The sequence below is a fragment of the Haliotis asinina genome, chromosome 11 (assembly GCF_037392515.1).
Source record: "Haliotis asinina isolate JCU_RB_2024 chromosome 11, JCU_Hal_asi_v2, whole genome shotgun sequence".
NCBI lineage: Eukaryota > Metazoa > Mollusca > Gastropoda > Lepetellida > Haliotidae > Haliotis > Haliotis asinina.
In genome coordinates this window covers 48,395,514-48,683,871 of record NC_090290.1, presented here as the reverse complement: position 1 = coordinate 48,683,871, position 288,358 = coordinate 48,395,514, and the positions used below count along the sequence as shown (strand labels likewise).

At 39.4% G+C, this 288,358-nt stretch overlaps 7 protein-coding genes across 14 annotated transcripts; 4 read left to right on the top strand and 3 right to left on the bottom strand.

Moving 5' to 3' along the window:
- The first annotated feature begins 15,939 nt into the window (after positions 1 to 15,939).
- LOC137255494 (octapeptide-repeat protein T2-like) lies at positions 15,940 to 16,374 on the top strand. The gene has a single exon (XM_067792930.1). The coding sequence runs from the start codon at positions 15,940 to 15,942 to the stop codon at positions 16,372 to 16,374; it is 435 nt and encodes a 144-aa protein (XP_067649031.1).
- A 15,561-nt stretch (positions 16,375 to 31,935) lies between these two features.
- On the top strand, positions 31,936 to 36,255 carry LOC137255493 (uncharacterized). The gene is made up of 4 exons (XM_067792928.1): positions 31,936 to 31,990; positions 34,135 to 34,569; positions 35,420 to 35,800; positions 35,882 to 36,255. Exons 1-4 carry the CDS (start codon positions 31,936 to 31,938, stop codon positions 36,253 to 36,255), a joined length of 1,245 nt encoding a protein of 414 aa, XP_067649029.1.
- An 18,375-nt stretch (positions 36,256 to 54,630) lies between these two features.
- On the top strand, positions 54,631 to 67,983 carry LOC137256120 (lanC-like protein 2). Of its 5 annotated transcripts, none has more exons than XR_010954546.1 (10): positions 54,631 to 54,809; positions 56,883 to 56,991; positions 58,912 to 59,128; positions 61,111 to 61,255; positions 61,535 to 61,675; positions 62,308 to 62,493; positions 63,580 to 63,756; positions 64,072 to 64,144; positions 65,277 to 65,669; positions 66,713 to 67,983. XR_010954546.1 is itself a non-coding variant. In XM_067793825.1 (10 exons), the coding sequence occupies exons 1-9, from the start codon at positions 54,738 to 54,740 to the stop codon at positions 65,351 to 65,353; spliced, it is 1,197 nt and encodes a 398-aa protein (XP_067649926.1). In that variant the 5' UTR covers positions 54,631 to 54,737; the 3' UTR covers positions 65,354 to 65,393; positions 66,713 to 67,983. The 5 variants fall into 5 exon arrangements, 3 of the variants coding, with proteins under 3 accessions (XP_067649926.1, XP_067649927.1, XP_067649928.1); XR_010954545.1 differs by having other exon boundaries at positions 65,277 to 65,802; XM_067793825.1 differs by having other exon boundaries at positions 65,277 to 65,393.
- A 1,063-nt stretch (positions 67,984 to 69,046) lies between these two features.
- Positions 69,047 to 72,282, bottom strand: LOC137256119 (uncharacterized). The gene is made up of 2 exons (XM_067793823.1): positions 72,141 to 72,282; positions 69,047 to 70,526 (listed from the first exon to the last, which is right to left on the bottom strand). The coding sequence occupies exons 1-2, from the start codon at positions 72,216 to 72,218 to the stop codon at positions 69,300 to 69,302; spliced, it is 1,305 nt and encodes a 434-aa protein (XP_067649924.1). The 5' UTR covers positions 72,219 to 72,282; the 3' UTR covers positions 69,047 to 69,299.
- Positions 72,283 to 77,162: 4,880 nt separating this feature from the next.
- Positions 77,163 to 188,743, top strand: LOC137256114 (formin-like protein). Of its 4 annotated transcripts, none has more exons than XM_067793817.1 (31): positions 77,163 to 77,213; positions 100,308 to 100,473; positions 113,227 to 113,310; positions 143,223 to 143,309; positions 144,607 to 144,663; positions 150,713 to 150,733; positions 159,305 to 159,384; positions 160,762 to 160,845; positions 161,484 to 161,682; positions 162,251 to 162,327; positions 162,748 to 162,841; positions 163,186 to 163,263; positions 164,137 to 164,247; positions 164,894 to 165,043; positions 165,322 to 165,370; positions 166,365 to 166,417; positions 166,995 to 167,133; positions 168,134 to 168,435; positions 169,141 to 169,291; positions 170,087 to 170,144; positions 170,953 to 171,022; positions 171,536 to 171,613; positions 172,759 to 172,845; positions 173,131 to 173,199; positions 173,709 to 173,789; positions 174,277 to 174,406; positions 174,939 to 175,111; positions 175,568 to 175,669; positions 175,916 to 176,020; positions 177,988 to 178,093; positions 178,891 to 188,743. In XM_067793817.1, exons 1-31 carry the CDS (start codon positions 77,167 to 77,169, stop codon positions 178,995 to 178,997), a joined length of 3,195 nt encoding a protein of 1,064 aa, XP_067649918.1. In that variant the 5' UTR covers positions 77,163 to 77,166; the 3' UTR covers positions 178,998 to 188,743. The 4 variants fall into 4 exon arrangements, with proteins under 4 accessions (XP_067649918.1, XP_067649916.1, XP_067649917.1 ...); XM_067793815.1 differs by lacking the exon at positions 77,163 to 77,213 and adding an exon at positions 93,312 to 93,579; XM_067793816.1 differs by lacking the exon at positions 77,163 to 77,213 and adding an exon at positions 97,669 to 97,855.
- A 1,261-nt stretch (positions 188,744 to 190,004) lies between these two features.
- LOC137256118 (4-trimethylaminobutyraldehyde dehydrogenase-like) lies at positions 190,005 to 204,224 on the bottom strand. The gene is made up of 10 exons (XM_067793822.1): positions 204,192 to 204,224; positions 203,149 to 203,327; positions 202,590 to 202,735; positions 201,830 to 201,959; positions 200,170 to 200,414; positions 198,659 to 198,766; positions 197,522 to 197,641; positions 195,767 to 195,955; positions 194,913 to 195,142; positions 190,005 to 194,103 (listed from the first exon to the last, which is right to left on the bottom strand). The coding sequence occupies exons 1-10, from the start codon at positions 204,200 to 204,202 to the stop codon at positions 193,896 to 193,898; spliced, it is 1,566 nt and encodes a 521-aa protein (XP_067649923.1). The 5' UTR covers positions 204,203 to 204,224; the 3' UTR covers positions 190,005 to 193,895.
- A 4,590-nt stretch (positions 204,225 to 208,814) lies between these two features.
- Positions 208,815 to 263,687, bottom strand: LOC137255877 (sodium- and chloride-dependent glycine transporter 1-like). The gene is made up of 14 exons (XM_067793455.1): positions 263,508 to 263,687; positions 231,381 to 231,497; positions 223,196 to 223,327; positions 221,944 to 222,223; positions 220,868 to 221,000; positions 218,994 to 219,128; positions 215,214 to 215,317; positions 214,442 to 214,566; positions 214,055 to 214,167; positions 213,766 to 213,894; positions 213,059 to 213,158; positions 211,871 to 211,971; positions 210,699 to 210,869; positions 208,815 to 209,819 (listed from the first exon to the last, which is right to left on the bottom strand). Exons 1-14 carry the CDS (start codon positions 263,593 to 263,595, stop codon positions 209,736 to 209,738), a joined length of 1,812 nt encoding a protein of 603 aa, XP_067649556.1. The 5' UTR covers positions 263,596 to 263,687; the 3' UTR covers positions 208,815 to 209,735.
- Positions 263,688 to 288,358: the final 24,671 nt, after the last annotated feature.

The following is a 288,358-nucleotide window of genomic DNA, read 5'->3' as shown; positions in this document are numbered from 1 at the left end:
TATCGAAATACGTAGTTTTTTATCAAACTGTGGTGTGTTATGTATATTGTTTCTTATCTACATTCTCTTTAAAAGTAGCATTGGTTAAGAACGTTCTTATTTTACAATATTAAAACTGTACAATATGTTTAAAATATTCATTCGATATATTCTGTACTCGCCTAGGTATTTATGTTTGTCATGAATCACAAATCCAGTTTCCGCAATGAACATGAAACCATGCACGTGAACACATCTTTATGTTTTGAATTATGCAAATTTCGTGTACCAGTCTACTCTTTCTGAAATTACTAAACAAAAGGTTTAAATTGACTGTATAGTTAATGACTATCAGTCTTCAAAGTATTTCAAAAGCTTTTGGGGGGAGCACACGAATGTTATTGTTGCAATCATGTAATGATGTAGATTAAAGAGAAATTGATGTAGACATTATATTCTATAGGTAAGGTTAATGTACTTACTGGCAAACAAGGATAAGTTGAGCACCGAGCGGACAGTTGACCCGTATTAGCCTGTATGAGTGCCGCCCAGGTCGTCCACGATCACACGTAAATCGATGGGTTTGTTCATTGCCGTACAACGCCTGGCTCTCGTAACCGCGGTCTCTTCGCCTGTCCAATGTATCCGTGTTTGCCAGTACCTGTTATGGGTTTGACCCCAGATCCTATTCGGACATCAGATTTCACATAACTACCGTTTGTTTCAAGGAACATTCTGGTGCCCAATAGTGTGTCCGCCAAATATGACTGCTTGGCCGGAACACATGTAGGACTATGCTTGGCTGTCACAGCTGTTGATAGTCGTAATAGTTGACACAGTTGGGGATGGTTCGACCGGAAATTTGTTTTTTTTCCTGCAATGATTATTGGTTCCTTAATATTAACTGACAACCACGTGACCATTCGGAAAGATACGAACCGGAAGTACACAGGCTTCGCGAAGTGCCGTGACCTGCTTACGGGCCCTGTACGGAAGAGATCTGACGCCATGGCAAGTTACAAACTATCAATTTGCGTTACAGTAGTGAAGAGGAATAGAATACGCCACTTCCTAAGCCGGGTGTTATTTGATGCCACCTTCGAAACAATTAGATCTCTGAGCTCTTTTGTCACAACAAACATCCATCTTTTGAAAAGTTTTTTTTAAAATATTTACCTATTTATTCCTTAAAACTTATGTAAACACCGCACTACGATGTTGTTACTGGTGTTATTTTCAACGTGTTAACACAAAAACCTGGACAATGTTGTACATCCATTTTCAACAATGGTCATTATCTGCATTTTTCAGATGCTGTTACTTTGTTTAAACGAACTGGGCACAAACCATATGATAGTCATCATATCCTGTCTGTCGTGATCACATTGGTTGCTGAACTAGATTACTTAGTTAGATTACATTGGTTTTAACCTCAGTTTATATGAAAATGAATTTTCTGAATTGTTCTTATGCTTGAATATGTGTATTTTCTATTCTTGAGACGTATACGTTTTAACCTAACGCTTAATTAAAAGTTTACGTCTACAGTTTTAATCACTGAACTGCATTCGTAAACACATCACAACCAACACATTACGACATGGACTAAACCATTGTCTTGGATAATAGAGTATTTTTCTACTATTTTTGTATGTAGTTCGTTTTTCATTCATGACCTGCACATGCCGAAAGAGCATAGTATTGTTGTTATAGTTATATGAACTATATTAAATGAATGGGGAAACAGAATTCCCTTTAGAAGACTTAACTTTGATGTATGTTTTGTAGAGTCAATTGTCAACACAGATGTTACTCTGTGATAATGCTTCACACATATGTCTCCGTGGTCATAACAGACACCTAGCATGCGGGGAATAAGCATACGTTTTGGAAAGTTGTTTACAAACACATTAAAACATTCACAGAAGGACATGCATTGTATTTGTATACTTATCCTTCAAGTTATGTGATATATCTTTAAATTTGTTTACAATGTACCTCACGTTGTTCAGTCTTTCAAGCGTTCTTTCACCAGAATGGTTAGTGAAACTTTAGACATCCTTTGGCTCTGTCTGGGTACTTTTTAAGACATAGTGATAATGTAGATAGAAGGAACTGTGATATTACAACTGTGGAAAAGAGGTTGCGGTGTGCTTTGAAGATGAAGACACCTGTGACTTCATGGATTCTCCAGGATGTTCTACTTTCAGTTGTTCATTCAAAAGACATTATGTGTAAGCTCTTTCTTTTTCTGGCTGGTGTTCGATCCACAAAGCGATCGTAATATTACGACTACCGTACGTCTAAGCTTACGATAGACTTACGACCGTATGGCTACGAACGTGTGGAGTGTGGAATATATGCATATGTTTCACATCCATGTAGATTAACACTACAAAAGTATCATTGTTCCTCAACGTATTGTTATAATTGCAATTCATGTCTGTGTGATGGTAATCTGTACCCTGAATTAGGCCAGTCGTACTATTGTACTATGTGATCCTCATGCCCAAACTCAACCAGCAGGAGAATGGAAAGCTGACATAATATTCTAAAGAACTTAGTTAAGCACCCCTGACTATCTCACGATTGAATGAGCCCGATCTTAATCCTTTGGAGCATATCTGGGACAGGATTGGTCGTTGTGTGAAACAAGGGGGGTCCTGCACATAATCTGGCCCAATTTTTATTTCTTAAGCTGCAGGAAATGGCATAGACTGGCCTTTCAGAGGATCAGGAGTCTGACAGGGGGTGTGAGGAGGAAAGTGCTGGCTGTCATACTGTCACGTGAAGATTACAATCGGTAATGACCTAGAATCGCGCAAAACACACAAAATATACCATACGGTGCCATATTTGCACCGATATGGTTTTGTATAAAAATCATTGCTCCCCTATATACCACGTGACTATCTCAGGGTGATCAGTACACTTAAAACGTCCAACATCATACAATCAACATGGAGTCCAAAAAATGTGTCCTTTCATGAGTCAAAAGATCATTTGAGTACAAAAAACAGAAGTTTCCTGTACGTGTTGAAAACCTATTATTGCAAAAATAAAATACAAGGGTTGCTTAATTAAGTTCTTTGTATATTCAAAACTGGAAATTGACTTCCCGCAGACAACTGAAAAAATACCCTTTCATTGCCTAAAATACATGTTGCAATTTCATGTTGGTCTGTTTTTGCCTTTTTTGTAAGAACATCAGCAAAACGCAACTTATCGTATGAGACAATTGACGGGGGTGGGATCAGGTGGTCAGGTTCGCTGAAGATCGGTGTTCATGATATCAACCGTTGGGTAGTAGCAGGGATTATTTAGCTGAAATATGTGCTGAGTTAGGCATTAAAAACCAAACCAATATATTACTATCGAACGTTTGTAAGGAGGTATGATAGTTTACGGAAGACAACTTATCACATGATGATGCGACGTTTCAATATAAATGCTTGTACTGTTGCCAGGCAACAGTGAAAGGTTTGTCTCCAGGTTCAACTTCATTCGGTCAGTGAATTCGATCGAACCCATGAAGATCCGGGGTACAAGTGATCTTCAATAACCCATGCGTGTCGTAAAAGGCGACAAACGGAACTTTTGGTCAGGCTCGCTGGTTTGGTTGCCACACATTAACGTATGCCAGTTGCCAAGATAGATGCTCATACTGTTGATCTCTAGACTGACTTGGTAACACATGTCAACGTATCGCTGTTGCGAAGATGGATGTACATACTGTTGATCACTAGAGTCGACTATTTACAGACCGCTGCCATGTAGCTGGAATATTGCTGAAAGTGGCATAAAACTAAACCCTTTAACTCACGCAAGAGTTCGATAAAGGTATCGGTATCTTGAAACCTGTGGTCGGTAACCGTGGTTACACGATACCATAGCATACACGGGTACGGGAAGTGGTGAATCGAAGTGGTTAAAGCGGTTGTTCGTCACGCCGAACACCCGGGTTTCGATTCTTTTCACGGGCACAATGTGTGAAGCCAGTTTCAGGTTCCCCTGTCGGGATCTTGCTGGAATATTTCAAAAAGAGGCTTAAAACTAAACCCACTCACTCACGCTCACAAATTAGGATAGGAGTGAGTGCTTGTGGTTTTACGCTCCTTTTAGCAATATTCCAGGAATATCGCGGCAGTGGACCACCGGACGAACGATTTACCCACTAGGCTACCCCACTGCCCCAATTAGGACAGGAATCAAGCATCGGATGAACTCTTAGGAAAAAACCAATGAGCTTTGTATGTCACCATATGTTCAGACAGAGTGGGCGGTCGGCCTTACAGCGTTACTGTGTTAGTATTTGTAGCTGTTGGTATACATTTGTTGTACACAAACATCTTACATCTGTGGTGGTCCGTTCATCGTGTACAGCGTATTGTCTTTTTAATGCTCGTAATAAATCATACCATTGATATATCTGTATTAAGCGTTTTTATTATATAGTTATATATTTATTTATTATATATAGTTTTGGATAATTCATTAACCCTTTTAGGCCGCTCCAGCTTCGGTAACCTGGGAAACAGTACACAGTGTCATTTAGTTCCATCAAATATGAATCCAGATCCTTTCTGGAATGTACAAATTGGAGCATGTTAAAGATATTTCATCTGCGGCAAGACCAACTCATGGAAAGGAAACTCTAAGAGACGCTGTTACGTTCTCCCGAGTGAAAGTACTCGTTATAGCACCCCTACTTACGTGATAGTAATGTCGTTTTGTTATTTTTCAGTCATAATTCAGAACTACACATGCTTACAGCAATAGGCGACAATGCAAGATGGGGCCTTATGCAGAAAAAGCATTTTGCCTTAGTCACCTTAATGATTGAAGAAATGGTATAAACGGTTTGATTCATAGTTCATAGCGAATTCCGATATTTTATCTTACTTGGAGACACAGATGCTCTTCCGCTTCACATTACAATCACTCATACTACACGCTTCCCATGTGAAGATGGGAGAATGGATGTTTGTAAATTTAGCACTAAAAAACGACTCCACGAAAGTAGAATGTTCAGTAAATTTTATTTTGAGAATGTTATTTCAAATTCCCAAAATATACCTGATTTAAGTCATGTGAGTTGATCCATACAACGCATTGTATTGCCACTGGTAGAACGTACAAACTGAAAACCTGAATAGATCTTCAGCAACACATGCTTGTTGTAAGAGGTGACTAACAGAATCAGGTGATCAGGCTCTCGGACTTGATTGACACATGTCATCGTATGCCAACGACTTTTAGACGACTTAGAACGACTTTTTTGTCAAAAGTGACCACGGCGGGAGGACTTTTTGTAATTTTTGACTGAGAACAAAATGATAAGGGAGGAACACATTTTTATTTTTTCTATCAGAAATACAGCTTGGAAAGTTTAGCACGTGTTAATGAGTTGTAGATTCAGTCACACTCGTTCTAACAGACACCCATTCTCACAGTGGACAAATGGCTGACCGCGACGGTCAAAATATTTTTTTTTATATGGTTATAAAAAAGTGTTACGCGCACAAATAAAAGTGATGTACCGATGCACGAGAAACATTTCCATTGTTTTATGTGGCCTTAATTGTCGTATTAACGTACATGACGAAATGGCGTATCGCATAATGTCATGAATAAAACCAACAGGTTGAGCGAATAAGGTTTTTGTCACCACATCACCAGCAGTAACACTTTTTACTGTAAAAAGTTCCATACATGGGCACAATGTCTGAGTGAGTGAGTGAGTTACAAGTTACAGTCACATCGGCAATATGTCAGCCATATCGTAACTAAAACAATTTAAACATTCACCATAAATACATGTAAATCATAAAAAACAGTCAACGAAAGAAAGTAGAACCAACTAGAATATCAATACTTTAGAAGTAAAACTGGAATCTATCTCTAAAATTGGAATTCAAATTCACGAATGGGCCATAGATCGCCAACACCTGAAGGCAGATCACCATACTAGGGGTCGTGGGGACATACAGAACAATGCCTGCATGGTCCCTGGCTAAATGAGAAGTGATATTATTAAGATGATCATTTATTGTTCGTGATTTAAAATAGTTACCTTGTGACAAAATATAAGACATGCTCGACTGGGATTCTTTCTTCACAGGGGATGTAAAACGGAGGATCCTCACCTTTCAATGGGTATGTCTTATTGAATATATCTTGTGTGGCCAATACGACATCTTCGTATGAGTACCTGATCAAAATCTGGACTGACAATTCAAGTAGGTGTAAGCAATGAGTTTTTATTGCATGTAATTTATTGGTACCTACTTGGGTGTCCAACCTCTTTTGCGTCAGATCACGGATGTAAGATCTAATTGTAATCAGAGTATGGAATAAGAAGTTGTGTCACAGATTTGTTGAGTGCTGTCTTAGCAACAAAATCGGTCATTATGTTCCATAAGTGCCATCGTGGCTGGGTAACCAACAAAAGGTGATATTGCATTGGCCACTAGCAAGATGCGTATACTACTGAATAATTTCTATTAAAAGTGGACGTTTACAAGAAAGATTTGTAATGGTCAGAAGGCATGAAAAAGAATCAGTAAGAAAAGATCTGTCTGATTTTCTGCCGAGATACTGCAGGAATATTGCTAAAACCGATGTACTCACTCACTCACTCCAGCCATCCATAAATGTTGGGATATGTTAATGTATCACAGAAGAGTAACCGTTTTTAAAACTTACATTCCTTAATAAGAATGAAGATTTTTATGGATATCAACTTCTTTATGAGAGAACACAACGTTTCGGAGTTAATGCATACTCCTTCATCAGGTGCTTAATGTATTAACTTCGTTACGAGAGTGTGTTTCCTGTTATTTGTATTATTATTGATTAAGTGATAGTTTAGAGTTTTTAGTGATAGTTATTACTGGTTACATTTGGTATTATAGGTAATAGCGTTTTAGCGGCGCGCCTTTACGGTTGCACTTTAGAGTCGGTGTGTTTTGACTGTTGCCGATTCGATACTTCACTGGAATACTCAAGAATCCGTGACCGTGTATATACCCGGCTGGTTGTTGTGTTGACGGCACACACACACGGACTTACACACGGAGTTAAACCGGAGTTGTGTCATTATTCGGCCTATCCACACTTTGTCTGCCTCTTCGCCAACTTTCAACCTGCTTTCAACACCGCTTGCTGCGTAACATTTAGTATAACTGTTTCACTGAAACCCAAACTTTGGTGAGCTGATATATTTGTGGCCCATTACTTTAGATTTGACTAGTTTTCATTGTACTAGAAACCTCTACTGTAAATCTTTGAATCTTTGTATCTTGCTCTTATTTGCTCTATACATTTTATTGAATACTTTAGACTTGTCTGTGTTATATTTTGCTGGTTCTGAGGGGATGTCTTGTAACTTTGTCACGGTAAATTATCAACCGTAACAACTGAAATCGAATTATGGTACACACAGGAAGCCTCGTCCACATAAGGAATGACTTTTAGAACCGTTCTAATCAGCTGTATTGTGTGCCTCATACATTTTGAAAGGATATTTGTCGCAGTTAACAGAGCTGCTAATCACTAGGGAATCATCTTTTCCCTTAATGCTTATCAAGGAAGATACCTTTGTATGCAAGCTAACAAATCAATGTGTAATTTTCTGTTCTGGTGAAACAAAGTAAATATGTATTTCAAGGGACTCTCTGGGATTTCCTATCTGCAATCCTGTGGCTGTGGGAAAAGAGGCAAAGGCACATTGTTCTGTCTGTTTAAATTGGCGCGCAGTTGAAAACCAGTAACAAATGCCATCACAATGCAGTAACTGACAGACATTGTGTTAGAAAATGAATGTCATGAGCAAATGATAAATATCCAAGATACATATAGAATGTATTGTGCTGTATTGTGCAGTACATACTTGGGGAATCTTGCTAGCTGCTGCACAAACATGATTTAATTCGACGTGTTTTCAATGAAAACACATATTAGTCACTCTTCTTTACCATACAAATGATAACGTTCTCGGCAGGAAAAAGCCAGGGGATACTTTTCGGCATCAGTTTGGGTCATATAAGGAAACCGATGCAAATTAGAGGGATCATATCCAAAATTTAAGAACTACTTTCACAATATAAACAAGAGGCGATCGCGTCCAGACTGACAGCAGTGGTTACGGTACTCTTTTAATCCTAGAAATTCATGTCGGGTTATGACAGTTGCGGTGGATTACGACTCGGGGATTGAAATGCACAGGCTTACGAAGATACCAACATCTGTCCTCCGAGCGACTGTCAGTGTTAACTATCAGAGCATGCCACGCGAACATAAAAGTGTATTTGTTGGTCAAACTATTAATTGAAGGTATATGAAGTTCCGAAAGATTTATCAAGAACAATGCATGTTTTAACATGAAAACGTACTGAGTACCATATGACCTAACGCAGCCAGTTAAGTCATCACAAATCTGTGCCACCGAACTTGTCAAGTGACGTATTACGACATACATATTTATGACGTCATAGATATATTTACCTCTTTCCATGTCTAGTTTCATGATTTGTGGCAACTGACAGCACAATTTGTGAAAATTCAAATTATAACGTATGAATGACATTGTATGCCATTGGTATATAACTTATCACACTCATGTGTTTCGGGGTTAATATCCTACCTTAGAAAAAAACACTACAGGCCAAGGCTCGTAGAATACAAAGTTTATTTCTCATGCAGGATAGTCACAACTCCCGCATGATTACCAATACATACTTTGTCATCTGTCAAGACACATCTATCTTAATGGCCACGATGAGGTGTTTGATTGTATACTACATTGTAGATAAAAAGTAAGAGAGCGTGAAATATGGAAGTTAGTACCAAGGAGTAGAGCACGTTTTCAAGACCCATAAAGATCCAGGTTAAAATTGGTCTTCGGAAACACATGCTTGTCGTAAGAAGCGACTAACGGGATCAGTTGCCCACGCTCGCTGATTTGGATAACACACGTCATCACATCCCATTTGTGTAGATCGATGCTGGTGGAATCAATAACTGGTTTGCCTGGTCCAGACATGTTACAGATTGTTTGATACAGATACTCGCTCTGGTTTTTCGGTTTTTTGTTTGTTTGTTTGTTTGTTTTTGTATACTGGTCCTGTCTGGATTATCCCATCGTACTTATGTCCAGATTTATAATTCCTCTACATAGGGAAAGATAACTCGGTGCATACCGAGAAACTGAAAACTGTCACGCCCCAATCTCGATAGATAATTATTTCTACTTGAACTGTTCCAGGTGCAGCAATCGACACATAAGAATAACACCAGCGTTTGCTGATAAGTATATAACAAAGTGTAATATATTTAATATCTGATAAAATGCTGTATTGATTATCATCTTACGATAATCAATGTAGATATATTTTCATATAGGACGACTTTCATCACCCACGCTTGGTTCATCAATAGATGTATTGTTACGATCAGTACAAAAGGCACTGTCTTCAACACAACTGTATTTATGTCAGGTATTCTTGCCCAAATTATTTAGCAATTTAGGTAAATCGATTTTGTTTAATCAATATTATTTCCTCGTCCTATATTTCGCACAATAGCAGTAGGTGGTGAACACACCATTCAAGAGGATGTCTTGGGAGTGATATGGTACTGGAATGCAATATAATTATTTATTTCTAGATCATACCAATGTTATTGTTTTTATGACGCCATACACATACAGAAAATGACAAAGCAATAATGACATGTTGTACCGAAAGTAGGCTGTGTCATATGTAACACAGATATTTAACAGGGTAGGTTACTGGACAAAGATATGTACCTTTGCCAATACTTAACTGTACCCGGAAATATAAATGATCTAGCTATTATCTTATAATACCAGTGAACACGTCAATTTAATTTTGGACTCACCAAAGTCCAGAAATTCTCCGCATTGTGGTCGCTCTCTCACAAGGGATTTGGTAAAAATAATCACGCAGCTGTTATGTATATGTGCTAAGGATGAAAAAATGAAAACATTTTCTTTCGAAAACTCAAATTTTAAACTCGCTCGTGAATGGTTAATTTCGTCCAGAATAAATGTTTTGGAGGTTGTAAATGAATGGAAAATGTTAATAAGTATCATGACACAAATTTCAGCCCGTTGTGACTTGACTCCGCTAACTGACAGCGATTTTAAAAAATATCGTCTATGGGTGAAAAACATGTTGGCCCATGGACGAAAATACTTACTTTCCCTGAAAATACATGTTTTTCATGCTTCGCAGTTTTTGAATAAATGAAAATATATTTATTAGTGTCGCGACACGACAGTAAGCTTATTTTGACTTAATTCTGCTAAGTTAGAGTGCTTTTTTTAAAAATCTCGCCCATGGGAGAAAAACATTTCGTCTCTGGGTGAGAAAATTTACTTTTACACAAAATGCATCTTTCCCATGTTTTGGAGGTTGTAAATGGATGAAAGTATGTTCATAACTATCATGACATAACTTTCAACTCATTTTTGACTTAATTCCTTTAATTTAGAGCGATTTAACAAAATCTCACCCATGGATGAAAAACATTTTGGCCCATGGGGGAGAATATTTCCTTTTACTCCAAATACATCTGTTCCAATGTCTTGGAGGATGTAAATGAATGAAAGTACATTTGTGAGTATCATGACAGAAATGGCAACTCATTTTGACTCAATTCCGCTAACTGAGAGCGATTTAAAAACCTCTCGCCCATGGGCGAAAAACAATTTTGGCCCATGGGGAAGGATATTTACCTTCACTCAGAATAATTGTTTTCCATGTTGTGCAGGTGGTAATTGAATGTAAGTACATTTATTAGTGTCATAACACGAAATCCAACCCATTTTGACTTAATTCTGCTAATTTAGACCGATTTTTAAAAGTCTCTCCCTTAGGCGAAAAACATTTAGCCCATGAGCGAGAATATTTCCTTCCACTCCAAAATACATCTGTGTTTTGGAGGTTGTAAATGAATGAGGATATATTTTTCATAAGTATCATGGCACAAAAATCAACTCATTTTGACGTAATTCTGCCAATTTTTAACAAGTACAAGAATCTGGACTTCCGCTCAAAATTCATAGTTTTTCTATATTGTCTTGGAGGTTATAAATGAATAAAAGTGTGTTTATAAGTATCATGACTAAAAAAATGAAGTCATTCCGATCTTAATTCGACTAATCGAAAATATGTTCATTTGCTTGTTTTCTTTATTTTGCAAACATATGGTTTTAAAATAGATGAAATTATAATGACAAATAATTTCAGTTTAATTTAGTGAGTTTAGTTTTATGTCGCACTCGGCAATATTGCAGCAATATGGCGGCGGTTTGTAGACAATCGAGTTTGGACTAGACAATCCAGTGATCAAAAGCATGAGCATAGATCTGCACAACTGGGAACCGATGACATGTGTCAACCAAGTCAGCGAGCCTGACTACCCGATCCCGTTAGTCACCACTTACGACAATCATAGTCGCCTTTTATGGCAAGCATGGGTTGCTGAAGCCCTGTTCTACTCCAGATCTTCACGGGTCCTGAACGCAGAGCTTTACTTCCAGCAACATATACAGAACACTAAGAGTCCTGAGTCTTGCAATTCTTTTGAATTTACGTATTATATAAATTTAACAAAATTCAAGCTATATCTATGAAGTTAAAGTTATTTGTGAAAGCCCCAATCAAGAGTGACCGAACTCCAGTGACTAAGCTAACACATTAATAAACAGTGCTGTGAGATCCTCAAACTGTATTGAAATATGTCTTGTCAATCTCACTGGCATTCGCCAATAATTTTAGTGCTAAAATCACCGTACGTGTTTTTGCTATGTGTAAATGTCTTATCCTCTACAGACAGACCCCTGAACGTTGTACGATCTTGGAAGGAAATAATTTGGTAATTCGTTTGGGATTCGAAGTGAAGACAAAAGATCCCTGACACGTCTTACACAGGGCGTGGCCATTCAGGCTCCAGCAGATGACGTAAATAATGTGCGAAAAATAATTCAAAATTAATTCAGACATTGTTGAAAAGGATTATGACGTCTTCATCACCATGTGATAGTGACATTAAGGTATGTATTCCTCTACAGTTGTCATAGATCAAGGCCTGTTTGACAACAGTAAACGTATCTACATGTCGGTATTATAGTACACTATGTTGAACCTTCAACCGTTGTCACAAACTGACGTATAAGGATCGATACCGAAATGTCTCTATAGTAGTATACACTTTAGATCCCCTACCATTGTCCAAATTTTGCTTTAAAATGCTATAAGAATCTATACTCAAACTTCGGTATCACAGTACACAGAATTGATTGTTTGACAGTTTCTTACAAGGGTACGTTCTCGCACGGAATACTCTCTTGACAAGGGTACACAGGTTTCGTATGAAAACATCGTTATAGCTATATATTGTATAGATCCTTCATCCTCTGTCACAGACATGCATAATATGTATTATACAGCAATTCTCAGTCATAAATTGTGTCTAATGTATCATCCGTCGACTTCGTGGAAAATGGGCATCAAATGAATTATACATGTCCACATAATGGCGAGTATGTGGGCGAATCGATTTATGATATAGCGGATTATAGTGGCAGTTCGGTTATCCATTCGGCAAATTCCCTTATAATATCTGTATATCAACTACACGTAAAAGTGCTGTCATTGAATCCGCTATAACCTTCATTCATAATCACATAACGCCAAGCCTGAGTTACACAAGGTATCAACATCAAATGGCAAATGCCTAATTATCGTATGTGAAAAAAATCATCACTTGGCTGTTATTTGGCAAAGTGATATTACTATACTTGCGGTGCAAACTGTCAACAAATGCAATCAGGGACAGCATAAGCTACACACAAGTCCCAATCGGAGTATGAACAAGTCAAGATAAACAGTCATTTACACAAATCGTGTGATCGAAGATCACATATATCAGTAATGTCGTGCGGGTGATTTTCACTTTGAAAAGCAAATGTCGAGTTTGTGTCAGCTGTGATTGGAGTGCGTGAGTTAATATTTAACGTCACATCGGCAATATCTCAGCCATTTCGTGACATTTTGAAGAGTAAACCTGTCAACGATTAACAGCAAAAAATATGGAATAAATAGTTTTCTTAATCGGAATGTAATATATCTGAAGTATTCAGGAAATGTATACGATTGACAAGTAGATGGATAATGTCGCTTGATTTGTTCATCCTAAATGAGGAATGTAGCAGGGATGATTTAATAGCGATACCGTATTTAGAAGAAACATTTAGTTCCATCAATAATGTTGTTAGAAGGTTGGGAATCATGTCAATTCTGTGTTGAAAGATTTTACAAAGACGTATTGAAACTGTCATTGAAAAAGTCGCATACTGAAATACTATCTAATTCAGGCTACAGCTTTAGGTACGCTTTTGAGAAAACACAGCTGACTGGTTCCTAGTTTTGAATCAAATGTGATTCAAGACAGAAACCATACATATTTCTTCTTGTTCCCAATGTATCTTGCAGTCAAATGTTGTACAGTGTTTCGGTTGCTCGGTTCACAACGCCCAGACAATGGGGAAGTTATATGCTAGTCGAGGTTGAAAAGGCTGCATATACCCATTGCACCAATATATTGGACGTTCCTTTATGATCGTTTGCTGTTTGACTGGTTTTATTTGGTAATTGCTTTGTTCCTTAATTGTGACGTCATCTAGCGTTTCATCTAGTGTTTCCTTTGCCAACTCATCTATCAATACAAAATTAAATGGCAGATTACATGCCCTTTGCGTCATACTGGCATACTCTCTGCAATAGTCTAAAGTACTAATCATGATGAATCTAAACAGTTACTAAAACCGGTGAAATTGTCTTTAAATCCTTTGATGGAAAGTCTTAGAGCAATTCATTATCATTAGTTGGCTTAGTGAAAGATAGTTACCTTCATATGCTATACACTGCGCCATTGTTACCATGCTTGTACATAACTGTTCACTTCGCTGTGGTGTTCATGTTTACATGAAGTAATGCAGTATAAACCTTTGGATGTTCCACTTACCTTTCGCTCTCTGAAATGATACTAAATAGAAGAAATTATCCGCTAATCTGACAATTGACGTTACCGTCGATAAACAGTGAAATGACAGAACGTCAAAGTGAATAGAATCTCCGTCAGCAACGTATTTGGTGCTCTGCTTTTGTTTTGACACAACCTGTCGCCGATTTAAAGATCAGAAGCATTCAGCTATGAATATCAGAGTACAAATGTTCTTTCAGTACTACAATACAGATCAGAACCAGTTGTTAATTGGACTGAGTTTGTAGTTGGATATTTATCAGCTGTGCCTTGATGACTTTGAAAATTACAGATAATGTTGTTTAAATGTGCTTCCTTACAATATCATAAAGCATGCTTTCCAATATTATGTGCTTGCCATATGATGAATGTGTTAAAGGAAATAGTTTCTGGCATGGCTGCTCTTTGGTTTCTTTGGAGCTGAGCGTGAGGAGTCGGGAAAGGGGTGATGGAACTGTTTCAAATCCGGCGATTGATGCTGTGATACTGTAATACTGTGATACTGTGATACTGTGATACTGTGATACTGTGATACTGTAATACTGTGATACTGTGATACTGTGATACTGTGATACTGTGATACTGTGATACTGTAATACTGTGATACTGTGATACTGTGATACTGTGATACTGTGATACTGTGATACTGTAATACTGTGATACTGTGATACTGTGATACTGTGATACTGTGATACTGTAATACTGTGATACTGTGATACTGTAATACTGTGATACTGTGATACTGTGATACTGTGATACTGTAATACTGTGATACTGTGATACTGTGATACTGTAATACTGTGATACTGTGATACTGTGATACTGTGATACTGTGATACTGTAATACTGTGATACTGTAATACTGTGATACTGTGATACTGTGATACTGTGATACTGTGATACTGTAATACTGTGATACTGTAATACTGTGATACTGTGATACTGTAATACTGTGATACTGTGATACTGTGATACTGTAATACTGTGATACTGTGATACTGTGATACTGTGATACTGTGATACTGTGATACTGTGATACTGTAATACTGTGATACTGTGATACTGTGATACTGTGATACTGTGATGCTGTGATACTGTGATGCTGTGATACTGTGATACTGTGATACTGTAATACTGTGATACTGTGATACTGTGATACTGTGATACTGTGATACTGTGCGATTACGTCGTCGATGAATCTCAGTCGATCTCACCATCCTATCGATAAACCCACCTCTTATAAGTAAGGATCATCAGTATGTAGGTTGCAGACGATTTGTTCTACAGCTCTTCATTCTTATGTGTATAACCGATAGTTCCCACTGGACACTTCTGTATAGTTCCCGACTCAGTATGCGCTGTGGTAACTTAACATCAGCCAAAATATAACGGCATCCTCTTGCACCAGTCATTTACAGTGACCCCTCTTCTGGCTGATATATTGTAGCGAGTGTTAGTCAAGAACACCCCATGTGCATGACAAAAGATACATCATTGCTTGTGCCAAAAGATCTACAATTATGAAACAAAAAGACCATCAAAATCCTAATCTTGGACAGAGAAATGTACCTCCGTCAAAACCAGAATACGTAAGAGTACCCAGCAGTCTAAATAATCGACGGAGCTGTTATCCGATAACACGCATGAAACAAAAAAACCCAGCAAAACAAACCCTAACCCGACCACGCTCCACAGTTTGTCATCCGAAGATAGACTATAGACTGGCACACCCAACACAGGGTATGTTGAATCTAGTCACTTGAGCCGTGAATATTGATGAGTTTGGCCGAAACTGATATCATTAGCATTGATTTGTGCTGGAAGTCCATTTTTGTGATTAGGAGAAAACACCCTTCGCCTAGTGACGGAGTATACCTTTATACTACTGACATGGCAGGCAGGCAGGCAGGCAGGCAGGCAGGCAGGCAGGCAGGCAGGCAGGCAGGCAGGCAGGCAGGCAGGCAGGCAGGCAGGCAGGCAGCCATGAGGCAGGCAGCCAGGCAGACAGACAGACAGACAGACAGACAGACAGACAGACAGACAGACAGACAGACAGACAGGTGGGAGGGTGGTCGGGCAGGCAGGCAGCAGGGAGACAGACAGACACAGACAGACAGGCAGGCAGGCAGGCAGGCAGGCAGGCAGGCAGGCAGGCAGGCAGGCAGGCAGGCAGGCAGGTGGGAGGGTGGTCGGGCAGGCAGGCAGCAGGGAGACAGACAGACACAGACAGGCAGGCAGGCAGGCAGGCAGGTGGGAGGGTGGTCGGGCAGGCAGGCAGCAGGGAGACAGACAGACACAGACACACAGGCAGGCAGGCAGCCATGAGGCAGGCAGCCAGGCAGGCAGGCAGACAGACAGACAGACAGACAGACACATGACACAGACAGAGCCATGAGGCAGGCAGCCAGGCAGGCAGCAGGGAGACAGACAGACACAGGGAGACAGACACAGACAGACACAGACACACAGGCAAGCAGGCTATCATGTAGAATGTGGGTTTTCAGTTTGCATGTAATGTATCACAGGCAATGCATCTATAATTCATCAACCTGAGTCCCTCTGAAACAAATTTGCATAATAAATATAATCAGCTAAACTTCTAATGACATTCAAATCCACTGGTGCCAAAAGTACATACCCATGAAGATCCGAGTAAGAGTCGAACGTCAGTAGCCTATGTATGTCGTAACGTGGTCTGCACCACACAGCTGGAATAGTGATGGGTGCGGCGTAAAACTAAATTCACTCACTAGAGACACTGAAATAGCCCATTCACTTGTTATAGTCATATTCGTAAAGCAGATTTCAAGCATCGTATCAGTAAGCTCACCTGTTATTAAATGTTTAGTTAAATTGTTTTTTTATAGGTTTATACAGAATGCGGCTTACAACGAAGCTCACTCATTCTCCCAGTCAAGCATATTACGTCCTGCATGTCAACGTTATTTCATCTCCACGAGTGTCGAGACACTATGTCTAAAGTATGAGGCAGTCGTAACGCTGTGACGTTATGCGAAACTGACTTGCGCACTGCCGGCGATATATTGACCCAGTCTTGCGCTGGGAACTAGGTACAAGCAGACTGCTGTCGAGGTAGAGCTTATATCACTTTACATATTTCATAAAGGAAGGATAGTCTTATTGACTGTACGTGGATAAGATGGAGATATTTTCTGTCGTGATTGTCTTTCTTCTGCGAGTGGACGTGTTTCATGTGGGTGAGTCGGAAATGTTATTTTCAGTGTTGGTAAATTTAATAGATGTAATTTTACGTTCAGAACCTGATTTCACACCGCTTTTTCTAGAGAGAGATGTTTATACGTACAGTAAGCGAGCCCACAGGCCCCATGCTACATTACGTTTGTTCTCATAGGTGATAAGGATCGCCACATTGATAAATGAGAGCACGGTAGACAGGCTTACATCTTTTCTTAAGTGCTTAAAAGAAAATTTGGATTGGCAATTTAAAATAAAACTGTAATTAGAGGTCAGCCAAAAAACTATTATTTTCTGAGTAATATTCCCTGATATATCCCAACATTACTGGGAAATAAGACATTTAAGAAAGTCATTAACGACAAAGAATATTTTAATGAATTTATGTATATATTCAGATGTACGGGGTTTGCTAATATGTACAATGTCACTGATGTAATGATAAAAAGGTTACCAAACCATGAGGTTTTGTTAGACAATAAAGTCGGAATATTGCCGAGTGCCACGTTAAATAACACGCAAATTATAAGAGTAATATTTTTTCACCAGTATAAAAGACTGATGATATTATATAAAAAGCATGAAAATGGTGTAAACACGGTGGTCATTTTCAAACATGGTGCATCAGTGTTGAAAACGATGGAATTCCGAACTCTGACTTGTACCACAGATTAAGGTGAATATTTCTTTGCCTCCTCATGTATTTGTGACCAGCGCCTCTTCTGGGTCAGGATAACTTCATCTGAAACTGATTCAGAAATACGACTTCGATTTTTTTTTTATTTGGAAAGGACTGTTTTGTGGAAAATTCATCATGTTCTGTTAGGATTATCAAAATCCCAGTTTTGTCTGATATATTCTGTCATTAAACATTTCTATTCAGACCACAGCAGTGACAGCATCGCGTCTTTAATACGTTACACGAATAAGTGCGGACTGTTGCTTTCAGAAAAGGTTGGTAACGAACGGTTTCAATCAGCAGTGGAATTCTTAACAAGGGAAATGTAATAGCCCCCAGTTTAGTTCATCAGAGCAGATGTCACAATTTATAAAATAAAATATTTTAATGATTTGAATGACTGAAAAGGGACGTAAAGACATAGAGTATACTAAACGACCTTTCGTGTAATGCCATTTTTATTAAACGAGTTAATGATTTGATACTAAATCTTTAACGAGTTTAATGAAAATGATATTTCACGGAAGCGAGTGTAGTATTCTGTTTATTACTCGCCAACATAAATTGACAGAGACTGCGGCGAAATTCCCTACAGTGTGAGGACACTCAGCTTTCAAATCAAGCAAGGTCTAGTAAAATCGCGACATCAACATTAGCATTGTGACGTCACAACTTTGAACCATTTTGACGTCATACGTCAAGTGGTATTGTGTACTAGTGTAATATTGAAGTAAAAATATTACACTGCAGTATCTTCAACGGGCGAGTAATAAATACCCGTACAAAGCGACTGTGCATTTGGCCATTGGGCAAAGGGATTCAGAGGAACCAGGTGCACGCTGAGGGACCAAAGCTTATTATGCATTTCGTTATAGTTTTATGTGTGTCATTAAAAAAGCCACCAAATTCTTAACATGGATCGGTCTGCCGGGAAAGTATAAAAAAATAAAAAAGACACAATTATCTGAATAATATTCTTGATTATCATTTGTTGTAATTCTTATTACCATTTTTCGTGTTCTTTGGTGTTGTGCCAGCGACAGTTTACATGACGAGACGATACGTGTAGGTTCTAATCGGCGGCGTTGGTAAAAAAAGTGTCTTTGTTGGTTCCGCAATGAAATTAGAAGGGTCGGTCGGGCGATGAGAATTAGAAAAATTATACAATTGTTGCCCTAGGTAAAATAGAACAACATATTGATGCTGGTGAGATATAAATCCACCAAAATAAGAGGGAATATCAAAAAGTGAGCCTCATCAGGACAATGATATAACTGATATAAGAATTTTTGTGTGACATATTATCTGTCAGCCTCAAGCAAATTGTTTTGCTGTGTACCAACCACCAGTATAAGTAAACTTAATCTGAGTCTAACAAAACCCAGTTCGCATTAGGTAACCTTTGAGCGACCTATGACCGCCCAATCAAATGCGAGAAGGCCGAAGGGATTTAACCACTCAGACAACGGCTACTGTATGGGGTTTGGCGGGACTTCACTAGTCATCAACACTGATCGTATAATAAACAAAAATCCGCATAAAACACAGGTATTTCGCCTGGAGTGATCGTCAGTTACAGAGACACATGTTCTAGAAGGACGTGTCATTAACGACAGAAAACATGAAGGCTTGTTTCATATTATTCCTGATTTGATCCAAGGCTCGTTTGCAATAGGTCCAATTTCACAGTTTGGTTCAGAAGTAGCATAAACGAGATTTTCTTTCCTTGACCACCATTAGCAGTGTTACAGTATTACATGTTACAGCGAGTCATTGTCGACATAAGGTGGCTGAGGAAGACCTGTCTTCAAATTTAAGGCAAGACTCAACGTGCCCTGTTGGTTTAGAAGTGGCACAAACAGCCTTCTCATTTATTAGCCCACGTGGGATATTTTGCGGCACGACTGTGATATCTGGCAGGGGAGCGAGACTGAATGTTAAAAATAATGTGGTCCATTGTCCTCTAGAAAGTTGATGGGAGGTGTTGAGAAGCGTATAGCGTCGTCGCGCTGCCGTGCGTCGGCCAGCACTTCATCGATGACCACACGGGAGGTTCTGCAATGTGAAGTGATTCCTCCTTCCACCAAATCCAGAGCGTAGAACATAATACGACTTATCTTTCTGTAGAGTATAGTATTAGAGTATAGTATTAGTATAATATAGTATTAGTATTCCTGTAGAGTATAGTACTAGCAGCGCGAGTATAACGTCAGCATACACTTGTTAGATGTGAGGTCTTTCACACTGCGAAGACTGCCGTACATATGGATATAAAAGACACCAATGTAGGTAATACAAAGGCGTGACACATTTATCGAGTGCTACATTCTTGGACTTGATCATTTTGTGACAACTTTCCTTCTTTCTGTCTTTCTTTGCTGTCCTTTTTGAGTAGGCCAGTCATTATTTCATGATCGGAACGTTTTCAACGGTGTAAAAGCAAGCAGTGAACAATACGATTGGCTTGGCCAATCAATCTGTTGACTTTCTTGGGACGGGACAATAAAAACAAGATACAAAAGTATATATAGTATGTTATTGTTATCTGGCAAGCTCAAGTATTTATTTAATTATTTATTTAAAATGGAACACATGCAAAGACCTAAAAGACCCACTGTTCCATCCGACGTCAATACACAGGCAACAATTTCATTCGATGTCGATAAACAGGTTGATGTCAATAAACAGACACTGTTCAACCTGCCATAGATAAACACATTTACGGCCATTGTTCTATCTTATGTCTATAAACATGTTTATGACAACTGTTCCATCCGACGTCAATAAACACGTTGACGTCCACTGTTCCATCCGACGTCGATAAACACGTTGACGTTTACTGGGTGGGCGTAAGTCCAAGATACAAAGGATGTCAGAGTTGTTGCTTAGAATGGGTTTGGTTTGTTTTTGTTTGTGTTTTAACCCTGCACTCAGCAACATGCACGTTTTATGGCCGTGGCCTCCAAATAATCAATTGTGATCAACGTCATGAGCATGGGTCTGCGGATTGGGACATGATAACGAGCATCACCGTTAGAAAAGAAAAACATTTTACCGGTTTTTACCGGTTCAGACATAAAATCGATACGCATTGCTATACTTTGATCGAAATCCGGTTTTTCGACATGCTGTCGGAACATTTCGTAACACTCGGAAATCTTCGGATATTTCCGTTTTTCACATCTGAAATCAAGTTAGGTTCGGTTTGAAGTTGTGTTCCTAATTTTTGTTGATTGTTTCGCAATGTTTTAGATTTGAATGTTATAAATAGTGATTCATTAATGTCCAGTGATGTCTGGTTATGTCCTGACCAGGTCAAGTTGCCGTCTAAAATCTCCTAAAGTCTTTTATTTTTATCATTCTTGCAATATATTGCAATACGTATCGCAATATATGCTTCCGAATCGCAATTTATCGCAATATGAAAATGTTCTGCAATAATCACCCCTACTGTCAGTCGACATACAGGCTGCTGAAGACCAGTTCTAACCCGGATCTTTATGGGTAGCTTAGAAATGATGCCGCAAATGAACCATAACATCTGTCATAGTCGTTCCAGTCTTCTGATACCAGAGTGACGTCCATGTTCAACGACCCACAAATCGAGCTTCAAAGCCTCCGACCCAACGTAACTAATCCTTTCACAGACGTTACGCTCATAATAACCTTTCCACAAGATAATTATAGTCAAAGGACTCAAAACATAGTCTCCGGTGTGTGAGCACACGAGGTGATGGAAAGTTTCACTATTGATTGAAATCGACTTAAAGTGCTCATGTTTATCACGTACATTACATTTCTGCAAGTTTACAATCGAGTTTGATGTTAATAGGGTTGAGCAGGAAAAAGGCACAATGACTGAGAAAACCTGAATAAAAAAAATAAGATAAATGAATTTTGTTGTTGTTGTTGTTGTTGTTGTTGTTCTTCTTCTTCTTCTTCTTCTTCTTCTTCTTCTTCTTCTTCTTCTTCTTCTTCTTCTTCTTCTTCTTCTTCTTCTTCAGTACGATTTAAGAGTAACCTTTCCTCTAAACCATAATGAATAAAGCCCTTTCCTTTCCATGGCATATGAACTGACGGATTGTGTCACATTCCATACAGCATTGCAAATTATATAGAGGTATTTGTAGAGCGCTAGTTCCGCATCACTGAGGGACATGCTCAAAGCGCGTATCGCATATATGCATATATACAGGACATACAACAGTAGGTACAGTTAGTGGTAGCGTTGGAAGAGATACGTTTTAGCCCAGATTAAAACACAGATAGCGTAGGTGCACTCTTGAGGTTAAATGGGAGAGAGTTCCATAATGAGGGAGCTGCATGTGAGAAGGATCGAGCCCAAAAGATTTCAATTTATATTTTGGTACAGTCAAGAGCAGTTGGTCAGCTGATCGGAGATCAACTTTACGATCATGTACATGTTGTATACAATGGTATATGGGGTTACATCCGATATATGTTCTACATAGTCACGATATCCATGATATCCTGCTATACACATTGTTATATCTGATATAATTACCATAAACTGCATGTCTTAACATCATAGCATTAACATAAGATGTTTCATGTTGTACATAACATCATGTATGACATATCATGGAGCAATATTCTCTCTCTCTCACTCACTCACTCACTCAATCTTCATGTACATAAGCAATTCCAGTACATATATTACGGTGTTTTCTAGGGTGTCTGTCCTGTGATTGAGCGTTCCTTCGACGAAAAACAAATTCAGTTTCCAATATTGGCACAACGTTTATTCAGGTTCCTGAGTACGTTTTGTTTTACGCCACTTTTAGCAGAGGTCTCACCACAAGTGAGTTTGTTCAAAACTGCCTCTTTTACACAGCAGAAAATGGGTACCTGTTTGGATAATCTCATGTGACTATAACCTTCCAGCGCCTAGCAGGCAGCTTGGGTTATCCTGGGTAATAATCAGGTTCTGTTACGAGCTGCGAGCAATTACTTGGTGTTTGGAGACTGTGCGCCATAGAAGATAACTTATCACTATTTTCACGGCGGGGGAAACAAGAAATGGGTTTATTGTACTTATACGGAGAATCGAACCCGGGTACTCGATGGGAAGCACGACCGCTCCAGGTTGGATGAATGGAATATGGTGAACAGGGTGTCCCCATTTCCCTATACGTTCATCTACCCACTCCTCCACTGACTCTCATATATCAATCTATATAACAGCCAGTTATGTGATCACACCCGGTTTCAATGTCACAAAGGGCTTATCCATAATTAAACCAATAGAAGCCAGTCAAGCAATGTTAGTTTGCAGTTCGTTTTAGATATCCTTTTGGAATATAGATTCCAATGGATACACGTCTTAAATTTCGCCATCCCTCAGATGAAAAGACAAATTTATCCTACAGCGAGTACATGCAGTTAACTTACAGCAACATTCCCAGGAGGTTCATGCGACGTCTCATCACTACCATGGACATGAGACGTGCAGCTGCTGCTGATGCCAATGGAGTTCACACCCGTTATCGACGTTAACGGTTGTTTCCCTTTTAAAGACAAAACCTTCATGCGTTATGTGGTTTCATGTCATGCGTTATGTGCTTTCCACATTGATTTATTGCATTTTCGTGTCATGTGGGGAATAAACACACTAAGTGCTTTCTTATCGTGAGTTATCGTTCTCTCTTCTGAAAGTACAGTTAGTAGAAAAAATGCCATGTTTCCACTGATTGTCAATACCGACATTTCACACTAGTCCCGTTTCTTTTTGGGGTGAGTATAGTTACCATAGTTACAAAACTCACACAGACTCCGAGGACAGGAGTTGTGCCCAGAAAGCGAAAAGTCGGTGTTCGATCCCAAAGCAGCGTTAAGATGGTCCTGGTTATTACCTTGTCTGGCGCCCAGGAAGACCGATAGCTTTGTGATTAAATCTTTCGCTTGTAACGTCACGATCCCCTACTATGAAGAAAGAACATTTCTGCTGTCCCCTTCCATTGTATTGCTGGTGCTGAAGGCTGAAGTTAAAACTGAACTCACTCACTCACCCCGTGGCAATAGTAAACGAGTACTTTGTGTTAAGTTCTTGTGACGTAGCGGGACTGAAAGAATCACTTTGAGCTCTCTACTGCTATAATCAGTGGATCTTCAAACAAAGCCGGTCTGAAATGTTTACTCAGAGGCCAAAGTTATTTTGAAATAGTTCCTGATTGATAACCTGGTGAATGAATGAACGAATGAACGAATGAATGAATGCTTGATTTGGTTCAATGGATGCATGAATGCATGAATGAATGAATGAGTGAACTGATGAATGAATGGTTGCTGGTTTGGTTGAATGAATGAATGGTTGATTTGGTTCAATGGATGCATGAATCCACGTATGAATGAATGATGAATGGATAGATGAATGAATGAGAGAAGGATAGTTTTGGCTGGTTGGTTTGGTTGAAGGAAGGAAGGAATGATCCAGAGAACGGATGAGTTACGTTTGTCAAGGTAACACATAAGCAGCTGTTGTTCGGATAGAATTTGCATATATCAGGTGTTCTTGTGGATTGTTGATCATTACATTGATCTCTCAATGTAAATTTTTGTGTTTGTTGTGTCTATGTCACAACAAAGTATTCCTTTTAGTATAAAAACAAAAATGTTTTGATTCTCTCCTATCGATCTTCGATAAATTGCTGCTGGTTAGAATGTAAATATCGTTGTGCATGTCTCTGCTTCTTCTTGTAGATCTGTATGTTTATGTTCGGTATTGCTAATGTGGAAATATATTTCATGGAATCTGCACAGTATTGATGGAACCCACGCATCATGACGTGAAAGAACCTTCTCGAACACTTAGTTTATCTGAGAACACAGGAGAAAATGGGTTCCCGGTGGGATCAGTCATTTTGTATAATAAACATTCTACCATGACTCAAGAAAATACTGGATCCTGATTGGTTGTTCAAAAAATTCAGATGACATAAATTCTGGATTGACGCTTATCTGATTTAGGGCCGTTTCACCGCGCATGAACGAGTCTTATTGTGAGAAATACATCCGTTTGACCACAATGATGGCGGATCATAACAAGAACTCCATAGATTTTGATATTACGCGTTCGGTTGCAATTGAAATTTAGTCGCCATCAATTCAGTACAGCATGTCCCTGATTTTCAAACCAGGTTTATCTACTAAATATTTCTATCATAAATGTCTTGGTGTCTTTTTAATGAGCAACAACATCGGGTGATAAGTTTGTTTTGCCCGGTAGTTTGTTATGGTTTACACATTAAAAGCAGCATGAGCAGAGAGGTGATCCTGGTACAATCTGGCTTTTAAGGGTCATCACCAGCTCAGGGCCCCTGTCCCCTCTACACGCAGCCCAGACAGCGATTGGGACTTCTTCCAGGAAACGCTGCCTAGTCGAACCCACCAACAAGTTTCTGGACTCTGCACCACAGCAGCAGCATCCGAGCAGTATTATCATCAGGACCCGGACACTCTTCTGATCTGCACCAAGAGACCAGGAGGTACCAAACCAAGGCCACATAGAACAATAGCGAGTCTGACGACAGTGTACTTGCAATCGAAGCATTTCAAAGGCGAGGTCCGCACATTTAGCATGTTTTTTCCCGAATCTTGCAAATCACGTTGTTGTTGTTGTGATAGGGACTCCAATGATATAAATAGATCCATTGGCTTTCGCAAATACGACAACATCAGGCATGTTGGTTGGAATCTTCTGATGCGTCCTGGACAGGTTCTGGCCGGAGACAGAAGTAGAAACAGCGAGCCATGCCATCGTGTCTTTTCAGGTATGCTGTTTGTGACAAAAAAGAACATCTGCTGACACCGTGTTGGACAGATGTAAGCAACAGTTCATATTGATATTTTGCTTCAGAATCACACTTTTTAATTGGCGATTGTGACGTCACTGGTCCTGAGCAGCAATTGGGATACGATGACATGCAAAAATCGAGCCTGCAAGCCTTACCACACGATCGCCTTAGTCGCCCTTTACAACAAGCATTGGTTGCTGAAGACCAATTCTAACCGGGATCTAGTCCATGTTCATCATCCGCTAGGAGAGATACCCGACGCATTCAGACGCATTATCTCTTGGGGGGTTATATACATATTTAAGGTGCTCTTTATAATACGACATCTTGCTAATGCTAGAAGTCCTATGGACAGGAAGTACTGACGAGTCATTCAGAAGCGTAGGACATTTCGACTGCTGAATTCAGCTCAGGTTTTCAATATTGTATAAGCCATTTTACCGGGGTATGTTGTTTTGGTCGTTGTTAAGACTGTATCGTTTATTTCCCCAAGCCTCGAAATGAATATGAGATTCACATAAGGTACACATATCAATACATGGAGGGGTTGCTAGATGCTAATGACGTTGGTTGATTAGTTCGTTGGCTGGTTGGTCGGTCGGTGGGTCGGTCGGCTGGTTGGTTGGCTGGCTGGTTGAAGCCGCATTTAGCAATATTCCTGCTGTGAGGCGGCAGGTAGAAAATAAATTTACATAAAATCGAATCTGCATCACACAACCCAGTGATCAACATCATGACCAATTCGAACCCGGATCTTCACGGGAATCATAACATCAATGTTGCCGTTAAGGTCATCGTATACTGCATCAAAGATAATAGTTGTTTGTCGATTTACTAGTAAGGTGGTTCGGCTAGTCGGTACTGTGTGTTCGTTCCATTTGAGTAATTTATCTAACTGCCAAGCGGATATCAATATACGAGCGGGCACTTGAAACACTTGGCTACCCCAGTGTGACTCTTCTCATTGGGAAGGTGATGTGGCTGAATAACGGAATGAACCTCTTCTCGAGGTTGATTTCTTTGCGCGGAGGTTTAGAAGCTGGAAAGAACAATATTGACAACTGATAACAATTTAACTTTTATTGCGTAAATGCTTGGCAACGGTACAAGAATAAATATAAATATAAATAAATATAATTATGTATACATGTGACAATGGTAGATAAAAGCGAAAAAGAACCAAAAGTCAAAGTATAATTGTAAACTTAGATATTACATGAATGTACATAGCAAGATCTTTAAGATTTCGAGTTTCTTTAGAGGAGAACATTTTGTTGACTTTCCACGGAGATATTCAATTCGGGTAAGAAGGTAAATATGTTTGTCTACACAGTAATATAGCATGATGATCGCATTTCAACAGATAATTCATCTCCCACTGTATACGAGTTACATAAAGTGCACAGACGATATTCTCTAGGAACATTTGTCAAACGGCCAACTTCTATTGGGAGGTGACGATTGCTTGTACTGAATTTTAAAATCGAGAAATAAATATGTTTTGGCAGAAAGAGATATCTCTCAAATTCTATATTGTTTTTCGAGTACGATAAAAAGATTTTGAGCTCTGTACCATGCAGGTATGCCGTTTCTGTAACAATTGCAGAAAAACGTTGTACAGAGAAATGGATTATGAAATATTTCAGTCAAACCACAGTCATTTAGTGTCTTTCTTACAAATTCAATCCTGAGAAATACATTGATTACAGAACTAGCTTGCAGCATGATAGAATATATGTTATAAGATAGTTTGGCCTGGTGGGTGTTTGTAACCATTTTGTGCCCAAAACATATAAGTCTTTTGTATAATTTGATATACTTCGGGTATTGAGCAAATTCTCCGTATATCATGTAATCTGGAGTTGAATTTCGAAGACCTGCAGCAGGCTTCACAAATTTTATATGTATTCTTTCAATAAAACTGATGTTTTCCAACACCAAAAGTTCACATCCATATAATAAAATTGCTTCTGTCATTACACCGAAAGCTGAAAGAGTGCAGTCAAGTAGTAATTTTATATTACGTGATTTTTTCAGAAGAGAAAACATTGCCTTTGCGCGCAGCATCAAGGAGCACATTAGAGATATCAGTAACAATGTTACTCACAAATTGTTTGTCGACAATTTCACTTGACATATTTTGGAGCCGATCAAGTATGATGTCAAGCTTCTCCACATCAAAAACGATTAGGTTGATTTGCGTCCTGGATATCTATCCCACACCATGACACACGCTCTTCCGAATTTGTCGACCTGTCGAATGCATTTCAGGGCAAAACGTTCATTTCTCCAACGGTAAACAAGCTGTCTTCCATCTCGCCAGAGAAGAAGAAATTGTGATTCATCACTGAACCAGACTTGCCTCCAGTTTCTAAGGTTCCAGGTCCGAACCATACACACCACCTCAAGCGATTACGCCTTTGGAAGTCTATGAAAACATGGGCGACAACTATTTTTTTAAGTCTAATCCCCACTTCACGCCATCGATTCTTGACAGATGGCCGGAAGGTCTTCTCAAGCCAGAGATGCACTGTGCAGTCTCCACGACTGTGGCAAGACGATGACACAAATGAGCAACCCATACATATCGGTCCTGGGCTTGGGTGGTAACTCTTGCACGTCCACTTCTAGGGTGATCTTGGGTCTGCAGGGAACGATGACAAAGGCAATATATTGTGCTCTTCTGAACATCAGATGAAACCTCTTCCCAGCTTCTAGGTGGCCTGTTTCGACTGATGAGGTACACATGTTGCTCTATGATTCCCTCTTTTCCAGGTAAACACCCGGAATCGGGTGATCAGGCTCACTGTGTTTGACACATGTCATCGCATCTCAGCTGATTAGATCGTTGCTCATGCTGTTGATACTGGATCGTCTGGTCCACCGCCATTTTGCTTGAATATGAGTGAGGCTTTAAACAACAAACAGCACCTACAAAAATCGCTGTGGGTGAATACGCTCTTCGAAAAACCGAAAGTTGCCAGGAATCGACTGCCATTTTCGTGCTGTGCAGTTAAATACACACTTTTATCCAAGCGATGAAATCATGATGTACGCAGGCCTTTAGGATGTAAATTAATATCTGTAGCAATAAGAACTCATACTAGGCACCGAAATCCTCTCCTGGCATTATGGCATTTATGTACGCAGTACCAAATTCGATAATAATGTCTTGATCTAAATGTCAAATGGTGCGACCATCAGACTCGAAAGCTGCTGATATTTTCACTTAAAAAGACATTAGTAATTAATACAACGATTATCTGATACAGCTTATCAGTGTACTGCCTTTGTGGGTTACAAAAAAATAACAGTGTGAAACTAGTTTTTGATAGTTTGACATTGTCTGTATTGATCAACTGACTTTCGGTATTTCAAAACATCTATTGCTTGCATTTCGAAAAGAAAACAATGAGTCAATGATAAGTAAACACTATTGTTATTTCATGTTTTTGTGTGCTCATGCTTATTCCTACTTACTAATCAATGTAGTTATACCCTACTTTAGCGGACAGATGGTGTGATGATAACGGATTAGAGTAATGGTCAGCTAGTTGGCCGGCTATAGTCTGTTTTCAGTGAGTAGTTCTCCAGGGACTGCCTAGTTTAGGTCAAGTACCTTTTTATTGTAGTGGGACAACTTACTCTTCAAGTGGAGCACCTAAGTTAAACATAGGTGTCCAGCAACTCTGAATAATGTAAGCAACGCCCACATTGGCTATCCCAATACTGTCCACCACAGCTGTGAAGGTGTATATACGCCTACGCCAATCTCACAAATTATTAAAATAGAAATTCAAAAATAAATTTACTTAATCATAACTGTTTACGGGCTGTGTTAGACACAATATAAGCTCTGCCTCCAAACATTTGTCCACAATCGATATATTTCTGTTTGAAACAGATGGGAGATATTGATGTATAGGGATGAATAGGGTCATCGTGTTATGATATGATCACGACATTGATTAACTGTATTTAGATTTTATATGAAATACATACAAATAAACTACATCTGCCACTGTTCCATCTTAATTCCATTCCAGTTGGGTAGATCCATACTCATGCTGTTGATCACCGGATTATCTGGCCGCCACCACTTCGCTGGAATATTGCTAAGTGCGGCGGCGTTAAACAATAAACAAAAAACCCAACACCGGTACTGTCTTACTATTTTACACCGGATCGTCACGGGATTTGAATTTTAAGGGTTGAGTTCGATTTTGTACCGACGTACTGATATACTGAACGTAACTTATTTTTAGAATTCCTTGGAAAACCAGTTCTCCTGGGACTGCCTACTTTAGGTCAAGTACCTTTTTACTGTAGTGGGACAACTTACTCTTCAGGTGGAGTACCTGTATTTTTCGATAATCGTAGAAGTTCCTTGTTCTGTCCAAATGTTCTGTAACACTAGTGTTTATTTGGACGTGTTCGTCCGATCTGAATTGTTCGGGGGACATTTCAGAAGTAGGCAATCGACGGTCATTTCTCCCTGTTTACTCCCAACTCTGTTTACTCAACTGTGTCGAGAGCTAAGTTATTTACCTCCGGCGAAGAGAGATCTAAATGTCTGTCGATGCATCTTTTGTCGCATGTCTCCGATAAATTAGAAGTTGCTGGACAAATCGCTTGTCCCGATTTGCTGATAATCGATCTTTGTTGATGTTAACTGAGATATTTAATGGGTGTTTTTAGGTACTGTTAGCTGCTGAAGATTTCACTATGAACGACGACATATATTATTTTTTCATTCTTATATCATTACATCTTATCCTGATCTCGGGATAAGAGTTTCATAAAGCATAAAGCACTGATACCATTTTCCCCACCAATCAGAGATACTCAGGAATCATCTCTAATTATGATCAGAATGATCGATCACTAGAATGTCTGGTCCAGATTCGATTATTTGCACACCGCCGCCATATAGCTGGAATGTTGATACGTGCGGCGTTAAACAACAAACAACCAGCCTGAAGACGAGGCTTTTGAAAGAAACAGAAATAAAAATGAAATTGTTGAAAGATTTAACAACAAATTGAATTGAGTACTGTTATTTAATTGAAAATAGAATGCCAGAGAAACTATATAACTGGAATGTTGCACGATCAAGCATAATTGGCCATTGCAGTCCAGAAATGTTCATTGTAATCCAAAATAATTAACATGGTTATCCGACTCCGAAATTCCAAAAGTGCCAGGATGATTGTCTCTACTTTTCTTCTGTGATGCACAATTTAAGAAGAATGCTAACCCAGTCTCCACCTTAATTATAATCCTTGTATTTTATGACATCAGGTGTAGTTTCCTTAATCTATCAAACTATTGACAATATATGGAATGAAAACGATAAAATATAACACATTTTCCGAAGAAACCGACCTTAGACCTACCCATACACCGATATTTGTAAAACAATTTAGCCATCCATAGTGTTAAAATGAAATGAATGTGTAATAATAACGACTTTTCGGGGAATCGTAAGATCACGATTGGCTGAAAGTGTTGTGTGAGCGCTTCTATAGCTGTCAAAATCATCTTAAATAATAAATGCTCCTGACAACCTAAGTATTGAATATCAGACCCTCAATAACATATGGTACTCATATAATCATTAGGGACACACACAATGAGAAAACTGAATTGCAAATTAACTCAAAATCTAGAGTAATTTATAAAATGTCAATGAAGCTTTATCCGCTGAGGCGTGCAGGTGTACCAACCTGCAGACAATGCTAGTAATTATTCAGGGTATTCCTTACCAAATATCATGTTGACATTTAGACTGTTCCCTATTTAGAGTTTGTAGGCGATCGTTCTCGTTTGGAGACAATTGTACCCTAACGTTTTCTGAATTATTTCGACATCTTGTTGTCATTCGCATGTAGCTTTATTTTTCTATGACTAGAATTGTTAATGCGTTAGTTTTCTTACACTGATTATAACAAGGAAATAGGCGTAAAATGGGTTGTAGAGAAACCCAGAATTAGAATGTTGTATTGGGTGTCTTGAGAATGAATGACAATGACCACATACACTAATGATATTTCTCCGAAATACTCGGGCGGTAGGGTAGCCTAGTGGTAAAAGCGTTCTGTTGCGGGTGAGTGAGTTGGGTGGGGAGGTTGCAAGGGTATGCCCCCCCCCCCCCCCCCCCTTCTATTTTCACCAGAAATGAACTACATCGGTGGAGAGCCTCTTGTTGGACAAGCTTATAACCCTTGGAACCGTGAGCTTTACCAAGATGTTGAATGTCAGCAACACCTATCGCTATAGCAACTGGCAACTCTGCCAAGTTAAGCAGGTGTCCAGCAACTCTGAATAATGTAACCAGTGCCCACATTGGCCTTCAGGCTATCCCAATACTGACCATCACAGCTTTGAAGGTGTAGATACGCTTACGCCAATCTCGCAAATGATTAAAATAGATATTCAAAAATATATTTACTTAATCATAACTGTTTGCGGGCAGTGTTAGACACAATATAAGCTCTGCCTCCAAACATTTCCCCACAATCAATATATTTCTGTTTGAAGCAGATGGGAGATATTGATGTATAGGGATGAATAGGGAAAAAGTTCCAAAGGTATGTGCGAATGTCCACTTTCGCGATTTCGTAAGCTGTGTTCTCATTGGTCAGTCTCAAAGGTTACCTGACGCGACCTCCCATAAGGTTTTGTTAGACTCAGTGGTGGAGTGTAACGAAAAGTACACATTGAGGATAAGTTTACTTAGACTGAATTCTAGTATCTCATAAAATTGGCGGATTTCGGAATTCAGGAATATATGCCAAGTAACTTGCGATTAATGTTTATAATATAGACTGTGAGAGAGGTATGTTCACTGTCTTACCATCGTTGACAAGGCAGGACAAAGCTTGTTTACAGAGTACAGTAACAGACCAACCCCAGTTCCGCACAAAAAAGTCAAACACTTGAATCCTGACAATCCCGGGAATCACAATTGGCCTTCAGCAAACCATGCTTGTCGTAAGGGGCGACTAACGGGATCAGGTGGTCACGCTAGCAAACTTGGTTGACACATGTCATCACAGGGGCTTGTATCGCTTTGAAACGGCGTTCGAAAGACATATAGATGTATTGACCCTACCCTAGTACTATATAAAAGGAAAGGGATGTAACGAGGAAACCACCCCCTCCTCGATCAAAGTTACATGTTACCGCGTAAAATATTTTTAAGGCCCATCGAGGCCAACGGATCGAAAGCCAGGTGATTTCCCTACAAAATGAGCTATAAATGGTCACAATCGGATCATTCTTTCAAAAGTTATACGCTACGAATCATCGAAAACAGCTACCTCCGCAATTTCACGCCAAAATCATGGATCACCCAATACGGCGAAAACTCACCTTTTAAATTCGTTTATTAATTCCAGCCACGTTGGCAGCACCAGCGCTGGGCTGGATTCGATCGGCCGCGGTATTCCGAGGGTCGGAAAACTTATTACAGCATCTACATGTCATTTTTTCGACAGTAAGCAAGCATTTTCACCAAAATAGCCGGCAATCCTACTCACATGTCGGCCATAAGCGACCTTGACATTCAAGTGAACTGAGCAGATCCGCACAAACAGACTCGGGCCATCCGATTGGCCATTTCCACTGTATATTTTGTTTCCAACCAGTCGGATGGCCCGAGTCTGTTTGTGCGGATCTGCTCAGTTCACTTGAATGTCAAGGTCGCTTATGGCCGACATGTGAGTAGGATTGCCGGCTATTTTGGTGAAAATGCTTGCTTACTGTCGAAAAAATGACATGTAGATGCTGTAATAAGTTTTCCGACCCTCGGAATACCGCGGCCGATCGAATCCAGCCCAGCGCTGGTGCTGCCAACGTGGCTGGAATTAATAAACGAATTTAAAAGGTGAGTTTTCGCCGTATTGGGTGATCCATGATTTTGGCGTGAAATTGCGGAGGTAGCTGTTTTCGATGATTCGTAGCGTATAACTTTTGAAAGAATGATCCGATTGTGACCATTTATAGCTCATTTTGTAGGGAAATCACCTGGCTTTCGATCCGTTGGCCTCGATGGGCCTTAAAAATATTTTACGCGGTAACATGTAACTTTGATCGAGGAGGGGGTGGTTTCCTCGTTACATCCCTTTCCTTTTATATAGTACTAGGGTAGGGTCAATACATCTATATGTCTTTCGAACGCCGTTTCAAAGCGATACAAGCCCCTGTGCATGTCATCGCATTCCTGTCCATACTCATGCTGTTGATCACCGGATTATCTGACAGCCACCATTTAGCTGGAATATTGCTGAGTGCGGCGGCGTTTAACAATAAACAAAAACCCAACACCGTTTTAGATACATTTCATACTAATTAAAACAACAGTTGACATTGCAGATGCAAGTGTGACAGTGCACACACCAAACCTGCAGAGTTACCTGCCCTTGGGACCACTAGGTGTCACTGTGCAGGAGCGAACTTCTGTCCGGTTCAGCCTTACCGCCTCCAACGATGCCCACATTGCTCTGTATACCCCGGTCAATGGGAATGTTCCCATGGATATATACGAAATTGTGATTGGTGGTTGGTCCAACACCAGGTCCGTTGTAAGGACACGTCAACAGGGGCCACCTAAAGTTTCGGAATCCCACGTTCCCCTAGACCCCTCTTCCGCCAAACATTTTTGGATCAGCTGGTCACAAGGAGTCATAAAGGTCGGAAGTGGACCCGAGGTTGGCATCAGCACCTTCATGGAGCTTGCAGACACCAGTTACAACGTGACGGCTATTGCTGTGATGACAGCATGGGGATCTACAGGAGATTGGCTGTTTGGTAGGTGACTGCAATATCAAGTGTACAGGTAGCCTGGGTGAGTGACACTCTACAGGAGACCGGGTGTTTGTTAGGTGACTGCAATATCAAGTGTACAGGTAGCCTGGGTGAGTGACACTCTACAGGAGACCGGGTGTTTGTTAGGTGACTGCAATATCAAGCGTACAGGTAGCCTGGGTGAGTGACAGTCTACAGGAGACTGGCTGTTTGGTAGGTGACTATAAATTAAGTGTACAGGTAGCCTGGGTGAGTGACACTCTACAGGAGACTGGGTGTTTGGTAGGTGACTATAATATCAAGTGTACAGATAGCCTGGGTGAGTGACACTCTACTGGAGACTGGGTGTTTGGTAGGTTACTATAATATCAAGTGTACAGGTAGCCTGGGTGAGTGACACTCTACAGGAGACTGGGTGTTTGGTAGGTGACTGTAATATCAAGTATACAGGTAGCCTGGGAAGGTGACACTCTACAGGAGACTACGTATATGGTAGGTGACTGTAATGTCAAGTATTTGAAGCTAAGCTGGGTGGATTTAGGTGAGGTGTTGTTTTCAGAAGGCTGTGGTTCGGTGTTATCAGAGAGATGAAGGAAGCATGTTGCAAGGACAATGAGGGTATCATGGAGTAGGTGAGGGGGTGGATGATGGTGTTGGGCGTGTGAGATGTTGTTATGATTGTGGCGTAGATGTTATGAACGTTAAATATAAACAGCGAGTGGGAGTTTTCACCATCAGGGAACCCAACCGTCCCATTTATACGATGTGATAGCTTCTTGAGTCACTTTGAAAGGGGTTTGCGTTCGTGATGCCTAAATGTTATATTAACGTTGTTCTGTTTATCATTTTACAGAGGAGGAAAGTATCAGCTCTAGTCTGTTGCCTTCGTCAACTATTCTGATGATGGGCACCTCGCTCGATACCAGTTACTTGGAGGACACAATGTCAAGTGACTGCATAATATGTACGTCTTCGATGACAATCTATTCATCGACTGAAACAATTTTTTATTCAGCTTTTCAAATATCGTCTACGTTAATCCAAACATTTACTGACACTGATACACACTCCACGTTCCTCGTAGTTACCTCCCTTTCGTCATCATCGTTTAGAGTACCCTCCCTTGTTTCAACCACGAGTGAAATTACTTCCACTATGTCGTCAACGGCGAAAGAACATATCAACATTTCCTCGTCACTTCCCGAAGCAACGTTCCTTGGGTCAACAGACATGAGTGAAATTACCTCCCTTGTTTCACCGATAGTAGTTATCTCCCCTACGCCTTCGCTACATCAAGTCTCAACACACACGACAGATATTAACGCCCATTTTTCAGTAACAATTGGAGCGACTCATACTCAGTTGGAGACCACATCCTCTGCGACCACGTCGTCTATGACCACATCCACCAACGGCAGTAACCTCTGTAGGTGTCACTGCAGATCACCGCTGAATCCTACATCCGGGGAATTCGAGGAAGTTGTGAACGCCATCGCAAAAACACTGTCTGTTCCCAAGCATAACTTATCCTCCGCCATAAGGAAGCGCAAGTCAATCCCGGATGAACGGCCCTCGTCTGTGGGCATCGGGTCTGGTGTAGTCTTCCTAGTTGTGCTTCCATTTGCGCTTGTGGTTTTGTCAGACGTTCAAACTTTGTTGTGTTTCTTAATTAACCGGACGAAGAGTTAACATGTGTTGTTTGTATATAAGTTTTCAAATTTTGTTATCGTTTGTTATTAAATGGTGACTTCTACAGAAAAATACGTTATTACTGTTTTTATGAAAGCGGTTTACTTTAGTAATGCTGCAAGTAATAGTAATATCTATAAATGTACTTATCTGTAAGTGTGCTGTCACTTAAAGGTCACATGCAACCAAAAAATCAAACATAATTAAAACACATTTATCACATATTCATGACATATAATATACACTGCTGCTTTTAAAAAAACAAATAAACACAATTATAAGCGTACAATCGCGATTCAAAAGTGCAATATTTTGTACTTGGGCTTACTTCCCCCGAAACGAAGCCCTCGGGAGACCGAACCCAGTCATAGCGGGTGGATATGCACTCAAGTGAAACGACGGCTTCCGATTGGCTGTTTCATTTGCTGATATGCTAGGTTTCATTGTGTGTACAGAAAGATGATCTGTGTGATGGGCATTTTAGAAGTATAGCCAGTCACCAGAAAGTAAAATTCTTTATGGATAACAACTTCTTTTAGTGTACTTGATCCGTCGTTTCAGTATGGATTCATATACTGTTGTCAAACAAAATCATATACACTAAAAGAAGTTGTTATCCATGAAGAATGTATATAGAGATGTTGGGTTTGGAAAATACATATTCTCTGAATTTGCGCTCGGTCCAATAAAAAACTCATGTCAGTAGAGATAGTAAACTACTGCGCGACTGGAATCTGTCATTCGTCCAAGTACAAAGCAGGACTTGAAACTGACAAGAGTTTGCACAAGTTTCCGTCAGATCCAGTCATCCGAAAAAAATGGATGTAGTTTGTTTGCAACCCACAGACATAAAAACATGTCATGTGTATCACACGTGCCTAATTACATAATGTGGCGGACACGTACGGGACTCGGGTGCACGAGTCATAAATCAGCTTATTTTCTTTATGTCGTATAGTCTGATAGGTGTTAAGTTCAAATCGCACGTGGTCAATGATTGAAGCTGTGTATTGCATGTTGTCTTTAGCAGACAGGCAGGCAGACATATAGGTGTGAATAAACCAGCCACTGAGCTTTCTCTGTGACAGAGACTGCTCACCACAATCAACATGGTTTTTTTTACGTAACGAGTAGATTATTTACTTGTTTGTGTACACAACCAAGATTAGACTACTGCTCACGACCTCAGTATGCATACTGTTTCAAGCTCCGCGAATCTATTCACTGCGCATGCGTTATGGACGCAGCGCAGCACAGCTGTTGAAACCAGTTTTCCCCCCAGCGCTGGGGGGAATTTAGTGAAACGTTTGAACTCCGATTTCGCGGGCTTTTTTTTCATCGCGTTTTTTTTCAACTTTATAGATTGAATTGGCATTTTTTATGATTTGTTTCGGTAATTGCATACCAAAAGGTACCAGAATCTGCAAAGTTGCGTTTTACGTTGCATGTGACCTTTAAGGAGGAACACAGTAAGGCAGGGTGAGAGTATTGACAGTGTCACCTTTGTTTATTCTAAGCGATTAATGGTAAGGACTTCTGTTGCGAGAGTGTATTTTCTGTTAATTGTATTATTAATTAAGTAATAATTGTTATTGGGTCACAACATTTATTGTTTTCAAAGATAATTATTATAGGTCACTTTTCGTATCATAAATGTTCACTTTAATATTTTGGCAGCCGGCTTTCAGGAAATGCTTTAGAGTTACCTCCTCTTGAGTTTATGTTTTGATTCGCTCTCCTACCCAGAGTTCCAACCAGCATAGTATCTCTGCCACAGGGCAGAAAGATGTGACGATTCGTAACATCTTACACAGTTCAGTCAATATAGTGTACAAACTTCATAACTGTTTTATTTTTGATCACTTTACACATCTAATTGAACATCTTTATTAAAATGCTTGCTTCAGATTCACTGAGAAATTATCCTAAAACGTGTAACACTATTTCGATTTGCGATCCTTTGTTTTCATTGGTTGTACGGCTCAACGTGCTGTCATCGAAGCCTAATGGATAGCAAAACATGCAGCCTGTTTGAAATGTAAATATGTATTACTGACGTAGTAGCAGAAAAATATTTACGTAACAGTGTAAAACATTAAGAAAACCTCATCGAATCGCTTGCCTTATGCCAATCTCAGCATACTAAAGAACGTACGCAATAGTTTACAATCAAGAGAAACGTCCGGTCACGTGATATACAAATTAACTTGTGGCAGTGGTGTTGTGTCATCGCTGCGCTGGAATGTGGTTTTGAATATTTTTGCATACTTCCGGGAGACTACTAGAAGATTCCACGTTGATGGCGATGGTCGTAAGTGCTCGACTACTAGAAGATTCCGCGTTGATGGCGATGGTCATAAGTGCTTGAACCTTCGGGAAATATTGACTGTGTATATATAAAGGCTAATTGCCGTGTTGTCGACATGGACACACGCATTTACTGGAGTACACTTATGGCTGCCTCCGTCAAAGCTTGACCTACATACCCGCTGCCTGACCATTCCCTGTGTTACGTACGCATTCTGCATAACTGTTTCTCACCCTCACATCAAGACTTCGAAGAGTTGACATTATAGTCGTGACTCATTACTTTAGAGTTGACTCAGTTGTATTGTACATGAAACCCCTTTTGTCAGTCTTTTGCATCTTGCCTATATTTTTGCTGAATAAAAAATATTGAAAATCTTAGACTTGCCAGTGTTATATTTTGCTGTTTCTGTGGGATTTCTTTCACCTTTTTTAACGCCCAATTTTTATCCGTAACACTTCAGCGTACATAATTATCAATTAATGAAAAAAAACATAGTGTGATTAACGCCTTGATTGTGTATGTTGATTATTTGCACAATACTCCTAAAAGTGTTGTAAAACCATACTCAGTCAGTCAGTCTTATAAGCAGTAGTAAAGTATGTTGTCCAACTGAAACTATTAAATCAGACTTATGAAATACCGGTTACTTACATATCTGAAGTTCACACAGCTGTATAGGTTTTAATAGGTAAATCTCAGCCTCTGCATTTTTTAAATTTTTTATTTATTTATTTATTTTTTTTTTTTTGGGGGGGGGGGAGAAGGAGGGGGTAATTTTTTTCTAGTATAGCATAATCTTGGTATATAACAGAGTCAGGAGCGAAGGACAACGTTTATGTTATCGATACAGACCCACCATGAGGGCTTTCCAGCGAGAGAAAGCCTCCTGCCGGGGGAGTCACTCAAGAGAATGTCTTTAGCCTCGCCCGCTGTCAATTCTGTGTACAGGATATTTCTTTCAACCGCAAAACCGGAGGAACAGGTGTTTATCCTTCAAATAATATTCTTCTTTTTGTGATACAGAATGATCTCTTTTACAGCGATTCAACTCCAAGACAATGAAATTCATCTTTCCCAGTTAGTTGGCCATGGTGGTCATGTTGTAACAGCTGTGGCCTTAGGACCAACTGCATGCACCCCAACTTTGGCCATAAAATTTTCAACTCATAAAATGAAGACTTTGATATTTTCTGTTAGAATCTGACAAAACTTTAACATTAACATCAACAAATATTGGATGTTACAAAACAATCTATACCAGGGTCTTATGAAGAAAGAAAGCCCATGGGTTGTAAGGCACCACTTGGAAAATAACTAAAATGAAGCGTGTTAACTTGACTATGAGGTATATGAATCTTGATGACTGTATACACAGTACATACAGTCTACACTTACCCCATGTTGCATGCTGCAATTAGAAAATAAAGGCATTCTGCTTTCATCATTTTTGCGGTCCTTTATCTGTAGTGTTCGGCTTTAAATGACATTTACCGGTCTTAAATCAACAGATAAAGGACCACAAAAATCCGTTTGAAATCCGGACACTTTCGCGCGCAAGAGCACAGAGTTGTGATGGGGCGTTTTTCCATGAATCGATATGGAATCGTCCAACTCAAGAACAGGATGTGCAAAGATTTAGACAAAACATTTGCAAAGTACAAGAACTTTATTTTGGATTCTCAAACAACTTGTTTGTGTCTCTTACATATGGATACAATGCTGTCAGTTACATAGTGTAGAACCCCTAAACAATTTTATGCAATTATATGCAACCGAAAAATCACCTCACCCCTAGAGTACATTACTATAGACTCGCCCATGACCTACAAGTAGGACGACTGTAAAGTGTTGTCTCTTCAAACTTTCAAAATTACTCACGGAAGTAATTATTAATCACCACGCTGCTGCTGTCAATTTGGAATAGACCAGACATGCCAGTTTTAATTTTGGACACTTTACAGTAGATGTCGATGGTGCAACAACTGACGATGCAGCGGGGACCAAAGACATCAGGTTACGGATAGGCCGAGTGTTTGCATTGCCGGTGTGAAGGATGGCTGAGTAATGGCGTTTCTGTGCTGCCGATGAATCGGTGTTGTAGGATGATAAACTTTGATGGTTTTTGTGACCTGTTATTTTGACAGTTTCTCTAGCCTCAACACCTGCATGTGATAAGAGTGTTACAGTGGTGGACCGAACACAATGGTTTGTGTACTGCTTACTAAGACCACATTTAACAGCGATTTGCTTCATAATTGTTTTTAGCATGTTATGGCCCAAAGGTTTTGTGGTATACCGAACATCGTCACTTTCAGAGACTCGTTTGTGTGGTTGTTGGAAAAAAGCCTGATTTGGGGGATTCAGTTTGGAAACAAATTTTCTAAATGACAGAACTGGATACAGAGGGGTACCGGTGGCATAGATGCGGGGGTTAGCATATTTATAGTCCCCGATACCGCCAGGGTGGTGTTTAGTGGCCTCGCTGTGAGTCATTGTAATACACTTGCAGCCAACATCGTCAACTTCAACTGCGAAAGAATTGACAGATAGCTCCCTTTGATTCTCACACCCCCTGCGCCCAAATCCCAATGTGAGGTCAAACCAAAGTTTGCTTTGAAGATCAACAGGATTATCAACGTTTTGCTGATTACGTATCTTTTCCAAACCCCCCTCCGAAATAGCATGGTGACGTTTGGCATTGTCGAGGCCTAACTGCTATATTTTTCGAAGCATTGCATTAAAGACGGTATTGGCACAGTGGAACTCTCTGTCTTGTAGAATGTTCACGTTCAAGCTGAACGGTGGCTGACGAAGATGTCTGTGAATCGCTGCCCGGATTCCGACATGTGAAGACTTTGAGTAAAAGTTGCCTTCGCTGATCTGGACCTCTGTATAGAGCTGCCTCAGGACTTTAGTCAACTCATCCACAGTGAGAGTCTCGAAATCTGGCAATTGTCCATGAAACTCTAGCCACTCTACATTGAATGAAAGGAAAACAAATATGACTTTACTGATTTATACTGAACGGTGAATTCTGTACTGCATTACGCGTTATTATAGATGTGGGTTTTTTGTATTGTTTTGGTTTTATTTTTTAATTCGTTTATCATATTTATAGGTCTTACGTTTTAGGATTTTCACACCCCAGGTGGTAGTTTGCAAAGGAGACTTGCTTCGGGAATCCAATACAATGGTCTCCAGTTCCTTCATCGGGGGAAATAATGTATTTTAAGTTTATTGCTGTTTATAATAATAAATTTCATTTTCATTTGAATTCATACTGTTTTGTGCTTTGTTTTGGAGTGGCAACCGTATGCAGTACAGTCTTGTAAGACTGTTTTGTAGAGCGGTGTCGGGTATTACCGAACAAGCAGCCGTCACTGAACAAAATTCCATCCCCGCATATATAGATATTGTGAGGTTCGTTTTGTGTATTTATTTGTCTTACGAGTGATGAAACATCGGGGGAATTACAAATTACGTGATGTGATGTAAGCAGTTCTGTAATACCCGGCACCGCTGTATGTGGAATCTAGCGTTAATTCAGTGACACTCAATGTGTGCCGAAAGATGTACCTGTATTCTCTTGTTGAAGAATTCCATTTGTAACGCTTGATTCCAGTAGGTCGTCATCGAACCATTCCGGTTTTAGATCAAATTCGTCTTCTCCGAATATCTCGTAGAAGGTGCCAAGGTGACACTCACCTATACTAATTCAAACGACATGTTTGTCTACAAACGAAAAGGTCAGCGAGGTGAAGCGGTCGACGTGTAATATGCGGTCCTTTGATTTAGGTTTAAGGACGGTCACGGGCAGCAGTCAACCAATCAGAATCGAGTATCTCACAATGTCGTGCTAGAATAGGCTATATATGAAAGAGAAAGATTTAAGAAATGGAACCAAATGAGTGACTTACTAATTTAAGGTTATAGTGATAGTTTGCAAAGTGTTAACTCATCCAAGACCACCAGCCATGGATCAGACGGTGCCGATTGCTGAACATCTTCGACTGATAAGGTTTCAAGCAAGCCCATCACTTCTATTTTTTTAAAAAGCAGCACAAAAACATAATTATCATTTTTATTAAATACATTACATAACACTTCTTAAAAGAACTACAACCCTTAATCTGAAGTGCAAAACAAAAATAAGGTCTCATGAAATTTACACTGGCATGATTATATCAAACAAGCCAATCACTTCTGTTTTAAAAAAGCAGTACAAAAATATATTTGTCTTTTTTTTTCTTTTTTTTTTCTTTTTGAAGACATTACGTTATGTTTCAGAAAAGAACTACAACCCTTAATCTGAAGTACAAAACAAAAATATTAATCTCACCAATTTGGTTTCACAATTATTCTTAAGCCTTATCTGCTTAATTTCTGGTAAATTGCCTTCAAAACAACTGGTCTCGTACAGGGCCAGCTGGTGGGAGATAAAAACAATCACACTACTTACATCCACAACATGGAAGAGGGAGGTTTCCTGAAGTGATCCATAATGCGTAGAATGATAGCAGATAACCATCCTTTGATGTTGTCTTAGTTGCTTTGACGTTAGGCTTCTTGGAATATATATTCAGTTTTTCCACGGGATACACTTTTGAAGAATGATGTTAGTTTTGGAGACGTATTCTTGTAGGCATTGCTATGTGCGGTACGGCCACACACTTTTGAGTTTCAACATTTCCATCCCTTTCTTGATATCACTTCGTTGCAATGCATATGTTTGCTTCGTGCTTTTGTTACGAGTGTGTATTTTCTGTATATTTTGTTATTAATTCAGTATTGATTATTATTGGGTCACAACATTTAGTGTTTTGAATATTAAATATGATGGGTCGCATTTCGTTTTAATAGCTGGTCAACACTTTTAGCATTCTGGTTTTCCGGAATTTATGTGCTCCTAGTTTTCGATGTTCACTTCCTGAATTTACTGCCAACACTTGAAATCCCGTCAACGGCTGACTCTACATTATCTGCTGTCGCACCGATCGCTGTGTTGACATTCTGTCATAGTTGCTTCTCTCTCACACCAAGACTTTGGTGAGTTTGCTATATTGTATTTTTGTGACCCACTGACTTGTCTCTCTTGAATTGTATCTGTAATCTGCATTGTTATATTGACTTGTGACTTTGTATACCTTGCTCTCGTTACATAACAATACATAATTTGAACGTAAACAACTTGTCTTTGTTCTGTTTTGCTGGTTTACAAGGGGATGTCTTAAATTGTTGTCATGGTAAATTCTTAACCGTAACACTTCATACATGTAGCTACGTTTCCTTCTTTTGGTGAAGATCCATTCTGATACATTTCCATGGGAGAATCTCTAATAGCTTCCATTTCAGGCACTTTCTCTGAATCGACTTCTGGCATCCACTTAATACAACCGTAGTTATCTTTTTGTTTTAAACGTTTCAGGGACAGTTTCATCACTGCTCGTGTCTAAACCAGCTTTACTGATAGAACGCTTCTCGCTGGATAAACACATGGCTTTGACTTCTGGTCTGTTAAGGTTTTCATTCCTGACAATAAGTTTTTTTGTTGGATGACACCATAACCCGAGCCAATAACTGTTCCATCTATTGTATCTTCAAGGCTCTTGGGATACCTTACTACTAAGCGTTGAGCTATTGTTGCAAATTGCTGTGATTTAGCATGATGTGTCTTAACTCTAACTGCATCAACTACCTTTCTAATACGTTCTGTATGACCTATTGACATTAGTCCAAGGCAGTTGGACTTTCAATGGCCATGTAGGGTCTCTATTTACACCGTCATAGACTAGAGGCAATGGACTCGTGGGAGCAAATGACTCCAAGGGGCTGGTGGAAGCAATGCTTATCTGTGACACTGGAGATGTAGGCACAGAGGGAAGCTGCAGTCTTGGGGATGGACTCTTTGAAGCTATAATAAACGTAGGCTTTTGATGTATTGTGTATCCGAGTCAAACTTCTACTTTTCATCTTGTGAACAAGACAGCTTGACATTAGAGTTACTTCCCTTGAAAGATTGTAGTTATTTGCCTAACCACTATTTTACTGCATTCAGTAATAATTTGGTAGCATGATTAGTAAAGCTGTTAAGCAATAAATATCATGACTTAAGGTCTTTTTCGAAAATCTTCAAACCTCTCGTCGGATGGTGTAAAGTGGATATAAAACATGGATTTAGTTTGAAATCCTTTTCAATGTCTAAACAGTTTTCTATTATTATTGATTCACTCCAACAGATATATTACATAGATTACTCAGTTTAGAACAGATAACAAATAAGTACCAACCAGGCTTTACTTTACTTTTTTATTTTCTCAATAGGTTTGTGACCAACACTGGTTTAATTTTCCCCTTTAGATCCTCCTCTTCCACCCACTCAAGGTCCTCTATCCTGGTTACCCCAAGAGATAGCAGTTCCGGCAAAATTGTTGTGACAACTGCATTATTCCATATTTCCATGCAAATCTATAATGTCTCCTCTCAGCCCATCTGTAGCTTCCACTCTTTGTTCTTTCCCCTCCATCTCTGAAAGGGTTGGAGGAATTACTTTATAGAAATACAGTAGGTTCCAGACTCAAAGTACAGAGGTACAGGACAATACTCTTTAAAATCAGCTAAAGACTGACATTAAAATCATTAGTATTAAGGTCTCCCTCAAAGGCGAAAAAGGTCCATATCTTGAAGATAGCGATACGCCTTTGTGCTAACCAGCATAAATACTTGGTTATCACGAACAAGAATAATGTGAATCTTTCCAACTGTCAGTTCAGAGTCCTCACGGTCATTCACAAATATAGCAGCATCTGCCTTGTACTCTGTTCCATTAAAAGTAATCTTGTCAGCTTTTAGGGTATTTGCTGCATTCAAATTCATGTCAGCTGTTGCAACTCTGACCGCATCTGAGTATATGTGTGGGTGAAAAGATACTATGGTGCCTGAATAAAGTTGGTCAGAGAACATATTGCCTGAGTAATAAAAAGATTGTAAAAGTGTTTTTGCTAGACTCTTGTAATTTTGTAATTTCCTAGCACATTTTTTAACGTATGAACGCTTACTTTCAAATCTCATGGACCAAAGTCTAATGAGTGGTCCATATTTTAAAGCAAGTTCTGAAAAATGTAGGACAAAATGATGTTTGGGCCTAAGTTTTGATCTTGGGAATAATTCCCTTCTTTCAAATAAATATTCCTCAATTACTGAGGCTAGACTTGCAACCCTTGCTTTTGTGAAAGACTGACTGCAAATGACCCGTGTCACTTTCTTCATCAATAACAAAAATGACCACACTAAACATGGGGAAGACCACTTACAACATGGTAATATTGCTGCTTGTTAAGTACTGAAGTCACTTTAATTCCATTTGACAACCTGTGATCACCTCAAGACTGTCCTCAGTTGTCCCTTTTGACAGTGGCCAGTTTGGAAAGCTTCTCTCTTGGTAACAAGGCAATACCTACAAATGTATTCACTTGAAAAGCTCTAAAAAAAAACCACCCTGATCCCACGTTGTCACCCAGAATGCAAACTAGAGAACCCCTCTGATTGACCATATATTTTCAAATCATTTTCTTTGCAAAGACAAATGAGCTGCATTTGATCTATGCTAGACCTCAAGTGTGCATGGTAATTGCCAAGTGTAAAATACACCCCAACTAGCGTGTGTCTTTTTCTTGCTGATCCTAATGGATTAACCACTTCAAATGCATCTTGATACAAGATTATTTCAAAAGTCTTTTCTTTCTGAAAAGGATGTTGCTCCTAAACACGGACCCATGATGAAAATCTTTTAAAACATCATTAACAGCAGGGCCATTGCTATCTCTGAATGTTACATGATGTCTTTGATTAGAACATATACATGCCAATGTTTCAAGGAGAGATATATATTGGTTGCTTGAATTATGCTGGTCAGATGACAAAATAACTTGTCGGGGTGCTACATGTGGAAAGTTCTTTTTATAAAAACTTGTTTTCGATTTGTTTTACCCGAGTAGACCTCTATTACACTTTGAGAAAACGTCTGATTCTGCAATACCCTGTTTTACTCCTTCTATGATATCATTTTCAACACCTGCAGCTGTGAGTATGCTTATCACATGGTGCTCAATAGATTGAAAACTGTGTTTGTGTTGTGACTTTAATTCTGTAATAATATTTGGAATAACGGTCGATGGTAATAGACACTTAGCTTCACGTTTCATGTAAAAAAAACAGCCGAATTCTTAACAAATTCTACTTCTCTTTCAGATTCTACACCAGTGTCAATGTCTAGTGTCTCAAGGCCATAAGTATCATCAGTATCACTGGCGTCAGCACACTGTTCATCGTTGTTTCTGACATCACTATCTGATTCAATCTCAACATTGTCTATGCCAGGGGTAGAACTGAATATGTAATCAGCTAATACACAGTCTAAGTGCCTATGTCTATGCAGGGAGCCTATATAGAGGGAGAGGAGAAACTCCTCGAAAAGCCGCTGAACGGGTTTGCTGCCATAACTTCTACATGCCAAAACTTCTACAGACTAAAACAACAAAATACATAGTCCAGTGCATAGCTAATCCCCTGACCCTTACCCCAAGTGCACTGAATGAAAGTACACGAGAAACCGTTTATTGACATAAAAATATTATAAATAAACATGTAATATATCAACATTCAAAAATACATTGGTATTGATTTCATAAAATATTGTTCTATGAGCAATCTCTGCCTTGTCTGCTGCCTCAGTCTTCTTAATCACTTCAGTGAATCGGATATTCGGATGGCGACGGGTCAAGATCTGGTTGAGTCTGCTGTGGAATCCCTCCAAGTTGTTGTTGGTGCGGGATCCGACTGTCAGGTGATGATTCCAAAGTTGGATGGGAAATCTGGCGTCATCGTCGACCCACCTGGAGATAAAGGCAGTAGCTTGAAGCACATCTGGGGCTGACTCCATGGCATCAACCCAAGTGTCCTGGACGACATCTACGGGGAGAAGGGCAAGGCCGGTAGCTCTTCTGATCCATGTCTGGACAGCAGGGTTTTCCTTGTACTGAACGGCCAGTCCGAGGTTCTGAGTCTTGCTCCAAATGACAACCTGGCAATAGTGAAAGAAGCATCCCTTCACTTCGATACCAGGGACCTCACTTTCTACTGCACGGATGGCACTTATCTCAAAGTCAGTTTGAATACGTGCAGGTGCTAGGGGGCGATTCAGCTTTTGTTGCACGTCAGTCCTGAGAAGTCTGAACAGTCTAGTGTGAGTTGTGGACTGGCGGTCAGGGAGAAGGACAAACACTAGCGGATAACTTGAAGATCCAGACCTGGCATGAATGATATACAACTGGCTCCACAGTTCAGGGCAAGAGGTGAATGTTCCGTCCATATACAGGGTTTCAGCTGACTGAAGGGCCTTGAGCTGCTCACTTGTCGTCATCCCCATCACTAAACAGAAGGAAAGGTTGAGATCAACCTCGGATCTTGTCTGTGGAAGGGCTGGGATGTTCTTTCTTCTATGTCTGTACAGGTCACTGCTCATGGACGGGAAAGATGGCAGGAATCGAATGTCATCTTGTCTGGCAACCTCGTCATTGTATAGGGATGACATCAGGATAGTCTTTTCTCTGGCTGTCTTTCTTAAGTTGCTGACAAAACGTATCTTCGTGCTGTCTTCTGGAGCATGGTTGTGGTCCGTGACATTCCTAACAAAATCACCCGACGCTGATAATCTTCCTTTGCATGTGGACTTCACACACTTCCAGTGTATACAAGTTTGTCGGACAACATTCTTGTTGTAAACATAACCGTCTAGCAAAGACTTGTGGGGTTCCTTTCTGTGAGGTTACAAACTCTACTTTTCTTATGTCAGCCATTTTGCATATTCCTACTGCAGGTTGACATAGGTTACTAATATATACTACAGTTTTAATATGTTATAAAGAGAGAAGACTCAACTACATTTTTGACTGAAGTTTTCATTAGCTAATTAATTTATGTCTCCACTGAATTGGTGAGCTTGGATCATGTTGTTACTGTACACGTATAAAAGTGTTTCATCTTATTTAGTAAGTAATAAGTTGTTACTGAACCTCTACTCCCAGTTACTCCCGCTATAATCCTACCCCTGGACTGTTCCACTGTGCCTATAGGTACGAGCATATATACTTCCGCCTTGACTTTCTGTAGAAGTTTTGGGAGATACCCGCTGAACGTATGTTTCGGGTCGTAGCGTAACCAGTGTAGCCAATATGGTGGCAGCGTAGTATTTAAGATTGAGCCCGGTTTATTTTCAACAGCTGATTAAGTTCGCTGAGTGTTGTAACAACTGAAACCCTACATGTAGAAGATAGGTTAACTATTTTGTCACTTCAGTTTAAGTCAAATAATTGGTATTAGTGTCCGTATTAGGACAGTAGATTAAAGTAAAGTTTCAAGTCGGCATGTTATAACTCACTGGCTTCTTTTCTCGATTCACCGCGAAGATAGACTAGATTGTGCCGATAAAAACCTCCTTCACACATTCGTTTATTTTTTAGAAGAAAAACATACCTTTAGTTGAAAGGAATTTGCAAGTAATAGTGACAGTTTTATGACTTACAAAATTGTTAAGGTGTAATTGAGGTGTGTGACATTTCGCCGATCTGTTCTGATCCGCCACTGAAATGCTACACGTCATTGTTTGAGTGTTTCTAGTTATTTCTTCAAAAACATCTTTCACATACACCTGTAATTCATATGAAGGGAATATACTATCAGTAGAAATGTGTTTGCAAGTAATAGTGACAGTTTCATAATCTAAGAAAGAATGTTAGGTGTATTTGAGGTGAGTGAAAAATATGACATATCGCCGATCTGCTCTTATCCACCATTGAAATACTACACGCAGTTGTTTGAGTGTTCTTAGTTATTACTTCAAAAACATCTGTCACATACATCTTTAATTCTTATGAGGGGAATATTCTATCTGGTGAAATGTGTTTGCATGTAATAGTGATAGTTCCATAATCTAAAACAGAATGTTAGGATGTATTTGAGGTGTGCGAAAAATATCACGTATTGGCGATCCGATCTGATTCGCCATTGATGCTTGAGTGTTACAGTTCCATAACTTCCTTCTTTCTTGTTGATCTTATTATTTGGAAATTGGAAAGGTGTTTTAAAACGCTTTGTGACAGTTTTACACTTTATTTTTGAGGGCCCTGTGACACTGTCAGTTAATATTTTGTTAATGTCCATTCCATTCCCCACATGCAATAAGATATCTGAATTAATTATTAATGTAAACAAAAATTTATCAATGTTTTTAGAAGACAGCTGATGTTAACACGTGTTCTCGCGATACTTTTGCGTTCTTTAACATGTTTTGGGAGTGAAGGCCGGGGTGTATCATTTATTCTTTCATTCATTCACATATGTACGTCTTTTTCTTTATTTCTTTCATTCATTCACACAATTCTTGCTCTTAATTCTTACTCTAATCCATTCATTCATTGTAAAATTCCGACTGACACAATAAACTGGCTGAAGTTCTGTTAAACACAACTGAAGTTGCGCTGGGAACAAGCCAAGTCACCGTGTGTGTTGGAGCATGACGAGGCACACGTTAATTAGTACAAATGGTAAAGAAAGCAAGCGAGTGATCTATCCCCGTTGTAGAGTATCCCTGGTTTATGGTATCTCGAAAGATGCGAGGAAAATGACTTACAAAACTTGGTTTTGCAAAAATTGAACGGACAGTCAATTTTTTCTCGTCTCACTATGTGACGTCTCAAATACAAAACTAAGCTATCTACACTGTCAAATACAGAGTCACATACTGAATTTTTACAAGATAATCTGACGGGTCTACGAGCCCATGATTTGACACAGGCGTTGGATGCATGCTGATGGTCTCGTTGAATATGAGTCCTGAAACCTGAGAAGGTCTGCAAGACCCTATCACATGCTTTGTGGCAACAGGGAAAATCAATATTCGAAAAGTCTGAGTGAATTTCATAATGTTTGACGTACTGACTTCAATTTTCTGCAATGAAACTACAAAGTTTGCACGGGAACATGGTACCGTCATTTCCCACACTGGCATCTTGGCTGTTCAATAACAGCAATGTTAACAGAGGTCCAATTATCCACCGTTTCATATCGAGGATGCGTGATTTAACATATCCATAATTTGTTTTGTGAAATACTGTACCTGATGGGGCTGCATTCCTTAGATATTACCCCTTCTTCGTAATCAACAAGATTGCCGCCGAACTAGCGTCTGTGAGTCTCTTCCAACAATGCGTCGGGAAACGGTACGTTACGCTAACACGACTCGTGTTACGCCGAATACAGATATTTACGGTATAGAATGTTTAAAAAGTAGTCATTGTACTGTAAACGTTGTTACAGTGAATTGCCGTCAGGAATTAACATGAAAATAGTGTATATTTTACGGTAAGGGTTTACAGTGTCTACTGGAGCAATGGCACAAGGTGAGTGAGTGAGTTTAATTCTACGCAGCACTCAGCAATATTCCAGCTATACGACGGCGGTCTGTAAATAATCGAGTCTGGACCGAACAATCCAGTGATCAACAACAGAAGCATCGATCTGCGTAATTGGGAACTGATGACATGTCAACCAAGGTTCGCTCAAGTTCCCAGCAAATAAACGTAACTGGACAAAACGCCAGGCAAGGAAGGTAATAAATTTATCGGGCCGTAGATGCATCCAGGGTATAGTGGAGAATTATCGGAACCTATACCCTGGAGATATCGAGGATGGTGTGGGGGTTGTTATAGAAGTGTAACATCAGTTTAAGATGCCTGTAAGAAAATAGATCTATACTGGTCATGGAAAATAATGCATCCGTAATAGAGAAATCCGCAATATGCCGCCAGTATCACCTTTATCAATCTACTATCTTCGAGACATGATTAACAAGAAACGTGTTTCTTATCTGACAAAATTATAATCGTTTTTTTTCTCTCTTGGAAACAGATTTACACAGTCTTCTTTCACCAGCTTCCAGAACATTTTGTACCAAAGTATTTTACGTTGCGCTTGCTAAGCCAGCAAGAACATGTACATACGCCCAACCGTAAAATGCATTCATGAGAGGCGATATAATTTCAAAACCTTGTACAAGTGATAGCAAGTAAAGAGCACAGTGCAGCGGTAACCTGCTTGACTTCGCTCGCTTCTTTTCTGCACGCGACATTCTCCGCCCATCCTCGCTGTTGTCCGCCAATTCACTGGCCTCATATTGTCGAATGCTTATTGCATATTGCTTGATAGGTTTGTTTTGCTTCTCTGTCCGCTCTATTTCCGAAGCCAACAGTTCTTGCACATAATCAATCATATCGCAGTCGAAGGCGAACTTAATTTGATTCAAAGATTCAATAGTTTAAAAAATTGAACTGAAACTGCATCCTGTATCTCTCACGTTTCCAAACGAAATCTTTTTCAGTGTGCGACTCGTGCAACTCTAGGAAGCTTTCTTACAGCTCTCTTGCAAACCCTCAAGTCTTGGATCAACCGCTAAAACAGTTTCGTCACGTGTGACCATCTGAGTTACGATATCGATGTTGTCTAGTTTCTCACCAAAGTAGGGTGATGTTGCCATTTCCAAGATATACTTGTTGAAAACAGACAGATCTAGACTGCAATCGAGATTATGAATGCTCCACACTATGACGTCACTTATACAGTCCAAACAAACGCCCTCTGCATTACTAATTACCTCTCCTATGTATACTAGACTCATAAAGAAACTGTGCATGCAAAACTTTAAAATCTAAATTTATCAAACATGTGCAAACACATTAGGATTTAAACTAAGAGACTCGTGTATCCAACATGCATTCACGTTCCGGGACGTCAGTGGTTTTGCCCTTGAGACATGCAATACGTTGTTGAAGTGCATTCTGGGAAAGAGAAACAGAGACAATGAATGCCACACAATACTGTCACTTGAAAAGCTCAACCCCTGTCCTTGCGATCGTTAAAAAACTAAACGGCTATTGAAACATATAGCATGCCAAGGCTAACGTCTACACAACGTCATGGGGCCATTGGGGTGGCCCGTAGGGGAATGTCTCAACAACAAGTGGCTGTTGCCACCGCCACCGGAACACCATTTCTGCAATGGTGAGACGTTACCAGAACACAAATGACGTCATCGATTGGCCACATTCTGGACGTTCACGTGTAACAACGCCAAGACAGAACAGATGGACCATCATCGCCACAGGTTTGAGACTGCAGTGATGACTGCCCGAACCACCCCAGGACTTCGCCATATTCACCCCAACACGGTTCGACAACGTATACGTCATCACGGGATCAGACTACGACATCCCGCCATTCGACCTGTCTTGACACAACGTCATCGACAAGCTCGCCGAATGTGGTACCGAAATCATGTATGCGGACTCTGTTTTGATGGAGAAATGTTGTTTTTCCAGATGAGTCCAGGTTTAACATTTCCAGCGTGACGGCCGTCAGCGTGCCTATAAACGCGTGGGAGAACGTGATGCACAGCCCTGTGTCTTGGAGACGAATCGCTTTGGTGGTGGTTCCGTGATGATTTGTGGTGAAATAACAGCACGCCAAAGAACTCCTTTGGTGATTGTTCAGGGCAACGTAACTAGTGTGGGCTACAGGGATCAGATTCTTCGACCTGTGACAATTCCTGTTCTTCAACGTCATGGCCCTGGGTTAACGTTCCAACAGGACAATGGCAGCCCTCATACGGAAAGGGTTGCTATGAATTTCTTGCAACACCACAACGGTGACTTACTGCATCGGCGTGAAAATTCACCGGATCTCTCCCCGATAAAGCATGTTTGGGACGAGATGGATCGACGTCTACGCCGTCTTCCTCATCCGACAGATAACGTCCTTGATCTTGCAACAAGATTTGAGAGAATCTGGCCTTACATCCCACAAGCATTCCTTGCTTGATAAGCTCTATGCGTCGTCGATGCATTGCTGTTCTCCATGCCGATGGTGGACATACCCGTTATTGATCTTCTGAGATGATCGTTTGACCCCTGTCCCGCTTGTGAACTCGTGACGTCATTGTGATTGACTTTTTAATTGGAATTCTCCCAACTTGTTCTGGCCTCCATTAAAGTTTATCTGTACCTTTGACATTGTTATCGTGCTTATCAACTGGGATAATATTTTCACAATGCACAGTTTCTTTATGTGGCTATTGTATATGGTTCACACCAAAGAGAAATCGGTTTCATTCTAACTCACTCTGATGGAGCGATTGTTAAATGTTCATAATATCATTTTCTTTTGTTTTGAAGATCACTACCCACTATATGACATATAAACAAAGTGGCGTCTGAGTCTCGACTAGATGTTAAAAATCCCTGAAACATATTCTGACAAGATTAATTAACTCCATGGATGACATTTGTACATATATATCCCTACACAAAGCACACTTGCTGTGCCAGAGGGACATGTATGTCCTTTTGTAACAATATGGTAAATTAACTGAAATCACTAGAAAAAAATAGACGACCCTGGACCAAAACAACTGTAATTATAGTAAATTTCCAACAAGTATGTACCGTTTTTTCAACTCTACCGTACCTGCAAATTACATTTCCGTTTAGTCAAAATCACCTTGTCTTCACTAACGATCAAACTTGACGCCATTGAAATTGTTGGGATTTCGAGAATATTGCATGGGTATGTGTTATTATCTGAATGATTTAAATATACGCTATAGTGCTTGAATTTGCAATTTACCAAGAAAGTGTAATCCGAAATATAACATCTGCTAAACTTTAGAGTCGTTTACCTTTACAAATGGGGAAAGAAAAAAAAAACAATCATTCAATTTCATTGATTCACCTATCGTTTGTTTTTTCTCTAAAAACAATCCTCTGAGTCAGTGCCCAAATAGACCTATTTTCCAAATCCTAATTCAGTCGTTCTCTATTTCATATACATGTATCTGCGCTATACTAAAACAATGGGATAACTAAATCAGAGTTCCTTCGTTGTGAATATTCCACGGTGTTTTATATGTGGCTGCTCTTCCATTAATATTTCAACAAATATGATCCGATTCCGTATGCATTGGGATTCGGTTTTAGTGTCACCCACCGGATGTTTTGCTGCGATACTGCCGCACGTGCCGTCAAATGTCAACAAGGTTCGGGTAAATTAAGCTGACATTGGGGCGATGTCAGACAGAGCCTTTCGCAATCCCTTCCCGGATTACGATGGAGAAAGTGTTCTGACTGAGGAGGGAAAGGTGAGAACTGTCACATGTGTTGCAGTCACAATTTTATAAGGTTATATACTGTCACCATATACTCTGGTGGCAGTTTTTAGCGTTAGAATCCCTGTGTTTGGCAAATTTTCAAAAGCCTGTTTCTCACCATGTCAGGCATTGTGTGCGGCCGAATTTACCTAGAATAAGTAGCCCGGATGCACTAACGTACTCGTACGTCAATGGTACACTTTCTCAATGGTATTGTGTATTCACTGACGTACCGACTTGGTAGATCCTTTTTCCGATTAAGAATCCCATTGTGATTCAGGTAGACACTCCGTACTGATCAACAGCCCAATATGAAACGGATTTTTAGACCATGATTTGAATAAGGTTTGGTGCGCCAGATCTTTTAGTAGTATATTTATTTTCTTAACACTTGATGTTTCTGTGCAGCCACAATTTTTCTGAAATTTCAACCAGGAATGACAACAAGTCAAGGTTGTATTCTCCAGGAAGTCCCTTCCCTTCTTCCCAGCCCACACACCCTAAAAACAACGACATATAATAAAAACAATGAATTGATAAATAATTATATCTTACCTCACACATAAATGTCGCTTTCTGACTGGCTGAGCGCTCTTCTATTGTTTTCAGTGTACCCCCCTTTCAAGCATGTATCATTTCTGTGTACCGCACAAGGAATGCTAAATTCATGCAGTACTTCATGGCGGTTATTCTATATCTCAAATAGCGTATGATGTTCGGAAATAACCAATGTTTTGTGAATCTAAATTGGTGGAAGGGAGATAACTCTAAATCTGATTTTTCATGTCTACAAAAAGATTTGTACCCAGGGCACGACTTAGTGCTTTGTTACTTGCACTGGTGCAACTATATATTACACAAAGTAACCTAGTTATGAGTCAAACTCATTTCACTCAATTTTTGAGAAATATGTCAACAATAAATCTAAGATTAGTAGATATGTAAGTTCACTTTTCTTCCAACCTTTGAATAGCTATGGCCCCGAACCATTGCTATTCATTCACATGTCTCGGCTTTGACACTCTTATAAACAGGGATCAGCGATGTCTCTGTGTTGCTATGGTTTCATGGGTACTTCATCACGGACACGTGTTTATGTACACCAAAACCTCCGATGTTTTAACACACTACATTGCAACTGGAACTTGACTGGTCCATCTAGGTCTTTGTCTGGTGCAAGTAGGTTAACATCTGCTAAATGGACATAACATCAACCCATGGCCCCTCGTGACCAGTGAACAACTTATAATACAGTCGTGCCCTTTTTATCTGAACACTTGTGTTTTTCTTGAAATTGTGCGGGTAAACAAATTCCGGATATCTGAACAATTGACCATATGTACATGTACCATGAAACATACAAAGAAATGAACATAATAGGCCTCAGCCATAATCTTTATTGATAATGATAACAGATCAACAAGCACTTGCTGCTTCAACTTCACATTTCCTGCTCGACACACTATGTCTAGACTTAAACCATGTTAACCAGCCACGAGAATAAGCAAAGTCTGAGATACCCGTGCTATCGCCAAAAGTATGTGCTTTTTCAGTCAACATTTCATGACGAATGGCCAAATAGTCAAAATTAACTGAGTGTCACCTTGCTAGATAATCAACTCAGATAGATAATCAGCTAGATAATCAACTCAGATAGATAATCAGCTAGATAATCAACTCACACTTTAAAGACTGCTGTCTTCTTTCATGTTAGGGCACACAAGGCCAATTGGTCTTTGCGTGTGTAAACATACTGACAGGCACTCAGCCATCTGGATATATGAGACCAAAATGTTTATAATTTAGCATTTGTATGTGAAAATGACCGTCCTGTTACAGAAACCGGATATCTGAATAAGAGTAATTTTACAACATTGTGAATTCGTTTTTAGGAATTTTTGTTCGGAAAGCAAGTTTTCCGGGTATCTGAGGTTTGAACACACAGGGCATGACTGTATAGCACATAGGAGCGATGATCTGATGATGTTCAATTAATGCTACTGTTAAATTGGGATGCCACTGGAATGTAACCAAAAGAGTAATAGAATCATGGCTTTGTTCCAGCTTCCCAAGCCCTATATGAAGCAGCTGAGGGACAAGATTAGTGAACTGCTCTCCTGTGTGGAGTCGGCAGGTCCTGAGGCCGAGGACAGTGTTTATGTCGGAGGAGCAGGTACCACTGTCAACAATTTCCAACACAAAAACAAATGCATCTAACACTTTCAATGAAACAAATCTTTGGAGAAGTTGATTGAAGTGTCATCATGGAATTTGGTATGCAGAAGTGCAAAATAGCTACTGGCCCACAAGCATGTGACTAGTGAAAATCCACTTGGGTCAGTACATCTCCATAGTCACTGGCCTGACTGGCTAGTGATAATCATGAGGTTATATTGTAAATATATCACTCTATTCAACATCTTAATTTATAATACACTAGTGAATCCTGCACGATTATGGCCTGATAAAAATGTTCATCATATTAGCGATGTGATGATGAAACCCATGTCATGATGACAACATCTTCTTGTCTTAATCTTTTGCATAGTTTTTCCATTCAAATTTCAGGCTACTGAATTATTTTTCAGGGCCTGTAACTTTCAGACCCAACTAGCTAGCACAATTTGGAAACTATTTCGCACACTGGTATGCAATAAGTGTGTCCTTGATCTCTGTCAGTTCCTTTGTACGGCCTCCAGCAACAGAATATATGATCTTTTTCCATCTTGCTCTTTGCTCAATGCAGCAATACTCCAGCTATGTGTTGTCGGTATGCAAATAATGGATTCTTAATCAGACAATCCAGTAATCAAACATCATGAGCATCAAATTTTTAGAAATTTGGGATATGATTGCGATATCAGATGACATCAGCGACAAGCATGGGTTGCTGAAAATTCAAAGGAATACTGGTTTGGACGCAGTATACATGGTCGATAAACTCTAATGGTGGGGTGGGCTTTGTTTCCAGAGCAGAACTGAAAAACTGTTCAATATTTTTCTGCAAAAACTTGGTAGATATATCAATCAGAACCTATAGTTGTGCCTTTTGCTATTTACAGAGTTTGGGCATTTTTATTTTTTGTTGTTTTTCCATGGAACATTTTGGTGTTAGTCCAATGGTGAGAGGGGCTTCGTTTCCGGAGCAGAACCCAAAAATCGTCTAATACTTTTTGCAAAACTTGGTAGGTATGTGTGGCACACTCCATAGTGGTGCCATTGCTATTTAGAGGTTTTTGTGATATATTATTTTCTTGGTTTCCATGGAAATGTTTCGGACTTAGTCTCAAAATGGAGGGATGGGCTTTGTTTCTGGAGCAGAACTCAAAACCTGTTCTTTATTTTTCTGCAGTACTTGGTAGATATACCAATCAGAAGCTAAAATGGTGCCTTTTGCTAGTTAAGGTTTTTGTTATTTCTTAGTTTCTGGAAACCATTCGGACTTTGTCTCAAAAGTGAGAGGTGTGTTCCATTTCCGGAGCACATCTTCAAAAGTTCTTAATATCTGTCAGCAAAATTTTGTAGATATATGTGGCAGGCACCAACGTGTGCCTTTTGCTATTTACAGGTTTTTGAGATTTATGATTTTTTGGTTTTCCATGGAAACGTTTCGGACTTGGTCGCAAAGTGGAGGAATGGGCTTAGTTTCTGGAGCACAACTCAAAAGCTTCTAAATATCTTTCTGCGAAACTTGGCAGATGTGTAGGGGAGACCCTAAAGTGTTGCCTTTTGCTATTTACAGGTTTTTGTGATTTGTCATAGTCCCAGTTTCCATGGAAATGATTCTGACTTAGTCTCAAAATGGAAGGATGGGCTTTCCAGAGCACAGCTAGAAAACTATTTAATATCTTAAAGCAAAACTTGGCACATATATGAGAGAGATCTTGAAGTGGTGCCTTTTGCTGTTGACAGATATATGGCATTTATATTTTTCATGACTTCCATGGAAACGATTCAAAACATCAAGTAACTGTCAGATGATTTGTCCTTTCAAATATGTCGGGGCCGGGGTGATATGTCATCTTTTGATGACTCTTGTTCATTACTGTTTCTGTATGAAATGTCAGTCTAGTAATCAGAACTATTTTTGCAGGCAGAGCTGCTTTGTACCTCCACCTGCACTCAACAGTTGGTGAAGGGAAGGTAGAGGAATACCTCCAGAAGGCTCTTGCAAACTTACAGCACCCTCTGTCTTCCCTGAAGGGGAGGAAACTCTCCTTCATGTGTGGTGATGCTGGTCCACTGGCCCTTGGTGCTATTGTGTACAGTAAACTAGGCCAGGCTAAAAAGAGCAAGGATTGTTTACAGAGGTGATGATGATGATGGTGGTGGTGGTGGTGACGGCTATGATTTTCAAAACCAAATAGCGTCTCCAATGTAAACTTTTCAGATCTTAAAGCAAATGCTATCATGTATTTTTCATTCCATTGTTAATAGTAAATAAATGGTTTAATCAGAATGTGATTTCACTGTACACCTCAATGGAATAGTATGAACTTAGCATTATAGTGACAAACAGTATTTTGACCATGTCTACCTCATGCATTGACATGGCTTGTGGAAACCAGGCTGATTTTCATTGATTGAAGAATTCTTTGGACTTGACCCTTGCTTTCTGTGATAATCCTAGACTAACACATTTTGTGCCATTTCTTGAGAGCAACCACTTTATTGTAGGGCTTTTATATGTATCATCTAAAAGTATGTGTTAATTGAAATCAATGAGCACTACACTGTATACATTGCTATACACAGTTAGATATATCTGTTCTGTAGGTTTGTGCAGTGGTGAGCTGGCTAAAGCGCCAGGCTAGTGATCCAGCGAGGTGAAGGTGTCAGTTTCGAACCCACCTGTGACTGGGTGTGAAAACCTTGGAGTCAACTTTGTGTGCAGACTCTTTCCGTGTCGTCACAACCCCTAATACACAGTACACAACCCTGTGCACTTCAAAGAACCTACAAATCTGTTAGTATTTGACCAGATGGTGGCCACATGAATACGTGCAAGCACCTAGTTGTGGGTACAGCACCGTGCAGTAAACTTGGACAAAGTGCTTTGTATCCCAATCCACCTAACTGTGAAAATGGTACCTCATTAGGACGAGAGAGCCACAATAAAAAAAAAAACTTGGTGCGCCTAGTGGCAGCAAGAGTTGTATATCCCCTGTGGACTTGAGATTGATAGCACGCTGTGATTGACATCAAGTGATCGAGAGAACCAAATACCAGTGCTTTGAGCAAGCACTAGTTCCATGGATATGTGCACTAAATAAATATCCTATCATCATCATCATCATCATCATCTGTTCAAATATCACAAGGGGCGATGGGCTAGCCTAGTGGTTAAAGCTAGTGGTTGTTTGTCTTGGTGAAGGCTCAGGTTCAATTCCCCAAATGGTACAGTGTGTAATACCCATTTCTGATGTCCCCAGCAATGTTATTGCTTGGATCCATTCACAGAAACGAACTGAAAAAAATACAACTTCAAGTAAACCCGAACTCACTCACTATTGTGTCAAATATATTTAGTGACACGTCTTTGACGCACAGACACAGGTTTCAACATGACATGCGAACATCTTAGCCACCAGGCTGCCTAGGATTACGTAGTATTACCAGTATTCCGTTATACCACTTTATGTTTGCCCAACAATACATACTGTGAATGGCATATTAGGTAAAGAACTTATAGGAAGTTTTTGTAATTGTCTTTAAAGATTAAGTTGAGATCTCAACAGATATTCATTCACAACAGATGTTTTCTTTGACTATTCAAATACAAAAATGCTTAATGTAACACTATAAATTGTATGAAAAAAAGAATCTAGAATCCCACACTATACAGCCTACCTTTGAGATTGCTGTTATCAGAACCATAAATATTTTAGGGACTTGTCATTGACATTGACATCAGTGTTGGGAATTGGTTGAAATCTGACAATTAATGATTGCTTCATTACCAAGAAACAATCATTAAAAACAAACGTGATTAGCATCATTTTTCAGTTTTCCCTGTCTAGGTTGTTATTGCACACAAATATAACGTGATGCAATTTGATACTGTAAAGTGATGACTAATCATGACATGTAATCGATTGCATGGTCACTGCGACCAATCTTTTTTGATTATTTCATTTAATCATAACACCTCTAAAAGATATGTAAAATTAGTATCACTTTCTGTTCTCAATATATCTCAAAATGAGTACCTGAATCACAATATATTTGCCAGTCCTCATCCAAAAGCTACCCCAACGCCCAATACAATGAGAACACTTTGATTCTGATACAGATTGGAGTCTTTCCATAGAAAGGTGATAAGTGATGATACCATACCAGACGAAATTCTGTTTGGTCGCACCGGCTACTTGTACGCACTGCTGCTCATTAGAAGAGAGCTGGGGAGGGACTTTGTGAACTCAGAGATTATTTCCAAGGTGAGATTATGTGGGTCTCATGAATTATACACAGTGTATAAAAAGAAGGTTTCTTTTGTAATTTGTAATCTGTCTTAATTGTGTGTAAAGTATTCTCCAAAGATGTTAATAAACCCTGACTGCAAGTCTTGGTGCTCAGGATATCAGCCACATGTTGTAACAGATCGATTTTTTAAAGATTGTTGTCACACAGTTTAAATGTTGTAATGTACAGCATATTCCCAGACCACATGCTTTTTTGATGGACATGTTGTTAGTTTCAGTATTTGTTATATACAGGTTGTCCAAGCAGTGCTGGATTCGGGCCAGAGGATGTCCAAAAACCAGGGCTGGTCTCACCCCTTGATGTATGCATGGCATGACAAGCACTACCTGGGGTCTGCCCACGGACTGGCTGGAATCTTCTACATGCTCATGCAGGTGATTGGCGATTCATCTAGCACGTGTAGGAGATTATTGGACCATGTGCATTGTTGCATTTGTGTGGTTGTGGAAGATGGTCATTGTGAGTGAGTGGATGGTTACAAGCCTGGGAAAATGTAGTTTTTACCCTTTTCTTATTGAGAGATTTATTCCACACTCGGCAAGATTCCAACTATGTATCTATAAATAATCAAATCTGGACCAGACAATCCTGTGATCAACAGCATGAGCATCGATCTACGCAGTTGGGATACAATGACATATGTCAACCAAGTCAGACAGTCTGACCACCAGAAAATGACACTAACAAAATTATTTCGATGATTGCCCATTAGCAATGAACCAATTAACACTTGTGAGATTTCAACCAGTTCCCAACTCTATCTGGATTATGTCTCAGGTCAGTGTGTTAACAAACAGTCACAACAGCAGGAGAGCATACACAAATGAACAAACAAGCAGATAAAAGAAGCACCTTTAGACATCCTCTGTCTAACCAATATGATCTGCCTGATTTAAGAAATAGTTAGAAATTTTTCTTAATTTCTTGTTTGACATTCTGAGTTTACCTAATTTTGAGTCAGCCCTGCCATTAACTTACACTTTCATCCTTGGTGATTTATCTGCAGGTACAAGATCCCAGTTTCAGCAGTGCCCTGACATCGCTGGTTAAACCTAGCATTGACTACATGCTGACACTTCGCTTCCCTTCTGGAAACTGTCCCTCCTCACTTGGAAGTAGTTCCGGTGACAAACTAGTTCACTGGTGTCATGGAGCCCCAGGCTGGATCCACATGTTTTTACTTGCTTACAAGGTATTTTCAAACAGTACTGTCACTGATATGTTGAACTTTCAAGTGGTTTGTCTTGTTTGATAAATGTTTGGTCCCCTTGTATTTTTTCATCTGTCATATTTTTTCCCTCGTTGTGAAGTTTTAATGAGTAACTGAGTGAATCTGGTTTTACAACGCTTCTTGCAATATCCCAGCAATATTACAGCTAGAATGAAGTTTAGATAACTCAAGTAATTACAATGGTCCTTGACACAAAGGTATTTGTCTGCATTTGTTTCAGTAATGTTACAAATAGATATGAGAAGATGGCGCACCTTTTTAGGGCACACTATCACGCCACACTTTTCTAAAAGTCAATATTGCATGTCTCTCATTATTTATATCAGCCCCAAGCCAAGCTATAATATCATTTATTCTGAAAAAAAATACAGTATGATATTAAGATTACAATATGAAATTAAAAGTTGAATTAATGGAACGTTGCATTAATTTGACCTATCATGCCTTGTACCACTTGAACGTTATTTCAAGCAAACCCCATATAGTTATGTCCTCTAGAACACTCTTTATGAATATCCTATAACGCAACTTGTGATTTAGGCCAGTTTGGCAAAGACTGACAACACCGCATGTGACAGTGGTGAATCTACAGAGCAATGGTTTACATTCCATAAATGGCAAGTGCTCTCTTTTTGGAAGCAGGTTTTGAAGTTTCACTTATCGATTTCAGGCAAATCGTAAGGGCTGATAACACTTTTATTGTATAAGTAGAAGCCTAGAGTGACTGCGTATGCTCCTAAATATATCACAGACCAAAATTTTATCAAAATAGTGTGACCTTGTGCCTTTAAAGACCTTCAGTCCTGTGAGGATCCATGACCTTAGCAAATAATGATCAATAAATTTGGGTAAATGCTCATGATGTTAATCAATTGATTGTCTGGTCCAGACATGGTTATTCAGAGACTGCTATTTCATTGCTTTGAAAACAAAGAATTTTGCAAATTTAATTTGACAGGTATGTTTGATAGCACTAGCAGATGAGGTTTCTGTGTACCTGACCATAAAGTTCTGTGAATAATATCAACCTTGATCATGTCATTCCAGACATTTGGAGATCAGCAGTATCTGGAGGCAGCCAAGGACTGTGCTGATGTCATCTGGAAGCGAGGTCTGCTGAAAAAGGGGTATGGCATCTGTCACGGAACAGCTGGCAATGCCTATGCTTTCATTGCAATGTTTAAACTCACCAAGGACCAGAAATACCTATACAGGGCCTGCAAGGTGAGGGTTGGACACACAGATGGTTTGAAATGTTTTGATTTGTGAGTTAATGACTGAGTATGATTTTATGCTGATTTTAGCAAAATTCCAGCAAATACCATGGCTGGGGACACAAGAAATGGGTTTCACGAATTGTGCTCATGTGGGGAATCGAACCTGCGTCTTCAGCTTGACGAGCTGTCACTTCAACTATCAGGCTACTCCAACACACCTGTTATATTTTGTGCAGAGGGATTGTGGTAGTGAAGCAGGTAAAGCTAAATAAAGATGAAATCCATGTATCTAGATGCTGAAAAATGTTGCTATTGGTTACAGTTTGCTGACTGGTGCTGTGACTTCGGAACGCATGGATGTGGGACTCCAGACCGACCATACTCTCTGTTTGAAGGTGAGCCGATTTACTGACAGGTAGTTTGTCTTGCACTTCGATGATCTTTTGGATTGGAAATAAAAGACTATGGGGATACAACAAGGGCTTATAGGATTTTGGCAATTTCCGAATCAGCAGTTGTTCAGTAAAGGTTGTTTTCAGCATGGACTGATAGATTCTCAAATTTACCTGTCTGACATTCAAGTTAAAAGTTAGGCATATATGTAGACATACATCATATTTCAGGTTAATGAATCATTATTAATTCTCTTGTAAATATGAATGATGAATTCCAAATTGGATGATATACTATGTCGATTATTTTGGGGCAGGTAGGTTTTAGCCAGGGTTGGCAGCTTTTACATCTAACCAGCCCTGTGGTCTGGTGGAAATTTTGGGGAGTTTCATACCTAACATAACAACATAAGGAATGGCTAGCTTGTAGCCTTCAAGCTACTTTATATACATGGATGTAAGGCCAACAATCACATTATGTTTATTATGAGTAAATACCAAATACTGCAAACAGTAATTAAAATTGTATGACATTATGTGGAGTGAGTGAGTTTAGTGTTATGCCACACTCAGCAATAATCCAGCTATATGGCAGCGCTTTGCAAATAATTGAGTCTGGACTAGACAATCCATTGTTCAACAGCATGAGCATCATTCTACACAATTGGGATTAGATGACATGTGTCAGCAAACCTTTCCACCCTATCCCAATAGTTGCCCCTTACAAGTATAGGTTGCTGAATTTTCACAGGTGTCATTACGTTGAAGGCAAGCTCATATGAAGCAGGAGAGGAAGATAAATGATTACATTGCTCCTATACATCCATCCATCCATCCATCCATCCATCCATCCATCCATTCAATACATAGATCCTATGCACGCAAGCACATACACACTACCTGTATATATTCTTTAGCATGACTCTACTCCTGCTTGTATTTGTTAAAAGTGGGTATATTATTTCATTGTTTTTGTATTAAATTTTCATTTGGCCCACGTGAAAGGAGGGTGCCCCCAAGAAAGTAATCAATGCCTAGGGGGATTGATGCATGCCTGTCGGTAAAATGATCAGTAATTAGTTACGAGTTTGCCTTGCCACAAGCCAAGACATAAAGAGAATTCTCTTACTTTCAGGAATGTCTGGCACCATTTACTTCCTGGCTGATCTCATGGATCCTCTCAATGCCAGATTTCCAGCTTTCGAACTCTGAGGAAGGAGTCTTTGGTCTAGGGCTCGTAATCTGTAGTTTGGTATTGTGCCAATCTGTTTCCTCTGCTTAGAAAGATGTTACTTACAAGCGCCTGCAGAACCTTCTCACATTATGGAACCTGTGTGGACAGACCTAGCATTGTTCTTTGACAATAAGGCTTTGACAGTGGAACAAATGTGTTAGAACATCACACATGCTGTATACAGAATATGGGCATCGGACACCTTAGTGACTGTTCTTCATTTTATGCTGAACAACCAGCCAGACTATACGTGTCAGTAGTGATCCATACCTGAGAGGCCACAGCTTTTCACATGTGAGAAAGAGGCAGCCACTGCTTCTGACATCAAGGAAATGTTGAGGGTGGCATAAAACTAAATTCACCGACATCCAGGTTTTCCCTGAAGTTGTGTTTGAGGTTGCTGTTGAACCCTCCTCAATGCTCCAGGGTATTTTATCTCCAGTCCTTTAACGACCTGGACCAATTACATGTCACTTTGGAAGTACCAATGTTTTCATTTCTACTGCTGGTAAAATTTGCAAAGACTCTCCTTGCACCTTGAAGTGATTTGATCACATGGTTAGGTCAGCTTCATGCTGTTCAATAGGGGAAACCATGAATTCTGCTAGATGGTATGAAATATATTTGAAGAACCAAAAAATGAAATCTCATAAAAGTAAGCACTCATGTTTCTGTCTTCTAATTTTAAACTTGCCGAAAATTCAACAGCTGCTTTTCTGTTGCTGATAAGTATAGATGAAAAGGTGACATTTTTTGTTTTCTGTGCTGGAGTGACTGGTCAAACATTAGGTCAGTCAATCTTTGTGTCAGCTATATGGCAGCGCTTTGCAAATAATTGAGTCTGGACTAGACAATCCATTGTTCAACAGCACGAGCATCATTCTACACAATTGGGATTAGATGACATGTGTCAGCAAACCTTTCCACCCTATCCCAATAGTTGCCCCTTACAAGTATAGGTTGCTGAATTTTCACAGGTGTCGTTACGTTGAAGGCAAGCTCATATGAAGCAGGAGAGGAAGATAAATGATTACACTGCTCCTATACATCCATCCATCCATTCAATACATAGATCCTATGCACGCAAGCACATACACACTACCTGTATATATTCTTTAGCATGACTCTACTCCTGCTTGTATTTGTTAAAAGTGGGTATATTATTTTCATTGTTTTTGTATTAAATTTTCATTTGGCCCACGTGAAAGGAGGGTGCCCCCAAGAAAGTAATCAATGCCTAGGGGGTTGATGCATGCCTGTAGGTAAAATGATCAGTAATTAGTTACGAGTTTGCCTTGCCACAAGCCAAGACATAAAGAGAATTCTCTTACTTTCAGGAATGTCTGGCACCATTTACTTCCTGGCTGATCTCATGGATCCTCTCAACGCCAGATTTCCAGCTTTCGAACTCTGAGGAAGGAGTCTTTGGTCTAGGGCTCATAATCTGTTGTTTGGTATTGTGCCAATCTGTTTCCTCTGCTTAGAAAGATGTTACTTACAAGCGCCTGCAGAACCTTCTCACATTATGGAACCTGTGTGGACAGACCTAGCATTGTTCTTTGACAATAAGGCTTTGACAGTGGAACAAATATGTTAGAACATCACACATGCTGTATACAGAATATGGGCATCGGACACCTTAGTGACTGTTCTTCATTTTATGCTGAACAACCAGCCAGACTATACGTGTCAGTAGTGATCCATACCTGAGAGGCCACAGCTTTTCACATGTGAGAAAGAGGCAGCCACTGCTTCTGACATCAAGGAAATGTTGAGGGTGGCATAAAACTAAATTCACCGACATCCAGGTTTTCCCTGAAGTTGTGTTTGAGGTTGCTGTTGAACCCTCCTCAATGCTCCAGGGTATTTTATCTCCAGTCCTTTAACGACCTGGACCAATTACATGTCACTTTGGAAGTACCAATGTTTTTATTTCTACTGCTGGTAAAATTTGCAAAGACTCTCCTTGCACCCTGAAGTGATTTGATCACATGGTTAGGTCAGCTTCATGCTGTTCAATAGGGGAAACCATGAATTCTGCTAGATGGTATGAAATATACTTGAAGAACCAAAAGATGAAATCTCATAAAAGTAAGCACTCATGTTTCTGTCTTCTAATTTTAAACTTGCCGAAAATTCAACAGCTGCTTTTCTGTTGCTGATAAGTACAGATGAAAAGGTGACATTTTTTGTTTTCTGTGCTGGAGTGACTGGTCAAACATTAGGTCAGTCAATCTTTGTGTCAGTGGTTATTGATGATCTCAGGAGACTAAAGGTCATCGATATTCAACACAAATGATATATTGAATTAACCCTTAGAATATTTCTTGTTAAGTTTGTTAAATCAGATATTCACAACTGATACAATGTCTGGATTCATAAAACAGGTAGTGTATGTGTCTCAACAGGAAGTAACTTCTATTATCTTGATCCTGGTGTAAATGGGTGCCTGCATCAATCCTGACATTGTGCCTCGTGATTGCACATAGGTTTTATGGGTGTAGTTACGGTTGCAGTCAGTTACTGATCAAATCTTAGTTGCATATTGCAAGAATGGTAACCCTGCCTGACACTACATTGACAGAATAAAACCATGACATGTTTCTGACTGGAGTGTCCACGGTTATATTGTGGAATAGTATGCTGCCTATTAGTTACGTTTCTGTGCATTCGCGCACACACTGTGACCTTGAACAGTTGATTGTGCAAAAAATATTTCAAATTACTGCTTAAAAAATGAGCAGTGTCTGAAATTCCCGGAGATCTTCAGGCTGATATTGCTGACTGTGAGGTGGTTCTGACCTCATTTCATTTCTCCAAGTAACTGATCATGTTAACTACTGGTTTTGCGCAATTCATATTTGTCATTCGTGTATTGGCAACAGAACTGTATTGCAATATATTGCGATATAGGTATTATAGGTGGACACAATCCAGTGATCTGCGCAACTGGGAACCGATGACGTGTCAACGAAGTCAGTGAGCCTGACCACCCAATCCTGTAAGTCAGCTCTTACGACAAGCATAGTTACCTTTTATGGCAAGCATGGGTTACTGAAAGCCTATTCTACCCTGAACCTTCACGGATCGATTTGACAAAATGGAAGTAGTCATATTGGGAAGATAAATTCAGTATTTGCTGAAGACCCACCTTCGCAAAGCGATTTTAGCGCTGCAGTGATTGTAACTTCCACTCTCCAACATAGGCAAAGATACCTTTGTGCAAGTAGGCCTTGGCCATCCAGTGCCAACTCAAGACTGTAACATGACAGCAGAATGACTGCGGTCTGAAATTCATCAAGTCTGGACCAGAAAATCAAGTGATCAACAGCACAGACGGAGTTCCACATCAGTTTGGGCCAGTTTTCAGATCAGCATGAATTAACATTTCATTAACGTAACAATTTCTTCCAAAATTAATAATGACTGTTCTCATGCCTAACAACCTCAGCACCGACTATCGGAATGTGTGCGAGTCTTCGACATTTCATAGAATCATAATCAGACAAGTAAAATCAATGACCAATGGATTGTGACAGTCAAGGAAAGCAACTCTATCAGTGTAATACGACGCTTGTGTCAGGGCCGTGCTTCCTGAGCCTCCATGAAAATGGACGATCAGTTCCTCACGACGTTTTTCTACCTTCATACAAATCAAACCAATAACACCCTTGAGACTTTCCAAATTTATTTGCAGAAAGTATTGGTACCGAAGGGTAGATCCCCATGTCTGCTCTAAAAGTATGTGTGTTTGGTCAGAAAAAAATAATCTTTCTCGGGTTAATGTGGTTCTGTTAACAATTGCAAAGGAACAAAATAACGTTTACAGTCAATGGTCGCAACATATAACAACAAAACAAGCAAAACATAACAGAAGAGTAACAGGAACAACAACAACTTAAACTCCACTGTGAAGGCGCCATGTCAGCGTCTACGGTACGACAGTGAAGGGTTCCTTCTCTTTTGGCGAATGATCTTCCCGTTGTTCAAGGCCAGGTAAAGGTCAAGGTCAGAACCTCGCATAATTGCGGCAAGTCGACTGAATCCACTATTCGACATGATTAGAGTTTTACACGTGGACAAAATATACTGATCAAGTATCACCTTACCCATTGCCTCGCAATTGTAGCGCCCCCTGCCTTGGTCTATGTGAGTTATCGGCCCTTCTACTTCGCGGAAATTATCGGGGAACTCTTTTTTGAATCTCTGGCGAATTTCCTCAGAATCAGTTGCAAGGAACAGATCTGCCTGTCTGGACTTAAAGCTATTGTTCACAAACTGGATCACTGAGTCCGGTCGGGGTCGAAGGGCAAGAGTTAAGTTGGAATCACTGGTTAAAGTATCACTCCTTCCCATGCGCATGTGCGAGCATATCAGTTGTCTCGGACCGTGTGTCAAAGTTGACTTAAAGAGTTTGTACTTCTCATTCAGACGCTTCGAATGTTTAAACAAGCGGGTCAGCGCCGTCTTGTACACGTCGACCAGGGACTTGCCTCGAGCCCACTGCACAGATCTGATCAGTTTCTGTTTCATTAAATGTGCCAACGTATCCACGTTGCCCCTGTAGTAAATGATATCTATCTTAGCCAGATTTTCTAGGTATTTATTCATTTTCACACCAAACCCGGCATTCCCCAGATGTACACTTTCCCTGGAGGTTTTGTTTCTCAGAGCCAAAGGGCTTATTTCCCAGTCGATAAGATTTGGCTCGAGGTATGTAGAAAGGTAACACGGGGATTCGAACTTGATTCCAAACCTCCTGCCCATTATCTCAGAAGCAATGTAAGCTGTGACGATACCTATCATCCTATCCGTAAGTCCCCCGCAGTATTTCCCACGCTGACACAGATAAATGAGGAACTTTTCAGGCTGACCATGACTTTTCGGCGCACTCACGGAATTGTTGGAGGTAGAACCGGAAGACGTGAAAACTGGAACTTGTCTGTCAGCTTGATCCCAGGCGGCGTTGTACTGTATAAGCTGCTTCAAGGCACTATTTGGCTGAAACCGTTCTGCTGCAGTGTCCTTGACCTTTGGCGGGAAGGGTAGAGTGTACTGTTGGGCAAGCATGCCGATGCTCCCGACGGTGATGAGGTAGACATACGTCAGCGACGCTACGGAGCACAGGTACCACAACAGATGGAGCTCTGTCTGTAAGAGAAAGCGTAAACGGTCAGCCAGTGCCTTTCAAGAACATATCACGGGGAATCCTATTAATATGGAAAGAAGCCCAGTCTATGTAAACTTATCCGCAGTACTTTCCGTTACACTCCACCACTGAGTCTAACTAAACCTTATGGGAGATCGCGTCAGGTAACCTTTGAGATTGACCAGTCAGAACACGGCTTACCAAATCGCGAATGTGCACATTCGCACATTCCGTTTGAACTTTTTATCTCGAAAAGGTTCGTACCCGAACGATTCGGAATGCTATTTAGCGTACGATCGCTTCCGGGTGATGCACACGGCGTACGTACAAGCATGACAACAGTGAGTAAACAGTCGCTGAAAATAGTGTTTTTGACAATATTCAAGGATGTTATCTGGCGGAATTATTAGCTAATGGTAACTATGGCAACAGAAACCTCAAAGCGTATATACTGCAGGTCAAGTAACTGTGTTATATGCTAATTTGTGTTTGTGGAGAGATCTGTGTGACCTGAATATTTTGAAAGTCCCTAAATAGTAGCCGTTGTCTGGTTAAATCTATTTGACCGTCTCGCATTTGATTGGACTGTCATTGGTTGCTCAAAGGTTACCTGACGCGACCTTCTACTTGGTAGTGATGGAGTGAAACGAAATACACTGAGACTAAGTTTACTTAGACTGGAAAGAAGCCCATTGTGAGGCATGTATCACATGCTCCCAGAGCAAGTAACGAATGTAAATATCTGAAGAGAGAGAGACGTGTGACAGTTGTGATTGGATGAAATAATGTAAGATCTTTAGGTTTTGTTATCCATCCAGTAATTAAAACTGAACACAATTTTAAGTATTTAGTGTAAATATTTTTATCGCCATGACCTATGCTTAACGTGTGTACAGATATTTTCAAGCAGGTGGCCGAATTGGGATTGATGTGTTCCGCTTCCTTGGCCTAGATTGTCAAAGCTCTCTTACCGCTAGGATAGTCGTAAGTCAGTGTTTAATGTATGGCACTTAGGACTACTTGTATCTTAGCGCGAAGAGAGCCTCGAAAATCTAGACCCCGTGCTCGGTAGGGTGGTAACGTAAGTTAACCGACATTTGTGTTTTATTTTGAACTCTAGAGTGTAGTGAGTGAGTTTAGTTTTACGCCGCTTTTAGCAATATTCCAGCAATATCACGGCGGGGGACACCAGAAAATGGGCTTCACGCATTGTGCCCATGGGGGGAATCGAACCCGGGTCTTCGGCGTGACGAGCGAACGCTTTAACCACTAGGCTACCCCACCGCCCCCGCTAGAGTGTAACCATTCGTAGATTTAATGGCTGTTGACAGCACGGATGATTTTTTTAAAAGTTAACGTTACCACAGAAACGTGTGGGAAAACAGTAACTTCAGAAACAGAAAGAAACAGACGAATTCGCCCGACTGTACCGTTTAAGAAATATCCGCTTTGGAGCACACTGAGGGCAGTTGTGATGTCTCGACCAACACACGGCAACTTTCGTAACTGTTTCATGAGATGTCGCTAATTTCTCAATATATGGACATGGGTCCTAAAGAGGTTTATGTCAGGCCTCTTCATTTGTGATCAATGAACAATTGTTTATATTTACTTACCACTTTCATAATTTTCGCCTCCCGCTTCCAACAATACAACGCTGCAAGGCACAGGAAGTGCAAACCGCAAACAAGCATGTGCACGTGAAGCACGAGAGCCACGTGCGTACGCCTCTTTCAAAATCACACACAATGCTTAGTCGGGGCTAGATGTGTGTAACGTGGTGATTATGGGTGTAGAATTAACTCATTCTACTGGTGTGTAGTTTGTGACATGAGTCAGTCGAAGTTACCAATTTCAGACAGACAAGATTGATTGAATTCAGTCTGAATTAACAAGAATTTATCAAATACAAATAAGGACGGTATCCGAAATGACATGCTTGAACTGCAGCCTTAGATATTAATACTGAGGCATGTGTGAGGGCACAACACACAATGGGTGAATGTGGACTTACATCGTTTCTAGGAATAGTCAAGCAACATCACGGCGTGTGACGCCAGGAATGTGCTTCTCACATTTTACCCAAGTGTGGAATCGAACTCCGTTCTTAGGCTTTTCGAGCGAACGCTTTACCCACAGCATCAAAACCTGTGACGTTCTCTACCCATGCATTCATGACCTTCTCGTGTTATTCCGGGACAATCGTCTTCTTGGAGGTTACGGAAACGAACGAGTGGTAACGAATGTTACCGATGACGTCACTGATGAGTCTACCCACCAGGGTACCACGTCCCAAGGGTTCAATATAGTCATGGGTAACTGAGTCTAACAAAACCTAGTAGAAGGTCGCGTCAGGTAACCTTTGAGCAACCAATGACAGCCCAGTCAAATAGATTTAACCAATCAGACATCGGCTACTATTTAGGGATCGGAGGGACTTTCAAAATATTCAGGTCACCGACACAGATCTCTCCACAAACAAAAATCAGCATATAACACAATTATTTGACCTGCAGTATATCCGCTTTGTGGTTTCTGTTGACATGATTACCATTAGCTAATATTTCCGCCAGATAACATCCTTGAATATTGTCAAAAACACTATTTTCAGCGACTGTTTACTCATCGTTGTCATGGCTGCACGTACGCCGTGTGCATCACCCGGAAGCGATCGTACGCTAAATAGCATTCCGAATCGTTCGGGTACGAACCTTTTCGAGATAAAAAGTTCAAACGGAATGTGCGAATGTGCACATTTGCGATTTGGTAAGCCGTGTTCTGACTGGTCAATCTCAAAGGTTACCTGACGCGACCTCCCATAAGGTTTAGTTAGACTCAGTGGCGGAGTGTAACGAAAAGTACTGAGGATAAGTTTACTTAGATTGAAACGGAACACCATTTTTTTTTAAAAAAAAAATAGACTTGTGGTTAATTAATACCAAGCGCTCAAAAGTTTCTAAAAAGCCGTCTGCTTCTTTCTTGGCCGCAAACGAAACCACAGACAGGTTACATAACTATGTCGCCAGTGCCCTGCAGTGACGTCATAGAAGGAGCGATTTTCAGTTAATTGTATAGAAAATGTGTTGGAAGTTCGGCATTTTGCTGATTTCTCGACGTCACCAAAGACATGCCGAATTGTTGTGTTGCCGTCAATTGCTCCTTTGGGTCGGGTGAAGGTGTCACTATTCACAGATTTCCACCGGACCCCGTAGTTTGTGCTTAAATAGATTGTTTGTGTGTGGGAAGCGAGCGTTGTGGAAGCCTGTGGCATATGGTTCGCCCCCTACCACGCTTCCAGGGTAGAAAATTGAGTTCAAGTTTCAGCGAGTTTATAAAATCATGACTGCTTACTACACTTTGCTGACCAAAAGGATTTTGCATGAAAATAACGCTTTCTCCCTCGGAAGCGAGGTGGTGGTCGAAGTGACAATATTATCGTAAGTAATATTATATCGACCAACGCCTCGCTTTCAAGAGTGAAATTGTTGTGTCATAAGCAATGTCATGTAAAATCCTAATGTTCATCAATACATAAAATACATATTTTACTACCAGTGGAAAGTAATTTTGATTTTGAAAGTCGGTGAAAACAATCATAAATAGCATTTATCTTCAGACAGGGCGCTGCCATTTTTTTAAATCGTGAAGTCACGGGCTGAAGTCCGTTAAAATTATTGAGATTATGGTTTGTTTTCATCAATTCAGAAAATCCAAATTACTTTTTACTAGTAGTTAAACATGTATTTGAATCATGGCCAAAAGGAGTTTGCATGACTCAACTTGTAACATAACGACTTCTTCCACGGAAGCAAGGTGGGGGTCGAAGTGACATCAATATTGCAAGTAAAATTATATTGACCTCCACCTCGCTTCCAAGAGTGAAATTGTTATGTTATAAGCAATGCCATGCAAAATCCTATTATCCATCAATAAAATACATTTTTACTACCAGTAGAAAGTAATTTTGATTTTGTAAGTCGGTGAAAACAAACTTAAATAGCGTTCATCCTCAGACAGGGCGCCGAAAATCGTGAAGTCACGAACTAAAGTCCATTTGAATTAATGAGATTATGGTTTGTTTTCATCAATTTAGAAAATCAAAACTATTTTCTACTAGTAGTTAAATATGTATTTGAATCATGATCAAAAGGAGCTTGCGTGACACAACCTGTAGCATAACATAAGCGAGGTCGGGGTCGAAGTGAAGATACTGCGCGATAAATTTCTTCACTTGCTAAATTTACTTGGTTTGTAAACGTTCACTCAACAGTATGTAGACACTTGTCAATATACGTCTTTATATTTGGTCTCACAATCCCAATTACTTTATAATCGTACTTGTATGCATTTTGAAACTTAATAAAAAGAGGCGATCTGCAAATGTATATAACAAGAGTATATGTGATCTTTAATAGGGCGTAAATATATTTTATATCCGCTTCTATTGCTTTTGCAAACTCGCATTGGAAAAAACATAAGCAAATGTCGAACTTGTCTGCTGCTTAACGACCAGATATTTGACGCTGCTCTGTAAGTAGTCGACTCGAGACCAGACAATCCTGTGATTGATATCACAAGCATCGATCTTCACATTGGTGATACGAGGCCATGCATTAACCAACTTCTTTTCTGACTTCTCGAGGATTAATGTGTTTTCTTGATACCATACATGTTGCTCGACAAATAGACATGGCGGGATGTGTTGATTATATTAACCCGTAGACTCCATAGAGTGGCTTTAAAAAGCGTATGGTGTCTTCGACAAAGGCTGGTCGATACACCACGGAAAAAACACATCACTATTACGTGACGACATGCCCACAAAAGGACAATTGTTTGTTTGTTTGTTGTGGTTTAACGCCACACTCATGACACTCTGCAATATTCCAGCTATTTGGCGCTGGTCTGTAGATAACCAAGACCATCACTCCAGGAATGAATACCACGAGCATGTATCTACGCAAGTGGGATACGATGACGTGTCAACTAACACAGCGGGTCTGATATATAGATATTGCCTCTCAAATCACTTGGTGACGACTGTTTATGGTAAGTCCCTCATGGATTCCGCGGCGAATTTTTAAGACTTCCATGGTAAATTTAAGTAAATTCTTCATCCCATTCTTCATAATTCTGAAACAAATCTACCGTTAAATACTTGAAAAAATAACACCAAATGACAAAGAATTTAAAATTTTAATTCTTAAACACAAAGCTGTAATTACTTTAGAGCATCGTGACATTCAATATATAGATCTGTTTTCCATATAATAAGATGATCTGAAACAGTCCTCTTACGAGTGTGATCAAGAATGACATAGCAAATGACATAGATAGGCAGTCTTGATTTAACTTTCGATGTAAGTAGATTCTGAAAAAGTCAGAAAAATAGCCAATTCTGCAGGAATTCTGCATGAAAATGCGTTTTCCGCGGACCTGCATGAAAAGTTATTTTCCATTGTTTATTCTGCAATTACGGAATCCCATACGGAATTACGGAGGGACAGTGTGATGGTCGCATCAAGAAGTTGTTATCCTTAAGGTTTGTCTTGTATCATCGTAGTGATTTGAGTGTGTACTGGCACGCTATTGTATACTGCCTTAGTGATATGTTTGTATTGATCTGTACTTTATTTGTGAGTGAGTGAGTTTAGTTTTACGCCACACCCAGAAATATTTCAGTTATATGGCGGGGGTCTGTAACTACTCGAGCCTTGACCATACAATCCAGTGATCAACATCATGAGCATCAATCCACAGCTTGCAAAGCTGACCACCCGGTCCCGTCAGTTTATTATGACAAGCATTGCTTTACTGAAGGCCAGTTCTAACCCGGACCTTGACGGGTCGTATTTCATTTGTGATTCATTTTACAATATTATTGTTTCTGTGACTGACGCCAACTACAACCAGCAAAAGCGGATTGGCCAAAACAATGTAAGACCTAAATGGAATTAAATAAGAATGTTGCAGTTATTGAGTAAGTCTTTTTTATGAAATATTGAAATATGAATCAGTCCGAAATTAGTTGCTGAATTAATACATGATGACGATGGAATCACTTCGCCTCAGAAATAATTTTACAACAATTTCAATTTCAATTTTAATTTTAATTTCCCACAGCGCAGGGGCAAATTTAGGAAATAAAACAACTTATCATATCTCGTCATAGTGAGCAAGTGAGTATGGTTTTAGCATTACTCCAACAACAGCGAGGCTGGGGACACCAGAAAAGGACTTCACACACTGAACCCTTGGCATGGGTTTGTAGTTGGAATATTGCTGGGTGCAGTCCTAACCAATCAGAGAAGTTCTGTTTGTTCCAGCTCTTGACATTCAGTGGACGGGAAAATCCATACATAATACACACTCGCAATATCATTTCTCATGTATCCTGTTTACAGATACAAGAAACCTTCCCTTTAACGTCGGATTTCCTAATGCCACTTCCGTTTTCGCATAACGACAAACACCATGAAGTCAAGCCGTAAGTGGAACAAGGGAGGTAACTCTTTTGGCTTTATCGTCTGAATATCTGTTGCATGAAGGAACTTCTGGAGTGAAAAGCGTCCACCCTGTCAACTCCGTATCACTGTCAGGGAAATGTAAACCAACAATTTTAAACAGGAAAACGAAGCAACAATGGCGATTGTTCAAGGCGATTCTACGTTTTATATTTGCTATAGTTCGTGAGTATTTTATGTATTTTATCTGTATTTTATGGTTCTTTTCATGGATGAATATTCCTTTTCAGTTTTGTTTATGAGTGAGATCAACCAATGCGTTTCCTTGTCATAAGGAAATAAACCGATTGCATGTATTCTTACATCAGGGCCATATTTGCTTAATGGTTAAGAATTATTTATGTCACGATCCGAATACGTTTCATACATTCCTATTCAAGCTCCAAATATCTGTATTTAACAACGCGTTGTTGGTATGAATCTATTGTCACTAAACATACATGGTTCGTCCTTCTGTCCACGACACAGTGACATTAATTCGAAAGGGAATTTTGTTTGTTTATCAACGAAGTTATAAATCCAATATTTGAATCTCACCGACTTGCTGCATATCAGATAGGGGCGATGTGTTAGGGCGCCCGTGATGCTTAAGAACCAGGCTAGCTATTATTAAAGGGGCACTGATGCGGAGCGAATAATGTTTCTCGCCAACGGTCTAATTACGAAACCAAGCTGCAAATTGGTCAGCACCCGCTCCCTCGACCGTGACGGACAAAGGGACTGGGCTCCTGTCCACATTAGCAGAATTTCTTCACCCTAAAAAGTGAGGAGGCCGGATGCTCATCACATGACGTTATTTAAAAATATCCATGGTATTCCTTGTCTGATTGTAACAAAATATCCCGGCAGTGTAGTTTTTTTCGGATGCTTGGATAGTATAGTGACTGATCCAATTTGATCCTATTTGTGTGTTTTTAACCTCGATATTTAATCATGTTATGTGAAAATATGATATCTACATGCACGTAGTAAGCCATTTGTTTCAGTCCGAAAGATTGCAAAGCTTTACATTTAGATAGTTTTGATGGTTTTTTTGTTGGTTCAGCTGTGATAGTAAATATCATACGTAAATTTTGGTAGCTGTGGTTGCTACCCCGGTTTATTATTTATGATAATAAAAACACACAGTTAATTTATATGAATTCGTAAACTACAAACGATGACTTTGCCTTTGGTAGAGAAATCTGAAAATTATCTTACGTAAAAAAACCAAACTTATTACACCTATTTACCCAAGTACACAGCAAATGCCTGTATGTATTCCTTATAGAACGAAGTTCCGTTGGTATCCTCAAAACAGTTTCGGCCCATAAGTGTTTTCAGGCTGCATGCGACACAGAGATTACATCTTCCTTGTTGTAACTCGTGTTTGATGGTGTAAACCTACACGTGTTATTTGTCATCATTCACTGGATGGTCAATTAATGAATTTATAGCAGGTATAATTAGTAGTAACACCACTTTGGTTACTCATCAAAGGTTCCCATTTGGCACTTCTCCTGTCCGGAGTAAATACTCAACATTATAAATTAAGGTCTGTTGTGGAAAATGTATTGTATGTTATGTAATATGTGCATGTAAGTGATGTAAGAGGGTTAATCAGCTGAGTTACAAAAACAAACATCGATCAAAGGATTAACCGATAGCACACTGACTGATTAATTACTTTTATCTTCCACAGCGGATTTGTCAAAAGGCAGTGTGTGTAGATGTACAAATCTATACTGACTACACCCTGTCGTAAAGTGCAAGTGTAAAAACAACATCCTCCCTTCAAAGAATTAACCACCATTGCGTTGACTGATTGCTCATTATTGGTTAACTAAATTACTTAGAATGGCGGACATCATACAATTAGTTGCCAGGTGTGCTATCTTGGGTGACCAATGAGAGGTTTATCAGGTTTTCACCAATGTGTTACTTTTTCGCAAATTAGACTGTTGTAAGACACATGACACAGAGCAGGATTTTTTACCAGCTGCAGATGAATGGAATATCGTTCTTTTATGTGGATATTGATGGATATATTACTGAACAAGGTAGTAGCCTGACATTGTTCCATAAAATTAGTCTGTTTTACATTCGTTATTTGCATTTTGTTTTAGTTTATTTGTTGTAGCATTCAGCAGAATCTATTTGACAGAAAACACACACTAGATCGCGTATGTGTGTGAAATATGATCAACATTGGCACTCTATACAACGTATAAATGTTGCTGTCATGTTAGAAATTTATATATAAGTCTGTATAAGCAGACTGTGTGTTCTTTCATTAAATTTCAAAATCATACAAATATGACAATAAACGAATTAGGGTTATGAGACAAAATATAGAGACGTAAATTGGCTTCGTTATTTTCCCGTCCTAATAGTTTTTTTACCATTTCTACCACTGGCAGATGATTAACCTTCAAAGTGTTTCATTTGTTTTCATAATACCTTTGTAATGAAGTAAAATTACTTGACCTTAGTTGATCTGTCTATAATTAAACTCTCAGTTGCGCATACGGACTGCGCAGCAGAGGTCACGAACCAGTCACGAATTCTGGGATATCATCCGGGTACTCACGGGAGAAAAACAATAACAAAAGTTTACACCAGTCCACGGAAATTGCTCCGCATCAGTGCCCCTTTAACACATTGACTACGATCAAAGTTAAGAATTCTTAGGGCTACGAACGTTTCGAGAATAGGCCTAGATTTCTAAGCTCTCTTAGCGCTAAGATAGTCATCGTTGTGCCATACATTAACATTAACTTACGACTATGATAACGCTAAGAGAGCCTCGACAATATAGGCCCCGGTTCTATTCCCCTCATGGGTGCAAAGTATGAAGTCCACTTCGGGGGAGGGGGGGGGGGGGGCCCTTGGTGTAAGACGTTGCTCATCTACACACTCCTGCGCGCTTTCCGAATTCTGTGAATATGATACAGCTACCCAGTGAAAACACTGCCATGGCCAGAAACGTGATTCTTGTTAAGTTTATCATCCAACACGTATTTTAAAAAGAATTTAGGCTACAGTGAAACTGCACAGCTGTCGACATCGTAAGTACAGAAACACGTTCACCAGAAAGAAGATTATATAGGAAGTTCAGGAACGAAGTGGGCCCAAAACCAACTGTTACGAGCAAACAGACCAACCAACCATCCAACCATCCATCCAACCAACCAAACAACCAACCAAACAACCAACCAACCAATCAGTCAATCAATCAGTCAATCAACCAACCAACCAACCATCCAACCAATCAATCAATCAATCAAACGATCAAACAAGCAAGCAAGCAAGCAAACAAGCAAGCAAGCAAACACATGATTCACATATGTTGCGATATAGAAATTGCTGTGATAAAAGGTTTGTGAGCTCACTTAAACCGACAAAATAAAACACAAACGAGTCAGTACTGCTCAATCATATATTGTATAAAAGTTAAACAAGGTTGAATGAATGACGTACGATTAGGTCACAAATCTTAGATATTAACTTAATGTTACCAAAGGCTTGATCCTGTACATATACTGATTGAAGCTTGTTGGCAGTTGTTGAAAGTTCAATGTAAACGAGGCTTCTTGAGTAATCGGTCTTGACACGTCAGTAGTGGCTGACGGATGAGCGTAAATCTAAAGACGTCCTCACATATCTCAGTAACAATGCCCCATTTACCTATTATGCAGCTACAAGCTTTTCAAACAAAAGTCATGTCACATGACCCAGTTCTCAGCGCTTCCAGAATCAGACTGCAAGAAAAACAAAGGGAGGCAACTCTTCCTCCCACTCATAACAAGTGAAATTACATAGCTACGTTTAGGTATGAATTCAAATCTTCATTCAGCGCTTTAAATATTTTTGTGACCATATATAAACTACAATTTAATCGGTGTGACAATACAATCAACAAATATTTGGACAACTGCACTCTCCTTTGTACGTCAGCGTATAAACGATAAGGATATAAGTAATGGTGTGCCGTTGATAGAAAATAGTCGAAAAACGACCTAAAGAAGGATAAAAAAAATCGTCATCGATTGTGAAAAAATAGAATGTATACATTGTACTTTTTATTAACCACCACAAGTCCTCCGGTGCTGAATTTGGTTTCCAATTGTCAACACAAAATGTTAGCATTCATAGTGGATTACATACCCGAATCTAGGGGTCTAAATATCTAAAAGAAAACACGATCTTAGGGTACCCGTAACTTTAAGCATAAATTATGGCCAATCCGGCCATTTTATATCCGAGAATATATTCTCAGGTCCCGAACGTCGCTCTCTATACATATATAGTATATGTCTATATACCTATCACCAGGGATTATCTACAAATCAGATACACCCTAACATGTTTTTAATTATGAAACTATCACTATTACTTGCACACACATTTAAAATGATGGTATATTCTCCCACATAAAAGTTAAAGGTGTATGTGACAGAAGTTTTTAGAGCAATAGCTACAAAAGAGAAAGAAACCCTCAAACATCGCCCTGTAGTATTTCAATGACGGATCAGATCAGATCGGCGATGTGTCATAATTTTCACACACCTCAGATACACCCTAACACGTATTTTAAAGTTATAGAACCATCACTATTATTTGCAAACACGTTCCAACTAGAACGTACATTTCCCTTCTGAAATTTAAACGTATACGTGAAAGAGGTTTTCGCTAAATGCCTCTTAAGAACCCCAAAAGAAATTGTTATCAGATAGACGTCTAGTTTTGGAAGGGCTAAGTATTATTTTGAAACTTACTTAGTGGTTAAAGCACAGCTCGGGTTTGATTCCCCACAAAGGTACCTTTTCTAGTGTACCCTGCGGCGATATTGCTGGAATATTTCTGAAAGTGGTTTAAACTTACTGACTCGTCGCTGTGTACCGAAAATTGAAGCCAGTGAGCAAGAGCATGCCGACTTGAAACTTTACTACAAATCAACGGCACTAAGACTGACACTAATAACATTTGTATGACTTAAAATGAAGTGACAGAATAGGTCGAGCCACGGCATACGTTAAGGGGCTTTTCGGGGAGTGACCACTCCTCGTGTTCCTGTCTTCCTGCCATAACTTTATCAGTTTATCTCGAATTCGACTCAAAAATACCGTTTTATATCGAAGATTGCATTTTCAACAGTTTAGAGAAGTGCCAGTATATACTCATGGAAAAATGTAAGGGAACGTATGAAATAGCCGTGTCTTTTAATCTTTGAAACAGTAAGAGAAAAGTTCATACAGATGAAAAGGCTTATGTCAAGTGATGAAAATCAATATCGGGTGTGTCCCCCATGTCTCTGGAGAACTGCTTGGCATCGTCGTGGCATGCTGCGAATGAGTGTACGGATGGTACCAATCGGAATTCTACGCCATTCTTCCTGGAGAGCCACGAAAAGTTCATCCAAACTGTTGGGTTGAACAGGTCTGTCCCGAACATTGCGGCCAAGAACATCCCAAAGATGTTCGATGGGGTTAAGATCAGGACTTTTACCCGGCCATTGCAACACCCGGACACCTGCAGCCCTCAGTCTGTCCCGACAAATATGAGCGATGTGAGGGCGGGCATTGTCATGCTGGAACTCGAACATTCGACCTGCTGTACGCGCAAAAGGGATCATAGTCGGCTTCAAGATCTCATCACGATATCGTACATCTGTTATCCTGTCATCAACACGCACAAGATCTGTTTTGTGGTTAAAGGGAAACCCGCCCCACACCATAACAGAGCCCCTCCAAAATGATCATGTTGTTTAATGGTGCAGGCACTGTGACGTTCCCCAACGCGTCTCCAAACTCGAATTCGACCGTCATTATGGTCAAGGGTGTACCTGCTCTCATCACTAAACATGGTGTTTCTCCATTGACGTACGGTTCTTCCTCCACGGTTCCGTGCCCACTGCAGTCTCAAGCGCTTGTGTTGCTCAGTCATGTTGATTCTAGCCAATGGACTACGACTTTTTAGACCAGCCGATTTAAGACGATTACGCATTGTATGTGAACAAATTCTGACGTTTGTTCTTCGCCTGAATTCCGTATTGATTTTGGAGGAGGATTTGAACCTGTCTCGCAGAGCAATAAGGAGTAGGGTCCGCTCATCCCGTGGGGTGGTTTTCTTTTCCTGTCCCCGACCACGCCTCATTTTGACGTCACCAGTCGCTCTATAGAGATTCCAAAGTCTGGATATCACGCTAACAGACTTGTGAAACCTGCAACCTGTCCTAATGAGCTTCCACCATTAACCATGCCAGTTGCCTCCCATTTCTGTGCCAAAGTTAAGTACTGTCTCGCCATATTAACAATGTTTTTAACCGTTGTGTTTGACAGTGCACATACACGTCACGTGAAAATCTAAGTGCATGTAACTTTAGGAGCATGTAGTGCACATGCATGGAAAGCATTATGGTGAGTTTGAGTGAACTGCTCTTCACGAAAACGATAATACACGACGCTGTAGTTAGTAAACAGAAATATTGAATTGCCCAAAGAAACATGCGTTCCCTTAAAGGTCACATGCAGCCAAAAAATCGAACGTAATTAAAACACATTTATCACTTATTCATGACATATAATATACATTGCTGCTTTTAAAAAAACAAATAGACAAAATTATAAGCGTACAATCGCGATTCAAAAGTGCAATATTTTGTACTTGGGCTTACTTCCCCCGAAACGAAGCCCTCGGGAGACCGAACCCAGTCTTAGTACCTGGATGTGCACTCAAGTGTAACGACGGATTCTGATTGGCTGTTTCATTTGCTGATCTGCTGATGGTTCATTGTGTGTACAGACAGATGATCTGTTTCATGGGCATTTTATAAGTATGGCCAGGGATACTCTATAATCTCTATATAGGCTCCCTGGTATGGCTAGTCACAAGAAAGTAAGATTCTTTATGGATAACAACTTCTTTTTGTGTACTTGATGCGTCGTTTCAGTATGGATTCATATACTGTTGTCAAACAAAATCATACACACTAAAACAAGTCGTTATCCATGAAGAATGTATATAGAGATGTTGGGTTTTGAAAATACATGTTCTCCGAATTTGCGCTCGATGGCTGGAATCTGTCATTCGTCCAAGTACAAGGCAGGACTTGAAACTGACAAGAGTTTGCACCAGTTTCCGTCAGATCCAGTCATCCGAAAAAAGTGAATGTAGTTTGTTTGCAACCCACAGACATAAAAACGTCATGTGTATCACACGTGCCTAATTACATAATGTGGCAGAGACGGGACTCGGGTGCACGAGTCATAAATCAACTTATTTTCTTTATGTCGTATACTCTGATAGGTGTTAAGTTCAAATTACTCGTGGTCAATGATTGAAGCTGTGTACTGCATGTTGTCTTTAGCAGACAGGCAGGCAGACATATAGGTGTGAATAAACCAGACACTGAGCTTTCTCTGTGACCGAAACTGCTTACCACAATCAACAAGTTTTTTTTACGTAACGAGTAGATCATTTACTTGTTTGTGTACACAACCAAGATTAGACTACTGCTCACGACCTCAGACGCTGGGCATGCATACTGTTTCAAGTTCCGCGAACCTATTCACTGCGCATGCGTTATGGGCGAAGCGCAGCACAGCCGTTGAAACCAGTTTTCCCCCCAGCGCTGGGGGGAATTTAGTGAAACGTTTGAACTCCGATTTCGCGGGCTTTGTTTCATCGCGTTTTTTTTCAACTTTATAGGTTGAATTAGCATTTTTTATGATTTGTTTCGGTAAGTGCATACCGAAAGGTACCAGAATCTCCAAAGTTGTATTTTACGTTGCATGTGACCTTTAAATTTTTCCATGAGTATATCTAGCCCCTTTTCTCAAACATGGATGTAAAAAAGTACAATTTGAGCCATATGTTCAACGCAGTAAGTATGTGTTATTAAATTGGACCGAATTTAATGTCTTTTGACGAATGTGATATCTTAGTAGACACGGAAAAAAGATGGCGGCACTTGCCGGTTACACGAAAGACTATCTGGGACTGTGTTTCCTAGACGAACCAAATGACCAAAAACTGTCTTACAGTGACCATTATTTTCCGTTCCACCCAGCCCTTACTGCAATGCCGTTAGTGAACCAAGGGTAGATTCACCCAAAGATCTGATTCTCCCACCAACATCGAGCGGAGGGGTAGTCTCGTGGTCAAGGAGATAATTTCCTACATGGTTACAATGCTTATTTCCCATTTCTGGTGACCCTACCGTGATGTTGCTAAGAGGGGCGCAAAACTACAGACCATTCTTAGCCAATATGCGTGACCTCGTGGTCAAATCGAAAGGAGGCTTAAACAGGCTGACCCAACCTTGACAATGGGAACGTCGAAAAAGAACGATTACTACTGTGATGTGATGCCCGGGAGGTTTCACGGTATCTTTTCTCCACATTCCTGAGATAAAGGTCGCAAGGAGGCAGTGGTTGACAAAGATATGGAGAGATCCTCAATTAGTCATTCGCTGACACACAAAGTGATTACTTTTTAAATAAAGATATATTTTCAGAGACCAAGGGTTAGGGATGACTATGCAAAAGTGAAACTCGCCATGACGTAATGTCACCTAGTTTCCTACTTCAGGAACTGGTTCCGGTTTCGGATTTATATTTGAATGTTTATCAGTCAATCAGCATTATGGAATATGGTAATATATCGGAAACATCAGCACACTTACAAGACTCGTACTTCAGCTCTTAGAGAGGAAATCCCGTCGCAGATGTAGCGATATTCTGAAGTGTATTACGAGAGCCAAATGCCTTACAGGTACAGTCAACTTCTGTTTTAACGAACTGTTATTGTCCTACCACTTATCTTTCATTCGAAATGCTTATAACTACGCTTATGCCGAACTGAAACTTGTGGTCCATTCGAGCCCGTTATGACCATGGTTTACTCTACTTTTAACGAACTGTTAGCTTCTGCATGTATTTAGTACGGACAATCACCAATTTGTCGAACCTCGATGTATCGAACAACGGTTGGTTCGAGGTAAAGGGTAGTCCGTGAGTATACTTTAGTCATCATTTAGCGGTCATATCTTACCTCGGATAGGTCAAAGTATTTCAGTAGGTCATTTAGACACGCCCCTGTTAACTGAAGATATGCCTGCTTTATATGGATATATTGCATACTTGTTTCTGGTGTGGACATATATATGTTTATTAATAAGATATGGGTATTCGAATGGTTCTTCGTCCATGCTTTTATTTACGTACGTATTTTTGCAAGATGCAGTTTATATTTTAATTTGTTATTTGCATAACATTAAAGTGTACGGGATAAATATTCGTTTAACTTACTGCCAGAGCAACCTTACCTTTTACAGTTGTTTTTTTACATTAGTGTCAAAGCAGAAACAATAATCATTGTAGAGTCGCGTCTTCAATATTTTTCAAATATTTTATCTGTGAAACGGGTGTGTCCTCATGCTAACAAAACCAGATCAGTCTTCTTTCAGCATTCATGCTGTGTGTAACAATCTTTTTGAAACAGTTAGTTACAGCCAAGAATGAATAGATGTCAACTGCTTCACTTGGATGGACACGACGGCAAGAGTAAGAGGGTTGGCTGAAAAGTTCTCAGCCTGAGTGGTTTTTCCCCACCAGGTAGAGACAGGTGTTTGCCACCAATGAGGACAATCATTTAGTGAATCATAGACACAAGAACTACAAACGTACTAATAGTTTTATCTCAACTACAGCTCTTTTGGTAAACCTACCCTCTGAAATCATCAGAAATGGACAAAACTGAATACAGGGCAGTCATCAAGTACTTGCAAAAGAAAGGGATGTCCCCAACACAGATACATGCTGACATGGTCTCCACTCTAGGGGATGATGCTCCTTCATTTTCCACAGTAAAGAAGAGGGCTGCAGAATTTAAGCGTGGCAGACAAAGCCTTGATGATGACCCACGCTCAGGAAGGCCTTCAACAGCAACCACTCCAGAAAACATCACGTGAGTGCTCGATATGTTGATGGATGATCGACGATTGACTACTCGACATATTGCTAGTGTAGTGGGCATCTCTCATGAGAGGGTTGAGCATATTATCACCAACGAATTAGGAATGACAAGTTTCTGCAAGATGGGTGCCAAAGCTCTTGACAGCAGAACAGAAACGTGTCAGGTTCCAGACGTCCCTTGACAATTTGCGTCGTTTTGAAGCAGATCCCGATGATTTTGTGGTACGATTTGTAACCATGGATGAGACCTGGATACATCACTTTCAACCAGAAACAAAACTACAGTCAAAACAGTGGAAGCATCCTGATTCACCAGGTCCGAAGAAAGCCAAGTCTGTTCCTTCAGCTGGAAAGGTGATGGCATCAGTCTTTTGGGATTCCAAGGGTATTCTGCTCATTAATTATCTTGAAAAAGGTCAAACTATCAACGGCAGATATTATGCTGATCTACTGAACCAGTTGCGAGAAGCAATCAAAGCCAAACGACGAGGGATGATCGCTAAAGGTGTCCTCTTCCACCAAGACAATGCGCCTGTTCACAAATCGGTGGTGGCCATGTCAACAATCCGCGATTGTGGCTTTGAACTCATTGACCATCCTCCTTATTCACCTGATTTGGCTCCTTCTGACTTCCACCTGTTCCCCAAAATGAAAAAGGAACTCGCCGGTCGCCATTTTGCAAGTAATGATGACGTCATTTCCGCTGTGACTGATTTTTTTTAGGGTAGCTGAAGAAGATTTCTTCCTGACCGGCATTCGGGCCTTACAGCATCGCTGGCAAAAGTGCGTGAACGTGGAAGGGGACTATGTAGAAAAATAAATTACAAACGTGGACTTTGTAACATTTTTTCACAGTGAGGCTTAGAACTTTTCAGCCAACCCTCGTATATTCTTACTTCTTCATCATACGAATGGAAGACAGCTATAAATGTACATGTAAAACAACATCAGAGATAAGATTACAGGAGAAGCCAGGGGATAATTAACACTAAACCAGTAGGGTAGACAAGTGGAAGCCAGGTATGGGTGAGTTATTACACTGCACTCAGCAATATTCCAGCTATATGGCGACAGTCTGTAAATAATCGAGTATGGACCAGATAATCCAGTGACCAACAACATGAGCATCGATCTGCGCAATTGGGAACCGTTGACATGTGTCAACCAAGTCAGCGAGTCTGACCACCTAATCCGGTTAGTCACCTCTTACGACGAGCATAGTCGCCTTTTATGGCAAGCATGGGTTGCTGAAGGCATATTCTATCCCGGGACCTTCACGGGTCGGAACCCAGGCATGAATTGATCTTAGTGAGTGAATGAGTTTTACGCAGTTCTTAGCAATGTCACGGCGGGGACACCAGAAATGGACATCACGTATTGTACCCATATGGGGAATCGAACGCGGGTCTTCGGTGTGACGAGCGGACTCCTTAACCACTAGACTATCTCAGTGCCCCTGTAGGTTGGTTATAAGAGCCTATTAAGACTACACTGACGCACAAAAGAAGGTACACAAAGAATGTCATGGCATTATTTGCCACAAATACTACGTAAATATTTTGACAACTGTTTTGATTGTTACTTACATGTCGCAAACATTTCGTACGTGTTGACAGTCTGACAGTACATATTTCGTCATGTGTGAGTCATTGACTTTTGTGTATTGTGGAAGCGCCATCGGTCCCAACAGAGTTGACACTTGGCCTGTGATAGACGCCGTTGTATCAGGATTAAATCACTCGCCTAACGTTCACTCTAGGCGGGCCCTGTTCAGGTATTACAGGTATGAAATCAGTGAGTTAATTTTTAGGTTTACGCCGCGCTTTGCAATATTCCAGCTATACGGCGGCGGTCCGTAAAAAATCGAGTCTGGAACAGGCGAGCCAGTGATCAACAACATGAGCAGCGATCTGCGCCATTGGGAACTGAAGACACGTGCCTCTTAGGACAAGCCTTTTATGGTAAGCATGGGTTGCTGAAGATCTGTTCTACCACAGATGTTGTGATAACAGACAAGAAATCGAGATTGTTAATAACAGATTTAAACGGTACCTTTAAACAGCATGAAACAGGTTGCAAAACTAAGTTTAGAACAGTCGACAGAGGCTACATTTACGCTCGTGAGACTAAACTTTTGGTGTGTAGTATATTTTCCTCATTTTTAACTTTAAACTTTAAATTCAAAGTAATTGCTGATGCATAATTGTCGCTATTCCTACAAGGAAAACCAAACCACGGGTATATGATAATTAACGCAAGTAAATTAAACATTCCCCACAATATATAAAAAAATATTATTTTTCAGTTACATAAATTACGGACATAAAATAGTCTTGCATATTTGATTGACAGTAATTAAAACTAATTTTACATGTTACTATCTTAAATGTACTCTGTTGATGTGCGGATGGTTTTATGGCTTGTGTACTGTCGGTATGCTATACAATTTATAATTCATGCACCTTGGACCTAGGACCTATTTTCGTCATGCATGACAATACCACTTAGACACGATGTTTTCAGCGTTTCTGTTTTGGACAATGCTCAGTGGGTAGACGGAGTATTGGTGCTAGGGGATGCCAAATGTAACAGTTTATCATCAGAGGAGATTGGCTGTGAATACAAAATACCACGTAGACAGGACATGTTCATGATTTTTAATCCTTTCCTACCCTATGGGTGGTCCGGTCCTGCTCATGGGAGGCCACTCGGTCAGTTCATTCATTGTATACTGAACAGTGAAAGAAACGCAACCTTTTGTCATTTATTTAATAGAAGACATGAAAATGAACGCTTACTTTTAAGAGATATTTTTTCGAAATCTGATTCTTTTGCTGTTTAGTATACATCAAAAGAGATCTGAATCCTTTCTTACCTGAGACATTGTTTAGTGAACTTGACAAGATATGATGAATTAAGAGACACAGACGGTTTTATGATTTACCGAATTGCTAAACGAAATCTATAATTTTCAGTGTGAGGTGGGTGAGCGTTACTTGCTCCGCCAACTTTGAAGTTATTTCCGGCGAGTTCTCTGTGAGGAAAAATTTTCGTGTATTATTCCAATTTAACGTTGTCCATATGGGGGAAAATGTCCTACATTCTGGTATCCAACGTTGTAGAAGTACGTCAGCTGATTTCAGCTGGATTATCATTCCTTCAATTATGGACGTGTTCAGTTTCATATATTTGCTGGGGATCACTCTGATGATAACACTCCCCTGGGCAAGATGAAACGCTCCCATGGAAGTACAAACCTCAAATTTCCTGCTTATTGTATTGACTGTACGCACGGCCCTACTCACACAAATCAACTAATGAGGTAAAATATAACAAAAAATAGCCTTGAGGCTGTATTAAATAGTTTGTGAGATAGAATTAAGTATAAATGTGTTGGAAATATGTTTACTAATAAAATATAATGTTAACAATCCTTTATAAGAATGGACATTTTAACTTGTTGAGGGACTTGTCAATGGCCGGAATCTTAACAGGTTTGCACAACTAATGACAGAACTATGGTCATGACATAACTGTAAACGCCATACAATACCCATATGGATGGAAACTCGTCTCTCTGATGCCGTTCTTTCTTTAAACGACAGGCTAAACAGAAGGACCATGAATTTTCCAGATGATTCTTTCATTTCATAAAACATCGGAATACAATAAATTCATTAATTAATGTTTATGCTTTAAACGTGGCTTTTTCGTGCAGTTTGTCTACTTATATACTTAAGTCTATGGGTATACTTTTGAGTACATATATCTCATTCCTGGTTGAAGTCGACGAGTGAAGTTTCGGGTTTGAACTGATCTTTAATCTTCAGAAACTCATGTTTCGTAAAAGGCAGCAGACTGGTTTTCAGGCTCATAGACTTGCTTGATATATCTCGCTGTATCCCGTTTTGTGTGTATGTGTGCGTGCGTGCGTGCGTGCGTGTTATTATTTCTTTTAATTGATATTTTATTCCTGAATCCCATGAAGATCTGGGTTAGATTTGATCTTCAGGAACCGAAGAGGATCGGGTGGTCAGGCTCGCTGACGTGTTTGGTACATGTCATCGGTTTACATTTGCGTACATCGATGCTCATGCTGTTGATCTGTCCACATTGTTTGGCCAAGACTCGACTATTTACAGACTGCCCCCGTATAGTTTCAATATTGCAGAATGTGGCGTCAAAACGAAACTCACTCGGGTACAAGTCGAACTTATTTAGTTTATTAGTGAAATGTTTTTTTCTGATCGATCGTTCTAGAAGGGTTAGGGGCAACATCACACAAGTTGGTAACCAAATACTACTAAGGAATACGTGAGGAATATGATATTCGAGCGCTATCACGACACAAATATTAATTTCCTTCAGCTTCGTAAATCCATTTGACGGAATCGGGCAGTTATCTAAATTATCCATCAGATTTAGCGACGCAGGAATACGATTCCAATTATACGCTTGTACAGTTATGTATACATGCTATCCGAGTACCGAACACGCGTCACTGTTCCACAACCGGAAATGAAAACAATTAAAGAAAAGCATACTTCCGTCAGTCTACCTATCCAAGTTCAAGGTTGACAACGAATAGGTTTTATTTGGTTTTCTTGTTTCACTTTCTTTTTTTTTTACGTTTGTTGTTGTTGTTGTTGTTTCTGTATATTTATTTATGTTTATTTAAGTCTCACTTCCTGTACATTTTCATATAGAACAAATATTTTGGGGAAGATTTTGGCGATGTAGGTTTACTCATGTAGCGCGAGCGGTAGGGTAGCCTAGTGTAAAAGCGTTAGCTCGACACGCTGAAACCCCGCGTTCGATTTCCCACATAGGTGCAGTGTGTGAAGCCCATTTCTGGTGTTTCCCCGCCGTGATATTGCTGGAATATTGCTGAAAGCTGCGTAAATCTAAACTATTTCTCCAGCAACATAAACCTGTGAAGGTCCCGGGGTAGAATAGGCCTTCAGCAACCCATGCTTGCCATAAAAGGCGACTATGCTTGTCGTAAGAGGCGACTAACGGGATCGGGTGGTCAGACTCGCTGACTTGGTTGACACATGTCATCGGTACCCAGTTGCGCAGATCGATGCTCATGTTGTTGATCACTGGATTGTGTGGTCCAGACTCGATTATTTACAGACCGCCGCCATATAGCTGGAATATTGCTGGGTGCGGCGTAAAACTAGACTCACTCACTCACTCACTCCAGCAACATAAATCTAAACTTTGTTGTTGTCAGAAGATCCTGGCGGCGGGGAAGCCTAATGGTTAAAGCGAAGATCCGGGTTCGATTGCCCATATGGATATAAAGTGTGAAGCCCGATGAATTCCTGTGTAACCTGCCCTAATATTGCCGAAATATTGCCAAGGGCGGCTCAAAACTAAACTCATTCACTGATTCTTGCTGCGGTTGTTTAAAGTTGTAAAACTGCCTTAAAAATATAAACAGTATTTTTTATATCTTATCCCTTTACACTCTTTTATTCCTCCAGAGGAGCTTAGAAGAAACACAAGGTCGTTTCTACTGTCGTTTTGTTTGTTTGTTGTTTAAAGCCGCAGTATTCGAGCAATATAAAAATAATCAAGTCCAGACCACACAATCTGGTGATCAGCGAAATTGGATGGGATGACACGTGTCAGCCAAGTCAGAGAGTCTAACCATCCGATCCCATTAGTCGCCTCTTACAAGCACGATTACCCTGACCCTGATATTGTGATCGCTTAGTATATATAATCCATATACAATTGTACATAGATATAAGCATGCATACATTTATACATGCACACACGCACGCACGCGCGCGCGCACACACACACATACATACATACACGCGCACGCACGTCACACATACATATATGCATGCATGCATACATACACACACACGCGCTAAGCATACATACATACATACATACATACATACATACATACACACACAAATACATACATACATACATACTCTCACACACTAACGCACGCACGCACGCACACACATATACATACACGCACGCACACCTGTACTCAATCACTTGTTAACAGAAGCCATGATCCAAGCATGGACAGCAACCAAGCATCTTCCCAATTATCCCCACAGATCTCTACTATAATTGGTAGTAATAATGTTTTATGACCCCCAGTTGTTGACACACAGCTATACAGCAACCTGCTCCACCACTCACCCACATATTACACATACATATATTGACCCAACGGTTCTCCGCCTTTCAGGCCCACCTTTAGTGTCGAGACGATTATTGTCATGTCGTAAACAGGTATACCATATATGAACGGGAGACTTGGCAAATAAGCCACTATATAACGCCGCTGGCTCGTTGCCAAAGGACTTACATTTCTATATCACCACGCCATTGACGGTGGTATGGCCTTCCCTGGCCTAACCAACTGATGCGTTTCTGGCCATTTGGGATTTACTGCACGTTAGGCCGTAACGGGTGATGTATGATTTGGTGTTACGGGTACTCTATAATTTGATGTTTCCATGTGGATAATTTGCGATGCCGTGTTGCTGGGAACAACGCCAAACACCCGATATGGCTGAGGGGATAGTCTTCCGAAAAAGGTGAGAAAGTAAATAGAAACTGTCACGTCATGATTTACAATTCGGGGCGACTTTTGTTGATACATTGAATTAAAAGACATATCGGACGGTGAGATTCTAATTTGTATGTTATGTTGACAAAACCCTATCTTAAAGACGGACCCCAGTTAGCTTGAAAGCCATAAGAGCGCACAGAAAAAACCTGTTCAAGATATCACTATAGGACTTTGTTGACGTAACACATGTGACTTAAACCTGTGACTCATGCAGGTTGACGGGTGCAAAGGGGATTCATAGGGGTGGGAGTCCATGTGTGCTTGTGTAGGTGTTAATTCTATATATACCTTCATCCAATGTAGGACCATCCTAATTATGATGTAAAATCACAATATGTTATAAACATATCCATTGGAAGTTTTGCTGTTCACGTAGTAGTAGTAGTAGTAGTAGTAGTAGTAGTAGAAGTAGCAGCAGCAGCAGCGGCGGCGGTAGTAGTAGTAGTCGTAATAGTAGTAGTAGGAGAAGCAGCAGCAGTAGTATTAGTTGTCGTCGTCGTCGTCGTCGTCGTCGTAGTAGTAGTAGTAGTAGTAGTTATGAATGAGTGAGTTGGGTTTTACTACGTTTTTAGACATATTCCAGCAATTTCTCCCGACAGGGTCATTACCGGAATACCAGAAATGAATTTTACCATTGTAGTAGTAGTAGTAGTAGTAGCAGTAGCAGCAGCAGCAGCAGCAGCAGCAGCAGCAGCAGCAGCAGCAGCAGCAGTAGTAGTAGTAGTAGTAGTAGTAGTAGTAGTAGTAGTAGTAGTAGTAGTGGCTGAAGTTGTAGAGGTAGGAGTGCTGTAGCTATAACAGTAATTGTAGTAGTTGTTGTGGGACAATTCTCATGGTATCTCAGAGTAGATGGTATCGTTGCTGTTGAGGTTATGAAGTAGGATAGAAGAGAAAACTGAAAGTGTCTGGTTGTATGGTGTATAGTATGTTAACGATGTAACTGTAACAAAAACAGCAGCAGATACGGCTGTCGTAACGTTGGTTCCCATAACAGCTTGTAGTGTGCATAGTCGAGCTGTAATGCACCGTTGACGTAGCCGTGACAAAAGTCGTCGTCAAGGAATAGGGTGTTAGCAGAACTAAAACAATGTGACCAACAGTTTCAAAATTAAAAAGCCTGTGACGTACTTTCCCATTCGTATTGATGTTTGTAAACTGCATCTCCTGTCTATTACGACAGTGAGTGAGTTTTGTTTTCTGCAATACTCCAACATTATCATGGCTAAGGGCACCAGAAATGGGTCTCATACATTGCACATATTTGGGGAATGGGACCCATCGCTCCTCCAGTACAATGGATATCAGTGAGTTATATCTCCTTGCTGTTACAATAGATAGATGTACATCAGTATGTTACAAATCCACGCGATTATGATAAATAGAGAATCTCATCCAAATGCCTTCTCACATCAATTATTGCAACAGAGGTTGATAAAGCTACACCTTTTCACTTTATCAACGAGTGTTGATTTATTTGACATCAGAAAGGACGTGGTGAGATACCATTTATCATACCAAATCACTCTTCTTCAATATTCAATCAAAAATATCCATGTCTGAACGTTAGACTTGCAGTGCAGTGATGTCATAGCATTTTGACATCATCAAGTTCATGACGTCATGGCAATGTCAGGCCATTGTACAAAATCTATTGTCAAAACGATGTCTCCTGGGAGATATATAGAGGATACTAAACGTCCTTCCGTGTAATACCATTCTATTAAACAAGTTAATGATTTGGTGTCAAGCGAGCGAAAACCAGTTTGATACTAAATCTTTAACGAGTTTAATAAAGATGATATTTCACGGAAGCGAGTTTAGTATTCTGTTTATTACTCGCCAACATAAATTGACAGAAACTGCCGCTAAATTCCCTACAGTGTGATCACTCTCAGCTTTCCGCGAGTCAAGCAAGGGCTAGTAAAATTGCGACATCGGCATTAGCATTGTGAACCATTTTGACGTCATACGTCAAGCGGTATTACACTAGTGCAATATTACGTAAAATATTACCCTGCAGTATCTTCAACGGGCGAGTAATAACATGTTAGATTTTCCTACTGCTATGATAAATATAAGTGTGTTATATCTTCATGCTATTCCGATAACTAGCAGAGCACTATGCCATCACACTGTTATGATAACATCAGTTATCAAGCCTTTATATCATTAGAGCCATTGTTATGTGTTGTAAATCCATAGCGCCATTAAGTTGCGAGTGTGTTTGTGTGTGTTGGGGGAGGTGGAGATGGAGTTGACGTAGACAATGTTGTTGCTGTATGGGCGTAGCCAGCACCATGTAAACATGGGGAACAGATGGAAGCAAGACTGTTAGAAACCGGCCGTCTCCGGAATTCAAGCTTCTGAAAAGGGCGTGTCCACCCGCTTGACATGTTCGGGGCAATAACTCCAGCCAGAGTGGTTCACATTTGTGTTAGTGGTAGTAACAGTAGCATCATCATCATCATCATCAGCAGCAGCAGCAGCAGCAGCAGCAGCAGTGGCAGTAGTCGTAGAACTAGTGGCAACAGTAGTATGTAGTAGACGTATGCAGTAGATTATTAGTAGACGTAGACGTAGTAGTAGTAGTAGCAGCGGCAGTAGTTGTTGTAACAGCAGCAGTAATAGCAGTAGCATTAGCAATAGTAGCAGCAGCAGTAGTACTACTAGTAGTAGTGACAGTAGTAGAAGCGGCAGTGGCATTAGCAGAAGCAGTGGTAGCAGGAGTAGCAGCAGCAGTTGTAGCAGTAGTAGTAGCAGCAGTAGTAGTGCTACTAGTAGTAGTAACAGTAGTAGAAGGGACAGGCCCTAGCAGCAGTAGTACTACTACTAGTAGTAATAACAATAGTAGAAGCGGCAGTGGCAGTAGCAGAAGCAGTGGTAGCAGGAGTAGCAGCAGCAGTTGTAGCAGTAGTAGTAGCAGCAGTAGTAGTGCTACTAGTAGTAGTAACAGTAGTAGAAGGGACAGGCCCTAGCAGCAGTAGTACTACTACTAGTAGTAATAACAATAGTAGAAGCGGCAGTGGCAGTAGCAGAAGCAGTGGTAGCAGGAGTAGCAGCAGCAGTTGTAGCAGTAGTAGTAGCAGCAGTAGTAGTGCTACTAGTAGTAGTAACAGTAGTAGAAGCGGCAGTGGCAGTAGCAGAAGCAGTGGTAGCAGGAGTAGCAGCAGCAGTTGTAGCAGTAGTAGTAGCAGCAGTAGTAGTGCTACTAGTAGTAGTAACAGTAGTAGAAGCGGCAGTGGCAGTAGCAGAAGCAGTGGTAGCAGTAGTAGTGCTACTAGTAGTAGTAACAGTAGTAGAAGCGGCAGTGGCAGTAGAAGTGGTGGTGGTTGCGTCGGGGTCGTGATTGTCGTTAAACAGCTATCAGTAGATAAGGACGAGATGAGTCTTGATACCAGATGTGGTAGTAGGTTAATTAGGCCAGTTTAGCAGCAATAGTAGAAGCAGTGCTAGCAGTAGTAACAGTAGCTATGGTAATTATAGGAAGTCACCTCGCTGTTCGCGACATGTCAAACCCATTTCTGGTGTCCCTTGACATGACATTGCTGGTAAATATATATATACTCACTCACTACGCGTACACGACAGAACAACCGGAATTCAAAAGGGCCATGGAATAAAGGTCAAAACAGGCACACAGAAAGACATGCATTTTATTAAGCATTCTAAATCCAATATAGATTATTCTAAAATCCTAAAAAACACTTATAAATCAACAGATTATTCTAAAATTCTGAAAAGCACTGTTATAAATCAACAGATTATTCCAAAATCCCTCGAAATACACATCTATATCATATGTAGGTCATGCACCTTTAAAGCAGCGCTGACGGTTGATGTGTCCGCTAGATGAGATTCTGTTGATTCCATACAAATGAGTGAGGCATAGATACTGCATGCGCGAGGGGTCGGGTTTCGCGAGGCTCTCCCCACGCGCACTGAGAACTTCCCAGCCTGTATGCTACGGGCGACACATAAAGCCCTCTTTCACGCCGATACACGACTGTGGGCGCACGGCAACGCCGAGGGAAAAGGGAAGTATTTTGAAGGTTTTCAGCCGACTATGTTCCCATTTTAAAAACTTCACAACACAAATAGGCCTCCAAATGCAAAATAGGCCGGCCTACTCAAACATTGAGGAAAGGTCGGAGTTTCTCCCACACTGTATCCGACAGTGATGAATTCGACAACATGTACAGCGACTACAGCGTGAAGGAACGGTCGGATATGCATTTCGATATGTAGGTATTTTGTAACTTATACTTAAGTATTCTTACCACGTATACATGGCAGGTTAATGTAGAGATCTTCCTGTATCCGGTCTGTTCCTGATCGAGTACATGTACGCCATATATCGGAGCAGGAAGCGATATGTATCCCAAACCATACTTTAACCTCGGAATATTCTAAGCGTATCATATTACCCTCTCTTTCAGATATTGATGCTAGTGAAGGAATGTCTCAGTAACTGAATCTGAATGATAGATGTATATATGTGTGATATGCGGGTATATTAAGAGAATGAGAAATCTCTGTCTAATGTAGGTTACCCCTCCTTTGTTTATTTAGCCTGAGTAAGAAACTGTCTGTAAAGGCAAGTTGTTATTTTACAAAACTCTATTGATTTAATGCACCAACCGTCCACAGATGTACTGTATGAATTTTTAAATTTCTATCCAAATGAACCTCTTTTCACAATTTTATATGTAGCTCATGTGTACAGAATATCCTATTCATTTCAATAATATATTCTGAATATTCATTTTTACTATGTATTTTTTGTGTGTATTCAGTATCAGTGGACAAGCTCTGTATGTGTATATAATTCTGTTTAATATCGCATGTACACTATGACAGGGCCTCACAAATTTAGCTAATGCATAATGTTTACAAACATACACATCTCACACAGTGACACTGGACACTATTCAATACACACCCACAATACAGTACGACACAGTCACGGCTGTATGTTCGAGAAAAGGGGGACGGCGCGAGGATATAGTTAAATTGATAGGATTTGACTCACACAGTCGACGACGCCTAAAGTCAAATGCCACGCAAATTTGTTACCTGTTACACAGCCCATGTGCCCGGTCCTCGATTGACCTCTTACAGTTTTTTTGTTGCCTGGGTCAATATACAGGCGTTGAACTGAACTGTGTTCAAATCAAACAGAAAGCTGATATCGTGGATGCATAACGCGTGTTCTGAAACTGGTAATTCTTTTGGAACACGATAGTACGACTTCAATGAGGAATTATATTCAGAATATATATTTATTTCAATCTTTAAATGTCAATAGTGCAAGGGGTCAGCGTTCTTATTTTATTAGACTGGTGAGTGTGTTGATTGTTGAAGTTTGTTAACATATATTTTACAGCTATGGGAGACTACCATCAGCCTCTGAATTGATAATATATAGCCGAACAGTTGAAAATGAATCTAAATAAAATATCAAAAGAATAAAAGGTACCCTGAGATACTCTTCTTTTCCAGTGAAGCAGCTTAGACTTGCCAAGTGCGATAACCTCTTTTGGTTTAATTTGTATCATGTTCCGAAAGACTGGCTCCATATAGGTACAAGTTGATTTGTATAGGCTATAAAATATTAGGATAATATCTTTTATCCCTGTGTTAACATTTAAAAACTGAACTGACCGTGTACTCGAGTAATGATATGTTTGCATTTTGCCTACACACCTACACACATGTGAATTGACCAGTCCTTCGATGAAGTGAGAAAACGTGTGTGACAATGTGTGTGTGTGTGTGTGTGTGTGTGTGTGTGTGTGTGTGTGAGAGAGAGAGAGAGAGAGGGGGGGGGCGAGTGTTACAGAAGAGAGCGTGAGAAAACGTGTACACTTGTGTGGGTGTGAGAGAGAGAATGTGTGTGTGTGTGAGAGAGAGAGAGAGAGAGAGAGAGAAACTCTCTCCGCGGTGTGTGAACAACTAGGCCTAAATCTATGTGACAATCCAAAATAATAACTTATATTTTTTAAAAACATGAAACTGTCATTTTTATTGCAGGAACGTACATCAACCAAACCCCCAGTAAATGGATAAATGACAGTTGTTCTTTTTTCTTATGTTTAAGCTGCGTTCTGGGCGTTTCGTCTTTTAATTATTTAATTAATTCCCAGCATTGTGAATTGTTGATCACAGGATCCCTGTGTCAGCGTGACATATCTTCTCACAATGTAGTCTCAATAACTGCGTATGAAATGTGTCAGTCGGGAAATCAAGGAAACTATATCCCGAAGAATGTAAGCGTCATTACCAGTGATGATGGGTACTCGGAATGTTAATTATGTCCAGTTCATATCAAGATATTTGCCACACTGAAAGCTAAAATGTTTCTCATGGTTCATTAGAAACGGAAGCGAGCCATACAGTTTTGTTCAAAATGAGTTACGTTTTCAATGTACTTCATAATCAAATGACATTTCTGACAATTTTTCTATCTCTGATTTTCGTTTCGAAACATTTGAAAAGGTGTGACAGTACACAGGAGTTACTTCCCTTGTGTTATTGCGAACAAAATCTCGCGAGATGTTACGATGACTCACGAATCCTTTCTCCTCTTCCGCCCTGAGACATCGTCAAAATATTAGCGTGAAAAATGTCGAGAGAACATTGGATTTACTTTCTACCAGGATAATAATCATGTGGATTTATTCATCTACCTCCTAGGGACATCGAGGTATCGTCAGAAAAACAAATCCCCATGCACAAGATGGGGAATTCTTCATCCAACAGCCACGACCATCGAGGGCTGGAACAGCGAAAGACGTCCATGCCGATTCGTCTGCCCATGCCTGACTCTCACGAGTTGGAAAGACGGTTTACAAAGGTTTTGGTAAGTTAAACATAGCAACTGCCAAATTCTCCTTGTCTTTGTTTGCGCCACAATCTCCAGACGATCGTTATGGCTTTGATCTCAACGAGGTGACCTCATATTTGGGTCATGTAACTGCCAAGCCCAGCGATGTTTCTTGCTGGTGAAAGCAAAACACTCCCCATCTGCTACTGCTACTGCATATTTCATAAGACAGATCATGTTAATGTACTCAAACACCTTATTAAGATGCTTTTATGGGGTAAAATACGATAGGCAGGATGACAGTTGTAAGGTATTCGGTCGGAAAATACAAAGGGGATGATAAAAGACCCAACCCCTTGCGAGGGAATCCACCTGACATTCCTCTATCATGTCTGTAGCTTGTTTTTATGCATGTGCGGATTGATTCTTTTGTTTACAAGTGATAGTTCCCCATTTCATGCCTCTGTCATGTCTGCTGTCACCAGTAACTAGCCATGTGTTACACATTCAGGAGGACATGAAGTGTGCCTACTTAATCAGAATGTTAAATACAAATTGGTTAAGTGCTTCTGGGGTTGTGTTAGATGGACTTGGGACAGATGGGGAGCACAGCAGAAACTAGACACCTTATCCACAGCCTTTAATATTGAGGCTACAGTCTGTAACTGATTATGATTATTGTCTCATGCAAAGCTTTATTGAATAACGTCTTTGTTCATGTTGTGGGGATTTCTGAATCACTTGAACACGACATTTTTAGACATGTGTTAAAAATTTCCTCTCCGTTTAATGACCTGTGAATGTGAAACTCCAAACAGGAAATGTTTAAGCTGGCTAACCTCTATTTTTGAACCTTGTTAGTGAAAATTGCCAATTTATTTGAGAAGCTGGTTTCCCTGACAGTATTTACATTTGACTGAAGTGCTAAGTCCTTTGCAGAAAGTGATGTTAATGTATTGAGATTTGCAGATTTTATTCTTTGAGTTATATTCTACACAAATTAATTGTGGTGAGAGGCTGTCAAACACTTCTGTCAAATTCGTGGAATTTTCCATTATTTTAGTATTTCCATGTTTAATGGATTAAAATGCACTTGGTGAAAAGTAATCAGAGTTAACAAAGACATGTTAAGATCTGTTACAGAGTTTATTGTTACAAATTAAACATCACAACAATGCTGGATGAGAAAATGTGGAGTTATTGATGCACTGAAATACAAAAAATGTTAGAAAAGTGTTAGAGAATGTATATTGTAGTGTGATGCATTAGATTGTTCACCATGACATTTATGGCCATGGTTTACAGAAAAAATTTCTCTATTGGGGTGATTAAAGTACAGCAGAACCATTGTGTCCTAGTGTGCCCTTTCCTAGTAGCACAGTCATTTGTAATATCCTTTATCACATATTTTGTGAGTTGTCCAGATCAAACAGACAGTGGACATACTGACCCCTTTAAACAAATGTCTGTTCATGCTGTTGTCAGGTTGAGATGGGATTTTCAATCTGAACCAAAGCAGTTGGAATATTATGATCAAGAGTTTCTTATGAAAGAAAACCAGTGTTCTTTTTCTCATTGTCTTTGTGTATGTTCTGGAGTTTTCTTGTAATAAATAGATCTAAAGAACATGAGTTTGAATAGAATTGATAGAGTTGGGTAGTTAGTAATTAAAGGTAGATAAATTAAGCCTATAAAAAACTGTTATCACATGACCTTGAAACCACTAAGGCACCACAGGTTTTTACTTATATCTGGCATGTCATCATAAAATGATAGCATTACAAGGAACAATAGTATTTGTAGAGAAGAATGAACAAGTTAAAACTGTGTAAATAATACGTTCTCATGAGATGAGGTGTTGGGGTCAACTTAAAGATTATTGCATTTAATTTGTGATATGCCTTTAAGTGTTTGTAGCTGCCTTTCCAGCTTGGAACATGAATATTACTAACCATAATATGCATGTCATTCTACAATCAAAGCGGTTGTTTTATCATTTTATCTCTTCTTGATAAACAGTGGCTTTGTGTGCCCAAAACATTTGTCTTAATCACTATGGGGCATTAGGGCTGCCCAGTGGTGGTTCATTTCTCATGCTGAAGACCCTGGTTCGAATCTCCACATAGGTACAATGTGTGAAGCGCATTTCAGGTGTCCCCTGTCATATTGCTGGATATTTCTTAAGGTGGTAAAAACATACTCAGTCACTTAATCACCACTGTCATGACAGGAAAGTATCTTCTCCTGGCCTCTGTACCATGCAGTTAATATATAATGTACATTGTAACTATAGGTGCTGTTGGGTCAGCTGGTTGTCATTTTAAATGTCCTTTCAGCAAATTCTCTATAGTGCAATACCTCTGCCGAACATTTTGTGAAAGGATGAGGATGAGGATAAGCTGAATTCTGTTTGAGCTACGAGCAAAGCTTGAAGTATTGTGAAAGTAACATCAAGATGAGAAAAAAGTAATGCTCTTTGCTCATGTTGATTCAGATGTTGTTTTTTTTCCTAAAGATGATGTTGTGTTTAAGTTCATGATACACCAAATATGGTTCCTTGGTTTATCCAAACGCACCATATACTAAGAATCATCATCTCATCTATTGTCTTATATCCCCAGTGACCCGTGAAGGTCCTGGGGTAGAATAGGCCTTCAGCAACCCATGCTTGCCATAAAAGGCGACTCAGCTTGTCATCAGAGGCGACTAACGGGATCGGGTGGTCAGACATGCTGACTTGGTTGACACATGTCATCGGTTGTGCCGATCGATGCTCATGCTGTTGATCACTGGATTGTGTGGTCCAGACTCGATTGTTTACAGACCGCAGCCATACAGCTGGAATATTGCTGAGTGCAGTGTAAAACTAAACTCACTCACTCATTATATCCCCAGTATTTTAATATTTCTAACCCCAAAGAGTCTGACCTAAAGCTGGTAGGGCTACTGTGACAAGGGAAAGGAGACTAGGCAACTATGTGTCACAAATTCAAATCAGTGTTTCCACATAAACATCAGAATGTGTTGACATGGAACATTGTCAGCCACAGGTTCAGGCTACCAGTACTCACATGACAATCAGGACGGCTGGGTAGCCTAGTGGTTACAGCATTTGCTTGTCACACTGAATACCCGGGTTTGAATCCCCACATGGGTAGTGTGTGAAACCCATTTATGGTGTCCCAGCTGTAATATTGCTGGAATATTGCTAAAAGCGACGTAAGACTAAACTCACTCACATTTCAGATTTTAATGAGTGAGTGAGTTTAGTTTTATGCCATTTTTAGCAATGTTCAGGCAATGCTACGGTAGGGGATGTCAGAAATGGACTTCACGCATTGTACCCACATGGGGAATCAAACCTGGGTCTTCGCTGAGATGAGTTATTGCCTCAACCACAAGTCTACCCCACCATGTCTCTAATGCGTAAGATTTCATTTTGTGTGTGAGCAGGCATCTCACTGTTATTTAGGGAAGTTGACCTGTATCATAATTTTATTAATTGTAAGTTTGTGTTATGTGAAGACAAATTGCTTATTTTTGAATTTGCTGTTCTCTTTGCAAATAATAATCTCGTGAATGTATATGTGTTTAAAATAAAACTCTTTTGGATTTTTGTATTAAAATGTTTATAAATGTAGACTTGATCTCATCACTGTGCAACTGAAGGAATGCCTAGGCAACATATATGTGGTAAAGCCCAACTCAGCTCTAATGAGGACTGATGTTAAGATTTATAAAGGATTCATAACTGATAGCAATACCTTTAGTGTGCAAATTGTGATTTATGTATTTTTTATTTGTCTGAGTTTTTAACCTGGCAGATAAATACTTTGAGTGTCCAAATACATGACCCAGGTATATTCTAGGTTAGAAATGATCAAAGGGGATGGGGTGGTCAGGTACATTTAGTAATTAACACATGTCATATTATCCCAACTGCATAGGTCGATGCTCATTCTGTTGATCACTGGAATGAATGGGCCAGTCTTGATTATTTACAGAACACACCATATCTTCAATATTCCTAAGTGAGATGTAACTAACAGTAATTTATGATATTATCGATCACACAATTTTCATAATAATGATTCTCATTGACAATATTTCCAATTAGCAATCTGTTTGTCCAGCCCTATGGACAACAAAGTTGACTGGATGGTCTAACTTGGTGAATTGGATAATACCTTGTGGTCATCCACAGACAGCGAGTATCATGTATACATGGTTGCTTACTCTTGAGTTGATGGTTTACATTCTGCTGTCATACGGCTGAGAAATTGCTGAGTTTGACGTTAAACAACAAACAAGCTAGCTATTTTGTGTACGCTTTCAAGCCTACTTACTTGTACATTAGAACGCTATAGTACCACCTAATGAGTTGTCTGTTTTGGCAAGCTTCTAATGTACAGGTGTACATACCAACTTCATCTTCAGATAGGTCCAGTGGAGGAACAATGCATAGATTAGGGGGTACTTTGAACATCGATGCGAGTCTGGTCAACATGAGGAAAGCATGCTTTCTTGAAAAAACAGAAACACAGGATCACTATTTTCCTAATAGCAGCAGCACTGGTGGGATGTCTATCTATCTGACATGAAAGCCTCTAAGGGGCCCGAATATACCTACACGCCAGCAAAGTATGTCCGTGAAATAAGATTGAGGACAGAAAGAAGGTTTCCATGATCTACCTGTCCAGAATTTAATTTGTATTCATTAGAATTTGCTAGACAGATCTATGGCAGACATCATGACTGTAACCAGCTTGACTTTATGAATATTACCTGGTAGCTTACCTGTAGTATGAGCGACCTTCAGCACTCTCAGATTCATCTTGAAAATTTAACTTTTCTATGTTTCACTTTCTTATCAGATAGAGGTCCATTCTGGTGGACTTTCTAGCAATCTAAACGAAGGATTGACCTGAATTTCCATTCTGGGTACAGATTTCTATTTCTGTATCTGATTACTAAAATAATCGTTCTAAATGGAAAACCGTGACATCTGCACTGCTGTTGACACTTTTTCCATTATAAATTCTTAGCACTGTCTCACAACCTACTCAAAGGTTAAATTCAAATTTTGTGAAGTCAGTAGTATGTTTTGTATTGTTATGATGAAAGAATGAAAAAACCCTTTTAAGTCACACATACAACACACAAAGTTACATCATCAGTCACTGGCCACTTTGCAATTATGTTCACAATGCTTTTCTGTAGTTATCCGCACACTGTCTGCTTTTCTGTTCCTCGATTTGAAATATGTTGGTTTCTTTATGTTTTCAGGTTTGGTCATTATGTTCAAATTTGCTTTTCCATTTTTATCGATAATTGATGGTTATTTAGTCAACAGTCATTGATGCCTATCATCTACATTGAAAGCCAGCCATACATGTTGTTGATGCCATAGCGTTGATGTTGATTGTTTGCCTGTTTTCTTGGCAAACTGTGACCCAAAGTAGCTTCTACTTAAATGCCAGACAGCTGTTTGTCACTGTGGAACAAACTTGCTTAGAGGAGCTGACACCAGTGATTCTTACCTGGTTCAATATTTGTTGTTTCTTGATGAGCACCAATCTGTCACAGCTCCAGCTGGTATAGCAATTTTGGTCATTCTTTTTATGTACTGGTAGTTGTACAAAGATAGAATTTTCGGTAGTTTCAAAGGCTAGCTATTGCTGTGTCCAGCAAATGCGAAAATAAATTTTATGATTACATGTATCAGTTTTATTTCTTCATGAAAAAGATTATGTTTTCACAATGACTTCGAAGTGTTGTTTTATAAGTAATAACAGTTTTGGAAAACTTCAGACTATTACTAGCTACATGGATAAATTGTGATACCCACTACATTTCTGATTGGTTGTCAAGATGCAAGCTTTTGCTCACAATGAAAAATGTGATCTCTTGATTGGTAAAATCTACAAGTGACTGGTATGTGAAATGATAGCCACAGTGTCCAGTTGTAAAATTGTCAGCGGAATCACTCATTTGGTGGTATTCTGTCCTGTCACAGGAGTTAAAGCGTTCACTCATACAGCCCATTTCTGGTCTTCCCCTCCATGATATTGCTGGATGTAAAAAATACTCACTCACTCACTCACTCACTCACTCACTCACTCACTCACTCACTCACTCACTCACTCACTCACTCACTCACACTCACTCACTCACTCACTCACTCACTCTCACATATAAACAGTTCAGCATGCAAAGACAGTAAGTATAGTAAAAAAATGGTACAAAAATCGTGAAATATATTTTTCAATCTTGCCTTCAGTATTGTGACTCATGTTTCAGATTAATAAAAACCATTTGGGCCATGTTTTGACATGTATCTGTGATCAGTATTTGATTAGGCTGTAAGAGTGAGATCCATGCAGCAAAATATTGGGAAAGATGAGGAGGAAAAGGTGTGTTGTCATCGTACATTGATGAAGGGTCATGGAGTGCAGGTTTCAGTTGAATAGCCAGATGACGTATCTCTTTGCTCTAAGATTTAGCCAGCTTATGGTAGAACGTGTTGGTAGTTTAAGACTTCATGCCATTTTCCCCTGGTTCTGGTTATTTGATGGATGTTGCTATTGTTTACGGGAGAAAAACCTGTTACACTGATGCTACATCAAATGTGATATATAGTTTATAGAGGAAGAATTTCAGTGCAGATGCTGGATTTTCCATTTGTTCTCAGATTTTCCTAGCTTCTGTCAAAACTGAAGTTTCTGTTAAGCCCATAAACGGTCTCTAAACACTGAAGTTAAAGGGTGCTTAGGTATTATTCAAGAAGAGCCAGGATACTCAGGAATAATCACTTCAGGTAATTAGGTGTAATATTTCATGAAACAGTACTTACATAAAATATTTTTACAGGAGGTGAGATTATATTCAGTCAAAGTCACTTGCATTATTCCTGGATGAAAATATTTCTCTTTTGAGCGTAAAGCACTGCATCATTGTCTGTGTCTTATTTCTATGTCGTAGCTGTTTCAATTGCTTACACATTACTCTTCCCTTGTCAGCGGAAAACAAGCCTGAAGGCTTTTTTTGTGTGTGTTGTTCAACGCCACAGTCAGCAATGTTCCAGCTCCATAACTGAGTCTGGACAAGATAATCCAATGATCAACAGCATGAGTATCAATCTGTGCAACTGGGAGATGTTCACATGTGCCAGCCTAGTTGTGGAGACTAGCCACCCAATCCTAGTTGCCTGTTATGATAAGCATAGGTAGCTGAAGGCCTATTCTTACCTGACTCTGGATGTTTTGAGGGTGGTGGGTACAATGTATAAAACATTTCTGACCCAGTGTCTCCCACTTTGATACTTCTCTCTCCAGTGTAGGTTTTCAAACAAAACATCTAATCCGGCTAGAAATCCTTGTTTATAGTTGAAACCAGTGTAAGTCACTTTAAAATTGTTATGAAACATGAACCTATCAACATGTAGCTTAGTAAACCCAGTCCCACCTCATTTTTTTAAAGGTAGCTGCCACAAGAAATAGTGTCATATTACATCGTGTACCAAATGTGAGCATTTCATGATCTCTATCTCTTCCACTGAGCCGGTACACCAATGAACCTTAGCTTTATGTGGAGCACTTTCCCTAGTACTTCAATAATATAACTCAACAAGACCACTTAGAAGTAAGTTCCTACTCCTATTACACCAAATGTTCTAACAGACCTCAGCTTTACTGCAATGACTGTTGTAATTTAGATTAAACACTTTGCTTTGAATATACTCATATATAGTCATGATAGTAATAAATAATCCCTTTCATATTGGAGAAGAGCCCAGGTAAGATTACAAGAGGAAATCTAGACGTGATACATTTAGGGCAGAAAGGAAAATGGTCACCTTAACAACGCAAGTTTCTAAATTCACTGCTTGTTGAGATAATTTGTGTGTCAAATACATACGTTTTTTGCATCATGCCATACACTGGACAATCCATTATACAACGCATTTGAATGATTTTCCTAAACCATTAATAAATAATGTAGTGAAGACAACTTGCAACAGTTCAAATTATGCTCAAATTATGCTCTGAAATGTGCAGAAAGGTGTGTCATGCAAAACAGTTCTTGTTTCGTAAGATGTCCACCTCAAGGCTTCGTCAGTATTTTTTTTTGAATTTCATTTCTTGTTTTACAGATTTTTTCCCTAAAAAAACTAAATGGCAGGAGGAAAAAAATCACGAGTCAGAGTAGTGTTCCTTGTAATTTCAAAAAGTATTTTACTTTGGCAATTTATGAATTGTGTATGGGGCAAAAAACACCAATCTGAAACGAATTTTCATGTATGTTTACATTTTTGGTCAATTATTACGTAAAAATTTCAACTTTTGAGTGGGGAAAATTAATATTTTTTCTTGTTCTTGAAAAATTGTTAGCCAGGATCCGTAAAACAAGGAATAATATGGGCCTGGTCATAGATGAAATTTGACTTCTTTTTCCCAAATCATATTTTGCACCAGAATCCAATTCTTAAGATTAATATGGTGAACACTGACAGTAAGCTGGCAGAAAATTCAGTATACTTTTTGCATATTTTGTGTCAAATTGAGTAATTGCATTACTGGAAAACAGTATATCTATACATGAAAAGAAGGTCAAGTTGGGTTAATGATTAGTAGAAGTGTGATATTTTGAAGTTTGTATGTGGATACTTCACGTTCCAGTGGTCAGACAGGCCAGTGACCAACCAATTAGCATGGTATGGTTCCCCATACAATTACCTCCACTCTGAATAGTATGTAATACAATCTTCTATAGCCTGTAGCAGTTAAGTGGCCAGGGATAACATCAGTGGTGGTCTCCCCACAGAGTACCGATGTTGTACTGACACCCCACCCACAGAGCTCTGAGGTTGTACTGACACCTCACCCATAGAGTACTGAGGTTCCTTTACTGACACCCCACCCACAGAATACGGAGGTTGTTGTACTGACAGCCCACCCACAGAGTTGTGAGGTTGTTGTACTGACATCCCATACACAGAACATCCGGATTTCTGTAGTAACACCCTAACTACAGAGCTCTGAGACTGTACTGACACCAGATCCATAGAGCACCCGTGTTTCTCTACTGACACCCCCAACTACAGTGATCTGGAGCTGTACTGACATCCAATGCACATCACCCGGGTTTCTGTAGTGATCCCCCAGCTACAGAGCTCTGGGCCTGTAGTGACACCCCACCCACAAAGCACCCAGGTTTCTGCACTGACACCCCCAAATACAGAGCTCTAGGGCTGTATTGACATCCCAAGCACAGAGCAATCTGGGTTTCAGTAGTGCCGCCTCAACTACAGAGCTCTGGTGCTTCTGTACTATCCACAGAGCATCTGGGCCATCTAGTGCTGCACCTACAGAGCACTATGGCTGCTGTACCATCAGATTAATGTAGCTTCTTTTCTAATACCCAACATACAAAACTCAGGGGGTTCTGTACTGACACTGTACCCACAACACAAGGATTGCCCCACCATCAGAAAACTGATGCCCCACCCACATACCAACCAGCTCAGTACGTACACCTCCACATACTGAGAGATAGGCTTGTTCTTGTAGACCCTGCTTTCATGCAACACTGGTGTTAATGAATATGGGAAACCTGAGCACCACCTGGTATGTGGTACTCTGGTTACTAGCTGCCAATAACAGTCACACTTTCAGTCAAGTGTTTAGGATTGTTTTACTGAGTGTGCAGGATCTCTTTACTGTGTGAACGATGTTGTTGTTGATGTACTAGGCTCAGAATTTAGTTAATTAACAGCTTAATAGGAATGGCTGACCTCAACCTCTCCAACACTTCTAACAAACCTCTATTCTACTGTTCACCCACTGATAAGACGGCCGCTTTGTCTTAAACTATGTACTATATATTTTGATAGGAACAAAGAAGTCATTTTAAGGAAGGAATCCTGATGGAATCTAGACTTGCTTCATTAGAGTATTGCAGAAAGGGCAAGGCAGAGAAAAACAATGAGGTTCCTCTACTGCGAGTAGACAGATGCTTAGTCTTTGAATTACATAAAATTTTGATTGGCACAAGAAACTCCTTTTGAATTGAAAAGTAATGCAAGGGAGAAGGAAGATGCTGGCTTTTAGGACTTTCATGTTACACTAATTTACACATGGGTCAAAATACCCTTCAGGGACTGAGAGACCAACTGAGATGCACTGCCACTACTGCCAGGAGACTTGTGAGATTGCCTTGTAATGGTTTTGTAAACTTACACTGTTGACTGATCAGGCCATGTACAATTCCTAGTATTGATCCAGCTAGCATGTCTGGAAGAGATATATATTGATCAGACTCTTTGGTGTAAATGTTCACCTCCAAGTCTGTAACAAAACATTTCCATTACATAATTATTAAAAATAAATATGGACCATGAAGAAAACCAAATTTTGAACAATATCACAAACCTTTTTCTAATTTGTCACACAATGACTGGTGGCTAGAACTTCCAGCTCCATTTCAAGTTACTATTAACAAATGAAAGACTAAACTGTTCTGACAGCTGACAGGAGTTTAGTGCATTTTTGGTTGTGATTTGACCAGGATGGGATCTTGTTTTTAGCAGTTCTTAAAAGTACATGGTGGTATTTTTTATATTCAAACACCACATGCATTTTACATAACTAGAATCTCATCTCCACGTCAAGGAATTTGGGGGAACAAATGACCTCATATTGGGTGCTGCAGTGTCTCCTCTGGCTTAAATTTTCTTTTGGTCCGTTTAACCCCTTCACTTAAAAAATTAGGGGTCCAAAAGCAAACTGGAAGGGTCCTTGAACCAGCTATGGCATCTTGCATGTAGTCAACTGCACAGTGAGACATGTATTTCATTGAGTCTGAATCACAACCTAATGTTTTTGGAAATGATAGTCCATGAAGCATGCATATTTCCATCAGTGTAGCACATTTTGATGAGGCAGTTTGCTCATTTGCCAGCCAGTATATATTCAGCATAGCAGATTGAACTGCACATTCCTTGTCATTCAGCACTTTGGAGACAACTGTAGACAGGTTCTCTCTTCTGAATAGCAGAATTGTGGTCATCAGCCTTTATATGCCTGACCAGTGTGGAATGCCTATAATTATGGCAGCCAACAGTAAATGTATTTGTCTTGCTTTCAGAAATAAAGACATGGCAAGTCATGCCAAGTGATCTCTCAAATCTTAACCAGTTGTTAAGTTGATTTTGAGCGGTACTGTTGCCAAACCAACCAACTAAACTTGAATACGATGGCTTGTCATTGTCAAATTTACGTAAATGTAGTAAACGACTTCCTTATAAGGATGTGCCGTATTTCACGGGAAAAGGTAAATAACAAACTTTCGTGGACGATGATTATGTATTCACTCACTCTGACGAATTCTAAGAAAAAAACACAAGAAGTCTGTTGTAGAATATCAAAATATTTAGAGTCCATAAAAGAAAAACAACGCCCATATTCAAGTTTTTGCATTTGTTCTGCATTATACTAGTATTAGTTCGCACTGTTACCTCATTCTGACGAATACCCTTGGCTTGCCTGGCTATTTTTAGCTTGATATGAGGTCGTGATATTTTCGACCAATCCCCAAGCTAACCAAATTACGAACGTTGCCCAGCCCTTCAATAGGTATCATCTGATTGGCTGAAGAAACCTATGGACCACACCATACATTAATTTATGCAAAACCCAAAATAGATGTAAATCAAGTAACCGGTTTGGCTATTGGTCATGAAAAGTGTGAGACAAAGAAAACTGGTTTTGTTTAACAAACAGAAGAGTTGAACCGGAAATGTTTAAAAACATTTCGCAGTCGTCTTTGACATGAAATAACCCAATATGCTAGCACACAGATTTACGTTTTTGATTTGTGATAGGAATTAAATACTGCTCGAGTCAATACGTCCACAAGACCCACGCATGTTACATAGGTGCATTCAAACTCATGTTTGTGCGTCCAAGATGCAAAAACACGTTCTTCAGCCAACACTGGTGCTGCAATCCCCCTGGTGGCGTGTGGTCCTGTGCATGAAGCTCAGGTCACAATCAGGTGAAGTTAAGCAAGGATGAGCATGGACAGTGCTCGGATGGGTGACTGGCAGCCAAACTCATGAAAGTTTCTAGGAATTCAGTCCTGCCCCACAACAAAGCACTTGACACATGTAATCTCACCTTAGGAAAGTGAGTTTGTTCAAAAGTGCCTCTGTTCACCCAGCAGAAAATGGGTACCCGGTGGGATAAGTCACATGACTATAACCTTTGAAGGCCTAACAGGACAGCTTGGGTTATCCGAGGCAATAATATGCCTGCTTTGAGTGTTGGCTCTATGACCATTCACCTTGTGAGTTGAGTTTGGTGCATTATAAATGCACATATTATTATTAGGCAGAGTTGCGTCCTGGACCTCTCTATACTATAGAAGTCATTCCACCTGAGGTGGCAGGGTAGCCTAGTGGTTGAAGCGCTTGCTTGTAACACTGAGGACATGGAGTTGGTTCCCCACATGAGTACAGTGGATGAGGCCCATTTTTGATGTTCCTTACCATAATATTGCTGAGAATATTGCAGAAAACGGTATAAAACTAAACTCATTAACTGCTTAGAGCTGATTATGTTTTACCAACAGCACAATCTATACAAATGGGATGCAATGACATGTCATCCAAGCCAGTAAATACAAGTTACATGTTAGTATGATAAAGTTATAGCTTTTGAAGTGTTTATTTCCAGTTTTAAGTGATGAATTTGATTTGGGATATCCTGACAAAAAATTTTAATTTTTCAGAATTCTATGGACTTACCTCCTGACAAAGCTAAAGTACTCAAAAACTATGATGACGAGAAGAAATGGGATTTAATCTGTGATCAGGTATGTGACATTTTATTTATATTCATTCCATAGTTTCAGCAGGAACAAACCACACAACCAGTCCATCTGTTCATGTGTTCCATGTTGAAAAATATTTTCCAGATATTCTTGCCTTTCAGGATTTAAACTGACAACCTCAGTGGTTCCCTATCCCAGGGAGGTGACCTTTATTCAATTTAAGAATTGAGTGGAGGCTTTCAGTTTGAAATAATCTCGAAATGTAATTTTATTGATTTTCAGTTCTTCAGTGTTTTAGAGAATGTTTATTTCAAGGTTGATAATATGGCTGCTTTGGTGGGAAATTGCTTGTGGAGAACTAGCAGAGGGATGTGTTTGATGGACGTTAAATCTAATCAGCCAGTAGAACTCTTTCTGAAGGCTAGAAAGCCAAACGGTTTGTTCTTCTCCTATTAGCATGTCATGTTTATGCTGACAATATGGCTGGATGCTGTGGATATGGGAGGCTGTTGCAGACAAATTGCGCTGCAAGTTGCAGCAACGTTCTGGTGCCAAAAAGTGTATTGATTTGAAGGAGCAGTAAGCATGGTGATGGAAGGTCTTCTGGCTGGATAGATTACCTGCTGCAGTTCCACTGAGAAAGCTTCCAAAATAACCTTCCACTGTCTTCCCTGTGCTGAACCTAGAAGTGCTTTTGACCCGGTGTAGTGAAGATTGCGCAGTGCAAGAAGGTTGCTTGACCATACCTGACACAGGCTTGGCTTCATGGGAGGGGTCATGCTGTAAGGGTGGCTTGACCACTCGGTGGGCTTGACAACACAGACTGACCCTGTATAGTAGGTTTTGCACTATCTGTATGGGTAACGCAGATTGGACACACAGGGCTTGACCACACAGTCTGACCGGAGACAAAGACTTGGCCACACAGTGACCTGATACAAAGGGCTTGACCACACAGTCTGACCTGATACAAAGGGTGTGGCCACACAGTGACCTGATACAAAGGGCCTGACCACACAGTCTGACCTGATACAAAGGGCTTGACCACACAGTCTGACCTGATAAAAAGGGCTTGATCCCTCAATCTGACCTGATACAAAGGGCTTGACAACACAGTCTAACACAATACAAAGACCACTGTCTCACTTGATATTGTGGGATTGACCACTCAGCCTCACCTAATATAGTTCGCTTGACCAATTGACCGGACCTGATAAAAAGGGCTTGATCTCTCAGTCTCACCTGACACAGGTGTTTTAACCACACTCTGGCCTGATAAAGGGCTTGACAACAATGTATGCAAAGTATCACCTGTTCCTCATTTGATATTGAAAAAAATATACCTTGCAGTAATTGCCCAATTCATCATACACACAAGCAAATGAAACAAAAACTGTCAATCTGTCCTATGTGCTGCCAAGTTAAAGCTGACCCTGATAATCACTTAGAGATTGCCTTGAGGCATTATGCTAATTGGTGTCTTTTCTCCATGTTCCATGTGTAAGCTGTCAGTACAGGAGTTATGTGTGTGGGGGATGATATACTTCAATTGATAGTCCTGTCCTCAAGCATCAGCTTGTTACAGGTTTACCTCAGGAAATGGAGAAGCTCCATCAGTCTGTGACATCTGTGATGTAGCTGGTTGTCATGGTTGTGTTCATGTAGTTCATGTCATTGACCTTCGGACTTGGTGTGTTTGTAGTCTGGGACTGATGAACAATTTCAGTGTCCTTTGACATCAGTCTGCATGTTTAGTCACTCGGATTGTTAACTTTACTCACTGATTGATCGGTTGTTAAATGCTGCATTCAGCAATGCTACAGCCATATTTTGGCGGTCTATAAATCAAGTCTGGACCACACAATCCAGTGATCAACATTATGAGCATCAGTCGCCACTTTGGGGATACAATGACAGGTGTCAGTCAAGTCACCAATCCTTACCACCCAGTCCTGTTAGTCAGTCACCTCTTATGACAAGCATTGGTTGCGTAAGACCAATTCTAACCTGGATCTCCTTGGGTCTGTAGTCACTGAAGTCTTTTACTTCCTCAAAGTTGACTAGAAATTAAGTTACTGGTTTGCAGCTCATCTTCAATGCAATATTTAGCCTTAGATGGGCTGATAATGTTCTCCAAATCAGAAGCAAGTGTCATTACAAATTCTCAAATTAGAATTTTGATCACCCAGATCATATTATTATAGCTACAGGATGGCTTGAAGTTTAATACCAAAAGGGGAGGGCCTTGAATTCCTAATTTCATGCTGTGGCATTATCTGGAATATCTAACATATACGCCTATGAATATGGACAAAAATTCTCAATTTGAAGTTAATATCAATATTTTTCCAAATTTCTAGGTGAGTTGTTGCTCTGTGGACTAGAACATACTGGAAAAGGCTCTGTTGCCAAGTAGCTCAAATTGTACCCATGTTTAGATTGATCTGTCAGAGTTTCTATAGAATATGATATTTTGGAATTGTCACATGGTGAAACAAGAACATTAGCCTCTTTGATCTCCATTCATGGTAAGAATTTATCACAGCACTATTGAGAGAGATGACTAAATTGGATTTTCCGGTCAGTGGTTTGGTAGATGGTGTGTCATCTTCCTTTGACAGCATGGGATGTTGTTTATGTCCTGAATGTGAGCCTGATGTCACTGTGTCAAAACAATATCCCACTGGGCAATCATGTGACATCTCCATCACTGCCAGGAGAATTCATTCTTTAAGTTCCAAGCCAGGATGAAAATCATGAAAGACAGATCATGTGTTTGAAGATAATCAGTAACTTAAAGGTGTAGAAAAGTTATTCTTTAAATTACTGTACTACGTGTAGTCCTTTTGTTTGAAAATGAAGGAAGATGGAATTTCTGATTTTGTATTTGTTGACGTCATGTCAGTTATGAGTGGGAGAGGGTCATGCTGTTGGTCACTGGATTGTCTGGTCCAGACTCAATTATGGAATATTGCTGAGTGCAGCGAAAAACAACTACTATCCAACTGTTCATGGGAGGAACTCACAAATGCATTGCAGATCCTCAGAGATTGCATACAGCAGTATTCCAAGATGACCTGTAATTTCCAGATGTGGATAAGTTATTTTTAAATTATGCATAGTCTTTGTCTCTGAAAATGTAAAAAAGTGTTTTTCTGGTTTGAGAATGGTGGCATCAAATCAATTATTAATGGCTTTTCACCAGTATAATCCAGATCTTTAGAGCGATTGGAATATATGGGTAATTTAGTTGATAACCTGATGTCATATACATGTAATATATGTGCCGTTTGCTCACAAATAAAATTGGATTTCGTGACTTCCACAACCAGGCACATTAGCAGTTACACGTATTAATTTAAATCAAGTAGAAAGTCTGGAGGCTTGGTGTCAAGATCAGAAAGAAAAACTTTTAGATTTCAGGAATTCTAAGATAAAATAACCATGCTTAAAAACTTTTAGCTGGATTACAAAATGTCTTTGAAAACGAAAATGCATAAAAAATCAATTTTCAAATCAACTGGCTACCATTGTAAAACCTTAGAACTTTTCAGAATTGCAGTGAGACTTTTGTTGATAGTTTCCAGTTGTCTCTCTGGCAAAGATGAGAGTATTTGTTTAATTACTTTGTTATGCAAACCCTGAGAAGTTGTTCAGTAAATAAGCAACAAGAACACCAAAATAACATGATCAAAGTAACAATTTTTATATAACTAAAATAAGATGTTCAAAGCTCATCCTAATCTAAGTACTTATCTACATATTTTTATAAAAACTGTTACTTTTTCCTGTTACTTCTTTTCCGTTACTTTTTCTCCTGTTTCTTTTTTTCCTGTTATTTGTTTTCCCTACATTCCATGAATTCAATTCATTATTAGTGGTCACAAGAACCGAATATTAATGACTATTTATGATGTTTTTTGAGGAAGTATGTTTTACTTGAATCGTTATGTCTTTGTCCAAAGTGAGATATGCAGAATGGAATATGTAATATTGTACTGGCCTTGCAGCCATGTTAGTTTGCCAAGGCCGCACATGTCGACTATAACTATTACATGTATGCCAAATTTGAATTTCATGAGATCACTGGTTGACAGATTAACACTGTCCACATGGGAATTCCATATTGTGCATCAATCGCTTAACTACAATATTGCGTTCGTGAATAATTATTCGTATTCGTTTCCCAGCATATGTGATACGTATCATATTCTCCACATAATGTATTTGTTGCAGTCTTAACAATCACACCCACTTCTCTGATCTAGACTTAATAGTGAAAATTATTATACTTCGCCTAAAATATTGCCTTGACATGGCTGTATAAGGACTACAGATCGCTTTATTCACTTGCTAATGTTAGAAATAATTCTTATGGATACCTTGCCTCTATTACATAACTGCCACAGGTCTGATAAATTTCCCATTATCATTTGAATAAAGCATCATGTTTTCAATGAAGGTATATTTTGATGCATACATTAAAATTTTGGAAGGAAAATTTTGTGAATTGGTCATATTCATAATAGGTGACAGGACCAGCAGGGCTGTTGTGATTCTTTTGATATTTGGGGAATAGAACCATATCCATTTATGAATGCATTTTGTTTTTCATGATCTCTAGAAATTGAAACAGTCGCTGAATATATATGATGTTGATAGTAAGTAATATAAATAAACCCATTTAACTTGAGTGAGATGGGTCCTAAAGGAATCTAAGGCTTGCTTCATTTTTTAGCATGGCAGGGAGGGCTATGAAGAGAGAAAATATTGTGCAGGGACTGTGAGGCAGGCGTCTGAATATATATTATTTTTTACCATTATGTTGATAATAACAAATAAAGCCATTTAAATTACAAGGGAGCTTCAGTGAGATAGGAACCTGAGGAAATCTAGACTTGCTTCATTAAGAACTCGTGCATTGCAAGGACGGTGAAACTGTAGGGAAAATAATGTGGTTGAGAGCTGTGACAGTCTACCAGTACTGGTTGTGGGTTGGCAACACTGTTCTAGTCCTTGTGTCTCACCCAACTGCGCTTGTCTAGACAGAGGGATGAGCAGCCAGCCAAGCATGGCTCTACAATGGCAGCAGAACATCCTTTTATAATGACCCCTCCCTCATCCTGATGTGTTGATTGATGCTGATGACACTGTGCAGATCAGTCACTTCCAATTTGCAGGCTGATGACAAAATAAACTCACCGGGATGTTTTATTGTCCATGGAATTAATCAACACTGGACACATGACTGCACTTTCCTGGTATTGTCTTGAAGTGCACAGGTTATATGGGTGGATGTAAAATTAGGCAGGGTTTAATGATTACTGGAGGGTGAAAATACATTTGTTGATGAACCTGAGTCAGGTTGTGCCTTCTGCATCATCTGTCAGCGTCATAATTCTCACATTCAAATTAAGATGATGATCAAATAGTGTTGATGTTTATTATCGCGATAATTTGTTTTGGGGTGTTATTTAAATATTAAATGAAGATATTATGTGAACTGTATAATTTTAAAGATGACAATTAAAGATGATGTTTTCTATGATGGTATAAGGTTTGTTTCGTATGTTTAGTAAATTGGATTGAATAATCGATTGATAATCGATATATACTGATGAAAATGGTTAAAATGATTCCAGTATTATTTATATTTTGGGATGAAAGGAAGATGATGATGATGATGATGATGATGATGATGATGATGATTCCTGTGGTTTCTGTTGGCACTTTAATAGTTTTTTCCCCCCAGATGGTGTTTTCACCAAGTTCTGTTTAGATCATTATCTGACCTTCGTTGCTTTGTCCATGTACCATTAATGAGGGAAGTAGAATGTGGGTATTCCCAGTGTCTTGAAAATAAATATCTTGATGATGCTTTGGTGTTTTCTTGGGAAGCATAGATGGGTAGAATAGGACGGAAGGAAACAGGAAAGAAGTTCACCCTTTGTTTTATGAATGCTTGACATGGACTTGACGTTTGGTATGCATCCCTCTGTTGTTCTTCGGTCAACAAAGAACATGTGTTGATGCCATCATGGCTGACACATGTAGTATACTGTGGGGAGCAAGATCAGAATATTTTCTGTTGGTAGTCATTGAAGATGGCTCATTTAGGTTTCATTATATGTCAGTTTCAGGTATTTTGTCTCTCACTTTGGTTGTTGGTCATGATATCAGCCATTGGTTTGTGTGACTTAAGTTATTATGTACAGGCTGCCATCATGTCCTACTTGGGGCGATGGGTTAGCCTAGTGGTTAAAGTGTTTGCTCATCATGCTGAAGGTCCTGGTTTGATTCCCCACATAATTATGTATAGTGTGTGTGAAGCCCATTTCTGGTGTCCCCCAGCAGTGATATTGCTGGAATATTGCTGAAAGGGGCCTAAAATTAAACTCACTTACCCACTCACTTCCTTCATTGCATTTATATGATGTGAGACAGGACGTGTGATGACATCAACTACTGAAGTAAAACATTGAAACATTTAGGAATTGGGAAAGAGAACTTTGACAATGGGCCATTTTCAGGATTATTTGCCATTTTCTGAATTTAGACTGGGCCACTGCTCTTGTATCAGTAGTAAACTTCCAAATTTGAATGGGCCATTTTTTTATTCTAATGTGCAAAATGGCCCATGACCCCTGCCTTTCCCAATCCCTGAACATCATGCTAATCATCCATCAACAACTGTTTTTATTCAGAATTATAGGTCAACTGTTCTTAGATCAGCAGTGACGTTGTTGTACTCAATGGTGTCAATTGCAGATTAATGTCAAGTACATTAATATCTCAGACATGAACATTGCACAGAAAAGGCTGTTCCTGGTTTATTTTCATAATATATAAATAAAAGGAACCCGTAGACATTCATTTTTCAATGTGCTCACCCATTTCTGATGTTCCCTGGTTTGATATTGATGGAATATTGCTAACAGTGGCATAACACCATACTCAAACTGTGGTAATCTAGACTTGCCACATATTTTAGATTGTACTGAATGTAGTTTTTAATGTATGTATGACTGATTGTATTGATTGTTGTTTCTTGATTTCTGTGCAACATGTCAGACCTGTACACATTTCATAATAGTCTATTCTACATGCAGTTTCACAGAAGTCCTATATTTGGCAGTCATGTCTGGATGCAATGAGATTGCCCTGAGAATTGCAAATGAACTGATATTTTTATGTTGGCAATAAAGTGGCATATCGGATCCATATATTATTGATTCAATACCTACTGGCAGTCCTATGTTGAAATATACAGAATTGTGAATGTTGTTGAGTTCATTGTCTGTCTGGAATGTTTGTGAACCATAGCATTCCGAAGGTCTAGGTTTGCAGTCATGTTGTATTAAAGGTCACATGCAACCAAAAAATCAAACATAATTAAAACACATTTATCACTTATTCATGACATATAATATACATTGCTGCTTTTAAAAAAACAAATAAACAAAATTGTAAGCGTACAATCGCGATTCAAAAGTGCAATATTTTGTACTTGGGCTTACTTCCCCCGAAACTGAGCCCTCGGGAGACCGAACCCAGTCATAGCGGGTGGATATGCACTCAAGTGTAACGACGGCTTCCGATTGGCTGTTTCATTTGTTGATATGCTGAGGGTTCATTGTGTGTACAGAAAGATCATCTGTTTGATGGGCATTTCAGAAGTATAGCCAGTCACAAGAAAGTATGATTCTTTATGGATAACAACTTCTTTTTGTGTACTTGATGCGTCGTTTCAGTGTGGATTCATATACTGTTGTCAAACAAAATCATATACACTAAAAGAAGTCGTTATCCATGAAGAATGTATATAGAGATGTTGGGTTTGGAAAATACATGTTCTCTGAATTTGCGCTGGATCCAATAAAAACTCATGTCAGTAGAGATGGTAAACTACTGCATGGCTGGAATCTGTCATTCGTCCTAGTACAAAGCAGGACTTGAAACTGACAAGAGTTTGCACCAGTTTCCGTCAGATCCAGTCATCCAAAAAAAATGAATGTAGTTTGTTTGCGACCCACAGACATAAAAACATGTCATGTGTATCACACGTGCCTAATTACATAATGTGGCAGACACGGGACTCGGCTGCACGAGTCATAAATCAACTTATTTTCTTTATGTCGTATAGTCTGATAGGTGTTAAGTTCAAATTGCACGTGGTCAATGATTGAAGCTGTGTATTGCATGTTGTCTTTAGCAGACAGGCAGGCAGACATATAGGTGTGAATATACCAGACACTGAGCTTTCTCTGTGACAGAGACTGCTTACCACAATCAACAAGTTTTTTTACGTAACGAGTAGGTTATTTACTTGTTTGTGTACACAACCAAGATTAGACTACTGCTCACGACCTCAGACGCTGGGCATGCATACTGTTTCAAACTCAGCGAACCTATTCACTGCGCATGCGTTATGGACACAGCGCAGCACAGCTGTTGAAACCAGTTTTCCCCCCAGCGCTGGGGGGAATTTAGTGAAACGTTTGAACTCCGATTTCGCGGGCTTTTTTTTCATCACGTTTTTTTCAACTTTATAGGTTGAATTGGCATTTTTGATGATTTGTTTCGGTAAGTGCGTACCGAAAGGTACCAGAATCTGCAAAGTTGTGTTTTACGTTGCATGTGACCTTTAAGTTATAGGTAACATCTCAAAGTGCTGAGGGATATGTTTTAGTTCGTGTTTTCATTATTCCAGTTTTGTCAGAGCTAAAAATTGATAAAGGAAAAAAAAAATGACATAAAAAGGTGCAGATATCTGTTGTATCTGTTCCATTCAAACCCGAATGTCAATACTGCTTTTCATGGAAATACTCAGTTGTCAGAGCCTGAAAACTTGTTCAATTCTTAGAAAACTCACTTCAGTCACTGAAATATAACTAAATATTTCTTTGAAGACTCCAGGAAGTTTATGTTCATGATATATTAGTCATCACTTAATTAAAGGAGCAAGATGCATCATTTTATACTGAATGTGACAGTTGCAAGTGCAATTTGTGCAGTTTCAAAATATTCTATATGCTTAACTGCAATAACAGGCATTGAAAATGGGCTTCACACATTGTGGCCCTGGGCCTTTTGTGTAATGACTGAACACTTTGGTGCGATGACCAAACATTTTAACCATTAGATTTACCCCATAGCAGTGACAACATGTCACCACCATGTGTTGTACAAATGACCTGCTGCCACATGGGGTCACAGGGGAATACAAGTCCTTTGGTTTACCAGTGGTGTATTCAATACACTGATTACTGCAGTCTGATCTCACAACTGGGTTTGAAAACAGGTTGAGTCAGGAAGTATTTCCATCTCGCCAGCACATGAAAGGCCAGTTTCTGGATTCATCAAACTTGTTTGCTTTCTGCATCTTGGACCAGCTGCTGTACCCAACACATGCTTCTCATTAAGGGACAAGTTTATTACTGTTCAGGTGCAGCAGTGCCCCTAGTCAGCTTACAAACCTATGTTCTCATTCACTTGGTGTGCTCTTTATTCGGAATCAGAATCTGAAAACTAGGATTTGACAAAACCTTGTATTTGTGCTTATGGGAACCTGATGGACTGACTGTAAGGTGCAGCTTAAGATTATAATGTTATTGATGAGGACTAGTTCTGAGATTGCTGTGTTTGCAGCTTCCAAATTGCAACTGGAATTATCCAAGTTTTGCAGGTTTTAAATGGCTGCAAGGAATGCCTCGTGACGTTGAAAGTGGTTGGAGTTGAATGACTAAAGGGCAAAAAAGGCCTGGTCATTGAGTGAGTGAGTGAGTTTAGTTTTATGCCACACTCAGCAATATTCCAGCTCTACGGCGGTGGTCTGTCTGGACCTGACAATCCAGTGATCGTCAGCATGAGCATCGATCTGCACAAGTGGAAGCCGATGACGTGTCAACCAAGTCAGTGAGCTTAACCTCCCGATCTCGATAGTAGCCTTTTTTTTACAAGCATGAATAACTGAAGGCCGATATTCTAACCCAGACTTTCAGGAATATTAAGGCGTGGTACACTGAGTGAGTGAGTGAAAAACAAGGAAAGCATGATAACACCGAGTGTGAGGTAGAATGAGAAAATGAATGAGACACTGAAAAAATAAGCATTCACATATATACATATATGATGTACACACACGCATATGAATGGTTGAGGAACCAAGCACATGACAAGATGCACCAAGAAAGGGCTTTACACATTTTTCCTTGACAGAAAACTCAAACATTAACTTTTCCACAAGTATTGAAAAACACCCTTCAAAATGAATATGTAGGGAATAAGTTTTCACTGATTTCCCAGAGAAATTCTGGACAAAACTTCACTTCATACTTCCTGATGTTATGAAAGTCACTATTTTAAAAATAGACATAAACAAACAATAAACAAGGAAGTTGCTTTGTGAATGATACAACAGTTTCTACTTTTAAACAGTTCCGACACAATGAATTGATGACATGGATTAGTCACACAAGGAAACTAAATGGACTCAACACACATATCAACATAACCAATCTTCAGGCTCTTACGTTCCAAATTTTACTCATTTTATTTGTTTGCCAAAATGTATAAAAACGGAGAAACAAATACAGTGGAAGCTGTCGAAATCTCAGTGCCATTGGTGACTTGTACATTTATCATCAGCTCCACAACCCGGCACATTGTCCAAACCGGATCATATCTTCAGGCTCAATGAGTGCTGGTTTTGACAGCTTCCACTGTACCATAAAAAAAGTCACAACAAACTCAAAGGAACCGCAAATTTCATTTTAGTTACCAATTGAAGATCTGAGTTGAAATTGGTTTTCAGCATCTTGTTGTAAGAGGCGAGAAGCAGCATCACTCACATTTCATAGTATCCCAATTACACAGATCAATGCCGATGCTGTTGATCATTGCCTCAGTTCACCCAGCAGAAAATGGGTACCTGGTGGAAAAAGTCATGTGACTATAACCTTCTAGTGTGGAACAGGCAGCTTGGGTTATCCGGGGTAATAACATGCCTGCTTTCACTGTTAGCGCTTGAGCATTCACCTCGTGAGTGGAGTTTACCGAACGTTATTATTATTATTATTATTGTTATTATCATGGGATTGTTTGGTCCAGATTGGTTTATTCACAGATACACAGCTGGAATATTGCTGAGTATGGCGTACATGACCACATCATCCCATAAGTCACCTCTAACGTCACGCATCGGTTAGTGAAGACATATAACACGGAACTTTGTATGAATGTGTGTGAAGGTGTAACAAAGAATAGAGGAGAATCGGGTGAAATACGAACAGAATGTCCCACCAATATGGTACAGTTACCATTGAGTGAGTGAGTGAGTTTTATGTTGCTTTTGGCAATGTTCCAGCAATATAATATTGGGGGATGCTGGAAATGGGCTTTATTCATTGTACCCATGACAGGAATTGAATAGGAGTTTTCGGCATTACGAGGAAAAGCTTTAACCACAAGGCTATTCCATTACCCCCTTGTTAATAACAAGAACTTTCATATGTAAAGGAAATGTAATGAGTAATCATGTGGAAAGAAATGGGTGACTGTGGATCTCCAGACAGGAAGAGGTGAACAATATCTAGACTTGCACAAGTCTCTAACGTAGTAATTAATAGTTTAAACTATAACTGCTCCAAGAATATAAATATTCCCCTAACAGACAGGAGTGCCCACAGTGTATTGTTCTTTAATCTAGACTTGTCTCTTTAAGAGGTAGAATTTTTGTACATCCATTGACTTAGCATTCAGTATATCCTTGCAGCAAGGCTATACTTAAACCTGCTACTTCACTCAGTACTCTGGCAGTGAATGAATATAACAGTGGTGTGTGTGCTGCAGGCAACAGTGTCAGCCCTACTGTCAGACTGACCTGCACTCCAACACAGGAATATCATATTCCCCTCTGTCTGAGTGTGGAGTCCACTGGTTGCACTGCAGTCATTCCACCAGAGGTTAGGTCAGATATTGAAATACAACATTCCTGAAGAACATGTAGACATGCAGGGTTCAACATTAGGCCTGGGAGTCAGAACCAAGATGTTAAGAATTATAGATTTAGGATGTCATAGGTTTTAGTACAATACTCCGGCAGCAAGTATCAAGGAATCGACTGCTCTGTTCAACAGAGCAATCAAAGGTTACAATGGTCCTAAGCCAATGTTTAAGTATGGGTCCTAAAATCATCTTAGTAGCCTGTGTTAAGGCATTAGAATTCTAATCATCTTAGCTTTTTATAGCGTATTGGAGTTAACACAATCACCTCAGCATCATGTTGTTTGTTGTAGAGTTTGTATTGAAATTCTGATGTTATTTCTGTTTTATGGAGATTGTGTTTGAGTTTCAACATTAAACTTAGCGCTTTTGTCATAACCTGAATGCAAAGGTAGGTGCCTTGATTCAAATACCAGAGAAGATCTGAAGGAGACTGGGGCCGAATGACCCTTTCATTTCCAACACTGGTTTATGACTGGCTGCCATGAGGCATTATGCTGAAATTTAGATGTCGTTTCTGGTTTGTAAAGACATCGTCTGAAATTCAGCATCAAACTAAACTCACTCACTCATTCGCTGATATTTTCAGGTTGTTATTCGAGATAAACACTAAGAACAAAAATGTGGTTCTTGATTGTTTTTTCATTTTATTTAGAAACTGTACAAACTGCATTTGCAAATGTCACATCTAGTGTGACGTGATGCATCTTTAAACTGATGACTAATATATCATGAACAGAACTTCCTGGAGTCTTCAAGAAATATTTAGTGCTGTTTCACAAACCATATTCACTCACTCACTTTATTCAACTACCACAGAGGATCTAAAGGACTCCAGGAGCTCAGGACATCATCATTTCCAACACTGTTTCTATTACTGTACTGTAAGTCTACATTCCACCACCAGCTTTGAGAGAGATAGACTGAGTATTGTTCTTCTCATCCTCTGCACACAATAAACGGCTAATACTCATTTTTCAAAAGCTGGTATTCAGTCAAGATTTGTAAACCCTCTATTCATACACTTTTAAGCGTTACAGACTGAGCAATGTAAAGAGGCCACCTTTATCCTATTATTGTGGCTGATACATCAATCCGATCCAACCTGTGCTGCTTGATCGTATCTAACGCTTTGTGATGACACCATGTTGTGGCTAGACTGACTTCGGTCTCTTTCAGTAGGTTATGTTGTAGGAGCCGTAAGATCATATGTTATGCTCTGTGATTTGTGGGTTGGGTAGTTGAGGCAGATTTGAGATGATATTCAATGAACAGTCTATATAAATGGTATGATTTAATATTTAATACTAAGTGCATTTCGTCTCCTGAGAACCAGTGTGTTCTAAGTCCCCAAAACCTTGTTTCGAGATAAACGACCCTAAAGATTTGTATGTCTGTGGTTTGAGTAATTTTATACCTAAATGTTTGAAACTTTGTATAGAGATGCAGTATGTTATGTAGAACCAGAAAAATCATCATATATCTCTGACATTGATGACAAAAGCCTTAAAATACCAAAATATTGATTGGGAGAGAACAATTATCTAAATTCAACAGAACTTATATTTAGTTCCAGAGTGTTCTATGTGCCTCTTAAGGCATTAAAGGCCAGGAAAAACACACAGAAAATTATACAAACCATTTGATGAGATGTTTATGTGTGTTTGAATAACACTATGAATGACACAAAGACCGAAAAAAATCAATGACCATTATTTGAAAACATGACCATTTCAAAAGGCGCAACCAAAATTTGCTTCTAATAATTTGATAAGCAAATTTGTTAACGAGAAACTAACACGCAACACCTTTTACTTTGGATCACATATTTTGAGGTGCTATTCATCTTGTCATTCACATAATATCCCTCAATAAAGCATGTGTACATAGTGGATTTGACACGTATCTAGTCAAGAGCTGTCAATAACAAATGTATAAATGTGAACTAACATCAAACTTTATCTTAACATTATCTTGGAAGAATAAACTTAATCAGTTTAGCTTAATGACCCAAGAAAAACATCATTTTTTACTCTTTTTGTAACTGTATTGGAACTCCTGTAAAACACAAAATTGAATCTTTGACTGTAACATCAGTAACATCTCATCATCTGAACAAACATTCTCTGCCGTAGTGTCAGCATTTCACTATTATTATGAGATTAAGTTGCTCATGAACACTCTGTCTGTAGGTGTCATGAACTTGAACGTTGACCTCATGTCTGAGTACCATCATCGGAATCATTTTGCACATCTTCTGCAACAGTTACCAGAGCTAAAACGTGATAGACGTCAAATACTTCAGACATGATTTAGCCTGTACCAACAATCAACAAATTCTTCCTCGATAAAGTATGCAAACTCAGCTTCAGTAAATGTGTCGTCCAGGCTTAGATAAAAAGACAAAAACTGTAGAGAAGAGAAGTATGCAATGTTTAAAAATTTAATGCAGTCATCTAGAGTGAACTTTACTCCAAATGCCTCCAGGTCATAGTAGTTCTTGTTGAGCTGAATATTGTCATCAAACTCCTGGGCGTGTCCTGTGTGTAATTCACATTGAGGTGTTCCAGATTTTTGCATGATTTTATAATGATGAAATCTGCATCACATAAATGGGTACAGTGTTCAGTATTTAACAGTTCCAGATTTGGTAGACTCACAAGAAAGCCAAGAGTTGAAATCTACATGTGATTTATGTTCAACCACTGTAATGCTTCAGCCTGCAGCAGACCTGTTACAAATATTTAATCTGTAACTGATAGTGGGCAGTCAACATCAGTGAATGGAATTTGTAAAAACCTGAAGTAACGTGACCTTGAAAAGAGAGGTTGCAACTCAGTATATGTCAGTCAGTTGGAGACTATGAAATTCAGTATCTTTCCAAATCCATGAGGAGTTCTGGATTAGTTCATTAAGGTATTTGCACACTCTACACACATTCAAAAATAAATCTTGTATTTGCATAAAACTTCAAATTTGAATGAGGATCTCTTCTGATAGTTTTATGAGCATTACTTCAGAATTGCAAAGGATATGAATGTATATTTTTTTGAAATCCGAAAACGATGTTCTATGTCCTTGGTACACAGTAATATAAAGACTTCATTTATTTAGAACCAGAGTCTTCCATTTCCATTTCAAAACTTAACAGGATATTTATGAAAATCCTATATTGATAATAATTATTAAAAGTTAAAAAGTATCCTGAATGTTAATTATCACTTATGCAGTATTTTCTTTACTTAATATTTAATGTTTTAAGAAAACAGTGTTAAAATGTTACTCAACATTTCATTGTGAGAAGAATCCTTTGACAAGTTTAGTTACAGCTGAAACCTCACCTCTTCACCATCTAATATGCCTGAATCCCAATCTGTACAGAGACATTTCCCTCTAATATCCAGTCTTTTATAAAGTATTTAATTTTATTTCATGTTGCAACTTTAGCATATGTTACAATCTAGTGCAATACAAAATGCATTATTATTATTTATCATTAATATTTTACATTTATACAGTTTCTACATTTTGAACAAGGACTGGCACAGTTAAGTAGACTGATGGTTAGTCTCTGAATATATACAAAATTTGGGGAGCACTAAATAAATCCTTTCCAGTTGAAAAGGAGTCCTAGTGAGATTGCAGACTCCAACCTGAACTGAGGAAATGTAGATTTGTTTCATTTAGGGCCTCAGCATTGCAGAAAGGGCTGGTTGGAATGTAAAACAGTATGGTTCAGGGACTGTGAGACAGACCGGCAGTCAAGCTGTGACGAATACACAGTGCCATCCTGCCTGGCCACCCAATCCATTTAGTCATGTAGACATTTAGGACCATTACATGTACTTGGAGAACTATGGTAAACTATGCTGGAAAGAGCTGAGGTCAGCCACTAATTTGATTCATTACACATGAATTCTTATTGTACATTTTGACTAAAATACATCCGAAGTGGCCGGAATCTGTAATGGAGCCCATAAAACTGTTCAGAAAGTCCATCAGTTTCGTTGAAGCATGTTTGTTATGGATGGAGTTTACTGCATGTTTTTAACTGTGAACCGCCCCAGGTGTAAGACAGCATGTGTCCGGAAACACCCCACATGTATATTGTAAGGAAGATTGAAGAGGTTCCCGACAAGAACATGTGGCACATTGAAAACTTTTAAGCATGTTGGTAATTAACTGAATGATATCCTAAGGGAGGGTCCTTGTTCCTGAAGTTTTAGTTATGGAGGATGAATTTTCTTTCTGCAGTTTAAATTTTCCTGAAGAGTAGGTTATGTTGATTGATTAATATGATTCTAGGACAGACATTTGTCATTCCATCATGATCTATATTTTCTTCATTCTCAAAGGTGATCTGTTATGTTTACAGAATACAGAATCAGTTCAGTCTTTGAATGGCATTTAAAGTGAGTGAGTTGGGTTTCTAACACACACATACAGACACGTTCATTCTGCATTTAGCAATATGCCAGCAGTGTCACTTTGGGGGTCACCAGAAATGGGCTTCTCACATTGTACCCATGAGGGAAATCCTACCTGGGCTTTCGGTGTGACAATCAAATGCTTTAACCACGAGGGCAACTCCCCACCCTGAATTGCATTTAGAAGTGACACACATGAATATGTTCGGACGTAAATTTATATTCTTCGTCCTTCATCAGTTTGTTAATGGTAATATGCAAACAGAAGACAAGAATTTATCCATTCTCTGATATTCCCGACTAGTCCTTGAACCACATCATTTTCCTTTCTACCCAGCCATTTCTGCACTGCCGAGTTGCAAAATGAAGCAATTCTAGTTTAAAAAGGAGTTATTTGTTTCGATCAAAATTATGTATATGAGACTAATCATTCATCAAGGTACATTGCCGAGTCCCTCAAGTTGTACAGTCAAGGCCTCTGTTAATCTGACAATTGACTTTATCCAAGGCTTTTGTTTGCAACAAATTGAATAAACATAATTTAGTCTCAGTTATTTAGTCCGACATCCTCGTTAATCCACCTATTTGTTGTGCAGCGGATGATGTCGTATTAACGAGACTTGACTGTACAATTTACATAGAAACTAACAATTCTGATCCACTGAAAAGGAGACAAAGTGAGACTGGCTTTCAGAACCTGAACCTGCAATAAATATGTTCACAGAATGAGTATTTTTGTAAGTCCTGATACTCAAACTGGTTGTGTTTGTAATGTTAGTACAGTGGAAGCTGTCTAAACCAGCACTCATCAGGACTGAAGAAATAATCCGGTTTAGACAACGTGCTGAATTGTAGAGCTGATGATAAATGTTCAAGCTACAGACGGGACTAAGGTTTTATGCTGGTGTTGACGCCTTGCCGGATTGGACAGATGCCGGTTTTGACAGCTTCCACTGTAACTGGTTTTTCTAATCCAAAACTGATGATCAGACAGTCATCACAGTGATTGCCATGACATAGAAAACTGATATTTGATGCACAAATCATCTCAAATACTCTGTGAATGTAGATGATTATGTCAATGGTGATGCAATGCAACTGGCCCCTTAGTTCAGATAATCTTTACCACTTTGTTTACTGTGTGCCTGTCAATTGCTCAGTGCTGATTAAATACCAGGCCTGCCTTATCGTTTTTTTGTCATTATTAAATGACCACAGTTGATGTCTTGATAAAAGTTCCAAACTGAAGTTGATTCCCAAAAACATGTCCATGACTCTGTCTTGGTATCATGACACAAGGGAGTCATGATGACTCCAAATTTTTATGCCATATGGCAAACACAGCGTCATATATCTTGAACAGCATTGTTGGGCTGAAGTGTTATATAACAAATACACATTTGGAAACAGGAATAGGAATCACAAGACTTTCCAAATGTGGAGAAAAAGACCAACATATTTCAATTCATAACTATTCAGTAATCAGAGTCTGACATAATCATATGATAAGATGCTTATCTGTGTTATCTTACATACATGCAGCACTTTGATATATTTGTTGGATATTGCAATTGTGGGGCGATAGCTAGTGTTGGATTGATCCTTAGAAACACGATATTGAGATTGGTAGTTTAGGATTTAGATGGAATGTGCAGGGCAGGATTGTACTATATGTGTAGCCATGATGTGTTGCCATGATGTGTCCATGTTAAGCTTCCCATGATATTTCACTGGCTTAGCAAACTAGGATGTGTTTTGCTGGGACAGGCAGTTCCACACACTAACACACACATACAGACACGTTCATTCTGCATTTAGCAATATGCCAGCAGTGTCACTTTGGGGGTCACCAGAAATGGGCTTCTCACATTGTACCCATGAAGGAAATCCTACCTGGGCTTTCGGTGTGACAATCAAATGCTTTAACCACGAGGGCAACTCCCCACCCTGAATTGCATTTAGAAGTGACACACATGAATATGTTCGGACGTAAATTTATATTCTTCGTCCTTCATCAGTTTGTTAATGGTAATATGCAAACAGAAGACAAGAATTTATCCATTCTCTGATATTCCCGACTAGTCCTTGAACCACATCATTTTCCTTTCTACCCAGCCATTTCTGCACTGCCGAGTTGCAAAATGAAGCAATTCTAGTTTAAAAAGGAGTTATTTGTTTCGATCAAAATTATGTATATGAGACTAATCATTCATCAAGGTACATTGCCGAGTCCCTCAAGTTGTACAGTCAAGGCCTCTGTTAATCTGACAATTGACTTTATCCAAGGCTTTTGTTTGCAACAAATTGAATAAACATAATGTAGTCTCAGTTATTTAGTCCGACATCCTCGTTAATCCACCTATTTGTTGTGCAGCGGATGATGTCGTATTAACGAGACTTGACTGTACAATTTACATAGAAACTAACAATTCTGATATTAAATGACCACAGTTGATGTCTTGATAAAAGTTCCAAACTGAAGTTGATTCCCAAAAACATGTCCATGACTCTGTCTTGGTATCATGACACCAGGGAGTCATGATGACTCCAAATTTTTATGCCATATGGCAAACACAGCGTCATATATCTTGAACAGCATTGTTGGGCTGAAGTGTTATATAACAAATACACATTTGGAAACAGGAATAGGAATCACAAGACTTTCCAAATGTGGAGAAAAAGACCAACATATTTCAATTCATAACTATTCAGTAATCAGAGTCTGACATAATCATATGATAAGATGCTTATCTGTGTTATCTTACATACATGCAGCACTTTGATATATTTGTTGGATATTGCAATTGTGGGGCGATAGCTAGTGTTGGATTGATCCTTAGAAACACGATATTGAGATTGGTAGTTTAGGATTTAGATGGAATGTGCAGGGCAGGATTGTACTATATGTGTAGCCATGATGTGTTGCCATGATGTGTCCATGTTAAGCTTAAGGATGTGTTTTGCTGGGACAGGCAGTTCCACACACTAACACACACATACTAACACACACATACAGACACGTTAATGTAAGCACATAAATGTGCATGCACATTACTATGTTGGGGTCGTCATCTTGAAGGCAATGTTAACCCTGTTTCATCTTGCCACCAGTTGGAATGTACCATTTTACTGAGCTGTTCCTACATCCAATCCTGCCATCAGTTATCTAGTCAACAGCATCAGTCTTTCTTCCTTTTTGTCTCTCTCACAGGCTTTGTCACACATTATTTTCCCTTCCTCCTGGACTGTCTTAGTCCCTGACCCACATTATTCTCCCTTCCTCCTGGACTGTGGTAGTCCCTGACCCACATTATTTTCCCTTCCTCCTGGACTGTGGTAGTCCCTGACCCACATTATTTTCCCTTCCTCCTGGACTGTCTTAGTTCCTGACCCACATTATTTTCCCTTCCTCCTGGACTTAGTCCCTGACCCACATTATTTTCCCTTCCTCCTGGACTGTCTTAGTCCCTGACCCACATTATTTTCCCTTCCTCCTGGACTTAGTCCCTGACCCACATTATTTTCCTTTCCTCCTGGACTGTCTTAGTCCCTGACCCACATTATTTTCCCTTCCTCCTGGACTGTCTTAGTCCTTGACCCACATTATTTTCCCTTCCTCCTGGACTGTCTTAGTCCCTGACCCACATTATTTTCCCTTCCTCCTGGACTGTCCTAGTCTCTGACCTACATTATTTTCCCTTCCTCCTGGACTGTCTTAGTCCCTGACCCAAATTATTTTCCCTTCTTCCTGGACTGTCTTAGTCCTTGACCCACATCATTTTCCCTTCCTCCTGGATTGTTTTAGTCCCTGACCCACATTATTTTCCCTTCCTCCTGGACTGTCCTAGTCCCTGACCCATTATTTTCCCTTCCAAAGTGAGATGGGAGATGCAGAACCTGAAGAAGAAGAAATCTAGGCTTGTTTCAGTTAGGGCTTTAGCATTTAGCATGAGGTAGAATGTGATATAGAAACAGTTACCCAATGGTTGTGTGACTTATCAAGGTGAAGGGGGGGCTGAGAGGATTACCATGTCAAGTCAAGGGCAGACAGGTGGCAGGCAGGCAGGCAGGCAGGCAGGCTCATCAGCTTTACAAGGATGTCACTTGATGGGGAATGTACCACCAACATGTTACAACCTGTATTTGATTGGTCAGGAGTCTAGTGGAAGGAACAACACTCAGTCTCCTTTGGCACTTCATGAATGTTTGGTTCTCTGTGCTGAAACATTCATTTGGAGGTTCATCTTTGTGTCATCATATTTGATTAATGTTGACAACTGTGTCGAAGATCATCACAATAATCTAATAATCTCCCTATCCATTATTACAAAATCACATAGATGGGACCTGATGTCGACAGTCATGCGTGAACACAAAGCTACAACTTACAAACTGGCTTTGAATGAGACTTTATAACACTGGCAACCATGCAGAAATGATAAATGAAATTCTTCTGACTTATAGTCAACCCTACTATTTAATAGAGGTAACTGTTTTTGTGTTGAACCTGATTCTAAGATTTTTGTGCTTTGGCTGCTTGTATGAAGTGTTCTTAGTGCTAAGGTGACCATAAGTCCCATTGATTAGACTTACATACACTTGCGTTGGTCACAGCTTTAAGTGGTGATGGGGTAGCCTGGTGGTGGGGTTGCCTAGTTGGTAAGGCATTTGCTTGTCTGAAGACCCAAGTTTGATTCCCCACATAAGTCCAGTGTCTGAAGCCCTTTAGGTGTCCCCAATCATGATATTGCTGGAATATTGGTAAAATCGGCCGTAAACCCACATAACTCACTCATTTGAGGCTCTAAGGTTGTTCAGTACATCTACACCCTGCCCATCGATGTCTGATCCTGATCATGAGAGATGGTAGATGATGTCCCCAAACACTAAGCCTGTAATGATAGGAAAATATCCATTTTTGTCTGTTTATTTGTTGTTGAATGCCACACTCAATGATGTTCCAGTAGCAGGATGGCATCTGACACTAGCATTCAACTATTCAGGTGGGATGTGATGGTATTCATGAACAACATCGGTGAGACTGCAACTTGCTACTTATAAGAAGCTTGAATAGCTGAATACCAACTCTGTTCCAGTGGAAATGACAAATCAAGACTGGATGCAGTCTAGTTAGATAACTGCTGACATTTAATGATGGGACAAATCCTTGGCCAGGCTCTTCAATGAAGATAACACAGATTCAACACAGAAACCATGGCATTTAATCTACAGTGATTACTCCTGGCAGCTGATGACAGGATATTGTAAAATAGGATCTTGGGGGATGATATCAAACATTGTAAGGTGGTTCTTGGTCTTAAAGCCCCTTTCTGGGCATGGATAGTGAGATATATTTCATGTGTTATTTTCTGTTTCTTTTATTTTCTGTTTTGTCATGTACACATGTTCTTTTAGCATGAATCCAAAGTTTAGTGATCAGAAATTTATTGATACAGTGATATTTGTTTTGGCATTAATGTTGTCACTTGTCATCGTCATTAAACATGTGCATTGTTACTGTTTCGGTGAATATATCGAATAATACATACACTACTGTCTTGTAAGTGTATTCGTTAGCCGATATTCTATGGGACATGACAGTGTTTCTGTTCTTCAATATATATATGAAAATTGCTGGTAAAATTTGTTGGGAACCACTAAATTGAAAGCTAGCCGGACACTTTGTCCACTAATTAATCATGTATTAAAGTAAAAAAATCAAGATGGAATGACAGTGTTGGCTATGCTTTCATGGTGGCAAAAATTGTCATAATTCGGAAATACCCAGATTAGAAACTTTGAAGTAACACTGTCGATCCAGAACCTTGTGATTGGTCAGCATAATTCTTTGTTCAGAATTATCAGTTCATCATCATTACCTTGAGTCATAGCTTAAAGTGTAATGAAACAGAGAAAGCCGAAGTCATTCTGATTGTCTAACAACATGTTACCCGTGAAAGTCTGGGTTAGAATATTGGTCTCAGTAACCCATGCTTGTCATCAGAGGTGATTATAGGGATGTCTTGGTTCCCACTTAGGAAGATTGATGTTCATACTGTTGATCACTGGATTGTATGGTCCATAATAAATTATTTACAGACCACTGCCATACAGCTGGAATTTGCTGGGTGTGGCTTAAAACTAAACTCACTCACTCTAACCGCAGGGCAAAATGTTTGCATCATGAATTCATTAGCAAGTTAGTTTACTTACAGTATATATTAATAATAGGATATGACCGGCAAATTTCAATCATGACTGGTAAAATTTTAGGTCGTGGGACACAGTGTCTGATAAATAGTTACGGTAGCAGAAACACTGTGTGGTGGGCAAGCCATCTAAGATGCCAGGCCATTGATCCAGCGAGTGTAAGGTGCCAGGATTGAGCCTACTTGTGACCAGGTGTAAAACCCTTAGAGACAACGTTTTGTGCAGACTGTTTCAGTGTTGTCACAGCCTCTAGTGTGCAGTACACAACCCAGTGCACTTAAAAGAACCCAGATAGTGGCCACATAAATATGTGGAACATCTAGTTTAGGTACAGCAACGTGCAGTAAACTTGGACAAAGTATGGTAACTATGTGTCTCAGTCCACCCGGCTGTGAATGGGTACCTTGTAAGCATGAGAAAGCCACAGTAATTGGTGTACCTGGTAGCTGCATGAATTGAATGATCGCGCTGAGTTGAGATTGATGTGGGACGATGTGCCATTGTGGTTGGCATCCAATGATTGAGGGAGAATAACCCCAGCTCTTTGTGCATGTAGTAGATGAGTGATACATAAGTATCCTATAATCAGTAATATTTGTATGTATTCAATATTCATGCTTTATGTATCATATTCACCCCACAGTGGATTCATTGAGGTTCTCCTGGCTACTAGAAGGTGACATCCAGCAAAAACATAAGGCTCCTAAGCTCTAAGCAGGAGTTTCTGACTTCACCACGGCTAGTTGTTACTAGTGACTTGTAACTAGGTATGGTATATCACTAGATTCAGTCATGTGGGTGGTGCTGTAGAATGTTGATGTATACTACATCAGACCATTAGTTATCTTGGTTTGGCTCCTTGGGGGCTCCTTGGGAGCTCATTGTGGGGCTCCATTTGGGCTTGTGATCTGGTCCAGTGAAAACTTGTATATTCAGTACAGTTCACTTCTAATCAGTGATATAACAATACAGTGAAGCCATGATAAGAATTAGTGTCCAGAATTTGGAAATATCTGATCTCATTTAATAACATTTAGGGATGAAACACTATGCTCTCACCACCGTGCTGTACATACTGTGGTAGAAGGCCTTCAGTTTGATCTGTTTTGGTTCGATATATGAGATATGATCATAATGCAGAAACGAAAAGAAATGCATACGTTTTGACAAAATTATTCGATTTCTAGAAAAGGTTTGAAAAGAGAATGATGGTACAAAAACTGAAAATATAAGATACATACAGAACTGTAGGCAAGTACTGTGGTATTAATAGAATCATATTATACTATTTCACCCTGAGTAATATTTATTGACATTTTAGCTTTTGAAAACAACAAATAAATCACTAAGAAGCCAAATAACTGGGAAATTGCTCTGCCAAGATCCAAATTGAAGAGTCAGCCACTTGAATGCAGCAAAATATTAGTGATTCACATGAATGTGTAACTGAATTCAAGATGGATGTGATCCACACATATTTTTTTATTCAGTGGACAAATAGAAATTTTCTTTTGTAATCTTGTCTTTAACCTAATGTTGATGATATTTTTTCCCATTACCTTTAAAGAATCAGGTTATTTGAGTCTGAAGTATTCACATTAACTTGCATGCATGCGTTATTGTTTATGAGCACTTGGTAAAAGTTTGATTTTATTTTCATCAATAACGCAGCCTAAAGCTATCCTTTCCCATTATTCATAGATACAAGTTTGATAAATGTGATAAAATGAAGAGGAAAAGTTTTTATGAGTGTTATCTTGTGTAGAACATGTAGGAAAGCATTAGTGAAGTTGAGATTTGCTATAGCCAGATATTATTTATGATTTTTGCAAATTTGGTTAGGAAGTCTTTATGATATTATTAAATCTAAAGTGTCCTCAGGACATTTTGAGTGACAATAGGGCAGTTGTGAAACTGATTTGAAACCAAAATAAATTTTATTTTGTCTCGAGGCTAGAGTTGTAAAGACTTCAAAAAGTACAGTGTGGCACAAGTCAGATTGAGTGCACCTCAGTATGCATTACTGTGTGTATCACAGTTTGTGTCACAGTCTGACCACAGTGTGATCTCAGTATGCATCACTTTTTGATTATAGTATGCATCACAGTATGACAACAGTGTGATCACAGTATGCATCTCAGTGTCACCTCAGTGTGATCACAGTATGCATCTATGGCTGCATCACAGTATGCATAACAGTAGACTGGGTAAGTTTATTCTTTGTATATACACTTGATTTCGACAGCCATGGCCATTCAGGTCATTTACCTGGAGCATTGTCGACAAAGCTGTAGACACAATACAGGTACACTGCCTTTCTTTGTAGTCAGTCACAGCAAATTGGTGGCTGTTAACTGCTTTTCTGCTCACAAGGGCATGTAATTGTAGATCTGAAATATGAGCCCACTTACGCATTGTGTATGAACATTGTTGGTACATCAACAAGATCAATGAGGCGATAGTAACGGGCTGTTAGGGACCAGTTCAAAAGTTCCATGTGGAATAAAAACTGTAATTCCTCATGTTTGTTTGTTTTACAGTTCAGTAGCCATTTGCAGCTTTATAACAGCAGTCTATAACATTTATACCAGATAACCCAGTGAACGTAGTCATGAACGTTGGTATCTGCTATTGCAATGACAAGAAGTCATCAAGCCAAGCATTATATCCCACTCGTTACCTCTTATGGCAAAAATGTCTTTCTTTAAATATATCTGGGTGGATATTGAGGTGGAATAATGCCCTCATGGTTTCCATAAGACAAATAAACTTGCCTGGTTTTTAGATGGCACTGAATTTAGGAATTCAACAGTTTCAGAATTGCTTGTTGCAAGGAGTCATTTGTGTCTTTAAAGTAAAGAAATTTGTTGAACTGGCCCCTAAGATGGTGGATGGTAGAGGAGAGGTTTGAGGTCAGTTTGGGCAAGGTGTTTTACATCCATATAGGTATGACTTCCACATGAATACACTTCGGGTATTTCCTAATTGGGGAAGTTTAACTGCTGTCATTCTGTCTGTAGTGCTACCTTCACTGAGTATTCAAAGTCTAGGAACATTAACAGATTTATGTAGTAAGTAACATGGGGTACATCTCTATAGGACCAGATTCCATGCATTCTTGTATGCTCATAGTGATTCAACAGTCCATGGTCAGTGGATCAGGTGTTGATTGTACTACCAGTTAGAAAGAAGCACAAGTATTTCTTGAATTTAGAATTATTTTGGATCAGTTGTGTTGTACAAATTGTGTTGACAAAACTGAAACTATTTTTATCAAAAGCTCCTATATTTCATTTTATGTTTTACGTTTGAAAAGTGTGGGTATTTTGGAGTCCATCAACAGGACTACTTTTTATCTAATCATAGCCAGTCTTCATGGTAAAAATAGCCAAGTGTAGCTAGCTGTTCGATTTAGTCATTAAACAGGGACAGTTGTTGTGTAATAAAAGATTTCTTGGATGAAGTGTTAGCTCTGTGTGCATGCGTGCGTGAGTGTGTGTGTGCATGCGTGCGTGCGGGTGAGTGTGTGTGCATGTGTACATACTCGAATACATGTGAAACGGAAAGAGAGAGTGTTACATGTTTTCCTATTCTCTTTCCCCCATTCAGTTCACTAGTTAGACGGAGCCGATCCTCCTTGTTCAGAAACCTGTATTTAGTAATCTTGTCTGGAGATACCATTATGACGCCACTGGAGGTCTTTTTCTCTAGTGACTGACATGCATCAATATCCCAAGCATGTACATATCCCAGCTGGAGCAGGTGCTCCCTCCAAGTTAGAGTATACTCCCTGTTTGTTTGACAGACAAGCAAACCTTGTGTTTCTCACTAAACATGATATATGTGTATGATGCTGTAATTTACTGACTATTAAAAGTATGTGAAAGGAAGCAAGCTGTCCGCTAACAAGTCACATATGTTTGTTAACCCTTTCAACTTTCAAACTAGTTCAGAAACTTCAGGGTGCACATACTTGCTTGTTTTTGGGACCATTGTTTGTATCAAGTGATGATCTGTGTTCTATGATGTGACAAAAGAATATTTCAGGTAAGGAATGGTATTTATTTTAAGAAGGTGTTGGAGCAGGTTTTGATGGGATGGGGAGGGTTAAATGAAGAGTGTCAGGAACTAGGAGGGTATGTGGACAATTTAGTGTAGGAAATTGGTAGACGTTACACATCCCATGTGGAATGTTTTAGAGAGACTAGGGGTTTGAGCTTAGATGTGATTTAGTCTTGTGTGTTTGAAATAAAGACCTGCTGACATTGTGTCTAACACTGGGATGAAAATCTTGGGATATAGTAACCCAACAAGTTATTTCTTAGTACTCCCTCAGGAACATGGCAACCTCTCAAGACCAACAGTTGACATCGCTAACCCTATCAACTGATTTCTCAACCCAAGCAGACGATGTAACAACCCTACCAGTAGGTGTGAAACAGGCTACTAAGCAGTACTACGGTTTTAGGAGAACTGCAGTATTTTGTCTTTGGATTGCCTGTACCTCAATGCAATCCAAAAATTCACTATTTTGGTTTTTGATTTGTTAATACTAAAATGGAAGTTTTGTTCATTCCTAAAAAACAAAATTATGGGTTTTTTCCCTGTGTTACTAAAAAAATTAAGGTTTGGCGCTTGTCAGTTATCTGCAAAAAGATCATATCTCATATGCCAAACTGAAACAGATCGAACTGAATACCTACCATTCCAGGTAGGGTAAGAATGTACTGTTTTACCACTGCCCACCAGCCTATCCATCAACCTCAACAGTTGACCCTTCAATCCCACCAGTTAACAGCTAACTGAACTAGTTAACCCTTACCCAGGCAGTTGTCACTCAGGCAGTTTGACTCTTTTGTTCCAGCTGCGTATCCCAGGGTCTGACAGTATACCCTCTACCCCACCAGTTGACCTCTCAATCATAGCATCAATCTCTCCAGTTAACCCCTAACCTCCTCCTGTTAACCCCTAACCTCCTCCCATTAACCTTCGTCCCAGCAGTTGTCACTCATGCATCTTGACCTTTATGTACAGCTGCATACCCCTCAATTTTACAGTAGAGTTCTAGTTCAACCCCACTAGTTGATCCCTTACCCTCACCAGATATCCACTCAACCCTACCAGTTGGTTCCACCCCAATCCACCAGTTAACCCATAAACTCCTCTGGTTAACCCTTGCCCCAGCAGTTGTCACAACTTAACCACCATGTCCAGCTGCATACCCTCCACCCCAGGTGTACCCATCCACACAATCTTACCATAGTCCTCAGCAGTACTCAGGTAGCCCACTACAGGTTCCTTCAAACCCAATACCTCTGCTGTGCCAGCAGATGTTCAGGAAGTGATGATGTAGATGTTGTTCACAGCACAGACACATCTGTGTGTATATATAGCTCACAGACTGTCCAGCAGGCTGGGAGCAGCCTTGGCCTCAGGGGAGAGGGCTGAATATAGGCAGGGTTGCCTTCCAAGTTACCACTGTTTACTTACAGCCAGCTATAGGATGCTCAAGGGTGGGATTCAATATGCAGCCTTCAGCAGCCAGTCTCCTTACATCCTTGGAGAATATATTGTCATCATTAGCTGCTATCGGCTAATTTCTGAAATGAACATATTTTACAGAAACTAAATGTTGTTCAATTAAAATTACAAATACAATCAAAAGGAACCTAGAGACTTTCTTCATTGTCAGAAGTTGTCTTTATCTAGACTTACTACCTATTCTAGACTTGCTTGAGCTTTATAGGATTCATATTTGCTTTTTGGTCTGTACAACATGTTACAACCATCATTGTGTCCTTGGAGCATTGTCCACAATATCCATTTTAGGAGCATCAAAATGATGGATCCCCCTTGTGCGAAAAGTAGTATGGGAATACATTGTTAAAAGCATCATAAGACAATTATGCAGGAAGTGTTTGAAATAGGTGAAAACAATTTGGTTGGGTGAGAGCCTCCTTGTGCATGTTTGAATTTGATAATATATCAGAACGTAATATGTTGAAAAGGTAAGCAACATGTCTAGACGTCTTGTAGAAAACTTGACTCCAAGATTATAAGCTCCAGGGTAGAAAATGAAGTATAGTCTTGCTTTTCTTGAGGTTTTTTCAAGCATAATTAACATGGAGCACATGACATAGTAGGGACAAACAAATCGTGATGACATTTTTTGTGAAATGAATTTTCAAATATTGCATGTAAATATTGTCTGGGCTGCCTCCAACTGTACTGAAGTATACACAGATATGACTGTATGTAAACCTTCAGTTCATGATTGTTTTTCAAGAACAAAATGTTTTTTAATGTTTGGTTTTTCCAGAGCCTTTGTCTTGCAAATTGCTGAGTGGCCAAATTAGAATGAAGCTGGTATCATTAGTGAGATGCAACACAATGTATAGGTTTGAATCACATGACCTTGAACTAACTTAAAGAAAGTAAATAATTGATGATATGTAATTATAGCTTAGTTTCACATTCATGGGAGCAAAGCGTAACTGTGTTCAGACAAGAAAAACATACTTGAACTGTTGTCGATAGCCCGTAGTGCAGCTGTATAAACCATTGTATCAAACATTAAAGAGTGATTTACTACACCTGATACTGTACAATTAATCGAAATGTGTTCAGCTGACTGCAGTTTATGAAACTGAGGGGTTGCTTTGTGTTTGTTATAAACATAAGTTTAGTATTTGACCAATATCATATCTTTTTTTACGAACTTTTGTCCTCAGAAAACCTAAAGACAGGAGGTGAAAATTGTAAAATCACCAGTCAAAGTCAGCACCATATGATTTGTTCAAAGGCATTATTTTTCAAGTTCACACTACTTGAGATGCTTTGAAGACTGATTTCTAACACAAATATTGTAACATAATTCAGTTTAAAGTTTCTGAGAACAGAGACTGGTGATTTAGTGTCCGACAATCTGTCTTGCATAGTTGAAGTCTCGCTCCCAAGTCTTAAAATAGGAATTTATTTTTCAAGCAGGGAAAATTTATTTATATTTTTTCTTCTTCTTCTTTTTCTTGAAAGAAATACAACTGGCGGATCTGTAAAACCAGAAATCAAGTTGATCTTGCTATGTTGTTGTTCATTTTCTTTTGACTTCTTTTAGTCAAAAGCTATATAGCTGCGTTGTGTGGGTATTTTGTGCAGGACCCCTGAACCCTGACTTTTCTCCCCCAGACTGCTTGATCTGTTCATGGAACTTAGCATAATCACTGAATTATTCTGTCATCTACAATTAAAATGATTGTCATGCTATGAATTCGATTCAACTTGTATTATGTTAACAATTTCAAATTTTGGTTCCAGGAGAGAGTTCATGCAAAGGACCCACCACATGTCTACCTGGACAAACTACGGACATACCTTGATCCACGAGCCACACGTAGCTCCAGAGTAAGTTACCTTGACCTTCATGCTTCCTTGTCATTTTACATCTTGATGTAGCAGCAGCAGCAGCAGCAGCAGCTAATGTCAGTGTCTCAACTTGTCAGTATTTGTTTTAGCCCATTTTACATATTGTATGTCAAGTCCTTAGTATATAGTCTCCCATTCATAGGGCACATTTCCATCCTTGCAATTAGTAATGCCGGATATGTATTTTCAGAGACATTTTTTTTGTTGTTTAGGATGTGATTAATTGCAAATGTTGCTCTCAGCGATCTGCAGATGTATGACTTGTTCATCTCACACAGACTGTATTAATTAGATCATGGGAAACTTAGGTTCTTTGTGAAGAAAATTATGTCCATTTCTGATACGAAGATTATTTTCTTGGAATATTGTGATGCTTCTTTAGGGTGTTTCCTGATCCAAATTTTACTTTTTTTATATAAAGGTAGATGTTCACAATGCATGAAAATGCAGGCTAATAATGACTGGAAAGATTTCTTTGGTCAAAATTTATTATCTTTTGAGTTAATGTGAAATAATGTTTTCTGTCAGTTTAACGATTTTAGGTGAAAAAATGCACCAGTGGTGTGATTGATAAATCAGAGTCTACTTCCAGCAAAACATCTCAGACTCTTCACTGTACCGTATGCTTTTGAATTGCTGGGCAGTGTGCTTAGGCTGTGGTTGTTCCAACAGCAAAAATTCCTTGCAGCTTAACCCTGTTATTTTCAGCTCCAGTGATAGGTATCAGCTCATTCTGACATGTAATGACGAACATGTATATTCCATGGCCATTCCTTATATACAACAGTTGAACTGTTGATGCACATGTTCAGAAGAATATAGATTATTGAGTCAAATATTTTGAAATCCAGCAAAAAATATCAAATGAAGAAATATATGATGCTGCCATTTGCAGTAATGATTGATATCCTAGGTTTCTAGTTCCGGGACATTTGTCTCAGAGTCCAGATGAAAATGGTTAATGCATGATTGTTGTATAAATTCATATTTTGAATACTGAGACATGGAATATTTTGCCTAGTTTACAAAAGTCTCATGGTACTCAGTACCCAAATGCATGTAAGTTTAGTGATAGATAGCCAACATGTCACGTGTTGCCAGGTTACAGCACTGCATTGGGAAGTATAGTAGTCTCGTGCTACTGCTAGCGCTGTTGTGACAGTTACTGCACTGCTGTAACTCAACTTGACCACGCCCAGTTTTTCCACGACTTGCGTGTACACATGACCTTTGCGCTACTACATGACTAAATGTGTTTGTCCCTTGTCCTTTTCAGCAGCGAATGTGTATCGCTCTCCACACCATGGTAACGTTCCCTCAGTGTACAGAAAGTGTACGTGATAAGTTGTTACATCGCAATCTCGATCATCCGTATATTTACATGGCTTTCAGTGTAGGGAAGAATGGTGGCTCACGGATGGATATGCCCATTCAGGTCCTGTCCAAGTCTCTCTGACACCAGCCAAAGTCCTCCTACCCTGCCCCATCCAGGTAGAGTTCTATCCCGCCCATCCCTGGAACTGTCTTTCTTCTCCCCGCTCCCCCTACTTCCCACCCTCCATCTCCAGTTACGACCCCACTATGCAGATTCTGATGCGAAACATTAACCAAAATATGCATTAGCTTTTTACGCAAGGTTGTTTTCATCGTTTAGAAATAGTGAATGCTTGTCAAGTATTTTTGAAAAGTCTGTTCCTCAAAGAACGCTTTGGTATCCAGGAAAACAGGAATTGATTGCATTTGCTTTGATTAATGAAATTGATGAGGAGAGTCTGTGAAACAAAGGAAAACATAATGCCAGCCAGGCAGCTGTTATGTTGCAGATTTAGGCTGTTGATTGTCATGTTAGTCATGGTACATGTCTCTTCTGCATCTGTGCAGATGAGGACATTGTGACCTATGAGACAGGAATAGGTACATCCCTAAGGCTGGAATGGGTCCAAATTTTCTACCTAGGTACCCCACCCCGTATTACCTTACCCTATCCGGATACCCGTTATGTTAATCCCTGAAATGAAATTTGTAAGAAATGGTGATATATTGCTCAGTTCAGAGGCTAAAATTCCAGTTTTTCATCATAACAGAATAACACATTACATTGTTTAATCTGTTAGACACATGATCATACCAGGTCAGGGTACTGAGATGGGCACCCAGGTTGAACTCATTACCCACCAATCCCGGGTATCCAGATTACCTGTAGCCCTGTACATGCCAGTAACTTTATCAGTACTGTATTCCATGAAACTACGTTAAGATCATGTGTTTTATTTATTATGACAAATTGAGATTAGAAATAACATGGAAAAAGACCAATGAACTCACAGAAGAAGCATGGTTCACAATATGATGTTAATAACTTCAATGAAGTTTGAATAAGCATTCATCAAAGTCATCAAACAAATGAAGTGAATGTTAAAACTTGTAAACAAAAATTATGATAAGATTCAGCAATAAGATTGAGTGAGTTTAGCCACAGTGTCTCAGTCTCTGATTTGAGCCAAGTGTATATTGTATACAGTGGAAGCTGTCAAAACCAGCACCTGTCCAATCCGGCAAGTTGTCAACACTGCCATAAAATCTCAGTCCCATCCATGACTTGTACATTCATCATCAGCTCTACAATTCCGTCACATTGTCTAAACTGGATTCTTTACTCAGTGCCGGTATAGACAGATGTATATATATTTAGCTTGAGTACTGTTGCATTTCTTTAAGTTTTGTCACATCACTTTAATCCAGCCACAAACTTGAACGAAAATTTGAAAATGCCAGATACCAGCTTGGGCATATAGGTTAAAGGGTTTCTGGTGCAGACCAGTGGCATCCATTTTGAATTGCTGGTTTTCAACTTTTTAAATTCAAACTATCAACAGCTTAAGATAAACACAACTTGTAATCAGGTATCTGTGTGGTGGCGAAATGGCCAAGATGCATCAGGAGAACAAGTCATTTGATTTGCGTAAGATGTTAACTCCTTGATGATAAGGAAAATACGTTCTTGCTCTTGACACCCAGAACTCTCTCCAAGAGTAGACCGACCCTTCCCTCTTCAGTCAGTTTTTAAGCCCCACTCCCCTCCACAAGAGTAGACTGTGTCCCTCCTCCGTGAGCTGCCATGCATTCCCCAGGCATGCAAGCATGACACTCACACCTTCCGACAGAGTGATACAGCATAACAGCAAATATATCCTCCATTGTGTTTCACCTGTTTCCGTAGCCTGAGGAAAGCTTGAATTTTTTTGTTGCTTATTTTTGTGTAGTGATCTTCTTTGTTCTAGCCAGGAGACTCCATATTGGCCTTACTGCCGTGTTGTGAACTTGGTCATGTGACCTGTGCACTGATGCATTCTGGGAGTTAGCACTCCATGTTGTCATTCTCACAATATTGGTGTAATCATTTAATATGTTTCTCTCCACTAAGTCTACCAGAGGTGAATGGTGCAATCGGCATCAAATGAAACATGGCAGTCATGCTGCCGAAGTGACACATTGCGAAATTGATTTCTGTCTTTAGATATATAGAAATATTTTTCTGGGGTCTTCTAATCTTTTTATTTTCTCTATCATTTTGTTCCATGGTTTTCTATAATGCTGTCTGAGTTCCATGAAGAGGACTGTATACATGACTGTGGTATTGTGTTAAAAAAAACCCCAAAACGTCCTTGTTTATTATGTCATGCTAAACAGGACAAAACAAGAACAACTTCGTCTGTGAAATGTTTTGTTTTCTGTAAAACTATTTTCAAACTTATTTGGGACATTATGTCATTAAAATGGTTCCCATGGTTACATGAATGTTTTATCAGTTATTCCTCTATATTTGTGAAAGTTTTTTGCCAGATGATGTCATTTAGTTCCATGGTTACATGAATGTCTTATCTGTTATTCTTTTCTATATAATGGCTATATTGTGACAAATCTTTCACAAACTTTGTTGTAAGATATATTTATAGAGGTATTTATGCATGTAGATTTGATTGATATTTAATGTATTTAAAACATGTATTTATTATTTGTCCAATATGATCAGTGTTATGAACTTTGATCAAATAAACAACAAAAGAACACCTTACATAAGCAGCTTTTTAGAAAGCCTTGGAGTGATATATTTCTTTGTAGAGGTATACCTTTGATCACTAAATTGTCAGGTCCAGTCCGATTATTTAAGGATTGGCACTATATAGCGGGAATATTGCTGAGTGCGCTTTAAGCAACCAACAAGTGTTGAAGAAATGATATTTTTGCATTTGTGATGAGGTAAATTCTACCTTGTGTATTTTGTCTGTGTTTACTTCAGATTTACTTACACATTCTACAATAAGGAACCTGAGGTTAGAATTGATCTTCAGTAATCCATGCTTGTTGTAAGAGGTGACCCTGGGTGGTCAGACTGGCTGACTTGATTGACACTTGTCATTATATGACAGTTGTGGAGATGATGCCCAAGCTGTTGATCTCTGGATTGTCTGGTCCAGAATCGATTATTTACAGACCGCCGCCATATAGCTGGAACATTGCTGAGTGCGACATGCATAGCTAACTCACTCACTCACTTCAAAAAGGACACCAACTAATCTTTGCATCCATCCAACCTCACCGAGTCTATATGCAGATTTTAAAATAGCCAAACTGGAAGTGTTTCCTTATGTTTTCATTCATGTGCTGTGTAGTGGTCTGACACATACTATACTTTGGGCAACAGGGAGTGTAACAGGAATTTTTTGTGATTGTCATAAAGTAACACACCCAGTATGTCTGTACAACACTCCTTCAATATGGCCATTGTCCTTCTGTGAGAAATTGCAGGCAATTTGAGAACATTTAGTCAAAGGCTTTGTCAGCTTTAAGGATTGTAACTATGAATGTATCAAATTATTTTAGGTGCCAGTTTATAATCATCTGATACAGTTGTGTAAAATGGGGTCATTTAGTGTGGACTGAACAACTTCATTAGAAAAATTGTTATTGTTGAGTGTCATACTGTTAGTGAGATGTTTGGGTAGAGATGTAACCTGAGGAAAAGGGGGTTGTTTGGGGTTGCAATCATTTTTTTTACCTACTCATTTTTTGAAAAGTGTATCATATGTGATCCCTATTTTTTGTTTCCTGATCCGAATATTTTGTACTAATGGTAATATACCAATCTGGTACATGATATGTCCCATTTTTCCTCCAAAATTGTAAACAAACATATTTGACTAGGGTAAGGACACTACACATCCCAAGTTTCTTGCTTAATTAAACCTATATCTATATAGTCAATGGGTAAATCAAAAACCTAAAATTCAACATGTGTATCATGTGTCTCCAAGTGAAGAGGGGCCATTGGATAGCCGAGTGGATAAAGTGTCAGACTGAAGACCCGGCTTTGATTTCCCACATGGGTACAATGTGTGACACCCATTTATGGTCTCCCACACCATGATATTTCTGGACTATTGCTATTGCTAAGATGGCAGACCAACTTCACATCTGGCTTTAAGAGACAAAAAAAGACACTGATTAGTAGTTCAACATAAGGATGTATCCAATCCATGTTCCATCTGTCTTTACATTGAAATGGATTTTGAATATAATCAGTTAGGCGAGTTACTGGTCTTTTAATGGAATGGCTGTAGTTCTGGGTAATGGTTTAACATAACAGTTACAGCTGCGAACAGCTCCTGTCAGTTAGAGATGTCAGTGGCTATTAGTAGGTGGAGAGGTCAGCCTCATTGTGTGGCAAAGTCATGTGGCCTTGGTGTCAAGTGCTTATTGCCTGTTTCACCACTTGTGCCAAGGTCAGACTGCAAATAGATTGACCTGTGCTCAAGTGGAATGATGTTCATTCACCTCACTGCAGCCCATGTGGGATGTGTTTGAGGAAGATTTTTTGGTTTTGGAAATACTTCACTGTAACTTGCACTACTTGTATGGGATCACTTGATGGATTGGGCAGTAAGGCTCGATGACATCTGTGATTGCATGTCGTGATACCAAAATTGGATTGTTGTTCACAATATAATTCATTAGATTGTCTGGTCCAGTCCTACCACCTTGGCAATAGCTGAAACATTGCTGAATGTGACATAACCCATTCAAATCTTTCTGCCTCGGGGTAGCACAGTGGTTTAAGTGTTTGATTGTCAAGTCAAAGATCCAGGTTGGATTCCCCACATGGATGCAACGTGTGAGGCCCCTTTCTGGTGTAGCACGAAGTGATACTACTAGAATGTTGCTAAAAGTGGCTTAACAGAAAACTCGCTCACTCACTGCTGTGACATAGATGCTAATACATTGGCAAAATTCAAAGACCACCTTGTTTTAACAAAAAGTAACATTACTGTTATGATGTGAAAGGCTGATTTTATTTTGCCATCAATGATTTGTATTGTTTTTGGTAAGCTAACTCAAGAACCCAATCTTTTAAGTAAGCAGAATTTTCATCAGATTATTCAGTATTGAATGACATGGAAGAGTCATGATTGTCTCACCAGCTGTTGAATCTTCATGTCAAGCAATCCTCACCACCATGACACTCAGATATTTGGTGGAAATGACTGCATTGTCTCCCTTGGTTCAAGGTTAATGTTACAGACTAATGTAGGGGAGATAACTCTGTTGCTTTGTTGTCCCTAACACTTAGTATCTCATGATCCCTTATTAAAACCATGTGCAACTGCACATCTTTCTGCTCAAGATTCTTTGAATGGCAGATTGACAAATGGCTGATTGAATTAAAGTGTGATGCTTTCTTAGAAACTTTAACACATTTTTCTGCTATTTATTGAATAAGTAGAATATTGCTTCTGTAGTACTTGCTCCAAATTTTCTTAAAATTGATTTAATGTAGTCGAAGATACTAACAGTATTTTCATTATTAACTGTTGTGATGAATAATTAATTCATGAAAGAGCCTAGTAGTGTAATCCAGATTAAAAGGTAAAGCATACTGAACAGCTAAAGAAATGCAAATCTGGCTTTTTGTCAGGTTTTTAATAGAAGACATGAACATGAACGCTTACTTAAATGTGATTTCATTTTTTTGTAAATTGCTTTTCTTTTGTTGTTCAGTATATCTTGTACCGTTTTCAAACCCTGTCTGGGTTCTGAGTTAGTTTAAGCCCCCGGAAGCCTTGGTTGATTGTGCATCATCATACCTCAGGATCAATGCTCGCAATATCAACCACTGCATTGTCTGGTCCATGCTCAAGTATTTACATCCCATAGTCATTAGCTGACTGCAGCATTGAACAACAATCAGTTTTCAAGTTGTTTCAGTTTGAAATTTCAACTCTCTTATTGTCTTTAAGATCATGTTTCTGATGTATGATTTCCATCATATATCTTATCTTCTTGCTTTTAATGCTTCTATTTCTATTTATTTGCTGCCCATATAGATTCCTGTGCCTCCATATCTAGTGAGTACACAGGATCTTGCACATATCTCTTCATGTTGTCAGTATTTATTACATTTCCTATTATCTTAGTGTCATTGTGCCATCTTAGTATCAGTGAATAGTCGCTAATTGTGATCTGCTGTACAGAGTTGCATCCCTTGGTCATTCCAGAAGTTGAAGGTCATTGGTTTGAATACCATTGCTGTCTGAATGTATGTCGGGTTTGTCAGCACCATTGGTATGGCAGATGGTTTTCCTTGAAAGTGATACATGTATCACTTTGAGCTTTCTGTTGACTCTAACTGACATGCCAGGATATAACTGAATTACTGTTTTGGCAGCACTGATCCCAACTTACTGACCATGATCCCCTTTCACAAAGCACTAAGGTGATAGTAAGTCACTAAGGTAACCTTAGTGTAATGTTAAAGAATGGGAATTAAGTTTCAGCTTAGGTAAGGTGCCCAGGGACTTAGCATCCTTTACTAAGTTTAACCTTAACTCCCATTCTTTGACACTGCACTAAGGTTACTTTAGTGACTTACAGTCACCTTAGTACTTTGTGAAAGGAGGTTCTGCAGTCATTACATCTTGATAGTGATAACTGTGTGTTGTGTCATCTTGATATCATTTCATGTTGTCATCTTAATCATTACGTGTTGTCATCTTGATATTTTTAACTGTTGTGTCATCTTAATGTCGTAATACTTGTCACTTTGCTGTCTTTACATGTTGTGTCACCCTGCTGTCTTTACGTGTTGTGTCATCATCTGTTTTGTGTTGGTGTACCACAGTTTGGTTGTTCTATGAATGCATGGTTGGTGTTTACAGTTCATCGTCCTTCAGTATATCATTAACTCCAGGAGCCTACAGATGGCAGAGTTCATTCAATATGGACTGCCTTGGTGGTTTTGTGAGATTTCAAATAGTGTGTCTGTGTGTTTGCATGAACATATTTTTCAACATTCATTGAAAGAAATTTGATTTTATTCATATGTGGCCTGATAACCTATGAGCATAGCATCAATAACCCACCATCCATTTCACTTCATTGCATAATGACACAGCATCCATATCATCAAGATTAAGAATTTGGTTTCATACAACAATGGCTATGATTTGATCCCAGTATGTTTTGGAGCAATAAGTGAATGTGGTTTGGCTGATTAAATGGTAGAGCAAGCGTTGGCTTTATTTCATTGTGTACAAGGGTCATTTTTATTTTGTTTAAGATCCTGTTAAAGGGACATCACACTGAAGATTGATGGAATATTTTTTAAAGAGACATAACTCCCTTTTCTTACCCATGGCTTTTCAAAATCCAGGTACCACTACCACATCCTATAATGTTCAAATGCCATAAAAGGCATCTATGCTTGTCGTAAGAGGCAACTAACAGGATCAGGTGGTTTGGCTCACTGACTTGGTAGACACGTCATCAGTTCCCAATTGTGCAGATTGATGCTCATTCTGTCGTCACTACATTGTCTGGTCCAGACTCAATTATTTACAGACCGCCACCATATAGCTGTAACATTGCTGAGTGCAGCATCAAACTAAACTCATTCACTCACTCACTACACCCTATCATGACAGTATCTGCTTTTGTCCTGCTGTATCTGCACTGATGCAGAGAAATCGTGACAAGTTGTTCAGGTGTTGACAAAATTTACTCAGAGAGCTTCACTGATAGTCAATGAATCTATGAATATTTCGATTCTAAATTGTATCTGAAATTGAGTAATTTCTGTTTTGGTACATCCTTCTCAAGGGAAATATTTGACTGCTATTTAATCATCTATTTTCTGCTGACTTTTGCCTATGCCTATCAGAGCAATAATCTGTGTTGTATCAAGGCATCTGATCCTGTTGTGAAAGAGGAAGAGGAACAGACCATTCTCAGAAGAAACTCTTAGTTCCTAGAGTGAAATATAATCAAGTATTCATTGAAATTTCCATGTTGTTTATACACTGGCTGCAGGAATCAATATTGAACGTTCTGCAGACTGTTACTACAGCTGCGGTTGCTGGATTCATATTTGTATTTCACATTTTGCTGGGCAAAGGCATGGTTACTAAATGTGGTAGATTTTTGTGGATTAGAAGTGAGTATTTTCATGCCTATCAGGTTTAAAAAATATGCGAGTCCTGGGATCTGGATCCACAAAGTGTTTGTAACATTACGATGTTACATGTGGCAGCTCCATAGTTCACCACATACTTATGAATGTTGTAGGGCTATGAATGGTTTGTGAATTGGGACCCAGGCATCTGAGGGTCTATTGTGGTGAATTGAGGTCAGGTTGGACTGGATTGTCGTAATTGTAGACTTTATTGTGCTTCCTGGTACCCAGATGTCATATATCGTTAGGTATCAGATAGTTTATCTCGGACAGATTTGTCTTCATGGATCCATTATTTACTGGCTGCCATCTTTGAGCGTTTGAATTTCTCTCATTGAAACTGAAACAACAAACAAAATTTTCACTGTTTCTCATCCGTACTCTATTTACTCTTTCATTCTATAAGGTGATTTTAAACAACAAACACACCTTGTCTGTTTGGTTCTTTCACACTGACTCTCATTTACCCTGTTCATTTCATACGCATCCAGTATTTCATTCTGTTGTACTTGTTTTCCCTCTTGAAGGTTAAAATGTAGTATACTTGCTCTCCAGTCTGTCAGAAGTTCTATTTAGTTTCCATTTACATAATAGGAAAAGTCACCTTAATTGTACTTGCAGACTTGAGTTCGACTTATTCGTCTTATTCAGTGTCACTTTCATGACTTTCATTCTCTGTTTGGGATGATGGGGTAGCCTAGTGGTTAAAGCGTTTGTTGTCACACCGAAGACCCATGTTTGATTCCCCACATGGGCAACATAAGTAAAGTCCATTTCTGGTGTCCCCCGAAGCGGTGTAAAACCATACTCACTCATTCTCTGTTTCGGTCTCTCATGTACTGTCCCCTGGGCAGGAGAAGCCACAAGCAAGCCCTTGAACCTCTTCACAGTCCTGTACAGACAGGCTGTCGACTGAGCCACATCTGGAACAAAGATTTGTTTTCTCCAGCCTGAATGTTATCTGCCTTCGTTTTATTGAGAAAACTCCCCACCCAATGGGATGTGAGATGTTGCCTCTCCAAACACATGATCTACAGAAAGAATCGGTCTTGAGACTTGAGTTCATGCTGGTGTATGGAGGTGTAGGATTGAGAGTTGGACAGTATTTGATCTGGCCTGAAGGGGATAGAGTTTGTCTGTCTGTCAGAGATGGCACCGATTGCTGGCATCTGATGATGAGGGAGTTGAGATGTGAAGGGGAGATGTTCAGAGGGGAGGGATTGAGTGAGAAAAGGATGGGAGGGGGAAAGATGGAAGGGGGTTTGGTTTAAATGATGGTAAATGTTTAGGGTCTAGAAGGTTTAGGGGAATGAAGAGGGGAGGGGAATTGATTTGTTTTAAGAACCAACCCCATTCCTTCACCTAACTCTCTGGCAATGGTGTGCAGAAAAAAAGTTCTGGAAAAAAGTCCTAAATTTGATCAGGAAATGTCAATGTCTATGAATGTCTATGAATCTGAATATCTAATCTGTCTGTTATAATCACAAAATGATCACTACTAGACGTACTTATGAATCAAGTTTGGTGAAAAATCAGTGATCGGTTTGAAAGTCCTGCTCCAGAAACAAGCATTACAAGCATTACAGACAAATTCAACACAGAAACGCCAAAAAAATTATTTTATTCAGAAAAACACATAATACAGATAGATACTTAGATTCATAGACATTTATATTCATCAATATTCTGCAGGAAAACCTCTATAATGGTGTATACAGGATCTGTCTATTTTACATTTGTTATGAATATACAATACATGAAAGTCAATAAACGCTATGAAAATGGAAAAATACCTTTTTCAAAATAGGACTTTTTGTCCCAAGGCAAATTTAGGACTTTTTCCGGAATTTTTTTTCTACACCCCATTGCCAGGGGGGTTGGCGAAGGAAGGGGACTGGTGTATTGGTTAATGCATGACCCGCTGGCATTACAAGACAGTAATGATGTATTCCCGTGGATGATAGTCAGAGGTGCAAGGGACCTTTTCTTGTTCTGTTTGTTTTGCACAAATAAAACAGAATGTATGCTGACAACAGATATAATTTAGCAATTATTGTTACATGATAAATAATATAGTTGATTACCATCTCTGTTGTGTTATGCTGATGTTGCGTGTTTATGTATTAAGATGTGCAAGTCAGATCAGGCCAGGGAAACTTTTAACCACAAAACATCCAAATTTGGCGAAATTGATGAACCCAAATATCAAATCAAATATGGTGACAGGTCAGGTAATCAGTTTGTTACAATCAATGAACTGCTATTAGGAATAAATGGAAAACTGTATTCTTTGAGTATTGGGGTGATATTTGTATTTGAGGTTGTTTGCTCGATATTGATTGCTCAGATGTGAGGAAGTCCATTATAGTAATAAGCTATTTATTGTACCTGGTTGTGGGAGGGCAGCAGGCATTTGTCAGGATGCGACTTGTGAATGTACTTGACAATTCACTGTTTGGTATTTTCTGATTAGGTGTAATTTGGCACTTAAGGTTAGACTTGTTGATTAGTTTCTGTTGCAGAATCATAGAGGATGTATGTGGGCTATTTAATGTGGTAATTTCTTGTAGTGGTAATTGATGGTTGGATTCCACTTTCTCACAGAAGCATCCTGTGTTGTAACTGTGAGCATCCTGAGCAACACTGACACCATTCTCGTTGCATCTCTCAGACAGCCATGTTACTGGTTACAGCTCTCTGAACAACACTGACGCCATTCTCGTTGCATCACTGACCATTCTTGTTGCATCACTCAGGCAGCCATGTTATAGGTTACAGCTCTCTGAACAACACCGACACCATTCTTGTTGCATCACTGGCACCATTCTTGTTGCATCACTCAGGCAGCCATGTTACAGGTTACAGCTCTCTGAACAACACCGACACCATTCTTGTTGCATCACTGGCACCATTCTTGTTGCATCACTCAGGCAGCCATGTTACAGGTTACAGCTCTCTGAACAACACTGACGCCATTCTCGTTGCATCACTGGCACCATTCTTGTTGCATCACTCAGGCAGCCATGTTACTGGTTACAGCTCTCTGAACAACACTGACGCCATTCTCGTTGCATCACTGACCATTCTTGTTGCATCACTCAGGCAGCCATGTTATAGGTTACAGCTCTCTGAACAACACCGACACCATTCTTGTTGCATCACTGGCACCATTCTTGTTGCATCACTCAGGCAGCCATGTTACAGGTTACAGCTTTGTGAACAACACCGACACCATTCTCGTTGCATCACTCAGGCAGCCATGGTATAGGTTACAGCTCTCTGAACAACACTGACACCATTCTCATTGCATCACTGACACCATTCTTGTTGCATCACTCAGGCAGCCATGTTACAGGTTTACTGCTCTCTGAACAACACCAACACCAATCTTGTTGCATCACTGACACCATTCTTGTTGTGTCACTCAGGCAGCCATGTTACAGATTACAACTCTCTGAACAACAGACGCAATCCTTGTTACATCACTCAGACAGCCATGTTACAGGTTACAGCTCTCTGAATAAGATGAATCATCCCCTTTTCCCCTTCCCCTCTCTGAACTGAGACAGATGTTCATTACACAGAAGATATTATATGAGTGCCCATGTGATACTATGTTTACGACACGAGTGCCTAAATGTTGGTATTGCCCAAGCGAGAGTGAGGGATATACCAATATGCAAGCACGGGTGTCGTAAACATAGTATGTTTTGGCCACGAATGTAATATTCTGTTTATTACCAAAGTCTTTACAATGAGGAAAATAAACCCAAATCTACTTTCAAACATGGGCTGACTACCTGCCGTTACCGCATGTAGAATGCAACATCACACAAGAACCATGACGTCATGGCATTGTTCATGTTATCACGTCACCATAACAAAGTGATACTTTGCCCTAGGGCATCGCAGGAAAAATATTAACCCTGATATGTTCGCCCTGGTAAGTAAAAATGTGGTTACAATCACAGACCCATGTTTCGATATTTAGATATTTAGTCCTTGTGAAGCTCTTGTAAAATCTTTTCTGTGTTGTCAGTATACCCTATCATTCTTATAAATTTGTTGCGAATCTGTTGTACACATACTTAACATTATTTGTGGAAAGCTGAAAAGCAGTCTTTTTTTTCAACATACCAATGTTGAGCTTTTCAGAAAAGGTTTATAAAGCTAAGCAATTACTATTTCAGTACTGTTAAAAAAATGAACTGTTGTGTCAGATGCCTTGAAAAGCTCTACCTGATTTACATTCTTACATTAGTTGTTTCTTTTACGGCCTTGATATAATTTATGTACAGCAAGGTCCCCGCGTTTTACTTGGCTTGTAGGGAGAGCATGTATAGATGAGCAGACTGTCTTGATGTGACATGACCTTGACATTGATACTGATAACATCAAACAATGGTGTAGACGCTTCATCTGTGTGGTTGTCGAGAGTTGCATGTGTAATAGTTTGTAATATTGTTACAAATATTAACTGATTAACCATCTTTTTCAAAAAGTATCAAACTGATCCCAGAGCCTGCATAAATCATATAATTCCCGGCTGTTACAGAGACAGCCTAAGATCACATCTTGAAATGCATAAATTATCATCCTGTTGAAAGGATAAACCAACTTTGATGACAATTTTATGATTTTAAGACTTTTTGTTTCTGTGATGATTGCTTAAACCATTCTTGTTTAATATACTTACAAACTTTACCATTACAAATTTAAACATTTGTTTTGGCAAGATGCCAAGAAAATAAAAACAATCTGTTGTTGTCGGTTAAGTCTTGCATGGTTGCCTCCCTTGAATGACAGCTTTGTAGATAGATAGTTATGCCAGCTTCTAGTGTGACAAAAAGTTTGAAAGCTGGTTTAGATGTGGTAAGTATTATGTAAGAACTCAGATTGTGGTCATACTACAGAAAAAGTCATTACAACTATAGGAATATTTGAACTGGTAATATAAGTCATGAGATATGCTGTTTGTTGTGTCTATGTGGACATAATGAATCATGTGTCTGATGGAGCTAGGTTCCGTTGTTGGTTGGAAGAACCTACACCAGTATAAGTAAATAGATATGTACAACATAAATATAGCAAACCACTCTTTGAAACTTCTTAATGAGCACCTATATTTGTAGACATTTTAAAACGTTATGTGATATTGGTCAATTAGAAATTGAAGGTTTCTTGTCTGGTTTACATGCATTTTACAGGATACCTGTCTGCCATGTTTGTTTGTGATGCTGATACAGGGTCTGTGTGAAAAGTATACTCATGCACTTTAAAGTAAGGGGAAATGAAAGATCTTACTGTAAATGGTTTTATGGAATCCATTGGCAGTTTGCGAAATTTACACTGGTCCTGTGGTTCCTAGCAAGTACTAATTCATGAGGACCACTAAATCATAAGTTTGCAGTGGTGCTCGTAGCCAATGAGTTTTTGCCCCAAATTTACAACTGTTATTTGCGATCAGTGAAGTACACACAGGACCATTATTGTGCCCTCACTGGTGTAGTGGGAATTTTGAAAGATTTCTTACTCTGCATTGAGACTTCATTAACTCTGGTTACTGAAAATGACTAGTGTTGAAAAATGTTGTGCAATCCAACATTGCCCGTGCTAGCCCACCCTAACCTCAGCTCCTACTGCAACCCCCCGCATCTGCTGTCACGCAGTTCCAAAATAAGCCACCAGCCACCAGCCCCAAGACCTCAGCGCCCAACCTCACCTCAGCCCCTACCACAGCCCTCAGCACCCACCGTCACACAGCCCCATACCAGCTACCAGCCCAAAGCCTTCAGTGCCCAACTTCACCTCAGCCCATACCACAGCCACCAGCACCCACAGTCACACAGCCCCATACCAGCCCAAAGCCTTCGGTGCCCAACTTCACCTCAGCCCCTACCACAGCCCCCAGCACCCACGGTCACACAGCCCCATACCAACCACCAGCACCCAGCCCCTATTCTTCAGCGCCCAACCTCACCTCAGCCCCTACCACAACCCCCAGCACAAGCCTTCACACAGCCTCATACCAGCCACCAGTCCAAAGCCTTCAGCGCCCAACCTCACCTCAGCCCCTACCACAACCCCCAGCACCCACCGTCACACAGCCACATACCAGCCACCAGCTCCAAGCCGTCAGCGCCCAACCTCACCTCAGCCCCTACCAGAGCCCCCCAGCACCAACCGTCACACAGCCCCTAGCTCCTACTGTCACACAGCCCCAAACCAGCCCACAAGCAATATTGAAAACATCTAGTGAGGTTGGAACTAAATGCAGCTGATACTGTTAAGATAGGATACAAGGGAATGGGTTTATGTGGTCCCTTAACAAAGTGGCAGAAAGTATCTGTAAAAATGCATTCTTACCCAAAAGAATTGCTGAGGAAAAAGGAGCCATCTTGCTGCACAATTCAGATACCTAGACTTTCATGTTTTGCCAGTGTTGTCTGTAAGTTCTCATTTGTTCCAGAAGCGAAAAATCCTGGGTGATTCAACCTCCACTCAAGTATTACGTGACCTTGAGATCTCACTTCGAACCAACCACATAGAGTAAGTACAAAGTTTGACTTTGACCCGTGAAAATCCAGGTTAGAATTTGTCTTCAGTAACCCGTGCATGAAGCTAGAGTCGACTAACGCGATCACATGGTCACACGTCATCTTATTACTTGCCCGTTGAAGATACTGCAGTGTAATATTTTTACTTCAATATTACACTAGTACACAATACCACTTGATGTATGACGTCAAAATGGTTCAAAGTTGTGACATCACAATGCTAATGTTGATGTCGCGATTTTACTAGACCTTGCTTGACTTGAAAGCTGAGAGTCCTCACACTGTAGGGAATTTTGCCGCAGTTTCTGTCAGTTTATGTTGGCGAGTAATAAACAGAATACTAAACTCGCTTCCGTGAAATACCATTTTCATTAAACTCGTTAAAGATTTAGTATCAAACTCGCTTTCACTCGTCAGATACCAAATCATTAACTTGTTTAATAAAAATGGTATTACGTGGAAGGTCGTTTAGTATCCACTGTATATCCCACTTGCGTATATCGATGCTTTAGTTGCTGATCACTGGATTGTCTGATCCAGACACGTAAAACTAAACTCACTCACTTTTTCCGTGTGACTATGATGATATTAGGACCACACAAAGAGGTGTAGGAAGGTGAATTTGTTTGCTGAGTTGAGTTCTGTCCTTTTGCCTTGCAAGGAGTCACAGAAATAGTGCTGGCTTTCCAGAATTGGCTCAGTCAGCAACATGCATGTTCTAACAACATTGTGCCAGGAAACATTTAGTGCCTGTGTCACTTTGCCCATTGATCAATCAATAAGGAGATGAAGAACTCATTTTCCACAACATATGCAAGGTTGGTTAACCCATTTGGGCTAATGAACCGAATTGGAAATCCCAATTTTTCCGGATTGATGCTCATGATCAGCGGCGTGATAGCCTTGTGGTTAAAGCATTATTTTGCCATGCCAAAGACGTGGGTTGACTTCTGGTGCCCCCACCGTGATGTTGCTGGAATATTGCTAAAAGCAACATAAAGCCATACTCACTTACATCATACTCATGCTATGAGTCCCTGGTCTTTCTGCTTCAGACCTGACTTTTTGCACACCATGTCGTTTAATTTGAATATGGCAACTAAGAAACAGCAAGCATTACAACTAACAAAGAGGGGTTAAGCTCACTGAATATTTTTGTCTCTTGCCTGTGTGAGAATGATGCACTGAGTGTTTCATTATGTTCTTTGATGTTCAGGCATCAAAATTATTGTTTTGGGACACTGGACTTTCCACTGATCAGTTGACATGGGATCAAGGTCTTCATGGCTGATGTTCATGGTTTATACCTCCAGATCATGTACTTTATTCACATAGAATTCAATACATATTATTTTTTATTTGTTTTCAGATGGGTGCGTGAGTTCCTCAGTGAAGAAAACCAAGGACTGGATGTCCTTGTGGACTACTTGTCGTTCACCCAAGTTGTCATGAGGTGGGTATATTGTCACCTGTGTCATTCACTCAAGTTGTTCTGAGAAGAGTAAATCATCACAGGTGTTATATACTCAAGTTGTCATGAGGAGGGCATGTTGTTACCGGTGTCATTCACTCAAGTTGTTTTGAGAAGAGTAAATGAACACAGGTGTTATTCACTCAAGTTGTCATGAGGAGGGCATGTTGATACCGGTGTCATTCACTCAAGTTGTTTTGAGGAGAGTAAATTATCACAGGTGTTATTTACTCCAGTTGTCATGAGGAGGGTATTTTGTCACTAGTGTCATTCACTCAAGTTGTCATGAGGTGGGTAAATTGTCACAGGTGTCATTTGCTCAGGTTGCCATGGGGTGGGTAAATTACCACAGATGTTATACATTCAGATCGTCAGGAGATGGGTAATTTGTTCATTACAGGTGTTATTCACTCTCCTTGTGATGAGGTGGGTAAATAATCCATTGGTATAGTCGCTTCATGGCCTTCAAAACTCTGGATTAGTTCAAACAGCTATACACATTGCTATTGAAGTAAGTAATCTTACACCCAAAATTACTCCACCCATCCCCCTGTCCCCACCCCTGCACCCATCCTTGACCCCACCCCTCACTCACGCATGCCATACTTTGTTTGTTCCAGACGAGAGCAGTTGTTGAACAAGGAGAAGACTTCTAGTCTGGAATCTGGGTTGAGTCGGAGTCCAGGTCGGAGGTTGCGGCGCTCCAACACCCTAGGCTCACCGCGATCCATAAAATACTCAAGTAAACTAAACATGGGGGAGGCAAGGGACGATGTGCATGTGTGCATAATGTGCTTGAGGGCAATCATGAACCATCAGGTAGGAAACACAATTGTCATAATGGAAGGTTAACTTTAAATAGAATGTTAATTCTAAGTTTGGATTAAACACCATAATTGGATTAAACACCATAATTGGATTAAACACCATAATTAGAAGATACAGGACACAATTACATTTTGTGACTTCAGCCACAAATCTGAAGACTGAAAATTTATGGAATTGAGAGAAATCTCACCTATCAATCCTATTACCAGCAACATAGCAACACATAAAAATGTGTAAAGCAAGGGTTATTACAGTAAGCAGGGGTTATGGTCAATGTGAATTAAAAATTACTTTGAAATTGAATGTGTATTAGGGCTGCAACAATTCAGTCAGACCTCGATTCGATTTTAAATATTGGACACTTAATTCAGTCGTTTCTGATTTGTTTTTTCATTTAAGTAAAAACATCAGATTTAATTTAACTCAACAGAATTTTACGAAACATATCACAGAGAAAATTTATTCCAAGACTGACTTGGAAGTGGGCATTGTAAATCGTTGCAACCCTAGAATATATATTTGTCTGAAGATATTCTACTATGGCCTGCCTATGTTTCAGTATGGTTTCAACTTGGTGATAGCTCACAAGCACGCCATCAACTGTATAGCGCTCAGTCTCAACCACCGGAGCCTCAGGTATGTTGACTGCTTTTACAAATATCCTGTGGCAAAGGCTGCTTCACTTTGGCCTTTCCTCTACATAAAGCAGACAAACTGTGGTCTAACTGAAATAATGCTGATTGCTTCCAGCTCATTCATTTGTTGTATGGAGGAACAGTGTAAAACCTCACTCACACACCCACTCCTTTATTCACTCACTCGCTCACAGATTCGTTGCTTCATGATGGAATGACCAGGGACTGAGAAAGGCAGGGGTTACAAGCCATGTTGCACAATAAAATAAAAAATGGCCCATTAAAATTTTGAAGTGTACTATTGATGCAAGGGCAGTGGCCCATTCTCATTTCAGACAATTGCTAATAATCCTGAAAATGGTCCTTTGTCAAAATTCTCTGTAACAATCCCTGAATGACTGATTATATTTGTCTGTTACAGGACAAAGGCCCTGGTATTGGAACTGTTAGCTGCTGTCTGCCTAGTCAGTGGAGGGCATGAAATCATTCTCTCTGCATTTGATAATTTTAAAGAGGTGAGTGCAGAATGTATATTCTATTGTGTTTCATTGCTCTCTCTCTCTTTCTCTCTCTCTCTCTCTGTCTGTCTGTCTGTCTTTCTGTCAGCCCACCTCAAAATCATCCATCCCAAAGGAAGACAGTTAAGGATTCAGGGGAATTTAAATTCAAATATTTCATGTGCAAAACCTCAAGACCCCTATAATTACAAACATTTTTCATCTGCAACAGAATTTGGATGCAGAACCAATGTCTGCGTGTATTGGTTTTCTGACAACTGGAACCTACTGGTATATTCTGTAAATGAGAAATTCCTTATTTTGATGAAAAGTGTTTTTTTATTTTGTGTTTGAATTTCCAGGTCTGTGATGAAGGACACCGGTTTGAGACACTGATGGATTATTTTAAAAACTATGAGGAATTTCATATAGATTTCATGGTGAGTACATCTTTCATAGCATGCACTATTAGGGAATATAAGATATCCATGAAATGTAACAGGTGTTGATTTACAAATGAAGATGTGGATTAAAATTCATCTTCATCACAACTTTCTAGCTATAAAAGGCTTCATTCTGGTGGACAGGTTCCCTGACAGACTGGATACATGTTATATGACAATTGTGTTGACGATTTTTATAATTTGGATCAGACGATACCCCTTAAGATTGCGGTTAGTATTGATCTTCGGTAACTCATGCTAGTTGTTGGAGGCAACTGAAGGGATTGGGTGGTCAGGCTCGATGTCTTGGTTGACAGATGTCATTTGATTACTCACCCATTGAAGATATCACTGTTTAATAATTTTATGAAGTTATTAAACATTGTGTAATAACATCGCGTGATGCAGTAGGTATTACGTCAAAGTTAGGACGTCACAATGCTAGTAGCTCTGTCACAATAGTATTAGACCTTGCTTGACCTGCGGAAAGCTGAGTGTCACCACACTTCGGATAGAAGCACATTGCTCGATATTATTTTGCTAATGTTGGGCAAGTAATAAATAAAATACTAAACTATGTCCAGTGTAACACCATATTTATGAAACTTGTGAATGGTATCGGTATCTAACTTGCTTAGACATACTTTAGTATTCTCTGTGTATCCTAGTTAAATAGATTGATGTTCATACTGTTGATGACTGAATTGTCCAGGCTTGATTATTCACAGACCGCCGCTATTTAGTTTAATCCACACACTGGATTGTGTGGTCCAGATGATTATTATAGACTGCTGGATTATAGCTGGAATATTGCACACAGACATCGGTAGTCCATGCCACATGGTTTACAGAGGGAGTGTGTGTTTGCAGGTTGCGTGTATGCAGTTCATCAACATCGTGGTCCACTCTGTGGAGAACATGAACTTCAGAGTGCATTTACAGCATGAGTTCACAGAGATAGGACTGGATGACTACTTGGAGGTGAGAACATTTCATTCTGTATTCACTGCAGGATAACACTGCTTCTATAGTCTACTGAATAAATCTGGCCAGAGAGAAAAGCTATTCTTTGTTGGGTTGAAAAATGTAAGTTCTTCTCTCATAAGCTCTAATTCGCACACAGAGGAATGTCTGGATCTTTTGTTTCTCAGTGGGAATATTTTCTGTAAAGACACGCAGCTCAACATGCCAGGTGCTTGAGTTTACATTTCTGATTAAAAAATGAACCAGATTCAAGCTGTGGTGGCTGAGTTTGTTAGATGCTTGCCTGGTTGTTAGAGTGTGGGTTTGAATCCTGGACAGGACTGAACCCAACAAAAAATCTAGAATCTTCAGTTTACCGAGCAAGTCTGATGCCCGATATAATGTGTTACAATGAACATTTTATATCACCATAGTGTTATATATATGTTGTGGGTCTGCTTTGTCCATAGCAGATTCTTGTATATCACTACATTGGTGTCATCAGTGACACAATTTGTGTCATGTGTTTGCAGCGACTACATGTACCAGTCCAAATCAATATGGCCGCAGAAAGGTGTAATTTTTATCTGTATCATGATACCAATCATGAAATCACTGTAGTTTGTATTTGTCCACGTGACCATCATCTGCTTCATTGTTGTAGAAACTTCGGAACACTGAGAGTGACCGACTTGCTGTGCAGGTACATGCGTACCTAGACAATATGATTGATGTGGCTCAACTATTGGAAGATTCAGAAACAAAGACGGAAGCTTTGGAGAAAGTTGCTGAGCTGGAAGACGATCTGTCTCAGGTAAAAAATAATTCAGCATTGACAAAAATATTGAACACTGATTGTTGTGGCGGTTGGCTACTGCATTTTGGTAAGAGTTCTGCTTTAAGTCTTCATTTAATAACAAAGAAATGTTTCATGTACATGACTTCAGCACATATTCAGGCAATCATGAGTTTCAATCCCAAATCACCGGTTTTGAAGTGTAGTGTGTTGGATTGGATAGTATGATGATACAGTGCACTGGGGACTTTTTCAATGTAAATCTCCTTAGTACTCTCTGTCTGTATAATTTCCAGGTAAACGAGAGGTTACAGGAGGTGGAAGAAGAGGCTATGGTTAAAACAGGTGAGTGACTCACGCTTCTAGGTGCAGCCCCTTCAGTAGATTGACAAAAAATGCTGGATCTATAGTCTACAGTCGAACCCTGTTTACACAGATATTTTGTTTATGTCTGAAAACTGTCCGGATGCCGTGTTAAAAGTGGCTATTTGAATTTGCCAAGAAACACATTCGAGAGTTCCACTATAAAACTTTATTTTTTGGGATATACATATTTAGGACATAAATGTGAATAAACATTTTGTGTGCAGAGGAATTCTACTTTTTCAACAATCAGTGTGTTTGCGTTTTGTAGGTTGACTAGCCATGCTCAAGTCCTGACCACAGAATTAAGACAATGCATTATATATCTGTTAGATGTATTCTTTGCTAAGAAGGTTTTTAATAGCATTTCTTCACTGCCAAATCGTACCACATGGGGTATGTGTTGACAAGTAATTAACAAAGACACACATCAAATGACTGCTGAGAGATAGCATAGCAGGGAACAAAATAATCAGTTATCCGGTAATCATAAACTCTGGCACCTACCTGTCAGTAAGTAAGAGTTCTGGGTAATCAGCTTCACTCTCAATGGAAGTAATAAGGAATAGATTGAAAAATCATCGTCCTTGTTCAGAAGCGTATGGTCGGAGTAGGTGAATACATTTAACGAATAAAAGTTTTGTTGCACTAAAAACTCAGGGTGCGATTTCTGGACATTCTGGAGTCTGTGTAAACAGGGCTCAACTGTATTTGAATCTTTGGTTATTTTTCGGTATGTATCCCTTGTTACTGTTTAATAACAGTGAAATGCTTCATTATAGTGATATTGTGCGTTCTTTGTATATCCTTTTATTTTGTAAGTACTTCTTGTCAAGGTTCACTGATGTATATATCTTCGCCTTTTGGGATGAAATCAGTTTATTTGGGAAGATGTTAGTCAAATCTGGAATATTAATTATTTTTATACTTCAGTTATTTTCACAATACAATACAAATATGTATATGTATGTTTCAGTGGAGTTAGAGAAACAGTTATCAGAAGTAACAACAGAGTTGGAAGAAATCAAGGTGAGTTGATGGTGTGCAGGATGATGAGGTCACTCACTAACCCCCACACCTGACTGTTTCACTAAAACCAAATTTGGGGACAGGAACTTCCTGAACAATTCGTTATGATCACACAGTTTTGTCTTGGTATCCAAAGGGCTGATTGCTACTTTCTAGCATGGCATTATGGAATCCGATTCTGACCCTGGTACAAAGATCAAGGGCACCTTGATTCCCGTATTCTGTATATCATATTATCTAACATTCTGTGCAGTTACATTTTCTTGACTTGAAATATCTGACTTTTGAGGGGCAGTGGGGTAGCCAAGTGGTTAAAGCATTTGCTTGCCCCGCTGAAAATGATTCGATTCCCTATTTTTGGTATTATGTGAACCCATTTCTGATGTCCCCTGTCATGATATTGCTGGAATATTGCTAAAAGTGGCACTGAACTAAACTCACTCACCCACTCACTTTGACTTTTGATGATGAGAGTTTAGTTTCACTGTATTCAGGTTTTCCAGTGTTAGTAAATGTGAAACGAGTCATATAGAATCAGGACTAGTTTGCTGATTCATGCTGGTTGTTTGTTTACCAGGAGGACCTGCGTGAGAAGGAGAGCGAGATGAACACGTTACGGAAGACAGTGAACGAGAAGGATGAAGAGTCACGGAAACGGCAGTCAATGCTTGACGCCAAGCTCCAGGAGCTGGAGGTCCTCAAGAACCAAGTTGGAAGTTAGTGAAAAATTATTCTGAGTAGAATGCAGAGATGCCAACAAATAATATTTTATCATATTCGTTTTGAAAATAACACCCAAAATATGTGCCTACAAATTGAAAACAAAATGCATTAAATTAAATGATTGAATGGCATAAGTACCATACACAATAAATTTCAAACACATTTTATTCAGTATCAAGCTGTATTTGGATGCTTACTACTGGTTTAGGTGAGAACAATGTTAATAACGAGTTCTTAGAATATCTATGTATTATTTATCAACTGTGAAAATTCTTTGGAAAGATGAATAGTAATTTTGGTGCAAAAATGTTTTGTATCAATTTTGGTCAAAATACTAATTTAGGGTTATCTAGAGTTGGCATCTCTTGGAATGAGTTGTTTGTGAGTGAAAATATTGTAACAGTGATGGCAGGTCAGAAAATAGGTGGTTAAAGCGTCACGCCAAACACCCAGGTTCGATTCTCCACATAGGTACAACGTGTGAACTGGAATATTGCTAAGATCGGCATAAAAATTTACTCACTTCCACATTCAGTTGGTGTGTTGATGATGTTTCACGTCTCTAAGTGGCATTTAGAAGTTCTGTTTCATGGAGAGGAACATGAAGTTATTGGAATCACAGTTTTGTTATTACACTAGCTGTGATGTTTTAGTGTAGATGATGTAGACGATTATGTGAGTGTGATGGATGGATGTTGGTGATGAGGCATGTTGATAATGTACACGTAGGTTAATGTGTTCAGCTTCAGAATGTCAGGAATATAATTTGTTTGGTAAATTTTTGTACAAATTTGGAAACATGGCTAACTATTCTCAAAATTGTCCTGCAAACTTCTTATGCCCATTCTTAACACATTGGGTTACAATCAAAGTATAGAATTCTTAGGACAATAATGTTTGGAGAATAATACAAAGGAATATCAATCCTCAAATGCATTTCATATTTCCATACCAATGTTTTTCCTTGCCATACATTGTGATAATTTGTTCCAGCGGACCCAGCTCTGACGAATGGACTCCCCCCTCCTCCTCCTCCAATTGCTCCAGCTAGTGCTCCAGCAGTGGCACCACCACCTCCTCCACCCCCTCCACCTCCACCCCCTCCACCCCCAGGTTCCGGTCCCCCACCTCCCCCTCCACCCCCAGGTGGCGGCATCCCCAACATGTCTGCTATGACAATCAAGAGGAAGATACAGACCAAATACAGGTTGCCAATACTCAACTGGACTCCACTCAAACCACAGCAAGTCAAGGGAACCATTTTCTCCGACCTGGATGACGAGAAGCTGTACGCGGTATGTGATTCCAATGTTTTGTTTCTGACAAGATTTTCATTGACTTTGCTTGAGGTGAAAATGCCGATCTGCTTAGGAGGCAGGAATAAAGTTTAAGGATATAAGACAAAGTGTCATGGATGTCAACTTCATCTTTATTGTTTACAGAACATTTCTGTGCTATTCCTTGCCCTTCGTCATGTAGATGGTGAAGGGGCAAGGAATATCCCAGAAACGTTGTGTAAACAATAAAGAAGAAGTTGACATCCATAACATTTTGTCTTTTTCCTGAATACAAGATTCCACATGCCTCAAGAACCTAGGATGCCAGGGTTCTTTCCCTACATTGGAACATTGTGTTAAGTAAGTTTACATTGCACCGGCGATATTGCTGAAATATTGCAGAAAGTGGCGTGAAACTCACTTACACCAAACCACTGACACTGCTGTGTGAAGGGAGATAACTCTAAGACACTTATCCGTTGATTCTAACCTGGCACTTGACTAAGTTGTATCTATCTTTGTGTTAACAGGATACTGATGCTGTGTCTGTGTAATTTATTCATTCTCAAAATTTTTGTTAAAGTTTTGAAAATGAAAAATTGATGAAAAATGTTTTAGCTTGGAATTTTTAGAAAAACCTTGCTGTACAAATCTGATCATGTTGTGACAGTATGTTTGACAAAAAAACTTCCAGATCAATCATTCGATCTTTATCCAATGCAGGTAATAGACTTCGATGACTTTGAAGAAACATTTCGTCTGGGGCCTGCTGGTCCAATGCGTCAGTCATCAACCGGCACGCCAAAGTTGTTAAGGAAGAACAAGAAGCCAGAAAGTATTTCCTTGATGGAGGCAAACAGACTCAGGAATGTTGGTCAGTAAACTTTCACTTAACAGTCAGTTAACCGTTTTGTACAGTTTTGTGTTTGCTTAAAGTTGCCGCCTAAAATGCAATTTTATTTCCAATTCATATAAATGCAAATTGAAAAAATCATTAGGACTGGTTTTAATATGTAGCAGTAGAAAGTGTTAATTTTTCGCCTTTTGTCATCTCTATCATGGTGGTCTGTTAAGACTCAACTCTGGACCAGATAATCCAGTGATCAACAGCATGAGCATCAATTTGTGCAGTTTGGATGCAATGATGTGTCAGTCAAGTCAGCGATTCTGACCACACTGTTGCCTCTTAAAACAGTCATGGTTTGCTGAATGTGTGAGGCTCATTTTAGGTGTCCCATGTCGTGATATTGCTGGAATAATATTGATAAAAGCGGGGTAAAGCCTCACTCACTCACTCACTCACTTACTCACCCACTCATTGGTTGTTGAAGCATGTAGTGTGTTTATCATGTTGCATCTGCTCAATCAGGGATGGTCTATTGGTTAAAGTGTTGGTTTGTCATGCCAAAGATCTAAGTTTGATTCCCAACATGGGTACAATATGTGTGTCCCCTGCTTTGGTATTGCATAAATATTGCTAAAGGCTGCATAAAACTCTCTCACTCACTGTCCGAACAAGACTCTCCATTTCCACATTGAATTGTCTGTTCAAAATTTCTTTATCGACTAGCTGGAACATTCCTTAAATGTTGGTTATTGTTATGTTTAACACCAAACCTACCAGCATATCCTGTCAAGAGTACATTTTGATGTGACGTTTTGTTTTCAGCGATCACAAGAAGGAAGATGGACATGACAAATGAGGAAATTGTCAAGGCCATCATGGGGTGAGTGTCATGGTGATGTAGATGAGGCAAAGTTGCAGTTACTTTCACACTTTTCTGTACATAGTTGTCTCCCTTATGCATGCCTGGATCCTGTGATTGTGCATTGAAAATTTAGAGTTATCTTGATTGATATTCCTGGTCTGTCAGTACCATACACAGTGTTAATTAAGCAGGGGCCTGTAGGGGCAGACAAGGTCCCTGCTCAGTTCAACTGAGATTAGTTTGCTTTAAGGGATTTCCACAATGTGCAGTTTGTGTCCAGTATCTGCAAGTATAAAGTATGCATGCGGAAAACTAAAATACTGCATCATGAAGGATGCAAATAATATTCATCGTACCTACAGAACAGTTAAGGGGTGTCTGTTATTTCATCCTTCAATCAGGTCGGTAGGGCAGCCTAGTGGTTAAAGTAATTGCTCATCATGTCGAATATCATGTTCGATTCCCCACATATGTACAATGTGTGACGCTATTTCTGGTGTCCTCTGCCATGGTATTGCTGTAATAATGCTAAAAGTGGCATAAAACCTCCCTCCCTCACTCACTCACTCACTCACTGCTGACATGATCATTTATTTATTGACTCTGGAATAATAAGGGAAATGTACAGGACACAACACCATGACAATACTTTACACATTGCATGGAAGGACCAAACATTAATTAATGGATATCTCCTTTACGCCCATGTTTGTAAGTTGAAGTAAAATCTGTCACTGATTTTAATGTGATATTCCTACTACCTACCAGTATTCCTACTTTATTATATGGTGGTGTATTTCATGTTTTTATGTGTGTTCCGTTTCAGCCTGGATTTGAAGAGACTGTCTTTGGATATGGTCGACATCCTTCTCACCATCCTCCCGAACGATCAGGAAGTAAGTGTGTGTCAAACAGATTGTCCTGTCAGTTGATTCTAAATGCCTTTGAGTGTTTTGGTTCCTAAATCATATAGGGTGCCTCACAAAGTTTGTTTGTCATCATTATTATGATATCTCATGCTAAAGTTTCTTTGGAAGGGACAGCGGAGTAGCCTAGTGCTTAGAGTGTTTCTTCTTCATGGCGAAAGCCTGGATTTGATTCAAACTCGGGTGCAATGTGTGAAACCATTGAATTTCTGGTGTCCCCTTCGGGAATACTGCTGAAATATTGCTAACAGCGGTGTTAAAGCCAGTTCACTCTCACTTTCTGTTGGAAATAGCAATAAAACAGTGTGATTACTCTATAAATGTATATATTTCAATTATGATTGATAAACATTCCCCGCAAGTCCCTGATGATCGATAGTAGATTTGTTTCGATTCCTAACACCATGTAACACTGTGCTCATGAAGAGGACTCATTTATTCTCATGTAGCCATGATATATTCATTTACAACATTCATCTTCAGGCAAAGGCATACAAGGTGTATGAGAGAGAGAAGAAATCTGTCGACAACCTCACTGATGAGGATAAGTTCATGATGCAGGTAAGTTCATCCCCACCACATTAAGATGAAGGACTGGAATGAGAATTAGTACATAACAACAGTCTCATTTGTTCAGCATGAAACTTGCAGCTTGGTTTGTTAATTCAACTTTGTATTCAGTCATATTGAATGGTCGGAATATCATATGTGTAACCACCTCTGGGAGATGTCTCTCCCCACCAACCTGTTATATACAGACCCATGCAAAAAGTATTCGGACACTTGACGTCATTTCCATGGACTTGTGTGTTATTTCAGTGTAGCATAAATAATTTTCATGAAGTGAGTTTAGGGTGGATCTTTGTAAAATTTGACTGACAAACTGGAAATCCTCTTTGCTCTGCGCCCATAATATCAGTTGGATTCTCTGACCACTATTTAACTAATGACATCACATTTATCAACTTACGTGTGGTTCCACAATGCACAATCCCATAGAATGCCATGTTAAGGGAGTTCATGGCACTGTACACATGTTGATTAAATTGTTGCCATTCGATAAATAAGCAATGGAAAATTAAACAGAAATTATGTATGTGTGATTGTAGGTAAGATGATTCCCACAAATGTGCAAAGTTTGACTGGGGTCATGAAAATTCATGAAAATTATATATGCTGCTCTAGGTTAACATGAAAGTCTATGGACATTCCATCAAGTGTCTGAATAACTTTGGCATGAACCTGTATCTCCCAATTAACCTATTGTATAGTTAGAGGTGGCCAAGTTGGATCGGGTGGTCAGACTTAATGACTTGGTCAGTAGTATACCGTTCTACTTGGATTGGTAGTACGCAGACTAATAACTAGTCTTGAAAATAAACATATCTTACAGAAAAAAAGAATCCATAGTAAAAAATCATAAAAAGGAGTCCTGAGACTTTCTTCATTTGAAAATCTAGACTTGTCACATCTTGTAGATTTGTATGGGCTTTCTTGATGTATTTCCTTCATGATCTCTGTGACAGATTTGTATAGTATGCTGCTGGCTCATTGCTGACAGTGTCTGTCACTGGATTGTCTGGTTCAGTCATGATTAGAAACATGCTGCCACTATACAGCTGAAATATTGCTGAGTGTGCATTAGAAAAATAAACAATCAAACCATCAGTGTTGTATTGCTTAATTAACAATATTGTTCTTTTCAGTTGTGCAAGGTAGAACGTCTTGTTCATCGACTTACGATCATGAGCTTCATCGGAAACTTCTATGATAACTTGCACCATCTCCAGCCGGTGAGTGTTTTCTTGTATGATGTGAAGATACCAGCTTAGTGTTCACTTCTGGGTCAGACAGTGCAGACATTTTTGAACTGAGAAGAGATATTGAAGGTTTTCTTAAGTTTAATGTTCTTTGTTATTTCATTTTAGATTGATCTGAAGTGAAAATAACATTTTGTTGTATTGTGAAAGAAATATAATAAGAACTTGATTCTCTGCTTGATATATACATTTGTGTGGGAAAAAATATCAAGGGAACTGTAACTGGCTTGCAATGAGTGTGTTTTTTTCTGTTTCCAGCAAGTTAATGCTATCATCGCTGCCTCCATGTCTGTCAGAAGCTCAACCAAAGTGCGGAAACTGATGGAGGTGAGATTGGCTTTGGTTGTTTTGAAAGATACTAGGAGTGAGAATGTGGTCCACTAGCAACAGATTCTGCTGCATGCACACACACAAAGACACTGCATACCACCTCATGCATGTTTCTGATGGTCGTAGGTAGCCTAGTGGTTGAAGCATTGATGCGTTTCCACTTATAGGCACAATGTGTGAAGCCCATTCCCTGTGTCCCCCTGCCATGATATTGCTGGAATATTGCTGAAAGCAATGTATCACAATCACTGCATTGTCTGGTCCAGACTCAGTTACTGACAGAACGCTCTCATATTGCTGAGTGCAACGTTCAACAACTAACCAAGACTAGTAATTGTTTGAGGTGACTTGATGGATCCCTGATGAGGCTCTGTGACTTAGTTAATTGTCTGTCTCCACCAGTGCAACAATCTTCTCATGCTAGACTTCTCCTTGCTAGCCAAGGTCATATTGCTGTGTCTCAGTGAAACAAAGATGTTTCAAAGACCGCCCAATCAATGTTTCAGGTGATCCTTGCTTTTGGGAACTACATGAACAGTTCAAAGCGTGGGGCTGCCTATGGTTTCAAACTGCAGAGTCTTGATATGGTGAGTTTACAAGTTAACATTATTAACCCTGGAATGAACATTCTTAAAACACTGATATCTTCCTTAATCTAAAATTCTAAGAACCTCTGTTTTGCTAATGGTGTTACTTCCTTGGTTGGCGTTTAGAAGCTTGTATGTCGAAGAGGAATGGTTTTCAAGGATAACTTCTTAATTGCAATAGATGGGACGTTTTGGTTTAAATGCTAACACTGTTATCAACAAATGATACACAACATTATGCACAAGGAGAATATATACATGAAGGATATTTGAGATTATACAATTGAAGAGGTTGATGCACTGTGTGACGACATCACTGATAGTTATGCTAAAGCCAGATGGACAAAAGGTAGAGACGGGATGTTCTTGATTTGCTTTGATTAGATGTTGTTAAGCCGTATGGATGTAATAACCTTGATCGCTGTTGGTTCTTGAATGTGGCATATATTGTGTTCATCTTCATTGGTGTGATTGTGTTCCTCTTCAGCTGGTGGACACCAAGTCTGGAGACAAAAAGGTCACTCTCATGCACTTCCTGGTGATGACGATACAAGAGAAGTTCCCAGATCTCATGAACTTCGACACTGAGCTCAGGTTCATAGACAAGGCAGCCGTAGGTGAGACTGAAATGCAGATATCAGAAAGTGACATGCCAGACTGATATCCTAGGAGAGATAGGTAGAGAGGTTTGCCTAGGCAGGGTATATCCTTGTTAGGAGTGACAGATGGAGAGGTTTGTCTAAGCGGAGCATATCCTGGTTAAGAGAGACAGATAGGGAGATTTGTCTCAGCAGAGCATATCGTTGTTAGGAGAGACAGATAGAAATGTTTGCCTTAACAGCATGTCATTGTTAGTAGAGACAGGTCGAGAGGTTTGTCTGACCTGAGCATATCCGTGTTTGGAGAGACAGGTTGAGGATTTGTATGTTTCAAAGCTCTGCATATGGTTAATTCCCTTCGTCTGTAGTTAAAACGTCTGTAGTTCTCCAGAAAACATGTATTTCAATCTCCATGTATTTGAATACAAACACATTTGTATTGCATCTATTTTCTTTTGATGAAAAGGATGTACAAAATTGAGATTTCAAGAAGTCTTTTTTGATAGTTTGGTGTCAGCATATTTATTTTACTTTTCTATTTGTGTTTCAGTTTCGATGGAGAACATCACCACAGATATTCATGAACTAGAAAAGGGTTTTGATCTGACAAAGCGTGAGGCTTCATTAAGAAAGGAAAAAGACTCACCAACAATACTCAAAGATTTCCTCTCTAACTCAGAAGATCGCTTTAAGAAATTGTTGGCTGATGTTAAAACTGCACAGGTGAGAAAATCAGGGTGACCATGCTTGTTAAGTGGAGATACAGGCGAAGTCTCCTAGTGTTGATATGATGATGGTCTAAACTGAACCATGGTCATGGCCTGTTAATCATATAATGGCTAGTTTTATTGATGCATCATCATCATCATCATCATCATCATCATCATCATCATCATCATCATCATTACCCATGTAGGTCTGGGTTAGAATATTGGCCTTCAGTAACCCATGCTTGTCATAAGAGGCGACTAATGGGATCGGGTGGTGCAGCTGGCTGGCTTGGTAGACACGTGTCATTGGTTCTCAATTGTGCAGTTAATGTTCATGCTGTTGAGCACTGGATTTTCTGTACCCGAACTCAAGTATTTTATGGACTGATGCCATATTGCTAGAATATTGATGAGTGTAGCATAAAACTGAACTCACTTATCATCATCACTATTGTTTGTTTTATTTCAGGATGCGTACAAGCGTGTTGTGGAGTATTTTGGTGAAAGTCCAAGGACTGTTGCCCCATCAACCTTCTTTGCTCAATTCGTCAGATTTGTAAATGCTTTCAAAGTAAGTGAAAAGTTTTGTGCCTGCTAGTTGTTCTGCAACTTATGTCAACTCTAAATCTAATGACTAATGTTATGTTTTTCATTCCAAGATACATGTGTTAAACTTGAGACAAACGTCATGCCCCTCATTTCTTTAAGATAAAAGTACAGGATGTGGACATGACATAGAAACCTGTTGGTTGGATTCAGTAGCTCATTATACAAGTTCATTATGACTGTAGTTTAATCAATATCCTTGCGTTCACAGCAAAGTATTTTGGACAATGAGCGGAGGAAGAAGCTAGAGTGTGCTAGTATGATGGAGCCCAACACCCCCATGGCCAACAAGAAGAAAGACAAGAAGGCCACTCAAGTACGTACACCACCCCAACATACATTGCTTCAGCACCAATGCTTGCTGATCTACTAATAATTATCTAATGATGAATTAAAGATGTGTAGACTTGGAGCAGGTTGTACATACTGGTTTTTGGAAGCTTGTTGAAATATTTGCTCCACAAATGAACGCATATTCTTGCATGTGATAAGTAGTTTCAATTATGTTGGTTTCCAATAGGGGTGAAGCGATCCATTTTTGCATATGAAATTTGTGTGGAAGATACATGGTTTTGAAATTGAGAAAAAAGATGTAACCTCCATTTTGTTCCATCTCTATTTTCTGTGCTGATAGGGTGTGTGGGAGATCAAGTCATTTAAGTTGTCGATGTTTGCTATGCACACTACTGTCCTCATGATTCTGGGTTTGAACTCTGGCTTACCCCAGTTATAATTCTTGACTCTTGGCACCATAACTTTAAACATTCACCAAAGTTGTAAATGTGTAAAACATCATGCCTTGAGGTAGTTGGAACTCTGTTGAAAGACGCATTTATCCTTGCTCTCTGTTGATGTATGAGACAGTTGTAAAACAAAAAGTATGTTGAATGTTTGGATATTGCTTCACAGCTGGTCATGACACGTTATTAGAGCAGCAGGAGGTCAGGTATGTAGCCATGCTTCTGTAAGGAGGGCTGGCTGCAGTGTTGAATGCATGGATACAAGATTGTGGGAGCTGGTCGCCTTACTTGTGGGGGCTTATCACACAGGCAGAGACGTGTAGCAGTCGTATGCTCTTGAAATTAGATTATTAGATTATTATTGTAGATGGATGTCAGCTGTACCATAAGGGGTTGTAATGTAAAGGAGGGCTGTGGCCTCTCATCTGAGATGTGATTTTTATTTGTGCGGAGTTGTCTGCCTTAGTGGTATTAGGATCCACTCAATGTGGGTGTGAATTTGTGAGTTGCCACAACAGGCATTCCCCTCAGCTTCATAGAAGTTAATAACTGGGGACACTTTAAACTTTATTTATGAAAATCCAGGATTTTGAATTAAGTGTCAGACTGGATGATTGGCCAAGGCTGCTTCACTTTGTGAAATGTGCTGATGTTGCACAATAGGGTGACATGGCTGCCACGCAGAAATCATGGGAGCATGTCAATGTATTTTGTGTTGACTGATAGACTGGAGTTGGCTTAAATAGATTTGTTGGCTTAAGCATACACACACATCTGGACACACAAGTTATGTAATAATGATTGTGTTTCATCAGTTTTGATTGATGACAAATTGAACTCTTAATATTTTGGATTTCATCATTTATAAAGGATCAGGTGGTCAGCCTCGCTGACTTTGTTGACATGTCATCGGTTGCCTATTGCACAGATTGATGTTCATGCTGTTGATCACTGGATTGTCTGGTCCAGACTCAATGATTTGCAGACCTCCACCATATAGCTGGAATATGTGCAGCATAAAACTAAACTCACTCACTCACTCACTCACTCACTTATAAACAATAAAAATACTAATGGGGCACAGTTGTAGCTGTCCATGATTTTATGTGTTCCAATGCAAGGTCCTTCAGATTTACTGCACAGCCATAACATTGCTGAATATATTGTATCAGAATTGAGACAATTTACTCGTTGGTGTAATACTTAATCAGTCATTTGACACTGGTAAACTTCTGATAGATGTTCATGATATTAATTGCTTTTTTATGGTCCAAGCTTGATAATGTAAAGGCTGTTCTGTTAATGCCCAACATAATTCACATTGAAAAATCATCAACATTCACACAGCAACTGTACTAGACAGATTCCCAGTATCACCCTGCCCTGAGAAAATGTTTCCAAGTGTCAGCCTACTGCAGAAGAACATCCCCGAGTGACTGTAGAAGAATGTCCCCAAGGTCTCAACTCACTGTAAGAGAGTGCTTGTGAGTCTATGCCACCACTTGCTCAAGTTGCTATAACAAAAACTGTTGTTGCTTTGCAGGCTGAGATGGTGTCTGAGTTGAAGAGTCGGAATAGGAACATTAGGGAGAAGAAGCTTCTCAACAAGGACGAGGTGTACCATGGGGCACTGGAGGACATACTGCTGGGTGAGTGGAGCTGAATGTGTTCATTGTATAGCATTAAGTATTCACATTTCCTTACTGCGTATGGTCTTCACGTTCTCTGAGTATACTGTGTTCACATCCATCATAGCATACTATGTTTACTGTCATTATAGCATACTGTGTTCACATCTGTTACAGCATGCTATGTTTACTGTCATTATAGCATACTGTGTTCACATCTCTTATAGCATACTATGTTTACTGTCATTATAGCATACTGTGTTTACTGTCATTATAGCATACTGTGTTCACATCAGTTATAGCATACTATGTTTACTGTCATTATAGCATACTGTGTTCACATCTGTTATAGCATACTATGTTTTCTGTCATTGTAGCACACTGTGTTCACATCTGTTACAGCATGCTATGTTTACTGTCTTTATAGCATACTGTGTTCACATCTCTTATAGCATACTATGTTTACTGTCATTGTAGCATACTGTGTTTACTGTCATTGTAGCATACTCTGTTCACATCTGTTATAGCATACTATATTTACTGTCATTACAGCATACTGTGTTCACATCTGTTATAGCATACTACGTTTACTGTCATTACAGCATACTGTGTTCACATCCCATATCGCTTACTATGTTTACTGTCATTATAGCATCGTGTTGACATCTTTTATATCATGCTATGTTTGCTGTCATTACAGAGGACTGTCGTTGTAGCATACTTTTTGACCTTCTTTTAATATATGTTCACAGATTTATAGTATATTTGTTCGCACGTACCATTCAGAAAGTATTTTCAAATTTTGGTTAATTTTGCAGATTTGAAGAACGAGCCCTATCGAAGAGCTGATGCCGTGAGACGAAGTCAGAGAAGGCGTGTTGAGAATATCATGCAGGTGCCGACAGGAAGGAGCGAGATATTTTAAAGTTTTATCTCTAAGAGATAGTTGTCACACCAGGCTTGTCCCCCTTGTTGGAAATCACCATCTTGTGTTGAAAACATCACATGACCAAGGGAAAGCCGAGATTTTAAACAGTTCAATATGTCTTTTATCCAAGTTTGAAGATAAGTGAAGCGTCAGCTTGGGTTTTCTCCCTGATGTTCACGGAACACATGATTGTGCCAGGTACTTTTAAAAAGATCATGGAGGTTGCATTTGCAGCTTGTGTATTTGACGTCCAATCAGATTGAGTGTAGATGTTCTTAGAGATTGACAAACCACAGAGAAAGTAGACTGACTTGATGTGTAGATCACTGGAAGATGCAAGGATTGTGTTTCCGTGGTTTGTGTAGCAGAAGATTTTGGACATGGAGGAAGGGGAGATAACCCGTGCAGTGTTTCTAATGGAGATGTTGCGAGCAGGCGGCGGCTTGCTTGTGTTTATTGTTATGTGTGTAAGTAAATGAAGCCATTGACTGCATAATGCTATTGCTAGTTCCTGATTACATGAAACACGGATGGGCAGATGAGGAGATTACAGAGTTACAAAATCATTACATGCGATAGTTGATATTCAAGATGATTTTTAACGGATTATGTGGTGGCCATGTGTCCAGACTCCCTGTAGTACAGTGCTATGATTTGTCAAGTCGTACAACATGAAATTCGGTTTCACTGATGATCGGGAATGGAAATTAGCCCCCCATGGACCAGCTTTTTTAAAGCTTTACAGCTAGTTGAATTTTGAAAAATGATGTATGCTATTACAATTCAGGGTAGAGGACTGTCCTGGTTAATTTCCATCCCTGAAACTCAAGGTGAACCATGTCAGAAAACTGAAGCTTCCTGTCATCTGTGCTTAAAATCACTATGTCCATTTATATCAAATTTTACCAAGACTTCAAACCATCTCAAATTGCAATCCAAACTCCTATCACCTTTTTTGTCACCTTTGACCTCAACTCAAGATCGCAATTTTTCATTGATGATACGTAAATGTTGATCCTTGTGTTTGAATGTATCGGGTTGCCATGTCTTCATGTGATATTCATCTTCATTTGCTTAATCTGTCTTCCAATGAAATGTGTGTATTACAGAGAAATTGAAGTTATTCTTCTTATGTATCTGGCTCAATTGACAGAGGCCTGAATTCATGTCTCCTCCCTTTCATGTCTCCTCCCTTTCATGTCTCTTCCTTTTTCATATCGCTTGATATTCTGAATTAATTGGGATTGAAGGTAATGGAAAGTGACAATCAAAATATTGTTGATACTTCTGAGGACATTATGTGCAGGCAGTATTGGCACAGGTGTTCACATCTTTATAAAGTATGAGTGTCCGTAAAACACATAGTATTCATATTTGCTCATGATGTGGTTGTCCTTCAGGTAATGTGCTAGCTTGCCATGTAGTAGTCAAGGTTTGATTCCAACATAAGCGGATCAATGTAAAGGTCATACTCTCCTTTGTGCTGCCTTTACACCTTACTTCACAAATTTGCAGTTAGTTAGTTAGTAAGCCATATTGTGACTTGATATCTTTCTGTTAAGCGTTCTGTTTGACACTATGTTGAGTATGGCCATGTCCCCAAAAAGTGATTTAGCCCATTGACAGTCAGAACTGCCTCATATTAACTTTGGATTATAACAGTTATAACTGCTGCATGTTAACTTGGCATTATAACAGTTATAACTGCCACTTGTTAACTTAGGATCGTAACAGTTATGACTGCCTCATATTAACTTGGGATTAAAAGTTATAATTGCCATATGTTAACTTGGGATTATAACAGTCATAACTGCCACATGTTAACTTTGGTTTGTAACAGTCATAACCAGCATACGTTAACTTGTGGATATAAGTCATAGCTGCCACTTGTTTTGCTATGATTTTGGAGTAACACAATGGAAGGCATTTCACTTGGCAGCTATAGCACTACAAGTATTAAAAACACTATACTCTAACAGAGACTTATAGCAGCACTACAGCAACTTGGGGCCCATAACTTCAGATCACCTGGAAACGCCAGCTGATATCCCTTCTCATAGTTTCGTTAATTCCATTTGTGATTACAGCTGTGCTCAAGAAATTACTTTTGAATTTTGTCAGTGTACTGTCTGCTCTTAAAGAATGCCTCGCCTCTGTCGATTGGTTGCCATGTGGTGCCCACATCTTGTGACCTCATTTACATATTACCCAGCAGGCATGTCTCTGTGCCACAAAGTGCAATTTTCCGTGTGAATTTTTCCCCGTTTCATTTGCGTGTTTATTATGCATGGTTGTAAAGTATAAGTGGTGATAGGTTAGTTCCTATATGCTTTTATAATGGAACAGTTTTCTTGGCTTCACAGCAGAACAGAAGGCTGCATGTTGGTAAATATCCTTGATTAGGGCTGCAAGTCATATGAGTGTAACTATTTCCATAGATAAATATATTTCATATTCATCAGCATTCATATCAACCAATGGGAGTTTATGGGGTTTTTACTTTGGGTATATGCTACTCAACATTAATTGAGGTCAGAATTACTCATCTTTAAAGGTGTGTCATTAGGTATGTAAACGTTGGTGTGCAAATGTTTGGTATGAAATCAGATGGATTGACTAATTCTGATCTATATTAAGGGCTTATGGACATTGATGTGTAGCCCCTTGCCATGGATACTCATCAATTTTGGTCTTTTATATAAATGTAGGAAGACAGTTTGTATGACATAGGTCTGCTGCTTGGTTTGCCATATCTACTCAATGTTCAAATATGTATCTTAGTGCTTGAAAATCCATGAATATTTGTGAAGAATGTCAGAATATGGAGAACTTTGAAACAACTATTTAGTTGTCTCGATTACAAGGGCAAGTAGAAGATTTTTATGATATACCTCTAAATGAACAATTTTGACATTTTCCAGTGTATTTTGGTTGAAAAATGATTGAAATTAAGTAGAAATATGATGGATTTTAGAAATTCAAATTGAAAGATACAAGACGCAAATCTGTTACTGGAAAGTTATCAGTGTGAAATGAAGTTGCTCCATATTTTGCCTTCTAGCATTGACATGGTCTCCACATTGTGATAAACTCAAGCAACAAGTTCCTATACTTGCTATTTGTTTCCATGTGTAGCTATTTATGTTTTATTTTTTATAGCTTTTATTTGTGTGTTTTACAAAGCAAGTCGCCACCCAAACCTCTCGTAATTCCCCGTCTGTATACAATGTATTTTATAAATATGTACATAGATGTCTAGATCTACTGAGTTATTGTACATTTGTATGTATTCACAACATTTCACCCTTAGAAAAAGTAGCACTTACATAATCCAAGACTATTGGTATAGTGTGCATGTTGCTGGCTTTAAAAACTTGCTGTCGTAGTTTCCATGGTAACTGCTCGACCATTTCACCTCCATAGCCGTCAATCATGAATACGATTCATATTGTCCAATGTAATGTACCTGTTGTAGTTTTCCATCAATCATGTCACTTTGATGTAAAGGCTAGGATGGTAAAGACTGTCATGAAATCTATCACACAAACACAATACATGCATTTATATAAACAAGCATCGATTTTACATCATGGAGCCGTTGTAAAACTTTGGTATGGCTAAAGAATTGGCAATAACCAGACTGCTTGTTGTAATCTTACGTTGTCAGATGTGGTATAGGAGTGATCGTAATGTTTTAAGCATATGCAGAAATTCAAAGACTTGTTTGCTGGTTAACTACTCAAGATACTGAAATGTCAGCGTTGTTTTCATTTGTAATAACTGTTGTTATTGATTGATCTTGGATTGATTGATCGATTGTTAGTAGATTGATTGATTGATTTATCAGTGCACTGACTTAGCAGATAAGCATTATAGATCGTGTAGAAAAAATTCCACATCTCATTGTTAACACCAATTCCAACACAGTCAGACAGTTCCATTTGTAAGAAATAATGAAAAAATTCCACATCTCATTGTTAACGCCAATTCCAACACAGTCAGACAGTTTCATTTGTAAGAAATAATGAAAAAATTCCACATCTCATTGTTAACGCCAATTCCAACACAGTCAGTTTCATTTGTAAGAAATAATGATTGAAAAAACAAACAATGTTAGGATATCCCACTGTCAGCATTCGTCTCTACATAAGATGTATTTTTTTCATGTTGCAAATATACCCCTTTTTACTACCATATAAGATGGACCACTGACAAGATTTGCCTGAAAGGCCAACAGAATTATTGCATGAAATTATTTTTGGTGCCTAAAGCTTTTTTGTTTGGCAATTAAAAATACCGCGTCAAACGCATTACATGGGGACCATCTCAAAACGGTTATATTCCTGACATGATAGACTTTGAGTAGCTCAGGTCGAGATAGTGCTCAAAATTTGTACATTGCTCATTGATCATTGGTTCAGTTTGATATGTTAATTTTTTATCAGTATGGAGACATGTAAATATATATCACCTGTGACCTTGCAACTGGGTTAGTCATTACACATAATGCATTTCTTTTAAGGTAAAGCTTGTACACATGTTTGGCGTGTGATAGAGAAGTGTAGCCCTTTCCAAATATATCCTAGTCTTGATGTGTGTCTTCTCAGAAGTCATAGAGGGCACTTGTTGGTTCTTTTAGTATTGGTGCTAAATTTTTGCCACAATGCATGCATGTTCCTACACAAAACACACCTGCTCACACATGCATGCACACACATGTATACATACCTGGTATTGTAAAAATGGATAGAAACATTTGTCACATTCACAAGTAAAGCTCATATCTTCTATTGGTTGGTTTACAGATGAAATGTTAAAAGCAACTGAAACAATGTCTGAGAACATAAAATGAAATTTTACAAAACATTTCAACTTTTACCATATATTTTCAGTACTGCTAAAACAGCTTAGAATGAACAAACCTACACGTCTGGTATGCTAAATGGTGAATGCATAAATAAGCAATAACCTGCGTCTCTCCTTTATTTCTCATTCCTCAACTGTAAGTGTATTTGGAAATGGACTTTTAACAAACATTTGGGTCCAAACTTAAATCAGCTGCTACAAAATAAACAGCTTGAGTTGCAGGGTGATGATCCCAGCATCATTTCTCAGAATCCTACTTTGAACTATGGAGATGGAGTGGCGGGCTGCCTCTGTTATTTATTCCGTGTCCTGGCCTCAGCACATAGTCAACACTGTTTAAAGGCACATTGTTTTACTTTATCTGTCACTTCTTTAACTCTCCCACCGGAGAGGTAACTTAAGGGGAAATCAGTCAGCTGACCATCAAAAATAAGAATTTTTGGGGGGACAATGTACATGCCTGGACTTTTTGGTGATTGATTTTCAAATTTTCAATAAAAAACACTTCAGACTTTTTAAAAAAAAAATTGAAGAAAAACAAAACCAAACATGGATATGGGTATCATGTGTACATTATTGGTTCAATCATTTCACTGAAACCATTTAACCACCACTTTTGTGTGATACTAAAATTTGATTTGGGTGAGATTTCCTTTTTATAATAATCTTTGATGAAGTGACAGTGTGCCTTTAACATGGTGTTTATTTGTCAGGGACAGCATCATTTCTTTGTTAGTTATATTTACAGACTTTGTCTGGTATGTTGTTTTGTGGGTCTTTATTCTCGGTGATGACCACTGTGTCTTTGTCTGAGGGGCATGTTTGAAAAGGGCAAGTCTGACACTGTTGTACTTAAGCACTGCCAAAACAAGGGTATATCTTTCTCTGTGACCAGCATAGGAGGCTAAATGTTAAACACTTTGAGAGGTGACACCTTGATATAGTTGCAGGTAGGAATGCTACCTTCTTATCTTTTATATGATGAAATATTTAAAGAAATATTTTCAATTGAGTAGATCAGTAAGTCTTCCAGATTTGACAGGTGCCCTAATATGTCATGAAAATTGTGTTTTAATGCTGAATAATGCATGGAAACATTGCTGTGAATTTACTGTCTTCGGTGTTTTAAGTCTCAGGCTACATGGTTAGGGAAGTGGGGAACACCTGGATGCCAAGCATTTTTTCACCAAAAAACACAACAGTTTGTCAGTGCATGCTGTGCTAAAAATTGAGTTCCAGTTGAAAAGTAATATCCTATTCCTGGTTTATAATGTGTAAGCTACTTAAGTTTTTTATCATCTTACTTCTACTTTGGCAAATAAACATTAATATGATACCACAAAGTCATCGTAGATTATCAAGGGTATTATTTCACCCAGTACATGCATGAATACTTGTAATATTTTGTGGTTATAACTTCTGTTTGAAAGTGTACACAACATATCTCTCAGACCAGTCACAGAAATCCAAACTGTCCATATTGTATGTGTGATTTGTTTTAAGCTGTCCTCTGCTACAGAGGCCATTTGCAGAGAGAGGTATCCGGGGTCATTGTCAAGGTTTATGGATGGTTCTGGGAAGAATTGACCTGAGTTAATCCAATGCCGTATGTTCTTACTAGGAAGTTTCCTACGTTGAAGGACTAGTCAGCCATCTCACTGACCAGTAGCCATCCAGCAGCTTTATCAATATTGTTAGTGGGTCACTGATCTCAAATTAAGGCCCGGTTTTAATAGATGAACATTGTTGAATTTTTTCACACTTAACTCAATGTTTGTCAAGATGAAGTAAATTGATAAGTTCTTAGTATCAGTGACTTGAAGTAGATACTCCTCATAATGACACCCTTGATTAGATCTTTAAGGATGGTTGATTGATCCATGACAATTAGGCTAACACTAAAAGTGATAGAAGTTTACAGAGATCCTGGGTCTTGAAGGCTGATGCTTTGTAGTTCATTGAACCTGGAAACAAGTGTCAACGAACAGTAAGGACACTAAGATCTCTATGGCTTCGTCCGTAGTGTCATTTGCTGCTGAGCTTGGTGTGCTTTGTAATTGATTGAGACTGAGTCTGGCTTACATTGCTGTTCAACTGCTGAGTGTGCTTGTATTTATAGAGGGGAGGAAGGGTTTAGACACTTTTCTACCAAAATATTTAACCAGTTTCAATTTTGCAGCTGTCTTCATTTTAAAGTCAAGTTGCTGAACGTTTAAGTGGATAATTCAATCCTGGACCCTGGTACAAAGCAATCTGAGTGTCAAGGCGATTGTAGCTCTTATTAGCATAGATTAAAGACGATTGTAACTGACATTAACATAGATTTATGCTGATCAAAGCTCTCATTTATGTCGATTTAAGGAGATCGTAAGTGTCATTTTCGTAGATTTAATATACATTATAACATATATTATAAATCTCAATCACATAGATTTAAGACGACCACAACCTTCCTGAACTGAGATTTAGGCAATCACAGTGCCAAGATTACTTTGTAATCAGGGGCCAGGGTATATGATGAGAGGAACACCCTGTCTATCCAGACTCCAATTTGTCTAATCCCCTCCTTCCCTTGCTGACTGTAAAGATATCTGGCAGCCAATGCTTGCTAGAATTCCGCCTTTGCTTCCCGTGGCTAGGATGTGTTGTAGGTAGCAGTTGACACTGTGCAAGTGCAGCTAGAGACACTCATGTTGTTGTTGTCAGAAGACACAAAGTTTTATGTGGATTTTTTATATATCTTATTGGTCAAGACCTTTGTAACTGTTTTTCCCCCCATTTTGTTGTTTTTTAGCTGACCACACTCAAGTGTTTGTTACCAGGGAAACTGTTCCTCTTCCCCCGTCACATTTTTAGTCTGCAGTTTTAGCCACCTGTCCTAATCTCGTCCAGTACAATTCTGTTCGGTCAAACTCGGGTAATAACAGTCTGTATGACAACAGTAAATACAACTGAAAACGAGGCCAAGAGCAGACGTGAATCTTTTTTGCACATTTTTCTTTTGGAAAATTGTAGGATTTTTCTAAATTACAAAACAATCAATGAAACAGAGTTCACTTTGTTGTGAATTTATACGACATTATTTCCACCACATTTTTAAAAAATTAAAATTTAGGGACTGGTACACTTTCCCTGTGACAAGATATGACTCAAGACTCACATTGTTATTTTGTAGTCAGTGGTTGTTGTTCGCAGGACTCTGTTATGTGTGGAAAAGTCAAGTTTTGAGTTGATATCTTTGATTCTTTTAACACATGTAAATTGACTGTAATTATACATGCTTTGGTTATTTTATTCAATTAGATTCATGTGATTGTTATTTGACTTGATGAACTTTATGAATGCTGTTTTATGCTAAGAGGGGCTGTACAGAGACTTGAGAGCAGATATATCTTAAAGCAGTGGCATCAGTATTATCAATGAGCTTGAAATCCCATCTTCGTGATTTCTGAACATCTACATACTTAACCATCAGGTTAAAGGCCTTTTTACAAAAAAAAAAAAAATTGAGCCTTGTCTTCTTCGGAAGATACTTTAGGTTACAGTTCTTACATAAATGATCCATTTTATCTTTATATTTTTCATTGACAGTCTTATTAATAAGCAGCATGACACATTATGTGCAGAATCTTTGCAGTACCAAACATCCTTGCTTCAAATACTGGCTCAGAAAGTGAATTATATTGCACCATTCATCAGTATTATGTCTTGCCATACCTGTGGAAAGTAATGGGCGGTGGGACAGACTAAGCGTTTGCTCATCACACTGAACACCTGGTCCTAGTCCCATATGTGTACAGTGTGTAAATCCCATATCTGGTGTCCTCTGCCTTGATGTTGCTGGAATATTGCTAAAAACTCTGGAAAAATACACTCGTTCATGAACGTTAAGATGGCCAAGGAACTTGTATCCTTGAAAACAGTTTACTGTCCCTTTTTTCTGTTTGAGTTTACATCCCAAATACAAAACTACAGTTTCTCCCATAATTCATGCTAGAAGAGTGCTAGTTCATAAAGTAATATATATCTCCAAGACTGAATCTGCAGAGAACCCAGTAAAAAGGATATTATTTAGCCTTACACTGTTGACTGGGGTAGGATAGTGGTCAGAGCGTCACTCGCCACTCCAAACTCTGTGGTTTGATTCCCACAATTTGTACTATGTATGAAGCCTACTTCTGGTGCCCCCTGCTGTTTTTCCTGCAATATTGCTAAGATACGCATATTAACCTTACTCACAAGCCATGTTGCATTTATTCTCTCCTTTAGTATTATGAGAAGTTGAAGTTGAAATAGAAACCAACAAAAAATATTTAAGCCAAGTTCTGGAAGAACATGGCAGTATTGTACTATAGACAATTCTGTGCAGTCAGAATTTGCCAGGATTTTGTGTTATGACCAACAAAATTGTTTATTGGGGAAAGTTGATACTTATCACAGTAATTTGTTAAGGGGTGTTGGGGTAGTGTTGCGGTATAAGTGCTCGCTCATGTTGATGACCTAGGTTTGATTCCCAGTGTGTGATTTTGATTGAAGCAATGTAAAACCAAGCCCAATCGCTATTTTGAGGAAACACAAAACATTGATTTTCTTTTGTCATCAGTATGATCATTAGAGACAAAACTTGTCCTGTCATGTTTATTAATGATACTGAACATTTTAAGGTTTTCTTTCACAAGGGATTTCAGCATCAGCCTTTGTATTGACTGTGTACACTGCAGTTTCGGAAGTAATTGTTACAACATGAGATAATTTGTGTGGGTCATGATGACCTGTCATATTGTACAATATATACATTATAGCTCATCACCTCTGGACTGGATTTTAACAGCCACATGTGCCATTGAAATCATTAAAAATACATAAACATTATGAAACATGTTTTTCTGTTGTTACTTGCATCACTTTGTTCCTTAATGCTGTAATATTCAAGCTTATGTATCACAGCAGTTAAGAACTGATCATGACAGGACAGTCCAATGATAGACATTAGAGCTGTAACGACACGTTATAATATTGATGGACTGCAACTGTGTAGTCTCTGATAGCAATTAATCAATGGTAGAAATGAAGAACTATCAATGCATTAGTGGAAAATGCAAAGGTAATAAAATGCATCCAGGGTATTGTGGAGATGTATCAGAATGTATACCCTGGAGATATTGAGGATGGATATGAAGAAGGTGCCCAATCTTAATTTACCATGAAAGTTTGTCATAAACGCCACACTCAGCAATATTCCAACTGCATGTAAATAATCTAATCAGGAGCCAAATAAGCCTGTGATAAACATCGCAACCTTCAGTTGGGATACAGTTGATGTGTCAAGTCTGAAAGTCTGACCACCTGATCGTGTTAGTTGCCTCTGAGGACAAGCATGGTTTGCAACAGACCAATTCTGACCCCGATCTAACAGCTTACTTTATCAGTTAGGTATATATTGTTGGGAACAATATATGTCAGGAACAGTTTTCTGAAGTAGTGTGACCACATCCACGTCATATTGTCATACAGCATCATACCAAAGCATGGTAGGTCTTATTACCATGCGTTTTCCTGGCACACGACTGGAAGGAATGTTGATCATGAGTATCCATCCTACACTACACGAAGGGTGTTGGTGTTGGTTAGTGGTTAAGAGCATTTGCTCGTTACACTGAAGACCCAGGTTCGTTTCCCCACCTGAGTACAAAGTATGATGAGCTATTCTGGTGTCCCCCTTCTGTGATATTGCTGGAGTATTGCTGAAAGTGGTGTAAAACCAAACTCACTACACTGCAGCATGGTGTCAGTACTGTATCACTACCTAGCACTCTAGACTTGTGAAGGTCTAGGGTAGAACAGGCCTTCAGCAATCCATGCTTGTCATAAGAGGCAGCTTACAGGACAGGGTGGTTGGCACAGATCGATGCTCATGTTGTTGTCCATTGGATTGTCTGGTCCAGACTCTATTATTTACAGACCGCCGCCATTTAAAAGGAATACTGCGGAATAAAACTAAACTCACACACTCACTAACCTAGCACTGTACATGTGTATTATGTGGTCTTGAGCACAAGGACGTATGCTGTAGGTTCAGTTATCCTGAACCATCTCATCAGGTGTAAAATTCTAAATATTTTTATCTAGACAATATTGTTGGACACAGCTTTATTACAGTGTATACTACATTCATTGGTAAACATGTAAAGTGTGTGCTCAACATCTTTGATGCCAAAAAAACAAACAAAAAGGCAGCACATTTTAGATTCAGGTAATGCCGCTGGCAGCATGATTTCAGGAATACATTCTGAAAATTCATACATCCCTCTCTAGAGCAAGGAACAGACCAAATATACTACCATTCAATGCCATTTATCATCAAGATACAGACATGGCTACTCTGCTGCACTATGAAAAATAACTCCCAAAGCAGCCAAGAAATGAAACGTTTCTGTAGACCCTCAAAAATGAGGGTATTACTTTTGGGGAAAATTTGACTTCAAATGTTCTGAGTATAAGTTTACAATGTCTGTGTATTTGTGACAAATTGAAACAAATTAGAAACTGCACAAACAAACAATGATTGTATAAAAGTGTAAATCATGGAAATCCATATCCCATTCATTGCAACCACATCTCTGAATATATACAGATAAATTATTTGTTAATACCCAATTCACCATACGCTTATATCTGTCTGACACACAAATAACACAGGTACTCAACCATGACACCTCACACTGGATGGTTTAAAGTATTTCAGCAGTGAAAGGAACGGTGTTGTTCTGAAGAACAGAAGAATTGCCTTTTCCACCCCTTCCATCGAAAATGCATCTGGCTACATGGTACCTTTATAACAAATACACGACATTACTTTCTGTTCAGCAACTTGCCTACAAATACAAGACGTCTTCACTGTCATCTGCCAACAACAATAATAATGTTGTGTACACAATAACGGAGTTGACTGCCATATTTTTTGTCTCGAACATTAACACAATCAAATGCACTTCTGGTTTAATGCCCATTTAGCATCCTGTTCAAGGCATGACAGTTCTAGGAGACATTTTAAGTCATGTTCACTTTCATTGAAATGACCTTAATTTCTGAGACAAATATGTCATACTATAAGGGTAACGCTATTTTTCAGGGCATTATCATTTGCAGAAGCCCAAGGTCTTTCATTAACTGCCCGATGAAGTAGGGCAGCTGAAAAGACCTGGGGCTTCTGCAAATGATAATGCCCTGAAAAACAGCGTTACCGTTATTATAGCTAAAATGAATAGAATTTTTAATACAATAGGAATGAAAACAGCGGCATCGGTTTAGAAGCATTTACTGCCAACAACAAAACGACGGAGGTCACTGGCACACATTTTGCAAATATGGACATGTCATAGAACAACACAGATGACGTCACTATTGAGAGAGACGACATTCGACGTTGACCTTTGCTCATACTACCAGCCAGATATATGGTCAATAATGAACCCAAGTTCATTCAAGCCGTAGGTGATTGAACTTCAACAGCTGAACTACTTATGACGTCACCTAACAACGGGCTTGATAATGGCCCGTCGTCAACCATTTTGCGGGCATTATCAAGTTACCGTGGACCGCTCATTTCTGATAACGTGCGGTCGTTTTAATGATAATTCTATCCATTTTAGCTATAAAAGCACTTAACATAGATTGGTCCAGCATACAAAGAAACTGAAATACAGTCATCCCTCGCCATAATGTGGGTCTTGGGGTCCACGGTTGACCCCCCGCGTTATTAGACATCCCTGTTATAGTACCTATTACATCATGTGGAACAAAGGCCGAGTTAGATTGTATATTCCTAGGACATAACAAAACTGCTGTTTCGTGAATTGGGTCCAGTAAAAATATATCGTATCGTTGAAGGTAAACAAACTTTGAAAATGAAAATATATATATGTGCGGGAAACTTTGCAATAAAAAATCACTACCTGTTGTCAAAGACGTATATTTACGTAAATATACGTCTTTGTTGTTATTCAACTAAGCCAAAAATAGCGATCAGCTGTGCACAGATGTTTTGGTCCAATGTACCGGTGATACAGGTAAAAACGATCCAATAATATTACACCAAAAAACTTCTATTCCATTTTCAGAATATTTTACATATTAAGCAGTTATTGTAACAGATTATTTTACATTGCTATGTGGCTAGTATTTAATGCGATTTTTCTGCAAACATATTTAACATAACAATGAACACAGGCCGTTACCTGTCTTGATACAATTTATGTAGGAGACAGTTTGACAAGTCACCGCTGACTTCCCGCGATACTTGCAACTTTGATTGTAAAAAAACCCAAAATTTTGCCCATTTAATTGTACTCGACCTTCACAGATCGTCAGTCAAAGATCCACAACTGAATGCTCATTAATTTCATCTATTCAAAATGAATACTTCCTGAGTTATCACAAACATATACATATTTAAATATATGAAATAGAGGGGTCGGTGGGGTAGCCTAGTGGTTACAGCATTCACTCGACATGCGGAAGACCTGGCTTCGAATGCCCACATGGGTACAATGTGTGAAGACCATTTCTAGTGTCCCCCCACTGTGATATTGCTGGAATATTGAGAAAACGGCATAAAACTATACGCACTCAATATAAAACAGAGCCTGGCATTTACTTGGATATCAGTAACAACTTTTCAGATCCATTCCAAAGGGTCAGGTACAGTACAACATATGTTTAAAGTCCTTTGGTGGAATTCAATAAAAAACATGTGACACATGCTCTTCCCTGAAAGTAGGTCAGTGTCCTGCCATGGATATCCCAGAATGTCACTTGTCATACTTAGGTATTCTAATAATATAACCATTAGTGCATTATAATTACAGAATATCTGCATATCACTTTTAACACATATTTTCACATTAATTTTTGATGCAACATGTTCCAACATGACACAGTACCCATCTTCTCCAATCCTCCTCAAGCATCCGCATCAAATAGGAACACCAAGTCCTTCACATTTATACTCAGTGATGAGATAACAAAGATCTTGTAGACCAAAAATGCATGCAAAATTACAGAGCCATGACGATATATCATAGGATCATTAATCGTGATACCTTATTGGATGATAAATATATCGATACTTTTTTTCGCATCATGATGCGTATCGTTGACCTTGGAATTTTTAATTTTCATTAGAAATTGACAGTTATGTCAAACTTTACACTGTTACTTGATATCAAAACATATGTTTTTAAAGATAACTAAACATAGCATATCATGATGTGAATCGAGTCGTATTGTATTGTTCCAAGATATCGTGATATGTATCGTATTGTGAATTTTCTGTATCATCTCATCTCTGCAACATTAGTGATGATACAAAATAAAAAGTCTATGAAATGACATCTAGATAAAGTTCTAAACTCACAATTGCAGTGAACATGATATGTGATGAGACACCTCGAGATCATGATTCCCCCGTGATTAACTACCAAACTACAACAAAAAGGCACTTGGGGACTGACTATAGGCTGACCTATGGTCGCCACTTATGGAGATCACACTGTCATCAAGACTCAAATCTGTGTCCACAGCCATAGCCTGGTGTTAACGTTTCCAGACAACAAGCTGGTTGTTTACACCAGCTGGCCAGATCTGGAGACCCAAAATTTCAGACCTCAAGATAAACTGGTTTGTCCTTAGGACTACCGACTAAACATCAAGATCAATTCTTAAGACTCAAAAACCAACCAGCTAGATCAACCGGTAAGGCACAGAACAATATGCTTGATCTTGAGATCTACAAATTTGAAATTGAGATAAAACTGACATCAACTGGTTAGATGTTAGGCTTGACTTCAACATTTGGCTAGACACTGAAACAATCATCCAGACCTTGAAACCAGCTGTCTAGACCATGAAGCCAGCTGACTAGACCTAGAAGACAACTGTCTTGTCCTCGACAAAAAATCTTGACCTTCAAACCAACTGTCTAGACGTCACAACCAGCCAGCTTGACCTATTGACCTATTGGCCTCTTACTTAGTATGGACAATCCACATCATTCATCTCCACATACACCGACTTGATCTGACTATAGTAGTCCAAGGTGTCACGGCCATTTTCCCGCCCGATTCCGGATTTCTTGTATCCCCCAAAGGGAACTCCAACAGGGTAGATGTTGTAGTTGTTGACGTACAGAGACCCAGCCTCCATCCCTGCTGCCACACGGTGGGCCCGACTAAGGTCTCTGAAATTTGTCATCAATATAAAATATTAGCAAGTTTAAGTTCACAAATGTCATTAATTGTTTCATTCCCTATGACTCTACTACTTGACAATTATTAGATGAGCCAGCGCAGTGAACGCACTTGTGACATGCAGGCGGGGCCAGTAATCTGGACGAATACACTTAGTTGCTACAGGTAGATTGGCGATTAAGCATGTGCAATACATGCTGACCGTGGCGTGAAATCAATACCGCTACTGTTGAACATGTGTATCGTAGAGTAATTTAGTTCAGCAAAACACCATCACGACACAATTCGCATGAGGAAATTGAACTTTTAATATTTAGATGACAACCTGTTTCCCTCTTGTTTCAAATGTAATGTTCTGATGGGCGTTCTCATATATGTATATTGGGGTCATTTGACAGGTCTGGCTCATCTAATACTTGTCAAGCCATACTGTAAAAAGCACTCAACACGACACACAATCAATTATTCAAGGTTTCTTTGTGATACAGATTTACATTGTTTTCAGGAATGACATGAGAAATTCTGAAATGGCAATAACTGTTGCAGATAGTTGTGAGAAAACATCTATTTGGACTGTCAAAAATCCCTTTCACTGCACTATATAAAACATGATCGGCGACAGTGAACAGGCTGGTCACATCGAAGAAGAGCTAATTAAGAGTCATAATTAATTCTGTTTCATTAACTTAATGAAGGGTGGTGTCATTTCGGAAATGCAGCTAAAATATCTGTTGGGCAGCAAGTAGAAACAGACATCTGTTAAAAGAAAGTCAGAGATAGAGAAAATGATCTTCCTGACCTGGTAAAGAGGCCTCCAGCAAGGCCAAACACTGTGTCATTGGCTCGCCTCAATACTTCCTCTTCCGTGTCAAATGTCAACACCGACATGACGCTTCCGAACACTTCCTCTCGAACTACAGTCATGTCGTCATGGCAGTCTGATAGTATGCAGGGAGACAGATAGTGGCCATTAGCAAGCCGAGGGTCAGATACAGACACTCGTTCTCCGCCATACACCACAGTTGCACCCTGGACAAATAATCAAAATCTTACCATTCACTTTAAAAATGATCTAAAAGTGACTTTATCAGTAGTTAAAACTATAAGGTTATTTGTTAATTCTCGTACACGTTATTACATGGTCTTTCAAAAAGATTAAAGGATGGGGTGCAGTAGACTTGAGGTTAAAGCATCCGCTGGTCACGCTAAAGACCTGGGTTTGATTCCCCACATGGGTACAATGTGTGAGGTGTATTTCTGGTGTTCCCAGCCATGATACTGCTGGAATATTCCTAAAAGAGGCAAAAAAATAAACTTCAATCGCATCAGAAATAGCCAGCACTTGTGTTTTGAGAAACTGCTATTTGAGTATCAAGCACAGTTACAGTGCAACCAAGACATTGTAGAATTCTACCTGGTTGGTTCACAAGTTGTATCAAATCTACATCAGTCCACAACTTCACTGATGACCAAAGAAAGACAACTGTCCCTGATGTGGCACACGTACATGTTTCAAATTTGAAACACAGTTTTCATCATTTACAGACATTAAGTTTCACATCTGGCTAAAGCTTTTAAAATAGACTAATCATTTTTGAAACATTCTATAAAGGAAGTCATTTCCAAGAAAATAAAAACAAAACAAACTATCACCTCTTTCTTCGCTCCTTGAATATACGTCATGACCTTGTCGGCTTGGCTGCTGCTGATGGTGGCTCCTACGGTAGTGTCCTCGTCATTCGGATCCCCAATCTTCATCTTCTGTGTGCGCTGTACAAGTTTCTCCAAGAACTGCTTCGCAACATCCTTCTGGACAAACACTCGAGTTCCATTTGAGCACACCTGATAGATAGAAACCCAAACCTTAGAGTATGATTGGACTGAGTGAGTGAGAATTTAGTTTTATGCTAAGCAATATTCCAGCTATATGGACCACACAATCCAGTGATCTATAACAACAGCATTGATATGCACAATTCTGAACTGATGACGTGTCAACCAAGTCAGCGTTAGTCACCTCTTATGTGTATGAAGGGAAGCAGAGTCAGGTCACTTAGTGTGCGAAATAGTTTCAAATTTTGCTAGCCATTTGGGCTAGTTATGCCTCAAAGTTACTAGCCCACAAAATAAGTTACTAGTTTGAAATTTGAATGCAGAAACTAAGCAAAATATTATAAAAATAGATGAGAATAACATGTTGTCAGAATGACACAGTTTCATCATGAAACTGCTAGGATGAATATATTTATCAGGCCATAATCTCGCATAATTTAAATTGTATAACAACTTAATAAGTCGGAGACGGTGATATACTTACAAAATGGCCCCATGAAAATTCACAGGCCAGTCGGTTCAGTTACTGTGTAGGTTTACTGGCCCAACTGGATTTTTACCAGCGGGCCAGTAGCTATTTCGCACACTGATTGTACCACAGTATTAGTGTACACTGCCAGTGTAATGATACGAGGCAGGTTTTTTTGGTTGCTGTTTAATGTTACACACAGGGATTTTTCAGCATTATGGCATCCATCTGTAAACAATCCAGTCTGGACCAGACAGTCCAGTGATCACAAACATGAGCAACTGGGATACAACGACATGGATCAAGTCAGCTATTCTAACAACCCCATTCCATTAGTTGCCTCCTACAACAAGCATGGGTTGCTGAAGACCAATTCTAAACCTGGACCTTCAAGAATTTCACGACACTGTGGCCTAACAATGTGCATGTAAATGTGAACACCAACTAACTCCTGATTACACAATAGAAAGTCATCAAATGTAACATGTTATGTTTGGTATTACAATTTCTGTTTACAGTACAGACTTTAGTACTTTTGTTGGGTTGAGCCTCCTCTGTAGTTCAAACCCACACCCTCAGAGTCTGGCAGCTTACCACCAGCAAATAAAGTCAGTTGATTGAGTGTAATATAAGTTATCACATCGTGTCGAGGGAAATACGGGGTTTTATCAGTCCCAAGCAATTGTATTACATTGAATACAACCTTACAAGGGACTGATAAAACCCCGTATTTCCCTTGACACGATGTGATAACGCATTTATCTAGCTGACTGTTTTCACTAGATCAAAACAAAACAACACGCAACACAACACGTTTCATTGCTGCCATGTTGACACCAGCTGATCGTTTGACCTCAGTGCACCACATGTTACTAAAGGCTTGTCGATGCACGCTTTTCTCACTTCGCGTTGTCACCGAGGTGTAGCCGGGTGATATGACGTTCGTAGTGGGAGTACATGACTTTTATACTCCCGCTCACGGATTGTGATGGATGTACATGGTATTTTGTCAGAGTCACGTGGATCAATCAAAACTCGACATTTTTCCATGTGGCTAGATGATACCAAATATAACATGTGTCTAATCAGTTCCTGTGACAGTGTACCTGACCCTGGTTGCTGAAGTTGGCTAACATTGCTCCTTTTACAGCGTTGTCTATGTCTGCATCAGAGAAAATGATGAGAGGAGACTTTCCTCCCAGCTCCAGAGTAACTTGCTTGATGTCCTGGAAACACAGCCATAATCACATCATCAAAGGAACTGTATTCCTTGTTCCTCATTACTAAACATTAAACATCTGAGCCTGTACAAGTATTCTTCTGTGTATTTGAAAGTAATTGTGGTGCCATTGTACAATGCAATCTTAGCACTATGGTGACTGTAACGCCATACCTTAACACAGACTTATGACTGGCGTAGCGCTAAGGCTTTGTTTTAATGGCACTCTTGCTAATACATTCATATAATTTATTTTACTGTTTATTTTATTCTATCCAGTGATCTGTAAATACATGTAATCGAGTTAGGACTAGACATTCCAGTGACTAACATCATAACTTCAATGTACACAACTGGGATACAATGGCATGCATAAATGAAGTTGATGGCTCTGCCACCCAGCACTTGTTTGATGTCTCATAAGAGAAGAATGGGCTGCTGTAGATAAAATCTAACCCAGATTTTCACAGGGTAGTAAATATACATCCACTAGCAGGGAATGGGATAGAGAACTTTGACAATGGGCCATTTCCAGGATTATTAACCAGAATTCAGAATGGGCCACTGCCCTTGTATTAAGAGCAAACTTCAAATTTTCAATGGGCCATTATTTATTCTAATGTGCAAATGACCCATGGTCCATGTCTTTCAAAATCCCTACACTGGATATCTTCTAACAGAAAATAGCAAAACAAACAAAGAAAGGAATAATAATGCACAGAACAGAAGGGTGTACTGACTTATTTTTCTTTTGGCCTAAATGATACAATTTTTTCTGCTAATGATACATGAATTTCCGAATTTGCTGGAAATGACTGAACATGACAAAATATTCCTATTGAAAACTGAAAAAATGTCAGAGCATCATTACTTACATAGCTCAACCTCAACTATGTAGTATTTGCTAAAGTACACCAAGGGCAAGCTGAATTTCATATATCATATTCCCAGACATTGAGAAACTGACAGAGTAACATGAGATCTCACTTTGTCAGGATATCATGTGGTAGAAATGGCTACTGACCTGGGCACATGCTTCCATGATGCTGGATCCAGTTGGGACGCTCCCCGTGAAAGACATCTTGGCCACTCCTGGATGTCGACACAACAACTGACCAGTCTCCCCTTCACCCTGCAAACACAATATTTGTGTCTATGTTCGGCAAAGAGTATGAACGATGCATAACATACAGCACAGCATCTGTCAGGTGCAATCATGTGATCTCATAACTTATCTTAATAAAGTTGCGGCATTCATCATGTGCCCCTACAAGGTGTTCCTTCAAGTTAACTTAACAGCACTGTGACATCTGTCAGGTGTTCCTTCACCTTAACTTAACAACACTGTGACATTACATCTCTTGAAACGAAGCCCTCGGGAGATCGAACCCAGTCATGGCGGGTAGGGGTGCACTCAAGTGTAACAACAGCTTCAGACTGGCTGGTTCATTTGCTGATATGCTGAGAGCTGATTGTGTGTACAGAAAGATGATCTGCTTGATGAGAATTTTAGAAGTATGGCGAGTCACAAGAAAGTAAGATTCTTTATGGATTACAACTTCTTTTAATGTATTTGATGCAACGTTTCAGTATGGATTCATATACTGTTGTCAAACAAAACCATTTACACTAGAAGAAGCTGTTATCCATAAAGAATGTATATAGAGATGTTGGGTTTTGGAAATGCATATTCTCTGAATTTGCATTGGATCCAATCAAAAATCATTTCAGTAGAGATGGTGAACTACTGGGTGGCTGGAAACTGCCTTTCATCCAAGTACAAACCAGGACTTGAAACTGACAGGAGTTGGCACCACTTTCCATCAGATCCAGTCATCCGAGAAAAATGGAGTTTGTTTGCAACCCACAGACACAAAAACATGTCATGTATACATGTGTATGTATGTTTGTCTAATTACACAATGTGGCAGAGGCAGGACTGGGGTGCATGAGTCATAAATCAACTGTTTTTGTTTATAGCATATAGCCTGATAGGTGTTAAGTTCAAATTGCATGAGGTCAATGATTGAATCTGTGTATTGCGTATTGTCTTCAGCAGACAGGCAGGCAGACATATAGGTGACAAAAAAACAGACATTGACACAGAGGCTGCTTGCCACAATCAACAATTTTATTTTTATGTAAGATTATTTACTTGTTTGTGTTCAAACATGCATGCATGCAGACTGTTCAAGCTCTGCGAACATACTCACTGTGCATGAGTTATGGGCGCAGCACAGCTGTTGAAACCACTTTTTCCCTCAGCGCTGTTGGAAATTTAGTGAATTGTTTGAACTCCGATTTTGCGGGCCTTTTCTACATCACGGTTTTTTTCAACTTTATAGGTTGAATTGGCATTTTTGATGATTTGTTTTGGTAAGTGCATACCGAAAGCTATCAGAATCTGCAAAGTTGTGTTATACGTTGCATGTGACCTTTAACAACTCACCTGAATAAAGTTGAATCTTCAGTGAGGAGACTTAACAAGTGACTTGAATAACATTGTAACACCTGTCAGGTAACTCAACAACTCACCTGAATCACATTGTAGCCTCCATCTGGCAGTCCTGCCTCTCTGTATATCTCTCCCAACATTACAGCTGTTAGAGGCGTGAATGGCGAGGGTTTAAAAACGACGGTGTTGCCGCATGCTAGTGCAGGAGATGACTTCCAGGCTGCCATCTGAAAGGGGTAGTTCCATGCTCCTATAGCCCCTACCACTCCCAGGGCTTCACGTATTGTGTAGGCAAATGATCCCCCTGTCAGTTGAGTGAACTCACCTGGAAGAGTGAGTGAGTGATGTTAGTGAGTTTAGTTTTATGCCCTACTCAGCAATATTCCAGCTATATGGCAGCGGTCTTTAAACAATCAAGTCTGGACCAGACAATCCAGTGATCAACAGCAAGTGCATCAATCCACGCAGCTGGGAACCAAAGACATGTAGCAACCAAGTCAGCGAGCTTAACCACCTGATCCTGATAGTCGCCTCTTACGACAAGCAGGGGTTACTGAAGGCCAATATTCTAACCCCGACCTTCATGGGTTTGCCTGGAAGAATCACACCAAAGCTATCTGCAAACACTAGGACTGAGATTGGTAACCCAGATAGCCGGGATGGGTGGGTAATGAGTTAGACCCAGGTACCTATCTCAATACTCACACCTGTTATGTTCATGTGGCTAATAGGTTGAACAAATATAATATGATATTCTTTCATGATTAAAAGGTTTTATTGTCTTAGAAGATATGTAACACATGGTTAAGATATATATAACATGGTTAAGATATATAACACACAGTTAAGATATATAATGCATGTTTAAGATATTTAATACAAGGAGAAGATGTAAAACACATGGTTAAGATATTGAAATCTCTAAATTTTAGCCTCAGAGCATAAGAAAATATTGCCATTTCTTACAAATTTGATGTAAGGAATATACATAACATGTACCAAGGTAGGGTACTAAAATAGGGGGTGGGGTACCTGGGTAGAAAATTTGGGCCCATTCAGATCCTAGTAAACAAGACAAGCAAGAATACAACTTTTTGTTCACTACAGAAGACAGAGTATTGAGATACTGTTATTGAGACACTGTTAAGGGGCCAGTATTCAAGGATATGTTAGTAAAATATCCTAAATGGAAATTAAAAATGGCTCATACAATTGGATTTCTATGGTCCAGTGCCTAAACATTCTTTTGTTTGTTTGTTTGTTTGTTTGTTTGTTTGTTGTTTAACACCACACTGTGCAATATTTTGTAAATGTCAGTCTACACAAGTTAGTGGGCCTGAGTGAGGGAGTGAGTCTGGTTTTATGCCATTTTAGCAGTATTCCAGTAATATCACAGCAGGGTACACAAGAAATGGGCTTCGCACATTGTACCGATGTGGGAAATCAAACCCATGCACTGCGTGTGATGAGCTAAAGCTTTAACTACTAGGCTACCCTAGCACTCCCAGTGAGGCTGAACTACCGATCCCATTAGCAGCCTCTACAATAAGCATGACATGCTGAAGATCAATTCTAATCTGGATCATCACAGTCTATAACCACACTTACTGTCAGCAGATGCTGTGAAGACTGGGGCATGCAACTCTCCACAAGTCATGGTGCTTTAGACAGTGAGTCTACACATGTCCCAAATAAAGTGTTGTAAAATACTCCCCTGTTTATCCAGATATGTTTAAGTACCTGTTATTGCTGCTGCAAGACCTCCATAGTAGTCAATGGTGTCAGCACATCCCTGAATGTCATAGCGAGCCTCCCAGATTGGCTTCCCTGTGTCCAGCACCTCTGTCCGTGCAAGCTCCTCGCACCTCTCCTGTAACCGTGGTATATCTTACATTGCCGGTACCAGCCCATTTAATATATCCAGAGATACCACAGCCAAAACCTATTCATTTCATTGCCATTTAACAACTATATTTAAAACATGTTTATTCTGTGACACATTGTTAACAGAATGGTCTCTTCGATTAACGCTGTGTACACATATGATAACTTTAGTATACAATTACCATCCATATAAATGTATGTTTACAAGGATCAGGCTGTAACATATTCAATATTCAGATGATCAGAAAAATGTCTGTTAATGTTCGATTATGTAAGCACTGCATTAAAGAAGATGCTCAGATTATATACAACTAGACGCTATATCTCCATCCAAAGTCTCTGTGCATCCTCAGATATGTAACATAATTAACAATCTTGTGATGTACAGGAAATATGTTTATTCAGTGAAATAGTGCTACCACAATTTGTTTCTTCGACCCATACTATATATACATCGGGTAACACAACTATAGTATGTACTATTTTGTACTGTAGGTCGAATGGCCTCATATACAAATCTCTCTCTCTCTCTCTTTCTCTCTCTCTCTCTCTGTCTCTCATTGTCACATAATTTCATCTAACTGGCATTCAAACACATATTTGACATCAAACATACCCTAATCAGCTGTGCTGCCTTTCTCAGGACCTGGCCCCTGTCAAACCCTGACTGCTGAGACCAGGACGGAAGTGCCTGCTGAGCTGCTCTGATAGCACCATCTACTTCCTCCACTCCAGAATTCTGTACTTGCCGCAGAACTTCTCCTGTCAACATATAAGTTCAAAGTTTTAAGTCCAAGGACTCCAAAATTCACATTTATATGTTGCAAATTCAATAGAAAACTCTGAAGGCCTCATGATCCTCTGAGTCAAAAGTCACACACAATTATTTTATAGAATATATATTCCTAATATTTGAGATTTACAACATGGAAACACGACATATCTAGGATTCTGCACTAAATCTCTTCGTCAAGCAAACAGTTCAAAACTGGATCATTTTAATGTTCTTTTAATTAAAAAAAAAAATTATGTAAAAAATTAAAAGTGGTGATTACATTAAAAATGTTTGTATTTCGATCAGAAATGATAATCGTTCACAACAATTTCTCTGATAATCAATAGTGAATTTGGTTTCTTATTCCCAACACTAATGTATGCATATTGTGAGACTGCACCTGTTGCGGGATTTATAAGATCAAATCTGCTGGCTTGGGCTTGTTCTTGGGGTTGAACCCGCTGACCATTGATGTAGTTGAGTGGCTGCTGCACCTGTGCAGCTGAGCCTGTGACTGTGGTGTATCTGCGTCGCAAACATGTATAAATCTGGCCACTTATTCGGAGTCTCATGTTGAATCTGATAATAGATAAATAATGGAAAGATATCACACAATACTCACTAGGACAGCAGAATAGTCATATAGAACTTGTGAAGTTGTAGCAATCATAATAACGTCACCTCTCAATTGATTGTTAAAGCATTTGTCTGTAAATCACTTCAGTTAGCTAAATGTATGTAAAATGTGCGGAGATACTTAAAGGGGAAAAATCCATATCTTCTTCCCTTATAGCTTACTCTCAAACACTTATATATACACACACAATGTTTTCTAAAACTATTCATACTGGCATGACGTGCACTGTTCCAAGTATAGTTGATGTTCAATGTTTACACAATGTGACCCACTTGCGATCCACAACAAGGTCAACATTTATTGTCAGGTGCAGGCGGAAACTCCAGACCTTACAAAAAGATTGAAACTAAATAATCTTGTCAAAAATACATTTGTACCATGAAAGAGAACTTAAAAGATACGAAATGGCCCCGGAATACGAAACATCGGTGTGCAGGAAAACGACGTTTAGCTGGCTGAATTAACGAAACCAGAGACTTAGAGGGTACAAACTAACAGATTACAAAAAGACACAATGTTTACTGGGTCACTAATGTACTAGGTCGCGGAACTGTCGGTTTCGAAATGGAATTAATGACAAGAGAACTTAGGCAACCTGTCGGGAAAACCAGTTGATGCCAGTGAGCTTAACTTGAGGTCTTGGTCTGACCACTACTGGTGGGTTTGAGTCAAGCTCATAGAACCTTATGATTGCTAAAAACAACAAGAGACCTTGGCACACAGACTGCTACAGAGTCTGAATATGGGGCATAAGTATAATTCAACGGGAAAATATATCATAATTTAGCTTGGAAATTTCCACAAACCTGTCCCACATGTAAAGCAGACAACTTTCGAAGGGAGGTAACTTTTAACTTTTGTCGTCTTCCCTACCGCTAAAACAAGATCATTTCTCTGTAGGTGAACACTTTATTCGGTGCCATATTAAAGTCTCATTTTATAATTATGAAGATAACAAACTTACGTCAATCTTTGTAAAAGTGGATCAGATTATTTTCAAGAAAAATGTTGCATGATTGTTGAACGGAAAGGATCTTGAATGTCACTGATCGTCCTTCTCACTAGTTAAACGGGCCGAAGGACAAAAGGGCCGAGGTGAAAGTCAAAAGGGCCGTGACAAATAGTAAAAAAGGCCCAGGTGAAGGTCAAAAGGACCGAGCCGAAACAAAGATTAGCAAGGTTTTCTGTTATTTATTGACACTTATAGCACTGAAACACATAAATCATCATATCATTGCTAATGAGGTACGTGCAATTGATGTCGTCAGCCATTTGTTCAAAATCAAACAAATATTGTGCCCAGTATTAGCATTATTTACCCATATACAAGCCCTACCCATTAAACACTGCTTCAGGTCTTCTGTCCTTACACTGGCAACCCAGAAAACGTTAATGATGGTAAAACGATACGTGTACGTTACTGTCGCCATGTCAGAGACGTTTCACTAAGGTTAATTCTCTCATTTTGAAATTGCCGTTTGGGTTTCAGATTAAGTAAAAGAGCAATATACTTATTATGTAGAATTCAAGTGAGAGTAAGAAGCCACAAACTATCCATATCAGATTAGTTATCGAGTGAGAGGTTGTTTTTGGAATTCGTTGGTATTTTGAAAACAAATCTGAGTAATAATGGTTAGATCTCTGTTGACATACACATTGTTGAATTTTTGAGCAGACGTGTATGGTACAAAATCGTCAAAGCCATGCGGAATAGTTGATATGTTACTTCTTCACATTGTCACTCAATTCTCTAGTATGTATCGGGTGATACTATTTTTTAATTCAAGGTGTCACATTTAAATAACTGCTGTACGATTATTTGTAAAATGGTGCTGCTGAAAAAGCGATATGTAATGGACCATATACCAAACTTTCCATGTAAACGTTTTCACCCAGATTTTCTGTATTTGATTTTGCCTTACGACGGTTACCCATTTGCTCCTTATTAGTGAGAACGGGCTAGAAATGAAACACGTGTGCGTCTTAAAACAATATAATTTGTATGTATGTGAACTGCTCTGTGGTAATGACGGAAGATAAGCGTTGTAGTTGTTGCTCTTGAAGACGACGACGGCGATGATGATGAGTGTGAGTTGACAGAAGGAGCTACTTGAAACGGTGCCCTCGATAACTTAGCAACGGTCTGACGTCCTGCAACGCAATGTCTTCTCAACTTACCTCAGAGGGCGTTGTTTACGGAAGCCTATTAGGGCCACGCTCCGCTATTTTTCGGCATCTTGTATCTTGAAAATTCAACTTAGTATGTCGAAAATTCAACTTGTTATCTTGAAACTTCAACATAGTATTTTGAACATTCAACATCCTATCTTGAAAATTCAACATCCTATCTTGAAAATTCAACTTAACTTTGTTGAATATTCAAGTAAATATCTTAAATCTTCAACTCCGTGTCTTGAGCACTCAATTAACATAGTATCCTGAAAATTCAACACCCCATCTTGAAAATTCACCTTAGTATCTTGAAAATTCAACCTACCTTTATTGAATAATCAAGTACGAATATTGAACATTCAACTTAGTACCTTGAAAATTCAACATAGTATCTTGAAAGTTCAAGATAATTCGTATTTAAATGAAATGTTCTACATTCATCGTATGCATTTCAATCTTTCCTTTACATGAACTGTGGCGAACTTGCCGATGACAATGGACCAAAGCAGAGATAGTATCATCTTCATGCATTTTTCCTTGCGATTATCTTACGCCGAGATTCTATGCTTTCTTGCACAGTATCATGGTATGATTATAACGGAGGCCAATCAATCAAACCAGCCAGTCTTTTCCCCCAAATGAAATTGATTTATTACATGACATTATTTCTATGAAACTTTTTGCGGACTGTTCATTACATGAAGTTAATTGTTATGTCTATGCTGCCGCTCGAACCTTGGAAGAACTTCACACTGTTTCCGAAGAAAAGTCTTCTACTACTAAGAACAATAAACCAAAGAAACACCGGTCCCAAGTAAACTTAAGAGAAACTAGAAAATATATTTCCTGGATAGAACTGTGCCTGAATTACTTATTGTGAGGTAAAATTAAACATATACAACAGCAAAGTTTACAAAGCGTAGCGTGGTGGTCTCTGTTGATTCATTTAGTGTCACTGTCATGTGAATTATACACACAGGCAAAGTCAGAATGGTCAGTATCTTTGGCAAGAATAGTCTCTACATGTTCTTCATGCAGTTACCACAGGAGATTTGTAGCTGTCCTTGTGAAAAGTAAACATGCGCAACAGCAAATTTAACTAAAACGACTTGGTCGCTGAAGGCTTCTTTCGACCAATCGCGTTTACTGTTAGATAAAAGGGTAGGCTGGTCTGTGGAAATTACGGTTTGATTGATCATGAACTATACACAGACGTCGTCTAGCTACCACAATTGTAAATTATTTTCAATCTATCACCCGTAGTCAGAGACATGGTAAAATATATACCCACAGGACCGGCTATAAAATAAAGTTGTAAGCCCGTGATGTAACCAGCAAACAGCGGGTCGCAGGGCAGATGTGTTTCATACACTGTCCCAAGGCCTTTTTAATATAATCGTAGCTACGCCCTTAACACCAATGTACAAGTGCTCCTGATGATGAAAACCTCCTAAAAGGCAGACGTGGTGACAAGGTACCCCGTGACATCAATGAAAATAAAAATGCACGTGCAACTCGTGACAACCCTGTCAATGAAGAGAGTTCCAACCTCGCCTGAAACCATTCTTGTTTTGACACAATACATGATATGACTTTCGAGAAATTAGAGGAAGCAAGCCTTTAGAAGATTACAAGTTGACCAGACTGCACCGAGTGTAGGTGCAATGATGTGCGAAGCGGCCATAAAATATCGGGATCCCGCGCTGGAATTCGAATCACGGACTTTATGATTCGATATAAGGTGCCTTGTAAACGTGACCAAACAGGTTGCCCACGTCAGCAAGCTGACAAAGGAAGGATGTCTTCTCCACGTCCTGCTAAATATGCAGGCAACATGAGTTGGCCCTGGCAGTGTTCAATATTTTGACGTGTACCCAACTGCATAATACAATGAAAGTCGTGTTATGCAAATAAGTGAAAATTGTTTTTGTAATTGCTGTTATATAGTCTACTTCAGGGCAGCCATGCCCAAATATTCCTACAGACCAAAACTATGTAACCAGGCTATGTGATATTTAGTTATTATTATTGAGCCGCAGAGTACATTGTTTTGTCAGCTACTTGTTCCTCTTTGTCACTTCCATTAATTACTGTATATGACATCCCCCTTGGCTGTGTCTGTAATCACATCAACTGTAGAAGGGAGTGCTATTGTTTCTCTGCCTGTCCATTGTTGAATCTTTCCCTGTCTATTGTTGTTAAAAACTATATATACATGTATGTATGCTCACATCTGTACTGTACGTGAGATGTGAGTGTGAAGACCGGCATTCCGACTGTCTTTGTAGGGACGATCGCGAGCAGGATTATGCCGCTCGCAGGAAAGACCCTGGGGTTGAGCTGGAAGTCCGCTCACCTCATTCATGTGTATTTGTTTGTCATGTCTTGTTAAACCAACTAAAGAAGTTTGAACGACTAAACTATGCCTTCGTCTTCGTCAGCGTATTCATTTGTCTTCGTCAACATAATGTTCATGAAAATCAGGAGCTGATTCTCCAGTCATCCTACCCGGTAGTGATAAAGATCAAGATTGCAGTTTCAATAATAATAACTAAATATCATATAGCCTGGCTACTTAGTTTTTGGTCTGTTGAAATATTTGGGCATGGTTGTCCTGAAGTAGACATCATAACAGTAGCATTCAATCACGGCATTTTGTTTATCGTCATTTATGCCATATATTTCGTAATGAAATGATAGATGTGGTTTGGAATTGTATAGTCAATGTATCTTACTCATGTTTCCTGCACGTTGCACATTTTTTACGTGCTTTCCTTTGAAACCTTTCCTGCGTGCACCTATCATATATCGCTTCCATTTGGAAGCGTTTGCATGCAATACAGAACAACCACGACATGACTAACAGGATTCAAATATTGTAATTGTCTGACGATTGATTACTGTCAAAATATATCGAAATGATGTTTAGATGTTTGAAGAGTGTACAAAAATTAAATTGAATCGGAACAACATATCTGGTTGATTTTGAAACCTGAATGTATGCCTATTGCGATTCTTTTTCATACACACAGAAATATGCCTGTATACAGTAACTAAAAGTACATTTTGTTCTCTCGTTTTCAGATTCTCGATGGTGAGTGACATTTAGGGGTTGGTGTGTATCTTTTGTGTGCACTAAAGCACCACATTCATGACACTTATGTGCTTGCTATGGAGGAAAACCCTTAACATCGGTTGTTTGTTGGAGATAAAATATTCATACCATACTATGGGTTAATATAAAAAAAGAAGCGAAACAGGTTTTATAACGTTTATTCAGAATATACCGTTTGTCCTATGTTTGATATATAATTTGGGTTTGGATACGAAAACAAATAATTTTAAAACATTTTCTAATACAGAAAACTAAATAGAAAAGCAACCCCGTCACTGACTTCTGGCAGGTCCAAGGGACGCTACTCGCCACAGTTAAAACTGAGCCAACCGTTATCACACATGGTGGGCATGGAATGATCATTGCTCCCATTTTCGGAAGGAATCTCTGTCCGTAGATTTATGACGTCCCAACTCGATACAGGAAACGATAGATCCGGGACTCTGTTTTCGGGAGGATATATACCAGCAATGAGACAATGGTGACGTGTTACGAGGTTAGCCTAATGGTTAAAGTGTTCGCTCGTCGCGGAAGGCCACGTTCGATTCCCAGCATGCTTACAATATGTGAAGCCCATTGGTGGCGTCCTCGTGGTATTTTGCTGGAATTGTTGAAAGCAGCGCAAAACCATAATCACTCATTGCCCCCCACGTTGGAAAATATCCTATGGAATAGCTCCTGTCTTGCCTCCAGTAAGTGATCTATGTTCAGGGGGGCATGACCTGTCCCTAGTGTATTCACCAGTGAAGACCTGGGGTAGAACTAACCTTCAGCAGCCCATGCTTGTCGTAGTGGGCAACTGACGGGATCAGTGGTTGATACATGTCATCATATTCCAGTTGCGTTGATCACTGGATTGTCTGGTCCAGACTCGATTATTTAAAGACGGGCGCCATATAGCTGGAATAATGCTGAGTGTGGCGTTTAGCCATGAAAAAAGCGAAAGGGAGGATACAAGTTGTAAGCATGTCTCCATCACATTTCTGGAATAACTTCACAAGTGATGAAAACGCCATAATCTACAGTCAGTTTGTTTTTCGGTGATGGTTGAACATGATGAATTTCAAGTGCATTCACTTTCCTTTGGGTGGGCATCTAAAGCTTGCTCGTCCCAGTGTTTATTGGGTTTCAGTGACTGTTTAAGTTTCTGAAACAGATATTCGTGCGAATTTGAAGCATCATTTCTTAAACAGTTCTGAGATGCGCTAATGAGATATAAATCATAACGTAACGGTAACAACATTGTGAAAATCATTTTAAAGCTCTTCAAAGTGGCTACATGATATTTTTATATATCCGTATAAGCTCTTCACAAACAAATTTAGATATGTTTGAATATGTGCAGTATATATAGTTGCGACATAATATATATTCAGTAAAAGCTCTTCAGAAACAAATTTAGCCAATGTTTGAATATGTGAAATATACACTGATTCATATGATAACAATTAATTTCGAAAATTTAGGTATAATAATAAATTGATGTGCATTAATGTAAAACTTCAATTTTTAAACTTCCTGGTTTAATACCTATCAACAAAGCATCATGTTTTACTTCATACTTCGAAGTTTGCGTTCACGTTTGGCCCAAATTTGCTCATCATGATATGAACGGAGAAGCTACGCTGAGGTTAATTTGTGAGCCATAACATTGCAAATTTCTTAAAGTGGCATTCAGAAGTTGGTATGATGAAGAAGATTGTATGGACAGACAACTTCTTTCGGCACCCATTGCAATAAAGAAATTGTCTATCCATAAACATGTTCCTCTTCAACAATGCAACTAACAGTTTTTAAGGAATTTTGAAAGCGAACCATACGCTGGGTGTAGCGAAGGTACCCGCAGCTGTTCTCTTTACTGACAGATGTCAAAGGTACCGACAACAGTTGGTCATACAACAGACAGTTTTTGACTGACAGATGCCAAGGGTACCCAGAGCATTTGGACATGCAATAGACAGTTCTGTACAGACAGACGTCAGTGTTACCCACAACAGTTTGTCATACAGACAGCGCTTTGTTCTACCTGAATGAGAGTGTCTCCTGGAGTCTTCCACACCCTCCAGACAAAGAGAGCAGGCAAGGGCACAATGGACGCTATTGATATCATCCATCCAAGCCCCGTGGCCCAGGCAGGGTAGACATAGTCCTCGTACTGAGGGGGGCGGTAGGAGGCGAGGGAGTAGCCCAAGGTGATCTAATACAACAAACATGTCACGATGAGATGAGCAGGGCTCTTTGATGTGTCATTGTTTCCATGTCGTATTCCTTACAAGCGATAGAGTGAGTTTAGGTTTTACACTGCACTCAACAATATTCCAGCTATACAGCGACAGTGTATAGGACCAGACAAACCAGTGATCAACAGAACATGCTTCGATCGTCGCAATTGGGATACGGTGTCACGTACGTGTCAACCATGTTATCGAGCTTGTCCATCAAATCCCCTTAGTTGCCTCTTAAGACAGGTAAAGGGCCTTGCACTAAAACAGCGAATTACGTATTATAACCAGGATTACTTCTCATGTTGAAGTGTGCCATTGAGGGTCATTGCCTCTGTTGCTAAATATCATCTGTATGTCTGATTGTCTTCACGTTTCCTGTGCCTTTATAACTCTCTGCTATCGTACTCTGTGTAAAGGGCCTGTGGCCTCACCACCAAATAAAGTCAATCATCATCCAAATAAAGTCAGTCATTCAGACACAAGGATGGATTATTGAACATCAGTTTTAACTCGGATCTTCACGTTTCTTGCATACTCCTATAAATAAGTAACGTGTGATTTTAAATACTTCTACCACTAATTTTTCACACAACATATGACATTAATGCAGTTGAAAATTAATGTATGATGTTTGATTTCTTATTGACACACAAACACGAATTCAAACAAAGCAAAAACATACGCGAGGAACAAAACATGCTTGCTGAAAATGAACACGTTACAACAACGTTTTTTACTATCAGCCTCAGGGTTCATCTGATACCCCAATCTTTAAATCACCGGATTGTGTGGGCCAGATTTGATTATTTACATACGGCCGCCACATAGCTGGAATATTGCTGAGTGCGGCGTTAAGCAACGAACACCAAACTGAACCTTAAAGGTTATATCGTATTGTGAGGACAGCAAGAATACGCGGACATGTTAAGAAGCACTATGATAAAACATATGTTTACAGGAATATAATATTTACCAATAGCAGCAACGGGGATGCAAATTTGACTGACCACGTAATGGGTCGAGGAATCGCCTTTCCCCACATCAGCATGACGTCCGCTTGAAATCTTGTTGTGCCTTAACAGTACAATTATCATCATTACCATCTGCGTCAGTAAGTATAGTCATAAAAAGACGAACTATGACAACAAACAAACTAACTGAATCCGTTTCCACGTTCATGCAGTGAGTGAGTATGGTTTTACACCGCCTTTAGCAATATCCCAGGAACATCACGACGGGGGACACGAAAAGTAGGCTTCACGTATTGTACTCATGTGGGGGAGCGACCCTGGGTATTTGGCGTGACGGAACCAATGATTTATTCACAAGGCTACTCCACCACTCTTAAAGAACAATGTGTGAAGCCCATTTATGGTTTCTCCAGTCGTGACATTGCTGAAATATTGCAAAAAGCGCTCACTGACTCTTAAAGAATAGAGCTTGGACGAAACCAGGAGTTCACGTCGTTCTGTTGCAATGGAAGCAAATCCAAATCATCACTGATGTAATATCCTTTCCGCTTACCGGTCGAAACAGGTTTAAAAGGCGAACTCGTGAATGCACAAATAACTAACTAACATAGAGGGGGTAGCCTAATGGTTAAAGCGCCCGCTTGTCACGCCGAAGACCTAAGTTCGATTCCCCACATGGGTACAATGTGAGAAGCCCCGTCGTGATATTGCTGGAATATGGCTGAAAGGGGCGTAAAAACATACTCACTCACTCTAAAATGTGTTGTCATATGTTGTTTGTTCACTTGTTTACATCTTAGAAGTCATACTTTTCCAATGTATGTCTAAAAATGCTGTCTGTAAGAGGTCCAGTTTGGTTTGGTCTTCAACAGCCCATGTTATTCGTATTATTCGACGTAAGCGATCTAGTTGTCAGGCTGGACCGATGACACAAAAGTCATTGTTACAGCTATCTCAAAAATTAAGTTGCATATACATGGTCTGTATTTACTATTTCATGCAATTTGTAGTATGACAACATGTTTTCTCATTGAATGATGGAGGGGTCGTTTGTTGTGAATGAAAGTCTGTGTAGACAGAGACACAAACAATCAAAAGCTTCATCTATGTCGTTACCCATACTGCAATACATATCGTGCTGTACCGCTGTACCGATGATGCCGTGCACTCCTACAGAGAATCACCCTTACCGTAAATCCATCCAATCGCAATGCACTCCGAGAGGGCGAAGACTGCAACTGACGGAAAATATGCAAACCATTCCACCAATGTCAGCATATATATTCCACCCTGGAAATATATGATCAAATGCCTTAGAAATAATCGTACTCTCGCTCAAAAGTTGTTTGATCAAGGCTTACTTGTTGTCTAACGCTGCAGTCAGTAATACTCTAGCGTCTGGACCTGCCAATGGGGTGGTCAACAGTATGAGCATCGGCGTACGCAGCTGATATAGTTTGATCAAGGCTAATGTGGAAAGTAATGTAACGTAATGTATAATGTGTGGACAGGTCGAGGACGTATCGTTGTTTTGATTTCGTTCCTGTTCTTAATGTTTTAGCTGAAAGCATATCTGCATTTGTTCTTCAGTCAACCCTGGACCGTGGAAGCCAGTAGCAACGGCTGCTCTTCATATGCTGTAATACACTGATGAACCAGCCATGATTGGTGAGTTAGTTTTACGCCGATTTAGCGATCTTCCACCAATATCATGGCGGGGAGACACAAGAAACGTGCTTCACACAATGTAGCCACGTAGGGTATAGAACCCGGTTTTCATCGTGAACGGCTTAACCACTAAGCTACCCCGCCGCCCCATCTGTGATTGCTTAGCTATGTTCGTAAAAGCAGGTCTGATCATTGATCATATTTTGTTTTTAACAGTATATCATGATACCTGTAGGAGATAGATAATGGCAAACGGGAAACTGCTCAAGAGCACCAGAGCTGTTATGAGCCACCGCCGCTTACGAAGACGTGGAAACACGTCTTCGAATGCTGATGATATGACTTCAACGGCAGGCAACTGCAAAAGGTAAGATTCAAGGTGAGCGCGAACACTTCCGGTGCCGTTAGGGAGCAGAGGTCAACAGAGGTAGAAGTGTTATTATTTCTATAGTATTGTTCATACATGTATTGCTACCCAGTTAGATGTTCAATAACTCAATTCTTAATTTATATTTTACCTGACAATCTATTTCCAGTGTCATCAGCATGATGAATGTCAAGGTCGACCACAACTGTGCCAAGGGCAGGTAGGTCAGGACTTGTGGATACACAATGAAAGCAAGGTTGAACCCTGAAAAAGACAATGGCCAGGCTATAATTGACGATCAATAAAAATATCTGCATGTCTTGGTTGCTTTATCATAAACAGAAATATACGCATAACCAACATCGAAACCTAAAGATTTAATGCGATAAGGGACCGTTAATAATTTAGGGCCAAGATGACTAACGGATTGGTATGAGTCTCTCTCCCTCCGTGTCTCTCTCTGTCTCTCTCTCTCTCCCCCCCTCTCTCTCTCTGTCTGAACATCGTCAGGTCACGTGCAACTGTACTTTCAACTTACCTGATGATGTAAACGCCTCCACTGTCACACCACGTTGGTAGGCCACGTGACCGATGATTGAGAAGAAGGAAAATCCCACCAAAACAGTTACAAGCCAATCCACGATACAAACAAAAACTGCGTCTCTGCAATGAAAATGAATAATTATTGGCATTGTTATATACTTGGATGTAGGTAATTGAAAAGATTATTGTAAGTGTGCGGCAGATTTATGGCGTCTTATCTGTATGTGTATAACTGCTGTATTGATGTTTGTTTTTTTATATATAGAAAGCGTTCGCTTGTCACATATACACATGCACGCGCGCGCGCACGCACACACACACACAGACACACACACAGCGCCAATATTCGTAAGCCGCTTAATGGTGCTTTGGCTCTATGATTGTATTAATTTCACATAAAGTTCAAATGCTTCAGCAAAAAGACAAGTCTTTAGATCTGATGTAAAAACAGCCAAATCTGGTTGTTTTCTTAGGTGAGATGGCAGCTTGTTCCAGAGATGAGGGCCGGTCGTCTCGAGTGACCTCTCACAGTATGATTTTGTCCTAGTCACAGGAACTGTCAAAAGACACTTGTCATTTGATCAAACGGTGCGTGCAGCAGTGTCACGCCGAAGACCGGGTTTGATGCCCATGTGAGTGCTATGTTTGAATCCCATTCCTGGTGCAACTGGCGACATATTGCTAGACTATTGCTACAAGCAGCTTAAAACAAACCTCATTCATTGACTCGTACAGTTGTTTTCCTCTGTGGTAGAATAACCACCTACCTTAAACAGTTATTGTTGAATTTGTTGTATCTCGACATGGTTATGTTAAATCCCATGCCCACATTCAAGGAAAATAATGCATAACTGCATGCCTCAATCCATATCTGCGGAATAAAAGATGAGTTCTAAAGAACAAAAGATTAGTTCAAAAGAGACCAGCATTTGACATATAATGCATACCTGCATGCCTCAGTCCATATCTGGGGAATAAAAGATGAGTTCTAAGGAACAAAAGATGAGTTCAAAAGAGACCAGCATTTGACATATATTGCATAACTGCATGCCTCAATCCATATCTGGGGAATAAAAGATGAGTTCTAAGGAACAAAAGATGAGTTCAAAAGAGACCAGCATTTGACATATATTGCATAACTGCATGCCTCAATCCATATCTGGGGAATAAAAGATGAGTTCTAAGGAACAAAAGATGAGTTCAAAAGAGACCAGCATTTGACATATAATGCATAACTGCATGCCTCAATCCATATCTGCGGAATAAAAGATGAGTTCTAAAGAACAAAAGATTAGTTCAAAAGAGACCAGCATTTGACATATATTGCATAACTGCATGCCTCAGTCCATATCTGGGGAATAAAAGATGAGTTCTAAGGAACAAAAGATGAGTTCAAAAGAGACCAGCATTTGACATATATTGCATAACTGCATGCCTCAGTCCATATCTGGGGAATAAAAGATGAGTTCTAAGGAACAAAAGATGAGTTCAAAAGAGACCAGCATTTGACATATATTGCATAACTGCATGCCTCAGTCCATATCTGGGGAATAAAAGATGAGTTCTAAGGAACAAAAGATGAGTTCAAAAGAGACCAGCATTTGACATATATTGCATAACTGCATGCCTCAGTCCATATCTGGGGAATAAAAGATGAGTTCTAAGGAACAAAAGATGAGTTCAAAAGAGACCAGCATTTGACATATATTGCATAACTGCATGCCTCAATCCATATCTGGGGAATAAAAGATGAGTTCTAAGGAACAAAAGACGAGTTCAAAAGAGACCAGCATTTGACATATAATGCATAACTGCATGCCTCAGTCCATATCTGGGGAATAAAAGATGAGTTCTAAAGAACAAAAGATGAGTTCAAAAGAGACCAGCATTTGACATATAATGCATAACTGCATGCCTCAGTCCATATCTGGGGAATAAAAGATGAATTCTAAGGAACAAAAGATGAGTTCTAAAGAGACCAGCATTTGACATATATTGCATAACTGCATGCCTCAGTCCATATCTGGGGAATAAAAGATGAGTTCTAAGGAACAAAAGATGAGTTCAAAAGAGACCAGCATTTGACATATATTGCATAACTGCATGCCTCAGTCCATATCTGGGGAATAAAAGATGAGTTCTAAGGAACAAAAGATGAGTTCAAAAGAGACCAGCATTTGACATATATTGCATAACTGCATGCCTCAATCCATATCTGGGGAATAAAAGATGAGTTCAAAAGAGACCAGCATTTGACATATATTGCATAACTGCATGCCTCAGTCCATATCTGGGGAATAAAAGATGAGTTCTAAAGAGACCAAGTTAGCTATTCTCGGAACTGCCGTAGCCCTATGAAGTTGTTAAGCCCATTCTTAACACACTGGCTGCGACCAAAGTATCTTGAAATACTATACTAGGCACATAAAGAACTATGCATACAAACATTTAAAATCTATATTTATCAAACCTGTGTAGACACGATTACAAAATACCATTTAGAAGTGGTCAAGTGTAACATATGTCATATTTGGGATTACACTGTCTTAGTGAAGTACAAATTTTAGTACTATATTTTTGGGGTCCCATCTCGGGATTCGAAACTGCACCCTCAGAGTCAGGCACCTAATCGCCAGCACACAACATCAGCCGCCTAACCCGCTCAGTCACCGCGACTTCCACAAGATATGGTGCCTGATTCCGAGGATGCGGTTTCGAATCGAGTATTTAAACTCAGAGATTAGTTCCATGCATCCAACATGGACATCAGTGGTTTCGTTCTTCAAACGTGAAATACGTTGTTGCACGTGCATTCCAGGAAAGAGAAACAGAGCAAATGAATGCCACACAATACTGTCACTTTTGAAAGGTCAAGTCCTGCGTTCAGAAATCGTTAAGAAAATTAAACGGCCATAGCATGCCAAGGCTAACGTCTGCACAACGTCATGGGGCCATTGGGGTAGTCTGTGGGGGAATGTCCCAACGACGAGTTCCTGCACATTTCCAATGCCACCGGAAAACCATTTCAGAACTGATGAGGCGCTACCAGAACACAAATGACGTCATTGATCGACCACGTTCTGGACGTTCACGTGTAACAACGCCAAGACAGGACAGGCGGATAAGAGTGACCCATCTTTGCTCCAGGTTTCAGACTGCAGTGATGACTGCCCGGGCCATCCCAGGACTTCGCCGTATTCACCCCAACACAGTTCAACAACATTTACGTCATCACGGGATCAGACCACGACGTCCTGCCATACGACCTATCCTGACACAACGTCATTGGCAAACTCGCCGAATGTGGTGCCGAAAGCATGTTCGCAGACACTTGTTTTGCTGGAGAAATGTTGTTTTCACTGATGAGTCCATGGTTTAACATTTCCCATAGTGATGGCCGTCAACGTGCCTATAGACGCGCGAGAGAACGTTATGCACAGACCTGTGTCTTGGAGGGGAATCGCTTTGGTGGTGGAGGTGGTTCCGTGATGATATGGGGCTAATAAGAGCACACCAAGGAACTCCTTTGGTGATGGTTTAGGAAAACGTAACTGGTGTGGGTTATAAGGATCAGATTCTTCGACCTGAGGCAGTTTCTTTTCTGCATCGTCATGACCCTCGGTTAACATTCCAACAGGGCAATGCCCGCTCTCAAACGGCAAGGGTTGCTATGGAATTCTTACGGTGACTTACTGCCTTGGCCTGCAAATTAGCCTGATCTCCCCCGATAGAGCATGTTTGAGACGAGATGGGTCGACGTCTACGCCGTCTTCCTCATCCGAGACCCGTGAAGGTCCCTGGGTAGAGTAGGCCTTTAGCAACCCATGCTTGCCATAAATGACGACTGTGCTTGTCGTAAGAGGTGACTAACGGGATCGGGTGGTCAGACTCCCTGTCTTGATTGACACATGTCATCGGTTCCCAATTGCGCCGATCGATGCTCAGGTTGTTAATCACTGGATTGTCTGGCCCAGACTCGATTATTTACAGACCGCCGCCATATAGCTGGAATATTGCTGAGTGGCGTAAAACTCACTCACTCACTCACTCATCCGCCAGATAACGTCCTTGACCTCGCAAGAGAACTTGAGATAATCTGACGTGACATCCCACAAGTCCCCTTGTACGTTTCATAGGCTCTATGCGTTGTCGATGCACTCGCGTTCTCAATGCCGATGGTGGACATGCCCGTTATTGATATTTTGACATGGTCGTTTGACCCCTCTCCCGCTTGTGGATTCGTGACGTCATTGTGATTGACTTTTCAATTGAAATTCATAACAAAGCCACTCCAAGCAAGTCGCATCGTGTAATAAAACGTACATAGAATTCATGATTTCGTATCAAAGAAGTGAAAGCGAGACTGATATACATTAACATTGGGGTTCGGTGGGATACGTGCGTTGTTCACTAGTCGCTCGGGGCCTGTGGGTTGCTGTACCCTCGATATTTGTTTGTTTATGAACAAACATCGAATATACAGTATCTCACTACAAATATTTCATGCTGAGAATGTAGATGACAGTTGGCAACTGAGGTTCACCTACCCCTGGTTCTGCAAGCTTATCGAAGTTTGGTTTGATGAAGTAATACATTCCTTCAGCAGATCCCGGCAGTAGACAGCCCCTGATGAGGAAGACGACGATGAGGACCAACGGGACGCCCACAGTGACGTATACAAGCTGTAAAATGCATCAGCGTTACCTTACGTCAGCCTTGTAAACAAGGCACAATGCCTTGACACCAATACAAGAGTTAGATAAATCTAAATCTCATTTAAATCAAACATCATATTATACATATACTAGATCGTCAAACGTTTGGACTCACTTAAAACACTCACTATATGTTATATATAGATGGTTACATCGAAGATTGGTTTTTCCACTACCTTTTGGGGAACTAACAGCAAACTTTATGCATATGAACTGCACATCCATAACAAAGATGCAAAACATGTGCAAATATCGTGCGCGTGAACAGCTGCGTTATGGTGTAAAATATTGTTAAGAATTCGCCATTTTTCATTGTTTTTATCATTTACCTAACTCATGGCAATAATCATTTCAACGTTACGAATTTAGTATACATTACATTAGTCATATGTGTAAAGAGTACCGTTTAACAGCAGGAAACATTTTGCCAGATTTAGTAACTGTTTAGAACAGTCGCCTGAAGTAAGTGCATACATTTACACTGGTGAGTCTACACTGATGGGGAGTGTATTTTTATGAAAAATGTTATTGACATACATGAATGCTGTTTTATATACATGTTGTGCACAAACGGAACCGGTTCAAACCCTTTGAAGCTTTACTTCATTGGTAGGAAACCGCATTGAATGGACATTCAAAGTTAAATGCATGTTGAAATGGTGACCATAATATGCAACAGATACCAAGATAATTAAAGCTCGTTATATTTTCAATTATCACGGCGAAAATAAATTCTATTATCAAAGTAATTTTGCAGGACATATTTGAACAGCCTAGAGGTTTTCATTGTGTATTCAATACGGGATAGGTGTTTGTCCATTCAGTCTCAGTTAAAAAATGCTTATGATTGCGAATGGAAAATGGAATGTACCAGAAATGGAACTTGCTGATAAACAATGCCTCTTGTGTACTAACGAAATAGAAGATGACATGATTTGTCCAAAATATTGAAAAATACTAAATATTAAAGCAATATTCTACTGGAAAATATACGTAACTATATTTAAGTTGATCAGATTGTTAAAATGTGAAAACAGCTTTGAGTTGAGTTGAGTTGGGTTGGGTTGAGTTGAGTTGAGTTGAGTTGAGCTGAGTTGGGTTTTACGTCACATCGGTATTACTCCAGCTACATAGTGACGAGATCAAGTTTGCATCCATTACCATTTTAAGTGCATGGTCCAAAAGAATTTGGCTTTCATTTCACCACCTTTGAAAAACAGAAGTTGTCGTAGCATCGAATACAAAAGCAAGCAATTTGTTATTCTCATTATGAAACTACAGTTTGTGACATAGGTCAACTTCCCTCACGAAATTTATGATTAGGTGCCCGCTCAAACGGGTAAACAGATCTTTCAGATTTCTCGCAACATATTGGGAGTTGCTCATAGTCGAAAAAGTCCACACAGTCAAGCAGAATAATGCAAGGTACACACATGGGAGGTCCATCATCAGATAGCCATGAGTAAAACGGCTGAAAAACAGCTTCGAAGTATTTAAAGCTGTAAAGTGTATTTATTATATCTTAAATGAAAGAAAAAATGTTGAAATTTTGTGAATCGTTTTCACATATTCTCACTCTTGGGCAGTACTATAACAATACGATTGTTGCTCATACACGTACCTCGCCCTGTGCACAGGCAAATATTCAATTGATCTAAACTGTATTGATCTTTGACCTAATAAAAATGTTGTCTTGTCTTGCTTACCTTCCCAGTCACCCTGATACCTCGACACTGGCATACAAACACAATAAAGTATGTTATGGCTAGACACAGGACAAGAGGCCACCTGACGTCACCCATGTTTTGTAAACCGTCAGTCAGCTGTAACACCTGCAATCTAGGACAGTGAGTGAAACAGTTTTAGATTTAGTTTTCTGTCTAAATCTCACTAGCTACAGCTGCAAAGTGAAATGCTTGTTCGGATGTAAAGCTATAAAAACTATTTCCAGTCTCCATCCGTGTCCCCGACTTCTACATCACTCACTCCTCTCACTCTCTCTCTTCTACACTATCGCTTCCTTCTCACGCTCTCTCTTCTCACACACATATACACTATCTCTTCTCTCTCACACTCTCTTCTCACACACATACATTCTCTCTTCCTTCTCACGCTCTCTCTTTTCACACACACACACACTATCTCTTCCTTCTCACACTCTCTCTTCTCACACATACACTATATCTTCCTTCTCACACTCTCTATTCTCACACACATACACTATCTCTTCCTTCTCACACTCCCTCTTTTCACACACATCCACTATATCTTCCTTCTCACACTCCCTCTTCTCACACACATACACTATCTCTTCCTTCTCACACTCTCTCTTCTCACACACATACACTATCTCTTCCTTCTCACACTCCCTCTTCTCACACACATCCACCATATCTTCCTTCTCACACTCTCTCTTCTCACACACATACACTATATCTTCCTTTTCACGCTCCCTCTTCTCACTCAGTCATACACTATATCTTCCTTCAAACACTCTCTTCTACCTCCCTCTCACACACACACACTATATTTTCCTTCTCAGACTCTCTCTTCTCTATCACACATACACTATCTCTTCCTTCGCACAGTCTCTATTCGCACACACATACACTATCACTTACCTATCTGTTACACACTCTCTCCATATTGTCAACTACCAATGAAAGGGACACACTCTACATAAAAGTCTTTGTAAGACGACTGGTGTTTTTCCAACATTTTCTGTCACTATTTTTAAAACAATTTCCGTTACAATCTCGTTTCCATAAAGTCCGTGACATACCTCCAGAATTCCTCCGCCGCTGTCCTACAAGAGTGCGCTCCATCGGTGACGTTTGCAGGATCGCTATAGGCAGTACAGTTCCTTTCTTCCGACTGGTTCCTGTTAATCACGTTGATGCCGCTGTCGGACACGCAGGAGGGGGTGTTCCAGTCGTTGTTGCAGTGGGCCCAAGGCAGGATGGAGGAGAAGGAGTAGCAGAAGAAGTAGGCGAACCAGGAAAATATGGCGTTGTAAAGTGTAAAGACGATCCACAATAAAACCAAGATACCAACCCCAATTCCTGAACAAAAATAGCAAGATTTCCCCATCAAGGTATAGTGAACAGCAAAAGAAACGCTAGTTTCGAGAAAATGAACATTCATAAAAAATGAGCGTTCATGTATATATGTATATAATTATATATACAGAAATACAATGTGTGTATGTGTGCACGCGGCACATTTATTCACAAAGCACCTTTGATTATTTCATGATATTTGACTGTCAGGTCATGACAGATTAACAGATTTTCAGTGTAGATTACATTAGTGATTCCATTTGTATGTGCGAACATTGACAAAACTATACTGGATCCTGTCTGATGATCATGCACAGTCTTATCACATTTACGAGTCATTTGAGATTATTATGCATGAAAAAACCAAGGTATTACTTGAAGAATAACAGATAATGGTTTTTTTTCGAAATTTCGACTGGACTCAGTTAAATCCTTCAGAGACATTTCTGAAATGCTTTGTAAAGGGTGTTGAAACATTTAGCCTCCAAACCAAAGTATGTTGAAACATTTAGCCTCCAAAACAAGGGGTTTTGAAACATTTAGCTTCCAAAATAAGGTGTGTTGAAACATTTAGCCTCCAAACCAGAGGATGTTCAAACATTTAGCCTCCAAACCAAAGTATGTTGAAACATTTAGCCTCCAAAACATGTGGAGTTGCAACATTTAGCCTCCAAACCAAGAGTTGTTAAAATATTTAGCCTCCAAACCAAAGGATGTTGAAACATTTAGCCTCCAAAACAAGGGGTATTAAAACAATTACTCTCCAAAACAAGAGGTTATGAGACATTTAGCCTCTAAAATAAGGGGCGTTGAAACATTTACCCTCCAAAACAAGGGGTTTTGAAACATTTAGCCTCCAAGGCAAAGGATGTTGAAACGTTTAGCTTCCAAACCGGGAGGCGTTGAAACAATTAGCCCCTAAACCAATAAATGGTGAAAACTATAGTCCCCAAACTAATGGATGTTGAAAATTACCTTTGAAAGGTGGACACACATTCCAGACGTCTATTGGTCCAGCCTGGGAGAACTGACCAATCACCATGTCCATGAAGACACATGGTATGACGGCGATTATGGTGAACAGGGCGAAAGGTATCAGAAACGCCCCTAAAATAAAATCATCATCATTATTAATATACATGTATGCCATATTTCTATTGCGCGCTGCTTGAACTTCAGTACTTCTAGATCACGCTAAGGCGCTTCACAAGTTGTCTTAACCTCGATCATTGGATCTCAGTCTCAAACAGAACATTGTATTATTAATGTCACCTCCCTGGGGAGTATACAACTCTTACCGCCACCGAATTAACATGGCTTTTCCATCATTACGCGGCACGGTACCCATTCAAAGCTGAACTGGGACACATACTTACAGTGCTTTGTTTAAGTTAGCTGCACGTTAATGTAACTGCAACCAGATGTTTGTACGCATTCATGTGGCCATCATCTGGTCATTTACCAACAGATTGGTGGGTTCATTTTAGTGCATATTGATGTGTACTTTACACCAAGTGGTGCACCTTAGACGACTCACTGAGATCATAACTTTGATATTCCTTCCTGTGTCGTTTGCTTTATATCATCACACTCAACGTCACAAAGATCTATCAATAATCGCGTCTAAGCGAGACAGTATAGTGATCAACGACACGAGCATCGATCAACACAGTTCTGTAAAGTTACTGAAAATGACAAAACATCGGTGTATAACATCAAATGGTATATGACACTGTCCTATATGTCACGGGGAACCTTTTCATTTGTGCCGTTTGTCACGGGTACTTTTTGTGGAACCACCATTCTCGTGCGTCTTGTTTTCGAACTTTCGAGGTGGTAAGCTGCTTGGTCAGGAGTCTCTCCCTTTTTGGGATGCAAACCCACAAAGAGTATATATTTCATATCTGCTGCTCTTCGCGTATTGTAATATGTGTTCAGTTTCATTGTTTACGCAATTTGTGTGTAATATTGTGGATGTGGCGTTAAAATTAAATTTTTGAAGAGTTGCTAATTTTGAAATGTCACTTTAATTTGCCTTATCATGGTTCAAACTGGTGAAACGCACCTGGCAAGGATAAACACAGGCGATATACCATTGAATATGTCACGCTTAAAACTCAAGCTACTGTTTATTGCACCAGTAAATGTCTTTATGACTTTATAGACATCCAGACCACAACTGTAATAAATCCAGTCTAATTAAGCCCAAGCTAATTAGCCCCAACTACTGTTGTCACGGCCAGGTGACATCAGCTGTAGGAAGTTGTAACACAAACCGTAATTAAGTCGGTGTAATAATCCTGTCACGGTCACGTGACTACCCTTCCAAAAAATCACTGGTCCAATCAGAAACCAATAGTAAAAATATGTGATCTTGGTCAACCAATCAAAATAGTGATTAAAACACCTATTGTACCTTTTCGGCCAATCACAAAGGAATTCCAACATTGATCAGCGATGTTTCGGCAATAAAAACAGGTCAGTGATTTCTTATCTACACACTTGACCTCACAATAAATGTTGAAACATCTCCTTGACTGATCGTTGACTTACGGAATTCTACATTCTATTTAAGGTAAGCTTTCTGTTATCATATTATTTAATGCCATGAATAAAATGTTTTATTTATGAATAGAAAGTGGCAATATCATGTATAGAGTGTTTTGCATGAACATCGTCATGCATAATGTCAAAGTCGTTACTGATTATGTAATAGTGTCTTTGCATGGACATCGTCATGCATAATGTCAAAGTCGTTACTGATTATGTAATAGTGTCTTTGCATGAACATCGTCATGCATAATGTCAAAGTCGTTACTGACTATGTAATAGTGTCTTTGCATGGACATCGTCATGCATAATGTCAAAGTCGTTACTGACTATGTAATAGTGTCTTTGCATGGACATCGTCATGCATAATGTCTAAGTCGTTACTGACTATGTAATAGTGTCTTTGCATGGACATCGTCATGCATAATGTCTAAGTCGTTACTGACTATGTAATAGTGTCTTTGCATGAACATCGTCATGCATAATGTCAAAGTCGTTACTGACTATGTAATAGTGTCTTTGCATGAACATCGTCATGCATAATGTCAAAGTCGTTACTGACTATGTAATAGTGTCTTTGCATGAACATCGTCATGCATAATGTCAAAGTCGTTACTGATTATGTAATAGTGTCTTTGCATGAACATCGTCATGCATAATGTCAAAGTCGTTACTGATTATGTAATAATGTCTTTGCATGGACATCGTCATGCATAATGTCTAAGTCGTTACTGACTATGTAATAGTGTCTTTGCATGAACATCGTCATGCATAATGTCAAAGTCGTTACTGACTATGTAATAGTGTCTTTGCATGAACATCGTCATGCATAATGTCTAAGTCGTTACTGACTATGTAATAGTGTCTTTGCATGAACATCGTCATGCATAATGTCTAAGTCGTTACTGACTATGTAATAGTGTTTTTGCATGAACATCGTCATGCATAATGTCTAAGTCGTTACTGACTATGTAATAGTGTCCTTGCATGAACATCGTCATGCATAATGTCAAAGTCGTTACTGACTATGTAATAGTGTTTTTGCATGAACATCGTCATGCACAATGTCTAAGTCGTTACTGACTATGTAATAGTGTCTTTGCATGGACATCGTCATGCATAATGTCTAAGTCGTTACTGACTATGTAATAGTGTCTTTGCATGGACATCGTCATGCATAATGTCAAAGTCGTTACTGACTATGTAATAGTGTCTTTGCATGAACATCGTCATGCATAATGTCTAAGTCGTTACTGACTATGTAATAGTGTCTTTGCATGGACATCGTCATGCATAATGTCAAAGTCGTTACTGACTATGTAATAGTGTCTTTGCATGGACATCGTCATGCATAATGTCTAAGTCGTTACTGACTATGTAATAGTGTCTTTGCATGAACATCGTCATGCATAATGTCAAAGTCGTTACTGACTATGTAATAGTGTCTTTGCATGAACATCGTCATGCATAATGTCAAAGTCGTTACTGACTATGTAATAGTGTCTTTGCATGAACATCGTCATGCATAATGTCAAAGTCGTTACTGACTATGTAATAGTGTCTTTGCATGAACATCGTCATGCATAATGTCTAAGTCGTTACTGACTATGTAATAGTGTCTTTGCATGAACATCGTCATGCATAATGTCAAAGTCGTTACTGACTATGTAATAGTGTCTTTGCATGAACATCGTCATGCATAATGTCTAAGTCGTTACTGACTATGTAATAGTGTCTTTGCATGAACATCGTCATGCATAATGTCAAAGTCGTTACTGACTATGTAATAGTGTCTTTGCATGAACATCGTCATGCATAATGTCTAAGTCGTTACTGACTATGTAATAGTGTCTTTGCATGAACATCGTCATGCATAATGTCAAAGTCGTTACTGACTATGTAATAGGGTTTTTGCATGAACATCGTCATGCATAATGTCTAAGTCGTTACTGACTATGTAATAGTGTCTTTGCATGAACATCGTCATGCATAATGTCTAAGTCGTTACTGACTATGTAATAGTGTCTTTGCATGAACATCGTCATGCACAATGTCTAAGTCGTTACTGACTATGTAATAGTGTCTTTGCATGAACATCGTCATGCACAATGTCTAAGTCGTTACTGACTATGTAATAGTGTCTTTGCATGAACATCGTCATGCATAATGTCTAAGTCGTTACTGACTATGTAATAGTGTCTTTGCATGAACATCGTCATGCACAATGTCTAAGTCGTTACTGACTATGTAATAGTGTCTTTGCATGAACATCGTCATGCATAATGTCTAAGTCGTTACTGACTATGTAATAGTGTCTTTGCAGGAACATCGTCATGCATAATGTCTAAGTCGTTACTGACTATGTAATAGTGTCTTTGCATGAACATCGTCATGCATAATGTCTAAGTCGTTACTGACTATGTAATAGTGTCTTTGCATGAACATCGTCATGCATAATGTCTAAGTCGTTACTGACTATGTAATATTGTCTTTGCATGAACATCGTCATGCATAATGTCTAAGTCGTTACTGACTATGTAATAGTGTCTTTGCATGAACATCGTCATGCACAATGTCTAAGTCGTTACTGACTATGTAATAGTGTCTTTGCATGAACATCGTCATGCACAATGTCTAAGTCGTTACTGACTATGTAATAGTGTCTTTGCATGAACATCGTCATGCATAATGTCTAAGTCGTTACTGACTATGTAATAGTGTCTTTGCATGAACATCGTCATGCACAATGTCTAAGTCGTTACTGACTATGTAATAGTGTCTTTGCATGAACATCGTCATGCATAATGTCTAAGTCGTTACTGACTATGTAATAGTGTCTTTGCAGGAACATCGTCATGCATAATGTCTAAGTCGTTACTGACTATGTAATAGTGTCTTTGCATGAACATCGTCATGCATAATGTCTAAGTCGTTACTGACTATGTAATAGTGTCTTTGCATGAACATCGTCATGCATAATGTCAAAGTCGTTACTGACTATGTAATAGTGTCTTTGCATGAACATCGTCATGCATAATGTCAAAGTCGTTACTGACTATGTAATAGTGTCTTTGCATGAACATCGTCATGCATAATGTCTAAGTCGTTACTGATTATGTAATAGTGTCTTTGCATGAACATCGTCATGCATAATGTCAAAGTCGTTACTGATTATGTAATAATGTCTTTGCATGGACATCGTCATGCATAATGTCTAAGTCGTTACTGACTATGTAATAGTGTCTTTGCATGGACATCGTCATGCATAATGTCTAAGTCGTTACTGACTATGTAATAGTGTCTTTGCATGGACATCGTCATGCATAATGTCTAAGTCGTTACTGACTATGTAATAGTGTCTTTGCATGAACATCGTCATGCACAATGTCTAAGTCGTTACTGACTATGTAATAGTGTCTTTGCATGAACATCGTCATGCATAATGTCTAAGTCGTTACTGACTATGTAATAGTGTCTTTGCATGAACATCGTCATGCATAATGTCTAAGTCGTTACTGACTATGTAATAGTGTCTTTGCATGAACATCATCATGCACAATGTCTAAGTCGTTACTGACTATGTAATAGTGTCTTTGCATGAACATCGTCATGCATAATGTCTAAGTCGTTACTGACTATGTAATAGTGTCTTTGCATGGACATCATCATGCATAATGTCTAAGTCGTTACTGACTATGTAATAGTGTCTTTGCATGAACATCGTCATGCACAATGTCTAAGTCGTTACTGACTATGTAATAGTGTCTTTGCATGAACATCGTCATGCATAATGTCTAAGTCGTTACTGACTATGTAATAGTGTCTTTGCATGAACATCGTCATGCATAATGTCTAAGTCGTTACTGACTATGTAATAGTGTCTTTGCATGAACATCGTCATGCATAATGTCTAAGTCGTTACTGACTATGTAATAGTGTCTTTGCATGAACATCGTCATGCACAATGTCTAAGTCGTTACTGACTATGTAATAGTGTCTTTGCATGAACATCGTCATGCATAATGTCTAAGTCGTTACTGACTATGTAATAGTGTCTTTGCATGAACATCGTCATGCATAATGTCTAAGTCGTTACTGACTATGTAATAGTGTCTTTGCATGAACATCGTCATGCATAATATCTCAGTCGTTATTTGAACATGTAAGTGAACTAGTTGTGCTGTCATGGATTAGTTGTGCCTATGTTGCCCTCATGTATGGACACATTAGATGTACTTTGCATCATTATTATGCTGATAGTGAACTAAAGTGAATATTTGGTTCAGTAGCAAATATCATTTATATATGTTTTACATAACGACAGCTGAGGCATAATTAAGATATGTGTTAAAAGGATTTGTGTGAGTATGATTTCCCATTATGATTAGTATTTGATGTTATGTTGAAAAAGGAAATGTTATAACTGTTACAGATTTAAGCTCGACCATTTGAGATGCTAATTCCCCATCAAAATGTGTATATTTGATTACTGTTTAAATATCTTTTATGTGTATGTATTTATGTCTAACACACTTGACTTCACAATAAATGTTGAAACATCTCCTTGACTGACCACTGACTTACGGAATTCTACATTCTAACTAAGGATCTAAACTTGTTACCCCACACGAACCGGGTGACAAGAGCATAGTAAAAACTTTATGGATTCAATGGAGAGAACCTGGATGACGGACAGCAATCATCGCCATGGAAGATTCTCAGCAGGGTCACCACCACCCTGACTAAGAGGAAAGGTTTCCAAAGGTTAACGCTATAAATAAGAACAAATGTTTATTTATCAAAACTCCTTAACACTATTACACAAACCCTAAATCACATACTAACCCAAACCCTAAAACCTCAAAATAATCATAATAGATATATAATACAAACTGACATGCATACCTCACCCTAAATGTACACTCAGTAAACTAGAATTGGTATTAGAAACAATCATGAACTTATTTCAGTGCTGGAATAACCTCCCTGGGGCAAATTTACTATGTGCATAGAAGTGGGTACGGGAGGAACTCTTTCCCTGGAATATTTTCAATCTTATTGCACTAGATTTGAAGCTAAAATTGATACGCTGATTGCACAGCTTGAAAACATGTGAACAGAGTGATGATAGAGGCAGTTTGATTTGTGTTGAGAAGCAGTTGGCAGATATCCAGTCTCAATATCAGACTGTTTTGGGAGATTATCAAGATTTCCTAGGCTCTGGCATGTTTGGTATTCATTTGTTCAACATTAATATCATGATCTATGCGTAGCACATTCTTTGAGACTGTGATATACATTAATACATTGTGACTAAACACAGCTCCAGATAAGGCGCGTATTTTCGTATTTTACTCAATAAAAATCACATTTACTCAATTACAAATCTGGGAGTACAAAACACTCACAAGAGTGAGTGAGTGAGTAAATATTTAACGTCACATCGGCAATATTTCAGCCATATCGTGACGAGAACATTCAACAATGAGTGAGTGAGTTAATATTTAACGTCACATCGGCAATATTTCAGCCATATCGTGACGACAACATTCAACAATGAGTGAGTGAGTTAATATTTAACGTCACATCGGCAATATTTCAGCCATATCGTGACGAGAACATTCAACAATGAGTGAGTGAGTTAATATTTAACGTCACATCGGCAATATTTCAGCCATATCGTGACGAGAACAGATTTGAAATCGAAATGGGTTATGGCTATATGATAAAAACCTGTCATCAGTAAAACAGTAAAACGACTAGAATATCGCAGTTGCGGGTAAAACTAGTGTGGAACGGTAAAACTGATATAACTATTTGGACAAGACAAGGTAAAACACGGGCTATATACGTCACCAGCAGCTGAAGGTAGATCACCATGCGAGGGTCCATGGGGACTTACAGTACCTTTGCTACCTGCATGGATGCTGGTTGGATTTACACCATCCCTTCAGCCACTGGCGATGATATGAAGATTTAGCCAGAAGTACACTCACAAGAACCACTTAAAACCTAAAGCCCAGTAGGTCTATAATACTGTGCGTACTTTACTCGGTTAACTAAATTGGCTTGATATTGAAAAACTGTGAGAGTACCCAATTCTTTAAACTAGTGGGAGTATACGGAGTGCTAGTTACTCTTCATAGTGTGCATATACCCATGCGTTAACAGACATGGGAGTAAATACCAAAATTGCTTGAAACCTTACCTGGAGCTCTGACTAAGACTGTGATATATATACTTATCTGACGTCATGTATGAATTTCAGTCTGACTGATCCTGAACTTTTCCATGCCACCACGTCATGTCACCCCGGGGTCCTGAACCACCATTTCAAACCAATTTCTTTGCTACGAATAAGAGATGTTGGTGCACTTCTACTTGTTGTTATTAATGATAGCGTGGTGAATGACTGGTGACATAGGACATGAGTGCCCCCCACCCCCACCCCCACCCCACACGGGAATTATCAGACCTGATGACCGTCTCGTCAGATAAAACATAAAGCGGATCTGATAATTCCTAATAAGTACCCCCTAAACTGAAAGTGGTAACTTATAATAGTTTGCGCTTGCGATATGCTTATGGGCTTTGTGATTACAAGACTTACCTCCACCATTCCGCATGCATAGATACGGAAACTTGATAAATGCCCCTGACCCTATACTGGAACCCAACAGTGTGATGATGTAGTCCAAATGATGCCGCCATTTTTCTCCCGCCATACCTGCAGAGCAATAGTCCAGCTTAAACCTTGACAGCACAAATGTTGCACGGTCACACCAATTTCAGAACGTATTCAAATGACGTTAGTGCTTTATACAGCAGTTGTTAGTTGATTTAATTTATATATATATGGGCATATATACTGGTCTGTATGTAATTACGTGTTCAGTGAATTAGATACTGTCATTTGCATTTACCACGTTATTGTTTTTTATGTGTTTCGCTTATGCTGAATGTACCTGTGAGTCTCCATGCTAAACATGTGTTAAACACTTGCCGCGCTTGCCATTGATTTACTAATGTTTATATACATGTATGCGTGACGTGATAATATATCAGCATATTTGTACCGAACATATATCCATGCTTAAGCATGCATAAAATACACTGAACTGCATTGACATGTTTGGTAATCAATACCTGTAGACGAATTTCAGGCAATTACAAGTCAAGATGACGACAAGTGGCCCGACAATTTGATCCGAAAGTCAAGAACGTGTATGGCCTTGAGAGTTTGTACATGGACTAGATGAGAGGCTTGATGAAGGCCATAGGCGCGGGGAAGTCCCGTAAGTTCTACCTTTGAGTCGAGGTGAAAATCCTTTGACGTTTCATGTTGTGACAAAAGTGTTTTTAAGGGATTTTGACACTTGTATTCTACAAAATGTGAAACGTTTTCACTCGGGAAACGAAACAAGGCCTGTGTACGAGAGAGTGAGCGAATCTCACTCAATGACTTTGATTATGTTGCTTACCGGTGAATCATTCTATTGCTTATATAAACTTGCATGCTGTAAGAATGTGGAAATGACTATTTTCATCGTCATTTCCACTTACAAGACAAACCAGATCTTGATGACGAAACAAGTATTCGCTCCGAAACGTCGTGTTGTCAGTCCACAATAAAGAAGTTGACATCAATAAATCTGGCTTTTCTTAAGATGCTTTCCCTTTCTAAATGCCTTTCAAAGTTTTAACTTCAGTTATGGCAAATGCACAATTAGACTACACGTATTTTCCTACTTCTGGTGGCGGAAGATACCTATGTGCTATGAACATATCTACACTGTGAACAAGGGAAACTGGAAGAATGGATCCCGTGGACAGACAGAAGATCAAGAGTCACAAACAGTGAAAATACCTCACGACCACAACCACGGACCTGTACACAACGAAGTCAAGGTAAGTTACTGTAATACATATTTACATAATTACAGGGTAGCGTAATGTATATTTTGTGCGTGTATCAAAATGTAACCATCTGTTCAGGCTGCGTGTCTTGGCTGACAAGATTAAAAAGCGAATCAGGTGGCTGACTACGTCACATCTCAGTGGATAGAAGGGGACCCGGAAATAGGCAGGTGGAACCATTTCAACACTGACGGTCATCGACCCACAACCGCGAGGGTTTGCAATGACATCTGAATAAGGTGGTGGGAAAACAGTATCCCAACCTCTTCGAGATGGTCTTAGCAGACGAACAGAATGGGGCTCAAGATGCTTAAGTATAATACCGGCCAAAAACTATTCCCAAAGAAGAAGAAAAAGACAGAGGTTTGGAGCGACGATTGGGCACATTGAAGTTCAAGCATAAGCTTGCAAGAGACGACATGGCAGTGTTAAATACCTAGACAATGCGTCCTCTTCTGTTACATGTAACACATGTAAAATTATATTATGTATTGTGTGCCGTTTTTAAGGACAACTTATTTGTATGTATATTAATTCATTCACCAATGAATGCACAAATGACAATGACATTTTTTAACGTGATCCTTGTTATGTTCCGGTGAACATTATAGCATTAACCGTGTCGTTGTGAAAACATGACTGTCCATGGTCAAGAACTAGTCGACGCTATACCCCTCCAAACCGACTACAGGTTGTTCAGTTTGACCTGCTCCGGTGAATACTGATTCATTGCGTGACTTGTGTCACAACTGGTCGGGTCTATTATTGTGAAGGGGTGTGCCTTTGTCAGGCGATTGTGAGCTTGTCCGAAAAGCCGAGGCAGGTCAGCGTTTGACATCTCAGTGTCGACAAATCGCCAGCAATGTGCTAACTTTCTTTAAACAATTAGCTACAGATTGTTTAATGTCTTTTATTCGGGCATGTATATGTAGAGTAGCTCGGGTCAATCTGAACAACCTGTAGTTTGTTTTAACACGCATCCAAAGGTCGAACTGACGGTTCTTTACCATTGGAACTTGCGCCCCGACGGGTGCCAGTGAGATCGCCCCAGCAACAAAACGCCCCAGCAAATTTGGTCAAAATACCCCAGATATTTGGTCAAATCGCCCCAGGCTTGGTCAATTCGCTCCAAGGGGCTAGTTAAAATGCCCCAAATTAATGAATATGGTTTAATATATGCCATAAGTGCAATTTTCATATAAAATCCTTCAACAAATATTATGCAGTAATATTTCTGATACATTTGCTGTTGGTAAACTGATAAAAGCAAAAGTAATATTTGTGTATAAACAGTACTGTAATAGCAGAATGACAAGTGTAAATTAAAGGTTTGTATAATATGTTTATTGTAAATGTTGTGAATGCATAGTTTTCTTGTCAACAAATGGCATTGAGTAATCAGAAAAAGTATGGTACAATACGTATAAAAGCTATCTAGAGTTTTGTCAACTGGGATATTATAACCCTCATACAGGAAATCACATGTCTTTCTTTCAGTTTTAACTTTTGTCTGGTCCATGAATGCAGCTGCTGAACTGAAATTTGGTGTTCCATGAATTCTGTTCAAAGAACAAAGTTCTTCTCGGCCGTGGTTGATGGGTCCGAGTGAGTGAGTGAGTTAATATTTAACGTCACATCGGCAATATTGCAGCCATATCGTGACGAGATCGAGTAATTATGATAATACAAATGAATTAATAGCACATACATTGTCAAACCCTGTCGACGAAGGACAGTAAAACTAACTGGGATATCACAGAGTAGAATGTAAAACTAGTGAATAGACCTAAAACATTGTATCTATAGAGGACAGTACAATATAAAAATGAGCTATAGGTTGCCAACAACTGAAGGTAGATCACCATACTAAGGACCATGGGGACTTACAGTACATTTGCTTCCTGCATGGACCCTAGTTGGATTTACATCGTCCCCTCATCTGTTAGCAATTTAGACAAATCTAGCCATAAAGTAAAAACACACTTATTCTACGATTAAAAAGCTGGAAAACTGAAATTTACATCAAATGTTTTTGGACTTATGTACCCTCTCAGGAGGACAATTATTTTACGGTACTTCAACCCCCTTTGAGGGTACAGCCACTAACGATTTGAGATACTAATTTAATCTTCCAATTTTAAAATATTTATCTATTTACAGTTCAATTAACAAATCTAATTCCTTTAAAAATGCAATAATTAAATGAGGGCTAATATTGCTAAAAAGATCCTTCAGTATGTGAATTTAAATACTGATCCCTTGTGATGGGTCCGAGATTCTTGCTGTCACTTCCCAGTCTCCTTCAGCAGGAGGACCTTGATTGGAAGCAGGGATGTTTATCGATGCTTTGATAAGTCAGTATAGTCCCAGCTGTTGATCCCCGACTTTTGCAAAACAAAAAGGGAAATTTTGAAAGAAATGTTGTCATGCTCAACTCACATTTAATTCATTATTTATTGAGTAGTTGTATATTAAACACCGCTTAAATAGCTGAAAGAACTACTTTTTAAAATATATATTTACCCTCAATGTGGTTGTTTGTTCTTCTTGTCTGTCAGAAGCAGAATAGACTTGAAGGGGGACAGGTTCTGTTGTAGACCCACTGGGTTCTCGTGTAACCGGGGACCATTTAATCTATTGTGTGGTCTCTGATATAACCCACAAGCTGACCAAGCTTGTTGCAAGGCGCGACGATCAGTTTTTCAAACATCTGAGGGATCTCTGAAGCAGTGATGAAGGGCAAGAAACTCAAAATCCAAATCCTGTGGATCCTTGGTCTATTCCTTGTTAGCTGATCCATGTTGTCTCTAGCTGCAATTGGAGCATATGGCTGCACTATGGCTGTAACCACATCCTCCACAACAGTTGCAGCTGACTTGAATAACGCCCTTGTGGCATCCTCTTTATGTGATCAAGTGAAATTTATCATAACGCAATAGTTGTTTATATACTGATCAAATAATATTGCCTCTTTATAAAGTTTTATAAAGGCGAAGTGGGTTGTGAGAGCCTCCGCATCATAATCGGGATTAACTGGAAGAAGCTCTTGATGTTAATTAGATTAATTAATAAAAGAAACAATTAAGCTGCAAAGCTTAAGAGGCTTATCTGGACCTTTACGTGTGATGCTTGTAACTTGCCAGGGTTAGCAATATTAAAAAGATAAACTCAAATTTGTTGCACTCTTTTAACCATTACATATGAAAGACGTGTGGTTATTGAGCCCCACGATCACGTCATATGAGGCAAGGATTTCAGTTAGTTGGATAGAAAATGTGTAGGAAGCTCTTGCCTTCAGTTGCTCCTTGGGGTGTGAAGCGAGCGTTGTGGAAGCCTGTGGTATGTACTGAATCGGATGGTTCGCTCTTTATCTCGCTTCCAGTATAGAAAAGGCTATTGATATTTGGTTTCATCGAGTTTCTAGTCATTGCTCATAGCTGGCGACCATGCTTCTCGTGAGTGGCGACTAACGGGATCGGGTGGTCAGACTCGCTGACTTGGTTGACACATGTCATGGGTTCCAAGTTCCGCAGATCGATGCTCATGCTGTTGATCACTGGATTGTCTGGTCCAGACTCGATCATTTACAGACCACCGCCATATAGCTGGAATGCTGAAGAGTGCTCACTCACTCACTGCTCATTGCTGACGAAAAGGATTTTGCATGAACATAACGATTTCTTCCTCTGAAGCAAGCTTGTGGTCAAAGTGACAATAATACTATAATATTATATTGAGTGTCACTCCAAGAGTGAAATTGTTATGTTATAAGCAATGCCATGTCCATCAATCAAATACATACGTTACTATAGTATAGAAAGTAATTTTGACTTTCTTTTGTCGGTGAAAAGAAACGTAAATAGCATTTATCCTCAGAAAGGGCGCCGCCATTTTTGTAATTCGTGAAGTCACGGGCTAAAGCCCGTTAGAATGAGATTATAAATGAGATTATGGTTTGTCTTTATCTAGTTGTAGAAACACTTTCTACTAGTAGTTAAACATGTATTTTAATCATGACCAAAAGGATTTTGCATGACACAATTTCTAACATAACGAATCGAGGTGGGGGGTCAATATGAAAATACTGTACGATAAATTTCTTCAACTGATAAATTTACTTGGTTTGTAAACGTTCACTCACCAGTATGTAGACATTAGTCAATGTTCGTCTTTATATTTGGTCTTATAATCCTAATTAGTTCATAATCATACTTGTATGCATTTTGAAATAAAAAAAAGCCTTCTCCCGATACTTATAGCGATGTTAAACAGGTATGTAATATCTAGTTATTTTACAGTTTGCCAGTGTGAATCATAATTCGCACTCACACCCTAGTGTATGTTGTCTGAGTCATTACACTTCACACCAGTGTGAAAAACCTGAATCGATGTATCACTTTTGCGCATATCAGACTGCCGACAGAATCACGACACAGCAGTGTTATGTACCAGCTGCAGATGAATGGCATATCATTTTTCATGTGGATATTAATGGATATATTCCTAAACATTGTAACACCCCGACATTGTTGCTATAACTAGTCTCTTTTTTATTTAATACTTGGCTTTTGTTTGAATTCATTTGCTGTACTATTCAGTAGATATGTATGTGACAGATAACATACACTAGGTCAAGCGTTGGGCTGTGGGAAATATGGATCACGTTGGCTATCTATGAAATGTTTACATAGTATAGTCATGTAATGAATTCACTAAGTGTAAGCGGAACATGTGCTTTTGTTGTTTCATTAAGTTTCAAAATGCATACAAATGTGATAATAAACTAACATTATTAGGATGATAAGACAGTAGTATAACGACTGTTATTTTTCAGTGCAAACAGTTTTTAAGACTGCCAAATGATTAAACTTCAAAGTGTTTTCACTGCATTTCATAACAGTGACGCAAAGGTAGCGTTATCTTTGTTGATCAGTCTGAGTGAGTGAGTGAGTGAGTTAATGTTTAACGTCACATCGGCAATATCTCAGCCATATTGTGACGAGAACATTTAACAAAGAAAAGGACTATATGTATATTGTAAAACATGTTGGCGAAGGACAGTAAAACAACTAGAATATCACGATTTGAATTAAAACTAGCGTGGAAAGTTAAAACTAATATGACTATTCGGACAATACAATCTAAAACAACAGGCTGTAGATTGCCAACAACTGAAGGTAGATCACCATACTAGCGACCACGGGGACTTCAGTACCTTTGCTCCTGCATGGACCCTAGTTGGATTTACATCATCCCCTCAGCTGTTAGCAATTTAGACAAAGATTAAAATTACACATATGCTACGATTAAGAACAGTGGAAAGTTTAAATTTACTGTGAATGTTTCCCTCTCAGGAGGACAATAATTTTACAATACTTCAACCCCCTTTGAGGTTACAGCCATTAACAATTCAAGTTACTACCAATAATTAAAATACATCTATCTACAGAATACCCCATTCAAAACAACTCAACCAAAAATCAATTTCTTAAAAAAAACCCCAATAATTGTATGAGAACTAACGTTTGTAAAAGGATCCTTAACGGTTTTGACATTGAGTGAGTGAGTGAGTTAATATTCAACGTAACATCGGCAATATCTCAGCCATATCGTGACGAGAACGTTTAATACTGAAGTGAAATATATGGATACTATAAAACCTGTCAACGAGGGACAGTAAAACAACTAGAATATCACAAACATGATTAAAACTAGTGTGGAAAGTTGAAAATAATATCACTATTCGGACAATACAACATAAAATCTGGCTACAGATTGCCAACAACCGAAGGTAGATCACCATACTAGGGACCATGGGGACTTACAGTACCCTTGCTACCTGCATGGACCCTAGTTGGATTTAAATCATCCCCTCAGCTGTTAGCAATTTAGTCACATCTGGCCAAAAAGTAAAAATACACATATACTACGATTAAAAACAGTGGAAGTCTAAACGTACAGGAAATGTTTTGGGACTTACGTACCCTCTCAGGAGGACAATAATTTTACGGTACTTCAACCCCCGTTGAGGGTACAGCCACTAACAATTCAAGTTACTAATCTAAACTACCATGAATTAAAATGCAGCTATCTACAGAACATAATAATTAAAATTCAAAGATGAAATCAATTTCTTTTAAAAATCCAAGAATTAAATGAGAACTTACGGTGTTAAAAAGATCCTTAATTGTTTTTACATTGAAATATTTATCCCTTATGATTGTTCTCTCATCACACGGGATGCAAAACGGAGGATCCTCACCTTTCAATAGGTATCAATGAGTATATCTAGTATGGCCAATACGACATCGCCGCATGATTACCTCTTCAAATTTGGACTGACAATCCAAGTAGGAATAACCAATATACGGTTTTATTTCATGTAATTTATTTATACCTACTTGGGTGTCCCACTTCTTCTGCATCAAATCACGGATGTAAGTCCTAATGCTAGCTTTATAATCACTGTATGGAATAAAAAGTGGTGTCACTGATTTGTTGAGTGCTGCCTTGGCAGCAAGAGCAGCTATTGTGTTCCCAGAAATGCCTACGTGGCTTGGTAACCAACAGAAGACGATGTCGTACAGGCCAGTAGCAAGACTATTATACAATCCAATAATTTCTATTAAAAGTGGATGTTTACAAGAGATATTTTTAATCGCTTGAAGGCAAGAAAGAGAGTCGGAATAGATTATATACTGTTTATGTTTAGGGTGTTTTTGTATGTATTTGAGAGCCGTTAGTATGGCGTTAGCTTCTGGTGTAAAAATAGAGCTATTATTTGGTAATCTAAAAGATATTGTTCTGGATCCAATGACAGTGGCACAAGCCACTGCTCCACCGTCCTTGGACCCATCTGTAAATAAGGGTTAAAATTGCTATATTTATGTTTCAATTGATTATATTCTTGTTTATACTGTAAGTCATTCGTTTCTGATTTTGTAAATGTAGTTAATGCTAGGTCAACTTGTGGCCTAACCATCTGCCAAGGAGGAGAAGAAAGAAGACGGGAGGGAGCTATGTTTTCCAGCTCAATGCCGGCTGAAGAAAGAAAGGGTTTAATTCTGAGCCCAAGAGGTGGAACAAGAGAAGACTTCTTGTCGTACAAATTCTCATACAGTGGATTGAACACACAGTTATATGCAGGATTAGATTGATTAGAGTGTAATTTAGTAATATATTGTAAAGATAATTTAAGACGGCGTTGTGTAAGAGAAGGTTCGTCAGCCTCAACGTAGAGACTGTCAACAGGTGAGGTTCTGAAGGACCCAAGAAAAAGTCTTAGACCTTGGTGGTGGATAGAATCAAGAAGTTTCAGGTTGCTTTTACAGGCTCCACCATATACGATGGAGCCATAATCAAGTTTAGACCGTACTAATGATCTGTATAAGTGAAGGAGGGTAGCTTGATCCCCTCCCCACTTTGAATTTGAAACAACTTTTAACAAATCTAGTGCCTTCAGGCATTTAGCTTTAAGGGATTTAATATGCGGCAAGAATGTTAAATGAGAGTCGAAAATTAAACCCAGGAACTTGGCCTCCTTTAAAACTTTGATAGGGGTGCCATTCAAAGATAATTCTGGGTCCTTATGCGGCTTATATTTTCTACAAAAATGTATACAATTAGTTTTTGATTTAGAAAATTTAAAGCCGTTTTCAAGACACCATTTATTTATTTTATTTAAACACAACTGTAGTTGCCGTTCAATGGTATGCATATTTTTACCACGACAAGAAATATTAAAATCATCCATAAAAAGTGATCCGTCAATCGAATCGTTTAAAACCTTGGATAAACTGTTGATCTTAATACTAAATAAAGTGACAGACAAAATACTGCCTTGATTATAATACTGATCTTGATTATAATGGTCAGACAGGGACGAACCCACTCGGACATGAAATTGTCTGTCTTTTAAAAACTGTGATATAAAAAGAGGCAAACGGCCTCTCAACCCAAAGTCATGTTGTTTATTGACTATAGCATTTTTAACGAAGGATTCTAAACGTACCAGATGATCAATAGTACTTCTATTCTTCCGAAAACCACATTGAATATTTGTAATGAGGTTATTGGTTTCCAGATACCAAATCAATCTGTTATTTACCATTCGCTCCATGGTTTTACAGACACAGTTGGTTAAAGATATCGGTCTGTAATTGGAAGGATCAGTAGGATCCTTACCAGGTTTGGGTATTGGGACCACAATGGCATTACGCCATGAAGGAGGAAAGTTTCCAGATGTCCATAATTTGTCAAATATATCCAAAAGTGTAACCAGACATGGTCCAGGCAAGTGTTTCAGCAGCTGATAATGAATATTGTCATCACCCGCTGCTGTGTCATGAGCTTGCTCAAGAGCAGTATATAGCTCATGTAATGAAAACCCTTCATTATAGTCTTCACCGTTATCTGATTCAAATTTAAGTTTTATCTTCTCCTGTTGTTTCTGGTATCTCTGAAACTCAGGGACGTAATTTGCTGATGAAGAATTTTTGGCAAGAGTTTTGCCAATTTTATTTGCAATTTGTCAGTAATTAGATTATCACCATCTTTGAGATGGTGAACGGCAGATTTTGAACCTTTGCCTTTAATTCTTTGAACCATGTTCCATACTTTGGACATTGGCGTGCGTGAATTAATTTTGCAGATATAGTTCCTCCAAGATTGTCGCTTACTTTGTTTAAAGGTACGACGCGCCTTTGCATTCAGAATTTTAAATCTGTTTAAGTTATGGACAGTTGGGTGATGGCGGAAATACTTCTCTGCCTGTTTCCAGCACTTTTACAGTCTGTCGTAAACCATGGCTTTCGTACATGTGGAGTTGTAGAGGATCTTGGTATGCATTCATCAGCAATTACATTTAAAGCGTCAGAAAATACCTGAATAGGATCAGCAATATCACTGAAACATTCGGGTCTTAGTTGAGATGTGCATTGAGTTTGAAATGAGGACCAATCGGCCTTGGAAAAATTCCATCTTGTACAAGATGAAGAATCAGTCGGAGAAGATGCAGATAATATCGTTGGAAAATGATCACTTCCACAGAGATCGTTGTGAACGGACCAATCAAATTCATTGAGTATATTAGAGTCTGCTAGAGACAAATCTAGAGAAGAGTAGGCGCCTGTTGCAGGATGTAGATAAGTGCTTGAATCATCATTAAAAATGCACAGGTCATTATTTGAGATAAAATCTTCCAGTATTTTGCCTTTAGTGTTAGTATTTGTACCACCCCAGAGTGGATTGTGACCATTAAGATCACCCATTATAATGCATGGTTTCGGAAGTTGATCATAGAGAGCTTGGAGATAAGTTACGTGAAGTGTTGAAGAAGGCGGAATATACAGTGATCATAATGTAAGTACAACACTGCAACGGCTTGAAGATTAGTTGTAAGTGGTACGTGGCTGTGGATAACATTCTGCTTAACAAGGATTGTAGATCCACCAGAGGCCCTATCACCCGAAGGTGAGAAATAATGATATGCATCGTACTGACGTAAATTAAATGTATCTGTCTGTTTCAGATGGGTTTCCTGCAGACAAAATGATGATGGTGCCAGATCTTGGACTTACAGATGTAACTCATTATAATTAGTTTTCAATCCTCTACAGTTCCATTGTACTATATGTTTGGAAGACATTATCTTTTAGGTGGGTTGATTGGGGATCTACCCCTCACTTTCCTGGAGGGCGACAAGCTATGTGCACTGTGGTGGATGTTTTCTGACACATCCATGTCTTCGAGTGAACCGTATTTATTGAATAATTGTATACGATTTTCTGAACCCTCGGGTGGTCTGTCAGTCTTTTTCCCATTACCTGTTCTCGTTTTGACAGTATTTTTAGACTTTGAGTTTGTTTCAGATCGAGTATGTTCTGCAGATTGTGACAATCTCTGTTCTTCACCCTGAATTGTAGATGGCACACGGGCGTTCACATTTGTTTCTGAAGTATGAGTAGTTTGTTCAGGCGTGAAAAGTTTCGGATTATCAGTTTTAACCCAAGTCAGGTCTGTTTGAGTCACACTTGAAGTGGATACTTTTTCAGTCATGATGTCAGAAGGTAATCTGATGACCGATGCATAAGTCGTATTAGATAGTGTTGATTCCACAATATTTTTAGCATCTGCAAAGCTAACATTTTGAGTGAATTTCACTTTGTTTATTTCCATTTGCTTTTGCCATATTTTACATTCTTTGGAAAAAGATGAATGAGTGCCTGAACAATTTGTGCATTTTTTGACAGTGCTAGTGCAGTCTTCCGTTACATGAGACGTTTCACTACAATGAGCACATGTCACTGGCTGTGTACAGGTATTAACTCCATGGCCATATTTTTGGCATCGAAAACACCTCAGTGGATTTGGGATGTATACTGCAACTGCGATGTTACAATAACCCACTTTAACAGACTGAGGGAGACTTGGAAATGAGAATGAAAAAAGATATGTGTTTGTGGATATCAGTTCATTGTTTTTCCGGGCAGTAAATCGTTTAACATATGTCACACCTTGATCTTTCATTTCAGACGCAATGTCCAGTTCTGACATGTCAGCTAACAAACGGTCTCTATCTCTTATGATGCCTTTGCAGGTGTTCAAGGTTCTATGGGCTGTGACTGAGACAGGAATGCCAGCCAATGTTTGCATTGACAATAGGTTGGAGGCCTGCTGTTTTCGATTGCATTCTATCAGTAGAGATCCCGAACGCAAGCGTTTGATGTTCTTAACGTCGCCTGCAATGCCATATATACCCTTAGAAATAATAAAAGGGTTCAACTTCAGTGGAGTCTTGTCAACAGTGTCAAGAACAACGAAACGTGGCCAACTTTCTGTTACAGTGGATTCATTCTCTTCATTGTCATTATCAAGTTGACGTTTTGTCTTTTTCGAGGGAGTCTGGTAAGCCATAGTGAGTTTATAATTGTTTCATCATCCGAGCTCCCCACCCACCACGGAGTATCACAAGGACAATGCTATAAACAAGCGGATCTCCAGTTTGCAGCACCAAGGATACCCGGATGATATACTCCAGCAGAAAAATTAAAAGTATAATCATTCCACCAGATTGGCCCATGAGCCACCGCCTTCTGGGCATAAGACTCTAGGCAAAGTTTATGAAAAACGTACCACGAAGTGAAATTTTTCCTATGAATAAGGGTGCCAAGACCATATTTTCAAAAAGTCCAACTAAAAAGGTTGTGCAATCATATAAAATCTATGCACAGGGCTTGGCATGACCAGCCGATTGGTTGAACCGGGCCTGTTCAACCACCCGTCTAGGTGAAGTAAGGGCCGAAGTGGTGTGTTGGGCAAATGGAACGTAGTTAATAGCCCAATTGCCCTCAGTCACCACGATCCCGTCCTCCACCGACACGGGACGCAACCCACGGCAAACAGGTTGCCCAATTTGTCCGCCTTTTACGACCAGCAATGGGGTGCTGTGGACACATTCTGCCCCGGGTCCACACAGGAGAAGAGCACTTGGCGTTACCCAGCACCCACCACGAGGAGGTGGCTCTTCACGGGTGCCTCAGACAGGGTAGACCCCACACGGACCTGGAATTGTCTGTCATTTAAAAAGTTGGATATAAATTCAGGCAGACGACCTCGCAAGCCGAAGTCTCTCAGAATACCATACTTCCAGGTTGTGTCATATGCTTTTTCAAGATCAAAAAAGATAGACACAGCATGTTGTTTATTAAATAGTGCGTTTTTCACAAATGATTCTAAACGCAGTAAGTGATCGACAATACTTCTGTTTTTACGGAAACCACATTGTATATCTGTTATAAGGTTATTTGTTTCCAAGTACCAAACAAGTTGATTATTTATCATGCGTTCCATGGTCTTGCAAACACAGCTAGTTAATGAAATCGGACGATAATTAGATGGATCGGTATGATCATTACTATGGCATCACGTCATGACGAAGGAAATTTCCCGGAAGTCCAAATATCATCAAATATTGATAAGAGCAGATAATGTATGTTATCAGCTCCTGTAGCAGTGTCATGAGCTTGATCAAGAGCAGTATGAAGTTCATAAATAGAAAACGTTTCATTATAATCTTCCCCGTTGTCAGAATTGAAATTAATAGTTTTCTTTTCTTGTTGTTTTTTATACTGCTGGAATTTAGGTAAATAATTAGAGGAGGAAGAGTGTTTAGCGAGGGTTTCGCCCAGTTTATTTGCGATATCTGAATTATCCGTAAGTAACTGATCTCCATGTTTAAGATGATGGACAATAGATTTAGTACATTTACCTTTAATTTTTTGGACCATGTTCCATACCTTGGAAATGGGTGTCCGAGAATTTATTTTAGATACATAATTTTGCCAAGATTGGCGTTTGTTCTGTTTAAAAGTACACCGTGCTTTAGCATTTAAAATTTCAAATTTATTTAAATTATGCACCATAGGATGGCGACGGAAATAATGTTCTGCTTTTTTCCTTGCCTTCCTAGCTTGTTTGCAGTCATCGTTGAACCATGGTTTTGTTATGTGTGGAACTGCAGAGGACTGGTATACACTCATCAGCTATGGGGTTCAATTCATCAGAAAAGCATTTAATAGCATCGGGAACGTCAATAAAACGTTCGGGTTTAAGTTTTTCAGCACACAGTGTTTCATATAAAGCCCAGTTAGCCTTTTTGAAATTCCGCCTTGATGATGGAGGAACATCAGATGGAGTTACAGTTTTTAATATAGTAGGAAAATGGTCACATCCACTGAGGTCATCGTGGACTGACCATTCAAATTCATTTAGTAGTTCGGAATTTGTCAATGACAAGTCAAGAGCAGAATAGGTCCCTGTCCCAGGGTGTGAATATGTGTTGGAACCATCATTATAAATACATAAATCATTGTCAGAACAAAAGTCCTCCAACAATTTACCTTTAGTGTTTGTATTTCCACTACCCCAGAGTGGGTTGTGCCCATTTACAAATATAAAGAGAGCATAGCGTAACCGCCACATGTAAAGTAATTCTCACTGCAACAGCCTGCACATTAGTATTAAGTTAAACAGGGCTTTGAATAACATTTTGTCTGACTAGAATGGATGATCCTCCAGTGGCTCTATCACCCGGAGGTGAAAAACAATGATATGCATTAAAACGACGAAGGTCAAATGTATCTGTTTGTTTTTAATATGTCTCTTGGAGACATATCGCTGAAGGTGTAAAATATTGGACTAATAGCTGTAATTCATGTAAATTAGTCCTCAATCCTCTGCAGTTCCACTATACAATATTATTGGAATAAACTATCTTTTGGGGGGATTTATTGGGGAACTACCCCGCACTCTTTTGGAGGGCGACAAGCTATGTGCCCCAGAATGGACGTTTTCAGAAACGTCCATGTTTTCAAGAGACCCGTATTTATTGAACAACTGAATTTTGTTCTGTGACCCTTTAGGAGCTCTGCCACTTTGTTGTTTTGAAGCATCAGGCTTTGGCTTCGGTTTACATTTTACCGTTTGTTGACTATCAGCTGTCGATTGAGACTTTGAGTGTGACCGAGATGATGATTTGTGATGAGAAGAAGACTTTGAGGTGCTAGGAAGTGATTCCTCGGTCTGTGATGATATAGCAGGGTACAAATGCTGTGGAGAATCACAATTTACCCAAGTCAAGGTAGTTTGGCAGCCTGTGGTTGATGTTGTTTTAGAGCTAGAACCTGATGATGTTTTTGCTATTGTAGCATAACTTTCTGGAAGATCAGATCTTTTTACCAGTTTTTTTGCCACAGAGAAAGAGATATTTTGTGTAAATTTGATTTTGTTTATCTCCATTTGTTCTTTCCAAATTGGACACTGTTTAGAAAATGAAGAATGGTCGCCTGAGCAGTTGGTGCATTTTTTAAAATCACTGTCACAATCTTTGGTTGTGTGTGTCTTCTCACCACAGTGAGCACACACAACAGCCAATGTGCAAGTATTTACACCGTGTCCATATTTTTGGCATTTAAAACACCTGAGCGGGTTGGGGATGTAGGTATTAACTTGAATGTTGCAGTAGCCTGCCTTCACTGATTTGGGAGCATTTGGACAAGTAAACAGATACGTATTTGTTTTGATGGTTTCGTTGTTTCTGCAAGTTGAAAAGCGCTTGACATAGAGAACACCTAGATCCTTTCAGATCCTATATCATGGTCCGACATATCATCAAACAATCGATCCCGATCTCTCACGATACCTTTGCTTGTGTTCAAGGTTTTATGCGTAGAGACCGTGACCGGAATGCCCACGAAAGATTTAATGTTCATCAGGTTGGTTGATTGTTGTCTTTTTCCGAATTCAGTTAACAGCGCACCCGAACGTAAGCGTCTAATGTTCTTAACGTCCCCAGCAATACCTTGAATAACCTTAGATACTGCGAAAGGGTTCAGCTTTAATGGTGTCTTATCTGGAGTCTCAATAACAAGAAAACGTGGCCAATACTCAATCGATAGAGACGGTCTGTGGTCAGTATCAACAGGATGAATTTCAAGTGGACGTTTTGTTTTTTAGGGGGTATGTCATAAGCCATGGTTAGTTTAATTTGGTTCATCATCCGAACTCCCCACCCACCACGGAGTATCACAAGGACAATGCTAAAGCAAGCGGGCCTCCAGCTTGCAGCACCAAGGATACCCGGAAGATATAATCCAGTAGAAGAATTATTATAGATAATTAGTCTACCAGATTGGCCCGTGAGCCACCGCCTTCTGGCACAAGACTGTAGGTAAAGTTCATATGATCATAATTTGAATAATTCACAATCGAAAAGGTTACAGATCAACAGTAGTGCCAAGACCGAAATTCACAACAATTCCAAATCAAATTTGTGCAATGACACATACATAGTCCATGCACAGGGCTTGGCATGACCAGCCGATTGGTAAGGGTCGAAGTGGTGTGTTGGGCAAATGGAAAGCAGTTAAAAGCCCAACTGCCCTCCACCATCAGGATCCAGTCCTCCACCGACACGGGACGCAACCCACGGCAAACAGGTTGCCCAATTTTGTCGCCTCCTACGACCAGCAATGGGGTGCTGTGTACACATTCTGTCCCGGGTCCACACGGGATTTGATCAGTCTGAACTTATACTATCAGTTGCACATTCGCTCACGAAGAGGTAAGGTGACGATTGTTTTGCGGTTCAGTATATATTGCCATTAAGGCAAAGAAGTACAACTGAAAGGCGATGTTGAGCGTGTTTGATATTAAATTGGATCTAAAGGTTTGAAAGTGACAACCGTGTCTGATGGTTTGCGGGAGACTGTTGCAGGCTATTGATCCTGCATGGACAAAAGACCTGCTTCCATACTGCTCTGTCTACATTTGGAACAACGCGCATTTTCCTATCCTGTGAGCGGAGAGATCGGGTAGGCGGGTACACAGTTAGAAGACTGGACAGATAAGGTGCAGTTCTAGTGAGACAGGAAAACAAGAGTATAAACAAGATCCGAAACTCGACTGGAAGCCAGCCGAGTGTGTACAGCATAAGAGTAATGAGACGGGAGGTTAGGGAGAACGTGAGGCAACAAACATCGGTGTCATCAATGGAAAAATCGCACCTGAGACAATGAATGAATCACAGCAAAAATAACCTGGTTTCCGCAGTGCGGAAACCTGATGGAAAGTGGACTGAAACTTAAGTTTCCACCAAGAATCCAGTGAGTTTCCGTTCTTTTACACTGAGTTTCCGCAATGACGGAAACTGTCAATTACCCACTTTCTAAGGGTTTCCGCACGGTATCCGTTACCCATGCTCCAACAAGTTTCCGTTGAGTTTCAGTTAAGTTAGAGATCCATCAGGTTTCCGCAGGGTTTCAGTCACCAAGACTCCATCAGGTTTCCGCAGAGTTTCAGTTACCAAGACTCCATCAGGTTTCCGCAGAGTTTCTGTTGCCAGAAAACTTTCCACAGCATTTCATTTACTCGGGTTCACAGGAGTCATTCAATGTGTGTCATTGCATATAACATTCTTGTTACTCCTGGTTGGCAAAGACAATATAAGGAGTTTGTGTACAATCATCACGTATACATAAAGAAAAACAAAAGATACAATAAGATTCACTGTTTTATTTTCAGACAAATATGGATCAAACATTTATCTAATAAATAATAAAAAGATATAGCACTAGATAACAGATCAATATTTGTCACTTATGACAAAAATATTTCTAAAAACATGCTATAACAGTTGCATCCCTTGACTCCTCCTGCACCTCCTCACGCTGACACAGAAAAACACACCCCAGTCAGTCAATGCTAAACATATAATAACACACACCATGCAATACAATACAACAATGAAATAAAATGCAATAAAGAACTTAGGTTACATTGAAAGTACAAAAAATGTATTTAAAGTAAATAAAGGTCTCTTGGAAAATAGATAAAAATTAAGATTGAATAAAATTGTATTAATTGAAATACAATCAGAATATCAAAACTATTAAAGTTTTACATTGAGAATAATTCAAATTTAGTTGATCACAGATAAAATTACGTTCATGTGATCGATTAGCTATTTACTAGCCCACTTGGGCATCCTTGAGCGGATGTCTCTGTCATTGTGGTTGGATGCCGCATCCTGGTCTTCATGTTGGCCTTAGCTTTGGTGGTGGCGTTGAAAATTGTGGCTGAGTCCAGTGCAGACATCTTGAGTTTAGACTCCCAGGTAAAGGGGTAAGAGAGCAATGAATTGGCATCTTCTTCATCACTCACAACTGGTGAAGTCATTTCCAAGGTAAGTATAGTTGAAACCCTTTCCTTTCGTCGATCTGGCCAGTCAATAGTTTTCAGGCTTTTCATGCGCAGTGCAATTTTCTGAAAATTAAACAAAAATCAATCAACAGATAAACCATAATGCCAAGATGGATTGCAAATTATTAAAAAGGAAGTGTCGTGAAAAATTATTTACTTCATTAATCACCCCAACACAAGTTAAGCAGTTCATCACATTTAATGACATATCCCATTTTCTTATGGACACACAATCTGTTGCTCTGAAGTGACATGAAGTCACTGAAGTGTAATAACATGTTTATATATCACCATTAACTGACTTGATTCTTATGTTATGATTTATGAAATTATGATCTGAATCATGTGTTACATATCTTAAGAATGTAAAAAGCAATAATCCGTAAACAGTTTAAATGTATATTTCCGGAACTTAGAATCTGTCACACATTGTAATGAGAAGAATTGTTACATGTTATTATTCGAATAGATATACTTACGGATTTCATTCTTTTTGGTTTTTTTGTTTTTGTTTGCTGCTGTTCTGTGTGACACTTTCTTTCCGGTTTCTTGTCTACTGAGATCATCACGCCTGTTCCGCCACTCTACACACTCTACAAAGCGCTTCTGAAAATAAATGTTTAAAGTACTATACAGCATGTTTCACGCATTTTAGTTCATCTGTTAGGCAAAGGTATTTATATATGCCATGCTGGCTTGGTTACTGAAGTTAACATCCATAAATCTGTCTTTACACTATTATTTAAATCATTAACTATTTATAATGACAGGCAGGTGAGTGAAAATTACCTTCACAAGATCCTATTGACCATCCTTGGTCGTGATATAGTCACTTGTTTCTTTGACTATTGACTACTATATTCATAGAGTCCTCGTCATCGGCTTTACTGAAATAAAAACAAATGTCATTTTTCTTGCACTTCATTCAATCATGCATTCAATACAATGTCTATTAAAATTAACGATCGTCAGTGAAAATTATACAACCAAGTAAACTGCAGATTTATAACTTTGAATACATATATTGTTCTGAAAGTTTACCATTTTGTAGTTAAATGATTTAAAATAACTTCCAAAAAGGCTAACCATCCTTTGTGTTATTTCGTGCAAATTCTATGTACATCCTGTTTGCCAAAGTTATGCAACCGGTAAGTGAACAGCTTGACATAAAGATCATGATAAAAGAAGTTATATCACATGACATAACCTTGCAGCAATTAAGCATTGTAAAATCAAGGGGTCAGTTTGATGGCAATTTCACACAGGTGTAATGTTAAACTGATTTAGTTTACCGGCTATTCAAATCCATTTGCAAATGATACTTTCATGTATTTTTCATTTTGAGAAAACGTACGTAGGGAAGTGAATTAATGAAATATTCAAAGTGAAATTACCTAGTAACATGAGCACATACCTTCGATAGACAAGGGTGATCCTCCAGGAGCAGTCGTGTCCAGATTTTTCTCACAACAGCCTAAAAGATTAAATCAAATACGTTAAATATAACAGGTATATATATGATTATGCTCAACACGTATGTATTAAATTATTGAAAAATTACATGAAATTTTAAATGTATCCTACGCAGAGCTAACAGTTTCTTATATGAATTTAGTGTTTGCCTCAAATAGTTCAGAAACACATCTGACCCCTCTGAGCGAATTTGGGGGTAAACAATTTCATTTCACTAATGATCCAGGATTGCATTTAATAAATTACACCGAAATGTTGCCATTGTAAAAGCCCATAATTTTTATCATTCTTTAAAATATATCTGAATTGGTGAAATACATCTTGCAATACCCAGTAAACCCATGAGTGAACCACTACATATGGCGGATCTTTTTGATGCAGATCGTAATTCATCCCCCCCCCCCCCCCCCCACACACACACACACCTTTTGTACAAGTGTTAACCGAGTTGCAACGCTAAAATTTGCAAACTATTAACAGGAGCACTAAAATCAAAAGTCTGCCCCTTTAAACTTAAATAAATACTTGTGGTTAGTACTAAGATAGTTACTTACAAATACAAGCTTGGTGTATTCTATACCATGTCGATCTATTGAAATGGAATATAAACAAACTTATTTTTCAGGCCTATTTTACTTAGATTTAACGATAACATTTAAAAATAATACGAGCGAAAATATACATTCGCGGGATAAACTTTATAATCTATCCGGATTTCTGTCATTAACGCAATATTTCTTTAAACGTTATTTACAATAAAATACCCTCGGTCTTACCTGACACATCCGAGGTACTCCGAGTTGCTCGCATCCGTTCTCTGCTTTCTTCTCCAAGTCGCGAATTCTTTCGTCGAGTGCTTTTGGGGAAAATGAGGTGGCCATGGCAAAGTTTACACGACGCAGCCATCTTATGCTTAAAGTTTTGAAAAATAATTGCTAGGAAAACAAATTTGTTCCTACCCGCCAAACAAGATGGCGTCTCGCTAGCACTCACGGGAAATAGACAGTTTTGTCATTGTGTTTTTTTAAATAAATCTAATGTGACCATTTGACAGTAGATTTCCTCGTTCTACAACAAAAGAGGAAGGTATACCCTGTTGTGAGTTGTTTTGTTAACAATTAGATAGTCTCGCGTGGACGTGATCCTGTCGCCATTCGTTTATTTGTTTACATTGCCGACATCAAAGGGGAGTGTGAAAAGTGGAATTCAGCGGATTGAATGTAAGTACTCAAAGTGACAACAGTGAGCAGTTATGGTTTTAGCAGTCTTTTCATCGCATTAGCTTCACTGATTGCTTTTTCTCAGTGTCAAACATCAATATGTAGACCTTGTGATTATTAACAGTGATTAATTGTGAAAACATGTTCACCTTACTTTAACATGCCCGAGCGTCATGAGTCCTACTGATTTAGCACTCATGGGAAACTTTATTGTGGCAAATAAGTTATTTTCTAAAATCCTGTCAGGAGAAGGTAGTATCCGGATATATTTCTGCTGGATGGACCCCCCCCCCCCCCCCCCCACACACACACACACGTACCATGTAAGTAATTTACGCACTGTGCTCACAAAATTGTTTGTTCTTTTCAGTTATACACCCAGATGTACTATCCCTATCTACCCTTTAAGTTAACTTTACTACTATTACTAATATAATTTGGTGATGTGTCACGATTTCTTTGAAACCTTAATTCATTTGTCAATGTGAATGAAGAATGAAGCACAATCCCACTGACCCTTTGGCTATGATTTGTACATGCATAATTTCTGTAGACTATTCGTGGCACTTTCTGCTGCAGGGACACAGTTCTTTGTGGACATTGCGACAAGTAATTGTCAAGAAAAACAGCCTAAAATCACGAGAAATACGTTTCTGAAATATGGTTGGTTTCTACAATATTTGTTTTAACATGGGTACCCAGAGATATTCCGCATATATGTCTTCGTTATATCTATTCATATAATCTGTACTCCAGAAATATTTCAACCAAGTCACATCATACATTTATTAGTTCATCAAATTATCTAGTATCTTATGTTCTGTGTCAGTTCTGTGTATGCAGTTGTACCAGTTAATCAGTTTCATGGTTTGATATTTGTTTTATAACCATTAAAACCTTGTCCATCAGTACATGTTGCATGTGTTAGCCCTACAATGCATTGACATTATCATCACACCTCAAGTTTCATATTTCTGAAAGTATCGTTGTGTCAGTTATTTGATTTACAGATATGGATTGTGGACCAACAAACTCGGAGAATGATGCCCGGTAAGGGAATCTCTTTTATAACAATATTATTCATATAGCTTTATAATGAAGCTGACACTATGTTAATACATACAACAAACCTTTTTGACCTCACTCAAAGTGTAACTGTACATGGATTCAAGCATAATATATACATATATATTTAAAATTCCAGGAGAAATACGGCTTTTCTGTCCTCACTGCCAGACGTCTGTTTCAAAAAAAACACGTTATCTCCATCTCCGTAACAAGATGTTCGTTAGTTTGTAAAGATTTTTCGGGCGAATGACAAATGTTTCATCAGGTTAGTCATCAAAGAATTTTTAGATTTCACTAAAAATCGAGTTTGCACTGTCACTTTGCTATCCATGTTTAATATATTTAATGTATGTATCATACATGTAACTGTAATAACTGAAAGTGAGCAAATGGTAATACGTATTTAATATTTGTAATACATGTTATCTGCATTATCATATATATTGCTGTGTTTCATTCATTGAATTGTCTCTCAGTTGAATTGATGATTCAAACTGAATGTCCTTTTCCTTTCCAGACACTGACAGTGACCAAGATATTAACAGCACATTCAAGGTTTGCGAGCTATTACCACCACAATGTGAGAGCCTGATTGATTCGGATTCAGATGTTTCGCCAGATATTAACCAGGACTCGCATACAGCAACAAACATCTACAGAAGAACAAAGCACTTTGTGTAGTGACTAGCTCGTCTTCATTCAGTGTGCCAACTTCCTGAGCAATGCTTGTGTGCAGAGAATTCTGTTACTCTTCTCTGAGCGCCCCAGTTTCTTAATACAGCGAATTGTGTACTACTGCAACTGCCCTGTTGCATTAAAATGTGAGCTTTTCTAAGAAATGAAACAGTTGGATCATAATATTTCCAGCGTTTGTTTTTTGTTCAAATAAATATGTAATAAATATAACAAGATAATACAACATATTTCAGCTTTCTAAACTAAGCGAACTCTCATTGTCATCTTCCTTGTACAGAAACCTAGCGGAAACCTACATTACCCAAGATCCACAAGGTTTCCGCAAGACCAGAAACTTACTCACTCCAGCTATAAAGGTTTCAGTAAACTGAAACTAAATGGAAACTTCCAACTACAGTTTCAGTTGACGGAAACATGACGGAAACTAAGACTTGTTAGTTTCAGTTGTGGAAACTATGCGGAAACTCTCATTGCGCGTTTCCTGAAACTGAAACCTAGCGGAAACCTACATTACCCAGTATCCATCAGGTTTCCGCAAGAACGGAAACCAAGTTATTTTTGCTGTGAATCTGTCGGTTGTATATCCAGTCTAAAGACATTGACCATGACTTCAATCCCGGGCTGTTTAGATTGGAGAGCTGTTTCGTCAACTACAGAAGTCTGTCAGTGACTCACCAACACTTTATTCGTGATATGTATATTTACTACATAACCTTACAGCAGTGGCTAAGTGGCATATTGGAAGGCGATCGTCAGCCAAGGTCCGGTCCAGATCAACTCTGTCCTGGACAGTTTGGCGCTGTCAGGTCAGTTTGGCCTTGTCATTACATATATACTGAGGGAAGAAAATAAGGGATCACATCAAAGGACAAGTTTTCCCTCACATTTTTCAAGTTTTTTTACAAGCTGTGTATCGCATATCTTGTGGAGAAATATGGAAACAAATGAGGGAACGCTTGTGATCCCTTATTTTTTCCCTCGGTATATATTTAGTTTACATATATTGGGATACATGAGAAAAAATGCGCCACGTATAGAAACAACGCTGCAATACGGTCTTGAACAGAATGGCATTACAACAGTACACATATATTAAAACACACCACTGTAAACGATGATGACGTAGACGTGAGTAAAAATGTAAAATGTAAACTTAAAAATAGACAATTTTAAGTATTGAATGTCAGTTTGTCTTTTGCAGTGGAATTTACAAAACAAATTCCATTTATCCAACCCCAAATTTTATTTCCCCACACTTGTCTGTCTACAATAACCTAACGAGTGTAAGACACCACACACTGGCAATGTCCCACTGAGGTCCGATTATGACCAACTAATTTCTAACAAGTCAACCGTTCAACATCTAACACACAGACGTCATATAATCAATGTCATAACTCTCCTAACCTAACCCTAATACTAATACTTTTTTGCAGAATCTTCTTATATAAGACACATGCATGGCAATCTCGTGCAGAAGTCCTTTCCGCGAAACGTAGTGCGTTTGCGAGCACAACACACTGTTAAAGTGAGTGAGTTAATATTTAACGTCACATCGGCAATATTGCAGCCATATCGTGACGAGAACATACATGACAAAAAAGAATATATATGCATATTATGAAGACCCTGTCTACGGAGGACAGTAAAACCACTAGACTATCAAAGTTAATATTAAAACTAGCGTGGAAGTTTAAAAATTATAGTATGGCTATTTGGACAGTACAATATAAAAACAGGCCATGGATCGCCAACATCAGAGGGTAGATCACCATACCAGGGACCATGGGGACTTACAGTACCTTTGCTACCTGCATGGTCCCTGGCTGGATTTACACCATCCCCTCAGCTGTTGGCGACTGTATGCAAGATTAGCCACAATTTAAAATGACACATATTCTACGATTAAAAAAGTGGAAGATTAACTCTGACTTAAATCGTTTTGGGACTTACGTACCCTCTCAGGAGGACAATAATTTTACGGTACTTCAACCCCCTTCGAGGATACAGCCACTAACAATCTTAGCTGCTAATTCAACTTCCAATCATTAAATACTTATTTATTTACATGTCAGTCAATAAATACAATTCTTTTAAAAATGCAATAACAAAGTGAGAACTTACGTTACTAAAAAGGTCCTTCATAGTTCTTGATTTAGAATAATTGTCCCTTGTGATGGAATATTCAACACAGTCAAGCAAGACATGCTTGACCGTGATTATTTCATCACAATGGATGCAGAACGGAGGATCCTCACCTTTCAAAAGATATTCATGCGTATACCTAGTGTGGCCAATACGACATCGTCGTAGTATGACATTTTCAAATCTGGACCGACAACGCAAGTAGGTGTAACCAACAAATGGTTTTATTGCATGTAATTTATTGATACCCACTTGGGTGTCCCACTTCTTCTGCATCAGATCACGGATGTAAGTCCTAATGCTAGCTTTATAATCACTATAAGGAATAAGAAGTGGTGTCACTGATTTGTTGAGAGCTGCTTTAGCAGCAAGGTCAGCCGATGTGTTACCAGAGATTCCAACATGGCTGGGTAACAAAAGACGATGTCGTACTGGCCAGTAGCAAGGTAGTTATAAAGTTCAATAATTTCTATTAAAAGTGGATGTTTACATGCTAGGTTTTTAATAGCCTGAAGGCAAGATAGAGAGTCTGAATAGATTATGTATTGTTTATGTTTAGGATGTCTTTGGATATATCTAAGAGCTGTTAATATAACGTTAGCTTCTGTTGTAAAAATAAAACTATTATCTGGTAATCTAAACGATATTGTTCTGGTTCCAATGACAGTGGCACAAGCAACTGCGCCACCGTCCTTAGACCCATCTGTAAATAAGGATTTATAATTGCCATATTTATGTTTCAATTGATGATATTCTTGTTTATATTGTAATGCATTCGTTTCTGATTTCTTAAATGTAGATAATGTTAGGTCAACTTGTGGCCTAACCAATTGCCAAGGAGGAGAAGAAAGAAGACGGAAAAGAGCTATACTGTCCAGCTCAATACCAGCAGCAGCAATAAACGGCTTTATTCTGAGCCCAAAAGATGGAACAAGAGAATACTTTTTGCTATACAAATCCTCATAAAGAGGATTGAAGACACAGTTATAGGCAGGGTTAGATTCGTTAGAGAATAGTTTTGTGATATATTGTAAAGATAATTTGATACGGCGTTGTGCAAGAGATGGTTCATCGGCCTCAACGTAAAGAGTGTCAATAGGTGAAGTTCGGAAAGACCCAAGACAAAGTCTTAAACCTTGGTGGTGGACAGAATCAAGAAGTTTAAGGCTGCTTTTGCAAAAATCGAGTTTCGAACGCACGAGTGATCGATATAGGTGCAAGTGGGTTGCCTGATCCCCTCTCCACTTGGAGTTGGAAACAACTTTCAACAAGTCAAGAGCCTTCAGGCATTTAGTTTTAAGGGACTTGATATTTGGCAGAAATGTTAAATGGGAGTCAAAGATTAGGCCCAAGAACTTGACCTCCTTTACAACCTTGATGGGAGTGCAATCTAGAGATAGTTCAGGGTCCTTATGTGGTTTATATTTTCTGCAAAAATGTATACAATTAGTTTTGGATTTCGAAAATTTAAAGCCGTTTTCAAGACACCATTTAGTTACTTTGTTTAAACAAAGCTGCAGTTGCCGTTAAATAGTATGCATATTTTTCCCACGACAAGAAATATTAAAATCATCCACAAATAACGATCCATCAATTGAATCGTTTAACACTTTTGATAAACTATTTATCTTTATGCTAAAATGTGACAGACAAAACACTGCCTTGTGGAACACCCTGATCCTGATTGTAATGATCAGACAGGGTAGAACCCACTCGAACTTGAAACTGTCTGTCATTTAAAAAAGTGGCTATAAACTGAGGTTAACGACCTCGCAAGCCGAAGTCATGTAAGTCTCTTAAAATACCATATTTCCAGGTTGTGTCATATGCTTTTTCGAGATAAAAAAAGATAAACACAGCATGTTCTTTATTAATTAGTGTGTTTTTCACAAATGATTCTAAACGCACTAAGTGATCGACAGTACTTCTGTTTTTGCGGAAACCACACTGTATATCAGTTATAAGGTTATTTGTTTCCAAGTACCAAACTGGTCGATTATTTATCATGCGTTCCACGGTCTTGCAAACACAGCTTCTTAACGAAATCGGCCGATTATTGGATGGATCGGTATGATCACGTCCAGGTTTAGGTATTGGTACTACCATGGCGTCACGCCATGAAGGAGGAAAGTTACCCGATGTCCAAATATCATCAAAAATATTTAGAAGAGTCTCTCGGCAGGATTGTGGTAGGTGCTTCAGGAGTTGATAATGTATGTTATCTGCTCCTGTAGCAGTGTCATGAGCTTGATCAAGAGCAGTATGGAGGTCATGAATAGAAAACGTTTCATTATAATCTTCCCCATTATCAGAATTAAAATTAATAGCTTTCTTTTCTTGTTGTTTTTTATAGTACTGGAATTTAGGTAAATAGTTTGAAGAGGAAGAATGTTTAGCAAGGGTGTCACCTAGTTTATTAGCAATATCTGATTTATCAGTAAGCAATTGATCTCCATGTTTAAGATGATGAACAGTAGATTTAGTACCTTTACCTTTGATTTTCTGGACCATGTTCCATACCTTGGACATTTGTGTCCGAGAATTTATTGTAGATACATAATTTTGCCAAGATTGGCGTTTGTTCTGTTTAAAAGTACGCTGCGCTTTAGCATTTTAAATTTAAAATTTATTTAAATTATGCACCATAGGATGGCGACGGAAATAATGTTCTGCCTGTTTCCTTGCCTTCCTAGCTTGTTTGCAGTCATCGTTGAACCATGGTTTTCTTATGTGTGGAACTGCAGAGGACTTTGGTATACACTCATCAGCTATGGAGTTAAGATGATCAGAAAAGCATTTAATAGCATCAGGAACGTCAATAAAACGTTCAGGTTTAAGTTTTTCAGCACACAGTGTTTCATATAAAGCCCAGTTAGCCTTTTTGAAATTCCGCCTTGATGATGGAGGAACATCAGATGGAGTTACAGCTTTTAATATAGTAGGAAAATGGTCACTTCCACAGAGGTCATCGTGGACTGACCATTCGAATTCATTAAGTAGTTCTGAATTTGTCAGTGACAAGTCGAGAGCAGAATAGGTCCCTGTCCCAGGATGTAAATATGTGTTGGAACCATCATTATAAATACATAAATCATTGTCAGAACAAAAGTCCTCCAACAATTTACCTTTAGTGTTTGTATTTCCACTACCCCAGAGTGGGTTGTGTCCATTTAAATAACCCATTATAATACAGGGCTTCGGGAGTTGATCATATAGAGCTTGAAGATCGGTTTTGGCAAACTTCGAAGACGGTGAAATATAAAGAGTGCATAGCGTAAACGCTACATGTAAAGTAATTCTCACTGCAGCAGCCTGCATATTAGTAATAAGTGGAACAGGGCTCTGAATAACATTTTGTCTGACTAGAATGGATGATCCTCTAGTGGCCCTATCACCCGGAGGTGAAAAACAATGATAGGCATTAAAATGACGAAGGTCAAATTTTTCCGTTTGTTTTAAATATGTTTCTTGGAGACATAACGCTGAAGGTGTAAAATCTTGGACTAATAGCTGTAATTCATGTAAATTAGTCCTCAATCCTCTGCAGTTCCACTGTACAATATTATTGGAATAAACTATCTTTTGGGGGGATTTATTGGGGAACTACCCCGCACTCTTTTGGTGAGCGACAAGCTATGTGCCCCAGAATGGACGTTTTCAGAAACGTCCATGTTTTCAAGCGACCCATATTTATTAAACAATTGAATTTTGTTCTGTGACCCTTTAGGAGCTCTGCCACTTTGTTTTTTGAAGCATCAGGCTTTGGCTTCGGTTTACTTTTCACCGTTTGTTGACAATCAGCTGTCGATTGAGACTTTGAATGTGACTGAGATGATGATGATTTGTGATCAGAAGAAGACTTTGATACACTAGGAAGTGATTCCTCGGTCTGAGATGATATGGCAGGACACAAAAGCTGTGGAGAATCACAATTTACCCAAGTCAAGGTAGTTTGGCAGTCTGTGGATGATTTTGTTATTTTAGAGGTAGACTCCGATGATGTTTTTGCCACTGTAGCATAACTTTCCGGAAGATCAGACCTCTTTAACAGTTTTTTTTGCCTAAGGAAAGGAGATATTTTGAGTAAACTTTATTCTGTTTATCTCCATTTGCTCTTTCCAAATAGGACACTGTTTAGAAAATGAGGAATGGTCGCCTGAACAGTTGGTGCATTTTTTGACATTACTGTCACAATCTTCGGTTGTGTGTGTCTTTTCACTGCAGTGAGCACACACAACAGACAATGTGCAAGTATTGACACCGTGGCCGAACTTTTGGCATTTGAAACACCGAAGGGGATTCGGAATGTACTTTTCCACACTGATATTACCGTATCCAGCTTTAAGTGATGTTGGAGCAGTAGGTAATGAGAAAGAAAACAGATAGGTATTAGTTTGAATAGGTGCGTTGTTTTTACGGGTTGTGAAACGTTTGACATATAATACACCTTGATCTTTCATTTCGGAAGCGATATCAAGTTCACACATGTCTGCCAGTAAGCGATCGCGATCACGTACGATTCCCTTACTCGTGTTCAGTGTTTTGTGGGCCGTGACAGTAACCGGAGTACCAACGAAAGTGTCAATATTCAAAAGGTTGGTTGACTGTTGCTTTCTGGCGCACTCAATCAACAGTGCACCAGAACGTAATCTTCGAATGTTTTTTACTTCGCCAGCAATTCCTTGGATACCCTTAGACGCAGCAAACGGGTTCAGCTTCAAAGGTGTGTTATCTTTGGTCTCAATGACAAGGAAACGTGGTCAGTAATCGATCTGTTTGGACGGTCTGAGGTCATCAACGGGATCATTTTCGAGAGGACGTTTACTCTTCTTAGTGGAGGTGTCGTAAGCCATGTTTAGTTATGTAGATTTCATCACCCGAGCTCCCGACCCACCACGGAGTATCACAAGAACGATGCTAAAGCAAGCGGGCCTCCAGCTTGCAGCACCAAGGATACCCGGATGATATACTCCAGTAGAAGAATTATAAATAATTACTCCACCAGATTGGCCCATGAGCCACCGCTTTCTGGGCATAAGACTCTAGGCAAAGTTCAAAGCAACATAATGCAACATCAAACATTTTTTAGACAATAAAGCCAAGACCAAAATCAATCAAAATCAGTTCCAAATCATACTTGTGCAATGATAAATATATCTATAATCTATGCACAGGTCTTGGCGTGACCGGCCGATTGGTTGAACCGGGCCCATTCAACCTCCCGTCTCGGTGAAGTAAGGGTCGAAGGGGTGTGTTGAGCAAAGGGAACGCGGTCACAGGCCCCCAGTGCCCTCAACCCCCAGACTCCACCGACACAGGGCCGCAACCCACGGCAAACGGGTTGGTGGACCAAATATCCCCCCGGGTCCACTACGGGGGTGTCGGCGAGCTCTTGGCATTACCCAGCACCCACCACGAGGAGGTGGCCACACTGTTAAAGAACAAAACATCCACTAACTAAACATGTCCGAATACGCATTCCACGAACCGTTCTTCAGTCCAGTTTGTCTGTTTGCACTGAAAACTGAACTGCGTTGAGGACATATAATACGCATTGTTCAAACTGCGTCAACCCGCCAGTAGAGTTTTTCGTTCACGCCAGTTTGAACAACGCTTTGACGTCGTTCATGCAGACACACAAACTGACATTCAGTTCTTAATCATACTTGCAAATCAGAAATTTAATTATTTTTTGGGCTTGTTTGCTAAATGTGATCCATGAAATTTCGCTAAGTCTGCATAATCTATGTTTTGTATATTCAGAATACTGCATGAGTAATCAACATTTGACAATAAAACCAGTAAACACAATTTACATTATTTGCTTAATTGAAAAAGGCACAAACCTCGAGGATGATTTGTATATATACTTTGTGACGTAGTAAGCCGGACTGCGGTCAAACGATAAAACATCTCTAATCAAGCTTTATGCATGACCAAACAAGGCCCCTAAACCAAATTCTATACATCCCCAAACATAGTCCCAAAACCAAGCTCTATACATCTTCAAACATGGTTCCGAAGCCAAGCTTTATATGTGCCAAGACATGGTTCTCAAATCAAGCTTTATGTGTTGCAAACATGGCCCTCAAACCAAGCTATACACACCACAAAACATGGTCCCTAAACCATGCGTTATATGTCCCTACACATGGTCCCCATGCCACGCTTTATGTGTTAATTTGGTGAATTACGTTGCCCGTCGTGTATTCCGTGCAGGTGAACTTTCATGGACCAAATTACCCATTTGAATCTTTCAGTTTCAGACATTTTGTACATGTCCTCTGCCCCCTGGGCACTTATATCTTCTCCAACAAAGTGTTACGTAATTTTGGGATCATATGAAAATCCTTGATAAAATCTGCGCCACGTTTTCACGACGGCCGTCAGAAATGTGAAATATATTATAGCTAAGGTATTGCCATGGGTTGCATGTTGTATGCAGGCCACCCTAACAAACATCTGAAGATCACAACTTGCGTATGACACTTATTCTCCCTTGATACTTTTTAGAAATCAGAATCCGTATGCACACTCTAGCAGAACAGGATACTCATATTCTGGTAAAACTTCTACGGTCGTTCACGTACGAAGACAGGATAAGCACCTTATCTGTCCCAAAAAGAAACGTATTTTCATGCGTCTTGTTTACCAATAACAACAGTAAGCTAACACCACTTCGGTTACTCTATCTCCGCATGGGATGCTATGGTGCACGCCATTACTGTGCACTATGAGAAGAAAGTAAGGGTTAGATGACGCGTCCCTGTGGTGGCCCAGTGCTCATGTGTCCTAGGATGACCTGTATCAGTGCGATGAACGAGGAAAGCGGCATATGATGTAATGCTACAGAATGTTGGTTAAATTTAATGAATACAGCACGAAGCTTGTCACAACATTTTCAAACCTCAATGCTGTCGAGCCTGGCTGTCCTTTAGGCTTATCATTCTGGCAGTGTTTTGATCCTGTTGTCAGAGGTTGTTTGAAGTTGATGTTATCCTGTCAACGCAATGTCACCGCTCGCTGTTTGAACGACATTGTCGAATCATAATAGAAAGAGTTTAATTCGACATAATTTTGCACCTCTACATTCATGGTTCTGGTGACATCCAACGTTTACATATTCCCAATTGCCATTTTGCCCCTATACTTATTTGCCTCGTAACTTTCATGACTTGAAAATAACGATTACTTAAAAATATGTCGCCAAGACGTGGCCATACAGTTAAACAATAATAAAATATTTGTCCTAAAAGATGTGGTACAGAGAGTGTCATAGGAGACTCACTTCTTGATAATATTGAGGGATCCTTAAAATTGTTTCAAATCTTTCTGAAGAATATACTGATGCTTATTAGTGACTGAAAGAATGAAAGAACGAACAAACAAATGAACAAAAACATAAATGTAATTGATCAGACCCATTGACAGAAAGATGTATGGAACTATGAAATTCTTACCTTGAACAGTTTTCACTTGCCCGTCTCTGAGCGACATTTGGGCATGAATGGACTTGCTGTGCAAAAAAATTGGAACGTCACTGTGCATAATTTCGCGGAAAATTCCGTACAGCTAAAAACGTGTAACATGACCTCTTTATCTAGTTTTATGTCTGGCTACTGGACCGTGCATTTGAAACTAAGAGACAAATGGAAGTTTTGGTCAGGTTTCACCATCCGTAAGCAAACCACACACAAAATGTAGACTGCAAGTATAATATGAAATGAAGCTTTAGATAATTATTCTAGAGCAATGTGAGTGAGTGAGTTTTATGCCGCGATATGACAGCGGTCTGTAAATAATCGAGTCTGGACCAGAAAATCCAGTCAACCAAGTCAACGAGCCTGACCACCCGATCCCGTTAATCGCCTCTTAAGAACGACACGCATAGTCGTCTTTTATGTCAGGCAATGGGTTACTGATGGCCTGTTCTACCCCAGGACCATCACGGGTCCTAGCACAGTGTGATGTTCGGGCAACACATTTCGAATGCTGGAATCCTACTCCACTAAAGGACACGTTCCAGGTCTTGTCTATTATCCGTTGGTTTGTTGACGACGTCGTACCTGTGTTTTAAGATGGTCCCATCGCGTTCATATTTAGTGAGTGGGCAGGCCAGGGAACGACATGAATGACGTGATGGTTGAGAAGGTCCTGTGTCAGACTTGCTGTTTGGTGCCCGGCGTTGTTCTGTTGAAACACTGTTCCCTGTGGTTGGTTTTGTAGGAGTGGCAGCACAAGTGCTTGTAGCACCTGATCCCTGTCCTGCACTGTGTTTACGTTTACCTGTACTAGTGCGAGATTAGGCACCTGTTCCCAATCAACACCGCCCCATACCATCATATCTCCTCCATACCATGATGTCTCCTCCATACCATGATGTCTACCCATACCATGATGTCTCCCCATACCATCATGTCTCCCCCATACCATGATGTCTCCCCATACCATCATGTCTCCGCCAAAAGGCTGGACCTGTTGAAAGCCAAATTCTTTACACCGACGGCAATAAACGTGTTCCCTGCCATCATTCTGACTCAAATTAAAAAGACTGTCGTCGGTAAACAACACTTGGCGCTATTGCCTCACAGGCCAGACTCGAACTCGCCTAGCCCATCTGTTGTATTTTCCGTGTATTTTCCGTGATTAGAGTTGTTATTAATTATTATTGCGGTAGTTGTAATTGGGTCACAATATTTAAGGTTTTAGTGTTAGTTATTATGGGTCAGATTTCCTACAGAGAATTATTTAAGTGGCACGCCTCTAAGGCAGTACTTTTGAGTTACCTCCCTTTGACAAACATAAACACGAGACCTCTACTGTTCTAGAGCATTCCACGTTAGTGGCGATGGTCGTATGTGCTCGACCTTCCAGGAAATGACTGATGGTATATATAAATGCTGGTTTTCGTGTTGTCGACGGACAGACAGAGTTTAACTGGAGTAATATCAAACAGCTTCGTCAACGCCTGATCTACATAACGGCTGCCTGACCGCTCGTTGTGTTACAAGTTGTACAAGTTCATAACATTAACAAACAAGATATGTAAAGACTACATGTATTTAATACTAAGGTACAGTAATTGTTGGATAGTCTCTATAACATAGCGATGATAAACAGGAAGGCCACGATGAAAGCTAAACATTTCTAAATCCTGTCATGAATCTATCCATCAATTATATATATCCAATGTCTTGTCCTGTTAAACAAAAGGATTAACGAAATTACCCTTAAGGACCAAAGAGATATGAGACAAATATGATGAACTGAATATTGACTGGGCACACTGACCTCCTAGCCAACCTAGTTGGCTCTAGGAACAAACATTTTCTGGATGCTAAACATGCTAACTCAACAAAGTGAAACAGGTGAAAGTTTTGGAGATTCACAAACAATCAGTACATGAACACATGAGAAAACTAAGCCGAATCTGCTCAGTACATGAGCTAAAAAGAAACTAGCCTTCAGCATGTTCAGACATATGGGATAAAACTTTACTACCGAAAGAACAATGGGGTAAGACCGGTTTTGCATAAAACGTTGCAAAACACACATGTTGAGGACCACCCAGAGGCATCCATAATCTGATGGATTGGTAAACCCCGACCTGAGGCCGCACTAGTTGATGCAGACGGGGTGCTGTGTCCAGATAGTCTCACATCAGTCTTTGGCCTCTACATTTTTGTAACGAGGTAAGTGAGTAACTGATAACCAAATGTTGTTGGCATGGGAAACGTCCAGATTTCTCTGGCTATTATATGGCAAGCTTTAGATTTAGTGCCTCCAAAGTGATTAACATATGCACCTGCTGTTGAGTTGTCAGTTGTTTTCTTTCAACACTGACACAAATGACTGAAGTCCAAACAAAACAGCCGTATGTTCTAGGTAATTGATGTGATCTGAGCACACACAATCATCATCTGACCAAGCACCACCAGTTTTCACATTGCCATTGAATAACGCTGCACCCTAACCTCTGGATGATGCATCAGTAGTCAATACTTGGGTTGGAAATCCTCTTGAAATAGGGGCTGAAGTTTTTACAATATTGTCATTCCACCACCTGAGATCATGTCAACTGAGTTCAGATATGTGCATTGTTGCCTTAAAATTGCCTTATGCTGACATGAGGCCAGGATTCTTGTCTATTTCAAGCTGTTTACAGCAAACCAAACGGAACTGCAATTTCATAAGCAATCATCATCCCTTTTGCGAATTGACACAGCACCTTCCGCCACAATGCTCTTGTATTTCTTTTGAAAAATTTCAACTTTCTTTCTTGTGAGGGAAATCGTCATGTTAACTGAATTTGAAACAAAACCCAGAAACACTATGGATTGGCAAAGTTCCAGAACAGGTTTTCCGTGGTTTATCATAAATCTTAAATTCTCCAAAAGCTGTTTTGTTTCATTGATGTTGTTTCGACATTCAGGTATGTTTTGACCCTGAAGATAGGAGTCACCAAGGTATGAAACCGAAAGACAGCCCCTCTTTCTCAGAAAACTGTAAACTGGCTTTACCAACTTGGTAAAATGTGGGGAGCACAGGTCAGCCCAAATGGCATGCACGTGTATTGGTAAGTGGTCCCTCGCCAAATGAATCTCAGGAAATTTCTATCTCTTAAAGTAATGTTGATTGAATAGAATGCGTCTTTTAAATCAATTGATCCCATGTAACAGCCCGGTGTCATTAGTTTAATTGCTGATAATAAATGTTCCATTTTGAAATGACATTTTTCTACAGAGTGATTGAGTAATTTCAAATTGAGGATAACTCTGAAACTTTTGTGAGGCTTGGGAACAAGACTGTGCTGTCATACTGGTCATCGGCCATGTCAGAAGGATGAGGTATTTATAACAGTCCTTTCTGTAACATCTTTTACACTTCCTGGTCAAGAAATTCCGCTTGTGAATGGGAACAGTCAAGGACTTGTTTGGTAGAATCTCACATTTTTAATATTCGATTAAAAAAAATGGGAAGACAGATGGAAGTCAATCAATGTTGATTTGACTATAATGAATGTTTTGAGAGTGTATCCCCCGCGTGTACTTCCTTATGACCATAGTTGTTTGTACAGTAACCGTTGTAAAGTTGATGGATGTATGACCTAAAGGTTAGTAGGTCACTCATGGTATGGGGTAGGTATCACTATGAAGGATCACAAGGCACCTCTGTTGTCCCAGTTGCTAAGCATTACAAAGCCCGTGGTCACCATACACGCATCGTAAATAATCCTCCAGCAACACATCTATTGTTTGCCAGGGCTCGATTTCGTAAAGTGTGGTTCAGAATGAAACGATCCTATTTTACTCGTGTGTTTGGCCTAGGACGACCTGAACCGGAACCCGATCGTCAACAATTTGGATGTGTTTATATCCGTCTGCTAATGACCGATATATCCGTCTACTATTGACCGATATATCCGTCTGCTAATGACTGACTTCGAAACATAGGAGGTAATATCCACTTCGCGCTCGTAGAGCCTGTTTGCAACACACCAATTGCACGTAAACGTTCATCACGCAGCATACGCCGCTTTGCAAATTCTAACCAAAAATGACCAGAAACAAACACTAACAACTGTGGTCAACAGATGCAAAATGATTGTCAAAATTAATGGAAAAATCGTCAAAATCAAGAATGACACGTCTTGCACGTATACGACGTGCACGTATATCCCAAGTGTTGTGTTTAGGGGTGATGAAAGAGCAATGATATTCATCGAACATCGTGTTTATCTAATAAAGAAGTTGCCAACATTTGTCACCTGTTGACATGTGACACGCCACGTCGTTTGGCCACATCCATTATCCTCTTACGGTTGGATTACTGTAACAGTTTACTGGGTAACGTACGTCAGGATGATGTCACCAAATTGCAGCTCGTTCAGAATGCAGCTGCACGGACCATCCCCAGAAGCAGGAATCGGCCATACATCATACCAGTCCTTACTAAACGCTACTGGCTGCCGATCAAAACAAGGATCGAATACAAGATCCTGTGCATCACATACAGCTGCATCAATGGCTCAGCTCCATCCTTCCTCACCAACTTGGTGAAAGAGCAGCCAACAACTCACTGCTCATAATTCCCACAGGCAAACTGAAAACCTTTGGACACAGACGCTTCTCTTACACATCCGCCTCTCTCTGCCCTTCTTCATCAAAAACAGAAACAACGCATACCTTCCATTCAAAGTTTCCTCTTCCGAAAATATCACCTTGATGCCTTGACAAGCTGTCGTATCTAAAGACCCGCGAGCAAAATCTTGGTGTTTGGAGACTGTGCGATATCAAAAGCGACTTATTATTATTTGAATGAATTATCGTCCTTATCCTTGTCACGACAACATGTCTTCAGTTATAGATTATATTGCCTGTCGTACTGAATTGTTAAAGTTCACATGCAACCAAAAATGTGTTAAGATTTTAGTTTATTGTAAATCCACAAAGGGGCAGAGAATGTCTATGGTTTACCTAATGGCGGGCTTCACCATTGCACAGTGTCAACATGTTTTGAACATAAACAGTTTTTATAAACCTTGTGGATTATATTATGTAGGTAACTCAGGTTACCAAGTAGACGATGGGACAGAAACTGCCCAGTTACAATATATAGACAAGGATGATATTTCATTGCAAACGCAAAAATTTTTTCAAAATCGTTGTATTCATTTCAGATAGCTATACAAAGACCGGGAGTGCACGACTCCACGTTGGAGCTGGTTCCACATTTGCAACAAAAGGTTACAATTTTCAAAGCATGACGCTATAAGCATACAAGGTCAGAGAGTGCACGACTCCAGCATCAAACTCCACGGGTAAGGACGTGTTGGGGCTGTTTATAGACAGAGTTACAAATTTCAAAGTGTAAAAGTGTATGTACACAAAGTCAGGGGGTGTACAACTCAAGCAACCCACTCCATGGATTACAAGCATGTTTGAGCTGGTTATATATCATCAACAAAGAGTCAATAATTTCAAAGCGTGAGAAAGTCGGCATACAAAGGAGTGCACCTTCGTTGCACCTAGGTACCTGTGATAATGACGTCGATCAAGTCATCATATAAATTGAATTCACAACTATTAAATACAAAACGATACGCGGTATTGGGTTTGTTAAGTAAACTATCATTGGAGTGTAATACAAATCATTTTGTTTCGTTTTCGTCTTTTATGTTCGCAACATTACTTCTTGAAATGCATCACAATTATCGTCCTTTTCTTTGTCACGTTCAGATTTCTTCAGTTATTGATTATATTGCCTGTCGTACTGAACTGTTAAAGGTCACATACAACCAAAGAATCATTAGGATTAAAACAGAGTTATCACTTGCTAATGACATATAAAATGCATTGGTGATTGTGAAAAACCATATGAACAAAATTAAAAGCGTAAACTCGCAAATCAAAAATGCAATATTTTGTTCTTGGGTTTACCTCCCTCAAAACGAAGCAGCCAGCCGCGATACCGAACCCAGTCAGGCCCGGCGGGTGTGCACTCATGTGTACCAACGCCTTGTCATATTGTTTTGTTTTCGTCTTTTATTGTCGAAACATTACTTCTTGAAATGCATCACACAACAGATAACTGCAACATCTGCAGCCACTGTTCGTTATATGATCTTTTTGTGGCCATGTTGTGCAGTGTGAGTGAGTGAGTGAGTTTAGTTTTACGCCACACTTGGGAATATTCCAGCTTAAGGCGCCACTCTGTAAATAATCGAGTCTGGACCAGGCCACCGCTGGACTAGTGATCAACAGCATGAATGTCGGTCCAAGCAACTGGCATACGATGACGTGTCAGTCAAACACGGTGAGCTTGTCCACCCATTCCCGCCAGTCGCCTCTCACGACAAGTGTGGGTTACTGAAGATCAATTCTAACTCGGATCTTCACGGGCTGTGCAGCAGGAGTTACAGGAAGCATAAGGAAACTGTCGGCTTATTGTAGGTTGTGAGGGACAGGTAAAGACAGATCATGTCGTGATGGTTTGTGGTGCTACCTGTAGAGCCCTGGACAAAACTCACTTGAAGCTAAGAACTGTTGGGCGTGGTACGTCCTTGTTTGGCATCTTGACCCCTGTCGGTTTCCAGGACGAAGGCCATGTGGTATATGGTCTCACCTTGTTCAAGAATGCCACTGTTCACTCAGAAGAACATTGGTGCCCACTGAGATTAGTCGGGATGTTCTAGTGCCTTACAGACTGCTTGGGTTAGCCGGGGTAATATTGTGAACATCGTTATGGTTACAGATTGAAGAAAAAGTGCAGGAGAGGGTGTTCGGGTGATCCTGGCACGCCCAGGCTGGTAAGGCTCATCATCATTATCTCAGTGCTCTTGCCCCTTGTACAGGCCGCCCAGAGTGTGAATGGGACTTATCCCAAGAAACTCTGCCTAGCTGAACCAACCGAAAACTTTCAGCCGAGTATGAAGGCTCCCCAACACTGCTGCCTACATGATAATCTGCTGCCTGGACTATGCCCCCAGTCATGCCTCCGTGTCATTTACGACATGCTGTTTGTGCCAGTGAAGGGCATCCACTGACAAGGTGTTGCACAGTCTCTGTAAATTCATCGAACAACTGCCATAAATATTTTCCCTAATAATCACATTTAGGCGATTGCGAGTGGGAAGTGACTGGTCCCGGGCATCCGACTTCATCCAGTCAAAGGAGACGGATTACTATTAGTATCATATGTATTTATATATATATATATGTATATGTGTCTGTATTTATGTATACAATTTTGTACAGTATATATCATTTATGACTTCATGTTTGATTGATAGGTTGGTAGTGCAAAGCCGCACTTAGCAATACTCCACCCAGTGATCAACAGCATGAACAACAATCCATGCTATTGGGATACAACGCAATCGTTCACATTCCATATATAGCAAGTGGTATGTGTTTGGAAACAAAAATTCCAGTTATCCATTTTAGTCAAGTCCTGAGGGATAAAAACTCTTTTATTACATCAGTAGAAAGTTAAAGTGAGTGCATATGCCCCAAATCTATATATAGTATAGACAGAATGTGACATTGTGCCTTTACTTTTGAACGTTTGTTTGTAAAGTATTACAAATTCACATATAAATTGGTAAAGTCTGTTTTGGTCGTCAGTTTACATTTGGGATGATATGGTATAATATTGTACAAAATTAAGATCCAGTGAGCTGCCCCCACTCATGTCGAATGTCCGCCTTTCACACACATACTCTGATCCGCAGACATTTACATCAAACATATATCCATACATCCATAAATGTATGAACAAAGTCAGTAACCCACTGAATTGTGAGTCATCTCCAACATCGTATACATACCCGATACATCATATCGGTAATAAATTCAATTAGTAATGAATTATTCAATGCATCCCGTTTCTAATCATAATAAACTAGGTTTCAATGATGAAAGCACGTTCAAACAAGCCTTTATTAACGAACTTAATATTACTGTCTGATTAACTTCTGAGTAAAACATAGCTTATTTTACTGATAAGTCACAGATGATAGTGTTTCATGAAATCACTAATGATAATTCTTGCGGATAGACCTAGAATCACTTGTGACATTATCACGCCTTTCGTCGAATCTTGCCTTTCACATTGCTGACAAAAGTCACAGAAAATACAATAGCAAAATACATTCCCTGGAATGATCAAGAAAGACAAGATGAAAATCATCGGCTACGCTGGTGTCCCCAGCCGTGATACTGGTTGAATGTTGCTAAAAGAGGCGCAAAACCCTAGCTCATTCCTGGGCGCGCGATTTAAATTCTATAATGCTGATCCCGTTATGAAAAAGCATTCACATGATACTCACCTACAATCCTGTCCAGTTCCAAGTGGTAGATACTGTGGTCAGTCAAGGAGATATTACCCTCTAATAACACGCCTTGTTACTGTGGGCATTGACATACAAGACGCCCGCCCCTCCACCAGCGTTTACTGTTACTTCTAGCTAACGGTAACTACATGAAATAGTATGGCCTCATAACGCACGATTACATTTGTAATACCAAACACGCTTAAGCCATACTGTAGCGATGCAACATAAATTAGATCTATATTTCACTATATATATAAATGCAGACCTGGTATCGCATTTGTATGTGCTGTTTCATATGATCAGTGTTGTTGACCTTATTTCAGAACAATACAGTTGCTCGAGCCATCTAAAGGGTACTAGAAAAATTGCAATAAATGACTGGGTGAACGATAAAGTCACCAGAAAATCCAATATTTAATGTATAAATAGTTATATTTGTATTTTAATCTCGAAAACAGTTTCTGTTATCTCAGTTGCAAAGTCGGCAATAATGGACATTCCCCTGGCAAACACGTGACTTTTTCACTCGTGACGTCATATGTGACTGGAGTCGGCCATGTTTACTAAAGCCAAGTCCTACAGTTATGTAAATCGATTTTTTGTCTAAAAAATAGTAAGATTATGTTTTATTGATTATGTTCTGATCTGTTTTATTGACAATGTTGTTCTTAGTATGGTGATCTTCCTTCATACTTCCTTCCTTCCACTGTCCTCTATAGATACATTGTTTTAGGTCTAATCACTAGTTTTACATTCTACTCTGTTTCACTGTCCTTCGTTGACAGGGTTTTACAATGCACGTGGTATTAATTCATGTGTATTTTATAATTAATGGCTCCCCTCACGGTACGGCTGAAACATTGTCGATGTGACGTTATATATTAACTCACTCACTAGTGGCAATGTAGATTGGAGTGGTTTGGAGATTACAAAGCTATATGGATGATCAACCTCTTTATTTTCATAATTGCGACGTTTCTATATAGCTTCTTTTGCCGTCACATGCATTAAGACGGTATACGAAGTTATACTGAAACAGCAGAATTAAAAAAATACTATCGATGTTTTTTAGTACATACAGTATACTATCACACTTCGAATGTTATCTGTGCTCTATCTTGTGTAGGTCTAGGTAAACCGATGTTTCTGTACTCTTGTACCACCCCTGGGAGGTGAAGGAGAATGAAGAGGCTGTTGTTGTTGTTGTTGTTGTTGTTGTTATATCCATTTCTTTCAATGTAAAGCGACAGATTTAAGCAGGGGAAAGGTTTAGGTCCGCGGGTGTGAACATGCTCCCAAAACACCGGCACCTGTGCGGAAGATAGGTTTCGTTCACTTTTCTAATCTTGCCTCTTGCATACCGCGTCCTAAATCACAAGTCAGCTGGTTTGAATCCTATGCACTCCTCAACTGATTATAGTGCTCAACAATCGTAAAGTCTACAGTCTAGTAAATTCTGCGTTTACTACGGTAATTTTCGTTCGCACATCCTGTGAGAATGCATCCTTCAAGTAGCCACAACTTTGAGGCATACATGAAGCACCACACTGTCACAGAATGGTGTTTATGTGAGTGAGTGAGTTTAGTGTTACGCCGCACTCAGCAATATTCCAGCTATATGGCGGCGGTCGTGAATAATCGAGTCTGGACCAGACAATCCAGTGAACAACAACATGAGCATCGATCTACGCAATTGGGAACCGATGACATGTGCCAACCAAGTCAGCGAGCCCGACCAGTCGATCCCGTTAGTCGCCTGTTACGATAAGCATAGTCGCCTTTTATGGCAAGCATGGGTTGCTGAAGGCCGATTCTACCCCGGCACCTTCACGGGTCTGTGTTTATGTACAATGATAAAAGCAACAGAACCCTTTCTACATCCACTGTGCAATTTCGACTATATTATGTGAAGGCTAATCACCCCTACAAGGAAATAAACCCTGCGAGGGCTTTGCACCCGCAATACATACAAAAAGAACAAAGAAATTTGCGTCTCCATTTAATACCGTCGTCAGAGGCGTTCCCCACTGGAAAGAAATGAAGTGCAGGCACAGTTGTACGAGCGAGTGCACGAAAAGTGTAGCTGGGTTGTTTTTTTCCAGACTGCTATATTTGCCTGAAAAGAAAAGCATTTTTAAAACAATAAAATACAAAAGTCATTATTCTTCTTACGTGGATGGAGAGAGGATGATTATCGAACACACAACGCCCCCCTTCCAAAGTTTAGTTGCAAGTTACTACAACCATGCCATGGTCATTCCAGAGATCACAAAGACAAAACTATATTCATCAGTTACATACATACAGCTGGCGTCGAAGTTGAGTCACGTTTTGTTGTAGACAAGTTAATTTGCTCATAAATTATACAGTTAAAAAACATTTTTCCCAGGAATGATTTCTGTTGACAGACCAATCATGGATACAACTTGGTAGTTTATGACGGGGCACACTCTTCACACGTCCCAGGGATTTGTATACTTCTAGTCTCGCAGCAATATTAGAGGAGTTCCGGCTCAGTTCCAGATAGAATTTACAGGCTCTGTTTGGATTGTATTTAGAGGCTTGTGTTCATACATATCCCAGATGGCGCTACCGTATTGAGTCACAGGCTGCACAAGTGCCTCATACAGACGTGGAAATATATCATAGGTGAAACAACCGGGTTATAAGGATCCGTGTCTGGCTTTAAAATGGGGTTAAAATATTCTGTTGCCAAGCATGTGAAACTTCACCGCTCTTAAAGCAATGAAAGATTATTTTCTACAGCACGTGAACACAGATTGTTTTCTTGATACGCTCGGCTGGAAGGTTGTCAATATCAAAAGCTTTAAATAGTTTTAGACATTTTACTTGATTGCCTCCTCTACTTGTATATGTGCAATAGGTGTGTTAAGGGAATCACATGATATTTGACGATCAGACTTTTCTTAGTTGTCACTCAGCTCGTCCATAACATCACGAGCATCATTACTATGTGTCGTTATACTGCACAGAGTATATACTTTCAAAATCATTTTTCTATCAGTCGAGAACGACAAAATTTCCATCCTCATCATTAACCTCCATTGGCACTCGATGAGATCCATCACTGGCAGCTTCCATTTGACCTTTCTTCGGTAAGAGTTCCTCCCCTCCCCCGTCCCAAATGATATGTATTTACTGGTACATACTAGAATTGTTAACAAAACAGCAGAACAATTCCTAATGGACTCAGTAAATTAATTGAAAGGGCACAATTAAGTATAATATATCGAGTTGATGTACTTGGTGTGACCTTGGTTAATCTGAGGAAGAAAAATATGGGGGACCGGAATGAACACTTTCCCCATCTGCTTCGAGAAACCTCATGAGTCATTATTTTTTACAGATTAAGATTAAAATGCAGCAGAGAGGGTTCAGGTGATCCTGGCACAGACAGGCCGGTAAGGCTCATCATCAGCTCAGGGCCCTCGCCCCCTCTACACGCAGCCCAGACAGCGAATGGGACTTCTCCCAGGAAACACTGCCTAGTCTAACCCACCAAGAACTTTATGGAGAATATGAAGGCTCCCAAACACTGCAGCCTTCTGCATTGCCCATATTGTCAGAAGGGCTGTGCTCCCGGTGGAGAAACCGGGCACTCTCCTGATCTGCGCCAAGAGATCAGGAGGTACCAAACCAAGGGCACTGAGAACAATGGGGAGCCTGACGACAGTGTACTTGGGATGCAGGCGAGACATTTCAAAGGCGAGGTCCGCATATTTATCATGCTTTTCCTGAATCTTGCAAATCACACTGCTGTCAAAAGGGACAGAAAATTCTATGATATAAATAATTTCATTGGTTTTATCAAAAAGGACAAGATCAGGTTTGTTGGCTGAAATTCGTCTCAGGCTGTATATTGGCCTATTCCAGAGAAGTTTGAAAGCATGTTTAGGGTCGTACCATGGATGGACCTCGGGGTCAAAACCACAGGCATGGCGGAGACGATAGTAAAAGCAGCGAGCCATGCCATCATGTCTTTTAAGATAAGCTGTTTGTGCCAAGGAAGGGCATCCACTGACGAGGTGTTGGACAGTCTCTGTAAATTCATTGCAAAGACGACATTTCATATTGATATTTTCTTTAAGAATCACATTCTGGCGATTGCGAGTGGCTGTGCCTAAACCAGATGAATCGTTTAGAGTGATTCTCAACTTGAAATCACTGAACCTATCAGTACAGACATGTCATTTTAAAATGGAACAGTTATATTCAGCAATGCGACTCATGACACGTGATTGTTTCATGGGTTCTATAGACCTTAAAGAGGCTTACTACTCTATTAGCATTGCTGAAACAGATAGATGTTTTCTCAGGTTCATCTGGAGAGGTTAGATGTACCAGTACACATGTTTGCCGTTTGGCTTGACATCTGCACCCCGTCAAAGTCGATTCCAGCCGAACCTTGTCATAAACTTTGACCAGACCGGTGTCAAAATTGGACGTTAACGCAACAGGGTGTAAAACAAGTGGACGTAGTCGGCGTGGATGACAAACGGGAAATCACCATGGTCCTCAGCAGTTCCGCTTCAGGGATCTTACTCCCAAGCAAGTTATTTACCTGGGTACCACAAACAAGTGTCAGGCCAATCACAACTTTCCAGAGGAGTGGCACGTGACTCATTCTCCCAATTATTGGAGCACAGAGGAAACTATGCTTACCTACATAGACAATGTGTAAATCCCATACACAAAGAAAGTTTTCAAAAAAAAACAACTTGGACTTGGAGTGAAACAAAAGTCGTTATTGATCGTTGTGATGTCTTCCCAGCCCAAAGGTGTGAAAATGTCCTTGATCGATTGAAGAAAAAAACATTTTGAAGTACGATTTGTGCCCGCAGGATGCACGGAGAGTTACAGCCCATAGATTTGTCGGTGAATGGTGAATTCAAGGTGGCCATGAAGAACCAATTTATTAATTGGTACGCCAACAATTTGACAGGTTCCAAAAAGGACACACATGTGGATTTACTAATAACTGTGATGAAGCCTCTACATGCCAAATGGATGGAGGCCGCGATTGCAAAGGTGAACAAAGATCACGAAACGATCCTGCGTGGCTGGAGAATGTCCGGTCTGGCTGACGTGCTTCAGTGACTTTGAACAATTGACAGTGATTATTGTAACCAGTGATAACTGACTTGCGATACCTGTAATGAAGAAGTGACCTGAATTGACTGGTGTAGTGTGTAGTGCTTAGTGACAAAATTTGCCGATGAATAATTTCAATGGGTATTAAGTAGTGTCAATGAAACGAGTACTCGATTCTCAATTAATGTTATACAAAATGTCTAAATTGTTGTTTTATTCTGTATTGATTGTATTGAAGACAATAAAGACAAGGAGAAATTTCCGTTTTCCGACGTTTATTCAAAGGTACACCCCCAGACTGAAATGCGTCATTTTAATAATGCGACACATGTACAAAAAAAATTAGGTTTTGTTATTAACAGTGAAAAGTCAGTACGTGTGCCTTCCCAGTCTATAGTCTTTCTGGGATTTCTGCTTCATTCTGCTACCATGACAATATCGCTTACAGTCAAAAGTCAAAAATATTCTTGTATTGTTGCAAAACAAAGTGTTGCAATCCGTGAGATAGCAGAATTAACTGTTATCATGGTAGTCTATGCAATTGCCACCCCCTATGCCTTATTGTTCCCAAAACACCTTGAAATTGAGAAAAAATGGCATTAAGGATTGCCAAGGGTAACTTTGATGCTCTGATGCAAATATCTGACATTTGTAGAAAAGACTTGGTCGAATGACAATATTGAGGACAATTCTGCCCCTATTTTACGTGATATGCCCACCCAGATTTTGACTACTGATGCATCTTTGCAAAGGTGGGATGCAGTGCTATATGAAGGGAATGTGAAAACAGGAGGAGCATGGGCAGCACATGATTGTGTTTTGTCGGACCATATTGATTACCTGGAACTGAAAGCTGCACTATTTGGGCTCCAATCCTTTGCTCTAGAGTTGAGAGGACATCACGTAAGAATTAGGGCTGACAATTCAACAACAATGGCTTACATTAATCACTTTGGGGGTACCAAATCTCAAATCTGTCACACTATGGCAAAAAAATCTGGTTACTTGCAATGAACAGCAGGATATGGTTGTCTGCTTCACACTTGCCTGGATGTAAGAACATTGATGCTGATGGAGAGAGTAGAACTTTCAATGATGAGACTGAGTGGATGTATAGCAAGACATTATTTACCAAAATAACCAAGCACTATTTTGTTCCCACAATAGACTTATTTGCATCCCGTCTCAATGCACAAATACATTGTTACATTGCTTGGCGTCCAGACCCAGATGCCTTCTTAATTGATGCCTTTACATGTATGTATGTATGTATGTATGTATGTATGTATGTATGTATGTATGTATGTATGTATGTATGTATGTATGTATGTATGTATGTATGTATGTATGTATGTATGTATGTATCGTGTGGCATGTATGTATCATGTAGCATGTATGTATCATGTATGTATCATGTAGCATGTATATATGTAGCATGTATGTATCATGTAGCATATATGTACAGTGTTCCCAGAAATTATTGAGAAAATCTTTGTTTTTTTTCTAATGATGCTAAGATTGGAAAAAGGGCTTTCACTATGCACTAAGCATGCTAAATAAGGGAGACAACTCTTGACGGCTTAGAAGGCAGCTCATTACGTCAAGAGTTATCTCCCTTGTCTGAGCAGACGGCTTCCTGTGTTGACATGGCAGAATTTACAGCAAGAGAGAAAAGAAAGCTCATTCTAGATGATTTTGAAAGGGGTCAGGCTGATGCTAAAGTGTTAGCTTGTAGACATGGTATTCCTCTGTCTACAGTATACAGAACTTTGAAGAATATTCAAACAGGAACCGGGATAGAGCACAAAGCAGGGGCAGGTCGGCCTAGGAAATTCAGTGTTGTGGATTGCCGAAGACTTGGGCAGATTGTGAGTAGGGGCAAATTGAAAAGTGTTGAGAACATCAGAAATGAAATGATTAGCAGAGGAAGTCCTCAGGTATGCAATGAAGCAGTTAGGCAGGAATTACAGAGACTTAATTGGGTGAAAAAACGTGGAATTCCCTCGCCGTTGATGAAAGATGCACAAAAGGAAAAACGTTTAAACTGGTGTCGGGCTTATGAAAATCAAGATTGGGATAATGTTTTCTTTTCGGATGAAAGTTCTGTTTGGCTTTTCCCTAATTGTGTGAAAATTTGGACCAAAGATACTGTCAAACCTATCTACCAGCGACCAAAACATAGCCCGAAGTTTCACATGTGGGGTGGCATATCGGCTCGCGGAGTGATGCCATTGTGTGTTTTCACGGGAAACTTGACAAAAGAAAGACACGTTGACATTCTAAATGGTCACCTTCTTCCGACAGCACAAACATTGTATGAAGATGATTGGATTTTCCAGCATGATAATGACCCAAAACACACTGCGAGCTGCACAAAACAGTGGTTGTCGGGCGAAAATGTTCAAGTTTTAGACTGGCCCAGTTACAGCCCAGACCTAAACCCAATTGAGAATGTGTGGGGAGTCATGAAGGACAGAATAAACCAAAAGGGACTGAGAAATATTTAAGATATGAAGGCCGAGGTGGTCCAATATTGGGATACCCTGTCACACGATTACCTACAAACTTTGATGGGTAGTGTGCCTAGGCGTATTCAGGCATGCATTGCTGAGCAAGGAGGTCTAACAAAGTACTAAAACAAGACTGAGACTGTAAAAGGATGATGTTTTAACATGTTTACGTAAGTAAAACGCCAGAAGTTAATAAACGTAATGAGTTACATGACGCAACATGATTCTCAATAATTTCTGGGAATACTATATCTATATATGTATCATGTATGTATCATGTATGTATCGTATAGCATGTACATATCATGTATCATGTATGTATCATGTAGCATGTACGTATCATGTATCATATATGTATCACGTATGCACCATGTATCTACGTATCTATGTATGTATCATGTATCTATGCATCTATATATGTATCATGTATCTACGTATCTATGCATCTCGTATCTATGTATGCATCTCTGTATCTACGTATCTGTCTATGTATGCATCTCTGTATCTACGTATCTGTCTAGGTATGCATCTCTGTATCTACGTATCTGTCTAGGTATGCATCTCTGTATCTACGTATCTGTCTAGGTATGTATCTCTGTATCTACGTATCTGTCTAGGTATGCGTCTCTGTATCTACGTATCTGTCTATGTATCTATCTATGTAGGTATCTATGAATGTATCTATGTAGGTATCTATGAACGTATCTATGTAGGTATCTATGAATGTATCTATGTAGGTATTTATGAATGTATCTATGTATCATGTATGTATGTATGTATCTATGTAGGTATCTATGTATCATAAATGCATCTGTGTCTCTGTGTATGTCTCTATGTATCTATGTATCTGTGCATCTATCTATGCATCTGTGTATCTATGTATCTATGTATCTGTCTATTTATATATGTATCTATCCATGTATCTGTGTATCTATGTATCTATGTATCTGTGTATCTATCTATGTATCTATCAATATTTTATTTTCAGATTCGGGATTATACTCTTACAAACATGAACACCCAAACCTACATTTTTCCATATTTCAGCTTCAACTTTGGTTTTTCTTCATATTCGGGTTTCGGCATTCGAATCCCGAATCTGAATAATCCCGAATCTGAATATTTTGTTCGGATTCGGCATTCGAATCCCGAATCTGAATATTTTGTTCGGATTCAAATCCCGAATCTGAATATTTTGTTCAGATTCGGAGTTATGAACATCAGTGTCAATATACATTATCTCACCCCTTCTAAGGTACTAGGGGCCGCTAGTAAATCTGGGTTTCGTTAAAAAACATGAACACCCAGACCTACATTTTACCATATTTCAGCCTCAACTTTGGTTTTTCTTCATATTTGGGTTTCGACATATATTGTGTTCAGATTCGGGATTCGAATATTTTGTTCAGATTCGGGATTCAAATCCCGAATCCGAACAAAATATTCAGATTCGGGATTCAAATGCTCAAACCCGAATATGAAGAAAAGTCAATGTTGAGGCTGAAATATGGAAAAATGTAGGTTTGGGTGTTCATGTTTTTAAGATTTTAATCTCGAATCTAAAAATAAAACATTCATGGATATACATATACATACATAGATACATAGATACATGGATACACAGATAGATGCATAGATCCCTACATAGATACATACATAGATACATAGATAGATACATACATACACACACACACGCACGCACGCATGCACACACACATACATACATACATAGATGCATTGAAAAATAGACAGATATATAGATAGATGAATAGATACATAGATAGATACATAGATACACAGATAGATACAGAGATATATACATAGATACATACAGATACATAGATGCATGCATAGATGCACACATAGAATACATACACGATACATGATACATACATACATGATACACAGATACATAGATACATAGAGACATACATAGATACAGATATAGATACATAGATGCATGCATAGATACATAGGTGCATACATAGATACATACATACATAGATACATAAATACATACGCACGCACGCACACATACATACATAGATGCATTGATCCATAGACAGATATATAGATAAATAGATACATACAGAGATGCAAACATAGATACATACATATAGATGCATAGATACATAGATACATAAATAGATGAACACATAGATACATAGACACATACATGATATATACATACATGATACACAGATACACAGATACATAGGTACATAGATACAGAGATACAGAGATACATACATAGATACAGAGCTACATACATACATACATACATACATACTGAGTAAGCATTAACTCCGAAACGTTGTGTTCTCATATAAAGAAGTTGATATCCATATAATCTTCATTCTTATGCATTTCACTTCTAAATGCCCTTCAAAGACTTGATACGACATCAACATGGAGATGATGCAGTTATATCCATCAACAGGTACAACCGTTCTATTAGCAAAATTGTGAAAACCAGTAATCATCTAACTTTCCTGTTACGATGCCGAGACAACAACCTCGTTCCCAGAGGATTTCAACTGACATTTTTGTCAATACTCTGGATCCGATCCAGGTATTCTCTGATAAACTGAAGAATATAGCCAATGAAACTATACCTAAGTCCTCTGCAACTCCACACGTTCGTAGACCATGATTTAATGATAAATGCAAACAGGTCAGAAAGAGTAGGAAGAAGGCTGAGAAATATTTTCGGCGGCATTCACAGTCCATTATTTAGACAAAGTTAAAATTCTAAATGTTAAGGCTAAGGCGCCTTCAAGCAGAATAAGCGTCAATCTTGGCGAAATTATGTTTCCAAGAGAAATCCCCGCACACCAATGTCACAATTTGGAATATGATTCAACGAATAAAGGGCAAAGGTTCCAAATCTATTGTCCACCATCTGAAGGATGGTGACGATGTATTGACAGGTAAGGGTGACATTGCCAATAGGCTTGGTGAAACTCTCGCCAAACATTTGTCTTCGTCAAATTACGTCCCTGAGTTTCAGAAATACCAGAAACAGAAATACCAGAGAAGAAAACAATCAATTTTAACTCAGACAATGGTGAAGATTATAATGAACTATTTTCATTACATGAGCTATATACAGCACTAGAGCAAGCTCATGATACAGCAACAGGGGCTGATGATATTCATTATCAACTCCTGAAACATTTACCCGAATCATGCGTGGAAACATTGCTAAATATATTTGATATGATTACAGTGATTTTCCCAAATTCATGGCGTTATGCCATTGTAGTGCCCACACCAAAGTCTGGCCGGGATCATACTGATCCTTCGTATTACTGGTCTATCTCATTAACGAGTTGTGTCTGTAAAACCATGGAACGAATGGTAAACAAAACAATAGATGAACTTGGTATTTTGAAACCAATAATCTAATAACAAATATTCAATGTGGTTTCAGTAAAAATCGTAGTACCAAGTATTTTACAGTACAAACCGTTAAGGATCTTTTTAACACAGTCAGTGCTTATTTAATTATCGTTTTGTTTAAAGGAAATTTATTTCATTGTTGAGTAATTGTGAGTAATATGTTCTGTGGATAGATGTATTTTAATAACTGGTAGTTTAGATTAGTAACTAGAATTGTTAGTGGCTGTACCCTCAAAAGGGGGTTGAAGTATTGTAAAATTATTGTCTTCCTGAGAGGGTACGTAAGTCCCAAAACATTCCATGTACGTTTAGACTTTTAACTGTTTTTATCGTGCTATATGTGTATTTTTAATTTGTGGCTAGATGCTACTAAATTGTTAACATCTGAAGGGATAATGTAAATCCAGCTAGGGTCCATGCAGGAAGCAAAGGTACTGTAAGTCCCCATGGTCCCTAGTATGGTGATCTACCTTCAGTTGTTGGCAATCTATAGCCTGTTTTTATATTGTGCTGTCCATATAGTGATATCAGTTTTAACTTTCCATGCTAGTTTTAATGCTACTTGTGATCTTCTGGTTGTTTTACTGTCCTTCGTTGACAGGTGTTATAATATGCATATAGTCCTTTTCATTGTTAAATGTTCTCGTCACGATATGGCTGAAATATTGCCGATGTGACGTTAAATATTAACTCACTTACCCACTTGAAGCCGACCCTGTTCATGTGATTGGTTTCCTGACCCACTTGTATGACAGGGGCTGTGGATACAGTGTAATAAATACTGCAAGAAGTGCCATATCTAGTGTATTATGCTTACCCTCAGGTACTCCTATAGGACAGCATGTGTTGGTCAAAAGGTTTGTTTTTAACTCTCCAAGTATGAACAGACCTGGGATGTGAGGGTAGTGCTAGAAGCAGCTGGCTGGTCATCTACCTGTGCTGTATGCCAAACCAGTCACGTCAAACTGCATCTTTTGTAATGCCATTTTATCACATGGATCATCAATATAAGCAAGTGTTTAGTCAGATTCAGACTGGGCAGTCATGTCTTTGCCAGTTGCCTTCTTACAAATAGCATAATTGCAGTGTTGTAGCTCTCCATTATATGTTACAACTTGTCATCCCGTTTGTCACGTTCAAAGATCAATATATCAGGCAAGGCTAGGATTTGATTACTGTTTGCTATATCTAGCTTAGATATTGGGAGCAATTCCATAATTCATCAGAGCTGTGTCATTGTGCTTAGTAACTGAGATTTGGGACATTAGGTATGTGTGATTGTAATCACGTCGTAGGTCATGAGAGAAGGATAGCTGTGCAATAAGGTTGCGTTCTTAACATTGTGTGATAACTGATGATGATGAAGATGCTTGAAAACTAGTCATTAGAATAAATTTGTTTGATGATACCTTGGGTCAGGTGGTTTTGTAAGGTAGTGTGAACTAACTTCAAAATCTCATGTGTTCTCTCATGTGGCCTGGTACTGAAGAAGAATTTGAAAAGTAAACGAGACTTACCTATAAGGTGAAGTTTGATAAAAATTCTCCGAGGTACCAGGGCACAAGTGAGATCACATGCCACTCCCTCACATCCTCTTCTCTTTTTTCCTTTGGGGTATCAATTAGTTGACAGTACTGTCAGTACAGACTGAAACCCGTTTGCACATGCGCAATGTCATGTGATCTCACTTGTGCCCTGGTACCTCGGAGAATTTTTATCAAACTTGAGCTTACAGGTAGGTCTCGTTTAATCCTCAAATTAACTTACATGATATAGTCACACATTGCGGAGTGTGACAGCAGTCATGCAATGCAAAAAATAGTCATAATGAACTGTTGAGATTTACATACCGACATACCGTGGCCAGTTTCTCTGACACCATGGTGAACAGCTCTGCAGCAGTCCTCCGCTGGGGCTGCTCATAACTGGTTCTATCCTCAGGTAGAACAAACAGCCAGACAAGACCTTTCCTTTCAGCAGAGAGGCCGTCAGCTGTGCTAAATAAAATCATAAATGAAGCAGATACCAACGTAAAAAATTAATGAATTTGTGATCCATTGATATGATCAATATATAAAGTAATGTTGAAATAGTTACGTTGACGTAAGGGAGATGACGTTGTCAGCATGCCCATGCATTGTTGGCAATACGTTAACTGATAGACAATAACATGCAACTGGCATGTTCTTCTAATGATATCATACACATAAAAAAACCATCACAACAACTGCGTTGCATGACGTACCGATAAGTGTGGCGATTTCCGCGACAGTGCGCTACGCAAATGTCCATCACAGGATCTAAAGGAATGTGATCCAAACCTGTTAGCGGTTTCCTGGTATCTGGTGAGGACAGGTAGCCACTTTGGCGGATTTTGGCAATTTTGGCCTCTAAGGACGAGTTGTCAGTGGTTGAAAAGACATTCTCACTCACCAAAGAAAAGTGTCCCAGGACCTTGAACATATGCACATACCATTTTGCTCATTCTTAACCATATATCCCGTCATAAGTAAACAGTTGCAGGAAATATACATCCAGACGAGAGTGAGGGCGAACGTCCAATTTGAAACATTGATGGAAATGCCCCATTACAGTTCTGCACCGAAAATTATTACCCCGTATGTATGTATAAGTGAGTGAGTTTAGCTTTACGCTACACTCAGCAATATTCCAGCTATATGGTGGCGGTCTGTAAATAATCGAGTATGGAACTGACAATCCAGTTATAAAATTACCAACAACATGAACCGATGAGATGTGTCAACCAAGTCAGCGAGCCTGACCACTCAATCCCGTTAGTCGCCTCTACCCCGGGATCTTCACGGGTCATATCGTCTAGTATCAACGATATACAGAAACAATACAGGCGTAAACGACATGACATGTCCAAATGATTAGCACAACCAGAATGGTGTTATTTTTATACCACTTAAATTTGTATTATTGACTTTCAGGAAGCAATGACAACAAATACAATAACACTGACCATGCCACCTCAAAGTCTAATGCTATCCACTGAAAGTGCCTCTATTACCAATTATCAGACTGTTACTAAAACCCAACTCTTAAACCCACCCAATATCTACGAACCAATGAAACCATACCCACCACCACCGGTGCCACTGCTTACACACATTGCATTAGCACCAGTTCTGTCTACTCAGTCCAGCACCAGCACCACAATCAACCAATCATCACATAAATGTGTGACAAGAAACCATCAGTATATAGATTTGGGAAAATATGTATGTCTCTTTCCTTTGTTGCAGTAAAGCGTCAACGTAATGTATATAATTTTTGAAAAAATCTTTTTAAGCGGGATTCGAACCACGGACTTTCTTAATGTAAAACAGTGCATCTTAAGCTCTACACCACCCCGCTGCTCCAACATTCAGCTCATAAAATATATATTTATATTCAAGGCATCAACACCTAATGCAAGGGAGATAACTCAATCCTATTTCATATAACATCTTGTCCACCTACTACTGGTATAATCCAGTTTGCTGACTTGTAAATTTTATAAATCTTTGTGCTTATTTCTATATACATACACACATGATACTTGTCATGAATCATTACGCCTTTCTAGAGCATATTGCACTAAAATTATACATCAAACTCTTTTTCAGAGTAGTGCACCTAACTCAAACGTTGTTGCTACTTCCCTAATGTAAGAGGGTTAACTATCATCTTTTGCACTTTTGCATCATATTGCCATTTTATGATTACTACTGCTCGGCAATGTATCTGCTTGAATGGCTATTGTTCACACTCTTATATATGATTCACCACAATAAAATGTGTATTGTTTGTACACTGGGCCTAAGGCCCCCACTACCGAAATAATGATTGATTGCTTGCTTCATATCCAAGAAAAACTCACAAAGCTTAAAAAATAACTGATCAATTAGATACTGACATAATGTTAAGTATGGTGGCTGAATTGACTCATTCAATATGTTGCATTGAATTTTACATTTATATTTACCTTTTCCATTCTGTCGAGATGAAGATAGCTCCTTAGCCACGTGTGCTCCGTTGGAACGCCTAGTTGGACCCACATCTTGATTCTACGATTCCGACCTTCAAGGATGAAGTCACCGCCTTACCCTTTGCTGGTATGTCCCTTCAAGGAGAATAACCCAGCGTGGTGGATTAAGTCGAGGACCTCTTGGGGAGCTCTCACACCCATTCTGTTATCTCGGAACAACAGCTTCATATAAGTTGTGGCGTTGGTTCCATAAAATACGTGTCCCTAGCAGCGAGCATGACACGTGGGTTGTTCCTGCTGACTGCGTACCGATGAATGAAGATGGGAATACGCCACTCATTCAAAACATTCCACATGGACCGGTAGTTTGGGCACCGTGATCCTGCAATCCACACATCAACATCGGCAGGTGTTACATTGACCTCTTGACGGTTGGCGGATAACGGGCCAACTAGTGAAAAAGGTTCTCCCGGGGGCAGGAATGCTACAACATTAGATACATTTGCCAAGACTCATGACGGTTACTGCAGGACTGTGCGTATGCCAAAGCATGTGCTGTACAGAATCCGCATATGTGGTTCCCATGGCACTTTGAACCAACACTTCAGTAAGTTAATTTCCCAATGACCAGCACCAGGAAGAAGCAGAATATGCTTAAATAACTTGCTCTGAATTGGGTCCATTTGCTTCGCTGGATATTTAGACATGAAGTGCCTCGACACACTGGTGGGGCCGCTGCGGAATTATTGTCCACATTCACTGCAGGCATACCAGTCCTCAATCATCCTGGCAACGAGGTTGTAGGGAGAGCCATCACAGCCTACACCTATCCCCTGTCTTCCCTGCTCCAAATCTTCTTCATGACCTAGTGATGTTAGGACCTGCTTCAGACTGTCATAGCTGGAATGATTTACTATTATGGGATCTCCGAGTGTTATGGTAGGCGGAGATTGTGGATGGTGAGAGTCGACAAGACAATATGGATCAGATGTGATCTCAAACCCCCTGGATCACTGACCTCAAATTCACCCTTGGCAATAGCTGGCCACTCATGGTTCCATCCGGGTTTGGGTGGAACAATGTCTGCAGCACATGTTTTATCTCAGACTGGATGAAAGCAGCAGTGTATGGCCTCAGGTGCTCTTCACATGCTGAACTCATATCATTTCGTCCTGTAGTGCAGTTACCATCAGACACTGTGTGGAGCCAGTGAAAGGTGAAAACGCTAGCGAGGCATAAAAGTTGTACGGGTTTTGTATGGCAATGGCATTGGTCATGATGCTGTATTTTGACTTGAAGTTAAATACAACCCTCCAATTTGTCTGTAGAACCTGGTTATTATCAAATTAAATGCCTTCAGTGGATAATCTATTGGGGACGTTAGTTCCTCTGTCCATCCATTTCCGTATAGTCGTGTAAGTACTGCAAAAACGTGTACTGTGTTTTGATGCCTGAGAC

Excerpts from the sequence above, each read along its gene's own strand:
- LOC137255494 (XM_067792930.1), top strand. The coding sequence starts at position 15,940 with ATGGCAGGCAGGCAGGCAGGCAGGCAGGCAGGCAGGCAGGCAGGCAGG.
- LOC137255493 (XM_067792928.1), top strand. The coding sequence starts at position 31,936 with ATGAACTACATCGGTGGAGAGCCTCTTGTTGGACAAGCTTATAACCCT. Across the intron at positions 31,991-34,134 it reads AGCTTATAACCCTTGGAACC|ATGCAAGTGTGACAGTGCAC; the intron begins GTGAGCTTTACC and ends TTGACATTGCAG. Across the intron at positions 35,801-35,881 it reads CCTTGGGTCAACAGACATGA|ATATTAACGCCCATTTTTCA; the intron begins GTGAAATTACCT and ends CACACACGACAG.
- LOC137256120 (XM_067793826.1), top strand. The coding sequence starts at position 54,738 with ATGTCAGACAGAGCCTTTCGCAATCCCTTCCCGGATTACGATGGAGAA. Across the intron at positions 61,256-61,534 it reads ACTCAGAGATTATTTCCAAG|GTTGTCCAAGCAGTGCTGGA; the intron begins GTGAGATTATGT and ends TGTTATATACAG. Across the intron at positions 63,757-64,071 it reads ACCTATACAGGGCCTGCAAG|TTTGCTGACTGGTGCTGTGA; the intron begins GTGAGGGTTGGA and ends TATTGGTTACAG.
- LOC137256119 (XM_067793823.1), bottom strand. The coding sequence starts at position 72,218 with ATGCTTGTTTGCGGTTTGCACTTCCTGTGCCTTGCAGCGTTGTATTGT. Across the intron at positions 70,527-72,140 it reads AGGCGAAAATTATGAAAGTG|ACAGAGCTCCATCTGTTGTG; the intron begins GTAAGTAAATAT and ends TTTCTCTTACAG.
- LOC137256114 (XM_067793815.1), top strand. The coding sequence starts at position 93,515 with ATGCCGTGTTGCTGGGAACAACGCCAAACACCCGATATGGCTGAGGGG. Across the intron at positions 173,790-174,276 it reads AACTGCAGAGTCTTGATATG|CTGGTGGACACCAAGTCTGG; the intron begins GTGAGTTTACAA and ends GTTCCTCTTCAG. Across the intron at positions 178,094-178,890 it reads ACTGGAGGACATACTGCTGG|ATTTGAAGAACGAGCCCTAT; the intron begins GTGAGTGGAGCT and ends TTAATTTTGCAG.
- LOC137256118 (XM_067793822.1), bottom strand. Across the intron at positions 201,960-202,589 it reads AGGCAGCACAGCTGATTAGG|GAGAGGTGCGAGGAGCTTGC; the intron begins GTATGTTTGATG and ends CCACGGTTACAG. Across the intron at positions 198,767-200,169 it reads GAGGCTACAATGTGATTCAG|GGTGAAGGGGAGACTGGTCA; the intron begins GTGAGTTGTTGA and ends TTGTGTTTGCAG.
- LOC137255877 (XM_067793455.1), bottom strand. The coding sequence starts at position 263,595 with ATGCACAGTGACGTTCCAATTTTTTTGCACAGCAAGTCCATTCATGCC. Across the intron at positions 214,567-215,213 it reads TTCAACAATAACTGTTTAAG|AGACGCAGTTTTTGTTTGTA; the intron begins GTAGGTGGTTAT and ends TTTTCATTGCAG. Across the intron at positions 213,159-213,765 it reads CCATTATCTATCTCCTACAG|GGTGGAATATATATGCTGAC; the intron begins GTATCATGATAT and ends ATATATTTCCAG.